Raw genomic sequence first — 288,358 nt, forward strand, 5'->3', positions numbered from 1 at the left:
AATTATTATTTTCTAAAATAAACCATTCTCCTGAGCACAGCACCAGGAAATAATGGTGTCTGTGAGCCTTTGATACTGCAGTGCTGTTGTTGTCAGGTTCAGATGGTGCCATGTCAGCACTTCTTAGGGAAATAAGGCTCTTGAAATCCATCTCTCATTCTGCAGGGCTTTTCCCTAGCAATAGGAGCTTGAAGAGGGAAGGTGACAGAACCGAAGCTGGAAGGGGGAACTTAAGACAGCAACAGGAAGGGAAGATAGGACCCTCTCCAAGCCAAGGAAACAGCCTGCGCAAAGGTGGGAACCGCAAAGAACAACTCTGGGGAATGGAGATAGGAGATGAAATGAATGGAAATAGGAGCCCTCAATGCCCCAATATCAGAGAAGTATTAAGAAAACATTGGAACAGCGGCGCCTGGGTGGCTCAGTCGGTTGAGCGTCTGCCTTTGGCGTGGGTGGTGATCCCAGAGTCCTGGGATGGAGCCCCACATAGGGCTCCTTGCTTGGCGGGAGGCTTGCTTCTCCCTCTCATACTCCCTCTGCTTGTGTTCCCTCTCTCGGTCTGTCTCTCTCTGTCAAATAAATAAATAAAATCTTAAAAAAAAAAAAGAAAAAACATTGGAACATACAAGTGATGGAATATTCTGCAGCATGAAAAATTATCTTTATGAAAAATACATAGCAATGTGGGAAGAAGCTTATATTACAATTTAAAAACAAAACAAAAATTTTAGCCAGTTTTTTCAAAATTTAAATGGATAATGTCTACTGTAGGAAAGTAAATAACACATTTATAAATTTTTCTTTTGTTTTTAAGTTTTAACTTAGGTGCAGTGACATCATATATGAAAGCTCAGCCTGGTTTCCTGTTATCAAAACTTTTATTAAAGAAAAAAAAGAAGGGGCGCCTGGGTGGCTCAGTCATTAAGCGTCTGCCTCCGGCTCAGGTCACGATCCCAGGGTCCTGGGATCGAGCCCCGCGTCTGGCTCCCTGCTCCGCGGGAAGCCTGCTTCTCCCTCTCCCACTCCCCCTGCTTGTGTTCCCTCTCTCGCTGTCTCTCTCTCTCTGTCAAATAAATAAATAAAATCTTTTAAAAAAAACTTTTATATGTTTACTTTTCTACTTATACAAGAGTGAATCAGGGGCATCTGGGTGGCTCAGTAGGTTAAGCATCAAGCCCTTGATTTCAGCTCCAGTCACGATCTCAGGGTAGTGACATCAAGCCCCTCATTGGTCCACGTGCTAAGCGTGGAGCCTGCTTACGATTCTTTCTCTCCCTCTCTCACTGCCGCTCCACCCCCCCCACCCCAACACGCTCTCTCTCTCTTAAAGAAAAAAATAGTGAATCAAAGGGTGGGGGGGATGGGTGAAATAGGTGATGGGGGTTAAGAGCACATTTATCATGATGAGTACTGACTAATGCATACAATTGTTGAATCACTATATTGTACACCTGAAGCTAATGTAACACTGTATGGTAACTATACTGGAATTAACATTAAAAAAAAAAAACTAAAAAAAATGAATCAAGGACAAATTGGCTTTGAGATATAAATTCAAATTTGGCATGACTTCCTCATGATTTAAAAAAAAAAAAAGGCAGGGTGTGGAAAGAGATTAGCAGGGGTCAGATTGTTATGGTCTCTAAATTCCAGGCTGGGGTGTTAGGATTTGAGCATGTTGTAAGTGGGAAGCCACTTACAGGTTCATGAGCAAAGGGTTATTTTAGGAAACTTGATTTGGCAGGAGAAATAGGAAGGACGTGAGGGATAAGTCTGGGGACCCAGAGGCCCAGACGTCTCCCTTCTAAGTCCCTGTCCCTTAACCTTCCGGGGTTAGATCCCCAAACCCTCCCTCCCGCCCATCCTGACTCTGCCACCACCACCGCCATTAGAATATAGTGATTATCTCAGCATTACAAATCTTTAAGTAGTTTTTCAGTCCAATGGAAAAAATACTAACTTGGCTTTCTTCCTAAGTCACCTAAAACAGGGATTAGCTAACTTTTTCTGGAAACACCCAGAGAGTCAATATTTTAGGCTTTGCAGGCCATATGATCTCTGCCAGAACTATGCAACTATGCCACTGTAGAGAAACAGCCATAGACAACACATACAGGATTGGACATGTGTTCCCATAAAACTTTATTTACAAAAATAGGTTGGGGGCTGGATCTGACAGGCCATAGTTTATCAACCCTTGATCTAAAAGCACATCATGTTATTTTTCTTTTTTTTTTTTTAAAGATTTTATTTATTTATTTGAGAGAGAGAGAATGAGAGAGAGCATGAAAGGGAAGAGGGTCAGAGGGAGAAGCAGACTCCCTGCTGAGCAGGGAGCCCGATGTGGGACTCGATCCCGGGACTCCAGGATCATGACCTGAGCCGAAGGCAGTCGCTTAACCAACTGAGCCACCCAGGCGCCCTCGTGTTATTTTTCTTAGAAAATAATTCCATGCTTATTCAGTGCCTCTAAAGCCTCCCTGACCGCCCCCCCCCCCCGACACTTGCCATACACAGATAGCCCTGTCCCTGTCTCCAGTTATGAGAGCACAGCCCCTCCGAGCCTCTCTCTTTCTGTTTCCTCACAGGCAAAATGGAGAAAGTAGGTGCAACCTTATAGGATTTTTGTGAAGATTCAATGCTTTCAAGCATCCAGTCTAATGACTGGCAGGCAACAGGCATTCAATAAATAGTTATGAACCCACACTGGCTCTATAAATAGTTTGAGTGAGGAGAATTCCACTGTGGATCCAGCCTTCGGGCCAGTAGCGGTGCTGGAGGGAGAAGCAGCAGATCACACAAACATACAGGAGGCTAGATAAGAAGGCAACACTAACTTTGAAGACACTGCAGCAAGACGGATTTGTATCAAATACTTCCGATGAATCATTTATTAGGCGGCCCCACTGTGCCAAATCCAGTTGGCTGTTGGTGGTTCGGCAGCATGGTCACACGCTTCCATCAAAGTAATAAGATCCTGCTCTTCATCCACAGACTCTCAACAGCTGGTGAGTGGGAGATCCTCGCTCGTGTAAACAGCCTCTTCTGAGCTCATTCTTCCGGGCTCATGGGACCAGTCACCTTCGCTTCAGCTGAAAAATAAACACATCAAGAAAATGAATGCTTCTCTCCTAGGGGAACACGACACAATGAGAACCAATCAATAACAAGAAATAGCATGGGGTCATCTTTAGAGAAGTCACAGTGAAATGTAAGAAGGCCAAGTACACACACACACACACATATCAACAAATTAGAAAAGAGCCTGAGTTCAAATATTGATCTTATGCCCTTATCAGCTGTATATTTGGGGTCAAGTTATTTAACATCCATGTCTACATTTCCACCTGCATGAAATGAAGGTAGTCATGGTATGTTCCTTTACAGTTGTTGTGAGGATTAAGTGCATTAATATAGAGTGCTTAGAACAGTGCCTGAATAATCATAAATGTCCGGTGAGTGTTTGCCAATATTGGTACCAGCATTATTCTTTGAAAAAGATGTTTCAGAATAGCTGAACAATGCAGTCAAACAAACACATAATGAATCCAATTCAAAAGGAATCTGAAAAATCTGAGTCTGTGATACTCTCAAAGACCCAAACCTGAAATTCAAATGAGACTTTAGATTTCTCTCTCCTGTGACTCAGCGATAGGACAGGTCAAACCAGGATAATGGGTGTTCCCATCGTTTGGTTCAATTCAAGAAACGGTGACTGAGTAAAGTGTACCAATGTTGACAGCTATATGCTGTGGTTTTTATAAAAGGATATCCTTATTCTTAGGAAATACACAATGAAATCGTTAGGACTAAAGGGCCATGATGTATGCAAATTATTCTCCAACATTCATATATATACGTACATCCAATTTATATATATATATATATATAGAGAGAGAGAGAGAGAGAGAGAGAGAGAAATGTTTAACAATAGGTCTAACAAGAGTCTACAGTGTTCTGTGTACCATTCTTATCCCTGCAGCTTTTCTATAAGTTTGAAATATTTTCCACATAAAAAGTTTTTTAAAAGCCATTAGGATAGGTTAAAAATAGAAAAGAAGAATTGACTCCAGCTCCACTATCAAACAAGCACAGAGCGGCTGCAAGGACAAGCAGAGGTGACAAGATGCAGTCCTGACAAGATGCCAAGAGAGCTTGGACTTGAACAGGGGACATACAGTGGTTCTAGGATTCAAATGTGCAGTGGAGTCAGGCTAAGATCGCCCTGCTACACGTCTCCCTGGCCGACCCTGCTTGTCCCCAGGCGCCTAAAACAGGTTGTATGTGGCACTAAGAATAATGTTGCTTGAACCTTTGCCCTGCGTTTCATTTTAGGGTTTTAGTCTTGAGACCTTTTTTTCACATGCCAATTATTGCCTGTTTGCTGATCCCCTGCCGCAGATTTCTCCCCATCTTCAATCCATTTTGCAAACTGCTGATAGAATAAATCCCTAAGTCATTGTTCTCACTGCATCACTTCCTCACTCAAGAAATGACAATGATTTCCTATGTTCCAGAACACATTTTCTAAACATTGCCATCTCGTCAGTTCCGTGTTCTATGATTTTATATACTTTGATTTGTAGTTTCAACTTTCAAGATTTTTTTTCCTGCCGCTGAAACTAACAGAAGCTATGATTAGACTGACATCCGAGAGTGGTGGATGTTTAGTTACCGTCACGTGGCCTGAACACTAGGCTCAGGCCAAAGTTGTAATTTGTCTGAAATTGAGATAAAAGTTTTTCCTCCTATTTTTTAAATTTAGATACACTTTTTAATTTTAGAATAGTTTTAGATTTATAGAAAATTTGTAAAAATAATACAGAGTTCCCATATACCCACACCCTGTTTCCCTATTGTTTCCATCTTATATCACTATGTACATTTGTTAAAACTAATGAACCCACATTGGTATATAGTAATTAATTAAACTTTATACTTTATTCAGATTTCATTAATTTTCTTTAACGTCCTTTTCCATCCCAGGGATACCATCCAAGAAACTACGTTACAGTTAGCTTTCCTCCTATTTTAAAATTGTAAAATATTGTTTAAGAAGCCAAATATAAATAATGTGTGTAGTCTGACTGAATAAGATTTTACACGACACTTTGATGCAATCATTATCTTTCCTACTGCCCTTGAACACGAAAAAACTCACAGCATCTAACTCATCCTGAGGCATGATTATAACATTCAAGACTCCCTGAATTTTCCCTTTATGTCAGATCCCTTGGGAGCCCAGATTTCATGTCCAAGACTAGATCTAATTCACTGATCCAAGAAAGTTTTGTTTCCTATACAGTATACAGCAGTTCTCGACACAGGACCTCACACAGAGATTTCCTGAAGTCTCGTGTTTAGTACAAACACATGATGCTAAAGTAAGCTCTCACTACCACCTGTAGAAAGTAGCTCAGTAACATCACCTCCGGTATTATCCCCTCACCAGCCATGAATATTAGAGTGTCCTTTATGGAAAACTATGGTATCAGCTGCCTTTAAGCTGCCAGTGACATTTCTTTGGTTCAATTTTAGGGAGCCTATTCACCTTGCTCATAGAGCTCATTAGCTCATAGAGCTAATTAATAGGCAAAGTTTAATTGCTCTTTCTAGCCTCCAATTTAACATTGGATCTGCATTCCTTTCGATACCCTCATTTTTCCCTGCATAGCTAGAGTAAAAAGAAAGCGTTCATGATAACATCTCACCAAATGGCCATATTTTTCCCATCAGGAGTGGGTAATTTCCCATTCTCTCTCAAGGAACAGAAACAATATCCCTTGGTAGAATAATTTTTTAGATGGCACATGAACTTAAATACAGTATCATTTAGTATCCTACTAGCAAATAGTACCCTATCAGCAAAAGTCTAATAAAGATTTCAGATAATAAACATATTTGACAACAACTCTTTCCAAATGAAATGCTTGGCATAGAATTTTAAACAACCAACATAGGATTTTTACTTACCAGTTCTATTTTTTTTAGATTTTTGATGTTTCCTTTGTCCGTTTAAAAACCCAGTATAAAATTAAAGTGAATTTTTACAAAAAGAAAAATTTATTCATAATTTCACCATTGTAGCATACCTATTTCAGGTTTATGACTTCCCTTTTGTCTTTGACCAAGCCTGTGTTCTTTTTGCCTCACATTATACTATAAACAGTTCCTATGTCTCTGGTAGTCACGTATATTTTTAAGGGTCACATAATATTTCACTAAGTAGGTGTATAATTATTATTTAAACATTTCCCTAATGTGCTTTAAAAGGACAAAGACTTTTGTCTGTTTTCATCACTGTATTCTGAGCATTTAAAACAGTACTAGCAAGGAGCACCTGGGTGGCTCAGTTGGTTAAGCATCTGCCTTTGGCTCCAGTCATGATCCCAGGGTCCTGGGATTGAGTCCTGCATCAGAGTCTCTGCTCAGCAGGGAGTCTGCTTCTCCCTCTCCCATTGCCCCTCCCCCCTGCTTGTGCGCATGCTCCCTCTCTCTCTCTCTCTCTCTCTCTCTCTCAAATAATAAAAGCCAAACAGTGCTGGCAAAAAGTAGACACTAGGTACATATTTGTTGAATAAAAAGTGAATTTAAATGGTTTCAAATTTTACCCTCATGTATTATTTTTTTAACATCCTGCTTTCTTCTGACTTAATTTTTTCTTATTCTACCTCCTTGAAATAAAAACAGTTGATCATGATTATTATTTTTTTTATGTAGAAAACATTTAGAATGATCAATTACCTTTGATTATGATCTGGTATAATTGGTATTATCCCATGTAAATTCCTTATATATCTGAAATGCCTTTATTCTACCCTCACATTTATTTCATAGTTTGGATAGGTGGAGAATCTACAATGGAAACCATTTTCCTTCAGAATTTTGAAGGTGTCCTTTGATTTTTTTTGTAGTTACCAGGGGCTATGTTGAGAAAGCCATTGTCATTCTGATTCTTGATCCTTTTTCTCGGCATAACATTCCTCCCCCCTTGCTCTCCTTCCCTCCCTCCCTCCCAGCGGCCCCTCCCCTGCAACCTCTCTGGAGTGCCTATAATTTGGATGTTGAATCCCCTGGAATAAATCTCTAATTTTATTTTTTCCACCTTGTTTTTACCCGACTTTCTGAGAGATTTCCTCAAATTCATCTTCTAACTCTTCTACTGAGTTTTACATTTTTTGTTCTATTGGTAATTTCCAAGAGTTTTGTTTTTCTCTGAGTCTTCCTCTTTTAAATAACAAGCTATTTTCACTATAAAGCCTTTTCTATTATCTACCTGAATTTAGTACTTTTTAAAAAAGGATCTATTTATTTATTTGAGAGAGAAGAGAGAGAGAGTGGTGGGAGGAGCAGAGAGAGAGGGAGAGGGAGAGAGAGAGAATCCTCAAGCAGATTCCCTGAGCAGGGAGCCTGAAACGGAGCTCATTCCCAGGACCCTGAGATCATGACCTGAGCTGAAATCAAGAATTGGCTGCTTAACCGACTGAGCCACCCCGGCACCCCTGAACTTAGTACTTTTTAAAATGTTTTCTTCTACCTTCTGTTTCCTCCAAGTCATTTTGTTGTTGTTTTCTCTTTGTTTTGATCTCTCTCTTGTCATAGAGACTTGCCTAGAGGGTCTGGGAATTCTTATTTAAGAATGGGACCTGAGGGGCACCTGGGTGGCTCAGCAGGTTAAACAGCTGCCTTCGGCTCAGGTTATGATCTCAGGGTCCTGAGGTCCCGCCGCATTGGGCTCCCTCCTCAGTGAGAAGTCTGCTTCTCCCTCTTCCTCTGCCCCTCCCCCTGCTTGTGCTCTCTCGCTCGCACTCTCTCTCTCTCTCAATAAAATTAAAAAAAAAAAAGAATGGGGTATGAAAAACTAGTTGGAAGTTTTTTATTTGTGGGTAGATTTTATCATTGAAGTGCTTCACTAAGGGTGATCTGGCTTTGCCTTTTAGTTGGAGAACTCCTTATTAGTTTCTTTACGTATTTTCCCTTGATCTAGTTGGATTCCCCAGAGAATAATTTTCCGATTTCCTACTTAGTGGGCAAAGGCCCAGTTGCTAGAATTCCAGGAGCTATAAGGGGCAAGAAGGCCTCAGGTCCTCTCTTCCAGTATGCAGACTTCCAATTAATCCCCCTGATTTAAGTGTGGTAGCTCTGCTTCTGATGTCCCCTTAAATTCTATTTTAGCCTCTTCGGAGAAAACCCCTTTAGCTGTCTGCTGGGGATAAGTAGGGGCAGTTATCTGACTTCACAGACTAGAGGATGGTGTCTGGAAAAATTTATTTTTTAATATACATTTAAAAATTTTAATTACAACTTAAATACAATAAAGTACACAAATTTTAAGTATACATGGCTAATGCTTTTTTGCATGTGTATGCATTCATGTAGCATCCAGATTGACATATAGAATATTTCCAGCACCTGGGAAGTCTCCTTCATGCCCCATCTCAGTCAAAACACTCCACAAAGTAACCATTATTCTGTTCTCTTTTACCATAGATGACTTTTACCTGTTCTTAAACTTGAGTTAAATGAAATCACACTGTATGTACTCTTTTGTGTCTAGCTTTTTGCTCAATATTGTATCTGTATGATTTACTCATGTTGTTTCAAGTTAGTTGTAGCTCATTCTTTATCACTTCTGTGTAGTATGCTATTCTTTAAATATACGACAATTTATTAATCCATTTGACTATTGTGGACATGAATTATTTCCAGTTTTTACTATTTTTTATTTTTACTCTTATTACATTTTATTTTTTTTGAAGATTTTATTTATTTTTATTTATTTGACAGAGAGAGAGAGAGCACAAGCAGGGGGAGTGGGAGAGGGAGAAGCAGGCTTCCTGCTGAGCAGGGAGCCCGATGTGGGGCTTGATCCCAGGACCCTGGGACCATGACCTGAGCCAAAGGCAGACACTTAACTGACTGAGCCAGCCAGGTGCCCGTTTACTATTTTTTTAAAATTGAAGTATATTTGACATAGACATAGAGTTTTTTCCAGTTTTTGGCTCTTATAAATAACCCATCCATGAAGATTATTAAAGATATCTTTTGGCGCACATATGCATACACTTCCACTGGGCACATACACAGGAGTGAACTTGCTGGATCTTAGGACATATATTTATTTTTAGCTTTAATAATATCATAAGTTTCCAATGTGCTTGCACCGATTTATTTTCCCATGAGCAATGAATGGAGTTCCCTAGCCAACACCTTAAATTTTAGCCATTTCAGTGGGTGGGTAGTAGTATCACATTGTGATTTTAATTTGCCTGTCCTGGATAACTGAAGATGGTAAGCATCATTTTATATGCTCACTGAGCATTTGACTGTCCTCTTTTGGGAAGTGCCTGTTCAAGTCTTTTAACCATTTGGCTTGTCTTTTTCTTATTCATTTACAGAAGTTCTTTATAAATTTTGGATAGGGACCCTTTATCAAATGTGTAATGAAAAATGTCATTTTTCCAATCTGTGGCTTGTCTTTTCTCTCTTTTAATGGTGTCTTTTGATGAAAAGAAGGTCTTAGTTTTTCATTATGGCAAATGTAAGCCTCAATTTTAAGCAACTTAAAACGGAAAAATTTCGTTTAAAAATCAGGGCTGTCTTGGGGTACCTGGGTGGCTCAGTTGTTAAGCAGCTGCCTTCAGCTCAGGTCATGATCCCAGGGTCCTGGGATCGAGTCCTGCATTGGGCTCCCTGCTCAGCGGGAAGCCTGCTTCTCCCTCTCCCACTCCCCCTGCTGGTGTTCCCTCTCTCGCTGTGTCTCTCTCTACCAAATAAATAAATAAATAAAATCTTTCAAAAAATCAGGGCTGTCTTTCTGGGTTTCCTCTAATGCACTATAATAAAACTTGTGCTGAGCAGAAAACCATCTTTGTTCCAAAGTTCGGGGTTATGGTTCTTGTTTCAGCGGTCATCGTAATAGAACATTAGCAGACACAAACTCTATACCATGCGACTCTATGATCTCTGGGATCCACCTTTGGTTGTTCTGGAAGACCACACTGCAACAAAGCGTTGGTCCCTAAAGAGAGAAGGACAAGACTTCCAGGCCCAGAGAATCATTGTCTCTGCCCCCCCTTCCTTATATCTTGTTTATTAATAACATGGTACCCTTTTGGGTGTTTTCTTCAATCCTGCAGGTGCCTCCCCTCAACTACCTCCAACAAAGTGAAGTAGAAGAACAGGCATTCTTGTTATACACAAATGATAAGGTTTTATTGCTTCTAACAAGGAGTGGTCTGAACAGATAGTTGGCCTACAAGGTAATTATTGACGAAGAAAAGGCCTATAAAGCAACTATTCAAAAACTAGAGCCACCATTTAACTGTTTTTAGCCTATGAAAAAATGAGAGTAGAGTCAACTTACTGTTTTTGGTAACCTTGGAAAATGTTGGAAGTATGCCAGAAATAGAAGTCCTCAATCAAGACTGGTTTATTGTGCATAGCAGAGACTAGGAATTCAATAAGTATTTATCAGATGAATTTGAGGGTGCTGGGATAGACATGTGGAGTTATACCTGCTTAAAATTTACTAGGCTTCAAATTCTTTTAGCTGTATGATATGGACTGGAATTTGGGTCTTATTTGTCCATTTGTCTCTAGGAGGCTCTTGGAACTGGTCAGAGTTATACTCTCTTTTCAGGTGCAATTCTGAATGGGAATAATAATTATTTTTAAAATAATGTTTTCCAAATTAATTTATCAATCTAGTAGTCTTCTAAATAAAATTGCAGAGACCTTTTTGACAGTAAAAACTTACTAAATGATTTTATATATCAAAGGATAATAAATGCTATACAGAAAAATAAAGGATATTAAGCAGACAGGGAATGTAATGTGGTGGTGGGGTTACTATTTTCTATAAGTAGTTCAAGGAAGGCCTTATTGATAAGGTAGCATTTATACTGAGACCTGAGACAAATGAGGGCATGAGACATGTGGAAGCAAGTACAAAGGTCCTGAGGTATACCTGGTTATATGAAGAACAGCAGGTGAAGGAGGAGGTCTCCTGCGGGAACAGAGTGATTGAAGGGAGAATGGTAGGAAATGATGTGACAGCAGCAGTAGGTGGGTGAGTGGGTGGAGGGTGAATCATGTAGGGACTCTGAAACTTAATCAATTTATTCTGAGTGAGAAGGCAAGCCTTTGGAGAGTTTTGAGCGGAGGACTGAGGAGATCTGACTTCCATTTTAAAAGGATCACTCTGACTCTTGTGTTGAGAATAAAATGCAGGGGGACAAGGCTGGAAGCAGGAAGAAGAGTTAGGAACCTGTTGCCATTTTCCAGGTGAGAAATAAAGGGTAGCAGCAATGGAGGAGGCAAGAATGATTGTATTATGGCTCTCTAAGGAAAAGAGAGTTGACAGGATTTGCTAATGGGCTGGGTGTAGGGCGTGAGAGAAAAAGCATGGTCAAGGACGATTCACAGCTTTTGTTCCCAGCAAATGCAAGGGCGGAGTGTCTATTTACTGAGGAGAGTTCGGTTTGGGGATGTTAAATTTGACAGGCTTATTAGAAATCCAAGTGGAGATGGCAGGTAGGCAGCTGGAAAGGCTTAAAAATGAATCTGCGTTTCATCTGGAAGAATAATGGGCAAGAGTTGCTAGAAAATAAAGTCTCAAAATAAAGATTAAGGTGGGAATTGGCTTCGCAGATACAAAAGTGCAACCTAAAACTACAATAAACAAAAGACACAAGAAACCAGAGCAATCGATGAAACAAGAAATATGCCTTGAAACAGTTCCTACAAGGCTTCTCTACATTTACAGATTTAAGCATTGATAAGTTTTTACTGTTGGCGGTGAGTTCTAAATCTTGGTGATGATTAATCTCTAACTTTGTTCAGGTATGAGGTTCTTCCAATGGAAACTTCTTTATTGTTCTTCCCTCAATATACATAATTATTGTCAAAAAATTAAAGTAATACAGAAAGCTGAACCCTCAAATCCCTCCAGGTTTTGAGATAATCCCTTTTTGGTTTTGTTTTTTTATCCTTCAGGTCTTCCTTCTAAGGCATAACATGAATTGTGTGCCCTGTGGATGTGGAAGTGTGTCACTTAGCTGTGAGTGAGCCTATATAATATCCACTGTGAAGATGTGAATGCAGCTTTGTTTTATTTTTATTTTTTTTAAAGATTTTATTTATTTATTTGAGAGAGACTGAGAGATAGAGAGCACGAGAGGGAAGAGGGTCAGAGGGAGAAGCAGACTCCCCGCTGAGCAGGGAGCCCGATGTGGGACTCGATACCGGGACTCCAGGATCATGACCTGAGCCGAAGGCAGTCGCTTAACCAACTGAGCCACCCAGGCGCCCAGCTTTGTTTTATTTTTTTAACTAAATTCCCAGTAACTCATTACAGGTTAAAACAAACACAGCTTTGTTTTATTTTTCAGATTCCCAGTAACTCATTAAAGCTTTCTACACCATTCAAGAACATTGAGATTTATTAAAATATGGAATAACTTTACCAATATCACAGTCACAATCACGGTAGCTAATATGTACCCTATAGAATGTTTCCCAGGTGACACACTTCATGCTAGATGCTCTGTATGCGCCATATAATAGAGTCTTGTCTACAATCCCTCTTTTAGAGATGGGGAAATTTAGGATTTGATGAGCTAAGTAACTTCCCCCAAATCAAAAAGATAGCAGAGCCAGAATCTGAACCCAGGTGTGGCTGATCACAAAGCCCAAACTCTTGGCTACTACTATACTTCTTGGAAATATTAAGGGGTCTACTGCATATGATAAAACATCTTTACAAACCAGTGGGGGAGGGGATGAATTATTCAATACATGATTTGGTGGAAATTTGTTAAATATTCAATATGGGCCTCATTTTATATTATACAACATATTATATAATAAAAGTATTCCCAGCTATTAATAAATATGAAAAATGATAGATAAAATCATTAAAAACAGAACATAAATCATACCTTAATTTTAAAAAGAAAAAATATGGAAAAAATAGAAGACTAGATAAGTATTTTATTAATTTAGGAGAATAAGGAAAAACTTGAACAGAAAATTGCAAAAATAACACAAAATAAAAATTTAAACTGTTTATAGATAAAATATCACTAACAAAATTAAAAGACAAATTATAAATGAAAAATATTTGCAATGAATATATGACTGAAAAAGTGCTAATATCCCTAATATATAAAAATCTTTTATCCAACAGTAAGGAAAGCAGTGATATCTCAATAGCAAAATTGGCAAAGGATATGAGCAGAGAATTGACAGAAGAGGAAATATAAGGGGCTGATAAATAAATGCAAAATATTTAATTCACTAATAAGGAAATGCAAGTAAAAACAAGAGACTGTCATTCATCTTCTTGCTTTAGGGTTGTCAGAAGCGAATGAGAATGGTGTCATGATTATCTGCCAGGTGTGGGGGAAAATGGGGGACATTCCTAGACCTTAGTAAATATTTACTTTAGTAAATTGGTACAATCTTTCTTGAGAGCAATTTGGCAATATGTATCAACATTCATAAAGAAGTACCTTTACCTTTTGATCTAGTGATACCATGACCAGAAGTCTATCTTAAGGAACCAGTCAGCATTATGACAAATACATCTCTACAATCAAAAGACTATACATAATCTAAAAGTTTAATGATAAAACATTAATACAAGGAAATATAAATCCACTATTATAAATCATGTTTCTGAAGAATAAAGATCTGAAATATGTTTGTGTATATATACATACCTACATATAATGTTAAATGGCAAGGACAGGGTATGAAAATTTCTATGTGTATATGTTTTATTATCAAGTCTGTGGAAATGAGATATATATGTGGATAAATGTAGATATATAAATATATAGCAGGAAATAAACAAAAATCATAAAAGTAGTTCATTCCGGTTAGGGGATACAGCATAGTTTTTCTCTCTTTTCTGGAAATATTTGCTACGTATATTAAAAGGAAAATGTGTTACTTTGATCATCAGGTTAAACCTTTAACTCAACAAGAGTCTTTTAGAAGTTCATTTCTTTTTACCTCATAAGTCATTCAAGTTCCAGGAATGTATCCTTAACAATGGACAAAGATAAAGACAAAGATTTCTATACAAAGGTGATCGTTTTAACATTATTAATAACTCTCTAATTTTGAGAGGGAACTGCTAAATTCAATTATAGGAGAAAGACTGAAGAAAATATAGTACATAAAATGAAAGAAGATTATAAATCTACTAGTCCTATTTGCAAGGAATTTTTAATAACACACAATAAAATTCTCATATTTTATGTTAAGGGAAAACAGAGGATAGAAATTATTTAATATGTATCTAATTTACTGTGACCTTTTATTTTTAATATGACCTGAATTAGATAGATATTAGATAGATAACACACATACACACTCTCTCTCTCTCATTTATTTATGTATAGTCATTTATTCACTTATTTCTTATTTTTCATTTTATCCATTTAACCATTTCTTTACAGAGACTGGGCTTGAATCCAGGCTCTGGTAAAAAATAACTGTGGACTCTGGGCAAATTACCAATTTTCCCTTAGCCTCTGTTTTTTCATCTGTAAAATGAAGACCATCCACTGTGCAAGAGTAAATGAGGTAATGCGTAGAAGGACCCAGAACAATGACTTACTCATAAAATGTTTTCAGGAAATATCAGTTGATAGTATTTAATTGTTATTTTTAAAAATGAAAAAGACTTAGGAAGCAAAGAAGTAGTGAGGAACCAAAAATGTGTGGGCAGAGAGACCTTCACATCCTCCCAGTCAGGGAATTATTTACCTTATAATTTAAAAATAAAACCCACAAAATATATTACATTTTCAGGACTTTAAAGGAATGTAAATGCCAATGTAAATCAAAGATCAAATAAGAAATAACGTTAGGAAAGACGCAATGCCCTGAGTAACCCCAGCAAGTTCTCTGATGCGGCTTAATAACTATGATAGTGCCACCTTGTGGAATTAGTGATGCATTTCACATCCCCGGGAATTTGAGATTTTACTTTGGTCATTTATACAGAAAGCCTAAATTCTACAAATATTCTTACCAAAACATTAACATGCAACAAGAGGAGATCAGACATAAATTGTTCAAACATGTAGAAATGTAGAAAGTAATATTACAGGGAGTTTGGTGAACAAAAGAAATCACCAAATTCTATCACTGCAAAGCAGTAACATCATTTTAAGATTATTTTTAACATTTCACCCCACTTTTTAAATTTCTTTTTTTCAGTTTGTTTTTTTTTAAGATTTTATTTTATTTATTTGACAGAGACAGAGAGCACAAGCAAGGGGAGCGGCAGAGGGAGAGGGAGAAGCAGGCTCCCCGCTGAACAGGGAGCCTGACACTGGGCTCACTCCCAGGAGCCCGGGACCACGACCTGAGTCGAAGGCAGACCCTCAACCTACTGAGCCACTCAGGCGCCCCAGCCCACTTTTTAAATTTCTAAGTTAATATCATATCATTAGCATTTTCCATGCTGTGGCATCTTTCACAATGATTTTTTAATGGTGACCTAGCATTTTATTGAATTGATATTCCATACCCAGGCTCAACGTTCCCATAATGCTGGGCATCTAATCTACTTCCAAGTCAAATGTTAATTTACTGTGATAGTTTCTGTACAGGTGGATATTAATGTCTTTATTTAGTTATAAAAACTAAGATATACTCTCATGATGAAGATAATACACAGTCAGCATTTAAAAGATGAGCAAAAATAAACTACACTTATAATTTTGCAACCCAGAAAACCACTGTAGCACCCCTGCAGATTTTTTTAGCACACACAAATGTATGTGTAGTATATATTCATGTTTTTTAAAACAAAAATGGGATTATATTACTATACAGTCTGCTTCTTTTCTTTTCTTTTTTTTTTTAAGGTTTTATTTATTTATTTGACAGAGAGAGAGAAAGCACAAGCAGGGGGAGCGGGAGAGGGAGAAGCAGGCTCCCCGTGCAGCAGGGAGCCCGATGCGGGACTTGATCCCAGGACCGTGGGATCATGACCTGAGTCGAAGGCAGATGCTTAATTATCTGAGCCACCCAGGAGCCCAGTCTGCTTTTTTTCATTTGAATTTACATCCCGTGCAACTTTCTATGCCAGGAAACATTATTTTTATGACAAAATGGTACTCCACTTACAGTTTAATTAATTGCATACATGTACTATATAGTACAAAATTCTGGTATGTATATTATTGAACGTGATGATTGCAGTTTGATGGAGGTCAGAGGCATTAAACAAACAGCAGAAATAACTGCAGGGGGCTGAATTGTGGTAAAACACCAGGAAGGAAAAAAAGAGGATTCTAAGAAAAGATAGTGGAGGTACACAGAGGGTGGAAGAAGGTCTGTCTGAGGGAGTAAGGGAGTAAGGAGGGAGTCAGTCCGGACCTGAAGGAGGGGGATGGCATGTGAAAGATGAGTAAGTATATTCCAGGCCGAGGGGGGGGCAGCATAGTTGAAGGCCCTGAGGTGGAAAAACTCTCAGCAAGCACTGGGAAGAGAAAGACGGTGGATGTGGCTGGCGCTTTTTGAGGCTGAGACAGAAGAAGCTGGAGGACCTCGATGCCACGTCAGGGAGCATGTACTGTATTTTCACCCTGTGGCAGGTACACGATCTGATTCACATGTGAGAGAGCTCGCTCTTCCTATTCTGTGTAAAATGGATCGGGGGACCAGAGTGTAAGACGAGAAACTAGTTAGGGGAGTACAGCAACAATCCAAACAAGAGGTGATGGGGCCTAGAGTAGTCTAGAGGTAGTAACAGGTGGATATGAGATATAATGGCGTTGTGGGGCGGCGGCAGTAAACTCTGCATCCAGGATGGCTGCTAGCATTTATGGGGTCGGAGGCAAGAGGACAATTGGAAGACCCTGTTCCCATTCTTTTCCCATCCCTGGCTCCAGGCCACACTGTAAGGGGCTTCTGATGCTCCCCTGTGGACTCCTGAGCCCACTAGTCCAAGCTCCGTCCACACCACCCGCCACAGCCAGGATCCACCCTTATGAGGAGGTACCTGGAGAAGAAACCTATTCAGGCCTTGTTGGAGGAGGGAGTACTAGGGACCTGGGTTTCTTCAGTGTGGTCTCAGGAGAAGGAAGCAGGCTTTGGGGGACCATGTCCCCTCAGCTCTGTGGACTTTTTGCCCTGTGAAGAGGTCCAGAGGGAGGAGCGCAAGGGTGAGGACCTGATACTCAGTGCTACTTGAGGCAGAACTGATTGCATCTAGTCCAAATTAACTTGGAAAAATCTCATAAATCATCCATAAAGCATATACGGTACGTTTTGTGCGTATGACCCTCTATCGTTGTTTTCTAATTTTTCCTCGTCCATGTTTCTCTGTGTCTCTCAGTTAACTTCATCCTACATGATGTTGATGGAGTCATCAGCACCTACTTACTCCAATGTATTTCCTTTGTATCATGACAAGTAAACCCTTGAAAGCATTCATAACTGTTTCATACACTGGCTTTTAGGCTTGACGACATCTATTGCCTGCTTAAGTTAATACGTCTGTATTAACTGATGCTAATACATCTGCATTAATCTGTATAGGACTTGGAGTAACAACTGGAATAGAGGGAGGGAAATTTAGGAATGACGCTAGAGTTCCAGCCTGAGCAACTGATTTAACAGTGCTTTTTACTGAGATGGGAAAGACCAGGGGAAGAACAGGTATAGATATCTTGTAAATTCATTGATCTGGTTCCCTCTTGTTGGACATTTAGGTTGCTTGCAATATTTTATCATTAGGAACAGTACTCTGATTTGTAGTGACATCTTTTTGCATATCTTTAATTTCTAAATACAGAATTACTTGATGAAGGGATGTGCACATTCTTTCGATTTTTAATGCACATTGCCAAATAACTTTAAAAATTTTTTAAATTTTGTTTATTTTTGAGAGAGAGAGAATGACAGAGAGAGAGAGAGAGAGAGAGAATGAGAGGGGGGAGGGTCAGAGGGAGAAGCAGACTCCCCGCCGAGCAGGGAGCCCGATGCGGGACTCGATCCAGGGACTCGATCCAGGGACTCCAGGATCATGACCTGAGCCGAAGGCAGTCGCTTAACCAACTGAGCCAGCCAGGCGCCCCCGGCCAAATAACTTTTAAAAAGAGCTGTTTCCTACACGGTTAACGTTAGGGCAGATTTTGAACCCTGAAGTTCTGAGTCCCCCTCCCTCTGTCCTTCTCTCCCTCCCACTTTTCCTTTGTCCATTCAATAAATAAACTTTTGTTGAGTACCTACTATGACTCACACAGGGCCTGAGATAAATCTAGCTTTGTTCCTTGTCGGGGGCTGGGAGAAGGAAAAGCTATGGAAGACTCTAGAGTTTTGAATTGGGTGACTTGGATAGCCTGCCCCACACGTCTTCTTTAGCTCTGGAGAGCAATCTGAATAAGTTAAAATTCCTTCTTCATTTGGATTGGGGATGGCACTCTAAGAATTTTGGGAAAAAATGTTTAACTTCATGCAGACCCCAAATAGGACACCGAGAACAGGCTTTGCCCCAAGGAACTATAATTTGGAGGGTATTATTTTACAGTAAGCTTTTAAAATACGATGCAAATTTTACTCTTAGCCAGTGGCCACATCATCTCACCAGGACTTGTGGGCAGCATTGCCCTAGCCAGGGGCCTGTCTCATGGCATCTGATAGAGAAGGATGCAACAGGAGACCTCAGGTCAGGGCATGAGGCCCCTTTGTGCACACTAGGGCCAGCCCAAACTCTTGATTTGAAGTACATTTCCTACTACGTGGCTTGAGCACCTAAGTTGCTAGATTTGACTGTGAGCTTGAGTTAAAAGAGGTGCTGGTGGACGTCCTTATGGTTGTCACTCAGGAGAGTCCAACCCAACAACACCATCTTGTCTCCTCTCAGCGGACACCTAGTAGAAGATTTCAGCATGCACAACACTATATTTACTTCTAGTTATTGGAAGACTTGGGCCCTGTATATACAAGGCTGGGAAATAATAAGAACATACTCAGGTGCCAGAGGAATTACAAGGAGATGCCTGGAGTATTATGAACCTAAAGCAAGAGTGGATTATGAGTGTTGTAGCTCTCTTCTCTGAACAGGAGCCGTTGTGTTCTCACCTTTAAAATGGGAACTGGGGTCACTTGGCTGGCTCAGTCTGTAGAGCATGCGACTCTTGATCTTAAGGTTGTGTGTTCAAGCCCCACACTGGGTGTAGAGATTACTTAAAAAATGAAACCTTTAAAAATAAATAAATAAATAAATAAAATGGGAACAATTCAATGTCTCATGATTCCTATACGAATTTAAAGAGATAACCCACATAAAGCCCACAGTACAGTAGCTTTCACTTAGGACGTGTTCAGTAAATGGTGGCTGTTCCTGGAACAATGTACATCATACTAGCACATCTGATTCATAAACTATTAATGCATCTAATTTATCAGCACATCTATCTGAAAACCAGAGGAAGCATTCCCAGGTATGATTTTTTAAAAACTCAACATCTGCCTTCTTAAAATATATGATGTGGTTACACCTCTGGAACCCTAGAGATTTGTTAGTTCATTCCACATCTGTAAAATGCTTTTTATATACCAAAATTATGCTATCTGTCTGCATCTTTGAGGGGGCCTTTGCAATTCTTTGCTTGGTGGGGTATCAAAGCAACCCAAAAGAAGATCTATCTAGACTGTGCTATTTAAATAAATATCATATTGACTGTAATCATCTCAACTTTGCAGACTTCTTTACTTTGGAAGAAAAGAAAGAGACGTATACAACAGGGATGTGTGATTCCTAGTGAAAGGAAGGAGTCTCTGTAACTCCACTCTTACTCTCCATGCACACATTGCTGTCTCCAGGACAATCTCATGATAACATTACTTTTCCATTCCCAATAGGAGGCCAACCCTTCGTAAATAATAGAAGTTACAGATAACCATGACTTTTATTTAACGAAGTCCTATGACTTCCTCCTTCTTCCTTGGAAGCTAACAAGAAGTTAAACAGGACATTTGGTGTCTCCCCTCTCTTCCTGACACAATGCTGGGATTTAGATTGGGGATGGCACTCTAAGAATTTTGGGAAAAAATGTTTAACTTCATGCAGACCACAAATAGGACACCGAGAACAGGCTTTGCCCCAAGGAACTATAATTCAGAGGGTATTATTTTACAATGAGCTTTTAAAATATGATGCAAATTTTATTTTGAGGGTCTCTTAGCCACTAAGAGGCAGCAGCAGGATGGTTCCCATCCAGACCAGGGGATCCCGTATTGGATGGGCTCTGGGGACTGTGGCATTTGTCCTGAATAACAGCAGACAAAAGAGACCTCTGAGCAAACAGGTCTCAAACAGCACGGGCACCAGCTGTTTGAAAAGACAGAGCAGAGTGTAATATGGAAGGTGCAAAGCACCAGATTCTGCTCTCCAATGGTCAGAGCAGGCGGCGTGGAAACAGGCTGCCTTCTACGAGGACTCCTAACCGGGTTAGAAGGTAGGGATTACTAAATTAATTTTTATTAATAATTAGCAGTTGGGTGTACCTGTAAGCTAGGAGTTCCAGAGCAAACAAGATGCTTCCTGGAGTAAAGTGTGTTCAAATCTTTTAAATCCCGGCTTGGGACATAAGAGTCTGTTCAAAGGCTCTTTCTCCTGACTCGTGTATTTCCTGAAAGATACTCCCTTTGTAAAACTACGGTGAAGGTACAGTCTCCTTTCCAACTCTTTGAGCTTATTAGACACGAAAATAAAAGTTGCCTTGAACATACTTTAAAATCCTGCAAGGACAAATAACGCAGAGTAAGGTTTGAGTATCATTGTTATCTCCCCGTGTCCTCACCAGCTTTGGCTGCAGCCGTCCTCCGGCAGGTGTTTATATGGTTTACATCAGTGCTGGCGGGGAGTACCGACGCTGTGCAAACCAGCACACTTCCCACCACATGCCCGCATGCCAGCATTAGGGTTCTTCAGCTGCAAAGTCTTTTTTCTTTGTGGCTTTTCAATCTTTTGTCACTTGGCCCTTTTTTGATTGTCATGCCCCCTGCCAAGTTTGTTGAGACACAATTTGCCAATAGCTCTGCATTTCCAGGATATTAAGAGTAGATGAGTACAACAGAACAGAATATATACAATCTGGGGGAACTGTCCCACCTCCCCCCAAAATGTTATCCCTTCAAGTCAAAGATTAACTTTGGACCAAATCTTTGAGAGTAATGTCCTTTAGGTTGTTGACTTGGCTAGTAAGCAAGAACGCTCAGTGTGTTAGGTAATACCTGTTAATAAGAAAATCACCCTTGGGCATGAGTGGCTAAAAGACCCTCTCCTGATTTGGGGTTGGTCCAGTCAGGCACAAGCTGCTTATCTGTGCAGATGGGGCAGCCCCACCCATGGGTCAAGAGAGCCTGGCTTTGGGGATCACAAAGGAGTTATGGACCACGTCCAGCGGTGAGCAAATATTGACAGAACTGGATTCCTCTCGAAACAGCTGGTTAATGACCGTCGAGCTCAAACTCTTTACAGAGAGATTGGGACAGAAAATCTGTAAGCTAAGAAAAGGTCTCTTATTTAATTAACCTGTTTCAGAGGTAAGCCCCATAGAACAGCACAGAACAGCATGAACTAATAGCCACTTACCACTGTTGCAGTCTGAATGCTGTGTGCTTCCTGGTCTTTTGATGATTCACTGGTATCAGGGGAAGGAAAGAAAAAAGGGAAAGGAGCTAACATTTATTAAGGACCTGCTGTGTGTTGGGCACTGGTCTCAGTCATTTCATACATATTTTTCTCACTCAATCCTCAAGGAAAGGTATTATTAGCTCCTTTGCCCAGTAAAAAAAAAAAAAAAAAGAGGAAAAGTTAAGTGACTTGCCAACATAATGGCAGGGAGGAGGCAAGATTCAAATTCAAGTCCATCAGTTTCCAAATCCATGGTTTTTCTGCTGGGCCAGGCCAAATGTGTAAGGATATGCATGGTGTGGCTGAAGATGGAGCAGAAGGGAGGAGGGAGAAACAAATTCTGTTTGTCTCTTTTCATGAGGAAAAGTGTCGATTCTGTAGCATGAACACAAGCTGAGCACCTTACACTGTTGTGAAAAGCAACATGGAAATATATCCATTATCACTTATTATTTTGTTAAAGATTTCATTTATTCATTTGAGAAAGAGAAAGAGAGAGGGAGGCGGAGAGAGAGCACAAGCAGGGGGAACAGCAGAAAGAGAGGGAGCAGCAGGCTCCCCACCAAGCAGGGGCCCTGACGTGGGGCTGGATCCCAGGACCCTGGGATCATGACCTGGGCCGAAGGCAGACACTTAACCAAGTGAGCCACCCAGGTGCCCGATCACTTATTATTTTTAAAAGATGAAAAATTATGCACAAAATAATGAATGAGTTTATTTCCTGCCTCTGGCTCTGAATATGAACTAGTGCTAGCTTTTGGTCCTGGGAAGGATACCTGTGAGATTTTCCTGGATTTTGTGCGATAGGCAAAGCTTCATGGAGAGTCCTGTAAGGGCAGGAAGAGAAGGCAGTGCGGAAGTTCTGAAATAAAAGGCACAGATGGGGCACCTGGATGGCTCTCAGTCAGTTAAGCATCCGACTTTCGGTTTCGGCTCAGATCATGATCTCAGGGTCAGGATCTCAGGGTCATGAGATGGAGCCCCACTTCCAGCTCCATGCCTAGCATGGAGTCTGCTTGAGAGTCTTTCCTCTTCCTCTTCCTCTGCCCCTCTCCCTGCTTGTGTTCTCTCTCTCTCTAAAATAAATAAATAAATAAATAAATAAATAAATAAATAAATAAATAAAATCTTTTTTTTTTTTTTAAAGGCGCAGAAATCCACTGCTGCCACATACCTGCATTAAAAGAATCCCCTGTTAAAACACACAGGTCAAATCTAATTACCAGAATACTAAGAAACTTTCCAAAGGGACTGGGACTTTTTGTGTTGAATCTGCACAAAATTCTCAACTACTACCTATAGTCTTAATCAGGAATTTGGACTCAGATTTGACCACTGTTAGTTACAAAGGAAGTCCTGTACTTACTGCATTGATATTCCAATGGAATAAATAATACGATAAAAAGCAAATCTTAGATTTAAGCTTTTCAGTGGTCACTCACACCTACAAGATGAAATCGAACCTTCTTAGCAGGTGGATGAGGCCTGGCCTACCTCCTCGGCCCCATCACCCATCCCTTGCAGCCTCACACTTCACAAGAACAAATTCTTTGGAGGTTATCTCTCTCCCAGTGCAGACACCCCAAATACCATTTCACACCTCTATGTTTTAGCACATGCCTGTCTCTATTCTGGGAACTTCTGCCCTGGGAATGTCTATGTAAGATTTGGAAGAATGAATTTTCCCCAGGCTTCATCTTATTCCTGGATTCCATCTCTATCCCCTCGCCGTTTCCACACATCACATACGCCTCCACGGCCCTGACCGCACCCACCCCCTCTCCATCCCTGAAGTGTGAGCTCCCTGAGAGGAGGACTGGCATAGAGTAGGTGCTGAATAAGGAAAGGAATCAATTGCTCTAAGATATCTTGAAACATGTTTACTATATCTTGCCTGGAGTCTTCAATGAGAGATAAAAGTTGGCTTCTTGTTATTTCCTCAAACAACCACAAAGAATAAGTTCCCTAGTTGAAATTTCAGTAAATCCTTTCAGAGGACATCCAGAAGTTGTCAGTGTTTCATATGAACATGACATAAGAATATTTGTTCTAAGAAACATGGAAGACAATTGAAGGACAATATTCTTCAAGAATCCATTGATTCTACCCAAGGCTAGTAAAAAGAGGAGAGAAATGTGAAAGCAGGTGTCCCCCCACCCCGATGCCTGGGGCTTGGGTATATTATTCATTGCTGTTAGAATTCAAACACTAAAATGTAGCACCCACAGTATTGTGGGCCCCTTAAGAGAAAACACCTGTGTAGTTGGGGGGTGGGGTGGGGTGGTTGAATGCTTGCTAATTGTTACTGTTAACCAGCAGGTGGCGCCAGAGACAAGCACATCTGCTACGACCGCCTTCTCGAGGATGACCACCTCAAATCCTGCTCCAGCTGGAATTCCTGCGGCTGTCTAAGGTCCCATCCCTCTGTGGAAGCTTCAACTGGTACAGCCAATATACACGCCCGTGGTTCTAAAGTTCATTGCCCAGGAGAGTCACTTGGAGGGCAGGGATTGTTAAAACGCAGATACCTGAGCCCCAGCTGCAGAGATCTCATTCAGTAGGTATGGAGTAGGGCCTGAATAAAAAATTTCCATTTTAAGCACCACCTTCTTATCCTCCCTCAACCCTCCATGGTGAGGCGCTTTGAGAAACACTGATTTGCACCCGCATACACTGTACAATATCATCTCATAGCCCTGACTCAGAGATAGTCAGGCAGGAAAGGGACTCATTGGTTCATTCATTCACCAAACATGTACTGAGCCCTTACAGCTTGCCAGTCACCCCTGGGTGCCTTCACAAAATCAGGCAGCACATCCTCAGGCTTGAGATCACCACTGAGCGATCTGACATAGCATCCAGTGAAGACTGAAATTATCCTTTCTTATATTTACCCCATCAAAGAACCTGGCTTCCCTCATGAGAGGAAAAAAAGTCCTCCTTTCCCATAAAGAACAGAGTCCTCCTTTCCCATGTTTACAGAAATTCTGCCAATAAACGGATTCCTAATGGTTACTTTATAGGACATATAGTTGAAAAGGAATCTTGTTACCAAGATTCATTCTTTAAAACACAGACAATAATAAATCCATTATTTTTTTTTCCTTTTTCAAAGATTTTATTTATTTATTCATGAGAGACAGAGAGAGAGAGAAGCAGAAGCAGAGGGAGAAGCAGGTTCCCCGCCAAGCAGGGAGCCCGATGCGGGACTCGATCCCAGGACCCTGGGATCATGACCTGAGCCGAAGGCAGATGCTTAACCGACTGAGCCACCCAGGCGTCCCTAAATCCATTATTTTAAAACAAAGACAAAAATAATGAAAATCAAAATGCTGCTGAGTACAGGTCCTACTGTCATGTTAACTTTGCAAATCCAAGATAAATAAAAACCCTAGTAGTAAAAGAGTGGGATAAATTATATTACTACAAAGAAAACATAAACTAAAATTCCATTAGAAACTTAAAATTGGCATGACATAGTTATCCACGGGAGGATTCAGGGAGAGTGCTTTCTTAGAAACAATGGAATATGTGCATTCCAGTGCAGTCTATGGCTGAAACACACCATCTGTTCAGTGACCAACACTTAAAATGCCCTGAGCCCACCTATTTTTTTTTTTAACTACCTTTCTGACTTTTGAAAAGTTTTTGTTCTAGAATGGACTTGAAAGTTCACTGAATCCAACTTTTCACTCCACATTCAATACTGCTTTACAACATTGCAGCGGCCAAAGTGCTTCTCAGCCTCTGATGCATTCCTCCAAGGTCAAGAGGATCACTTCCTTCCCCAGAGCTCAGCCCATCTTGGGAATGTACCAGTTTTTAGGAACCTCCTCCTCACATCCTGACTGACAGGCAGGAAAAGCCAGTGTCTCCACAAGAAAGCCTTCCCTGACCCCCAAAGTTAGCATGGTGACTGGGGTAGGACTGCATCCTCAGCTGCATGGGCAAGAAACCTGTTACGGTGGCCTCAACAAGGAAGCTGTTCATCTTTCTTATACAACAGGAAGCCCAGCAGACAGCAAGCCCAAATGAAGGATGTAAGGATGTCCTGCAGGAGCTAGGCTCCTTCAATCTTTCTACTCTGCCATCTCTCACCTGTGGTTCTTGCTCCTGCTTGAAGATGACTGCTGCTTCTCCCGGCATTGCATCTGCATTCCAGACAGGCAGAGGGAAGGGCAAGCCAGGAGGATGGGGGGCACCTATATCAAGAAGGCAACACTTTCTTGGAATTCCCCCTTATATTTCATCTTGTGTCTCGTTGGCATGAACGATGTCACATGACCACCTCAAACTTCAGTATGAGAAGGTGGGTATTTTAGTTGGGCACTTTGTTGACCAGAACATCTGGGTTAAACTCATGAGGAAGAAGGGCAGAACAGATATTGGGTAGGACAATCAGCAGTCACTGCCAGAGCCAGATAGTAATAGGTGATTAACATGTTAATTGGCTGATAAAATCTGTCTTTCTAACCATTTGAACCCTTCAGAGGCTTAGAACAAGATTACAGAAACTCTTCTTTCCCTGTAACATCCCTTCAGATAATTGAATACCATGATCATTTCTTTTCACTTCCCCTAACCGAAGATGTCTCTTTTCCAAGTAGATTCTTTTCCAGGCTTGTCTTTGAAAACACTCCCATTTGTTTATATTCCAGGTGCGGATTGACCTATAAAAACTAATGCAGAGTCATCTCCTTCTTCCTGCTGTACACCGTGCTATTAACAGAGCCCCAAATCCCTTGAACTGAAACATCCTACTGTCAATTTATATAGAGCATGCCTTGAACTCTGACACTTGTGGGGAAGAGGTGGAGCAATGGGGACACACACCACTGAATACATACTCTCTGAAAGGCACTCTGCCATCTCCTTTATAAGACATTCCATTCAGAAGACCCCAAGGTCACATCAACCTCATTCGGGCCATTGCAAGGCTGGTTTTATGGACCCAAGGAAGCACTTTACATAATCATTGCTAAACTCCATGCTGCCAGATTTAGTCCATTGCTCCTGAGCTCTGGTTGTTACCCAATGAACTACACAGCTAGCATTTTTCGCTCTAAGTCTCCTTAAAATATGATTTATCTTTAGTATTAGTAAGGATTGTGTTCAGCTGTAATGGACAAAAGAAAAAAAAAAAGAAAAAAACCCAACCAAATAACAGTAACTGACATAGAACAGGTTTATTCAAGAAGTGTGGAGGTTGGGGGTACCTGGGCAGCTCTGTCTGTTAAGAGTCTGACTTGATTTTGGCTCAGGTCAGGATCTCAAGGTCATGAGATCAAGCCCCATGTCGGGCACCACGCTGGTCGAGGAGTCTGCTTAAGATTCTCTTTCTTTCCCTGTGCCCCTCCACAACCCTCCCCACCGTCCCCCACGACTCACTTTCTGTCTCTTCTCTCTCTCTCTCTCTCTCTCTCTCACACACACACACACACACACACACACACACACACAAAGTCTGGAGGTTGTCAGCCCAGGGCTGATATGGTGTGCCAAAGTATCAGGGATGTAGGCACCTTCTACCTTGTAACTCTATTATGAAGTTCTGCCAGTTTCAAGGCCATTGCATTGCCCAGGATGGCTGCTGGACTTCTAGCCATCTCATCTGAATTCCAGCCAGCAGGGAAGAAGAAATCAAGTAAGAGGAAATGGCCCTTCCTTTTAGACATTTCCTGGTAATTACATTTCATTTCCACTTACATCCCACTGGCCAGAACTGAGTCACATAGTCATAACTTAACTGTAAGGGTAGCTGGGAAATGTCGTCTTTGTTCAGAATGGCTGTATGGTCCATCTAAAAATCAGGTAAATGTCCCCATTAAAGACTGAAAGGATATGGGGAGACAACTTGTAGTCTTGGCCACTCCTTTCCTCCCTCCCTTCTCCTGCCTGCCCGCCTGCCCTCCCTCCCTCCTGCTCTCCCTCCCTCTCTCCCTTCCTTTTTTTTTTTTAAGTAAGCTCCATGCGCAACATGGGGCTTGAACTCACAAACCCAAGATCAAGGGTCCCATGCTCTATCAACTGAGCCAGCCAGGTGCCCCTCTTTCCATTTCTTCATCCACATCAGTGGGAAAAATATTAAACTGTCCAAGACTAAGGCAAAAGACCAACAACAAGAGTTAGTATTTACTGAACATTCACTATGTACCAGGAACTGCTCTATGCATTTTACATATAATAATGTAGTTAATAATCATAAAAACTCTCTTACATTGGACACTATTACTCTACTACATAGGTAGAAAAACAGAGGCCTCGAGAGGCTGAAGCCCAAGATCATCTAGCTCCTAAGAGATACAGGTGTACTTGAATTGGAGCTCATGCTCCTAATTCATCACTGTAATGCATTGCCTTAGGGCAATGTGTGAGAAATATAAACTTCTGTTTTATTTCAACAACTGTTATTTTGGGGTTTTTTGTTACTCACATCTGGCGTCTGCCTCCTCTCTCGGAGCCCTGTTTTGGGTTGAAATTAATTAGCAAGCCTTAGGTTTGGTCCTCCAATTAATGACTATTCCACCCATATTTCTTCTCAGGTCTGCTCAGCTTCTAAGAGCCTTGTCCTTTGTAATTTAGATAAGCAGGAAGCGCTCCCAGAACCAGGCTGATGCTGAAGAGAAATGGGAGCTAGGACCTAAACGCAGGGATCAGCTGTGGCAGTCTAGCAAGCACATGACGGCAGTATGGAGCGCTTTAATGCAGCAAACAAACATCAAGGACTTTGGAGTAAGAAAGACCTCAGGTTGAATCCTGGATCTGCCATTTGCCACCCGAAAAACTCCTTAACCTCTTTGTCTCTCAGTTTCCTCAGGTAAGACCCATTTTGCACATTTGTTGTGAGGAGTCAAACGCATATACCGTGCACAAGCACACACCTCCAAACCATATAGCACAGAATCGGGCACCCGGCAGGCACCCCTTGCTTGATGACTTTGATGAAGACCAGTGAAACTCCAATGCACTGTTGGAGCTCCAGGCATCCTTGAAGGAGAAAGAAATGTGAAAGATTAAAGGTTGAAAAGACAGTGAGGAAAATAGATTGTGTTATACTTTAAATATATATATACATCTTTTTTTGACTTCTGGGAATTTATCCAGAGGAACAAATACAACTGGAGAAAAAACATAGATGCTCGATTTTCAGAACCATCTCAGAACAGCTAAAGCCGAAAAGCCACTATATGCCCACACTGGAGAAGGAATAACTTAAATGTACAGGGCACAGCTGCTCAGTGGAACTCTGGGTAGCCGTTTGAAAGGAGAGGGGTTCAGCCCTTGTAGCAGCATGACAACGTATTTAGGATCAGGATTTAATATAAGTGAAAAAAGGAAGACACAGTGATATGACATATGGTTGCAACTTTGTATATATAACTGTAACTATATATAACTATAACTATATACATATATATGCACATGTTCATTCCTATGTAGAACTAGAACTAATGTGTACAAAATAAAAATAGAACTGGCACAAGGTGGAATATTTTCAGTATTTTCGTATTGCCTTTTCAACAAAAAAAAGCATTGTAAAATGCCACTAGGTAGAAAGTCGATATTCTGTATTTTCAATAAAAGCTACCACAATGAGTACTTCTAGTGCCCAGATCTTGGTTTCTAAATACCAATTTCCATTAAAAGGAACCAAGATTCCTTTAAGACATTAGTGATTACACAGCTGAGACAGGGCAAGCCCAAGATGGGCCTGGACTATCTGGGTTGTGTCAGTAAACAGGGAAGTACTCAAAGGCTCATAGAGACAGGTCAAAAGGATACAGAAGCCAGTGTGGATGTGTTCTTATTGGGCAAATGTGAGACATTTGGGGCATAAAGATAATGATGATAGAAAAAAAAATTCATACTTTGATATTTATCCAATGAATAAATAAGTGGGAGAGAAGATAAAGTTCTTCCTTATAGAACACCAACTAATAAATGTAGAAGGAATTGATGATATTAGAAAATCACCATTAGGCAAAAACCACAGTAGTAGTTGTTTCAGAGAAGAATCATGAATAGATGTGAAAGCCAGTGGGTGAAAGGTTGATGAGAAACAGGATCTTTACATAGCCTCAAAATATCTCCCCACAAGATACTTATCAATTACAAAGCGAGAAATAGCAAATTTATAGTGGAGAGACCAGGAAGATCCACCTCAACCAAATGATGGAAGCTAACATCACCAATAATGGATAAACAGATGTTATGTGCCTCCTGTGATGAGGCACTAAGAAGAACACAACATGAATTCTGTGGTATCTCTGCCAATACTGTATAACTTAATTTAATCATGAGGAAACTTAGGGGCGCCTGGGTGGCTCATTCGTTAAGCAGCTGCCTTCAGCTCAGGTCATGATCCCAGGGTCCTGGGATCGAGCCCCGCATCGGGCTCCCTGCTTGGTGGGAAGCCTGCTTCTCCCTCTCCCACTCCCCCTACTTGTGTTCTTTCTCTCGCTGTCAAATTAAAAAAAAAAAAATCATGAGGAAACTTAAACCCAAATTGAAGGACATTCTACAAAATAAATGACCTGACTCTTAAAAAATGTCAAGGTCATAAATGACACAGACTGAGGAATTGTTCTAAATTAAAGGACATTAAAGACACAAGGAACTAAATGTAATGTGTGATCCTAGATTGGATTCTTGACCAGAATTTTTTTCCATGAAGGACATTAGTAGGACAACTGTAAAAATTTAAAGTCTATAGAATACACACACACACACACACACACACACACACACACACACACACACAGAATCAGAAACAGAGAGACAGACAAATATAGAGCAACAGAGAGAGCAAGAAGGACAGAAAATAATAAAGCAAATGTGATAAAATGCTAACATTTTGGGAATCTGAGTGTGAGGTATATAAGAATTCTTTGTACCATTCTTCCAACTTTTCTGTAAGTTCTAAAATTTCAAAATAAAGTTAAATGAATAATATCTACCAGTGTCACTAGTTTTTTTCTTAATTGTGTTAAAATACACATGACATAAAAATGTTACATTTTAATAATTTTAAAGGGCACAATTCAATGGCATATGTACATTCAGAAAGTTGTGCAATCATCACCACTATATAATCCAGAATGTTTTCATTATCCCAAAAGGAAACCTCATACCCACTAAGAAGTAACCTCTTCCCCCCACCCCCCTTCCCCTAGCCCCTGAAAACCACTGTATCTGTTTCCTGTCTCCATGGATTTGCCTATCCTGGATATTTTTATATACGGGTATTCATACAATATATGGCCTTTTGTGTTTAGCATAATGTTTTCAAGATTCATCCATATTGTAGCATGTATCAGTACCTAACTCCTTTTTATGACTGGATAATGTTCCATTGTATGGGCATACCACATTTTGTTTCTCCATTCATCAGTCGATGAATATTAGATTGTTTCCACCTTTTGGTTATTGTGAATGCTGCTGTGATGAACATTTGTGTACAAATTATTGTTCCAATGTTTGTTTTTCATTATTTTGGTTATATATCTAGGAGAGGAATTCCTGGGTCATATGGTAATTCTATGCTTGAGCACATACTGACAAACTGCCAAATTATTTTCTATAGGGTCTGCATCATCTTGCATTCCCATCAGTAACATATGAGGGTTCCAATTTCTGCACATTCTCATCCATGTTTGCTATTGGCTGTCTGGTTATAATCATCCTGGTGGATATGAAGTCATACCTCATTGTGGTTTTGATTTGCATTTCTCTAATAATACTTAATAACACTGAGCATCTTTTCATGTGTTTTTTGGCCATTTAAAAAATATATTCTTGGGGGGGGCACCTGGGTGGCTCAGTTGGTTAAGCAACTGCCTTCGGCTCAGGTCATGGGATTGAGCCCCCCATCGGGCTCCTTGCTCAGTGGGGAGCCTGCTTCTCCCTCTCCCACTGCCTGCTGCTCTCCCTGCTTAAATTCTCTCTCTGTGTCAAATAAATAAAAATAAAATCTTAAAAAAGAAAAAGAAAAATTTTAAAAATATATTCTTTAGAGAAATGTCTATTCAAGTGCATTGCTCATTTTTAAATTGGGTTGTCTTTTTGTTGTTGACTATTAAGAGTTCTTTAAATATTCTGGATACTAGACCCTTATCAGGTATATGATTTGCAAGTATTTCCTCCAATTATGTAGGTGCCTTTGCATACTTTTAAAAATAGTATCCCTTGAAGCCAAAAGTTTTTAATTTTGATGAAGCCCAATTTACCTATTTTTCTTCTGTTGCTTGGTTTTGGTGTCATATCCAAGAAAACATCGCCAGATCCAAGGTCATGAAGATTTACCCCTATGTTCTCTTATAAGGGACTTACAGTTTTAGCTCTTATATTGAGTTTGATTCATTTTGAGTTAAATTTTTGCATATGATGTGAGGTAAAGGTCCAATTTCTTTTTCTTTCACTCTTTTTTTTTTTTGCATGTAGATACCAAGTTATGCAAACATCATTTATTGAAAAGGATAAGGAAATGATAAATTTCCTCACTGAATAGTCTTGGCAATTTTGCTGAAAAACAGTTGACAATAGACACATGCTTTTATTTTTATACTGTTAATCCTGTTCCATTGATTTCCATTATCTATCCATGTGTCAGTACCATGTTGTTTTGATTACCATAACTTTGTAATAAGTTTTGGAATCAGGAAGTGGTAGTTCTCCAACTTTATTCTTTTTCAAGATTGTTTTGGCAAAATGGAGTTCCTTGCAAAACTCCCTATGAATTTTTGAATCACCATTTCTGCAAAAAAAAGGGGGGGGGCATTGGGATTTCGATAAGGAATGCATTGAATCTCTCAACCAGTTTGGGTAGTATTATATGCTAACAATATTAACTCTTCCAGGGGTGCCTAACTGGCTCAGTCAGTAGAGCATGTGACTCCTGATCTTAGAGTTGTGAGTTCAAGCACCACGTTCGGCATGGAGTCTACTTAAAAAAATAAATAAATAACTCTTCCAACCCATGAACATAGATGTCTTCCCATTTACTTACGTCTTCTTTTCATTGCTTTCAATGGTATTTTGTAGTTTTTAATGTAAACATCTTGCACCGCCTTAATTAAATTTATTTCTCAGGATTTTATTCTTTTTGATGCTACTGTAAATGGGATTGTTTTCTTCATTTCCTTTTTAGATTAGAAATAAAACTGATTTTTATGTGTTAGATAGGAATAAAACTTTAGATAGAAATAAAACTAATTTTTATGTGTTGATCTTATGTCCCACAATGCTTAATTTGTTTAAATCTAATTGTGTGTGTGTGAATTCATTATGATTTTCTATACATAAGATTGTGTCATCTGGGAAGAGAGATAATTTTACTTCTTTCTTTCTAATTTGGGTGCCTTTTTCCTTTTTTTTTTTTTATTTTACTGAATTGCCCTGGCTGGAATGTTCAGTATAATGTTGAATAGAAATGGCAAGAATAGGGGCACCTGGGTGGTTCAGTCGTTAAGCGTCTGCCTTCGGCTCCGGTCATGATCCCAGGGTCCTGGGATCGAGCCCCACGTTGGGCTCCCTGCTCAGCGGGAAGCCTGCTTCTCCCTCTCCCACTCCCCTGCTTGTGCTCTCTCTCTTGCTGTCTCTATATGTCTAATAATAATATCTTAAAAAAAAAAAAAGGAAAGAAATGGCAAGAATAGGCATGCTTGTCTTGTCCCTGATCTTAGGGAGAAAACCTGAGTCTTTCACCCCTGAGTATGATATTAGCTGTGTGGTTTTCTTTTCCCTTTTTTTTTTTTTTTTTAAGAATTTATTTATTTATTTGACAGAGAAAGAGTGAGAGCAGGAACACAAGCAGGGGGAGTGGGAGAGGGAGACGCAGGCTTCCCGTAGAGCAGGGAGCCTGATGCGGGGCTCGATCCCAGGACCCTGGGATCATGACCTGAGCTGAAGGCAGTCGCTTAACGACTGAGCCACCCAGGCACCCCAGCTGTGTGGTTTTCATAAACACTCTGTATCAGGTTGGGTAAGTTCCCCCCGGCTACCACAGTGATTTTTCCCCCTAAAATGCTCAAATCATCAAGCACTCTCTTGCTTAAAATCCTTCAGTGAGTCCCCACTTTCTTCAGCATAAAATCAGGTCCTTGAGCATGGCACACAAGACCCTCAAGATCTGATTTCTGTTGAGTTCTCCAATTTCATGTCCCCACACCCATTCTCTGGGACAGATTCACAGACATGTCATTTCTTTATATATACTGTTCCTTCTGCTTGGAGCAGAAACACTACCTCCCTTTTGCAAAAGTTTTCTTCCCTTACCACATCCCATCTCCCTACCCTTCCCACCTTCAAGTAGTCTCCATGCTGCTCCTGAGTGAATTCCATTAGAGTGTCTGGCACACTATATTACAATCATCTGTTCACCCCTTTGCCTTCCTAAACACTGTGAGACTTCGGAAGGCAAAGACTGGCTCTCTCATTTCTGTATCCTTAGCTAATATAGGACTTGGTAACATGTCTTTGGAATAAACGAAGACTCCTTTATGTTTTATTAATACTTAAGAATGTGTCTCTTAAGTCCTAATAGAGGAAGATCTGGGTAAGGATAAAGTCACACATTTAGTTAAAGACTCAGGAAGTTACATGTTGGGACTTTATCAGCTCAGCACCTCCAAACCCCAATTTGACAGTCATATGCAGATTAATTTTGCTTTCACAGTCACTTGAATAATGCATACACTTACTTCTATCAAAGAATAATATTCTATAAATCTTGGTGCTTTCCTTTTGTTTCAGGTTGCCAGGAAGCTCAAAATATTAATGCCTTATGCTGTGACAATTAGTCCTAGAATCTAGCATATTTGTTTCTTCTTGCTTATCCTTTGCTCTTCTATTTTTTTTTTTTTTTAGAGTTTATTTATTTATAATCTCTATACCCAACACAGGGCTCGAACTCATGACCCTGAGATAAAGCATTGCATGCTCCACCAATTGAGCCATCTAGACACTCTTGCTTTTCTATTTTTAATAATCTTATTGTATATATGCCTTTTTGGAAAAAAAGTAGAGCATGAATATATAAACATACAAATACACCAAATATATTGCATTATTTCTTGTTAGTGTAGAAGCGCACAGGTGATTAAATTAACAATTAGTAGAACAGAGTTACAGGCATTGAGACAGAGTTTGCCCGCAGTTACCTAAACTGCACAGCCATTTTTAGGTTGGGATCTCTTAATTGAAACCAGAAGTTGGGTGGATTTCATCTATCAGGGAGTGAAAAAATAAATATTTTGTTGGCACAGAGAAGAATTTTCAGACCCTTAAACTCTTCTCCAACTGACTCCTTCTTATCATTACAGAAATTTTACATCAGATAGCATTAAGAAGAAAAGGTAAATATTTCTGATATTCAGTGAAGTAGAGAAGCAGAGCCTGGATGAACTTGACCATCCGGAGCAAGCCCCTATCTTTAAATGCAGAGGTGACATGCACCACTCTGAGTGTAGAGCTCCACAATTTCTTTTTCTTTCTCCCCAGATCTAGTTGGTCACCAGGGCTGTTAGATTTCCCCCTGGAATATTCCTCTTCCCTTTCCTCCTCACTCCCAGGTCTCCCTCTTCTTGTCCCAGGCTCCTGACAGCTTGTGGTTCAGGTCTAAATGCACAGGCAAGACTCCTGTGTCCTCTCCAGGGTCACAGTCACCTCTTGCTGCATATCCACATGTTCTTGGCTTAGGACATGCTCAACAACTGGTGTTCTTTCATGTTGCTGTATGATCACTGCTATTCCTCTGAGTAGAATCTTCTCCCCTCCCACCATTTCCCCTATCATCATCTGGCTAATTCCTGCTCATCCTTCAAGTCTCAGCTCAAGGTATCTTCTCCTAATGACCCCAATAACTCCCTATGTGCTCCCAAAACACCCTGTTCTCATCCTAACCTTCACTGCTATCTCCCTCATTAGGCTGTGAGCTCCTTAAGCTCAGGGAGTGAGTATTTACCACTGGGTTCCAACATTATAAATCTGGCTGACCAGAGGAGGTCTCAGGAAATGCTTGTTGAATTAAAGTGAACACACCTAGCACACTGCTGTAGACATGCTTATTAGTAAATGCATCTGAAATGAGCCTCACTCGTTACATTTTCCACAAAATGTGAGACATGGATCTCACCAACTCCCAGCAGTCTGTTTTTTTTTTTTTTAAACCTAATCCTTCTAAATTTATTAAGTCCCTCCCATTCCTTCCCCTGATCTTTCCCACGTGTAATTAAAAAAATATCCTTAATCCATTTGGATTTGACTTAGATTTGTTTTCAAACTGAAAGCCAATTGTCCTAAACACCGTTTATTAAATGAACTTTTTTTTTTTAAAGATTTTATTTATTCATTTGAGACACAGAGATACAGAGAGAGAAAGCATGAGCAGGGAGAGAGGCAGAGGGAGAAGCAGGCTTCTTGCTGAGCCAGGAGCCCGATGTGGGGCTCGATCCCAGGACCCTGGGATCATGACCTGAGCCGAAGGCAGATGCTTAACCATCTGAGCCACCCAGGTGCCCATGAACTCTTTCTTTCCTTATTCATTTGAGGTATATTCTTAGTTTTTATGAAATTCTTATAAAAATATAATTTGTTTTGGGAACTATCTCTTCTACTCCATTAAATCTATTACCGTATGGGTTTAGTTACTATCATTTTATTATACTTACCTAGCTATTTGCTTTTTAATGTGACTATGTTTTTTTTATATTAAGAAATTATAGAGGAAAATTTTAAACATACAGATAAGCAAAGAAAAAATTAAATTACCCACAATCCCACAGAGATAACCATAATTATCATTTGGGTGTAAAAAGGGTGGCTTTCTTAGCTGACTTCCACTTCACCACCTTGCCAGATTAACTGACATTCTGCATTCCCCTGTAGAAGGCACTGATTGATGTTATAGCAAGCTGAATGTTCCCTGAGGCACGTGTACTCTGTTCACAGCATCAGTGGACTATGCTTAGCAAGAGTCAGGTGTGTTTATTCCAACATGTTATGCCAGGTCCAGTGTTTATTCTAATGTTATGATTATTAATATTATACATATTGATAAAAACAGTGAGTATGAAGAGAGTAATTGCAAAGAAAACTAAGTTGAATGCTTTGGAAGGACTATAAAGATACTAAAAATATTACTCTCAAATTATGTGTATGTGAGAATTTTAAACAATGGAAAGAAATTATAAAAATCTGGGAGTCCATACACAGCTGGCTTCATAAACACATCTAAACTCCTGATCCACTTCTAAAAACCATATTTCATTTATCACATTTTTAGGTCGTTACACTATTGGTGTGGTTAATGCAAAAAAGACAACAGAAAACTTCAGAGGAGTCAGTCATAAAAAAGAACTATACCTATGTCAAAGATTAGCCAATGAGTATTTAAATTTTTTTCATTAATAATGATTCTCTTCATTCACCAAATTTTTCAATTAACTGATTAACTACCAGTGCTTACAAAATTGCATCTACTGTACCTTCAGTCATTTAAAAATGTATAAAAAATTGATTTACATAAATGATATCAGGCTGTCAACACTGCTTTATCCTTTTTTCATTGACTATAGACATTATGCCAAGTCATTAAATATTACTCATTTTTAATACCTGACCAGTCCCTCCTATTAAAGTTCTAGTCAGCGCTTCCTTTTATTAGACATGTAAAACTATGTACCTTCTTGATTTCCTCTTTGCAGGACTGACAGAAAACTAGCAGTTCAGTCTTATGCTCATCCTTGGGTTTCTTATACAGCTAATCTTCTTTTCTCAATTTTCATTTGCCTTTTATTTTTAATTTTAATTTTGTTGTTAAGTTGTTTTATTTTGTAAGCTGTGAGAATCCCTCCTGGCAGATGGACAGCAGATCAAACACAAATGCCTAGCATCCTGTCTCCAAGTGTAAAGTTATATGATGAATATAAATACCAAAAGCGTTTTTGTTTTGCCTTAAAGGCAATTCTTTACTGTTGCCTCTCTAGACTGAAATACTTGGCCAGGGGGCTTATAACTATCTAGAAAGCTTTAAGACTTCTATTGAAATTGCTGATGAGTCCATGAAATGGTCTAATAGCTTAGCTTTGCATTTTCTGAAAACCCAAATTTAGTTGAGGTGCATCTTCTAAAGTTATTTTTCTCGGGATTTGAACAGTAAATGCGTAATATCAAATTAAAGGCACAAGGCTCTTCTTGCTTTCACTGCTACTTGCCACAGCTAAAAAAATAATGTGAAGAGGCATTGATTAGTTTCACAGCACTTGATCAGAGATCTAAGGCCAAAGATTCTCGTACGACACTGGTTTCTTTCTGAATCTTTCAACGCCTGTGAAAGCTCGTGCTTTAAGCTATATAGCTATTTGAAGCTCAGATTTCAATCCTAACTTACATATTAACCTAGAGTGCACAAATAGTATTCTTCCTGAAAGAAATCATTATTTTCTAAAATTGGAAATCGAATATAGAGTATACTTTCCACAGCCAAACAGAGAAAAAGAATTCTGGATACCTTTTAGGAGATGTGAGGCTTTTCACAGGCTCTTTAATCACTAGGTGGGCTATGGCACAAGAAATTGTGTAAATTTGCATCAGAACCACCGAAAAAAAGAATTAACAGTCTAGACTTATTAATATTCTTCAGTATGTCAAGTACCTCCAGTATTTGAGGATGCCTCACAAATGTTCTATAACAACTTTTGGCAAGATGGTATAGATAAACATCTGGGGCTACGATCTGGGCATTATTCATTTACTAAGGAAAAGCTGTCTGTACAGCAGCCTCTCGAAGTCCAAAATTATGAAACAAATTAGGAGAGGTTTATTGATATTACAAAAGGTCTTCCACTTATGAACATCCCCTTCCTTATTCCTTAGTATCATTTAAAATACAATTAGTTTTAAACAAGCTTGATTTTTCCAAGCTTTAATGGGGCATAGCCACTGCACAAATGAGGGCATACCACAGTTTCACAAACTCAGTAACTTAGCACAGATCTAGGCTTCAAGTTACTGGGGCACGGTACCAGGCAAAAGTGTTTCCCATTGTAAACCTTATCCAACAGGCTTTTTTCTACTCTACCTAATGACTTAATTCAGTTGCAACCTTAGTATTCACAGGGCAACTCAGACTCAAGCCTGGTCGGGCAGTGGATGAACTTTGTACTTCTTTAGTCTATAGCCCTTTTATATTTTATACTTCAAGGACCCTAGGATATGCTAGGAGGGGCTAGAAAGGAAGAGCTGGGCAATTTTAGGGCACCCTTGCAGCATAATGACCTAATCTGAAGGCAAGATGTTGCCCAGGATCACTTTCTATTGAAGAGTAGAATATGCTGCCCCAAAATATGACCTGTAGGATTTCAAAACATTCCACCTGCAAAATTCCATTTTGGTATATCGATCATTTTGAACTGTAGGTACTTGAAAAATAGCAAATGCAGGGAGAGGATTTCTCTGAACTCTCCATCTGCCTGAAGACAGATCCTCCAAAAGAAACTCAATTGTCATCAACTCTCTTCTTGGGAGGTTCATCAACCAGGGAGAACTGATTTATCACAGGAGCCAAGAAGTCAACACCACACCCAGGAAAATTCTCTCACAAACTATCTTACCTCTCCTTTATTCTTCTCAAGGCCCACTCATCTTTCTTAAAAATCATCTCCTCTCCCCTAACAGACCTACCTCATGCCCCCCTCCCCCTTCCCTCGTAAGATGGTATTTAAGCTTGAATTCTAACCCACCTTGGTGGGTTACTCAATTTTCCTTGGGTCTTTCCCATGTATACATGAGGTATACATGTTAATAAATTTTTTGCGTGTTTTTCTCTCATTAATCTGTCTTCTGTTATGGGGGGGCGGTCTCAACTAAGAACTCAGAAGGGTAGGAGGAAAATTATTTTCCTCCCTTTTCCTCCCTTACACTACTATTAATCACCACCCTGGGCATGGGGAAGTGTTCCAACACAGTAGACAATGATGTTCTTTCCTATAAAATTTTATTTATTACATAAAAAATTCTATACATTTGTTAGACTAAAATACAGTTTTCATTATAATTCTGGCAACTGAGTCAGTACACAGAGAAAACTTAGCATTGGATCAGCACTTTTTTTCTAGTTCATATTTCTGCACAAGAAAAACATTTCAAAGCTCCATTTCATATAGGCTCATTGTACTCTGAAGCCAGATGGAATTCCATCCAATTCAGAGCTCTTAGAAGTTAATTTCCCAGCAAGATTTGATAATTCCAGAAAGTTAATTGCTTAATATACATATTTTTAAAGTCCTCTGAGAGCATAATGCTCTGTCTGTAAAGTCTGCACTGTGTCAATAATGACAGTCACAAAGAGTAGGGCTACAACCGTGTCTGTGGGGCATGTTCAAGCACCTACATGTTTGTTTCCCCACCTGAATACAGTGTAGTGACGCTGGGATAAGGAAAAGCTCACAATAATGCTAAGGTAAAGGATCCCAAACTACAGAATTCATGGAAGGCTGAACTGTGATCCTAACAGTTCATAATGGACAGACAGGACATGATACAAAAATTCATTTTGACACTATGAAATAGAATGCAAATGGCGAAAGAAAATGACAAAGACAAAAAAGGCATCAGGTTGAGAAATATGTGGCACCACAACATATTTCTCATGCTGGATCACACAGCAGTGAGCAATCGAGACACACTGATGCGTGTTTTCTATTCATATCACCCCATACACTGGGCTGGGCCTGACACTGGATATAAGGCTCAGAGCCTGAGAGATTAATAGCAGGTCCCTATTGCACTGACTCATCTTAAAGCTCGGCTGCCTATTCTAGGAGCTCTATTCTAAACTCCCGAAGTTCAGTGGGCTGTGCTAGCAAGTACTTAAAGTTGGACCTTTGGTCTTCAGAAGATATGCTTTTGTCTTTGGTTGTTTCCCCAGAGCTCCTGTCATTTTGTTAGGTGCCCTCCATACTTTTCTCCCTACTTTTTTGTTTGTGGGTTGTAATGTTTTTCCTCCTATAATCAAATCAGCTAACAACCCACTGAACTTACCTCATTGGGTACAAGACCTGTTTGAAGTGCATTCAGTGGTCAAGAATATTCTGAGACAGTGCCATTGAAACTTCTTTTCATTATGGAGCTCCCAGTGCACTTTTATAGGAAGGAAGAAGTCAGGAAACCTCAGCAACACAACATAATCTTGTTGCACTAAGGCAACATAGAAGAAAGGTAACTTTCCCCATGCTAAGTCTCCGAAAATCAAAACTAGCACAAAAACAAGAAGAGCCAAAAAGAATTTCTGATCACAGACTACTGGAAGCCAGAGGATGGGGAAGATTTACTTAAAGAGTCTCTGTCTCACATCATCAGCCCCCAACGCTGTTGTATTATTGTCTCATTCCTGTGAGGTATCTAACACAATTTATGAATCCTGGCCTGATGATCAACATGGTAAATAGAGAGAGTGCTCACATTTTCTAGTGGCAAGTAGAATGGTCCGTGGGATGCTGGCTGGAGCTTCCTCTCAGGTCCGTGCCCATTTATTCAAGTCTTCTTTTCAGTCCTTACTTTTACTCACACAGAATGATTTAACACAAATTCCTGAAAAAAATAACTAACTCAAACTACATTCCAATCGGACAGGATGGGTGGATCAGATTCAGATGTGAAGATCAGAACATTCTAAGTTATACACGTCTACAACAAAAGGAATATCAAATGCAGATACTTACACTGGACTTAGGCCCTTTTTCACCCGTTATGGGAATTTCCACCCACGGTCTCTCCATTTGCTACTGTGGAAGGTTCATTAAAGCTCTTCTGGAGGTGTGGGGTGGGGGAGGGAGGTGACTTTCCTCCTTTCTTCTCCAGCCAGTTATGAGATTCCCACTGCTTTCTTCAGCTTGAAAATGTAGGCAACGGTTTGATGTCTGACTACAAATCATGACTCACTGGAATCAAAACTTAAAAGACCTTTAAACTCCTTTAAGGATTTCTGCCTGCTCTTTTAAGGGCCCTGTGGGCCCTCCATGTAGATGCGGCACCCTTACCTAATAGTAAGGTTGAGATGTGAAAAAATCCACATGCTTCCCTAAGAAGCCGGGGTGGATGTGGGGGAGAGGAGACACAGTCTTATGGGCAGAGTGGCCAAAGGCTGCTGTAGTGGGGGACTAGAAAACACTCAAAACAAAAAAAACACCTCCCTGATTAAAGTAGGGAGAAAGATAACTTTTGAATTCCCTTCCTCCCACCCCCAACATCTGCCCCTCCAATGTTCCACTAAAATGTCAACTGTGAACTATACTGAGTTTGCTAATTTCTCATCATCTTCAACTGTTCTTGGTCATGATGACATATATTTTTAGACAGTGATCTACTGATAACATTTATCTTATCTGAGCAACAATAAAAAAGAATCAAGTGTTTTGGTAGATGGATAATTGTAATAACTCCTTCCTTATTCACTTCTTAGATTTTCTTGTCCGCTGCAAATAATTTGGTAGCTTGCAAAAATCTCTCCCCCACAGACACCATCACACCTCCAAGGAATGAAATCTTAAATGTCTTGAAGATTTGGTGTTGACCATTTTCTTACTCCTTCATATTAGGGTGGTTTCTATTTCCAAAGCTAGTACTAAATGAAAGTCTTCAGGTTATACAAATAATTCCAAGTTAGAAGTTGGTTAAGTACCATAGTAGAAGTATTTTTAGTGGAGGCCTAATCACTACTTTATTTCAAAACATGTTATCAAACCAACTTTAGAGAAGACTTTGATTTGTGTGCATTGGACCCTAAGAGGATGGTGGGGTGGAGGTTGCCCCTGAAATTCTATTACCATTTTAAATGTTCATAAATGTGCTATGTGCATATAGGAGAAAGAGTCCATTGCTTTCATAAGCTTCTCAAAGGGGCCCATAGTCCTCTCAAAAGATTAAGAACCTGCTTATGAATATCAAATATTAAATTCAGGTCTTAGCAAATAAAAGTGAAAAATTTCTGAAACATTTGGGAATTACAATGTTTTCATATTCAGCTAGATCTTTCTTGACTAGACTTTGAGTAACCTAAAAGCTTTATTATTCTGAATGCCCTGGCCTGGAGTATTTATTCCTCAGGAACTCATTTTAGTTATAAAACTGAGTATCAAAATGGAATAAAATTGCCTAATATTTTGGTTCCTAGTAATTTCATATCTTTTCCACAAATTTACTAATGAATTCCTTTAGAAAATATCAAACTTAAATCCTGTCCATGTAATTTACAAAAGTGGTCTTGTTCATGCAATACTGAAACTGAAACATTTGTCTTTTTTTTACGCATATAAAAATCATGAAGATGGGAAGGAAGAAAAGGTACTATAATTTTTCTATAGAAAGGTCTTCCACAGGAATTCTCAAATTTAGAAACTTTGCATTGAAGTTTTCTATAAGAAAGATATTTTAAAAGATTTGAATCTTGGATTAAAATTTTCCTCTTAAAATGTGGAGAATAAGAATTTGGCTCACATTTATGAAATCTGAATGGGGAAAATGTGCTATTTTAAATTGACAAGTGTATACAACATACTTAGTTTTTTGTTTTGTTTTTGAAGTTTGTTACAAGCTTTAGATTTTTCTCTTGGCACATTCAAGGGTCCTGCTTTCAAAATTTAGGCTATGTGCCACTAATCAAAGATGAGCTAATTCCAAAAGCAGTCACTGTATCTGAACAGTGCCTACTTTTCAAAAGGGCTAATATGCATCCTTAGTACACAAAGATACATAAATATGCATTTAAAGCAAAAGGCAGTCTACACTGTGAATTTCTAATACGCAAATCTCTGCTTTATGTGTATTTACTTATGAACCTACAATTTTCCAATATATAATCACAGACCACGTCTTAACAACTCTAGGCAAGCCCTTATAGTGCACTCCTATCTGTCAGATGGAATATACGAAAAGAATAAAGAAATTAACTGTGGCAGGTGAAAGCCTCCAGACTCTCAGGATTTTTTTTTTTTTTAAGTAGCAATAAAAAAAGCAGTAGAGAACTTACTGAAAGGTGAAAGCTTAAAGACTTTTCTGAAGGTAACTTCTCACAGGCTATGTTAAGGCTACTGGAAACTCCAGAAATTCAAATGAGGTTACTGACCAAAGATAAAATAAAATGCTTAGGTCACCATAACTGGCAGCTCTGGTTTTGGAAATGACCCCATAGTCCTATTTTGCAGGTGGGGTGGGTTGGGGTGGGAATCTCCTAAAATGGCCTTTATTAGCTAGTACCGTGCATGGTGGAAATGGCTGAAGCTTTGGGGGCACTGATACGGCCTGATATTTGGTGCCCGCAGTTTTGGTGGGAGAAGCATCACTCTGGTATAAAGAAGCAGCTTAGGACCAGGATAAAGGAAGGGGTCATCTCTTCACTACCCCCTACTGGGATGAAATCCTGAAACTGCCCTGGAAAGACAAGGGCCCTTGGCAGATACCAAGGTCAATGGTATTGGAAATCAGCAGCTTAATGTTCTTTGCTGAAAAAAGAAAATACAAGAGTAAGGAAACATCTCTACAAAGAAAAAAACTTATCTCCAGCATAATTTTGAAAGAGACTCAGTGAGAGCCTCCTCTCCAACCATTATGGACAAAGTTTGGGGACCAAAACACAGTTAAGCTACTTAAATTGCAGTAACATAGGACTTAATCATGCTATAGGATAGGATAAAAGCTCTAATCCTAAACATTAAGCATTGCATTAAATGGTTTAAAGGAACAACCTGCTTTGAGCTCTGCTCATCCATTTAAGGATTATATAATCTCAATGCCCTAGCTAAATTCCTAATGTTTACCTAACGTACTGGTTAGGCCTCCCATAGAAGATAGGTCTCTTGGATTTATACTGAAATATAACCTTTTTCCTTCCATTTTATATTACAGCATCACTGACTCTTGAGGCAGGAGCCTGCAAAGTCTAATCATGTGCCAGAGCCTTTTGTTGATGGCAGAACCCACAGTGATACTCTGGTCACCACGATCACCATTTACACTAGTGGACTGTAACTGTACTCTGGAGATGTCAGTACTGAACACGATTTTTAAGATCCACCACAGAAAAAGACACAAACCACAACACAGAGTCAATGGCTTATAAAATTATTCAGGTCACCACATATCACGGATAATTTTTGTTCTTCACCTATTCTTCTCACTTGGGCAGAAGATGGGAGGCAGTGAGCAAATAGCAATAAGGCAGCCCAGAGCTAGCTGAAGAATGACTCACAATGAATGAAAGAGGCAGCAGGAATATCCAAACATAACCTCAAAACATTGAAATATTGCTAAAAAGCCTGTGTGAGGCTTTATAAAATGTATCAAGGAATGAAGTTCATATGAGAGTGATATTCTATATGTTAAATATCTCTCTGTGTGTGCCTCTGTAACATATATATGCAGAGATGCATATATCTACTTACATGGCACACACATTTACTTAGGGAAAACAGCCTGGCAATTAATTTGGAACTCAAATGACATGGTTACACATAGATCATAATTTCTAAACACAAAGTTAGTAGAACAAAATTTATTTGTAAAACAGGACCTGTTATATAAAATGGCACACAATCAAGTTATACAAAAATACAAAATTTCTTTCTGATTACAGTTCTAGTTGCAAATGATAATTAGAAAGCATTCCTGGTGGCTTCCAAATAGCTGAGATTGCGAGCAAATGGAACAGGGGAACAGCAAGAGTCCGTGATGCTGGGATGTCCAAGTGAGTAGAACCTAATTTCCAAATTCAAGACTTCCATCAGGTCACTTTGGAGGGACATCTCCTAAAATAGCTAGCTCCTACAATAGAATGTCTTCTGTTCTGATACTCATCTTCCAGACTTTTTCCAATCTTAAATTTAGTTCCCAATGTTTCTTAATGTCCAAAATCTGTGTGGCTATGAAACAGAAGGTACTCTGAATTTTCTTACATGATTTGCTCTCTCATCTATTTGGATAATTGTTAGTTACATCATTATATTTATTCCATTTCAAATGATACAAAAAGAGTACAATGAAACTGTCTGGCAATGTTAGATGTTAACTTCTGGAGAATTATTGTTTCAAAATAGCTATTCTCACAATGTTGGTTTCCCAGTTCTCGCCAAGATATGAGCTCTTAACTGTGTATGTGTGTGTGTTGTTGTTTTTTTTTTTTAATTCCAGACTCTTATTGCAAATATTCTGAAAAATCAGAAATATTACATGAGCTTTGAAAAGAAACCAAGGCATTTAGCAAATTTTAGCCTAGCTAGAGTAAAGAACACGGATACTAAAAAAAAGAAAAGAAGAAAAAATACAATTTACTTTTGCAGCAATTTAAAGGTCTAACCCTTTGAAAGCAAGCACATGAGCAAACCGCTGCTTAGTAAGCCCTAGTGACATTAATTGTATGCATTTCCATAATACCGGTCTAATTCACTGTCTAATTCTGGTAAGAGGCAATGCTTTCTTTCAAAAGATTCTTCTTCCACGGAATGATAAAATGCTGAGGCTTTTTTTTTTTTGTACAGAGCCTGTATTTAGTGCAATAAGTTTAAAAAATTTGCTCTGAAATATTTACTTTACATTAACAAAAATAGCTTTTTTTAAAAAAATTGTAACAAAAAGGAGTTATCGCATAAACAGATCATGAATTATTCTTAGCAAATTACACTTTTTTTTTTCTTAAAGCATTCACCATTACAATAAGCAGAACAATGGAATATTAGCCATTCATATCTGGTAAGCTTCAGGAATAAAAAAGAAAAACAACGAGAAACAAAAAAACCCCAAACCCATTCCCAAACAAAAAGAATATTCAACACTTGAGGATCAAAACATAACCAATTCTTCAGTTAAACATTGTAGAATTCTGGATACTTAATGAATTGCCAAGGAGAGGAGCACCTGCCAGTATGTTTTCAGATTTTACAGCAAGCATTTGAATAAAATGGCCACTTAGCCTGAAGCCACTTTAGTTCCTTAGAAGCAGAAGCCCAAGCACTGGAATTTGCATGTTTCTCTCTCCCCTTCTTTTTTTATTCCTCCCAGCATTACTTAATCTGCAAATCAATACACGGAAACTAAAGGCTAAAGTTGCTGGGTGCCCCAGCTTCCCTTGAAATCAGGCACACCAATGTGTGGAGGATGCTACTAAAGTAAAAAATGAAAGAAAGACAAACTATAAGAACAAAGTTTGCATAAGAAAGATTATCTACCCTTTTCTTTTTAACCTACTCTCTTATAGAAGCTTAGGGTAAACTACAAATACCTGAGGAGTTGGTTACTTTTTAATGTTGGCTGACAAATGCATGAGCTATTATGAAAATTCCCATACTGAGTCCACTAGTATGTTTCTAAAAGTAAAATGACATGGCTTCTTTGATTGGGGAAAAATGACTGGAGTATCTCCTTATTTATCTGAAAGCATATGCCTAGTCTCATCCGGCTAGGACTTATGCATCAGTAAAATAAGACCTTGATTTTTATGCACACATCAGGGAAATCACCCCTGAATAAACTTTAGACAGAGAATTCGGTACAATCATTTTACCTAATTTAAATAACTAAAGTTAAAATCTCCTCTAAGTTATTAAAAATGTTAATCAGATATGAATCTTAACATTTCCATTAAGACAATTACAATTGAAAACATTAAATGACGGCAATTGCCTTGTAAAAGCCACCCGTATGAAAGGAGTACATGTTTGACAAAAATAAGCATAAAAAAGGTATTAAATCCCTGTTCCTTTTCTCTGATTTTGGCTGATTATGTGTGTGTGTGTATATACATATACATATATATACACACATACATATACATATATACACACACCCACACACACAAATACATAGTTATGTGTATATATTGTTTTGGAATGTCAATGGGTTCCATAACGGTCGGCTAGGTTCAAGCAGAACTTGCTCCCGAAGCCTAGAAAACAAAGTCATACAGAGTACAATCTTAGACAATTACCATTAAAAGGAGATCATGAATGATGTTACAAACACATAGATGGTCACAAGCGGCAACAAAGCAAAATGGACTGAGAGCCCTTCTCCCCGAACCTATATTCCAGGGGCTGCAATTCCTATGAATGTTGAAAGTCACACTTCCTTCTGGGTCATCTTTGAGATATGCATTGAATACGTCTCTGGCCTATGTTGCTACAGTGTCCAGGTTTTTTCTCCCTTTCCTCTACAAATTCTTTCCTGTACGCAGAAGGCCGGAAAGTCTCTTTCTTAAACTTCTACATCACATTTGATCAATTTTTCTAAAATCATTTTCAAAGATGTACAGGATGACCTCACAAACCTTCAAAGTTTCCTTAACTAGTGAGGTTCTCTCAAAAAAAAGAAAAAGAAAAAAGAAAAAAAAGGAAATAGTCCAAGAGGAAAACTGGAAGTCCTTATATTTAGTTCAATGATCCCCTGTCAAAAGGGAAATCTAAAACATCATTTTTTCCTGAACATTATTCTATAGGCTAAAAGTAAACCCTAAATTAAAATATCCCATTAAGAAAGAAGATAGATCAGTGAACTTAAAAAGCAGGTTGTATAGATATGACAAAATAGGTATGATGCTTTTACAGAACTTTCATCTATGGGAATAACCTGTGAATTAAAACAAGGAAATACAAATAAGCAATCCTAATATCTACCAATCCCTAAACTTTAGTGAGGAATTTCTCAGATAATTATTTAGGGACACATCCAAGATGGTGGTCAACTCTTACCATGCTAATGCAAAAGAGGGATAAGAATTGGAGGTATTGATTATGCTTAAAATATTTAACTACCCTGTGAACAACATCTCAACTTCTCTCCTGGGAACTTTTTAAAACATATAAAACATTCTCAGGGATCAAATGCTATAATGTCCAAAGCACCAGCTTTGGAAGAACAATGCATATTTAAGATATATTTTGGGACAGAGTGGAGAGTTTTGTCATTAATCTGCAAGCAATGAGCTGATGAACAACATAAAATAAAAGCAAAAAGTGAAGGAAGATTTTAAAGCAGTGTTTGAGTTAAGGGACATTAATTTAAAACTGAAAGCAATATTAGGGGAAAAAAAAACCTTTCTAAATTCTTGGCTTCTGGTAGAATGCCATATAACTTGGGCAATTCTCCTAGTATTATTACCTATGAAATGGGGTTTTGGTAAGGGAAGACATACTTGCATTCTGGTCTACCACAATTTGTCTTCACTAAAGGATAATGCAGAAATACATGCCAATTCATAGTTCAAACTAAGCTAGTCTAGACCTCCACATATTTCTCCCTTTTGAAAAATGATTATTACTGACAAATGATTTAATAGAAGTATCAACCACTAGAAGACAGAAAGTGGTGGGGGGAAGATAGTTTACATTTTAAGATTTTATATTTGGGCGCCTGGGTGGCTCAGTTGGTTAAGTGGCTGCCTTCGGCTTGGGTTATGATCCTGGAGTCCCGGGATCGAGTCCCACATCAGGCTCCCTGCTCGGCGGGGAGTCTGCTTCTCCCTCTGACCCTCTTCCCTTTCGTGCTCTCTATCTCTCATTCTCTCTCTCTCAAATAAATAAATAAATAAAATCTTTAAAAAAAAAGAAAAGATTTTATATTTTACCTTTTTAAGTTATAGGCTGGGAACCTTATTTACTGAACAAGTAAGATAAGCCAAGAGTGACAAGAAGAAAGCCTTCCTCATTTACCCATGCCACCAGAAGGTTGGCGAGAATCTTTACTGTTGTTCCTGTCAGCCAGTGTCAAGTAAGGGGGACACAGAAAGAAAGGGTAGGGAAGGCAAGTAACCAGACCGGGGGCATTGCTGATGGGGCCGCTTGCCCACTCAATGAAGTTCTGGCTGATGAATGCTTAAAACTAAGAGTGCTACATAATTTACTTACGATTAGAGTGATCTGTACCTTGGGAACTAAACATTGAAGGTTTGACTTTATAATCATCAGTGCTATTAAAAGCAACACCAAAATAGGGCCTGGAAGGGGTTATGGAGGAAAGAGTTTATATCTAAACATTCTGTTGAGGCTTTAAATTAGATTGAATATGCAATTATCTTGCATATACATATGGCCTCCCTTCCCCCTACCTTAAACAAACCCATTCCTTTACTCCTATATACTTAAATGGGCTTGTTTTATATTATGTATTTCTCAAGATGGAAACCTATGAAATCAACAACTTTATTAAACTAGAAAGAAGAAAGAAGAGTCTTCATCTCACACTTTTGGACATTATGTGCAATTAGAAGGCATGTTATTTAAAATGAACTGTTTAAGAAGGTAAGCAATTATATAATATTTTGAAGTCACATGCTCTTTAAGAATAACACATTTGTAAAATAGGCAGTAATTACACAAACATATGTGAGAGACATCTGTCATTATGCAGAGGTGAGAATATCTGTGGGAAAAGCAACTCAGGATTCTCTTACACTGACTAAGTCTCTTCTTGTCAAATGAAAGTAGAGTACTTATAATACATATGTATCACTAAGCAGAGATAATTTATCCTTCTCACAATTAAGCTGAGGCTAGACAAGACCAGGTTGTCTTAATGAGTGGGAATGTGAGTGTTGATGGAAATAACCTTGTTTTCTACTGAAAAATAGCTTAAGAAACAAAGAAAGTACAATCCAGGCAACAGAAGAAAAAGCGAAGGATAAAAGACAGCAACATAAACAAACCAATATTAAAAAAGTGGGGGATATGAATTTTAGCAAGTTGAAAGGAATTATTATCACCTTCCAAAAATGACAAAAATGAAACTGTCAGTTTAAGTGTACAACCAAATGTTCAGTCTGATGAAAACCAAACACTGACAGTTAAAAAGAAAAACAACAACAAAAAAACAAAAAACACCCCCCACCCCAGAAATAGCAATTTTACTTTAGGGACAAAAATAGCCCCTTCCCCACCATGAGCACTGAAAAAGACACTGTTCCTTTCAGCTTACTTTTACAGAAGGTGGTCTCAGTTGTGACAAGAATTCTGCCATCCAAGTGATGGGTAAACATACAAACAGAAAGAGCAGTACATCCTGCGTGATACAGATAATAACAGCTTCTCCCGAAGAAGTGCAGTCAGTGAAGACAGAGAGAGAAAGGAAGTGAAAATGAAACTCTTGGAGGCCGGCCACCTCCTCAGGTCCACCTACCATCGGTTTTAGCTCTCTGGCATCAGCAACGCCTCCCTTACCAGCTTCTTTCATTGCTTTTCTACTGTTTTCCACAAACTCCTGCAAAATATGGACCAAATGGCATAAATTCTTAGGTCCTTTCAGATTGTGGTTGGTAGATGAATCCTAAGGAGCACTGACATATTTGGATTCAATGTTAGTAAAGGGATGGCCTAAAAACATGGCAATAAATAATATTTAGTATCCTACCCAAGAGCTGCTAATAAGTTTGTGTGGGTAGGCTGCAATTTGTCAAGATGAAATCTTTTTTCCATCCATTCATTGGGACCATTGCACTTAGGTTCAAAGAGAGAATGTTACTTCTATTTGGAAGAGAAAATACCTAACTTTTTTTTTTTGAAGAGGACTATTTTCCCATAGATTATTGCTTTATTTGTTGTTTTACTTTTTGCGTATCAAGGTTAAACGGAACAATGAGAGCATTTCACTCCAGAAGCCCTCTCTTTAAAATAACCCTAGAAGGTAAAAGAAAGTATCGATACCACTAAGGCCAGAATACTGTTTTTACCAAACCATAAATAAGCTACTTTAAAAAAAAAGTCTATCTGGCTTTCAAATTACTCCATAAAGCAGGAAGACAGGAAGTAACAACCAGAATCTATGGTCAAAAGTAGTCAAAATGGGATTATGCCCTGGCGGAAACATTTCTATCTTGTCAAAGTTTATGGAGCACTTCTCCATTAAATATCCTCATTATTCTTACAGGAAAAAACTAAAGAAGAAAAAGTGTATTTCTTTTACTCAGCTTTTGATCAGGGGTTTAAAAAACAAAAACAAATACTTCTTCCTTTTTTTTTTTTTAAGATTTTATCTACACCCAACGTGGGGCTCAAACATACAACCCTGAGATCAAGAGTCAAACGCTCTCCTGACTGAGCCAGCCAGGCATCCCCAAATTCTTCTCAATGCCTTAATCAGAAGGGAGATGGAATGCTCACAAGTCAAATTCCATCATGAAAACAGCCAGTTAGAATTATAATTTAGACATTACAAAAATGTCCAAAATTTAGCTGATGGTGTTCTCAGTGAAAGAGATAATCAGTACCAAATACGCCAGTTAAATCATTTGGAATTTTTGTGATTGGAAAAAAAAATCTATTTTATTTATTGACACATTTATTTTAGATTTAACTAGATAAAACATGTTCCTGGAAGAAGACTTGTTATTTCAATGTCTAATGTTTAGTCTTCAATGTTACCCACTCTTCAAATAGGAATATTTCACAGCTTAATAGCAAAGTGCTATTATTAAGAAGTATGCTTAATTTGGTAGAATTTGACATTGATAACAGTATTTGAACCATTTAAATAGGATTTCTAAATTTGTAAAAAATTTCTATAGAGATTCTAATATAGGAAAACTGCAGAGGCTACCTAACTATAAAGAATCTGAATGTAATACCTGTGTAAAGGTTCGGATCTTGACTAATGGAAAACAATACAATCATGGGTCTGTTAATCTGTATTCATTACGAAACACCTTCAATTTGGCCTGGCATACTTAGGATAATGAGTTTTAATGGGGCTGACAGCAGTAATATTTGGAAAGGTGATAGATGGAGAAATACAGGCAGGTACCACAACCTGGGACGTCTTTGAACTCCACTTTAGGAAAGGGCACTTAGAACATCGGTGGTCCAGTGTTCCAATTCAAGGGCTAAAATTCAGGTTTAAGAAGTCAATTCTAATCAGTCTAACCGCAGAGAGGGAGCCAGGAGTCTAAAATAATGTGAACTCAGGGCTATCAATGGGTATTGCTCCAGCTAGGTGTATTTAAATGGTCCCATCCATGCCCAAGGACCTCCTTCCCTGATTTTCCTAAGACTAAGCTCATTCATGAGCACCACAGGTCTAATTGTGAATTACTCAGTTGCATATAATAGGAATGAAATATAGAGAATGTTTGGCAAAATATTTTGACTAGTATTTTTACCCCTAAAGCAGTCGAGGGCATTTGAAGTACTTACCATCAGCACTTTATCCATATAGAATTCTCTGCCAGGACTCCCATCATTGTATTTTGTATCAATGGCAAAACACAAGAATAATACATCCACTACCATTTCGTAAATGGACAGGAAGCAATGAGCGACTAGGAAAGCAAAGAGGCAGACGATGATCAGAGGCAGCACCCAGACTGTGTAATCTTGCTGGTAGTTGAGCAGCATAATCCCAGCCAAGCCTGTGCTGCAGACTATCAGCACCTGAAGCAGAGAGAACAAAGAGCACATTTAATAGCCTACGAAAGAAAACCATTGTTTCTTCATCATGTATAGATTTCAAGTTCCCTTCAATATTTATAAGTGATGGTTGCATACATTCATTCCACCTCAAGTTAGGAAGTATCATTCACACAGACCCATAGACACATATACATCTGTATATGTGCACATATACGTGCATGTCACATAAATAAAACATCATCCTTTAAACACTTCTGGTTTACATGAAAAAATAGTCATGTTTTCCAAATGTTATGCTTGTTCCTTAAAACTTCCCATATGTAGCACCTGTAGCAATTTTTAAAATAAGTGTATGCATATTTTAGAAAATGGCCCTATTAGCACTCAGAAGAAAATTATTGACATTCCAGGGTATTGCTATGTACTTCTTTCTAAGCACTTTCACATATATGAAATAGTATTATACATATGAATCATTAAAAGCTATTCATTAATATTTATAGTATCATTATAAATGTTATAAATACTTAGCCACATAATTTCATCTTATGGGGGGCTTAAAATTTGACCGACTCCTACAACTGGAGCCTCCTATTGTTTTCTGGTATAAATAATGCTGCAACAAACATAAGAGTTTTTTCTTTGTTTCGTATTTTATTTCACATAGAATACATGGCAAATTTAATATGATTTGCCACAAAATTTAGATGTGGATTACCTGTGAGGAAAGAGGTTGCCACAAAGATCCATCATAGAAGAATACAAGAAATAGCCAATTTGCTTACTGTCAAAACCACATACTCTGATCCTTCCCAGGCAGCACTTTACATTTCTTGTGGTTCTTTTACTACATTTTAGTTCAGCTTTTCAGTCCCTTTGAATGGTTTATGGCAAACATCATCATTCTCATTTTATAGATTGGGAAACATGCTCAGAGACACTCGGCAACCTGCCCAAGGTCACAGAGCAGAAAAGCAGATACCACCCAAATCAAGGTCTTACGATGCCAACTCGAGCACTCTTTGCAAGTAAAAACTCAGCAAATACTTGGATATGGATATAAAGCAGCAATAGGTTATACTGAATCCTAAACACAGTCTTGCTCAGCCCCTTACTTGGCCTACCATCCAGCATTAAATAACAAAGGGAAAGAAAGAGTCTCTAGAACCACAGCAGGCTTTCCTTGCCGAGTGCTGAGAATGGGCAGACTAAGAATTCTCTTGCCTTGGGGTGCCTGGGTGGCTCAGTTAAGTGTCTGCCTTCGGCTCAGGTCATGATCCCAGGGTCCTGGGATCGAGCCCCACATCGAGCCCCACATCGAGCCCCACATCGGGCTCCCTGCTCCGCGGGAAGCCTGCTTCTCCCTCTCCCACTCCCCCTGCTTGTGTTCCCTCTCTCGCTGTGTCTCTCTCTGTCAAATAAATAAATAAAATCTTTAAAAAAAAAAAAATCTTAAAAAAAAAAAGAATTCTCTTGCCTTTTCCCTACTATTTATCCACACCAAAGCATCTCTCCTTCACCATTATTTTAACCAACAGCTACAATGCATTAGACAAATATTGGTTAGGCTATAAACTGACCCTTCTCGGATGATTTTAGGGAGCAAGTCAGGGTCTGCCCAAAATTTGGAAGACCCTCCACCATTTTTTGTGGAAAACACTCAGGAATCCTCTCTTACAGTTACTTACTTTCTGGGGTGACTTCTACAGATCGCTAATTATATCCATTTTCGTTCACTCTTTTTGGTTTTTAGAATGAAACCACTGTTTTTGAAAACTCTTCTTCAAACTTTTGATATCCGCCCTACAGAAGGACTGAGGTTCTTTATGCTCTCATTATACCACTTAAAGTTAAGCCACATTTGAAATGTTAAATAAAGTCAATTATAGGGAGAAGGTGTAGCTCAGACAAACCAATGTTGAGGTAAAAGCTGTTGAGGTGGAAGGCTGGATATTGTCACATTAGAAACAACTTCAAGAGTTAATGATATTTAGCCAAAAAGGGCAAACAAATGTAATAATTACCCCCAAATATAGTGAAAGGGTGTCATGCATTTATTCAAGCAGAGGATACATTAATGGCTCTCAAACTATGGCGGGCTGGTTATCACTTGGGGAGTTCATGAATAACAGATTCCTGGGCCCTACCCCAAGTCCAGTTGGTTCAATCTAAGATGAAACCCAGCGATATTCATTTAAAAAGTACCTCAGGTCATTCTGATAAAGTCTGCAGCCTGTAAGAAGTACGGGTCTATATCAGTGGTTTCCATAGCGGGGTACACATACCCAAGAAGTATTTAAGGGGATCACCTGGAACCTCAAACTGTATCTCACATTTGTTGAAATTTTCTTTTATACTATGCTTTATAATACATATTAAAAGCTATACATATATTAATAAATGTAAATATATTAGGAAGTGTGATCAAAATTTTTTTCTAATAAAACATGATTTAAAAAGCTTAGGCTCTCCTATTCTACAGGATAAATTATTGGTGATACAATACTAGAGATTCATACATAGGGCAGGATGTGAGCAGCAGGAAGGAAAGAGTGCTAGTTTTGGAATCAGAAAGATGTAGATTTGAATCACAGAGTTAATACTTCCTGGTTTTGTGACTCCAAGCAAGTTCAAATTTAACCTTTCTGCGTCTGTTTTTCTGCCTTTAAAAGAGACATAAATCGTACATACATCCCATGATTGTTAAAATAAGCATTCTGAAAGCATGTAACACAGTGCCTGGCAATCTTTGTTTCTTCCTTTCATTTCCACCATAAATCTTGCATTTATGATGCCCTTTCCATGTGGAACTCAAGTTTTGAAAGATTTTATTTACCAGTAAAATAGCACCTATTTACATAATAATTCATATTCTCATTTCTTATTAATCAATGCCAAATAAACTGCCTATAATTAATATTAGAAGTATTATCAAATAGAGATGAAATAATTTCACACAGAAGTGGACAACTTGAGATTTTGTGGGGTTTTTTGTAGTTTTATTGGGCAAATATGCATTATCTACTAGCCTTGAAAATGTTTAAATAGCTTGTAAATCTCTATTCTTACCTGTGAGGACCCTATAGGCCAGTGATCACAGGTCACAAGCCACTAAATTAGAGGAGCTAAGATTCCTCCCAAATCTAATTACCATTCCATGAAACCACTTAGGTTCCACAGAAATGGAATCCACGCCATTGTCTTTTGTTTTCTTTTAAATTCAGAGTTTTTTAAAATTAAATATTAAATTTTGAGACAATTTTGAATTCACATATAGTTGTAAGAAATAACACAGAATGATTCCGTGTACCTGTTACCCAGTTCCCTTCAATGGTAACATCTTGTATATAGTGTAATACCACAAACACAGTATTGACATTGACATAGTCAAGATACAGAACACTTCCATCATCACAAGGATCCTTCACTTTAACCTTTTATAACTACCTCTACTCTTCCCCCCAACCCCATCTCTAGCTGGGTGACCACAAATCTGCTCCCAATTTCCATAATGTTGTCATTTCAAGAATGTTATATAATCAGTTGAAGCCCCACGTTGGGTGTAGAGCTTACTTAATTTTAAAAAAAGGTATATAAGAATGTTATATAAATGGAAACATACAGTATTTACTTTTCTGGGATTGGTGTTTTCCACTAAGCAAAATTACCTCATGATTAATCCAAGTTGTATATTATCAATAGTCTGTTCCTGACACTTTTATTTTTAAAAACGATTTTATTTATTTGAGAGGGAGTGAGAGACAGAGAGAGAGAGACAGAGCGTGCATTAGCAGGGGGAGGGTGAGAGGGAGAGAGGGGACAAGCAGACTCCCTGATGAGCAGGGAGCCTAATTCGGGGGATCCCAAGACTCTGGGATCATGACCTGAGCTGAACAGCAGACACTTGACCAACTGAGGCACCCAGGGGCTCCTTATCTTTTATAATGCTTATTCTGATCGACCCACTTGAACTATCAGATCAGAAACGATTTCTGTATACTAGCAACCACTTTTAATTATAATGAAAGAAACGCTTTCAAAAGATTTACTATATTCGGTGATCAGAACTACATTTTTAAAAAAGAAAACTAAAGAATGTTTATCTCAGTATGTTGGAAACCCAGAAGACTATTCCCCTCTCATTTTTGAGGGGGGGGTGTGTCTGGATTAAGAAACATCTTTCATGGTTTTAAAAGTAATTTTTTTACAGTGTTATAAATTTTATATTATTCAAACTTAAATGTTTCTGGAAAACAATTTGGTAATGCACATGAAGAAACCTATTACATACTCTGAGTCATTAATTCTACTTCTAGGATTCTGGAATCAGGAAATAAGGACTGACACAGGCAAAGATTTGTATACAAAAGTTTTGCTGTATCATAGTTTATATTAGTAAAATGAGAATAGTTTATTTTTATTTATTTATTTATTTTTTTAAAGATTTTATTTATTTATTTGAGAGAGAGAGCACATGAGAGGTGGGAGGGTCAGAGGGAGAAGCAGACTCCCTGCAGAGCAGGGAGCCCGATGTGGGACTCGATCCCGGGACTCCAGGATCATGACCTGAGCTGAAGGCAGTTGCTTAACCAACTGAGCCACCCAGGCGCCCTAAATGAGAATAGTTAAACTGTAAAAAAAAATCGGAGGTTTGGTTAAATAAATGATACATTTCTATAACCATGTTTAAAATATTTTTAATAAAATACGAAATGATCATAACATAATATAAAGTGAAAAGAGGGATATAAAACTGACTTTTCTACTAGATTTTAAATTTTGTTTGACTAGTATATAACCAGTACCCAGAAAAGTCGCTAGCACATTACTAGTGGGTACTCGATATTTGTGGAATGAAAAAAAGGTTATGATAAAACTAAAGAAAAACTTTTGCCAGGTCACTAGGCTGCTGAAAAACTCAGTCCATTTTAAAACAGGTCATTTTATCATCCTTATATTTCTCCATTATAAAAAATGCATATTTAATATAGAGAAATTTATCTCATTATGGTAGAGCAGGGGGAGGGGTTTGGAATCACTCATATTGTCTTTCTTTTTTTTATGATATTTTTTTATTACCATATAATGTATTATTTGTTTCAGTGGTACAGGTCTGTGATTCATCAGTCTTACACAATTCACAGTGCTCACCAAAGCACATACCCTCCCCAGTGTCCATCACCCAGCCACCCCATCCCTCCCCACCCCCCTCCACTCCAGCAACCATCAGTTTGTTTCCTGAGATTAAGAGTCTCTTATGCTTTGTTTCCCTCTCTGGTTTCGTCTTGTTTCATTTTTCTCTCCCTTCCCCTATGATCCTCTGTCTTGTTTCTCAAATTCCTCATTATTGGTGAGATCATATGATACTTGTCTTTCTCTGATTGAATTATTTCGCTTAGCATAATACCCTCTAATTCCATCCACGTTGTTGCAAATGGCAAGACTTCATTTTTTTGATGGCTGCATAATATTCCAGTGTGTGTGTGTGTGTGTGTGTGTGCGCGCGCGCGTGTGTATGTGCGTGTATATATATATACACACACATACACACACACACCATCTCTTCTTTATCTATTCATCTGTTGATGGACATTAGGCTTTTCCCATAGTTTGGCTATTGTGGACATTGATGTTATAAACATTCAGGTGCACGTGCCCCTTCAGATTACTACATTTGTATCTTTAGGGTAAACACCCAGTAGTAAAATTGATGGGTCGTAGGGTAGCTCTATTTTCAACTTTTTGAGGAACCTCCATACTGTTTCCCTGAGTGGCTGCACCAGTTTGCATTCCCACCAACAGGGTAGGAGGGTTCCCCTTTTTCCGCATCCCCGCCAACATCTGTCATTTCCTGACTTGTTAATTTTAGCCATTCTGACTGGTGTGAGGTGGTATCTCATGGAGGTTTTGATTTGGATTTCCCTGATGCCGAGTGATGCTGAGCACTTTTTCATGTGTCTGTTGGCCATTTGGATGTCTTCTTTAGAAAAATGTCTGTTCATGTCTTTTGCCCATTTCTTGATTGGATTATTTGTTCTTTGGGTGTTGAGTTTGATAAATTCTTTATAGATTTTGGATACTAGCCCTTTATCTGATATGTCATTTGCAAATATCTTCTCCCATTCTGTCGGTGGTCTTTTGGTTTTGTTGACTGTTTCCTTTGTATGCAAAAGCTTTTTATCTTGAGGAAGTCCCAATAGTTCACTTTTGCCCTTGCTTCCCTTGCCTTTGGCGATGTTTCTAGGAAGAAGTTGCTGCGAGGTCTAAGAGGTTGCTGCCCGTGTTTTCCTCAAGGATTTTGATGGATTCTTGTCTCACATTTAGGTCCTTCATCCATTTTGAGTCTATTTTTGTGTGTGGTGTAAGGAAATGGTCCAGTTTCATTCTTCTGCACGTGTCCAATTTTCCCAACACCATTTGTTGAAGAGACTGTCTTTTTTCCATTGGACATTCTTTCCTGCTTTGTTGAAGATTAGCTGACCATAGAGTTGAGGGTCCATTTCTGGGCTCTCTGTTCTGTTCCACTGATCTATATGTCTGTTTTTGTGCCAGTACCATACTGTCTTGATGATGACAGCTTTGTAATAGAGCTGGAAGTCTGGAATCGTGATGCCACCAGCTTTGCTTTTCTTTTTCAACATTCCTCTGGCTATTTGGGGTCTTTTCTGGTTCCATACAAATTTTAGGATTATTTGTTCCATTTCTTTGAAAAAAGTAGATGGTATTTTGATAGGGATTGCATTAAATGTGTAGATTGCTCTAGGTAATATTGACATTTTCACAATATTTGTTCTTCCAATCCATGAGCATGGAACGTTTTTCATTTCTTTGTGTCTTCCTCAATTTCTTTCATGAGTATTCTATAGTTTTCTGAGTACAGATTCTTTGCCTCTTTGGTTAGATTTATTCCGAGGTATCTTATGGTTTGGGTGCAATTGTAAATGGGATCGACTCCTTAATTTCTCTTTCTTCTGTCTTGTTGTTGGTGTATAGGAATGCCACTGATTTCTGTGCATTGATTTTATGTCCTGCCACTTTACTGAATTACTGTATGAGTTCTAGCAGTTTTGGGGTGGTCTTTTGGGTCTTCCACATAAAGTATCATATCATCTGCAAAGAGTGAGAGTTTGACTTCTTCTTTGCTGATTTGGATGCCTTTGATTTCTTTTTGTTGTCTGACTGCTGCGGCTAGGACTTCTAGTACTATGTTGAATATCAGTGGTGATAGTGGACATCCCTGCCATGTTCCTGATCTTAGGGGAAAAGCTCTCAGTTTTTCCCCACTGAGAATGATATTTGCTGTGGGTTTTTCATAGATGGCTTTTATGATATTGAGGTATGTACCCTCTATCCCTACACTCCGAAGACTTTTAATCAAGAAAGGATGCTGTACTTTGTCAAATCTTTTTCTGCATCTATTGAGAGGATCATATGGTTCTTGTTCTTTCTTTTATTAATGTATTGTATCACATTGATTGATTTGCAGATGTTGAACCAAACTTGCGGCCCAGGAATAAATCCCACTTGGTCGTGGAGAATAATACTTTTAATGTACTGTTGGATCCTATTGGCTAGTATTTTGGTGAGAATTTTTGCATCCATATTCATCAGGGATATTGGTCTGTAGTTCTCTTTTTTGATGGGGTCTTTGTCTGGTTTTGGGATCAAGGGAATGCTGGCCTCATAAAACGAGTTTGGAAGGTTTCCTTCCATTTCTATTTTTTGGAACAGTTTCAGAAGAACAGGTATTATTTCTTCTTTAAATGTTTGGTAGAATTCCCCTGGGAAGCCATCTGGCCCTGGGCTCTTGTTTGTTGGGAGACTTTTGATGACTGCTTCAAATTCCTTACTGGTTATGGGTCTGTTCAGGTTTTCTATTTCTTCCTGGTTCAGTTTTGGTAGTTTATACGTCTCTAGGAATGCATCCATTTCTTCCAGACTGTCTAATTGGCTGCCATATAGTCGCTCATAATATGTTCTTGTAATTGTATTTCTTTGGTGTTGGTTGTGATCTCTCCTCTTTCATTCATGATTTTATTTATTTGGGTCCTTTCTCTATTCTTTTTGGTATGTCTGGCCAGGGGTTTATTAATTTTATTAATTCTTTAAAGAACCAGCTCCTACTTTCGTTGATCTGTTCTACTGTTCTTTTGGTTTCTAGTTCATTGATTTCTGCTCTGATCTTTATGATTTCTCTTCTCGTGCTTTATTTGCTGTTCTTTCTCCAGCTCCTTTAGGTGTAGGGTTAGGTTGTGTATTTGAGATCTTTCTTGTTTCTTGAGAAAGGCTTGTATTGCTATATACTTTCCTCTTAGGACCACCTTTGCTGCATCCCAAAGATTTTGAACAGTTGTGTTTTCATTTTCATTTGTTTCCATGAATTTTTTTAATTCTTCTCTAATTTCCTGGTTGACCCATTCATTTTTTAGTAGGATGCTCTTTAGCCTCCATGTATTTGAGTTCTTTCTGACTCTCCTCTTGTGATTGAGTTCTAGTTTCAAAGCATTATGGTCTGAAAATATGCAGGGAAGGATCCTAATCTTTTGGTACCGGTTGAGACCTGATTTGTGACCCAGGATGTGATCTATTCTGGAGAATGTTCCATGGGCACTAGAGAAGAATGTGTATTCTGTTGCTTTAGGATGGAATGTTCTGAATATATCTGTGAAGTCCATCTGGTCCAGTGTGTCATTTAAAGTCTTAATTTCCTTGTTGATCTTTTGCTTAGATGATCTGTCCATTTCAGTGAGGGGGGAGTTAAAGCCCCCCACTATTATTGTGTTGTTGTTGATGTGTTTCTTTGCTTTTGTTATTAATTGGCTTATATAATTGGCTGCTCCCATGTTAGGGGCATAGATATTTACAATTGTTAGATCTTCTTGTTGGATAGACCCTTTAAGTATGACGTAGTGTCCTTCCTCATCTCTTATTATAGTCTTTGGTTTAACATCTAATTTGTCTGATATAAGGAATGCCACCCCAGTTTTCTTTTGATGTCCATTATTATGGTAAATGGTTTTCCACCCCCTCACTTTCAATCTGGAGGTGTCTTTGGGTCTATAATGAGTCTCTTGCAGACAGCATATCAATGGGTCTTGTTTTTTTATCCAATCTGATAGCCTGTGTCTTTTGATTGGGGCATTTAGCCCATTTACATTCAGGGTAACTACTGAAAGATATGAATTTAGTGCCACTGTATTGCCTACAAGGTGACTGTTACTGTATATTGTCTCTGTTCCTTTCTGGTTTATGTTACTTTAGATTCTTTCTTTGCTTAAAGGACCCCTTTCTTGTAGGGTTCATATGGTGTTGGCAAATTCTATTAGTTTTTGTTTGTCCTGGAAGCTTTTTATCTCTTCTTCTATTGTCAGTGACAGTCTAGCTGGATATAGTATTCTTGGCTGCTTATTTTTCTTGTTTAGTGCTCTGAATATATCATGCCAGTCCTTTCTGGCCTGCCAGGTCTCTGTGGATAGGTTTGCTGCCAATCTAATGCTTCTACCATTGTAGGTTACAGATCTCTTGTCTCGAGCTGCTTTCAGGATTTTCTCTTTGTCTCTGAGACTTGTGAGTTTTACTATTAGATGTCAGGGTGTTGACCTATTTTTATTGATTTTGAAGGGGGTTCTCTGTGCCTCCTGGACTTGATGACTGTTTCCTTCCCCAAATTCAGGAAGTTCTCTGCTATAATTTGCTCCAATATACCTTCTGCCCCTCTCTCTCTTTCTTCTTCTTCTGGGAATCCCAATTATTCTAATGTTGTTTCGCTTTATGGTATTACTTATCACTCCAATTCTCTCGTGATCCAGTAGTTGTTTATCTCTTTTTCTCAGCTTCTTTACTTTCCATCATTTGGTCTTCTATATCACTAATTCTCTCTTCTGCCTCATTATCCTAGCAGTTAAAGCCTCCGTTTTTGATTCCACCTCATTAATAGCCTTTTTGATTTCGACTTGGTTAGATTTTAGTTCTTTTATTTCTCCAGAAAGCGATTCTCTAGTATCTTCTATGCTTTTTTTCAAGCCCAGCTAGTATCTTTATAATAGTCATTCTGAACTCTATTTCTGACATATTACTAATGTCTGTATTAATTAGGTCCCTGGCAGTCAGTACTGCCTCTTGTTCTTTTTTTTTGAGGTGAGTTTTTCCATCTTGTCATTTTGTCCAGAGGAGAATAGATGAATGAGAGAACAAAATGCTAAAAGGGTAACAACGACCCCAGAAAAATATACACTAAACAAATCAGAAGAGACCCGAAACCAGGGGGAAAAGAAAGAAAGAAAAAAAAAAAAAGAATATGATCAGGCTGGTGAATAGAACAGAGCCACACACTAGATTTTGGGTATATTTTGGTCTGTTAGAAGAAATTGCATCCCAAAATCTTAAAGAAAGAAAAACTTGTATATATATATATATATACACACACACACACACACACACACACACACATATATATATATACATACACACAAAAAATAAGGTTAAATACAATGAATAGAACATGACTGTAAAAATGAAAATTAAAAAAGACTTTAAAAAAGGAATTGATAAAATAGGATGTTGGTTGAAAAAGGAAAGAAGAAAAATTCAACTAAAAAAATAGAAAAAGAAAAAATAAAGAAAAATTTAAAAATTAACTTTGAAAGACTAAAGAATCATGGGGAAAAAGCCATGAATTCTATGTGCTGTTATTCCCCTAGTGCTGGAGTTTTGCCCTTCTCATTGATCGGTAAACTTGGTCTTGGCTGGCTGTTCTTGGTGATCTTCTGGGGAAGGGGCCCATTGCAGTGATTCTCAAATGTCTTTGCCTGAGGCGGAATTACAACACCCTTGTCAGGGGCTGTGCTAGGTAATCTGTTCAGGTTTGCTCTCAGTAGCTTTTGTTCCCTGAAAGCTTTACGTACAGCTTTGGAGGATGAGAGTGAAAATGGCGGCTTCCCAATCTCTGGTCCCGGAGGAGCCAACAGCTGGGGCCCCCCTTCAAAGTGAGCCCCCAGAGAAAGGCAGTCAATCACTCCTGTCTCTCCAGTCTCCAGCCTCACTCTGTGCTCACCCGGCCTGAGACCAAGCGTTTCTATCTCTGGCACCCGACCCCGTTTGGAGTCTCCAAACCCAGCAGAGTCCTGCGGTGTGCTCTTGTGCCGCTCCTCCCGGGGGAGGAAGGGGAGTCTCCCCGGATCTGCCGCTTGTTGGGTCCCTGCTGGAAGAGAAGTGGTCCGAGTGTGCCACGGATCACGGTTTATGGCCACCCCGAGCTGAGATCCCACTCCTTGGCTCCGTCTCTGCAACCGGCTTCCCCGCTCCGATACTCGGGAGCTCTGCCGCACTCAGGTACCTCCAGTCTTTCTGTGACCCCAAGGGTCCTGAGACTACAGTGTCCCAGTGAGGGTTCCACCCCCTGCTTAGCCACTGGAGCGACGTCCCTCAGCGGAGCCGACTTCTAAAAGTTCCAAGGCTCCACGGCTCTATCCCTTGCCGGTAGCTGGCTGACAGAGGCTCCCTTCCCACTCTCTCTTCCCAAATATCACCTTGGATTCACTTCTCCGCACGTCCTACCTTCTAGAAAGTGGTCGCTTTTCTGTTCAGAGAGTTGCTGCTATTGTTTTCTTCGATCTCCTGTTGAGTTTGTAAGTGTTCTGAATGGTTTGGTAACTATCTAGCTGAATTCCTGGGACCAGACAAAATTTAGGTCTCCTACTCCTCCGCCATCTTGCTTCTCCCTCTCACTCATATTTTCAATATCCAAAGATAATCACTAACATTTTGAGAGAGTAATTCTTTCTCATGTACATTCTTAAACAGTACTTAACAGTTATAGTCAAGTAGTTTTACTCAGCCTTTTCACTTGTCATATGTACTTATATTATAAACTTTTAATGAAAAACATGGTGTAACAGATGAGTAACAGTCTGCTGACTATTATTTCTAACCATTTCTCTATTGGTAAGCAGTAGATTGTTTGCAATTGATAACTATTAGAAATAATGCTGTATTTTTCTGTATTTAGAATTATTTCTAGCAGTGGTTTACCATCAAGAGAATTACTGAATCAAAAGACTTAAAAAAAAAAAAGTCCAAGGGCAAACTTAATGTCAGTACATAGTGACTGAAAACTGAGAAGTCAGACAGACCTAAGTTTGAACTCCAGCTCTGTCACATTCTAGTTCTTTAAACTTTGGCTTCCTCTGCTATAAAATGAAGATAATAGTAGTGGCTCACCCTACAGGAGAGGATGAATAACACTTCACATAAAGTACATTCCTCAGTACCTCGTACTGAGCAAGTGTCTCCATCAGAGTTTACTAAAATCACCATCATGATCAAATGCTGCCCCTGAGTATAATTTTCAGTTATTCCTCTATATGGTTTCTCTTCTATTTTAACTGCTCTGTGTGCATATGTTCACATTTTAAGCTGCCTCATATCCTTCTTAGCAGTAGGGATAAATTATAAATATGTAACACATAAAATAGACAAAAAAATCTGAAGCCTTCCTAAATTAGTCATATAGCATATAAATAATAGCAATAGTTAATAAGAGTGTCAAACACTATACTCAGTCCTTAACATGGACTGACTCATTCAATCCTTAGTATAAAACATTTCCTCTTGTAAAAACATGACAAGAACAAATCCAATAGTGTAAGTTTAATCACAGATTTTCAAAACAACTGCACAGTTTTATAATTCTTTTTAGATGACAGCTGCCTGAGAACTTGACACCATGCCATGGTATCTTGGCCTCTCTACACCAAGTATTTTTTCCTTTTCAAAAACATTTTCAAAACACAGTGGCTGGAATAACCTAAGTGTTTAGTAGTAAGAGAATGTCTATGAATAGCATTTGATAAAATACTACCCATCATGATTATGAATAATTATGAAGATTATCAAAGCAATAGGAGAACTGGATACGATATAATATAAATGCAAAGGGTAGAACAAACTGGTAAGTATGCTATGATTGTTGGACTACAGATATATAAGCCTATAAAAAAGCTTATATATAAAAAGGAAATATATAAAAATGATATTATTAGGTTATATATAAAAAGGAAATATATAAAAATGATATTATTAGGTTATGGTGGTGTTAGTTCAATTTTTCAAATTTTCTGAGTATTTTATGGTTGGAGCTACAGATACAAAAAATCCAATGATAATGTTATTTATTATTCTGCAGATTTTAGTAATACAGAAAAATTACCTCTTTTCAGACACTTTAAGGACACATAAGTCTCATTCCCACACAGCTCTGTTTTAAAAGCATTTATATACAGTAACAGTGACAGCCAACATTCATCAAGAACTTACAAAGTGTCAAGCACTGTCTTAGGTACACTACATGTATTAACCCATCTAATCCTCACAACCCTAGGGGTTTGGCTCTATTGTTATCCCACTTCCACATATGAACAAACGGAGGCACAGAATGCTTATGTACCCTGCCTCAGGTCACACAGCTAGTAAGTAACAGAGCCAGGATTTAAATCCAGGTAGTCAGGGTCCAGATACAGCACCCCTAACCACTAAGCAGACTATTCCTGAATTCTTTACAGATCAAAATATGTAAGGAGAAACATGGACAGATTACTTAACTGCTGCATCTCAGTTCCCCATCTGTAAAATGAGGATAATAATAGAACTTCCTTTACAAAGTTGTTGCTAGGATTAAATGAGCACTATACAGGTAAAGTACTTAGAACAACGCCTGACACATACTAAGGGCTTTGTAAGTGCTTCTTTTATATTCCATATATTACTTTTAGTTTTTTGGTGGGCTAGATATTTTTCAAATGAAAAAGCAAATATAGGGCGCCTGGGTGGCTCAGTTGGTTAAGCGACTGCCTTCGGCTCAGGTCACGATCCTGGAGTCCCGGGATCGAGACCCACATTGGGCTCCCCACTCAGTGGGGAGTCTGCTTCTCCCTCTGACCCTCTTCCCTCTCGTGCTATCTCTCATTCTCTCTCTAATAAATAAATAAAATCTTAAAAAAAAGCAAATATATATATGCAAAAATTCACTGTATGTCTGAGATAACATATCTGGTCTTACCTTGCCTAGGAATAACATGAAATCCCCCACTGTGTTGATGGCAGCCACCCGTAAAGCGTTCTCCACAAGAATGACAAAGGCGTCCTTTGCAGAGGTGCAAAAGTTGGTGCTGTTGATAGCCGTGGCTGTGTATGCATTCTGGACAAAAGCAAAAAACAGTACTTTCTTCAATAAATGTAATTTTACTTTGTTAAGATATAAACCAAATAAAGCACAGCTTGTGAAAACAGTTCACAGTTAAACCCATGGCTCTGGTGAGGTACATGTTAAGATTAAGAACAAGGAAATACTAGACATTAAAAAGAAAGAAAAAAAAACCCTGATATGGTAAAAAGAGCTTTTCGGTCGGCTTATTTAAGTCCTTTTAAAACACTGATATTTATTAACACACACATAAACCTTTCCAACATCCATTAACTTCTTCCCCATCTCAGTAACTCAAACATAATTTAACCTTTCCTAGATGTCTCAGGTTCATCACTATGAATATCAGGGATGCATTATTACCATATCAGTGATGCTTTAAAAGCTACACAAATAGGTAAAAGGCATAAGGATGCTGTGCTGTTTATCTGGAAGACCTCCTCTTTGGTCCTTTCCTCCATGCTATCACTTCTTAAAGTCCCTGTCTGTTGCCCAACATACCCCTCCCTCCTGGGAGCAGGACCCCAAGTCCCCTTTGAGAAAACAGTCCTTCCCCATTCTCTTAGAGTCTGAGTGGGGGACACTACCTCTAGCCCTGGGGCGTGGGCCTTGGTTGATATAAGCCAATCAGCACGTTCTACCCACCTCCACAACAACGGGTTCAGGGACTGGTACATAAACTAATAGAGCTAATGAAAGCAAAAGTTAAGGGAACCCTCGGGCTTCTGGAGTTCTCCTTCTCCCATAGGAGCTCCTGACAAAGCAGCTCTCTCATCTTCCTGAATAGTGAGGTGTGAGGGTATGAACTGTCAGGGCTGTTTGGCCAACATAATGGGAAGAGCCTGAAGCTGCTGGAGGTCACAATGTGAAAAGGAGGGCAAGGCTACCATCATGGAAGTAAGAGCAGAGAGAAACCAGCGACTTGTACTTGGTGACAATGTTTGCATGATTAGGAACTAGCCACATTTCTGGACTTTACAGCCACAGAAGCTAATAAATTGCTAAGAATCACTCCTTTCCCTCACCCTTCCTTGCTCTCTCTTTTTTAGGCGAGATGGAGCTGGCTTTCTGTCCCTTGTAGTACTGAGTCCCAGCTGACACACTTTTATTCAATTATACCTGCTTCTGCTGCTCCGTGTCCTCTCTGACCCTCTGTCACAGACTCTGATTTTTTTCTCCTTTGCACACTGCATTCTAGAATAGGACTGACATTTTCTGGGAAACGTGAATACATGACAGAACATCAAATACTTCTGAGTCTTCGGAAGGGAAAGTATGTAGGCTTTGTGACTAAAACTTACAATCCTGAGGAATTTTTGGTTTAGTGTGGACTTAAAATGTTGGTGAGTCCAGAATGTTAGAGTTGTTGGAAAACCGCCGCACATGAAGGGCTTATTTTACATTGTGTTATCTGTGAAGTTTTGTTTACTTTTTTTTAAAGATTTTATTTATTTATTAGAGAGAGAGAGAGTGTGTGTGTGTGTGGGAGCAAGGGGAGGGACACAGGGAGAGGGAGAGAGAATCTCAAGTAGACTCTGTGCTAAGCGTGGAGCCTGATGCAGGGCTTGATCTCATAACCCTGAGATCATGACCTGAGCCAAAGCCAAGAATGAGATGCTCAACCTACTGAGACACCTAGAAGCCCCTGTAAAGTCTTCTTTTTAAATTGAAGTATAGTTGACAATGTTACATTAGTTTCAGCTATACAGTATAGTGACTCCACAACTCTGTAAGTTATGCTCTGCTCACAAGTGTGGCTACCATCTGCCACCACACAGTGACTGTTTTCCTTATTCTGTACCTTTCATCCCCACGACTTATTCATTCTGTAACCGGAAGCCTGTATCGCCCACTCCTGTTTGTTTGTTTGTTTAAAGATTTTATTTATTTGACAGAGAGAAAGACAGCCAGAGAGGGAACACAAGCAGGGGGAGTGGGAGAGGGAGAAGCAGGCTTCCCGCGGAGCAGGAAGCCCAACATGGGGCTCAATCCCAGGACCCTGGGATCATGACCTGAGCCGACAGACGCTTAACACAGAGCCCACCCAAGTGCCCCGCCCACTCCCGTTTAAACACTGAGCTTGGGAGATACAGTTTTTAATTTATGAATGTTCCTATTGTATGCTTGTTAGTCAATAGAAACCTGGTATGAAGATGAAGTTTGAGTCACCAAAAGTTTAATTTGCCATTATACAATTAAATTTATTGATTAAAAATACAGTATGGGGCACCTGGGTGGCTCAGTTGGTTAAGTGTCTACCTTTGGCTCAGGTCATGATCCCGGGGTCCTGGGATCGAGTCCCGCACAGGGCTCCTTGCTCAGCAGGGAGCCCGCTTCTCCCTCTCCCTCTGCCTGCCACTCCCCCTGCTCTCTCTCCCTGTCAAATAAATAAATAAAATCTTACAAAAAAAACTACAGTGTATTTTAGGGCCAAGGAAAGAAGACTATACTGAGTGGGACACTACGTTTCAGGAAGGGAGCAGTGGGGTACGATGATGCTCTTTGAGAAAGACAATATCATTTTACTATATATAATTCCATCAAACATATTGGGTAATTTATCAAACGTCATGTTTGCAGTTCTTTTTATCTCAAAAGCTAACATACAGAGTCTTTTAAAGAAATGATACTATTAAATTGTTCTGGTATCATTCATTTGCTGCTTGCTCTCATATAGTGTCATCAGCCAATGCTTCTTATCAGTTCAAAGATAGCAGGCACTGAAGAGTTAACTACCTAATTGGCAGTGGTCTACATTTCTTCATCCATAAAGCTTCCTTCGAAACATTCTGCCACATGCCTCAATGACATCAAAATAAACTATACTTTTGATCTTATGTAATAATAGTAACTCTGCTGAAAAATGGTGGAGAAGAACTTCCTAGTCCTGATCTATTCCCAAAGAATGAAGACTGACCAGTTCCCTCCATACTCACAAAAAACAAAAACAAAAAACCCCCCAAAACCCACTTAATAATTTATTCTAAAGCAGAGGATGTCAAACTACCACCTGTGGGCCAAATCTGGCCTGCTCCTCCTACTTCTATAAATAAAGTTTTATTGGAACACAGCAATGTTCATTTGCTTACATGGCATTTATAGCTGTTTTCATGCTACAATGGCAGAACTAAGCAATTGTGACAGAGTCTATATGGCCACAAAGCCAAAAATATTTACTATCTGTTCCTTTACAGAAAAACTTTGCTGACCCCTGTTCTAGAGTATTGCCCAGGAACAATATCAACCTTGTCAGCCCATCTTCTTATCCCTTTTGAAATACAAATCACATTTCCTCATTTCCAATCTTCTAGTACCTTTCTCTACAACTTCCAAGTCTTTCAGCATCTTTCACTATAATTCTTCAGTTCAACGACTGACAGATGTCTGTAGTGATTTGAAACAGAACATTCTATAAGGAAAATACCTTAACTTCCCTTATTCTAAGACATGATCAAGAGACTAATGAACCAGTTACTTTATAACAAGTTTTCAGGGGAAAATACCCTGCCATATTAACTATATATTGATTATGAGATGCTTCCTGAAGTTAACAACAACAACAAAAAGTATTATAATGTCTAGAATCAAAGATATTGGATAACCCATTTAAATCAAGTAGGTACTGTCTTAAATTTTACCTCCTCAGTGAGGACTCACTCTTAACTATGCTATTCTACCCTTCCCAGTGTGAAAAGGACCTTCTTTGAAAGAGACAGAAGCAAGAGAGGATCCCCATACCTCCAATCTCTCTCCTCTATCATCAGACCAGCTGACTCAGAGAGGCCTAACATCTCCAAACTAAACCATAAAAGCTTTTCTGTTTTTCAATAATTTCGGAAATTATTATTCCTCCTCTCCTGCTTCTTTCTTCTTTCCCCACGCTGCTCCACCCATCCCATCTACATTTAGAGTAGAAGCCTATTTATTTGTGGACATGGAAGGAGGCAGCAATAATTTCTTTTCTCCATTCCTAAGTTCCAGGGTTGGATATGCTCATAGAAATTTAGCTTTCTTGGCAATATTCCTACAGATCTGTGCAACTCCTTTGTATTCAGCCTAACCGAAAAAAGTTAAGTGGATATTTCGTAAGCTCTTTATCCCACTCCCAAGGCAGAAAGATGAGCTGCATGTGACACACAGAGGTCAAAATGACCTCTTCAGGAGGAAAACTGTACTACAGATCACAGCAGGCTAGTGAAAATTTCCTTCCACTTCTATACCTCCTTGTCTGCAAGGATTCACACTAAGATTCTCAAGAAATTCTGAGTTCTTTGTGGCTTTCCCTATTACTGTTCTCTGAACTTTCTGCTCTACTACTTGGCTGAGATTTTTCCAGCCCACCTCCCTTCTCAGACAGCCTTCTTGATCTTGAGCTAAACCGCCCGCAGAGAGGCATCAATGATTAACATTTAGCAAGTGCCCAACAATTGCTCAGGCAGGATGGAGGCTTAAGGCTATATAACTCCCAGAAGCAAGATAAAAGGTGATCACCCTCCAGGAAGCATTTTAAAAGGATGACTGTTAGGCCCAAGTGGTCCCTGGTAACATTGGTGTCTGACAGGATGAGGTGAGAAAGTCCTGGTCACATGGAAGAAAATGTTAGGGTAGAAGGTTCCCATGTAGATAACCCAGGCCTGCTTGGGTCCCAGAATACAGCGTTTACATTTCCACACTTTCTTCACTTACAGACCTAAAAATTCTCTTTAAAATCTTTATATAATAACTCAGTAGGGGAGAGTTAGACAACAATGGTAGGGAAAGGGAACAGATATGTGCAACTCTATGTGTGGATCATTATAAATTAAATAAGGGAAAAAGTAATTAAAATTACCCCTTTCTTATTTTGAGTGAGGAATGGAGGGGGCAAAAAGTCCCACCTACACCATCTGTTTCATTCAGTTTGGTTCTAAATTCTTAAGACTTTTTTTTAATAAGATTTTATTTATTTATTTGACAGAGAGAGAGACAGAGAGAGAGGGAACACAAGCAGGGGGAGTGGGAGCGGGAGTAGCAGGCTTCCCGCCAAGCAGGGAGCCTGATGTAGGGCTCGATCCCAGGACCCTAGGATCATGACCTGAGCTGAAGGCAGACACTTAATGACTGAGCCACCCAGGCGCCCCTAAATTCTTAGACTTTTTAAGAGATATAAGAATTAAAAATATGTTGCAAATCTTAAATTGTCTTTAAAACCATCACTTGTTTTAGTTCATAGCATGAAACACGAAAGTTTGAGATGTTTGCATACTCTCTATAATAATCTATAGTCTTCTTTATGTCGCATAAAATGGGTATATACTTATATGGGAAACAGGGTGATATCGTGGCAAGAACTACACAAACTTAGATTTGGAAACTTCCTCCATCTCTAGGTCATACGGTCTGCCACAAGATGCTAGTCTCAACTTCCTCTACAGAGGAAATGAGCCTTCCTTATAGAGTTGTAGAGAGAAAGTGATAATATAGATTAAGTGCTTAGTATATTATCAGGTAGTAGGTGCTCAAAAAATATTCCTTGCAATTCCCACTCATACTATGTTAAGAAGAGCTTTATAATCTTAAAAGTTTGGCAGCCAGAAAGCAGATCCCCTCCAGTATTAAAAGCACTACCTCCAAATGGTGTCGAAGTAAACCAAGGCCTGAGTAATGCCCACAAGAAACAGATTCTAGTTCTAACAGTCTCTCCACCTAAAGTGAATTCTGTTAGATGAGATATACAATCACCTTCCCAACACATTAAGATAAGCACTTGCAGAAACAAAAAGCAGTTCACAGTTCACTCTGTTTATGTGCAAAACTCTAGCAGCTATGCTATAAATAATTAATGACTTATTTTGAAAACCCAAAGGTCGTTTTTGAAGCCAGCCGTATTTTCCATGCAGTTTGGCACTGGACCATGGATTGAGCTTATGGAAATTCATACTGTGCTGCCAAAGGACTCTGGTCTCCTCTACCTCTGTATCAACACTCCTCTGCTATTATCCTCTGAATTCTCCGAGCACTGGCAACTGGGGGCCCATGGTCAACGACGTTGTGTGGCCCAAATACCTTGTTTGCTCTGGCTCACTCAGTTATTTTTTTATTAGTTGTCAACATTTTAATAGCAGGAGATAAAATGCAAACATCCAGAATTCTGGCTTCACTTGAGAAACTGGAAGAATTAGAAAGTGTCAATAAATTCTCACATAGCAAGAGTATACCAGAGCTAAGAAGTGATTGCCCTCTTTGGATGGAATATGAACTTCCCAGCTTACCAGTCTCTACCACTCTCTACCTCCTTGGACCCTGTCTGATGCATTCATTTCCATGAGTAACATAATACACCTCAACTGGCCCAGCAGGGGTCTGCGTCGTCCAGCCCTACTCAAGGCTTTTGACTTCAAAGTTGCAAACTCATCTCAGGAGTGACAGCAAAAGAAAGGACAGGAGGAAAACAATGCAACGGGCATTAACTAATTATTAACCATTTCCAAAGAGTAGACAAAACAGATTTCTGAATGGGAGACTCTACATGTAAAGTGTGAGCCACAGTGCCTGGCACATATGGTAAGTGCTCAATAAATATTAGCCGGCATTATAATTAGTATTATTTCACTGTACTCTATTGAACACTCCAAAGATAATTTCAGAATGTAAACAGGTGATTAGACAAGAAATTTTTGAAAAATAAGAATGAGGGGCACCTGGGTGGCTCAGTCGTGTGTTAAGTGTCTGCCTTCAGCTCAGGTCATGATCCTCGAGTCCCGGGATCGAGCCTGGCACTGGGCTCCCTGCTCAGTGGGGAGTCGGCTTCTCCCTCTGTTCCTTCCCCGGCTCGTTCTCTCTCTCTCAAATAAGTAAATAAAACATTTTTTAAAAATGTAAAAGAAACTGTGAACAGTACTACAGAGTAAGAGTTGTCATTACAGAGGACTTGCTGTGTCCAGGCACATGCTGGGAGTACTAAAGATACCATCCCTCTGCATCCTCATGGTTATGGGCACTGTAGATACTATTATTATCCCCATTTTACAGATGATGTGTACAGACTGATAAGACAGTCTATAAGGAACGTCTGATAAGACATTACTGCACTCAAGTAAAATATTAGAAACTTTTTCTCAAGGCTAATAGTAAGTATTTCAATGAAGGTAACTTATGTTAGCATGGTGAGATCATGGGTGATGTTTTGTTTTGTCTTGGTTTTCCAAACTCTTCAGTATTTTACATTCTATTTACTTTTAAAGAAAATAGATACATCTTTAGAACTACCTCTTGTTTTATCTTTGCCAGACTCTCTTATCTTAGAGTAAAACACTGGGAGTTCTTTATAAAACAATAAAATGAGGGGAGCGGGGAAGAGCAATAACACTTAACGAGGTGAGGACCAAGAGCCAGGCACTGTAAGCGCTGATTTACCTGCATTAGATTGCATCCTTACCTAAAGCCTAATGAGGACAGGAATATTTTTCTCCACTCCTTCCTTCCTAAAGAAGGAAACTGAGACTCTGAGGTTTCACTGAGCTGGCCAAAGAGTTAAACTGTTGGGATTGAAACACACCTTCAATATCTGGGCTCTCTCCACCATCTATACCCCCAATTATCCACTGTGCCTTCTCCTACAAGGCTATCAAAGTATGGACTCAATCCAATGTGTATGGGGAAAAAGGAACTTCATTTTCAGAAAGCGGTGATAAACACCAGAGACAAAAGGAAAGGTGTGAGCAAACTGCTCTGGCTTGATCTCTAGCAGAGCACTAACCTCGTAACTGCCAAACGTATGTGACGGTGCTGAGAAGAATGCCCCTTCAAACACCAGCAGATTGCTCTTGGGCCTTACTCCTTTTTTTCAAATTTTAGAAAAGTCTCTAGAGCTCATCTATTCAGTACTGCCATGATTCCTACTATCTCATATACTTTAAACGGATGGGTGCCCACCCGGCTCTGAAACATTTCACAGGAACAAGGTTAAAAAAATTCCACTGGCAACTGATACTTAGGCTTAACCTCTATGCCAGGAGGTGTTCTAATGTCTTCAATAAGATCTCACTTCAAATGAAATTCCTGCGCAAACAGGAGACGTGAAGCAGCCTGGGAATCAGTCCCCAGAGTGCAGCATTTCCTATTCCCAAACAGAACCAAGTGTACTACTAGTTCGGAATCATTCTCCCTAAACCTTCACTCATTTATTTATTACTATGTAAATGCTTCCCTTGAATCTTCAATGAAGATCCAAACTGCACAAAACTTGTATAAGAAAGACCAACTTGAAGTGTGGATACACATCTCAGGACTCTTTGTACGAAATTGCTGATTAATGTTTAGCTTGGGATGAGCTGAGAACTTTGGGGTTTTCCACCTGGTTACTGAGCATCTTAACATCATGTGATTTGTTCTCTTCCTTCAGTATAACCACACATCTCCTTTTTGAGACTCTTTCTTCTGGTTTTATATCACCCTATTAGTCTTTTAAAATCCAAATATTCACTGATCAATAATTCATTCGGAAAACATTTATTTTTTTTAAAGACTTTATTTATTTATTTGAGAGAGAGCATGAGCAGGGAAAGGGGCAGAGGGAGAGGGAGAAGCAGACTCCCCACTGAGCAGGGAACCCAATGCGGAACTCGATCCCAGGACCCTGGGATCATGACCTGAGCCGAAGGCAGACACTTAACTGACTGAGCCACCCAGGCACCCCTCATTCAGAAAACACTTAAAGACCACTTATTCTATACCAAGCACTGTGATAGTCTCTGGAGAGAAGAAACTAAGATCCCTGTCTTTGAGGAGCTAATGGTCTAAAGGTGGCGATAAAGATAGAAACAGATGGTTTCCGTTTAATGTTCTTAGTGTTTTCACAGAGGTATGAACCTGTGCTGTGAAAGGTCAGTGGATGGACTGGGGTACTGAGAGAAGACGTCTTTGAGGTGATGCTCAGACAGAATCATTAAGGATCAGTAGGAGTTACTCAAGTGTTGGAAGGATGTCATTCCAGGCATATTTGGTTAACTGCGAGAGCAAAAGGTTCCTGTGGGAAGGTGGTAGAAACTGAGACTGGAAAGATGGGTTTAGCATCTCTCTCTGCAGATGAGCTATTTAGTGATGGGTACAAAACGTATCCATCAACTTTTTGATAAGGCTCATTCTGAATTTTAAAGAATGTAATTTTTCAGATTGCTATGGCTGATACTAATTATTTTTAATAATGACCTTCCAAACACTTTCCATCCATATGGTATTACAATCTATAAGAATTTACTTTGCTAATGAAATGTCATGCCTGCTTTTTCATATTAACCACAGAACTCTAATAAAGCAAACTCCAGGCATGCTCACTACCACAGCCACAGGACTACCACCCTCAGACTATCCTTGAGTGAATGGAAAATGCACTGCAACTCTTGAATCACTTAAGACATAAATGGTGAGAGTCTATTTTTATCTTTGGTCTATTAGAAGAGGGCATTGGCAGATGACAATTGATTTTCAAGGAATGGAGAGAAGTGGTTAAAAAAAAAAAAAATTTAAGAAAGATGGGAAGAGTGCTTCCAGGCAAGTCCTGTGTACCCAGACACAGCAAGACAGAGGACCAAACTGCTCCCTAAAAAAAGTTATCCTGTAATACCAGTTCTGCCATTTGACCTGAGAAATGATAGCATTTCCTCTGATAATATTTCCCGGGCTAGTATCATGTCTTCAAGCAGCTGGATCCCCTCCCCCGCCCCCCTCCCAAAAAAAACCAGGATAAAGAGCACACTAGTCTTGAACAATAGTAGAACTGCAGGAAAAAATGAATTTAAGTGTCACGGTGACTTTTCACTAAACTAAAGGTTTCAAACAACATTCAGTCATTCATTCATTCCTTTAAAAAAAAGTAGGCTCCACGCCCAACGTGGGGCTTGAACTCACAACCCCAAGATTAAGAGTCGTATGCTCTATGGAATGAGCCAGGCAGGTGCCCCTCAAACAACATTTAGAAGAAAAATTAAAGAAATATGACTACAGTAGACAGGTTCTTAGGGAAAAATCAAAGATGAAAGGATGTTAATTAAGGGATAAGACATACATGTCTTTCCAGAAAGATGAACCCTAATGATATTTTATCCTTACATTACAATTAATTAATAACGAGCCTCGGTAAGAATACATGTCACTTTTAAAAATAAGAATATGATAGGGGCACCTGGGTGGCTTAATTGGTTAAGTGTCTGCCTTCAGCTCAGATCATGACCTCAGTGTCCTGGGACTGAGCCCTGCATCGGGGAGGCTGCTTCACCCTCTCTTTCTGCCCCTCCCCCTGCTTAGGCACGGGTGCTCTCTCTCTCAAATAAATAAATAAAATCTTTAAAAAATATATGATCGAAATAGACATACCTGAACAAGCCACAATGTACAACAACAAGTTAATTATTTTATCTTGGAAGAAGAAACGATGAACCTGTCTTTGAAAGTGAATCAAAAACTAATAATGTAATGTATGGTGATTAACATAACAATAAAAAAATTAAAAAAAAAAAAGAAAGTGAATGTTAGATTGATTTTTTAAATATTTTACCTGATTTAAATAATTTAGGCACTTTTCAAGACACCAAAGGCAACAAATGCAAGATTTCAGCACACATCGAGCACAAGCATTTTCCTGGAAAGGACAAAAATTTGAAATAATTAAAAACCAAAGAATCAAACCATCATACAGAATATTCCAAATGTTAGAAAAATAAAAGTTAAAAAAAATCACAACCTATGTTTCAAGGCCTCCACACCCACCAGCCTCTTTTCCCTCAAAATGTAATAGCTAAATTATTTTTAATCAATTTAATTCAACAGATATTTAGTACCTGTTGCATATAAGATAGAGTAAGATACCTAAGACCGGAAAGGGACTTATACTACTGTAGAAGAAAAAAAAGCAAAACATAAAAAAAGGTTAGAATCAGAATATGCAAAAGATCCTAGTGCTATGAGAGTGGAAAACAGAGATGACATCATCAAGGAGGAGGAGGAAATCAGGGGAGGTTTCTGGGAAGAGGTGGCATGTGAGCCAACCTGTGTTGAAATGCATGTTATCTTCACAGTCAGGGACAGGGAGGAGGCTCCAAGGAGGAAGGTATGAGTCAACATAGAGTAAGAGAAGCACAGGATACTTTGGGAAACCAGTGATATGATGGATTTTGCCAGAGCATATAGAGAGCAAGAGTGGGGGACAAGGGAGAGGGCTAGATTCTGCCTTGCAGGGATTTTGAAGAAAACATTCACAGCTATGGACTTAACGTCATTGGGAGCTTTACCACATGCAGAGCTGAGGTCTGGGGTGTGACCACAGAAAGCCCAGAAAAGTATTTTCTCCTTACCTTTCCTTTGAGCTGACTGTGCATGTACATAAGGATCATTCGTGGAATTTTGACTAACGTGATAATGAAAGATCCTTTTGCCACCGTACCCAGGTGATAACGAATAAGGCGGTTCACTGATGCCAAAATAGGTGTAAACGGCAAATTCCTTTTATCCCTATTTTAGAAGTAACCAAAAAGACAATTAAAACAAAGGCTAAGTATAGGAATGGTTTAAGCCCAATGCAGTGAAAAAATTAGTTTGTCTAAAAAAAATTCTAGCTTTGTGACAAAATGGCAAAGTAATATACAACTAATACAAATGCTACTGATGTACCAAACAAAATTAATGTTTCATTTCTCTATGGTGGTTTCATGGGGTTCTTAGGCGCTAAGACTTTAAGTAAAATGAAACTGTGCTTTGAAAGCTTTTACTAGTAAATACTTACGGAGATAAAAGTACAATCAAAAAATGGAACTGAAAAAGATGTTCAGGGGTGCCTGGGTGGCAGTCAGTTAGGCATCCAGCTCTTGGTTTTGGCTCAGGTCGTGATCTCAAGGTCGTGGGATCAAGCCCCATGTTGGTTCCGTGCTCAGCGTGGAGTCTGCTTAAAAGACTCTCTGTCCCTCTCCCTCTGCCCCTTCCCACCCGCTCTCTCTCTCTTTCTCTCAAATAAATAGATAAATCTTTAAAAAAAAAAATGTTCAATCTAGACCTGGTACCTCTGTATTAGAAAATTGTAAGGCCTACAGCTTGTATTTAGCTCTGAAGTTAGGAAAGGGAGTTACAATACTTGTTCTGATCCAAACAAAATAAGAAGGCATGTTGTCCTTTGATGGACCTTTATTTTTTAATTTTTTTAAAGATTATTTATTTTAGAGAGAGAGCATAAAAAGGAGAGAGTCTCTCAGATCATGACCTGAGCCAAAACCAAGAGTCAGAGGTTTAACCGACTGCGCCACCCAGGCGCCCCAGTGGACCTTTATATGAGGCAAGAATACAAAAAAACACTACAAGATTTATTCTTCTGCTAAATATAATTGAAATTATATCATGACCTGCTGTTCTGATTAATTTCTTGAGAAACTTACAGAAAAGTATAAAGTTTAAAATAACAACCTCCCATGTTCCTACTGCCCAGAATGATGAGCTATAACATTTTGTCATATTCACTTCCAATTATTTTTTAAAGACATGAAACCCTTACCAGCCTCACTTCCATCTCCTTCAGACACAATCACTTAGATGATCTTAAGTTTTCTTGGCTAGTATAAACTCTCACCTAGTAAAATAGTACGTTACCACAGCTCCCGCCACAGTCATCTGCTGACACGCTAGGATGAATTCACTGATCCAAATCAGGCCCACCACATGGTACCACCACATGTACTGCAGAGGCCCAGAAACTCTAAACTCCACAAAGCCTTGGTCATTCTGAACAGCACTGCCTAGGAAAAGATCAAGGAAGGAAAAGAGAAGCACATAAAGTGCAAACTAAGAAATAGGGCTATTCAATGTAAGGGATTAATCTAATTTCCAACAACAGGCCTCCCCTACCCCCAAAACACCAACTTTACAATCGCGGCACTATTTAATTAGGAGACAAAAATAATTATCACTTGAAAAGTTGTGAAGCCAGACACTGTATAATTAAGCATTCTGTTTTCCCCAAAGGCATCATATAGCTTTTAAAAGGTGTTCTATTTGAATATAGTTCCTACCACATTGGTTAATTTAGGCATGAATTTTCAAACACTTCCATTTTTTTTTCAGAGCTATTTTATGACTCATCCAATAATTACAGATCTAAATCATTAGCAAAGGATGGAAATTAATATTATATTCAATTGGTGAACGTGTGCTGAATGGCCAGAGAGGTTACATATAAGCCTACGATCCTTATGCCATTCCTCACCATTAATTCCATTTAGGGGTCACTTTTGATATGAAGTGTGGCTGCAAGCAAGTCTGAGAGTCTAACGACAAACGGTATCATCATGAGGAACTCTATTTAGGTTCAAATCTTTTCCAAACAAGAAAATCCCAAGGAAGCAAGCTGATCTTTGGCTGTAACTGGGGCTTAAGGCAACCTCACAGCCACACTGCATTCATCTGTTCATCTGAGAATGAATCCAAATGTCTGAATCAGTCCTGGAGTTTACTTCAGAGCCATGACCTGGTTTAGAACCACTCTGCTAGGATGATCTAAAAACCACGCATAGGGAATGGGTTGGGGAAGAGCCATAACCACCGCTAGTTCTGACGGCGATCAGACCTCAGTCATAAATGTCTAAGAATTATATCTGAAGTTTTAAAATAATTTAATATGAATCAGATCATCACTAAGAGAAAGAAGCAGCATGTCTCCTTACCAGTGGTGCCAAGAAAAAGAAGTGTCATGATCCAGTATGCCCAAAATAAGACAAGAGCAAAGAAAGTCCAAAAGGGTTGGAAGACTAGCAGCGGCAAGTGAATGAATACCTTGCCAGCCACGTGAAACAGGGCAATGGTGAGAGCAACACGCTTGCGCATCACCAACATTATCAGGAACAAGATAACCTGTGTGCAGAGAATGCAGAGAAAGGCTCCGGTTACTGTCTTGAGCAGTGAAAACAGAAACCGAACAATGGTGGACATTTTTAACATAACCCTTCCTTCCAAATGAGGGAAGGATTAGTCTCTGAATCCCCAAAATACTTTATCGGTCTTGAGGCACTTAGCATTCTCAGTTGTATACTGAAAATGTCCTTAAAGCTAAACATAAAGGATTTCTCAGTTTATTAATAAATCCTAGAATTCTCCTACCTTTCCCTTTCTACTCATTATGAATCAAAATGTGTTGTCAGTCAGCATGAGGCTCTGAATTTATTTGGATGGATACACACCTGTTACTCTGAAAACAGGGGGAGAAGACCATGTGCCATGACTATGAAAGCAGAGGGGGTATTCGTACCTCACCTCCTTTATAGGACCAAGAGCCCCTAAACAGCAGGGTCGATGTCAGATTCCCTGCCCTGCACACCCTCACTGGGCCCTGGGTGAAGTCAGGTGAACTATACTTAAAAAAAAAAAAAAAAAAAAGAATTGTACTTAAAAGATGATTAATTATAACAAACAAATACTTTTTGGCACCAGTGTCTTTTTGGTGGCTTTATTTTTTAATTTCTAAAGCTCAATTAAAAGCTTGGGATTGGTCCAAGAAATGGTCTGAGATTTTTTTCCTTTTTTCAGAGAGAAGGAGATGAACCAAAGGTATGAGTACAGATTATTTAACCACATGTTCATGAGTAATTTACTGTATGGTGACTAGGCAGCAAAGCTCACCTCCAACTTGGAATAATGTTGTTGAAGTTTAAAAAGCAATAACGGGAAAATAATTAGTGAACAAGTAAATGAAATGATATGAAGTAGTATATTTCTTAACACACTTTAGTAAAGAAAACTATTTTTAAAAAGGAATTATATTATGACAGTAAGATAATATGTTCTTACAAATGATAATGTAAATATTCTAGGTGAAACTCCTCTCTCAACAAGCAGGCAGCGCAGAATAAAAGGTTACATCAAGTAACACTCAATCAATTAGGGAAGCCTTCTGAAGACTTCTCAGTGTTCCACACCAGGTCAGAGATTTTATCTAATGGAGATCAGGGTTAGGCATGCAATAGCTAGAGGTGAGTTTCTGCTCCATTAATGATCCCTGTAAATAAAAATGTAAACCTGAAAGATCCACCCAAGCCCATACTCACTGTGAAAACTGTGGCTGAAATGGCATAGATGAGGAGCGCCTGAAGATTGTCTTCAGCTATCTGAAGCTGCTCAGGAGTCACGGTTTCTTTGGGAAACTTTCTCTGCTTTGCATATAGCCACCACAGTACCCCTGTGCCACCTGGGTTCGAAAAACAATTGTTTTGGAAATGCATAACATAAATCTTCGCTTTCCTGGATCCTTCCTACATATCACCGTGGGACTGACACAGCAACAATCCATTTGGCTGTGAGGTGCGTGGCTTTAACTTTGTGCACTAAAAGGGGAGCTCTAATTATTCCATTATCATCGTTCCCACTAGGTGCTTAGATATCTTTCAGTGTATCAAATAAATGTCCTTCAACCGTATTTATTATTGACACTGAAGCTCAGAGAGAGCCAGCAAAGACAGGTACCCCTGAGAGGAACTGATCATAAAGAGAGTCAGCACCTGTTGAGACCTGAGGAGCTTGTACGAAGCAAGTAAGGGTCAGAGAAATAAGCAATGAAGCTGAGGACTGAGGAAGGCAAAGATCGTCTCTGTTGTGCTATCCTAGGAACCCCAGTGCCTTGTGTGGAAATAGTCATGCAGTTGATACAGTATTTGTACAATGAGCAAATGAAGATGAAAGAAGTAACTCCCACCAAAAGCAGGAACACAGATAGGAGCTCTTTGATAGCTTGCTAGCGGTGTGTGCTAGGGATGGGCGTTTTTCTCCCTACCACTGGTTCAGAGATCCCAAGAGCTGAACTGAAGACGGGGGCAAACTTGCCTCCCCATGAGAGAGCTGCTTCATTCTGAGTGCCCAGAGCATCGACTGTTCTAGGTGCTGGGGACAGAGCTGTGAACAAAACTAAGTCCCCACCCTCATCCCACATGGAGCTTATATGGTAATAAGGAAACAAAACAAATAAGGAAATAAGTAAAAATATAGTACATGACGTCTAAGAAAAAAAGTCACCTTTTAATAGAGATAGAAAGCGCTGGTGTTGGGAAAGCACTGTGATAAGATGGGTAAGCAAGGTCTCAGTGGTGAGATGATATCTGAGCAAAAGAATCAAAGACAGACCGAAAACAATCTATAAAACTATCTAAGGAAAGGGTGTGCAGGCAAGGGGTAATAGCAAATTCTAAGATGCTGAGATGGGAACATGCCTGGCAGGAGAAAAAGGAGGCCACCATGGCTAAGCAAAAAGCAAGGGGCAGAGGGGCTCCAGGGACAAGATCCTACTGGAAGGCCTTACAGGCTATGGGAAGGAAATGGAAGATTCAGAGTAAAGATGCATATGTAGAGGCAGACAAGATAAATTCCTGGGAGAGGAGAAACTGGGCTGAGAAGTATGCAAATCAACCTGATCTCCACCTGCACTCAAGTAAACAGTGAATAGTATCAAAGGGAAATGTCAACCCTACCTGGTGGCAAACAGCGAGCATGAATTTTTTTCTATTGCAGATGAGTAAACAAACTTAAAACAACCCGAGTCTATGAAAAACATTCAAAAAAAGGAAATACTTGTATCTCAAAATATTTTTATTTTTATTTGTTTTCACAGATTTTATTTATTTATGTGACAGAGAGAGAGAGAGCACAAGTAGGGGGAGTGGGAGTGGGAGAGGGAGAAGCAGACTCCCCACGGAGCAGGGAGCCCGATGAGGGACTCCATCCCAGGACCCTGGGATCATGACCTGAGCTGAAGGCAGATGCTTAACTGACTGAGCCACCCAGGCACCTCTTCCATTTTGAAATCTTAAAGAAAACTGTCATAGCCTCAAAGAATGGAATAAAACACGTTCTCTACAAATAGGAATAAGAAGTTATGAGAAAAGGGTGCCTGGCTGGCTCAGTTGGTGGAGCATGTAACTCTCAATCTTGGGGTTGTGAGCTGGAGCCCCACATTGGGTGTAGAGATTACTTAAAATTTTTAAAAATCTTTAAAAAAGTTATGAGAGAAAGATAAACAGAAATGAGAAAGACAGAATAAAAACAGAAAAGAAAACAGAACGAGATAATAATGAAGACATCAAGGAGGACACTGTTCACAACAGCCACAGAAGATATCACTTATTACACAGGTAAATTTGTGTGAGGAAGTGTGCAATAGAGGCGACCAAATTGAATCACCCCAATGCCGTTAACTAGGTATTAAAAGTCCACTTTATAAATGACAGAATTGAAATTCAGGAAAGTTAAGTAACATGCCAAATGTCACACACCTAGTAAGTGGCAGAGCTGGAATTCAAATCTACTTTTATTATAAAAATGATCCCTCTGCTATAAGCTGAATGTTTGTGTCCCCCTAAAACTCATACACTGAAATCCTAATCCTTAATGAGATGGTTATTTGGAAGTAGGTCTTTAGAAGATGGTGAAGTCATGAGAGTGGAGCCCTCATGAAGGGGGTTAGTGCCCTTATAAAACCACTCTCAGAGAGCTCCTCCCCACTTGCACCATGGGAGAAAATAGCAAGATGATGGCTGGATACAGGGAGCCAGCCCTCACCAGATACCAAAGCACCTTGGCTTTGGCCTTCCGAGCCTCTAGAACTGTGAGAAGTAAATGTTTCTTGTTGATAAGGCATCCAGTCGATGGTAGTTTGTCACAGCAGCCCAAAGTGATTAAACACAGAAACTAGATACAATGGTCACCCGTTGAACTGAAAAGAAAGATGGCTGGATGGAGGAAGGACTGGAATAACAAAATGAGGTAGTCAAGTACAGAAGTGACAGTGAGGAAAGCTCAATCAGTGATCTGGAAGGTGCATTTGAAGAGCTCTTCCTGAGTGCAGAGAAAATGACAAAGGAGTCAAATGATAATTTAGAAGATGATATCAGAAGAATGAACAATGATGCTAAGAGGAAAACCACTGGAACAGAAACAGTAATCAAATACAGAAATAAGACAACTTTTCAAAGATGGAAAAGACACACCCTCCCAAATAGGCAAACTTAGTTAAGATTCAGAATCAGACAGAAATTTTAAGTTATAAGATTAAGTTAAAAATTAGATACACATCTAGGTAAGTGAAATAGGTGATGGGCAAAGGCACAAAATTAGACTGGACTCCAAAAAGTGAAGTACGGACCCAGGGAACATACTGCCCCTCGAGAATTTTAGATGCCACAGATTTAATATTCACATGTAAGGCAAAGATAATCTTAGATAATCAAGGGTTGAGAAAATATACAACCCACAAGTACTCACGAATAGGTTACATGAATTCAAATTCTCATCAAAACAAAGATGAACTGGGGCACCGGCACCCAATGTTTATAGCAGCAATGTCCACAATAGCCAAACTTATGGAAAGAGCCCAGATGTCCATTGACTGATGAATGGATAAAGAAGATGTGGTATAGATATACAATGGAATATTACTCAGCCATCAAAAAGAATGGAATCTTGCCATTTGCGATGATATGGATGGAAATAGAGGGTATTATGCTAAGTGAAATAAGTCAGTCAGAGAAAGACAAATGCCATATGATTTCACTCATATGTGGAATTTAAGAAACAAAACAGATGAACATACGGAAGGGAAGGAAAAATAAAGTAAGATGAAAATAGGAAGGCAAACCATAAGAGATGCCGAACTCAAGGAAACAAACTGAGGGTTGCTGGAGGGAGGTGGGTGGGGGGAAGGTGTAACTGGGTGATGGGCATTAAGGAGGGCACTTGATGGAATGAGCCCTGGGTGTTATATGCAACCTATGAGTCACTAAATTCTACCCCTGAAACTAATAATACAGTGTATGTTAACTAAATTGAATTTAAATAAAGAATTAAAAACAAAGATGAAACAAAATTAAGAACTCAAGAATTAAGCTTTATGAAAATAAGACCAGTAGTTCTCACTAAAACTAGGACAGAAGAATGTAAATAAATTTATAAATGTAATTATGAAACATTTCAAGACAAAGCAAAAATTCTTTTAAAAAGATACAGTATATCAAATAATATTTTATTTTATTTTTTAAAGATTTTATTTATTTGACAGAGAGAGACACAGTGAGAGAGGGAACACAAGCAGGGGGAGTGGGAGAGGGAGAAGCAGGCTTCCCGCTGAGCAGGGGCCCGACATGGGGCTCGATCCCAGGACCCTGGGATCACGACCTGAGCCGAAGGCTCAGGCTTAACGACTGAGCCACCCAGGCGCCCCTATCAAATAATATTTTAATTTTAATAACCTGAATGCAGGCCTTTAAAAAGTTTAGTATGAAAGGAAAGGGACCCTTCTTCTGCCAGGAAGGGAACATGGAAAAGTATTAAGTGAAAAATGAAAGAACAAGAAGCAGAACAGGGCCTCAGTTGCTTTCTTTTTCTCATGGGCTCTTCCCCCCAAAACTGGTACTGACAGAAAAATGTTAGCCCCCTTTTAAAAATGTCTCCACCTGCTTTTATTCCGAATGCCAATGACTTCACCATTTTATTTCATTTAGTGATCTCATAGTGAATTAACAGCAGTGTAATCCACTTACCAGTCCTTTTATGGTATATAAATGAATTCACAAGCCTTACAAAAGGAAAATTATTTAAAATAACCAAAGTACGGTGTCTGGGTGGCTCAGTGGGTTGAACATTCAACTCTTGGTTTCAGCTTAGGTCATGATCTCCAAGTCCTGGGATCAAGCCCCCTGCCAGGCTCTGCGCTCAGTGCAGAGTTGCTTGTCCCTCTCCTTCCCACTCTGCTCCTTCCCTTGGTCCTGTGCAGGTGCGAGCACCCGTTCTCTCTCTCTCAGATAAATAAATAAAATCTTTAAAATAATCAAAGTAGTTCTCAATTGAGGGACTGTTAAAAGCAAACTTAACTCTCAATTCTAATTACTAAAAAACAAAGGAATAAGCAGCTTACCGAGTGAACCCAGTATGACCAGAATTGTTAAGATCCACACAAGTACTCTTGAAATATACCTGATTATCACCATCAGAATCATGGATAGAACTGCAGGGAAGATAGAGAACACGTAGAATATTATTTTACAACACTGGAAAATATAAAGAGAAATTCTTGCAATTGTTTTCTCCTAGGGATATAATTGGTTGCTATTGACACGTTCAAGACCCCAATTTAGGTAAGAAAGGTTAACTGGCTACTTTTGCGCTTTGACTTTGGTACTTGCGCCACTGGAAACTAAAGGCACCTAACCGTGGGTTTATAAATGACAGAAAAGAACACATGCAAATGCAACATGGTGACTCAAAAACAGCATACAACTGTTGTGGATTCACCACGGGAAGACATCAGAACTCACATGCAAACATACATGCCAACACACAGAGTGTAGAGAGTGATGTGTCATGTTGGTGATTGGAAAAATTACCACACACAGACAGAGATCAGCTAAAGTAGGTGCTACACTTCCTGGAATAATCCTTGCATTTCAGGACCAACTTCTCTGATAGATGGTCCACAAGCTAGGCAGTATTTTATCTTTTTCTGATAGTTTCTCCTCTAAAACTCCAAGAAATGCTCTGACCCTACGGAATAACATCCTGAAGCCTGCTGAGGCCCAAATTCCTCTAACCTTTTTTCTTGACTGGGGTCAAGATGATTGAGATTGATTGAGACTCTTCAAAAAATAGCAAAGCTTAGTTTGAGTTATTTAGCCAATGCCTCTACCCAACCCAAGCTAAATTCCAACATTCTAAAATCTTGAGTGAAAAAAATCTTAAAAAGGAAACTGGGAAGATTTGACCTTTGCATGGGGAAATTCATTTCTGAAATCATAATTTGTTCATCTTTAATTACCTAAAGGCCCATGGTACAAACAAATGAACAAAGATCTTAAGCCTCAAGAGAACCATTCTAATAAAAACTGGAATTCCAATGGTTTAACATTATTATCACCATTGTTAAGGTTTGGTTTTTCTTTTCTTGGTTAAAGTATTCAACTATTTCAGAAACCAAATAACTTTTTTATAAAGCCAGACTAATAGTCACATTTTGGGGGGCCATTTGCAAAGCCAAATAAATGGTTGGGATCTGTGACTAGGTAACATTCTTAAGGTACTCACTTTTGCAATAAATGTACAGGAACCAAAAACAGATGGGAGCGTTTCAAATATCACAGAAATAGCTTTGCATATGGACAGCATTATTTCAATTGAGTCAAGTACTACCTAAGCAAAAAGAAAATACTCTCTAATGACAAGACGGAAATACAGCTAGTCTTCTCAATGACTATAATTGTTGCTAACAGGCATAAATACTCATTTTACTTATATAATGAAAGAGGTGCTTGGTTCCTACCACAGTTTATTCCTCCCGACTAGAAAGATCTACAGATTGTGACATGGCTACATATAGTTCTAGGATAATATAGGGAGTTTACATCTTGAAAACCACATTTATTTGATTATATTATCTATTCACAAGAAAACTCGATGGCTAACAAGTGGAGATTTCCTAACTTTTCCCGCAATACCACGGTATTATGAACTGTAGCAATGAAAAAAAAACGTATTTCAAAAGTAATTTATCATAAAGCTATGCCCTTTGATGGAAATAGAGAAGAGACCATGTGGCCTCTTTTTATAAGCCTCTGGAATCATAACTAAAAACAAAGGGGTGTTGATTTACTAAAAGAAGCCTCCTGCTGTCATATTAAAGGTTATCATAGACAGTAACCAGTTTGGGAAAACACCCGCTTTCTCCAATGAGAGAAAAAGAAAGTTTCAGATATATAAATATATATATATATATATATATATATATATATGTATTTAAATATGTATATATTTATAACTCTATATAATCTGAAACAATTATCTTGGCTATGGGAAGTTAAACATTTTACAGGTATCCCGATTGTATTCATATTTTGGTTAAAAGACAGAACAGTCTTCTACTGCGGTACTATGCAATAGCTAATAATGAGAAAAACAATTACCTAGTGATAACAAGCAAAGTCCCAATATAATTTCTTTGCTGGTCATTACTCCACTAATCAGCCTGTGTAAGACACTATTGTCACTGACAAAGGTGATCAGGGCCTCTGCAAACTTGGCATAGCAGGAAATGTTCACGGGAGCACAGCGATGGAAGAATGGAATAGGTGCACTGGTGATACAAGAAAAAAAAATCAGAAAAAAAATTACTCCTACTCAATATAAATGCCACATCAAACACACGAATGAAAGGTGATTATGACTGCAATACACTCCACCCTCCACACATCATATGGGGGCTAAGAGGTGTGAGCTTAATGCCGTGAAGATGACTGTCATGGGCAGGGAGGCGAATCTTACCACAGGCCTTAGGAGAGAGAGGGTGGAGTGCATATTCCAAAGGAAGACATTACCCTCCCCTTCTGAAAAGAAACACACACACATATACACGCACATACACACGTACAGAACTACCAAAAGCAAAAGCAAACACTTAAACTCCGCCGCCTGTACATCCATCAGTCAATGGGCAGATGACAGAACTTACAAACATATACTTTGTTGAACTGAAAATGAATTTTTGCCAGAAGCTATTTAAAAAGAGAAAACACATGCTTTTGCTTGAAATGTGCCACCGTGAATAAAATGTTGCCTCTATCAGAACAGCATACATAAACCTTGCATTAAGAAAAGGTGTTTGGGGCACAAGCTTATTAACTCTCCTATCAATTGATCATGCCAAGACATCAACATACAGTATAATATGCGGCTGTTTAAAACAATAACCATGGATACTAATGTATGGAAACACTTAGGAGGTAATAGTGCAAGGGGAAAGAAACAAAAATTTGCATCTAATGTGATGGTTGCCATCATAAACATGAGAACAGAAAAAAATAGAAGTAAATGAAAAATCTCTGATTTGTCAGGGTCATGAGATTCTGCACTGTTTTCTTTTTATATGTCATTATGATTATAAGATTGTGTCCAAAAAATGAGGTCATCAGTTATATCAGGTTTATACTAACCACAGCTCTTCTTGTGAAGGAACACAGCTATGTGTGAACAGAGACATAGCTCTGGTTTGTTATTAACATACTCTATTTTAGCCTCTGAGAATATGGTATACATCTGATCAATGAGAGATTCTAAAAAAGCTCTATGAACATGCCCTCAGTTGTGATTTGTATGGATTCTAAGAGAGTCTGTATGTCTGTCCATACACAGATACACACATCTATGTGCATTAAGTTAAAGGCTGCCATCGCTAACATAAATCTCGTATTTTTAGAATTATTTGTAGAACCATCAGTCATAGCTCTAACGTAACACTATTGATGGCAATAAGGTAAGTGTGCGCTCATTCTTGGTTGGCACTGTATTTGGGTCAAATTCATGGATAAGAATATATGACTAAATACCAACTTCCAAGGTTTCTGACCTCAGGAAAGCAGTTTGTATGACCTGAAGCAAAACACTATCTTTGTTTCATTCCTCGAAAAAACAACAAAAATATTTGTTTTCAAATAAAAATATAAATGTACCATGTATTGATTTTCCTTAAATGCTGGTAAATGAGCACCAATGGGAGTAAGAATAGGCAACATCTTCCATGCTGTTAACTTCATGGAACAATAAAATAATAATAATAAAGATCTAGTCTTACCTTAGTTATGCTTCAGTAAAATGTATTCCAAAATAATGACGTGACACTATGACATGAATGTTCACTTAAAAAAGAAGTATCTCTTGTGACTTGTGGGTGTATTTGTGTGAACCTCCAAAATGGCACTGGTGAAAGTTAATGCCCAGGATTTGATATTTTGTCAGAAACTGCAGAAAGTCAGAGCATTCTGAGCAATGCTTAAATTAAAGGGATGCAAGTCATTGTTTTTGACCAAAGTTGTTTCACTAGTGATATAAAAAGCTATTAAATTATAGAATACTTTTCAGTGAAATGGATTTAGTCAGAAATATTACAGGAAAGAATCAAAAGAATTAACCATAAGTTCATAGTCAACGGTGGCTAATTTGGGACAGAAACCTCTGCTGTGACCTACAACTGTTTTTCTTCCTGATGCGATCTAACTAGGTAATGTCCCTGGCCAGGTTAATGTTCCTGACTAAGGTAACTAAAGCCTGTATCTGTATCTTCATCTGCTTTACTTATTACCCTATCATTTCTGGTGCAGCCTCTGTTTAGCTCACCTGCCTCCAACCTTGAACATAAAATATATCTACCTTAAGGATACGGATGCCATTTTCTCGCTTTCAACATCCACCAATTTTCCTGGCCCTGCTCTGTTTCCTTTTTCCTGTCATATAACCATAAGTGAACCTTATCCTCTGTCCAGTGGGAGCTCCAACTCTACCTCCCATATCCTAGCAGGATGCTGCTATAGTTTTAGACTTGAAGAGAAGTACGCATCATTTCCAAAAGAGAGTAGGGCCTGTTGTAACAGAAAACAAAACTGGACAAGTTCAAAAGCCCTGGGTGATCCTCCTAACATTACACAGTTGCATGTGTCTCCATCTGTTAGCTCAAACAGTAGGAGTAATAATGATAATAATAAATAGTAATAGAGCCCAGCCAAAAGTCAGTGATTCTAAATTAATAGGAGCAGCATGTCCAGCAGCATTCATGTTTTTCTGCTTTTCAGACTTATAATGAGGATAAATGGCTGAAAGGGAAGGATTATATTCTTAAAATTCGAACATTTCATTTCTATTTAAGAGTTAATGCTGAGTAATATCTGCTCTCTTACCCTTTCAAGTCAATTTTATACTATACCTAAACACTTGGCTAATTGGAAAGAGTACTTTCACAAGTCTCCTTCAAAGAACTGAAGCAAAGTAACAACGGTTCCTTACCTTAAAATTTAATCTATGTCAGTTAAAAAAAAAAAAACCTGACAGCTCTAAATTTGAAGGTATAAAATTAGCACAGACTGATTACATTGTTTAGCTGCTGGTCAAAATGGTGAAAATCTGCTCTTAGTGGTAAGGAATATCAGAAATAGAAGGAAAATAAAAGACAGTATTTGGACACAGTAGTAAAAACCAAAGTTAAAGAGTTCGTTTTAAAGTAAAAAGTACTACACTCCCTTGTCATTATTTTCCTCTACTGTTCCCTGAACAAAAACAACTTAACCAGCCATGAGTTTTTAATACTCAAATGACTTTCTTATTAAAAAATCTAAGTAATCATGGGATTGAAATGGTTTGTTTTATATTTTACCACTGAAGTCCTATGTGATATATAATGAATTTGAGTTAGCTGATTTCATATATCTCTCAGAAAAGAATACTTCTGAGAACCTTGTATGTGAGATCTTTTCTACTTTAGTGTCTAACCTAAGTGACACACTCTGTGCTTTTTAATCAAGAGGACAAGCATAAAGAATTCTATTCATAGCAACTTTTTCTACCTTTTGAAACCCACAGAATATCGAATCTTTAAGAAGTCAATGTAGTCCCATTAGCAACTGATGCTGTTTCACATTATTGAAACATTAGTCAACAAGAACAAAATGAATTTATAATGAGTCTTAAAGATTTTTAAAAATTAGCCACTCAGAGGGAAATTGTATCTTACCATGGCAAACATTCTGTCCATTTGCCTTAAGTCCAGACTATCACAGTTAATGAGCTCCCCTCCCTCAAAGTCTGATGACAAACAATGCCTACTATCTCTTATTCATATGCCTTCATAAAAGAAGACAGGAGTTTGCATCTCACACAATTATCTTAAAACTTCAGGTTATAGGTAAGCTTACACATGATTTCTAATGAAAAGTTTTATTTAAGAAAGAATAATAATAAAGGATTTTAGCAATATCTCTATAGCACAGAAAATGCAGGAAATAAATCAAGAATCTAATGGCAATACTCTGTGGTTTCTCATACATTTCATTTTATTTATTTTCTCTCCTTTCCTTCCTGTACTCTTTTTTTTTCTTCCTGTACTTTTTTTTAATTTTTAATTTTTAATTCTTAATTTTTTTTTTTTTTAAGTAGGCTCCATGCCCAGTGTGGGGCTTGAACTCATGACCCTGAGATTAAGAGTCACATGCTCTTTACCAACTGAACCAGTCGGGTGCTCCCACCTTTTTTTTTTTTAAACTAACTGTGGTATAGGACTTTGTCTTGGGGAAGATGGCAGAGTAGGAGGACCCTAAACTCACCTCATCCCATGGATATAACGAGATAGCTTTCATATCAGTATAAAACTGTGGTATAGATATTATAAGATCTTAAATTAAAATTCTGATTCCCAACAATTAATTGTATGACTTTGCACAACTCATTTAACTTCTCTTATCTTCTATGTCCTCATCTATAAATTAGGAACTATATCCTTATAGGCTTTTGTGAAGATTAAATAAGAATACACATGAGAAGCTTAATACGGTGGCTGGAACACAATAGATGATTTGTAAATGTTAATTTACACTGAACCCATTTTAAAAATATGGATAGATAACACTTTTTTCTTGGCTATTAGTTTCTCATTTACATATCATGCTATTAATTCCCCAATACCTAATATCCTTTCTGGCATCCAGAAATATCATAATAAACGTTTGGTGAATTAACTGAATTTATGTAATCTGTTTCTACTACTGCAGTTTTCTTTAGCTATACCTAAACCTTTAAGCATTTTAGGTATAAGGGCTAGTCTCCCTATGGCTACCACCTTCAGCATGTCAACAATAGTTACAAATTTGTATAAAACATGGCCCTTTCTAGGCATTTGCTTTTAAAATTCAAAAGCTCTTAGAAATAGTAAGCATTTGGCAATTACGTAGTGTTTTACTGCAAATTAGTTTATAATTGCTTTTCTCCAAGGAATAGGCATCGCTTTTCAATGGCAGAAGGTGCCCAGGTACCCAGGAAAGTTAAGGGTGATATGGGAGGCTCTAGAGGTTGAAAGAAATACTACTCCCTAAGCCAGATGCCAAGCATAATAATGGATGCTTAAAACATATGCCCTTATTTAATTCTTACAACAATTCCATGACAAAGGTATTAATATTGCCATTTTACATGTGAGGACACTTGGTTCACAGAGAGGGGAAGAGACTTGCTCAAGCTGACAAAGAGAAGGTGGTGACACAGAATTCACCCACAGACCTATCTGGACTCAAAGTACAGCAGCTCTTTTGAAAAGTCCCACTAGGGTGCTCCCAGGAGGAAAGTCAAAGAGATGTGAATGATGCTAAGGGCCATTTGCCTGCATCATAGCTTTCCCTAGTGCCCATCTTTTGGTGTATACAAAAAAATCACCAAAACCAGTCCGTATTTTTTTTTTTTTTTAAGGACAGAGTTTCTTAAGGACAGAGACTAGATCTTACTCATCTTTGAAAATGTTGTATCTAATACGAGGTGCAGAATGTGGTTATTGCCCCCAAGTTTTTTATTAAACAAATTGTTTTCTGATCTTTGCACTTTGCTTGCCAAAGGCTAAATGATGCTATTTACCAGGTCCTGATTTGATTTCCTTCTATCAACTGTTACTTCTTTTTTTTTTACTTTCCAACAGGCTGAGTTCAGATAAAAGTGATAAGATACTTAGACTGTGAGGTACTAAACTAAGTAAAACCTGAGGATCTTTTCTTTAAGAATTTTTTTTTTAAGAGTTCATTTATTTATTTGACAGAGTGAGAGATAGCAAGAGCAGGAACACAAGCAGGGGGAGTGGGAGAGGGAGAAGCAGGCTTCCCACGGAGCAGGGAGCCCGATGTGGGGCTTGATCCCAGGACCCTGGGATCACGACCTGAGCTGAAGGCAGATGCTTAACGACTGAGCCACCCAGGCGCCCCCAACCTGAGCATCTTTAAATAAAGTATAAACATAGTACACAGTCAGTTTTCAGATGGTTTAGGGTCATCATGGCATCTTAGATAACTGAGACATTAGTGCATGACCTTGTTAGAAGCCAAGTCTGTCCATGTCTAAAACTCAAGCCCCTAATACTATGTTTCATCTTCTAGTGAATGCTCCTCAGGGCACTGTATGTGAGATGTGTGAGCTCTGTACGGCCAAGAACGGAACACCTGAGACAGATAACCAGGAACAGGCAGCCCTCAACGTGGTGGGGTCAGAGGTCAGAGGTGAAGGAGGATTTACCCGACCCCTGCCCCACCCATATAACACAGGTACAGAGCAACCTCATCCTCACATCAGGGCTCTCTGGTTATCTTTCTGTAATATATTTATGCCTTAAAATATGACTGTATACTCACAGTATGCATTTAAAACAGGAGATAAGAGGACAGAGCCTTTCTTGTCTTTACACTGATAAATTTTCTCCAACAACTCTATGCAAAGGACCTCCTTTTCTTTACTGTTACAGCCTCCCTAATATTCTCAACGGTCACAAATGGGGTCTCTCTACCTATCGGTCTAAGCCCCTAATTTAAAGGTCCTACTTCCTATCTTTTAAAACAGTCTCTTTATTTTCATTTCCGTAGGCTTTACATTTTCATTTCAATAGCAACTTAACAAGACTAAAAGAGCTGGACATCAATTAAACTGAGAGATCCTTTATCTACTTTTCAACAGAAAATTTCAAATTTCATTCAAGTTAATAAAGCACGAGTCACACCCATAAGCAAGCCAAAGGAAAGCACACATAAGATCAGTCTCAAAATTTTAATCAGTAGCTTGCTACAATACACCAAGATATAATAAAAGTGGCTTCAATTCACTATTCCTGGCGAAGTTGACTCATGTCATACCTGGCTGATGCACACTTAAGATTCTCAAGATCAGACATGCTCCAAATCCTATGCACCTAATTCTGAGGATATATTCTACAATGCTTGCAAATTTATTTCCTCGTTAAAAAACCTATTTATAATTTTAAAGTTGGCTTTACTTGTAACTACTGTGAGATCCTTCCAAACAAAGAATATGTCCTGTCTCTTCTTTGTATCCATTAGATGCAGTAGGTACTGAAATAATCAATGTTTGTTGAATAAGACCTTGGATAAGATATGACAAACAGTGTATTATTATAGAGAATGTACCTAAAATATATAGCCTGAAATAAGGTGTGGAGAATAATCACTGGCATATTTTTTAAGTTTACAAAGTAAATTAAAAATAATCCCAGTAAGTATTACTAGGGTCAACTTCAAAGAATCTTTGAAGATTGTGAGACTTGGCTTCTAATTTTGCTGTAGATTTTGCAATGATTAAGCAGTTATATATACTTAAAAATTATGGCATTAAAAAAAAAGTAAGCCCCCAAAAGAAATTTAAAATCTGAGAATGAAAAAAGTTGTTTGCCTCTGTGTATGGGTGTGTATGGGTGTGTGTGTGTGTGTGTGTGTGTGTGTGTGTGTGTGTTTTAAGATATGAAATACATGTTGTCATTTCTAATACTACTTTTTAAATTTTGTTATAAAAGTATTGGTCCTGAGCAACAGGTATCATCAAGTGACTCTTTCCCCAGGATAATATATACAGTTTAAAATCTACCTACAAAAACAAAAGTCACAAGTTAACAAAATACAATAAAATTTACCTCGCTGGAACTGGTAGTTTGGGGCACAGAACAGAAGCTTTTGAAGACGTAGTATATTCAGAAGGCTTTAGGTTGTAGCTACATAGTGCTGAGCCTGTTGAAAGAAAAGGTGTATGTTAGCTAGCAGAACAGAGCCTCAATAAATCTCTCATTGATTCACTGTATTTATTTTATATGTTAATATTAATCCAACATATATAACTTTCAAACACTATAAAATTAATAAGAATCTGATCAGTCCTCAATCATTTAAAACTGATTCCTCTCAGGTAATTTATATACAAATTTTAATTAATAACATTAAGGGTAATAACAAAAAGTACTAGAAGTAACTTTACCGAGTGTCTGCCATATATCAGGCCCTATGTATTTTATTTTTTTTAATTTTTTAATTTTTTATTGTTATGTTAATCACCATACATTACATCATTAGTTTTTGATGTGTATTTTTTTTTTTAAAGAATCAACTTCTCAGGGGCACCTGGGGTGGCTCAGTCGTTGGGCGTCTGCCTTTGGCTTAGGTCATGATCCCAGCATCCTGGGATCGAGCCCCGCATCGGGCTCCCTGCTCCGTGGGAAGCCTGCTTCTCCCTCTCCCATTCCCCCTGCTTGTGTTCCCTCTCTTGCTGTGTCTCTCTCTGTCAAATAAATAAAGTCTTTAAAAAAAAAAAAAAAAAAAAGAGAGTCAACTTTTCATTGTAACTGACCAAACCGTGCCCAGGAATGTCTCCAAAAAATAGAACAATAGAAACATGACAAAATTCTCCTACTGAAGAAGCCACGCATGTTGGCCAGTCCAGGGCTTCTGAGGGTTAGGCCAAGAGCAGCCCAGTCCCAAGGCTGGTTCTATTCCCCCACGCAAGTTTCTCACCCCAGCGGGAGGGCTGGGGATAGACAAAGGGCCTGCCCCTCCTCCCATCATGCTGGGAACTCTTGGAAGGTCACTCCTCTCACACCATACATATATTAATTATGTATTTACTATAACTATTAACCAAGTGTTATTAAGCCTACTTTACAGAGGACGAAATGGAGGCTAAGAGATACGGTACATAACTTGCTCAAGATGACACAGTTACTCTGCAGCAGAGCTGAGACTGAACGCCTAGATCTCCCTGACTACAAACCCACCCTCAACTACACAGCCTGTCCCTCTTTCCTACGCTTCCCATTACTAAATATTGTAAGTGACTGCATATAGCATATATGCTTTCAGACAATACATTACTTTTTCCTTATTTAAAAGGCAAGAAATATTAATTGCAAATAAACTGAACAAAGTGATAAAAGGATTCTCAGTTTTCAGATAGTTTAAAACAGCTCAAATCCCATCATAGATTGGTTATGCAAACAGCCACATATTTCTCAGTTTCTGTGGCTAATATGTATCTTAATGATATATAAAATTCAGATGGATGCAGTCCACCAAATCCTTGATAAGTCTTATTTTATTGACTTGCTAATTTTATAACATAGCAACTAGAATATTGTCAGGTTCGTCATACAATAGGTATCATTAACTGAGAAGACCTAGGCTCTACTTACAATTTTGCTGAGGACCTACTGCACTTTATCATGTAACCTGTTTATATTTTATTAATTACAGTCCCTACTAGATTACTAATTTGGTCAAATACTTTATTATTAAATGGAAATAGAATAGCTTTGTGTTTATATTATAGTAACAATGGACTTTCATACCATATGACCACAGAAAAAGTTTAAAATAAAATGTGAAGTGAAAACGGCAGGTTTTAACATTGAACTAATTATAGAAATGTCACATGAGGATGTGTGAAAGAACTTCAAGGGAATACAGAAAAAAGATTTGCTAGGACAACAACCTTGAGAATGGTTTTATTTCATTTACATCTTGTCCTATCAGCCAAAAGAATTTTTAAAAAGCCACAAACCTGCATTTAATTCAGTAATGCTGCCCCCAAATCAGCAACCAACTTGCTAGGTATTTAAATATATGGGCTGTAAATATTATACTTACAAAATACATGTAGCATCTATTTTATATAAAGATAATTCAAGTAATTTGACAATGTAAAGTACTTTTTAAAAAGGATTTATTTACTTATCTGAGAGAGACAGAGACAGAGACAGAGTGCGCAAGGGGAGGGGCAGAGGGAGAGGGAGAAGCCAACTCTCCACTGAGCAGGGAGCCCAATTTAGGGCACGATCCCAGGACCTTGAGATCAAGACCTGAGCCAAAATCAAGAGTTGGATGCTTAACCGACTGAGCTACCCAGGCACCCCCTGACGAGGTAAGATATTTTAAAAGAGATACTTGAAAGTTACATGGCACTGTTCAAGTTTCTTCCACTTCTTAAGATAGATTCAGTAGGAAACTAAGTTTCTGAAATTGTTTTCGAACATTCTTTTCCATGTTAATGACTTATTTTTTTAAGTTAAGCATGAGTATTAAATATCTACCTCTTCTAAAATTACTCTTTCGTCTTTGAAGATAATGCCACTAGATTCTATTTACAGCGGTTTTCAGAGAAAACATGACAGCAGTGGCAAGCAAACATTTTAGATTAATCCTGAAATATCTGGGAGTCTTACTATAGAATTGCTCATGAAAACACAGCAACCGTGCCAATAACTGCAGAGCACCCAACGTGATCATCAACTTCCTGATCTGAACTGTCAACTTCTTTCTTTCAGAGTGCAAGATGGAATCAATTTGCACAATATGAAAAGGGCCTAACTAAAGCACTGTGTCAGTGCAAGCATACTGCTCCATCTGAATTCAGCGAACATAATCTCCACCCTCACCCTTTCTTCATTTAAAAAAGGAGGTCAGCAGGTGCAACAGAGTTCAATTTTATAAATACTTTCCCAGGATAATGCTCAATGAAAGGATAATAGCCTTATCTCTGATGGTATTCTGGGACACAGGCCAGTACTAAATAGATCCTGTACTAAATAGATTAAAGGAAAAAGATCTTTACAATGTGTTAGTAGTGACAATCAGAAGAAATTTCTATTGCTTCCTACTCAAAGGGCTGATGGACAGAGAAGCCTCAATGCAGAACATTAAAACAACCCAGTAATGGCAAACATTTTACAATTGTTTCTCTTTTCACGTTTATTAGCTAATGCATTTTCAGTGAACACTTTTAAGGTGTTATCCATCTTCTTTTTTCTTTTTTTTTAAGTGAGTGTATAAACAATACTTAGCGCAAGAGGTTTGGTCATAAAGAGTAAGACAAAGTTTTTCTTCTAATGCAAAAGGCAGAGAAAACCATACTTGAGTAATGAAGTCTAAAACCAAAAACAAAAGCTTATCTAAACCACACCAGAGGCAATCCATGCAACTCAGCCAATGGTATTCAAAATGAGTGATCTTAGGAAGCCAACTTTGGTATATAAACATTTATCTTGGTAAACAGTTGCTACAGTCCCCAGAATGTTTAACTACCATAATTTTTCAAATGCCTTATAATATTCAATTATTTATTCTTTAGCTCAATATCACTTATAAGAACTCCCCTAAGAGGTATGTTTCCATCACCATGCTCCAAACATTACAGAGGAAAAAAGTAATACTTCCAAGGCCTTTCTAAGCAATCACTGACAAATTTAGAAATAAAATTCTTTACTCCTAGGCCACAATGCTTCTTCTGTGCCATTCCTAATCATTATAATCAGACAAATATTCAATAAGCTTCTGGGCAAAAAACATACATCCCACAGATATCTCAAAAACATGTTTGAAGAAAAAGATGTTTCTATCACCGACTCTCCAAATCTGCTCTGCCTCCCATTTATCTCCTATCCTTGTTAATGGCTCCACCATCCACAAAATCCCCAAGATGAAATGGGAAGTCATCCTGTATCTTCTTCTTTATCCATCATCTTTGGATACCATTCAAGACATTCAAGTTATCAAGTCTGACCATCAGACCCTTCTATGTTATCTCAGAGCTTCAAGATCTCTTATTGCTTCAAACTACTCTCCCAAAGGGTCTCTTTTCTATATGCTGCACACAACCTTGAGAATGGTCTTTGTAAAATGGTCCTTACTTGTAATACCCTCCTGCCCTCAGGATCATTTCCAAAGTCCTTGGCTTCAAAGCTCTCATAAGGCAGGTCTCTACCTAAAACTCCAGCCTTATCTGAACATAATAAACCACTTACAATTTTGCTGTTTACAAGCTACCAAGGCTTTTTCACACACTGTTGCCTCTGCTTGGACTGTCCATTCCTAACGACCATCTGAGTAAATGTTCAAGTTTGAGCAGAATTTCTACAAACTACTCAAGCCTCACCTCCTTCATTAAGCTTTCTCTGATGCACCCAAAGCTATTTACTGCTTTGTCTATTATAAAACTTAGCATATCATTTTGTAATTTTTTTTAGCTTACATATCATCTCTGTTTTTAGAAAGTGAGCTCTTTGAGAACTGGGACCTTATGCCTTCAAAATACATGGGACCCCTCTCTCCTGGCACATAGATACTACTCAAAAGTCATCTGTTGAATACAACAGACATCCTGACTGGAAAAAAAATAAAATAACCTATTTTGAATCTCTTACTTTGGTGTTACATGTTATACATAATGTTTATATGCTTTTCACCACTCACTACAAACTGTACTATGTAAAATTGGATTTCTCGACCTTGGTATTATGACATTTTGAGCTGGGCAATTCTTGGTTGTAAGGAGCTGTCCTGTGCATTGCAGGATGTTTAGCAGTATCCTTGGTTTCCAGCCACTAGATTCCAGTACCCTCCCCCTGACCCTTCACCCAGTTTTGACAACCAAAAATGTTTCCTATCACAATGATATTTGTAGGATACACTAAATTAACAGAAAAGATTCCTTAAAAAACATAATTTAGAAAATTGTAGTTAATAAAAAAGAAAATCTCCCAATGCAGAACAGTGTTCATTACAAAAAAACAAATTATACTGCTGTGTGAGGTCCAATGAATTTAACCCCTTTCTCTCCAATTAGGAAAGCACATATATTCATATGCTGGAAGAATACAATTCCCAATTTCAATTTCCAGGAACCAACAAAAAGTATGGACATATTTGTAGTTCCCAAGAAGCACCCATTAACTAGCTGGTGGTATGACATTATCTGTCAACCACTGTCAGCACATACGACGCACATAATAAATATTTGCAGAGTGAATTGATTTTGGACATCTATGTGCAACACTTCTAGGTATTGTGGAGGACAATGAAAAGTTTGTCTTCTATCATGCAAGCTCCCTAAAGGGAATTGTACCTTTTCTTTGTTTCTCTGGCATGTATTTCTTGGGTGCTAATTAATTGTCGAATGAAGGAATTATTTAAAATTGCATTATCAAATGTAAGGATTTTGTTCCCCCTTCACAACCAAGTTCCCTTGCTGGTTTCTGACTTGGAGGCACTTAAAGCAGTTACTAGGGTTGATCATTTCATTCATTTGTAAATGATATCAAGTCCAATCTTTTGATTCACTGTGCCAAAAAGAATCCATACTAACTGTGTGGTTTAAGTTATATTGTTACTGACTGGTAAGAAAGAGGGTAATACTGGTCATCTGTTGATACTAACTTGAAACGTAACACCTAATGATAATCAAAGGCTTATTTCTATTCATAAATTTTATCTGATATATCACATCATCTTTCGAGGTTTTCAAAGACAGAACAATGATCACCGAGAAAGCACCCAGCTCCATGGCCCTACTCAAAGTATGAACATGGTCTACATGGTAGTTCATAAAGCTCTTACTTTTCACAAAATACAGCGCACTGAAGAAGCACTCCCAAGTGGGAGTGATTTCTTCCATGCTATAAATGGGACACAAACAAGAAAAATAAGATTTCTGCCATTTTACTTTTGTGTTAGAGAAAACAAATTAGATATTATAAAAATTTGATAAGAGTAATGCAAAAGATAATAAGGTATTCCATGTAAAATATTAGCAATGACTGAGAATATGCAGTGAGCCCCCAACTTTCAGGTCATTCTTATTTCTAAACTGCTGTTTAGAATTTAGATTTGCAAGTGGAAAGAATAAAATGACATGAAAAGCATCTGGCACTGTGCATGGCACAAAGTAGGTACCAATAAATGGTATGGTGAAACAAGGCAGGGCTCAAGTCTGATTTATCTATTCAGTAGACTCAGGTGCCCATGCTGACCAATGGGGAGAGTACAGTAAGATGAAGGATGAACTATGGGCCAAACTTGGATCGGGGAGAGAGCAAGGGAAGGGACCGTCCCAGCGGGCATTACGACCTGATGTGGCCAGGCTGGGTTGAGATGAAAATCTCATATAAAGCTGAAGTTAAGTTCCAAGGTAGGGACGTTCTCTTCCCCTGTACAATGGATACGTTATTTGAGTTTTCAAGAATAATGATAATAAAGTAAGAAGGAAACCTGTTTATCAGAAACTGGAGGTAAGTAAAATTAGAGTAAGATGGAATTCGTGCTCTGCTGAAAATAACTCAGGGGAGGGCTCCCAGTCGATGATTTCAGTTTTCTCTGTAGGGCATAAGGTGAGGAAAGAGGAAAAACAAGAGGGCTTAGGAAAAAAAAAAGGTCATGAATAATCACGTGGATAGGATGGAGAGATAAATGAATGACTAAAATGAATTACTGAGAGACGAGAAAGATGGCGACCAAAGGTTCACATCAATTCTGGTTAGAATGAAGCTAAACATTTTACCAGCTGGTGGCAACTGACACAGATTCAGAATTGAGCAAAGGATAAAGTGTGCTGAGAGAATGAGAAATTACTAAGTGCTGAGAGAGATGAAGAGGAAAGTCCAGGGGCACCTGGGTGGCTCAGGTGGTCCTGGGATGGAGCCCCGCCTGGGAAATCCCTGCTCAGCGGGGAGTCTGCTTCTCCCTCTGCCTCTGCCACACCCATGCTCTCTCTCTCTCTCAAATAAATAAATAAAATAATTGAAAAAAGAGAGAGAGAGAAAGAGAAGTCCAATCCATTGTTCTTTCAAAACACATGAATAGCTACTATGTGGGGTCCTGTACTAGGGCTTGGATATTCAGAATTGAAGAGCATGATGCCACCCCACAGGAAATTCAAGCACTACTCAGGAAAATGATAAACAACGAACCAAAAAAGTTGGGTACTGAGTCCTTACGGTACTTAGCAATTTTAATTTTTAAAGGGCAATTTTTAGTTTATTCTCTAGCATATTTATATTTGTATCATATAAAAATGACGAACCATAATAATAATAAAGTGTATGCTTGGTCCGCCTCCCACCCAACTCATGTACCAGAACTTAGACTTTTACATTTGTCTAAATTCTTCTGCTTGCCTTTTAAAGCTCTTTAAAATATGGCAGCATCTCTTCCTAACCATCTCAGGTCCAGCTGTTAACTTCTAAATTTTCTATTCTAGTCAGACACATTGGACAGAGGTGTTCTACAAACTTCAGTGTCCAAGAAAACACTCCTCTTTCTTCTCTAAAAGAAAGAGTTGAGGAAATATTTTTTGCTTAATAAATGCATTTCTTACAAACGTTATTATAGGCACCTAAAAGCTTTCCCTTATAAAGATTTTAAATAATTTGTGAAGGTAATAAAAGTTCACACAAGTGGATAGTTGTAAGTGCTAAAAAGCCCTTTCAGATGTTGTCATGGAAACTTAAAACTCTTTGAAAACGATTTATATTACCTTTTTACTCTGGTAAGTAAAATGTTATTTTACCTTATATTTTTTTTAAAAGATTTTATTTATTTATTTGATAGAGAAAGTGAGAAAGCACAAGCAGGGGGAGAAGCAGAGAGAGAAAAGCTGACTCCTCGCTGAACAGGGAGCCCGACGTGGGGCTCGATCCCAGGACCCTGGGATCATGACCTGAGCCGAAAGCAGATGCTTAACTGACTAAGCCACCTAGGCATATTTTCATACTGCAAAACTGAGATTCTATAGCTGGTAGAAACCATCGCCCTATCTTTCTATTACTGGCCTATTTCACCTAGGATAACGACTTCAAGTTTCATCTATGTTGTAGCGTATGACACGATTTCCTTGTTTTTCAAGGCTAATATTCCATTGTGGGTATATACCATGTTTTCTTTATCCATTCATCCATCATTGGACATTTAGGTTGCTCTCATCTCTCAGCTATTATAAATAATGCTACAATGAACATGAGTTTGCAAATATCTCTCTGAAATCCTGTAATCAATTCTTTTGGATATATACTTAAAAGTGGAATTGTCGGAGACGCCTGGGTGGCTCAGTTGTTAAGCGTCTGCTTTTGGCCCCGGTTATGATCCCAGGGTCCCGGGATCGAGCCCCGCATCGGGCTCCCTGCTCTGCAGGAAGCCTGCTTCTCCCTCTCCCATTCCCTCTGCTTATGTTCCCTGTCTCACTGTCTCTCTTTCAAATAAATAAATAAAATCTTAAAAAAAAAAAAGTGGGATTGTTGGCTCATATGGTAATCTACCTTCTATAAGACTTTCTAAAAGAGTTTTAAGGTTCACAACAAAATAGAGAGGAAGCTACAAAGGTTTCCCACATACTTCCTGCCCCCACACATGCATAGCCTCCTCCATTAAAACCTCCCCATCAGAGTGGTACATTTGATACCACTGATGAGCCTACATTAACACATCATAATCACCCAAAGTCCCTAGTCTTATGGGCATGGACAAATGTATAATGACAAGAATCAATCATCATAGTATCATACAAAGTATTTTCATTGCCCTAAAAATCCTCTGTGGTAATTCTAGTTTTGATTTTTCAAGGAAACCCCAATCTCTTTTCCACAGCGGACATACAATTCTATATTCCTGCTAACGATGCCCAAAGATTCCCATTTATCCATAACTTCACCAACATTTGTTATTTTCTGTTTTGTGATGTTTGGATTTTCCTCTGTAGAAGTTGTCCTAATGGGTATAAGGTGGTATCTCACTGTGGTTTATATTTGCATTTCCCGTATGATTAGTAGATTGAGCATCTTTTCATGTCATTATTGGCCCATCATGTATCTTCTTTGAAGAAATGTCTATTCAAGTCCTTTAGCCATTTTTAATTGGGTTGCTGTTGTTTTTTTTCCTTCAGTTGTAGGAATTCTTTATATATTCTGGGTATTAACCCTTTATCGGATACATGATTTTCAAATCTTTTTTCTCCTATTCTATGGGTTACCTTTTCACTCTGCTGACTGTGTCCTTGGATGCACATTAGTTTTAAATTTTGATGTAGTCCAATTTATCTATTCTTTTTCTTTTGTTGACTGTGCTTTTGGTTCATATCCAAGAAATTATTGCCAATATTAGTGTCATGAAGTTTTCCCCTATGTTTTCTTCTAAGAGGTTTATAGTTTGCTCTTACATTCCAACTCGGTCATGGATTTTGAACAACTCTCTCTTAGAGGTTTGGAAATTTCCCACTTAAACTTAAAATCATCTGCTCCTTCCAAATCATTATGCACCTCAAATGATGGAAAGACAAAAGAGGAAGAAAGAATGCAAAAAAACAGACAAAGAATTCTCTCAGTGACAAGAACAATGTTGGAATTAAATTTTACCAGGTCCAGTATTAAGGCACTAATCCAAAGAACAATATAGATTTTTTTTTTTTGAGAAAGTCAGAATTTTCAACTTAGGGTTGCGATTAAAATAAAGGTATTTAGGTCCCTCCACCAAAGGCTCCCTTCTCTATTATAATTTCATAGTTTTTCTATTGCTTTTTAAAATATTTATCCTATCCTCCACTGCTGTGCTTCTTGATGCTGCCATTATTAATACTTTTTTTTATGCTTAACACGTTGACTTATTTTGCAAACAGCTGCCTCAAAAGCCTAAGAGTGCCTGTGTAGTTAGGCACCAATTTAAGAAGTCTATTTTCTGGAATAATATTTATTCGTTAATATTCTTGAACACCTGTTTTGTGTAAGACACTATGAAAAAAACAAAGCTGCAAAACTCACCAGAAAGGTCTTATAAACTGGCCTTAATAGGCCATACTCAGTATAATAATCACTTAGAAGGATAATGGCCTGGAAATAAACATACCAGCAGGGCAGCATGGGGCATTTCTCCCCAGCAGATCATCACAGCAGGCAATACAGCCGACAAGGAACTAACTCTCCTCTGGCCCTCCAGATGACATGTCAGGTTCAAGGGACCAAGACTCACACCCAGTGGGTTCAAGAAAACATGTTAGAAGATATTTTGACACTAGATCCTAGCTTTGAATGCCAAAGTAAGACATACAGTGTTTTATTTTTTATTTATTTTATTTTATTTTTTACCCCTGATGACTTCTGAGTAAGGGATTAATATGATTGAAGCTCTAGCAATATTAATACAGCAGCAGTATGTAAGGGCTAGAAGTAGAGAGAGACTGCAGGCAGGAAGACTATTACATTCCATTGGGGGAATAATAACATTAATAGTAGTAATGTAACAGCAGTAACCAATACTTTTATATTTTTAGCAATTTACTCTTTGCCAGACTCTCTTCTAAGCATTTTTCATGTATGAGGTCCTTGTAACAACCTATGAAATAGTTTTCGTACAAATATTATCCCCTTTATAAATGGGGAAGCTGAGGCATCTAGCGATCAAGTAACTTGCCCAGGGTCTCATGGCTAACAAGTGGTAGGACCAACATTTGAACCAAGATAATCTGGTTCCAGAGCCTATACTCTTAAGGACTCAACACTACCACCTCCCAATGTGTATGCTCACCCTGTCTAAGATTTTAGAAAAACCCATAAGGGATAATTCATTTCTCCCTAAGAAACCTGATAATGACAGGGCCAACAGTTCTAGTATTAGACTCACCAAATCAATACAGGTAAGGATATCATGTGGGAATAAAAAATGAGCTCTTGAAGGGTAGCTGGTACCTCTTTATTCAGTGCCCACAAAGTACCAAGGATTCATGCATCATCTCATTTAATCCTCACAACCACCTATGAAGGAGGCATTATTTTTAATTCACTTTTTTTTTCAGATGAGGAAATCTAGTTCAGAAAGGCTACACCTTCTGTCCCTCATTACAGAGCCAGCTAGTGGGGTGGCAGCAGATTTAGAATCCAGGGTCACATTAATCTCATGCTCTTCCCACCATCTCACGCGGAGGGCATGAAGTGAGAGGACAGGGAGAGGGATACGGCCAGTCTTGAAGGATGCGGTCCTTCTGCCCTCAAAAGGCCAGCAACCACTCGGGAAGAGTCTGGAGTCATGTGGAGGTGTGCGTGCAGCTATGTTCCCAAGCTGTTTCTTTACCCAGCTAGAAGTCATCCTGGGTGGATGCATGAGTCAGTCATTGTTCCAAGGAACCGGAACTAGCCTGTAAATCCAGGCAGGGCTAAGGCAGCCCTGGGGACTCCAACACACAAAATACAAACATGAAACCTCATGGAAGTTCAAAAACACAGGCTAGCAGTTTGTGGCCCTCCACGAAGAGAGGTTAAAAATAAAATTCTCTGAAGAGAGCTGAGGATAGCACCTGGAAATGAGAAACCCAAGGGAATGGAGTCAGAGGTCAGGAAATTGATTGTTTGTTTTCTCAGCTAATTCCCGTATGTTTAACCTCAGAGTTTCTCAAAACTTTACCCTTAGAAAAATTCTTATGAGACAGTATTAAATTTAAAAAAGCTAAACAAACCAACACAATTGAAAGATGGTAGAATTTTGGTTTTTACTTCATGTTCCTTTTCCTGAATTTTTCAAATTTCTACTATAAGAACATATATTACATTGTTATCCAGGGATAAAAATAAAATACGCTAATTGAGATACTTTTAATCAATACTTAGGAAGAGAAAAAGAAAAAAACCAATTTCACAAAGAGTAGTCTAGTAATTCCCAAATGCACAAAGAGGCTACATCAAAATCACCTGAGACATTTGTAAAAAAAAAAAAAAAATTTCTTGAACCCAAAGACCTACTCAGTCAGAATTTCCCTGGGTAGAACCTAGGCATCTGGAGTTTTAACAAGCTCCCCAGGTGACTATCATCCTTTCCACCAAGGAAGTCCAAAAGCACTTTCAATTCTCTTTCTCTTTTTAAGGTTCTTTGATGATTTCTTTAACACTAGTTATATTGGAAAGCAAACACACAATATTTAACAGTGAGAGTGAGTGACCGGGGTGAGGACTCGGATGGCCTCGTGTCTCACCATTCATCTCTGCAAACTTCTGAACCTCACTTAGGGTTTTCAGTTCTTGTCTTGGACATGCTGTTACACACAGTGCTATGGACTTGATCTTCCGGTTTATCAAGTCCAGATTGCATGGATCCAAAAAGAACACATACCTAAAGCATGGAGAAAAATATCGAGATGTTATTTCACAAGAACACATTCTGGTTCACGGCCTAATTTGACTAAAGCCTAAAAGCAAAGAACATCTATTCTATTCTATACTCCTTCACAGATTTTATCAAAGATGAACAGATGTTTCACAAATCTAATCACAGATTTTCTTTTTAATTAATTGCTTGTAAATGTACCATGAACAGTGGTGACTAGAGGAACTATAGGACTCACATTTGTCATGATGTATTTTTCCAATATTTAAATTTTTGTAATGTATACTTTATAATTAGAAATTACTTTAGTTTTTTTTAAATAATTATTTTATTTTTTGCCAAACTTGTGCCCTAAAAATTACTAGACTATCCCAAGAGTGTTATATAACATGAATTGTAGTTTATACATAAACTTTAGTAATAAAAATATAATTATATACAAAATATAAAATTATAAAAAAAATATATAAACTTTTGCTAATGAATATATATTTATAAAAATGAATTGTAAAATTGTATAAAATTGAACATATAAAGTTGAATGGAGACTAAGGGAAATACACCAACATTTTAACTACAGTCATCTCTGGATATCAGAATAAAGTGATTTTAATCTCTTTCTTTCACTTTTCAGAATTCTCATTTTCTAGAAATGTAAATAACTTTTGAATTGAGATAACTACAGTAAATATTGTTTATTAAAAGGTCCATTACATATCAACAAAGTAACGCCCAAATCTTAAATTATCCCCTTTGTATCCTAGATACATTCATATTTTAGAAAAGGAAAGATCAATCAGATTACACTGAAACAAACTTTTTTTTTTAATGTTAAAAAGGAGGGTGGCTCAGTAGGTTAAGCATCTCCCTTCAGCTCAGGTCATGATCCCAGGGTCCTGGGATCGAGCTCCACATCATCTGGCTCCCTGCTCAGCAGAGAGCCTGCTTCTCACTCTCCCTCTGCCCCTTCCCCCTTGCTCGTGCTCTCTGTCTCTCTCTGACTCTCTCACATAAATAAATAAAATCTTAAAAAAAAAAAAAGAAGAAAAGAAAAAAGATCAAGTCAATGCATATGCTGGGATGGACAATATAAAAGGATACTGGAAAAAAAATTCAATAGAAAAAACAAAGTATGAATATCAAGGGGAGGGGGACCTGAGAGGCCTTTGCAGGTGGAGTAATATTGCACACTGCAGAGGAGCTGGGGACCAGGAACTCAGCACGGAGGTCAGGGATGAGCTACCAACCACCAAACTAAAAAAAAAAAAAAAAATATTTTATAACTGTGTTAGTGACTCCAATACCATTCATGTTCTGCATAGATAAAAGGAAGAAAAGATGCCAAGCAGAAAGGTGTTATTTGGAAGTGGAATTCAGACGGCTCCTGTGCCTGATGGCCGGGAACAAGAACCTGGAGAAAACTCTCCAACCACCTTTGTGTAGAAACAAGTGCCCCCTTGCTGACGCTCCCTCTATCTGTCCTTGTATGGGAGTGAGCATGCCCTGCCTGGGGCTCTGTGCAAGGACTGGCACAAAGCCAGCCCCAGGGCAGGGCACACCCAGGGCCTTGAGGAAAGTGTCATAAAAACTTGGAATCATTTACCACCACTAACCATGGATACTGTTAACACTACCCATAAAAATAATGGTAGCCAACATTTATTGAGTACCTACTACGTACCAGATGCTGCATTAATAAACCTTTTACACATATCAACTCACTTATCACACAATCCTCACAACAATCCTGTTGTCTGTTTTTGTGGGGGTGAGCAGTGGGGGGCAGTGGAGCTGGGGCGGGGAGAGGAATTAAGTGCACAGTTCTAAGTGATGAGCAATGCCTGGAGAAATACGTGGAGAAATCACAGGACAATAGAAAAATGGGCTCCGGGAAAAGGAGAAAGCCAGAGGCTTCTGGGGCCTTGGATGAGTGACACTGCCTTTCACAGCCTGCTGAGAACAGATACCTTGTCTGATTGTCCTGCAGGATTCTGCCCCCTCCAAGGCCAAAAATGTCCTCACTATATTTCCAGCTTCTTCTGCATCTTAAAGCACACTCTTGATTTATCCTAGTGACTGGGCAGCAGCCTTGTACCAAGCCTGGGTCAGACCCATCTTGAGCCTGCTTTCTTGGTCTCTTTCTTAGTAGTTTTCTGACCTTGGGGAATATATTTATCCTTCTGAGCCTCAGTTTCCTTATCTATAAAACTGCACATTCGTGACTTTATTTGATCCTCACAACAACTTTATGAGCTAGAGGCCATTACCATTCCACAGAGGACAAAATTGAGGCCCCCAGGAACTAACTACGTGGCCCAAGAGAGCTAGTAGACGCCAGAGCATGAATTCAAACCTAGTCCTTCTGATTCAGAGTTTCACCCTCTGTCCAACCTGCTCTAGTCCCAAAATGTTTCCTACAAGATAATAAATCATTGTAACTGTTCTATATTAACTCTGAATATTGTTTCTACCATCCTCAAGTTCGTTCAATCCATGGCAACATGTTTGTAAGTAATTAAATTTTAACTAAATGGCATTTAACTGAATATTTACAGAGTAGGAAAAGTGCATGTGTCAAACAGACAAATTTATGATTCATTAAAACTGCACTTTCTTGCCTTTTGATTTAAAAATGCCTCTAGCCAGGTAAATAAATCCTTACATTAGTTTCAGTTTTCACTTCAAACAAAATGAACTGTATTTGCCAATTTCATTTTTTTGGAATGAAACAAATACCCAACTCTGAAATAAGCATGACACTGGCAGGCCAGGTTATTTTAACTAACAAATCTATGGATAAGTGGTTTTTTTTTTTTTTTTTTTTTTTAACCGAGAAGGCGAAAGATACCAGGTAGGAGGCTCTAAAACATTTTAAAAAGTTTTCTCAAAAACAGCCTACCTTGACTCTGCCACTGGGTAAATGGTTGGGAAGGGGTTGGGGCACATGGATTTGTGATTACACACCCTGGCTCCCATGCTCCATCCTTTTAAGGTGGAGAACCACTGTCACAGATAAGCAATAAACTGGGGTGAAAAGCAAATTTTCATCGCTATCCTCAATGAGTCTTCTACTAGACCTTCTAACAACTTAAAAACAGCTTTAAGTTTCACATCCTGTAGAGGAGCAGGAAGGAATAAAATACCAAAAGTGGGAATGAAAGTAGGGAGAAACACAAAAAGAGAAAAACACTTTCACACCCTGAACAGCCCAGACACCTGTGGGCATTGGCATATCCGACAGGCATGCGGCATCATCACATGGTATCAAGAACACATTTGCAAAGAGGACTGCAAAATGACCTAAGTGAGCTTTGAACTCTGAAGTTAGAGGAATGGCGAAACATGCTAAAGACTGAACTGTAAAGCGAACACCAAGAGGAGAGCAGGTAAGGCGTATAAGTATATATTATAGCCGAGATGGTTCCTGGGAACTACTGAAGGTGAGAAACAGATAAATTCATTTTCAATCGAAATTCTTGAAATACAGCTTATCCTCAAAAAGACAGGACAGGAGAGAGATCTAAAGATAATGTCTATCTACACAGTAAACTCATGGGGACGGATGCACCAAAGTTGACGACGAGGCAGTAAGGCATGAAAGTTCGGGAAAGAGGTGACTTTTGAAGCTGAGCTCAGGGCAGGGCAGTGAACACGGAGTGAGCCGATGCAGAGAAGGATGCCAGAGATGGTGCACACTGGTTTAAACTTCTATTTTGCTTTCATTTTCTTCAAGGAAGATAGGGTAAGGTAGAGAATATAAGATTTACCGAGAATTTACTTTGGGCCCCCAAGCATCTTCAGCACTGTCCTCACACATCCTAATTCAACAAGAGGGAACTGAGATTTACAAGTTGGGCAAGCAACCAAAGACCACACTGCCTTGAACCCTGGGGGAACTGACTCCCAAGAGCTGCTCTTCCCGCCACTAGCCCTCCAATTTAAAATGGAAAGTGAGAATAAAGGTAATGGCAAGTGAGTTACAGACCAGTCACACAGTGCCATCCTTTACGTGGTATGCTACGTTCCCATGTGTAGATAAGATTTACATAGGATGATATGATAAGAATTATCATAGGATGGGGGCGCCTGGGTGGCTCAGTTGGTTAAGCATCTGCCTTCAGCTCAGGTCATGATCTCAGAGTTCTGGGATTGAGCCCCATATCGGGCTCTCTGCTCAGTGGAGAGTCTACTTCTCCCTCTTCCCTCTGCCGCTCCCCCCGCTTGTTCTTTCTCTCTCTCTCAAATAAAGAAATAAAATATTAAAAAAAAAAAAGAATTACATAGGATGATACAGAAACACTTCATTCACTCAACAAAAACTACGAAATGTTTATTATGTATCTACTCATGGGCTAGGCCTGGGGATACAAAATTCATTAAAGAAAAAAAAAACAGTTCTTAAATGCAAATAACTTACAGCCTAGAGAGGAAGAAACAAAAATACAGTCATTTCCACATCATGTGATACGTGGCAAGGTTGAGAGGGCAGAGGAAACAGTTTGGAATTCTGCACAGAGCATAAGGGGTTAGAGGAAGCATGCTACTGGGCAAGAGGCAGTTATCTAAGCCCCGTTTTGAAAATGAGTAGGAATTTTCCAGACAGATGGGGAAGGGAGCGTTCCGGGCAGAGGAAACTGCATGTATAAAAGGATAGAAGCATGAAAGAGCATATTTAAGGAACTGCAAATAATTTGGTAAGGTGGACTACGGGATGGGACATCAAAGGGCTTATGCCCAAGGAGAAACAGGGGACGGAAGAAGTAGCCATCCCTCGAATCTGAAGGCCCTGAGAGCTCCCCCGCATCAGGGCATGTGATTTCAATAGTCTCGGCACACGGATACCCTGGCATAACCAGCCCCCCAGGCGGGAGGCCGGAGAGGGGAAGGCTGGGGCGGCGGGGGCACCCGCGGTGCTGCTCCAGAGCCGAGCCTCGGCCATTAAACTGCCTCCGGCTGCCATGGCAACTCTGCGGCAAGGCTTTTTGGAGCAAAAAGTGGCAAAACAGATACTAGTCTGCTGGCCACCTCCTGCCAAATTTGGCTTCTCTCCTCTCTAATCAGGACGGAAGCACTGCAGCACTATAGCTGGAAAGCTGGCTGGAAAATCCCTCCATCCGTCGCCTTCTGCGTTAGTGAGTCCTGACACGTGTTTTTCCCCAGAGGAGAATAAAAATGGAGTCCGATCATTTTTCCAATTATTACCTCATATCAATTTACAATTTATAGCCCCTCTCCACAGAGCATGCTGCCATTAGTGAATCACACCAAAAGGAAAAACACAACAGCCTCGCAAAGGCTTCTCCTATTGCTAAATATAGACTTCAGAGAGCCCTGGATCTCTGCTCCACCCGCAGTGGAACGGGGCCAGAGGAGGCCTCTTACTTCCTGTGTGGGGTGCCAGCAAGGCCAGTCCAGTCATCCCACTGGGATGGGACCCAACTGCACCATGAAGGGCTGTGCCACACAGGACAGAGCTATGGAGCCTGCACACCAAAGTCCACAAAAAACCCAAACGAACCCAACACACACTAACCCAAAAACTGACGCGACACACAATTAACTAAAACCCCACTGGCCCTCCACTTTCTGGAACAAAGCCAGGGGGAGAGGGCAAAACATGTTGAAAGCAGTGATTTATCTTCAAAACTGTCACTCTAGATAGCGGCTGAGATTACAGTACAATGTTCACCGTGCCCCCAAGTCCGCAAGAACACTAAGGAACAGAAAAAAGGGTGGAGGTGAACTGTGGGCAACCTGACCCATGAGGCCGATGACAGCAACGCCCCACTTTCCCACTGCCTCCCACCCCAGTCTCAATGAGGAAGAGGCAAAAATGTCCCCAGGGGTAGCACTTGATAAAGAAATGCCTCACTATGCACCTTACCAGCCTGACGGCCTTCTATGCGAGCATGTTTGTAGCCCTTAATTCACAGGTAACTGTTAAGAAGGGAAAATGTCATAGTCATTTCTGGTAAGTTCACAGTACTGAGAACTGAAAACAGCTTTCAACGGTGGAGGAAGCCCAGGGATCAGATGAAGACAGGGACACTCGGAGATGTTTACCGCTCCAACCTCACCTCCCACAACTCTCCTTTCTGTTCCTCATGCTCAGCTAACTTGCACCTAGAGGCCTTAGCACTTCTATCTGCCTGGAGTGTTCTTCCTCCAGACAGCAGCACAGCTACCGGACGCCCCGTCACTTGCTTCAAGTCTTCACTCAAAAGTTACCTTCTCAATGATGGTGGGGCCGCCGCCTATCTGAAATGCTGTCTCTCCACTCCGATGGGCGTCATCCATCTTTCCTGCTTTCTCTTTAGCACTCATACTCACTAATACACTGTACATTTATTTTACTTATTTATCGGTTTATTATCTATCTCCACCCATAGAGTATCAGTTCCCCAAAGGCAGAAATATTTGCTGTCTTCTTCATCACTATATCCCCAGTGCCTAAAACAGTGCCTGGAATAAAGAAGGAGTTCCTAACTTATTTGTTGAGTTTACACATGGATGGTAACTGTGTAAGATTTTGCCAAGTGGAGCAGAGGATAGAGGGAAGGTAAGGAAGAAGATATTTTAGGTAGAAGGAAACAGTCTCATTCATTCAATAGAAACTTATCAAACACCTCCGCCAGGTGCAGGGCTAAATATGCAGTCACGATGCCATGATAAGCAAGACCAACACAAACAAGTGTCTCCCTTCCCATGATAAGTGACACCAACACAAAAAGTGTCTCCCTTCCCCTCTGATACTCCAGAGAGAGTAGGGAGGTAATCACAAAAGCATATAAATGCTACTGTAGAGAAAAGATAAGAGAATGCCTCCAAAGGTCCCCGTGAATGGACAGGTGTCCAGAAGAAGGGAAATCTAAAGCCAGGACCTAAAGAATGAGTAAGAGTTTGCAAGGTGTGGAGGAAAGGAGGCAGAAACAGGGAAAGAGAAACACATGAAAAGACATAAAGGTGAGACACAGCATGGTGTAACACAGAAAACGAAAAACGTCAGGGTTGTTGAAATGGACTGTGATAAAGAACCAGATGGCCAGACAGGCAAGCTGGAGCTGGATCACAAAAGCCTCATAGGTGGTATCAAAGAGGTCAGAAACTTTGGAGTTCATCCTAAAGATACTGGAGAGCCATTGAGGGTTCACCAGCTGTAATGTGGGGAATGAATTAAAGGCGAGCAAGAGAGAAAGTAAGGAGACTGAATCTCTACCTAGAGGATGACTTCGACTAGGGTGGGGAAGGGAACAAAAATGAGATTTCAGAAACATTGAGACACAATTAAGAAAACCTGATGACTGATTATATGTGGAGGGAAGGAAGAAATTAAGCATGATAGTTATTTACAGAAAAAACTAAGAAAGGAAGAAATTAAGAATGATCTGGTTTAGGCTAGGGTAGCCAGGGCGTTCTGGTTTGGACTCCTGTTCAATAAGACACGCATCTCAAGAGGAGCAGTAGAGTTTGGAGGGATAAGATCATGTTCCAACTGTAGATAGTGTGAGTCTGGAGTGTCTCTGGAGTGTCCAAGTGGACCTGGACAGTTGGCTGGAATGTTCTGGCAGAGAAATCTGGACAAGAGATAGAGACTGTGGAATTACCAGCATATAAATGATAACCTCACCCCCAGGAGTATATGAGATCACCAAAGAGAGTGTGCAGAGTTCAGATTCTAATCCTTGGTGAAATCTGTGACCCTCTTGAAATAGTAAGCAAAATTTGGTACACAAATTCACATGCAGTTTTCTGAAGAGAGATTTCTTACTTATAGTTTTGATCAGATTGTCAAAGCCCCCCAAAGAGATTAAAAGTCAAGTAAGATGAGCAAAGAACCAAAACAAAGGCATGGAACTGAAAAGGCATGGGGAGAAAACGATTCTACTATTTAGCTAAGTGTCTGTCTTCTCCTTATGCATATACTATAAAGGGAGAAATAATGGCCAGAATGGTAACCAAGAGCTCGGCAGCAAACTGTGTTCCTCATACTAAACTGAGACAAAAAAGCAAATTAAAACACCTTTTTAAAAAAGATATTATTTTTAAGTAATCTCTACACCCAACATGGGGCCTGAACTCACAAACCCGAGATCAAGAGTCACCCGCTCCACCGACTGAGCCAGCCGGGTGTCCCTAAAATACCTTTTAAAAATAATTCACAAGAGCTTTAAGAAAGAAAAGTTCTCTATTTACTCTAGTCAAGTGGAATAACACCCCTAGCCCCAAGTTCACCACTAATACTACAGTCACAGGAAGCATTCTCAAAATCAACTTATTCCAGCACTCAGGCTGAGAAATAGTATGTACTAAGAGTCAATGACCAGAGATTTTTCTTTTTAGTTTAATAGCTTTATTGAGATGTAACTTACATGCCATAAAATTTCCTGTAAACTGTACAGTTCAAAGTTTTGTACAATTCAGTTCAATTGAATATTTTTAAGTATATTTCACAGAGTTGTTTATCCATCACCACAATCTAATTTTAGAATATTTCATTACCCCCAAAAATAAATCTCATACCATTAACAGTCATTCCCCATTCCCCCACTTTCTAACCCCTAGCCTCAGGCAACCATGAATATGTCATTCCTCTTTATGGCTGAATAATACTATGTTGTATGGCTAAAACACATTTTGTTTATCCATTCATCAGTTGGTGCACACTTATGTTGTTTTCCCTTTACGGCTATTAGGAATAATGCTGCTATGAACATTTGTATACAAGCCTTCGTATGGATGTATGTTTTTATGGATATATGGTTTTATTTCTCTTGGGTAGATAACAAGGAATGGAATTGCTGGGTCAAATGGTAACTCTGTATTTAATATTTTGAGGACCTGCCAGACTTTTCCATAGCAGGTGCTCCATTTACTGTTCAGACCAGCAATGTATGAGAGATCCAATTCTTCCACATCCTTGCCAACACTTGCAACCACGTCTTTTTTTACCATACCCATTCTAGTGGATGTGAAGTAGTAACTCATTGTGGTTTTGATTTGCATTTCCTTGATGACTAATGATGTTGAACATCTTTTCATGGGTTTTCTGGCCATTCACCCCTCTTTTTTTGAGAAATGTCCATTCAGATCCTCTGCCCTTCACAGACTTTTTCTTAGTCTTTTGAGAAGGACACAGTAAGAGGCAGGCACTAGATATTATCACAAGAGTATGAAAAAATTGTAAGAGAAAATAAGGATGAAAGTAAAGAAAGAAAAGCAGTTAGGAGAAAGTACAGGAGTCAAAGAACTAAAGGTCAAAGAATGGCTCCAGGAGGCAAAGAAAAACACACAAGCTGGAAAGAGAGAAGGCTGTGGTCAGAGTGGGGAGTTCCTGAATTAGTTTCAATTGATTTTATAGGTGGAGCAATAAAGGGTGATGACCAAAAACCAAGCTGTGACTATGGAAGAGTGAATCCTGAAAGTCCCCACTGAGAGGAAAATTCAGGGTTCCCAGGGCTAGAGTGAGAATCAATGAAACAGAATACGTGAAAGTGCTTTGTGAACCCCACAAATATAAACTTGGCTAAATGAGCTGTTTTCCCCATCTGGGTTAAAAAGGGAAGAAGCTTTGATAAGTAACTTTGAAACTTGTTTTGGAAAATAATAATAATGACAATGACTATAATAAATACAGTTAACATCTATGGTTCCAGGCAATGTGCTAAGGAGCATACATCATTTATCATATTTGTTCCTCCAAAATCCCCTAGGAAGTAGGTACTATTATCCTCATTTTACAAATGAAGATCTTTAGGTCACACATATTAATGTTATTTTCTCCAGTGTAAATCATCCTTGGTGAAAATGTAAACCATCACTGGTTATCTGTCTACTGAATCTACCCTTATGGATATATCCCCAATTACATGAAAAATCTTACCATCATAGAAAAACTATAAATACTATTCTCAAGGTACTGCTTTTATCTTTGCATCAGAGAATCAAATTTTTTGACAAACATGCCCACTACTTACTCCTTTAATGCTTTAATAACATATGATTTCCTCTCCATAACAAAAGTATAATATTTGTTTTAAAATATTTAACTCATGTGCGCTGGGGTGGGTGGCTCAGTCGGTTAAGCATCTGCCTTCGGCTCAAGTCATGATCCCAGGGTCCTTGGATCGAGTCCCACATCTAGCTCCCTGCTCAGCTCGGAGTCTGCTTCACCCTCTGCCCCTCCCCTCCCCCTGCGCTCTCTCTCTTTCTTGCAAAAATAAATATAATCTTTAAAAAAATAAATAAAATAAAATATTTAACTCATCTAAAATTTATTTTGCATGGTGTGAGATTAAAATCGCTCTAGGGGTAGTTTCCTTCATATCATCATTCAACAATGTCTTTTGTTAAATACCGATTGCTATTAGTTTTTATTTTACTTGATTTCTCATATGCTACTATCAGTTTATTTCTGATATTTCTATTTTGTTTCCATTACTGTTATAAACCTGCATTCAGGTAGTCTCGTTAATATACTTGGGAGCAGTGTTGGTTTTAAATGGCAAAATTCCTTTTTGTTTCACTTTAAGCTATACAATCACTAATTGGACAATGAGTAATCTCTCCCCCCCCACCTGTTTTGTTTGGACAATACACTGATTGCTCATATTTAAGAATCAGAAGATCAATAGATGCTATGGTCAGAATGTGTGCCCCCAAACTTCGTATGTTCAATCCTAACTTCCAAAGGTGGTTGTATTAGGAGCCTTTGAGAGGTGATTAGGTCATGAGGATGGAGCCCTCATGAGTGGGCTAGTGCCCTTATAAACGAGGTTCCAAAGAGATCCCTATCCCGTCCTACCATGTGAGGACACAGGGAGAAAGTGTTAGCACTGAACCAGAAAGAGGGCCCTCATGACAATGTGATCATCTTGGTCTTGACCGTAGATTTCTAGTCTCCAAAACTAAGAGAATTAAATTTCTGTTGTTTATAACCTCTCAGTCTGTGATATTTTGTTATAACAGCCTGAACTGACGCAGGCGATAGGTCACAGGTGTTCCCCTACTCTCCTTCCATCAGTAGATTTCTGGCTTCTTTTGAAAAAGGAGCACCACTAGGCCATCCACCCACATGCCAAAAATCAGCTAGGACCAAGTAGAAATTTTCCTTTTATTGGGCACACACATACCAAGTTCAAAGTGTCCAACGTTCCCTATTATCTTATTCCCAGTCCACTTAAGTGATGTACAGTGTCTGCCTCGAGGCCTTTAAATATGCAAACTCTGGTTTGCAAAACCCACAAGTTTCCCTTTCTACCTTCAAAGCCATAAAGTCCACAGTTAATTTGGTGCTCAACTTCAGTAACTACCTAGATTTCTGGTCTAATCTCTTCTCTACTTCCATTGTATGGCTCTCTGCTCTTTTATCCCCATTTAACTGACTTACAATATATGCTCCTAATTCTAATCCTCTCAAATTATCTTAAGAACAAGAAAATTTTTTTAAATGTTCTCCCCTGAAGTTCTTTCCTGCTCCTTTATTCTGTGATTTTTACTATCAATCAAGTCCAATTCACCATCCTATCAGGATCTTAACTGGTATTAAATCTATAAATTAACTTTGTTAGAATTGTCATCTTTATTATATTAAGACTACTCAGCCAGGAGTAGATTCTATTCTCTTATTATTTGTTTCCTTTTCACTCTATTTGAGTACTATAATTCTCTGTATTTGGCCCTATATCTTGTTAGATTCTGTTTTCTCATAAAACAAGTATTATGTTTTTCATTATATTTTTGTCTAGTGATAAAATAAATGACTGAACTGAGTAGGTGTATGTTTTATAACACATGATTTATGCATCTCATTTCAAGATATGTTTTTGTTGAATCTCCTACACATTCAGGTTACAGTCCCTTGTCGTTGGCGGACAGTATTTTTATCTCTACTGACCAACACGCATTTCATTTATCTCTTTTATAAAATTTGTTGCAACTAGTTATTTAAAACAGTGTTATAAGAGAGGTGATATCCTTACTTTAATTTTTTTCCGTAATACTGGTATCTGCTACTACCAGAAACTCCATCAGCTTCCTTTCATGCCCTCAGATTTAAAAGTCTACTTTTTTACAAAGGTGCCAAGGTTATTCAACAGGGAAAGCAGTCTTTTCAATAAATGAAGCTGAAATAACTGGATTTTTGTATGGAGGAAAAAGAAGACAAACCTTGACCTCTTTACACCGTATGCAAACATTAAATCAAAATGGATCATAGGCATAAACATAAGAGCTAAATACAATACTTCTAGAGGAAAATGAAAGAGGACATCAACTACCTCCATTTTGACCTCAGTCTGTACTTTCTAACCTATTAAATTCTTCTTTCTAGCTTATCTCTTAACTCAGGCAAAAGACCCTGCAGGCAAAGCATCCCCTGAAGGGAACCAAAACCACCCCCTCAAGCAATAAGGACTGCCCTGAGCCAGCAAGACCCCCGGGGACTGACCCCTAGACAATGATGACCTGACCTTTACTGCCCACCTGCATGTACCCACCCACCTTTGTCCCATATTCTCCTTATATAAACCTGGAAGTATTTTCAGCACTTTGAAGACAGTCTTTGAGACATTAGTCCGCTGCCTTCCCTGTGTTGGCTTCATGGAAATAAATTCCTTTCTTGTTTCCCCACCATGTGTCTCTCTGCCTTTGGATTTTGTCAGGGGCAAGGGGCCAAACCTGGTCTGTTTGGGACCCCCAGAGCCAGGTGCTCTTGCACTCCTGTGCCCTGGCTACAAAAACATAGAAACAAATCTATACGACTTCGGTTACATCAATGATTTCTCAGATAGAATACAAAAGACATGAGCCATTAAAAAGAAACACGTGTGTGTGTGTGTGTGTGTGTGTGTGTGTGTGTGTTTTAAACGTATCTAATGGATAAGTTAGACTTCACTGAAATTAAAAACTTGTCTATCAAAAGATACCATTAGGAAAACAAAAAGGCAAACCACAAATTAGAGAAATATTTGCAAAACATATACCTGACAAAGGTCTTATAAACAGAATATATAAAGAACTCTTAAAACTTTTTAAAACAAACCAAATTCTCAAAAAATGTGCAAAAGATTTGAACAAATATTTTACAAAAGAAGACATATGGATGGTCAACCAATACTTTAAAAAAGATGCTCACCATCACTAGTCACTAAAACATGCGAATTAAAATCAGAAGGAAATACCATCACATGCACATGTGACCGGCCGAACCTGGTCTGCTTGGAACCCCCAGAACCAAGTAAGTGTTCTTGCATCCCTATGCGCCAGCTACGGTGGGAATGCAAAATGGTGTAACCCCTTCGGAAAACAGTTCTGCAATTTCTTGTAAAGTTAAACTTAAACTCACCATATGACTCAGCAATTCCAAACCTAGGTATTTACCCAAGAGTAATGAAATACATATCCATACAGCATCACATGCATAGATTTCCAAAGCAATGTTATTCACAATAGAACAAAATTATTTTAAATAAGTAAATAACCCAAATATCCAAAAACTAGTGAACAGACAAGCAAAATGTAGTATATCCACACAATGGAATACTACTTAGTAATTAAAAAGGAACACACTATTGCTTAACAGCATGGATGAATCTCAATAACATTACTATGCTATGTTAAACATGCCAGACACAAAATACAATATACCGTATGATTTCATGCAGATGAAACTCTAGAAAAGGCAAAACTATACTGTCAGAAAGCACATCAATGGTTGCTTGGGAACAAGGATGGGAGAACTGGCTGCAAAGGGGTATGAGGTAATTTTCAGGGGGCAACAGAAGTGTGGATTGTGATAGAGGGTGTATGACTATATATAGTTACCAGTTACAGTAAACTATTATATGTAAATTGTACCTTAATAAAACTATAAAAATATTTCAAATTTCATCTTGAAAAATGTACTTTACAAAATCCAACTTAAAGAGTCCCTAATTAAGTCCCACACACTTAAAATGTGTAGTAAAGAATTTAACCTACTCAGAAAGAGGTTTCGACTTTGCCTTGGGCAAAGGAGTGTCTTTATTTGCCAGGGGCCTTGGGTCATAGCAGACAGTCCAACAACAATGTGATTTAGGATGTGGGCAGGCCACATTAGATAGAATTTAGGGCAGGGGTTAACCACTCTTTTTTTTTTTTTAAGATTTTATTTTTAAGTAATCTCTACACCCAACATGGAGCTCGAATTTACAACCCCGAGATCAAGAGTTGCATACTCCACTGACTGAGCCACCCAGGTGCCCAAGGGGTTGACCACGCTTAGAAAGACCAGTAATGTCATATAGACTAGGAGTTTGGAGTCATATGTGTTTGCTTGACAAGAGGGGCTAGAGACTGAATCAGCCTCATGCACAATGAATCATGCCTGCATAATGAAGCACCAATAAAAATTCTGAATACTGAGACTTGAGTGAGCTTATCAGTTGGCAATGTGCCATGTGTATTGTTACATATCAGTGCCAGGTAAGTAAATGCCCTGATTCCACAGGGAGAAAACAATGAACCTTCTGCCCTGTGTACTTCTTTCATTGGCTGATTTTAATCTGTCGTTCTTCCCTGTGAGTATAATGGATTTCAGGGAGTTCTATGAGGCTTCCTAAGAATGGTCTTGTGGGCCCCTCAACTTGCAACTGGTGTCAGAAGTAAGGGTGGTCATGTATGGACTGTGGACCCTCCAGCTTCTCCGTTGCCCTCATGTCCAGATAAATAAATAGACGGCAAACTAATGACTTTAAAATTCATAGGTGAAGTGGTTAATACTTACCTAAAGTATATTACAAAGGTCTTATCTATGAGCTTACATACAATGACAAGAGCTTTTTAGAATCTTTACAGTTGCCTGGTTAACCTGGAACCAACCCAAGCAGTGAAAGTCTGAATTGAGCATATATCATCAGCTGTTTAACGTAGCTAGGGCAGGATACACAGCGAGGCAGGTAACCAAGAGAAAAACCAATCACCCCATACTTGCCTCATTGCATGCATGTGATCTCGAATTCTAAGTGGCTTTTTACTTCCCTTTTTAGAATCTGCAAAACATTTCAACTTTCAACTCCTGCATTTTCTAAGGTATGTAATTGAATCTCTTTTTTCAAGTTGCTAGTATTATTAATAGCAAGTACTATCCTAGAAGTAGAATTACACTAGTAATACAGATGTTACCTTTGTAAAAAGCTTTAAAATCCAGGCTAAAGAGTAGTGTGGTCACAAAATATGGCAAAAAAAATTTTCCAAAGATGCCTCCATAAATTTGCCTTCAGGAAATTTACCTATCATTTTTATAACTTCTAACATTTTCCATGAGAGAAAAATAAACTTTAGGAAAAACTGCATAAATAACACAATAAGTTTCCATTTAGAACTGTTACTGTTTTCAAATGCTTATCAGCTTTTGACAAAATGAGTCCACAAATGCAAGTTTACGTGTAGTATCTACCTAGGCTGCTCTTCTTTGCGTTGAGCCGAACTAGGAGAGGTGGTATTAATGTTAGAATCAGAGACTATTTGACAGGAGGCAACGAGGACAGTGCTTTCCCTCAAAGCAAAGCCAAACTCGTCAAAGGCTTAAAGTATCTCCATTTGTTCAAACTTATCTCTAACTGTAGGAATAAGCAGGTGATCCATTGGGCTGCTCTGAAGAATACCCTGAACATTCTGTAAAACGCAAGCATTAGCACAGTGGATAAAATGCACTGCCTCTCCTCTCCTAAGCCTCTGTAACTCCACAAGATAGAGTTAGGAGCTCGTCACTGTGGGTGCCAGTTTTCAGCCAGCTTTGGAATGTCCTACAGAATGCCAACCTGTAGACTCAGCCCACAATGTTCTTCAGCCAACGAGAACCAAGCTTGGCATTCTAACTGAAATTCCATCCTCAGGAGAGATGGGCTCTTGAGTTGCCATGTGGCCCAAGAACCCACATGACCATCCATTCACCACCAGTTTCCAACCCCCCCATCACTATTCTGTGTGCCTTCCTTCCAGAAACCTACTTTATTTGATTTTCCCCTTGCTGTAATGCAAGTCCTGCTCTGAACCTCCAACCTAAGGCTTTAAAACCCTACTTAAAATGACTCTGTCCCTGAACCCCCAGTCATTGGCTAACTGGCGGTTCCAAATGGACAATCTAGAACCAAGATGCTACCCTGAAGAAGGGGAGGTCAGAGACTGAAGCATGAGAAGGATCTGGCCCACCGTTGCTAATGGAAATGGACCATGAGCCAAGAATATAGGCTATAAGATATACAGGCTGCCTCTAGAAGCTGAGAAGGACCCCTCGTTGACAACGAGCAAGGAAATGGGACCTCAGTCTGACAACCACATGGAACCAAATTCTGGCAACAGCATGAATGAGCTTGGAGGAAGATTCATCCCCCAGAGCCTCCAGTGAGGAACACAGCCCTGCTGACACTTTGATTTCAGCCTTGTGAAACCTGGAACAGGCAATCAGCTGAGTCTTGCCATGCAGACTTCTGACTTACAGAGAACTTTGTTGTTTCAAGCCACTCAGTTTGTGGCAATCTGTTACAGCTGCAGTAGCAACTAACATAGTGGTGGTTCCAGGGCCACCATCAAATTGCCTTATTTTTCTGTTCCCACCAGCCTGTTATTAGGAACCTAGGAAACTGGAGTCACCACCTGTCCCACATTGCCCTGTCATGGTTATCTGTGTATTCTGTCTTCCTCGCTAAAATGCAAGCTCTTCAGGATCAGGGATTGTGAATGCCTTTTTTTTTTTTTTCCAATTTTTTTCATTAAGCAAATAATATATATCGAAGAAAACTTAGAAGAAAAAGTATAAAATTAAAACCATCCACAATATAACAGTTAACCACATGTTAACATTTTCATGTCATTCTGTACCCTTCTATGTACATGTATGTTTTTATACATATAAATAAAAATCATATTACATATGCTGTTCTGTAACTTATTTTTCCCTTAATAACTTTATGTGGCTATTCAGTGTCAATGGACATGATTTCACACCATAACTTTTTCACTCCATAGTACCTCAGTCTGGGCCGGATCCTCCTATTACAACCCATCTCATGCCGTTATGCCTCTCCCTTCGTAACACTTTTGACAACTAGAGTAATACTGTGATTGTATGATGATTTTATTAAGTTCTGTTTTCTCCACTAGATTATAATTTCCATGAGGTAAAAGAGTGTGCCTCTTTTGCTCTAGACTATAAGATCTAACCCAAAGATGACAAGAAATATAATGCATGAATAAATGAATTTACCAAACCTCTTTTTTCAGCCATTTAGGTTGTTTCCTGTTTTATTATTCCTAATGGAGATTTCTAGCACACAAATTTTAATAAATGTTTGCTGAGGACTAAACAAAATAATTAACAGAATTTTCAGAAATGGCAAAGGATAGTCATTCAGTAAACAGTAATTTAAGTCATCAGGAAAAAGAGAAAGAAGTCCTACTTGCATAAACATGAAGAACCAACTATACTTGGCTGATAAAAGGACCAAGTAGTTTAGCAAATTTTATCTGTATTAGAAATTCCTAGTTCCTTTTCTTTTCCAAACAGGGACAGTTATGCACAGTCAACAAGACTTGACAACTTCTTTAAAGGTCTTCCAAAAAAGGCATGTTTTACATATTAACTAATTAAAGAAAAATGTTCTTCCTAAAATAGATGGGTATTCAGCATGGTGTAGGCCCAGGAACCTTGGCAATCTTTTTAGGAGTAGTTTAGGGCGCCTGGGTGACTCAGTTAGTTAAGCGACTGCCTTCGGCTCAGGTCATGATCCTGGAGTCCTGGGATCAAGTCCCACATCGGGCTCCCAGCTCAGCAGGGAGCCTGCTTCTTCCTCTGACCCTCTCCCCTCTCATGCTGTTTCTCTCTCTCTCTCTAATAAATAAATAAAACCTTTTTTTAAAAAATCTTTTTAGGAGTAAAGAGTAAACACAGTCTCCAAATTGGTACCGTATCAGTGCCAACTCCCAAATAAGCCTTTATAAGAGTTAATAAGCTAATTAGCCCTCATGGGGTAGGCTGAACCAGACACTAAACCTATAGAGACCTGAGCTTTAGGGAAGGTGATCGGTGGCCACTAAAGTCCTATTCTGTATCTATGCAGAGATCATAAAAATAGTTTCTTTAAAATAAAGCTTACTGTCTATTAAATAATCAACTAACCATAAAAAGTAACATTATCAGTTTAAGCTACATGTTTTTCAACAAGTATTTAAAACACAAATGGTAAAAATGCCCAAATGTGAAATAAAAACAACACATTTCATCATTAAAATGCGTGTTCTTGGGGCACCTGGGTGGCTCAGTCAGTTAAGTGTCTGCCTTCAGCTCAGGTCATGATCCCAAGGTCCTGGGATCGAGCCCCACATCCAGCCCCCTGCTCAGTGGGGAGCCTGCTTCTCCCTCTCCCTCTGCCTGCCACTCTGCCTACTTGTGCTCTCTCTCTCTATCCAATAAATAAATAAAATCTTAAAAAAAAAAAAAGCATGTTCTTTATCCGACAGAGAGAAAAACAGACAAGACTGCCATCAGATTATTTGAAGCCTTCATGGATCATACAGGTTTCAAAGTTTCTTTAGTTTTAACTTTATTAATTTATATAACCTGCCCTTCCTTCTCTGCATATTCTACCAAAAGTTTTTCATTTTTAAACGTTCAGAGGGAGAGGCCCCAAAAGTGAAAAGGGTGGGCAACTGGAATCATTGTGTAGCTTACCAGGGATGGGGCAGTATATAATGCAAAGAGCACTAGACTGAGCGTTCAAGGGTGGGTGCTACTCCTGATACTGTTTCATCAAGCCACTGGTTTCCTAGACCCCAGGCTCTACACCTGCAAAATGAAGGGGCTCAGTGATCTCCAGAGTCCTTCTACCATGAACATTCTACGTTGTGCATTTCTGGGGAATGAGATAGTTAAAAAAAAAGAAGTTAAACTCACACTAGATACCCTGCCACAGGTTACAAAGGTAATTGAAACAGGTCTCAAATAAAATGCGCCCTACAGATTTTACTTACAAATATATGTCATCAACCTCCTCAGACCGCTACTTCCTGTACATCCTGTTAATACTGATTATCTGAAATCTGAGAGGCATTTTATGGTCAAAGAGCCTTTATCAATGATTGGGGCTTTAAATGGCGTACTTAGAGGAAAGATAAAAAGATAAAGAATAAAGTTAGATTTGTGCAAAAAAATGTATCTTTGGAAGCTCTATGAAAAAAATCGATACTGATAAGTGAGACCTATTTCACTTATCTGAGAAAATTTTAAGAGTCAACAAAGAAAGGGTCGCTAAGCTCTGTGTTAGGACTGTTTGCAGAATGGAGAAAAAATTTCTAATAATGATATAATACCTATAAAAAAGATTAACAGCAGTTCTCTACATACCCTCACCTGGCTTTACAATAACCTATGCATACTAAGAGTCACTGTCACCTCGCCATAGCCTCTCCCATGCCAGGCACCCAGGACAAGGTAACATCCATGGTGGAAACACAATACCTCCCTTCTCCTCCAATTGTCTCCCCAGAGGCCAAGAGAGCTAGATGTTTTGCCCCAGTATAGTCCCCATATCCACGAATGCAGGTATCTTAGAACTAGAAGCAGCCCTGTTCTATCCAAATTGATATGGAGGAGAGGACGCTTCCCCTTTGGGAAGAATTTCTATAATAATAATAATTCTCTAAAAATTGACACATAAACTGTAAAGCTAGCTTTATGGTTTTGAAAATGGTAGGCAATGTAGAATGTGGAAGAATGGTAGGTTTTGAAAATGGTAGGCAATGTAGAATTTTGGAATTGTCGATCAGAGTTCAAACATACTATTACTACCCTGCTCCCCATAACCCCCCCCAAAAAAAGACTGTAAGCTTTACCCTTGTTCTCTAGCATCTCTGCTACATAATAATAGCTCAACTACAAAACAACTCATTTTCTTCTCTGAGCCTCAGTTGGCACCCACCAGCATTTGATGGGGTGCTTTACGGAGGTTTACAAACAAGGCTTACCGATATTTGACGGGATGCTTTAAGGTGGTTACACACTAGATAATCTTAAAGATCCCTTTCACCTCTGACAGTCTATGATTCTAAGATAAATGAGCTTTCTGAGTTAACCCAGCCTCAGAACCCTATTTATAGCACTGTTTCTATGCAGAAGATTTGTACACATCTCAAACAACTAACTTAAAAATGAGCTTTGGGAACATAATCCATCTGAAGTTGGGGCCTTCCTATATCTCATAAAATATTATCTACCATTTTCCTTTACATCCTTATTACTGCAGTAAATATATTATCAGGTCAAAAATATTACTTGGAGAAAAAGAACACATTACAATTAGAGTGATAAGGCGACAGGGGCACCTGGGTGGCTAAGTCAGTTAAGCAGCTGACTCTTGATTTTGGCTCAGGTCATGATCTCAGGGTCCTGAATTGAGCCCCTCTTCAGGCTCCATGCTGGGCATGGAGTCTGCTTAAGATTCTTCTCATTCTCTCCCTTTGCCCCTTCCCTTCTCTCTCTGCTAAATAAAGAAACCTTAAAAAAAAATGATAAGGCAATAAAATATTGCCTTTTCTTTACCACTAATAGAAGGATAATAGAATTCTACAGTCATCTTGGCATCTTAAACTTTTTTTTTTAAAGATTTTATTTATTTGAGAGAGAGAGAGAGAATGCACAAGCGGGGGGAGGGGCAGAAGGAGAAGCAGGCTCCCTGCTGAGCAGGGAGCCCAATGCGGGGCTCAATTCCAGGACTTGATCCCAGGACTCTGGGATCATGACCTGAGCTGAAGGCAGATGCTTAACTGACTGAGCCACCCAGGTGTCCCTGAAAATTTCTGATAAGAACAGGTCAAAGGCATTCCCCCTTCCCATTCCTCTTCTAGGTTTCTTCCTTCCTCTATTACTGCAATTCAATCAGCCCCATGAAGTAACTCCCGGGTATTCAAATCTGGGAGCTATACAAAACACAGCACTCCAGGCAGACAGAGTTGGACAGGGTGGCAGAAGACTTTAAGATGCCCCAATTATTCCCACCTCTTGGAATTCACACTTTGGTGTAATTCAATCCCCTTGACTTTGGGTGGGACTTGTGACTTGCTTCTAACAAGTAGAATATGGTAAAGGTGACAAGACATCACTTCTATAATTTTATACATGAAATTTAACTTCCATGTTGCTAGCAGACTCTACTGATGCTTTCCCTTGCTGGCTTTGAAGTAAGCCACCATATGCAGTGGCCCACATAGCATGCACTGAGGGTGGCCCCAGGCTTACACCCATAAAGAGCCAAGGCTCTTGAAAGACGGAGTGCTGCCAACTCTGTGAGCTTGGAAGGGGAACTCCCCAGCAGAGCCCTAATCCTGACCAACACCTTGATCGCAGTCCTGCAAGCGCTCTGAAGCAGGAGACCCAGCTAAGCCATACCCGTATTCCTGACCCACAGAAACTGTGAGATAGTAAATGTGTCCTCTTTTAAGCCACTAAGTTTATAGTAACATTGTTACCTAGCAAATGGTAATTATGACAGGCAGAAGAAACACACAACATAATTGGAGAAGAACTCCAAGGCAACCGAAAAACAAATTTGAGCTAGGAAAGTAATAAAAGATCACTATGGGATAAAGTCTGTTTTGAAATATTTCGTGAAGAGGTTAGGAGACCCACCTTAATTAAGTCTTTCAAGAATTCAGATTGGCAGAGAGGGCGAGGGGACAGTGCACAGGCAAAATGATTGTCTTGAACAATACTACTATACTGACAAACAGTGAGAAAGGACGGAATAGGCACAATGGGTCTAGATCATGGGAAGCCTAAAATGGCAGGTGTTGAGTGGGCTCACCTTTGATACTGTAGGCATTAACACTAAAGGAAAGGCTCTTGAGCAGGGAAATGACCATAAAAAGTGTTTGAAAGAACTTAATCCTATCATAGTATAAAGGATGGAGAAGATTAGAGATTAGAAGACCAAGAATAGATAGGCTAGCACAACAGTTGTGCTGAGGTCAACAAACATGTGAAGGAAAGATGCTCATGCTCACGAATAACCAAAGACGTGCAAATTAAAACTGTAAGAGACCATTTTTTGGCTAACTAAATGAGTAAAAAATAAAAACTAGTAATACTAGCAATCTCAGACATTGGTGGGAGTGTAAATGAAACAGACTTTATGGAAAGCCATATTCATCAGCAATTTTTATTAATAATCTTAAAATATAGGGCGCCTGGGTGATTCAGATGGTTAAGCGTCTGCCTTCGGCTCAGGTCATGATCCCAGGGTCCTGGGATCGAGTCCCGCATTGGGCTCCCTGCTGCTTGGGAGCCTGCTTCTCCCTCTGCTTCTCTCTCTCCACCCCCCCCGCCTCTCATGAACAAATAAATAAAATATTTTAAAAAATTAATCTTAAAATATATATTAGTAATCTCTTTTTTTTTTTAAGATTTTATTTGACAGAGAGAGACAGTGAGAGAGGGAACACAAGCAGGGGGAGTGGGAGAGGGAGAAGCAGGCGCCCCGCGGAGCAGGGAGCCCGATGCAGGGCTCGATCCCAGGACCCTGGGATCATGGCCTGAGCCGAAGGCAGACGCTTAACGACTGAGCCACCCAGGCGCCCCTGTATTAGTAATCTTAATCTTATCCTCAAACTTGGTAATTCACTTCCTAGAAAATATTTTAAGAAAATAATTTTTTTACCCATTCAACAAACATTTGAGTGTCTACTACATTCCAAGTACTGAGGATACAGTACTGAAAAGAAACCTCACCTCTGCTCTCACAGAACTTAGAAGACACATTTAACAAATAATCACAAAATAAATAATTACACATATGATAGGAAACCATGAGAATATTTTTATTTACTTTCATTTATTTATTTTTTAATAAACTCAACACCCAACGTGGGGCTCGAACTCACAACCCCAAGATCAAGAGTCACATGCTTTACTAACTGAGCCACCCAGGCACCCCATGAGGAAGTATTTTTAAATACCTGACTTAAACTGTGAGATCAGAAAAGATCTTTCTGGGAAATAACACTTATAGTGAGGGCTGAGGGATGAGTAGAATTTAGCCACGTGAAGAACGGGAGAAATGTTTCTTTCTGACAGAGAAAACAATACTCATGAAAGCAAGAAAGAGTTAGTTGTATTCAAGATTTTAGAGGATTCATTTATTAACTTATTCAACAAATATGTACGGAGGTAGGTCCTAGTTAAGTATCAGGTACTAGGGACTGAGGATAAGAAATGGGAGAAAGTAGTGATCAAGGTCAAGTTGAAGTAGCAACAGACAAAACAGATAAAAAAAATTCTATAGCTATGGTAGGGCCTAGTATTCATAATGAAGACAAAGAGGTATCAGGAAATGAATGAAAAAGGAGGGAACGAATGCATTTGTCAGGAAAAAGAAAAAGATGGAGTGAAGGTAACAAACACGAGGACGCTATGCCTTCTTTCAAATCCAAACAGTATAGACTTACCTGAGAAAGTATGTTCAAAAATGTATTATTCATTAAAAATATATATATTCCATTTATAGATAGAAATACTTAGATGGGTCAGCACTGAAATGTTTACATGCAAAGAAGAAGAAGTAGAGATCCAAAATAAATAAACAGGGGCCCCTGGGTTGTACAGTCAGTTGAGTGTCTGGATTTTGGCTCAGGTCATGATCTCAGGGTTGTGAGATCGAGCCCCAGGTCAGGTTCCATGCTGGGCGTGGAGTCTGCTTAAGATTCTCTCTTACCGGGGTGCCTGGGTGGCTCAGTTGGTTAAGCGACTGCCTTCGGCTCAGGTCATGATCTCAGGGTCCTGGGATCGAACCCCGCATCGGGCTCCCTGCTCAGCAGGAAGCCTGCTTCTCCCTCTCCCACTCCCCCTGCTTGTGTTCCCTCTCTCACTGTCTCTCTCTCTCTGTCAAATAAATAAAATCTTAAAAAAAAAAAAAAAGATTCTCTCTTACCCTCTCCCTCTCAATAAAAAAACAAACAAATGGGGCGCCTGAGTGGCTCAGATGGTTGAGCATCTGCCTTCGGCTCTGGTCATGATCCCGGGGTCCTGGGATCGAGTCCCGCACTGGGCTCCCTGATCAGTGGGAAGCCTGCTTCTCCCTCTGCCTCTCTCTCTCTCTCTCTTTCTGTCTCTTATGAATAAATAAATAAAATCTTTAGTAAAAAAACAAACAAACGAACAAATAAACAAACATGCATACTTAAGGTATAGCTACACTTGGGAAACTATTTCCTCTAGAGCAATCCATGAATGGCTCCCAACTATGCTAAGCACTCAGGGAAAAGTAACCACTTTTTTTTGGAATAAGAAGCAGGCTCTCTTTGCAAGAGGCCAATATATATAAATATATATATAGCATATAGAACATATAGTATATAGAAAATAGAAGGATTTGAAATTAAGAAATGACCAAATGAACCTCCATAAGGTTAAGCGTAAAGAGTGACATCAACACAAACCTTATGGTGACAATATGCTTGGAACCATCAGCAAATTTATAAAGGGAGCCATAAACATGAGTATGACCTCATGTGAACAACAGACCTCTGGGAAGAGAGCACTTTTCCTCCTATCTCATCAATTACCTAAATGGTAATATTTTATGTTTGGTACATGTCACCAGCATTAAAGAGTCAAAACATATTTAACAGCATAGACAGTACTACAATAACAAAAGATGTGGAATTCTATACTATTTTTGCAACTTCTAGGAGTCTAAAATTATTTCTAAAGAAAAAGTTTAAATATATATCTATATAGATAAGCTGTCTTGTTATCAGAAATAACACAAGGCCTAAAAGTTGTGTTAATTCTATAAAGCAATCAAAAAAGGGATAAATGAAAATCCTCCAAATTACTTTCTATGAGTCCAATTTTCACTTCTGTCAAGGGATACAGGTGCTTATCAAGAGAAGAGCGCATGGTCTGTGTTTGATATTCCAATGACCAACCAGACTTTTGAGAAAATCACTTCAATCTCTCTAAACCTCTGCCACACCTACCCCACAGCATGGTTATCATATGCTTGCCAACTATGATATGCTACACAAATATTCACTATTATTATTTGAAATTTTATGTATTTGAAATGCATCATTCCTTCATTCAATGGGGGATTATCTCTGAGATATGACTGACTATTTGGATTTCTTCAAGTTTGTGAAATTATCAAATTAATCTTATACTTTCCAGAAAGGGCCCTGATTTAACAAACAAATTTAACTAATAATAAATATAGCTACTATGCAGCACCTGGGTGACTCAGTCATTGAGTGTCTGCCTTCGGCTCAGGTCATGATCCCGGGGTCCTGGGATCGAGCCCCGTGTCAGGCTCCCTGCTTGGCGGGGAGCCTGCTTCTCCCTCTCCCACTCCCCCTGCTTGTGCTCCCTCTCTCTCTCTCTCTGTGTCTCTCTCTGTCAAATAAATAAATAAAATCTTAAAAAAATAAAATAAAATAAATACAGCTACTATATCCTGAAAAATGCTTCTTAAGACAACTATAGCCTAAAAATAGCTTTCACTGCTTAGACTTTTCCTATAAAGTTCATTAACTGAATTGGGTAACCCATTACTTTAAAATTAGTTTGGTTAATTCTGAAGACCTGTTTTTATTTATTAAGCTTGTCTAATCAAGTATGATGGGGCATTAATATACAGTGTGGACAAATACACTGACATCATACCTAAGATATGTTTGATGACATTTTCCTCACAGACATTAAAAATGAAATAATAGCTCTTATTTAAAAAAAAGGCAATTAAGTCAGGAATTTCATAAAGTGCAAAAGATGAAGCTTGAGAACTCAAAACGAATTTTAAAGTCTGACGAAGAAAACATTATCTTTTATAAAACAGGAAGGAGCGCCTGGGTGGCTCAGTCGGTTAAGCGTCTGCCGTCAGCTCAGGTAATGATCCCAGGGTCCTGGGAACAAGCCCCGTATTGGGCTCCCAGCTCGGCAGGAAGCCTGCTTCTCCCTCTCCCACTCCCCCTGCTTATGTTCCCTCTCTCACTGTCTCTCTCTCTCTCTCTCTCTGTGTCAAACAAATAAATAAAAAAATCTTAAAAAAAAAAAAAAAACTGGAAATTGATGTGTACCGTACTTATAAATGATGCATCACAAAATGTTTCATTATACCTTTAATGTTTCAAAATCCATTATCATCCCTGTCTCCCATTAAGTACAATCTTAGGAAGAAAAAATAATTACATTATTTCCAGAATTAAACTTCGTGTACAACCTAAAGGCTAATGGGAAAAAAGAGTATAGGAATAACGCTCTCAAATCAAGCCTTTACTCATTAAAACCTCAAGATGGTGCATTTTAACTTGGCAGCTAATTTTATTTCCTGGAAAACGTATTTAGAGCAAAAACATTTAGAGCAAAAACAGGAATAATTCTAGTGGGCAGTTAAAAAAAAAAAACCACCAACAGAAGTCATACAAAAATAATATCTTACTGAATATTATTTTTATAATAGTAAGAAAAGCAGGATTTTCTACCCCCCTTCAAAGTTTCCATAGCGTTCATTCAGCCAACAGTCTACTCACTTCCGATGGGTGTGGTCCATGCCACTGTTTGGTATTGCTTCCAACTTTGCATTTTTCTGCCCACAGATATTTCCATAGCTGTCGTATCCTGACACTAGTCTCGCTGCTGCACCTGTTGCTACTGAAAAGCCACAAATAAATCCCTAGAAAAAAAAAACAGAAAAAACATACAAATAAACCAGTTCAATAGCAACAGTCACTACTTGATACGATAATGAGCTTCTTTTGTCCGTTGAAGGGAACAAAGAGCTATCTTTCCTTATTGCAAACACTATTCTACTGTTTTCCTGGGATTTCACAGAAGCATCACAGAGAAGTCCACAGGGAAACACTATTTACTACTATAAACAAAACAAATCTCAAGCTTTTACATCATAAGATCGTCTATGCATTTTATAATAATAATAGCAGCTTCTCTGTATTGACCATCTGCGCTGTGCCGGGCTCCTACCAGGTGCTTACCAGACATTATCGATAATCCTCAGGATGGGGAAACTGAGACCCCGAGGGGTTCAATAAGTTGCCCAACGCCCTAGAAGCTAGTAAAGATCAGAGCATAAAATCAAACGCAGCTTGTTTCATTCTTTACTTTTATTTGGTTGTAAAGGAATTCTGTTAAATGGACAACAGCAACAGATGAAAGAAAAAAATTCAAAGAAGAATAGGTGTGTGGGTTTTGAATTATTATCACTTCGATGCACCCAACACTTCTGTATCCTTCCTGCAATAAAGCTGCATACAAGCCGAAGAATTACGCCATAAAACACCACCATGCTTTTGATACTGCAGACTCAAGGAGAGTGAGGCCCTGGGTCTGTGTGCCACAAAGGTCACTTCATTTCATGGGAATAGGCTTCATCACAGTGCCAAAGGCAAATAAATGGTAGATGCTTGGGGACTGCTTCGCGCCTCCTGAGTCAAGTACGCACTGACCAAGGCAAAGCAGTAACAACCTATACTCACTGCAGGCTAGTAGGCATAAGAATAGAATTAAGGTCAATCACTACTGATAAACTGAACTGGGCGGGAAGACTGGGGTTAGAAAACTTTGCAACATGGTCATTAAAAGGGTGAGTTTTTATTATCCTTATTGAAGTGGCCAATGAAGGCAGAGATTATCACTGTTTAATGTATCCTAGCCAAGTCTCATGAGTAGGACGTACATAAGCAACTCAGCTAGATCTCAGGCCCACAGTGCTCAGTACTTACTGCAGTTCCTCAGGAGAGTATTTCCCTCTTAAACATACTTTCCTAAAAAAGCAAACAAACTCTTTTTTCTAAATAACCCCTCTAGTTTTATCTTGCAGGTAAGGAAAGTGAGGTGGGGGAAGACGGAAGTAGAGAGTGTGGCTCTAGGTAGTAGAAACTGCTTGAAACTACAGTTTATAAGCAAGTCCACTCCAGAGTGGACACTATCTCTGATCTGCTACTCTCGTGCCTTCTGATCCTTGCCAGGTTACTTTAACTCTCTGTGCCTCAATTTACTCACCTGTAAAATGGACATAGTGAGTGCGTAGTTCATAAGACTGCTGTATGGATTAAATGAAATAATCCAGTAAAGTGGGAAGAATCCTACTCAGCACATAGTGTAAGAGCTCAATAAATATTAGCTACTATTGTTGTTAGAAATGAGAACATGTAAAGGAAAAGACCATAGGTTTGGGGGTCAGATAAAGTCAATGGAATACTGATGACTCTATTTTCTACTTGTGCAACACTGGACAAACCTGCTTAATGCTCTGTGCTTCAGTTTTCCTGTGTATAAATTGAGGCTAAAACCACTTACCACAAAGGCTACTGTGAGAATTACGTGAAATAATGCATGTAAGTGTCTGTTTCCATAAAAACGTTAGTACCCTTCTGCCTCAAAGCAACAGCTAACTGCTTGCACTAGGATTAGGCAGAGGCTGGTCCGGACTCACCCATTCACCCTTGCCTTCTGCCCCCTCCCTCTCTCCTGACTCCTCCATGGAAAATGCAAGACAGTGTAACACTGTCATACACACGTGCAAACCAGTACGCCATTTTAAACATATCGCTGAACCTCAAATTAGGAAATCCTACAATGAACAAAAACTGGAAGTGGAGGTAAACGTTAGGAGGTTTAATGGCTAACCTTTCCAATACAGTTCTTTAACAAGAAGAATCAGAGAATAACAGAAAGGGAACCCAGAGAGATCTGGATTTAAACCCTCACTCTACCACTTACTACCTATGTGACTTTGATCCAATTACCGACTTAAGAGTGTTTCTTCCTCATCCCTCACAATTTCACAGCCTAATGACGAGGACTAAATGAAATAATGCCCCTCTAACCCCTAGCTGGTCTGGTACATGGCTGGTGATAAGAAACAGGAGCTGTTGGTGGGAAATTTGAAGGATAAAGCCAGCCTCAAGAAGTTGACACCAGTAACTGGGGACTAACCAAAAACTCCTTCAGTTCTCTCCTGTAGAACAAAAATTTCTAGGGGGAAAATGAGCAATATTGTCAGTAATTGTGTCACTACATAGAAACATTCAGACCACAATTACAATCTTCTTTCACTACTAGTCTAAAATAGCAAAGCCTTTGCATAATTAAAAGGTTATGTTCTTCTTTCACTTTTTATAGAAATGTTCTTCTTATGTTTGATAAGTACTTTGTGTTACAGATTCCTTTAAATGGCTTCTGATTTCCCTTTCTATTTTTAACAGTACTGTTGGACATGTTCGTTTGGTTTTTTTTTTTTTTTTAATCATAAGCACCTCACATCCCTCTGGGATGTAGACAGAGGATAAATTATAAACATTACATATATGTGGTAAAATGGGACACTGACATATTTTCACACAGACCATTTAAACTTCTTAGTAGCTTCCAAAGGCATTAGAGAAGAGAGGGTGAGAAGCTGCAGGGGAGAAAGGAAGGAGAATAAGTAAGCTAATAAGATAGGAAGAAACCATGACTGCTATCCCAGGGACTTCCCATATGGTACAAGTACTGACAATGGGGAACTAGGCCAAATATAATTAAAAATACAATTGCCTTTAAAACACACACACACACACACATTCTGAAATCCAAATGCGGGAAGCAATATAGTTTCAGATGAGAAAAAAATGTAGTACATGAAATTAAAATAGGATGCAAGAAACTTTACAGAATGCACTCAATAATTTAATGGCTCTAAGCGGGGAGAGGAAGACGCATTCAAGAGAAGGAAATCATATTAATGAGGCAAATGATAAGGGGGATGAGGAAAGCTTTTATATGCCTATAGTAGAGAGCAATCACTGCAGAGAAAGTAAGCCTGTTACTAAGGAAGAGAACCACTGCTAAAATCTTAAAAGGACTGAGTTACTGAAGTCCTTGCAGAACTGCTCTTTTGAGACGGGAGGAGCAGACAAATCTAATCACAAAGAGGAGGTGACTCAAATCAGACCAAGGCATACACTGGCGGATCCCAAGCTGGATCTGGCAAACTAGGAAGTATCCATTGCCTAAGTGGGAAAAAGGCAATTTGCTAATTAACAAACTGTGCTTACTCGTTCAACGCAAGAAGGAGGATTTGCTTAGTTTCATTCACTATTAGTCAAAGGAAGGGACATATTTTATTTCACAAGCATGTTTGAATTTCAAACCTGGAGACTTAACATGCAGCTGAGCAAGGCAGAAGGCCTTAGTTTTGGCTTTGGGGGTGGAAAAAAAACAGTCAACAAAAACGTGTGTGGCAGGTGGGGCTAAAATATGAATATGGCAAAATGTTTCAAAATAGAAAGATGGGCAAAAAAAAAAAAAAAAAGACTTACACTTAGAGCTCTCTCCCAGGGATTAAAAAAAATATGCCCAGACTCTTTTTTCCTCAAATACTACTTCCTCTAGCTCTATACCTAATCCTATACCTCTATCCCTAAACTCAACCAAAGCTTGCATTCAATCTCGTAATAACTAATTTGTCAAACCTTGAAGTAACATTTGGCTTCTGTTTCTCCTCTTCTTAGAACCCTGAGACATGAAAGGCTATTAGGACCCAGCAGACAGGATAAGAATGTCTGATGCAGAGCTAATATTTATACAAACAAACAAAAAATTTAAAAATTTTCCCCAATCTGCCAGATTTCTTTAAAGTTTAATAGGATGTATTACTCTAAGAAAGAAGAAAGAAGCAATAAGCAAAAATGACTGGAAGTCTCGAAGATGCCTCTCAATAAGCATTTACGGAGCATCATCAAACCCAAGATGTCATGCAGGGTATGAAAGGGTTATAAGACATAAAGTTTACCCTGAAAGAACTGAAATGTTCTCAAAAGATTAGAAAATAATGAGGTGTGAGAAAGCAAGATCAGAGAGGCTCAGTTGCATGAGCAGCTTGAACAATGCAAAGAAGAAATAAAACACACGGACAAGGAATGCTAGGAACTGAACCCGGCTCTGCCGCAAATACTCCTTATGATCGTGGGGAAGTCACTTTAAATTCTGAGCCTCAGTTTCCTTACCTGTCACAAGGCTTGAACTAGATTAATCTCTAAAGCCCTTTCCTCTTCCCAAATTTTATGATCCTAAGGGAAAGTAGACAGAGAGTAAAATGTTTCAGACTATACTTGCAGGAAGAAGGATAAACCCATTTAGTCCAGCACAGTGACCAAGAATACAAAAACAAGAGTGGATTAAAAGTAAATTAATTCAAACTATTTAAAAATAGTTAAAATGGCAAATTTTATGTTATATATATTTTACCATAATTTTTTTTTAAAAAGGAAAAAAACAAAGGATTTAACAGAAAGTAGGTAGGTATTTGGATCAGGTAACCTCAGGGTAATTTTTGGCGTGCTCTTCTTCCTATTCTAGGATCCTGCCAGAGCTCAGACCATCACACAGAGGGGACTAAATACTGCAGTGAGTCTTTGAGTCTTTCACTTTGTGCTGCATGCTCAAGAACAGTTAATGAGGTAGAAACACTATGCTCTGGGAACTATACTAAGGCTATAAAATAAAAAAGGTCCTTGAAGCAGTCTGAAGGGACAACGTATTCAGTGTCGTCTCCTACTCCCGGCTCTAGTCCAGATCATTCTCCAAAACTCCCAACTCTGCATTTCCCACTGCTATCTTTACCCACACCCTACTTCTCCCAAACTCATCTTCTCATTCCACATTTCCTCAAGCCACTTCCCTTTCCTGCATCTACCCTGTCTGCCTTTGTATATCATTCCTTACCAGGCCGCACATGTAAGGTACAGAGTGAGCGGACTCCTCAGTCTCCCCGCTCCACACTTCTGGCCATCATTCTCGCTTCCTAACTGCACCGGAGGAAGCAAGGATGCTAACCTGTTTGCTCAGAATCTGAACTACTGATGAGACCACATTTTCCTGGCAGGTGAGGTTACTGTGTCCATGTTCTAAACAACAACTTTCCTATTGTTCCCAATTCCAGGCAACAAAGGAGGGACTACCTCTTGAGGACTTGCCTTCTAGACCTCTTCTCTTCCCGGCCCAATCCTGCCACTGTGTAACCTAGACAAGTTATTGAACATAGCCCTGTGCCTCTGTATTCTTATCTGTAAAATGAGAATGATGTTGACAGTAACATCAACTTCATTGTATAGCTGTGAAATTTAAACGTTTCCGTGTCACATGCAGGACAGTCTCGAGTCCAGAGTAAGCAGCGCTCAGTATCAGGGGTACGTTGTAGGGCGTCACCACTGTCCATGGTGAGCACTCCTATTAGGGCCAAGCAGTCACCTCTTTCCTGCCTTTCTGTGGTAAGCTGATCTGGGCAGAGAGGGTCCAGATGGATCTCTTCTCTCTTCTCACTCATACCTCTCTTTCCCCGAGACAGAATGAAGTCACACTGCCCAACATGGGAAGGACGTTCAGGCCACATGGCCTAAGCTTCATTCTCTAAGTCGTTTTTACCAAGGAGCTCTTTACTGGATATAATCAGGTGACTGTCTGGCTAATATAGTGCTTTGTTGATCCATCTCATTCTTGTTCCTTCATGTATACAGAAATTGTGGTTTAGAACCTACAAGCTGCAGTCAGAGTTGACCTGAAAAACCCTACCCTGAACCCTTCATACAAGAACCTCTTAGTTAGGGCGCCTGGGTGGCTCAGTCGTTAAGCGTCTGCCTTCGGCTCAGGTCGTGATCCCAGGGTCCTGGGACCGAGTCCCACATTGGGCTCCCTGCTCCGCGGGAAGCCTGCTTCTCCCTCTCCCACTCCCCCTGCTTGTGTTCCTGCTCTCGCTGTGTCTCTCTGTCAAAAAAAAAAAAAAAAAAAGTACCTCTTAGTTATCCTTACTCTGCCTCGCTGTTGTCCTCAACGTTGATGATACTCCCTCCTCTCCTTTATCACTACCTTACTTCAGGTTTTCCACAGGTTACTGGACTATTCAGTCAGCCTCCATAGAGGTCCCTCTTCATAAGGTTTTATAAGCCATCTGTAACACTGGCTACCAGGGCCATCTTTCTAATAAGCCTGGTCACATCATTTCTTGCTCACAATCCTTCAGTGGTTGGGGCACCTGGGCGGCTCAGTCGGTTAAGCGTCCGACTCTTGATTTCCTCTCAGGTCATGATCTCAGGGTTGTGAGATTAAGCTCCATGTTAGGCTCCTTGCTGGGTGTGGAGCCTGCTTAAGATTCTCTTTCCCTCCCCCCCTTTGCCCCTCCCCCATTCTTCCTCTTCTAGAAAGAAAGAGAAAGAAAGAAAGAAAGAAAAAAAGAAAAAAGAATAGAAAACTCTTCAGTGGTTTATTGGCACCTAAAACAGTAGTCTCAACCCTGACTGAACATTGGAAACAGAGATTAAGTCAGAATCAGAGGAGGAACTCGGGAAAGAGTATTTTTAAATCCCAGCTGATTCTGATATGTAATCAACTAGTCCAGTAGAACAACTTGACTGCTACTTTAATGGAAAACAGAAATTTAGAAGTACAATGCTACATGCAATTTTTTTTAGAACAGTAAATGTATGTCCAATAATTTCAGAATATTGATAAAAGTTCAAATGTGGAAGATGACAGCTCTCAAGAAGGCTGTCAGCAATTTGCTTTGAAAAATACCCTAAGTTCTAGACAAGGCAAGCATGGAAAAACCTGGAACGTAAGGGAGGAAACAGAAGTACAAATATTTATGAAGAGGTGAACATGAGTAAATAAAAAGATATAATGCTAGAGATGAATGAAATAAGACAAGATCTTACAATTTTTATTTCAAAGCATAGATATCAAGGAATGAGCAAAGAACTGCAAGTAAGGACAGTGAATAAAGATTTAGCTTGACTATTTGGCCATGAGATGACAGAAAGAAGCAGACACCTGGCCACTAGGTTAAAAGAGTATTCCAGTTCCTATTCTACCTTTGCCACATATTACCAGTATTCTATTCTTAGACAAGCTAATATTTACCCTTGTTACACTTTGTTTGTAAGCTGGGGAGAAAACCTATTTCATAAGGTAACTGGGAGAATTTAATGAGATGAATACAAACAAAAGCATCAAGCATAGGATAATGCTCAACAAACGTGAGATGAATGTTTCTCTGAAACATACCTCAGAATGAAATCCTAAAGAAAAAAACTTTTAAAAACCATACAAAACAAATACACAGAAGACAAAAAACTTTGCTCTACTGCTGTGTCCGTATGGTAGGCAACAGAACTTGGAAATTCCTCCAGTTTCCACATGGCAAAATGTGAGGTCAACTCAACTCCACAAGGGTAATCCATTTAAAAAAAAAATTCTAAAACAAATACCACTATGCCTATATTTAAAAGTACACACAGTGGGTCTTAATTGCCATGGCACTGAAATCAACATTATATTAATTACCATTGCATTAAAATGTGTCAGTAAACAAATAGCTCCTTATTCTAAGTTACTCCTAAATCAGCCTATCAACATTAATGACTGCACTTTCCTGAGCTATTTTATCACAGAAAATCAAAAGCACCTGGAATGGCAGGTACATGTTTTTATAAACATAATTTTGAAAGGTCAGCTGCCGTCTGTCTCCAGGATAATTCAGGGAGTAGGGAGAGGTTGTGCTAATTCTGTTAGCAAAAAAATCTTTCCCACACTTGGCACACATACCACATTTCAGAAGCTACTCCATTAAACTAAGTAGACTCTTCAACAACATCTTCAAAGTCCTAAGTGAGGAAATGGGTATTCTGATGTTTTCTAAATATCTTAGGTTTCATGAAACTGAGCTGTCCTTATCTTTAAAATGAATACTCCTCATTTTATTTGATTTATGATATCTCTTTAAAGTCGGCTGCTTTCTTTTCCTTTCTTCAGGTACATAACCGGTAGGGACCATGACAAACTGCAATTATGCCTATTCGTCAGGATTAGGGTGGTTCTGTGGTTTGCAAATGGCATTTGAGAGGTGTGCAGTTGCAGAGGACATAGAGTAAGATTAGCCTTAAAGAAGCCCTACAAGAGGTATGGGGCTTAAAAACACTCATACATTTGTGAAAAAAGGCTGCTAGAGGTAGTGTATTTGTGTTTTGGTTGTGAAGACTAAGAAAGAGAGCATAATACCCATCTGCACAGTCCCCTTGAGGAAGCGGAAAGGAGCGGGCAGAAGAGAGTACCAGCCTGGAAATGAGGAGAGCAGGTCTGTGACCAGCTCTCCCATGAACTAACAGTGTGGCCTTGGCATGGTCATTTCCATCTCTGGGTTGGATGCTTTTCATATGTAGAATGAGGGGGATGAACCAGGGGAGGATTTCCAAGCCCATTCTGACTCTGGCTCTCAACATCACCGAGCTTTAAAAGCACTGTTGTCATCCTTTCCCCCACCCCTCAGCCCAGCACACCAGCAGTGGCTCTAAAGTTCCTGAAGCCTGCGCCAGAAATCCTGCAGGACAGGGTGGGGACGCAGTTTGAAAAAGCAACCCCCCCACCCCTACCGACACTGCACCAGGGGCTCTGCTCCTTCATCCTCTACACCCAGTGGAAAATCACCAAGTCCCTGATCTCCGATGGAAAGATGCCACTCTTTAGAGCAGACATGCCACTCTTTAGAGCAGACACAGTGTCGTTGGGGGTGGGGGTGGGGTGGGGTGGGGAGAGGCTAGTATAGGCAGAAGGAGGGAGCAACCAGCCTCCCCTGGAGGAAGAACTAAAAGATGTCAGATTTGGAAACACTGTAGACATCCTCTAGCACAAACTCTAATTGTATATAAAGGAACACCAAATCCCCCCGGAGAACACTGGTGCAAAAATAACCATCAGGTTTGTGGGACTGGGTTGGATACATGCTCAGGACTTGGGTCAGTGCTCCGCTCAACACTCCATCAATATCACAATTCAAAGACATTCATGTCGAATGGTCTGGCTTTCTTAAATGATCTAGGACAAGAGACAGAGTTCCAATGCTCTTAATTTTATCTCATGTATCAAGGGGTACCAAATACCAATGAAGTGCACGGTACAAAAATAACCAGCTTTGATGGTCTCCTAGGACCTCCAGTTAGAAGCACTTCAGGAGGGGTTAAATATAAATAAATAACAAGCTCCCTCTTTAAACCAATTCCGCATCATTCCCCTGGATCATGAGTTCGCCGGGGTCTGATGCTCTGTGAGAGGATCCTTACCATCCCAATGCAGAAGAGGATAAAAAGCAGCAACCATGGCACATCTGTACAGCTACGGTCCTCCAGCGGCTTCCATTCCCGTTTAGAGCTCTAATGGAAAAGACAAAGTAACAGAGTGGCGAGTGTTAAACTTAGTTAAAATCAGGAAGGCACAAACATATCACTTACTCCTAGATTCCTTCTTGCTGGACATGTTTCTTACTGAAACTTTTAAGACAAAACTCGAATATGTGCCACCTTTCTGGGATGTCTTCCCTAACTCCCACCGTTCTCCCTGTCCCATGCAGAGTACTGACTGCAATGCTTTTTTTTTTTTTTTTTTGGTACCTCTATTACGGTATTTAGCATGCTGAATTGGAACGTGTTGAGCTGTGTCACCAGAAGAGCATGAGCTTCACAAGGGAAGAGACCTCTTCTCATTTCCCGGCATCTACCATGACACAGGAGGATTCGAGGTATGTACTCAGTGTGAGCTTTTTAAAATTAATAAACAGGGGTGCCTGGGTGGCTCAGTAGATTAAGTGCCTGACTCTTGTTACATCAGCTCAGGTTTTAATCTCAGGTTTGTGAATTCAAGCCCCACGTTGGGCTCCATATTGGGTGGAGAGCCTGCTTAAAATAAATAAATAAAATAAAAAAAGAACAAATTCTTCCAACTTCGATCTTAGTGGTAGCTTTCTCTTTGTGTGTCCAGATGCTAGACTAACAAATTTAGAATGTGCTTTACATGTGTTCTCTTCTAGGAAGAAAGCCCATTAAAATGAACTCCTATTCGGGGGTAGTTTCTTTTATATCTAATAAGATTCAGGAAGGAAAAACTGAATTAAAACATTTTTACAGACTAATCTGGGTAACTCCTAAACTATCATCCATGGATCTTTACTCTGTTTCTGGAAAGTTTAAAGAGTTTCTAGATCAAACAGAGATTCCCTAACTAAAGAACTAGAAGCATTCTAAAAGTGAATTTGCAAAGTATTGACTGGAATCATGATTGTATTTTTCTTTCTTATAGCAAACAGTCTTTGGTTTTTGAATCATCTTACAAATTCCTTTTAAACAGAATGTAACTAAAATAACACTCCTAAGCTTTCTAATGAACAAAAATTCCAGAGCATCACAGCCTCCACTGAAAACGATAAACCGAGAAGGGAGAGAGATGGTAGTCTCGGGAAACCTATGGGAAAAGTTCCTGTAAGAAGATGGGTGTGCAGGTGCCTGGGTGGCTCAGTCGTTAAGCCTCTGCCTTTGGCTCAGGTCATGATCCCAGTGTCCTGGGATCGAGCCCCGCATCTGGTTCCCTGCTCAGCAGGAAGCCTGCTTCTCCCTCTCCCTCTGCCCCTGTTTGTGTTCCCTCTCTCACTGTATTTCTCTCTCTGTCAAATTAATAAATAAAATCTTTAAAAAAAAGAAGAAGAAGAAGGGTGTGGCCTCCAATGGCTTCCATGACAAGATCAGGAAGCCATCTGGGAAGGCTTATCTGCAGGAAAGCGCACACAAGCAGAAGGCAGGTGGAGATAACACAGAGCCCTCCAATACTAGATATACTAATACTAAATACTAAATACTAGTATTTAGAGTGCAAGAGTGAGGAGCTGGTTCTCAGGTTTGCTTATTAGCTTTACTTCCCTTAAAAAAAAAAAAGTTTTAGCTATGTACTCTTTGATAACCTGATGAAAAGTAAACATCGTCTTGGGAGTTATGCATCTATTTGCATAATTCTCATAAAACCTTAGGGAATTCAGACCCCAGGTTAGGAAAGTCAACTTTAAAATACCTGCCTATCAACGTTGAGGGCAGAGAGTCTGAGCTACAACCCTTCTTTCCTGATCCCTCACATGCTAACCAGACAAATGCTTTTTCCTTGTTTAGTGCCTTACACTGTTGAATTGTTCAACAAAAAAACCCGCCACCCTTGAAAGCTTGCTCCCAGACACCCACACAAGAAAACAAAAGAGCAGTAGTGAGTCATGGGGAAAAACCTTACCCCAAGACTCTAACTAGCATTAAAAAACCAAGAGTGAGTAGGCAGTTTGTTCCAGAGGAATGTAACACTTTGGAAAATGGATAAAGGGCTCTGTTCTCTCCCTGGTTCTGTCATTAGCTAGCTACACGACTTTAGATAAATTGCTTCCTCTCTCTGGGTGGCAGGAAGGAGTTAGATTGGATCTCTTAGGTTCCTTCCAACTCTAAAAATCTGTGATCAGGAAGACAGTTTTGTGAAAATTTTTATTATGACCAAAAAAAAGAAAGCGCTACAAAAATAATTTAACATTATTCCTTGTATTATTCAAGTAAGAATGCCTGTATTGTGGTCTGTGTTTTGGAAGATAGTTGCTCACAGTATGAATAAAGAATGTTTCTTTGTATTAAGTAATTTCAATCTTGAGTAATACCCATTACAGTAAAATTACTTACAAACACAGAATTTGGACACCTCTTTGAAATTCATTATATTTACTCTAAGGTAATTTCCAGAGCAACAGCTACTTTAAAATACTATATTTGTTTATTTTAAACTGTCGGGGGGGGGGGATAAATAAACTGATTGAGTTTATTTATCCACAACTATTGTCTTAGTAGTTTTACCTTAGACCAACAGTCTGCTTTTAATGCTTAAATTCTCACCAAAACATAAAGAAAGTGGGATTTCATTCTTGACCAGAAACACAAAGATTCAACATCTCAACAATTCAATTCAACTTACTGTGGGCCACTTCTAACCAAATATATAAAAAACCTTTCACTGGGGATGAGAAGTGGAAAAAGGATAGGGGTTACATATAAAAAAAATAGTGATAGGGCGCCTGGGTGGCTCAGTCATTAAGCATCTGCCTTCCGCTCAGGTCATGATCCCAGGGTCCTGGGATCGAGCCCCACATCGACCTCCCTGCTTGGCGGGAGGCCTGCTTCTCCCTCTCCCACTCTCCTTGCCTGTGTTCCTGCTCTCACTATATCTGTCAAATAAATAAAACCTTAAAAAAAAAAAGAATATTAAACTTGCCTTTCCCACTCTCTTTACTAAAATTTGACTTAACAGTGGCATATTTTCATTTTAGCTCCTATTCTTAATGCTATCAGTCATTGATCACTGTTAAGTAGGCGCTATACCCAAAGCTTTACATACTTGATGTCTTCTTTACATACATTATGTCTTCAAAACAGCTAATGTAGGTATCCTTATTTCACAGATAAAAAACAACAACAACAAAACCCCTCAAGCACAACAGTTAAATAATGAGCCCAAGATTTTACAGCTGTGCAACGAGAATTTGAATCCAGGTCTGTGACTACAAAGCCAAATCCAATGAGAATATCATTCATTTGTACCAGTCAGTAAGGAGCAAAAAACTCCATTAGTTTTTCCTCACAATACAAAATTTGGGAGCCAATCCAATTATTTAAAATCCTATATGCACAGAGAAAGAGAGTGAGATGTTTTATGAGCCATGACATTTCTCAAGCCAGTCAAGAAACCCAACAGTTGAAAAATTTTAATGTTTCTTTAACAGATTTAACCAAGTGGCAACTGGATTTAATGCTGTCTGTTTCTTCCAATTAAAATCCACACAGACCCGGCAAAAGTAAAATGTTTTACAAAAGCACTTGTTAAATGTGATTTTTATCCCTTTCTCAAATTCTACAGATTAATACCAGCTGCCAGTAAATGTTAGCTCCCTTCCCCTTCACAGAATCTTTCAATTTAGGAATTAAATAGGGTCAAAGTTATCATACCATGCAACCCTTAGTGACAGTGATTGAGACCGAGGGAAGGGAGAGGTACAGATGAGCCCAATGGATCACATTTGATCCTCAAAACAATTCTGAGTCATTATTATATATTCCTGATTTTTCTATTTTGTAAAAGAGAAAACCAAGGTTCAGAGAAAATAAGTGAAAAATCTATTTCTGAAACCTGAGACCTCAAACTCAAGCAGAGAGATGGACACTGTAAGAGTTAAGGCAATGCTAAAAATAAAAAACATGGTAACAAGATGAAGAACGCCTTTGTCAGCCTCATCAATAGACTAAACACAGCTGAGGAAAGAATCAATAAACTCAAGGATAGAATCAATAAACTCAAGGATAGGTCAATAGAAATTACCAACAGTGAAACACAAGGAAAAAAAAGAGTTAAAAAAAATAAAAAACCCACAACCAAGCATCCAAGAACTATAGGGCAATATCAAATGGTCTAACATACGTGTAATTGGAATCCCAGAAGAAGACTGAATGAGACAGAGAAAATGTTAGAAGAAATAATGACTGAGAATTTTCCAAAAATTGTAACAAAATTAGCACAGCTATATTTACTAAATTTATAACAAAAGAAATCAAAGCACAGATCCAAGAAGCTCAGAGAATCCAAGCAGGATAAAACCAACACACATAAGCGTGTGTGCATACACACAATACACACCTTACACATATTATATTCAAACTGTTGGAAACCAAAAATACAGAGATCTTGATGGCAGTGGAGGGGGACGGGGCACAAAGATTAAATAACCTTCTTGTCAGAAACCACGCAAAGCAAAAAACCAATGCAATGACATCTTTAAATTACTGAAAAAAAGTTTTTAAAACAACCAATACACTAGGGGTGCCTGGGTGGCTCAGTCGGTTAAGCTTCTGCCTTCAGCTCAGGTCATGATCTCCGAGTCCTGGAATCGAGCCCCATGTCAGGCTCCCTGCTCAATGGGGAGTCTGCTTCTCCTTCTTCCTCTGCCCCTCCCCCAGCCCACTGATTCTCTAATAAATCTCTTTAAAAAAAAAAGCCAAAACAACCAACACTATTAACCCAGAATTCTATACCCCCCAAAAAAATGTTTCTCAGAAATACATTTCCAAACAAAATCTAAGAATTTATTAGCAAACCTCAACTATAAAAAAGTCTTAAAAAATTCTTCAGACTTAAAGAATAAAATACCAAATTTCAATGTACTCAGAGAAACAAAGATTTCCAAAAATGGATAAAATTAAAGTTTGAAACTTCCATAATAAAGTTTTATTATTTATTTATTTATTTATCTTAGAGAGAGAGAGAGAGCATGTAAGCGAGGGGAGGTGCAGAGAGAGAGGGAGACAAGCAGACTCCCTGCTGAGCAGGGAGCCAAAGCAGGGCTCAATCCCAGGACCCTCAGATCATGACCTGCGCCAAAACCAAGAGTCAACTACTCAACCAACTGAGCCGCAAGCACCCTAAAGTTTTTTTTTTATTTAAAAGATAAGGGTGTGAATATATGTGTACAATGACATTCACATTATATAGTCTTTTTACTTATACAAGGTTAATAATCTAGAAGGCAAAATTATCATTTATAATACTAGTACTAGACCATAAAAAACAATTCTAAGTCAGACCACAACCGACCTCTATCTCATGTTTCTTTTTTTAAAGATTTATTTATTTATTTTAGGGAGAGAGAGAGAGCTCGTGCACATGAGTGGAAGAATCTCAAATAGACTGCGCTGAGCATGGAGCCGGACGCAGGGCTTGATCTTGCAACCCTGAAATCACGACCTGAGCTGGAATCAACAGTCTGATGATTAACCAACTGAGCCACCCGGACTCCCCTGACCTCTATCTCATGTTTATATTTTCTTACATTCATATCCTTAAAGTTAGGGAAGAAAAATGTTTAATATCTTCACATTCCTTCCTACATTTTGCACATCATAGATGAAAAGAAAGAAAGGGAGGGAAGGAAGGAGGAAGAAAAGCTTCCATCGTATCTCTTACAGAAGTCTTAGCACAGGCAACTATGTCCTAGACTCCACATTCACTATGAGCCCTAATACCTAAAGCCAAGGCCTTCTGGTAAATTTGATATGCTGTAGTAGGGATGTGTATTTTTTTTTTAAAGATTTTATTTATTTATTTGACAGAGACAGAGATAGCGAGAGCAGGAACACGAGCAGGAGTGGGAGAGGGAGAAGCAGGCTTTCCACCAAGGAGGGAGCCCGATGTGGGACTCAATCCCAGGACCCTGGAATCATGACCTGAGCCGAAGGCAGACGCTTAACGACTGAGCCACCCAGGCGCCCGGGATGTGTATTTTTTAGGAACTAAACCCTGTAACAAGTTATGACCTAAATTTCCATGTTATTTCTAATGAAAATATGGTTGTTGAGTAAATGTATTACAGCTAACAGTAACACACAAAGGTTTGGACAAATGATATGTTATAAGCAGTTAGGTCAAATCAGGTATCACTGGAGGGCATCAGCAGTAAAAAGGGCAGGCAGGGTGGGCCAAGGGTAGGAAAAGGTCTGGCAGATGTAAATCTAGTTCACCGAAGTAGGCCAAGCAGGAAGGATCGGAAAGAAATGAAAAGATCGGAGAGGCAATACCAACAATCCAGAATTGAGACAAGCGGGTCTCAAACACAGAGTCAAGGAGGACCCAAAATCCAGGAAGTCACAAGACACCCAGGTGATATCTAACAGCAACGACTGAATGCTTCCAGCCCTCTTTTCATACTCTATGCTTACTCTCTGTATGACTTTCTCTTAATTAAAAGTATGAAGCTTCCCAAAAGATTCTTACACTAATCTAGTACCAGTATTACCTAATGCTATGAATCTTTCCTTAACACGCCAGACCTTGTAGACATGGTTTGAAAATAATGAAAAATGTGCTACAGAAAAGAGCACAATTACACTAAGAAGTTACTCGATTTTCAGACAATACTCTTAAGGGATTCTGTTGATTCTTCAGATCAATACTGAGTGCCACACAATGTACCTAAGATTCAAAGCCAAGTAAGATAGCCCCTGCCCTTGGGGCACCTGGGTGGCTCAGTCATTTAAGCAGCTGCCTTCAGCTCAGGTCATGATCCCAGGGTCCTGGGATCAAGCCCCACATGGGGCTCCCTGCTCCTCTCCCGCTCCCCCTGCTTGTGTTCCCTCTCTCGCTGAGTCTCTGTCAAATAAACAAACAAAATATTAAAAAAAAAAAAAAGAAAAAAGATAGCCCCTGCTCTCACTGAACTCCAGTTTAATAAGAGAAAGACAAATTAGCTACTATGGTATCGTCGAGTGAGGCCAAAATAGAGACATCTAAAAAGTAATGCAGGGCTCAGTTGGTTAAGCAACTGCCTTCGGCTCAGGTCATGATCCTGAAGTCCTGGGATCGAGTCTCGCATCCGGCTCCCTGCTCGGCGAGGAGCCTGCTTCTCCCTCTAACCCTCCCCCCTCTCATGTACTCTCTCTCTCTCTCTCTCTCATTCTCGCTCTCTCAAATAAATAAATAAATCTTTAAGAAAAAAAAAGTAATGCAGGGATAGAGATGCGGAACTATTGAGTAAACATTTGTGAGATCTGTTGAAATTACCTCACAAATTCTGAAGCAAACACTGAAAAATGATCCTTTGGTGTCTAAAATAGAATGTGTTTTGTGCCCAAAACATACTGAAAATTCTCACTTGCTATGATGGGGAAATACTGACTGCCAAATAAGAATTATTCCACTCAGAAATGTTTAGTCGTCAACAAACAGAACATTAAGTTGGTTTAAAAATACAAAAATCAGCCATTTCTTTACTTTGTATCAAGATTTCTTTATACTAAAGATTCTAGGGTTGCTCCAGTGAGGAAGGGGCCTTTCAGTCTTTTCAGGCTGAAAAGTGGTTTTCCTTCCTTTTCTGGCACAATTAGTGTATTTACTAAGCTGCTCAAATATTTTCATGTTGATGTCACTGGTGAGCCTCCTAAGTACTATCTGGTCACATACATCTAGAACTGCTTCAGCTGGGAATTTCTGCTGCACTCACTGACCACAAGCTCCCTTGTCATTTCCCGAGTAAGCCAGAGAGGACTGTATTCTCCTACATTCAGAGCAGAACGAAGTGTCAACCTAGAAGGCTGGTGTTCACCCTGCAAAAGAAAGGGCAAGCCAGCATCAACTCCAACACCGGGAGGGCCAGGAGTTCACAACTACAGTTGCCCAATATTTCTGTGTTTTGATCAGTCGGGAGGTAGAGCACAAGCATTTATCATTAATAATTAGGTATGGAAGCTCAGAAACTTAAGCAGAATCAAGATTATCCTTAAGAGGTCATCGACACATGCCTACACTCCCACAGGACTGCAATGAGAGTTAAACTGGTAGGTCAGGAATTACAGTAACCTGAAGCCTCCACCTCATGAGAAGCATATGGACACGATGTGTGGGCCTAGATCTCTGCGGCTCGGGTCCATCCTTTCCATCCATGCTGCCTTTCCCAGATTCCAGTGAAAAGCTAACGGTGCATGTGAAGGCCAAAGCAAGCTGAGATGTGGCCTCTCGTGCAGGACAGATTCCCAGAATGCCTCCTTGGGGTGTGTTTGCTAATTTGATGAATAATTAAATCCCCCCCTCCCCAATGTTATTTTTTTTTTGCCTTTTTTTTTTTTTTTTTTGAACATCATGGTCTCTCTACTGCCTGGATAAACAGACCACCTCCAAAATTGGCTCCATAGTTCCAATGGCTCTGCTACAGTTTTCATTGTCTTGGATGCTCCTTGGCACATCCAGAAAACCTCTAAGGTAGTCACTGAATGCATCTCCAAGGTGATTGCTACTAGGTACCTGTGTGATTTAAGTTACCCATGTGGCAAACATTGGGCTATCTGTGAGGACTTTATTTTGTTCGTGCCAGTCTGTTTTACACAAAAATCTCCAGTATTAAAGACAAATAGTCATACATTCCAAATCTTCAAAGCTCCCTCCAAGGACATACTGCTTCATTAAATTCCCCAATATGCTTTTATTTGTGCAGAGTAGTAACAAAAGAATAAAAGAGCTGATGTGTATCATTTTTGCCACAGTTTTCAATAGAGTGAGCAGACCTGATGAAGTTGGGCAGCAATAAAACATGGAGGCTTTCAGCCTTCTGTTCATAGCACCTGCAAATAAAATCCTGTAATAGGATTTTGAAAGACATTGCCTGCCCTTTGGGAAAGCTCTCTCAAGGATTTGGAGTGCATAACTACTTACAGTTACCATAAGTAATCCGTTTCATTTGCTAAGCCTGGTGATGGCAATTTATATTTGAAAGGTAAAAATAAAAGCATGATTTTAACAGGCAGTTAAAGGTAATAAGATACATTGAGTGGAAAGATACAGGCATCTGTGTCCAACTGCTTTTCTTAGTTCATGAACTTTATGCTAAATCACAAACATTCATCCCTTGAAGAAAAAAGGGGGAAATGGCAACTAGAGCCGCTTTGTAAGTTATTTAGTTACACAGCAATAGAAAGATCATGGGGAGATATCTCCCTTTTGTCTTCACCCTTCCTCCAGCTGCCCTAAAAATAAATAAATAACTGTGGTCCTGCTACAAAGATGTTCTTCCATCAGACTCCTCAGTGGCTGTCTTTCTTGCACATGAGCACATGATAATTAGTGAGCAGAGGCCAAGGTCATCCTTCTCTGCAACGTAGCTAATAGCATCTTTTACCTCCATCATCAATGAAACACAATCAAAATTATCCAAGCCTTGTCTGCCATCCTCAAACAGTACTTCTAACTGGTCTTTCTTCTGAATCAGTGGTGAGCAATGTTTTTAACTTGAAATTACTACCTTTTTTTTTTAATTTTACCATTTTTATGGCCTTCATTTTCCCCCCATTACATCCTACAAGTGTCAGAATTTCTTTGGTACTTGATGATACCAAGGACACGAAAAAGACCAAAGCTCTACTTTGCACCACCTCCCTGTGACAAGACAGCCAGTTTCCAGACTGCTAATGGATTTACTGAAATTCCCTGCTATACTAGAAACATGTATTAAAGCAAGAGTTCATAGGTACTCAGTATAGGATTCTAACTCACATCTGGCTTCCTTTCCATGACACAGTAAGAACTGACCCATGAAGGGGGGGAAATCGGAGGGGGAGATGAACCATGAGAGATGATGGACTCTGAAAAACAAACTGAGGGTTCTAGAGGGGAGGGGGTGGGGGGATGGGTTAGCCTGGTGATGGGTATTAAAGAGGGCACACTCTGCATGGAGCACTGGGTGTTTTACACAAACAATGAATCATGGAACACTACATCAAAAACTAATGATGTAATGTATGGTGATTAACATAACAATAAAAAATTAAAAAAAAAAAAAAGAAGTAACCCATGAAGTCCATACTGACTAAGGAGAAGGAATATGAAGATTACACTGACTGTAACACAGCTAATGGGTGGGTGGAATTGAGTAAATTTATGTTTTAAATCAGAATTAGAGAGGTGCCTGGGTGGGTCAGTCAGCTGAGCATCTGTCTTCGGCTCAGGTCATGATCGCAGGGTCCTGGGATTAAGCCCCAAGTCGGGCTCCCTGATCAGCGGGGACTCTGCTTCTCCCTCTCCCTCTGCTCCTCCCTGCAGTTCGTGCTCTCTCTCCCTCTCCCACTCTCTCAAATCATAAAAAAAAAAATCTTTAAAAAAAATGTGCATAGAATTTTCCTGTAAGGGACCGAACACATAATGACCATTCTTCCCACCTTACTGCCTACTTAGGGACAAGGACTTGTTGGTTTTATTCACTGCTATATCCTCAGTAGATGAAGAGTGTCTGGCAAACAGCAGGCTCTCTAAATTTCTTTAATGAATGAATGAACAAGGCTAGGTCCCTTACCACTGGAGTGACATCATGTTAGAGCAAACATCCTTATTGTCTCTCCTGCATGAGATCATGTCCCTAAAAAGCATTCTACTGCATCATAGGCTGGCTCCTTTTCCCAGAGATATTATATAGTATGAGATTCCCCAAAGATGTTTATTAATAAGTCTACAAGAAAAATAAATTACAAATTTAAATAAGTTTCAGAAATATTAACAAAATCTATTCTTCCAAGTAGGATTTGTCTGAGACCTTACTGCGAGACACTCAAAAACTTATGTGGTCATGGGAGACATGAGTACAGACAGTGCCAACATCTCTAACAATACGTTTCTGGAAACCAGAGCATATGGGCTCATGCTCCCACTGAAAAACACTTTCAGAAGTGAAGGCGGGTAGCGCTAGTTAAGACTATGCTGAAACTGAAAGCAATTTAAACTGGTTAGATACTTTTGGAAAGTAATTTGACAATACATTTCAAAAACCCAAGGAAATAATCTAAAACATTAAAATAGCTGCACATAAGATGTCCAGTACAGTGCTATTATGAGAAAAGAATTAGAAATTTAACTATCAGAAAATAGTTAAATAGAATGGAATACTAAGCAATTATAAAAATACTTATGAAGAGTTTTCATTGTAACATATAAAAATGATAACGATAAAAAGTTGTATTTAAAAACATGGTATGAAATTATATCTGTGCCCTGGCTCTACAACTTGTAGGACAGTACATGAAAATGTACAAGCGTTGGAAGGAGATAATGCAATTTTTAAATAGTTTGACTTACGATGTGTTTTCCTCGTTTTGATTTCTATTAATGCTATTTAATTATGGAAGAAATAACAAAAAAGTAACACTGGCTCCCATTTCTCCAGATTACTCTTTTTCTGCTTTCTCAGTATAATATCAGCTATAAACAGACGAAGTATCAAAACTGCCAGAAAACATTCATGTCATTCTATCTGACACTAGTGATAGGAGATAGAACACTTTAAATGTCAGTGGAAAGCTATATGCTGAGAATCCACTAGGTAGGGGCAAGGTTGCTCCTGAAGAAAGCAGAAGTGGCAACATCAGACGGATACTAAATACACTAGCAAATATTAGAGAGGAAACACAGTACAAAGCAACACAAACCTGGATTCGAATCCTAGGTCTTCTTCTAAATAGAAATATGACCAGATGATCTGATTTCCCCAATTGTAAGGTAGAGGGGACTATCCCCACACCATGTGCTGTGGTTTTCAGGACTAAATGATTTTAAGTAAAGCTCCGAGCTAGGACCAGGCCCTAAACCATTGTTAATGCCCTTTCACAACTGGCAAAGGGGAAAATCTTCCCTATGACACATCTTAAAAATTGAATTCTCACCAATACTCATTTCAAGCATGTAAAAATTCCTCCCATGTTGCAGACATTCTAAAATGCGTACCTGAAAAAATGAAAAATTAGTTGTAAAGGAAATACAATCAGGAGAAATTAAATTAACTGCACAGTTGTAGAGATAATCGTGGTAAATATAAGAAACAAATTAATAGTAACCTTCAAATGGCAATGGCAAAAAAGAGCAACTGAAATGCCTTTGTAGGTCTTAAGTTTTTTAAGAAATATGAAGAAGGGGCACCTGGGTGGCTCAGTTGGTTAAGCGACTGCCTTCGGCTTAGGTCATGATCCTGGAGTCCTGGGATCGAGCCCCACATCAGGCTCCCTGCTCAGCAGGGAGTCTACTTCTCCCTCTGACCCTCTTCCCTCCCGTGCTTTCTATCTCTCATTCTCTCTTTCTCAAATAAATAAATAAAATCTTAAAAAAAAAAAAAAGAAATATGAAGAAAACTTCAATTCCAAAACCCAGTCAACCTAACTATACAAATATCCGCTCAGTGCGGAGTCTGCTTGTCCCTCTCCCTCCTGGCCTGTGGGGGTGCTCTCTCAATCGATCAATCAATCAACCACTAACTAACTAATAAATAAATAAATAAATAAAATCTTAAGGAAAAAAGATTACCAAAGTAATGTTTTATTATCAAGTGCTTTAGTGACTGTGTGACACTACATGCAGACTAGAGCTTATATCATCAAGCATATTCCATGTGTCAGACACTACAGATATTAACCTATTTGATTTTCACAACATGCCCATGAGGTTGGTACTATTATCATTCCCATTTTACTGACGAGAAAACTGAGGCAAAGAGGGGGTAAGTAACTTGCCCAGTAAATACTAAAACAGCAGAGATGTGAAGCAGGTAGTTGAGCTCAATGGCTTAGGACTGCACTGCTCTTCCATGTTGACTGTGGTTAACATCCTGTGTGGATACCGTGGACTGATGATGTATGTGGAAGAGAACAGGGTAAACAGAACAATGAGAAGCATAAGAATTACAGCAAAATTACTGTAGTATATTCTGTGGCTTATTTTATCTAAATTGATTTTTTTGCATGGTTAACATTTTTCTTACAGGAAAATTACAGGCCATAACGAAGAATAACATGTTATTAACATATTTTGTACTTTGAGTTCAAAGATAATTTCCAAATGTCCAAATATTGCTGTTGATATTTGAAGTAAACACCTGCAGGGATGTCTAACAGGTAGAAACAACTGTTGTTTCCTCTTAGCCTTCTGTAACTTCCATCATATTTTGTATGTAACAGTTTGGATTTCAAAAAGAAAAATCATACTAAAGTACTACTTTGCTAGTAAGAAATCACATACAGGGGCACCTGGCTGGCTCAGTCAGTATGCGACTCCTAGATCTCAAGGCCATGAGTTCAAGCTCCCACATTGGGTGTAGAGCTTACTTTAAAAAAAAAAAAAAAAGAAATCACATACAAATGCCCATCAACTGATGAATGGATAAATGCAATGTGGTATATCCATAGCATTGAATATAAATTTTAGAATAAAAAGGAGTAGGGATACATATTACAACATGGATGATCTCTGAAAACATTAAAGTGAAAAAAGCCTGACACAAAAGGCCACATGTTATATAATTCCATTTATATAAAACATCCAGAATAGGTAAATCAATAGAGACAGAAAGTAGTAGAGCTTGCCTAGTATTGGATGAGAGTTGAGGGGAAATGGGAAATGACTGCTCATGGGTATGGGGTTTCTTTGGGGGATGATAAAAATGTTCTACAATTGATTGTAGTGATGGTTACACAACTCTGAATATACTAAAAACTACTGAACAGTAAATTTTAGATGGGTGAACTGTATGGTATAAGAATGAAATCTCGGGGCACCTGGGTGACTCAGTCGGTTAAGTGTCTGACTCTTGATTTCGGCTCATGTCATAACCTCAGGGTTGTGAGATCAAACCCCCCTGTTGGGCATGGAGGCTGCTTAAGATTCTTCCTCTCTCTCTCTATCCCTCCCCCTCTAAAAAATTAAATCTCAATAAAGTTGTTATATGTATAAATCACAGAAAACACTTAAAAGGGAGCCATATTGGCCACTTCACATGGAATTCTACTGATTTCACGACAGACTTCATACAAACACTTCTAATACAGCTACATTAGATGTACAATGAGATAAAAGCAGAACAGTTTTAATTAAGGTAAAGAGTTGGGTCATAATGAAATTTGATGAAAGGAAGCATTTTTGTGAGAAATCAGAAATTACAAGAATTACTAGACAGAATGCTGATTTTCATTGAATAGTTCAATCCTTCTGTGGGCAACACAAGAGGAAAAGAGAAATAAGGCTGTACCAAACTGAAATAAAAGATAAAACAGATCAAAGTAGAAATAGAAAAGTCATCTTAAAGAGACCAAAGGGCACACATGCCGAGGCAAAACTAGACTGTGGTATAAACACACCTAGAGAAAGAATGTACTTGTCAGAGAAAAGGGCCAGAAAGGGCAGGTACATGAACAGCTCCTATTTACTTAGCACCTAGTAGGTGGCAAGATCTGTACTTGACCAGTTACACTGAAAAATAACAGTCTGAGAGATAAACGTTGACATCGCCCTTCTAAACTGTCTTGAGGAAGAAGTTCCAGGGCAGCAGGCTCTGGATTGATGAAGAAACAATTCAGGCTACTGACATGCGGCTGCACTGAGTCATCCAGGCTGCTCTGTTCATCTGATTGCATGTCTTTAGGCAAACTTCTTCTTCTTTTTTTAAAATATTTTATTTATTTATTTGACAGAGAGAGACACAGCGAGAGAGGGAACACAAGCAGGGGGAGTGGGAATTGGAGAAGGAGGCTTCCCACAGAGCAGAGAGCCTGATGTGGGGCTTGATCTCAGGACCCAGGATCATGACCCAAACTGAAGGCAGATGCCTAATGATTGAGCCACCCAGGTGCCCCTTTAGGCAACCTTCTGACTGTCCTCTAGCTTTTTCCCATAAGTGAACAAGTGAGGTACATAACCGAACTAGACAGCTATACAAAAATAAAGTAAGAGTAACAGAGGCTCCTGTGTGTGCAAAGAGTCTGGATGAATACATCTAGACTAAGTTGCCAACAACCGTTATTTCACCAGGTAGGATCAGAAGGACTTTCAACTTATACATTTCCAAATTTGGATTGGACCATTTTTTTTTTTAAAGTACTACTTTCTATTAAGAGTAAATAGGGAGACACCCGGGTGGCTCAGTCAGTTAAGCGGCTGCCTTCTGCTCGGGTCATGATGCCAGGGTCCTGGGATTGAGTCCTGCATGGGGCTCCCTGCTCAGCGGGAAGCCTGCTTCTCCCTCTGCCTGCCACTCCCTCTGCTTGTGCTCTCTCTGTCTCTCTCTGACAAATAAATACAATTAAAAAATTTTAAAAAAAAGAGTAAATAGGATAATTTTAAAATAACGATTCAGCTTTACCTTAATTCTAGCTAAGGAGACTAAAATTTTCTGGTCTATATGTAAGTTTCATAAATTAGCCTGAGTTGACATGTGTCTTTCGACTTAGATTTACGTGATTCTACTATTAATGGAAGGATGCATTCTATATGTACTAGCAAAATTAACTTTCTGAGCTTCCAAAGCTGTAGGGCTTGGTGAATTCTAAACATCAATACCTTGCAGCCATCAGCTGGGCTTCCTTGGTGAAACCTGAACCACATCAAGTATTCTGCATTCAAATTCTATAAGCAGAAAATATTAAAGAGGGACACCTGGGTGGCTCAGTTGGTTGAGCCCAGGGTCCTGGGATCAAGTCCCCCATCAGGCTCCTTGCTCAGTGGGAGTCTGTTTCTTGTTCTGCCCGCCGCTTTCCCTGCTTGTACGCTCTCTGTCAAATAAATAAAATCTTAAAAAAAAAAAATTAAAGAGGGGTACCTGGGTGGCTGAGGTGGTTAAGCGACTGCCTTCAGCTCAGGTCATGATCCTGGAGTCCCAGGATCGAGTCCTGCATCGGGCTCCCTGCTCAGCAGGGAGTCTGCTTCTCCCTCTGACCCTCCCCCCTCTCATGCTCTATCTCATTCTCTCTCTCAAATAAATAAATAAAATCTTTAAAAAAAATTAAAGAGCTATAACTTAGAACCCTTCTAGAGAACTCTCCCAGCATTTCAGCATAATTTACAAACAGGCAACTGTTGTTGGACCTACAGAGTGGCCTTGTTAGCTGGCAGGCGTGGGAAACAAAGAGGTTGGTTCTATACCACCACCAACTTTGAACACCCTCTCTCTGCCTACAAATAGATAAGAACTATGGAGGAAGCTCTAGGAACATGAGAGTCCTGGGTTTAGCCTGGGCCTAGAATCTGAGTCCTAAATCCAACCACACTCCTACCCCATGCCCAGAGTTTAAAGTTAGAGGTCAGAGCACCCAGCAGTAAGGGCCACAGAATGCTATCAATGTTTCAGCATCAGATAACCAACTGGCCTTCAGCCATCCCTAAGTATGCCCAGTTGGTTATCTCCAAGGGAATGCTGGGCCTGAGAACGCTACATTGCCACAAACCCTCAAATCCCACTCCTTGATAAATCCAACTACTAAAAATCTAGACATAGGGGCGCCTGGGTGGCTCAGTTGTTAAGCATCTGCCTTCGGCTCGGGTCATGATCCTGGGGTCCTGGGATTGAGCCCCATATAGGGCTCCCTGCTCCGCGGGAAGCCTGCTTCTCCCTCTCCTGCTCCCCCTGCTTGTGTTCCCTCTCTCGCTGTGTCTCTGTCAAATAATAAATAAAATCTTAAAAAAAAAAATCTAGACATCAATTATGTAAGTCTGAAATGGAAAAGAATAATACGGGGGATTCAAGCATCAAATTGACAGATTAGAAAACCATTACAGTCCTTTGCAACCCTGAGATACAGTGTTCTATCATCAGGGAAGGTTTTCAGGAAAATATGTGGGCACATCAGGAGCTAAATTAATGAAAACCAGCTAAAGATCTGAAGTGATTAAAGAAACTCATGGAAAAGGCTAGGAACACCCAAATAAGTGAGAAGGAACACTGAATCATCAAATTAATAGCCCTGTAAATGACAGATACTAAACTTGCTCTTAAAAAAAATTAACCAAGAAAAATGAATGTTAATGGACCAAACTTGAATATATAAATACTCTAAAAACATGAACATCTATAAACTTCCATGCCCAATGAGTTATTAAAATATCCCACTATGGATCATCTGGGTAGCTCAGTCAGTTGAGGGTCCAGCTCTTGATCTCAGCTCAGGTCTTGAACTCAGGGTCGTGAGTTCAAGTCCCCCCCACCCACCCACCCAACTCTGGGTGAAGAGCCCACTTAAAAAAAAAAATTCCACTCATAAGAAACAGTGTTTGTCCATCTCCAAAGATAAGTTCTAAACTCTGGCTGACCTCATTTGTACCTTGACTGGTCTATATCCAAATTTGGCAACCCATCTTTCCAACCAACTAGTTCTCTGTGTGTCTATTTAAGTTACTTTTCTCATGTCATAAGATTAATTTTCATTAACCCCTTTAAAGTATTTTTTTCCCTCTCTTTCCACACCCCTATCCCACTCCATACCAACTGGTTCTTGACTGCATAAAGTATGTAATGATTCTCAATCACAGGCTTCAAGCAACTATACAACTTCTAACCATATTGCTCCCATATTCAGGAAGTCTCCACTTCCCTGAAATCCAACTAAATCCTACTTCCAATCTATTAGAACTCCAGATATGATCATCCAGATATCATCTATGATGATAAATGTGAGGCTGGGCTACCAAATAACAAGCTAGCAATCCACTGTAGAAAAGAAAGTACAAGCCCCTGATGGAATCCCAATATCCAACAAACGTGAGACAGGACCCCAAGTCTCCATACCTTGAAGCCTCCCTTCCTGACAATACCATGATTCCCTGATCACAATGAGACATGTCTTTGGCCTCCTGGTCTACCATAAAAAAAAGCATATGGCTCACTTCATCACTGTCTAAACACAAGCCTTCATGCTCTCATACATCATCATTTCCGTCATGACTGGTCTTTCTGGTGACCACACTTTCGAAAATTACTATAGACAGTAACTGAACAATATTAAAAGGAGAATAAAAAAAACAGAGATAAGAATATACATATGCAGGGGCGCCTGGGTGGCTCAGTTGGTTAAGCGACTGCCTTCGGCTCAGGTCATGATCCTGGAGTCCCGGAATCGAGTCCCGCATCGGGCTCCCTGCTCGGCGGGGAGTCTGCTTCTCCCTCTGACCCTCTTCCCTCTCATGCTCTCTGTCTCTCATTCTCTCTCTCAAATAAATAAATAAAATCTTTAAAAAAAAAAAAGAATATACATATGCAGAGACAGAAGATAGTAAAACACATGTACCACTACCAAGAGAACCATGGGCTTCAGAAGAAGAAACCAAGGGAGAAACAACCTCTGCTCTGGTCTGTTCTTCTAACTGTTCTTTTTCTGCTAAGCATTTGCCTAGCAACCCCTTGCCCCTTTAGTCTTCAACCAACGTATGATTTTGTTTCCAAAGAGGCTGCTCCCAGGATGGGCGCTAGCCACCCCACAGGCCTCTTTCCACCGTAGACACCCTGTGCAGGTCCAGTTCAGGGTATTCTCCATGATACAACAGAGTAGATTTTTATTCTGTTATCTTTATCTGATGCTTCCTGGGGAAGGTGGTTTCCAGCAGGAATGTGCTCTGACCTGGGATGATCTCTAGGTGGTTTCTCAGCATGCTCTGCCATTTCTGAGCAAGTGGTGTACTGCAGCTAGCTTGCACCAGGCTCATGAGAGCCAATGATGCACATCCCTTCCCTAGTCCCGCTCACTGACTTCATGTTGGTAGCCTGAAATCAGTATGGTGAGAGAATTTATACCAAGGAAATCTGCCATTGTGACATATCTGGGCATTTTTCCCCCTCCCTCACAGAGCTGGTGATTATACATTTACCAATACACCACTACTTGTGCCTCAGTTTGTCATCCATCATGTGAGTTTTTCTTTTATACAGAAATAAATTTTTTATCTAGGCAAATCAATTTGACTTTGGACCTTTTCTCACTGCTTTTAAGCTCTTCAACTATTTGATACCTTTTTTTCCTTCTATTTGTTTATGGTCCCATGGAATTTATTTTGATGTGCAATACGTGTTATCCAAAATTTTTTACCTAAATATAATATCTAAACAATTGTCTGATTCAAAATGGCTCCTTTAATAAATAATCAATTCTTATTTATATTATGGTCTTACATTCTCTTCCATTGACCTATTTTACTCTTGTGTCAACAGAAAACAAGAACAACTAACATGTTTTGGGTACTTCCCATGTACCAGCAATTTGCTCAGCTCTTTATTTACATTATCTCATTCGATCTCACGCTTTACAGGTGAGAAAACTCGGGAGTAGAGGGATTAAGTAACTGGGTCATGATCACCTGCCTAGAATCCAAGTACTCTACCTCCAACACCTGACATTATGACTACTATGCTAAACTGCAACACATAATTGACTGCTCTATGTTAAGTTTTATTATATTAGTCTCTCCTTTGTTTATTACTTAGAATCATTTTCTCAAGTCCCTCTAGAAATGTACATAATTTTTACTCAGATCATGTTTGTCCCTCCAGTTTATTCAAGTTTTACTTTAAAAATCTCAAGTTTTATAGTATTCTTGATTTCAATTCCACTTATTTCTTATTAGGGTTATTTCTAGGATTTTTTTATTTGTTGTTACTATACTGAAGGGATGTTCTTCCCATTGTGTATTTCTAACTGGTTATTGTCAACACTTGGGAAAGCTATTGATTTTTTATACTTACGATATACATACCCCTTATTAATACTTTTAGTTGATTTTCTTGGTTTTTGTATTTTATCTCTTTTCAAATAATTATACTTATTTTTGCTTTATGGTTTACTGCACCCGTCAGAACTTCTAGAATACTGTTCGTAGCAATAGAAGTCTTGCTAATGTGTTCCTGAAGTAAGCAGAAAATCCTCTAGTGTGTCATTGTCAAGAATGATATTGGCTGTTGGTTGGTTCGAAACAGTGGGTCTTGTTGAAGATGTAGTTTTCACTTCCTGTTTTTTAAAGGAATAGATGCTGAACTTTTTCAAATGTTTTTTGAGCATACTATTGAAATAACATTAGGGTTTTTCTTACTGAAAACCCTATTTTATTTTTTAAAGCACATTTGAAAGATTTATTTACTGATTTTAGAGAGAGCATGGGAGCAGGGGGAGGGGCAGAGGGAGAGAGGAAGAGAGAGAATCTCAGCAGACTCCCCACTGAGCATGGAGCCATATGTGGAAATCGATCTTAGGACCCTAAGATCATGACCTGACCCAAAATTAAGAGTTGGACGCTTAACTCACTGAGCCACCCAGGCACCCCCTGCATACCTATTTTAAACAGAAAAATTCTAGACTATCCAGTAAGGAGGTAGATCTAAGTTTGGTCCTGGATTGTATGTCAGCTCTCAGGAGTCAGGAGTCCCCCCAGGTCAGGTACAATCTGTTCTGCCACAATGTGTTTCTTTAACACACATTATCTCACACACGACTGGTAACAGATGAATGATATCTGCATAATGAAGTCACATTGGCTCCCATGTACTTTTCCCCAGCATGTTAATGTTTCCGAGGAATCAGACACAAGTTTTCTCATGATTATTAAAGAGAAAGCCTCAGCAAGAAGACCTTAAAAGGGGGAAAAAAGCTGAAAAATCTACAGAAGTGACTTACTTTTAAGGGGTGGCTGATTCATTGGCTTCAAATACGACATTTTCCATCTTCTTTTTTTTTTTTTAAGATTTTATTTATTTGTCAGAGAGAGAGCACAAGCAGGGGGAGCAGGAGGCTAAGCGAGAAGCAGGCTGAGCAGGGAGCCCGATGCGGGACTTGATCCCAGATCATGACCTGAGCGAAAGGCAGACGCTTAACCAACTGAGCCACCCAGGAGTCCCTACACTTTCCATCTTCTGAACTATCTGGGGCAAAACTGTAAATGCAGATGAGGAAGCTGCAAAGACATTCCTCCCTCCTCCCTGTTACAACCATGGATTAATGAAGGCTATATGACCTGGATCAGATTTTTAGTTTTGATGGAAAGGTCTCTATTAGAAGCAAAAACCCTCTAAGACCTACTTCTCTAAAGAAGAAAGCCTGAGCACTGGAGTGTAAGGCTACAAAGAATTTTCTCACTGCTATACTGGATGCAACACCAGTAAACTGCGCTAATTTCTTCTTAATACTTCTAGTAGGACTACTACTTCTGTTTACAGAGTTCCTTAGTTTTAAGTGTTCTTTCCCAACTCCATTTCTCCAATCAGCTTTGTTGGTTTGAGTGCTTGATTTTGCACAACACGAGGTTGTTTAACTTTTAAATTGTTGAGGTCTTAGTTTTGTGCTGTTTTTGTTTGCTTGTCTTTTCCAGGTTCACCTATGTGGTGTGGCTGCTGAAACATCTGTATTCCAGACCCATCGGGTCTACTGCAACCTGCTTAGCACACCGATGCCCACTTGAGATGTGAGGTTCTTTTTTAACCCAGTCAGCTAACAGACACGAAGTACTTGCCATCAAGGAATTTAAGATGCTTGATTTAAATATTGAAAAGTTAAAATTATTTGTCATAGATGGAGTACCTGCAGCAAAGAGAGAGGGCATATGCAAATTTCCAAAGTACATTCAAGCAAGGGCGGTGGCCACACCAGGCCTCATCGTCTCATTCACAATGCACACAGACCCCACCAAAAGTCCTGATCTTCTCCCACACAACCTGCTCCACCAACCGCCTTCCCCATCCGTGCAAACAGTAACTCCACCTTCTCAGGTGTTCAGACTAAAAACCTGATGGCCTCTTTCTCCACACCACATATCCCACTCATTAAGAAATGCTGATGTCTCTTATCTTCCAAACATGTCCAGAATCTGACCATTTCTACCACCTGGTTCAAGCCACTATTATCTCGTACCTGAATTACAGAAACAGCCTTCTATCCGCTTCATCCTTGTCCCCTCAACACCAGAGTCAATAAAATGAAACCCTTTTCATCGGAAATCCAGATCAAAACCCCACAATGGGGTGCCTGGGTGGCTCAGTCGGTTGAGCGACTGCCTTCGGCTCAGGTCATGATCCTGGAGTCCCGGGATCGAATCCCGCATCGGGCTCCCTGCTCAGCAGGGAGTCTGCTTCTCCCTCTGACCCTCTTCCCTCTCATGCTTTCTATCTCTCATTCTCTCTCAAATAAATAAATAAAATCTTTAAAAAAAAAAAACCCACAATGTTTTCCAACCTCACTCAAAGGCCAACTGACAGGATGGCTGACCACACGTGAGGTGCTCTGGTGCCACTCACCTATGAGCTGTTCCCTCCCCTCCCCACACCTGCAACCGTGATGGCCTCGCTGTCCCTCTCGTCGCTTGGGCTTGCGTCCAACTCCTGACGTTTGCACTTACTGTTTCCTCTGCCTAGAGCAGTCCTTCCCTGGGTACTCAAGCTGGCTTGCCCCCTCACTTCCCTTAGGTTTTTGCTCAAATGTCATCATCTTAGTGAGGCTTCTCCTGACCACCATTCTGTATATTGTGCGTGTGCACACACATACACATATACACACACACACACACACACACACACACACACTCTCCCTATGCCCCCTCCCTTATATTCTCCATAGCAGCATGTATCTCCATCTGCTAAACTGTATATTTTACTTATTTGGTGCACCTTCCCTGTCCACTAGAAAAGAAGTCTGGTGCTGTCCTGCCTCCCCCATACCTACAAGAGTCGCTGGCACACAGAATGTACTGAACTCAATTACTACTTACTGAATGAATGAATCAGGTTCACTGCATGAAGTGATGAAGGAAGTGACAGCTTGTAACTCCAGGTTATGGCCTTCACCATCACAAATGCAAGGAATATTTGGAAGAAGGTGAAGCAGTGCACAGAAGTTTCCTTTACTTTAATGCAGGCATATGGCTAGGCTGTGAAAACTTATTTAAGAGATTTACTGAGCTGCTTCCTCAGATCAAGGACACTTGAAATTAAAGGGCTTTGAGTGGCTCGACTTGTCAGACCCCCTGGCGACTCATAAGATTGTTCTTCCATGATGTGACAAGACAATTGAACACACCAAAACGGAAACCGCAGGGGGAAAAAAAAAACCCAGAGCACTACTGATATGACCAACAAAATACAAGTGTTCTGCGTCAAACCAGACATGTGAATCAAGCCCATGGAAACTGCATTCATTTTCCACAGCTGATGAACCCCCACACTCAGTGGAATCACTGAATTTAAAAATTAGAGAATCATCAATTAATCTCAAAAGAATATCTGTGGTTACCTCTAAAGTGCATCCTTCAGGGACAGGCCTGAATTATCAAGCATTTGTCCCAGTGGCATGGCTGACATTTTCATGAACAAAATGCAAGAGCTGAAGGCGAAATTTAACCAACAGTCAATATTTAGGACAGTCTGAAGATGAATCTACAAGCTTAAAGTTATCCTAAAACTTCTGACATGTGCTCAATTCTGGAATGTGTTTACCATCCCTGATGCTGTAAAAACATACTCTTTTTCATGAAAGGGCTGGAATTAACACTGGAGCTTTACATCTGTGATGTAACCCTAGAGTCAGGACAAACTGAAATATGCCTGACTATATACCCGATAGCTGTAGAGTATGGTTGTTTCTTAAATGCCACTTTCTTATCAATACATCAAGAATGCTACTTGACTAGTTCCAGGCCTGTAACCTATAACTTCGCAGTTTAGGGATCAACAAGTTTATTAAATTATTTTTCAAAATGATTTCAAATTAATTCTGAAATCTTAATTTCATTAATCTGTTTTATATCATTATCAAGAATTTTTTAAAAAAGGAATTTCGGAGTGCCTGGGTGGCTCAGTTAAGAGTCCAACACTTGGTTTTGGCTCAGGTCATGATCTCAAGAGTCCTGGGATTGAGCCCTGTGTCGGGACCCCCCACTCAGTGAGGAGCCGGCTTCCCCTCTCTCTCCCTCTGCCCCTCTCCCTGTTCGTGCTGTCTCTCTAGAATAAATAAATAGGGGCACCTGGATGGCTCAGTTAAGCGTCTGCCTTGGGCTCAGGTCATGATCCCAGAGTCCTGGGACTGAGCCCCCCTCCCAGGCTCCCCGCTCAGCGGGAGTCTGCATCTCCCTCTCTCTCTGCCCCTACCCCTGCTCCTTTTCCCTCTCTCTCTCTCTCTCTCTCTCTCGCTCGCTCTCTTAAATAAATAAATAATTTTAAAATTTTTAATTAAAATAAATAACCTCTTTAAAAAATTAAATAAATCTTAAGAAAACAAGAATTTAAACCTCATATGGGCCCACACATAGGGTGGATTTCAAATTATACACAGGTTTTCCCTGCTATCCAAAAGTTCAATTTACCAAAGAATTACATTAGCTCTTATTTTCCTCAAATGGAAGAAATCCGAAGAGGATTTTCGTCTTTATGAAATGGTAATTGTTTGTTCAGCATCTCAAGCTTACAAAAGGTTTCATGGGAATCCTCTACTTTTGGATAACAGAGAAGCCACAATTCATTACTTCAAAAGCGTAGGTGCTTACTTTTCAATAAGGACAAGGTAATGAAATATAAGGAACGCCTGAGAAACTGTCACAGACTGGAGGAGTTAAGAAGACATAACGGCTAAATGCAGTGAGGGATCCTAGATTGGATCCCGGGATAGAAAAAAAAAAACAACAGTGGAAAAACCCAAATAAAGGCTGTAGTTTAATTAACAGTATTGTACCAACATTAATTTCTTAGTTTTGATAAATGTATCAATTTTATGTAAGATGCTAACATAGAGGAAGCTGGATGGAGGGAACACAGGAACATTCTGTATTCTTTGCAACTCTTCTGTAAATCTAAAATTATTTCCAAATAAAAATTTAAGGGGCACCTGGGTGGCTCAGTCAGATAAGCACCTGGCTCTTGATTTCGCCTCAGGTCATGATCTCAGGGTCCTGGAATCAAGCCCTGCGGTGAGCTCTACACTGACTATGGAGCCTGCTTGAGTTTCTGTCTCCCTCTGCCCCTCCCTCTGCTCAAACACTCTCTCTCAAAAAAAAAAAAAAAAAATCTTCCAGACCTATTACAACAAAATACAAATACCCCAAAACAAATGAAGGGAAACCACCTCAGATAATAACAGCAATCACATTTACATGGATATGAAGTGATGTGAAGATTAGAATAAACCAATATTTCAACCAAAATTGGGTATAAAGGCCATTGTAAATTTGGAAGGGATGGGCGCTTGGGTGTCTCAGTTGGTTAAGAATCCAGCTCTTGATTTCAGCTCAGGTCATGATCTCAGGATCATGGGATCAAGCCCCACGTCAGGCTCTGCACTCAGTGGGGAGTCTGCTTGAGATTCTCTCTCTCTCTCTCTCCCTCCCTCTGCCCCTCCCTACCCATAATCTCTCTCTCTCTCTCTAATAAATAAATTTAAAAAATAAATAAATAAGTAAAAGCACAGTGGTTGTTTCTATGTGCTGGAATTATAAATTATTATTTTACCCTAAACTTTTCCCTACAATGAGCACATAAAGATTTTATAATCTGAACAATAAGAATTCATACATTTCGGGGGCGCCTGGGTGGCTCAGTCATTAAGCGTCTGCCTTCGGCTCAGGTCATGATCCCGGGGTCCTGGGATCAAACCCCACATCGGGTTCCCTGCTCAGCGGGGAGCCTGCTTCTCCTTCTCCTCCCAGCTTGTGCTCTCTGTCACTATCTCTGTCTCTGTCTCTCTCTCTCTCAAATAAATAAATGAAATCTTAAAAAGAGTACATACATTTTGGTGTTAGTGCATATAATTTTGAGGTTGAAATAACAGGAGATTATTCCTGTTCCTGCAAGGTCTCACATTCTTGTTCCCCCTTACTCCCCCTTGCCCTCAACTGGCACTGGTTTGGATTTTGATCAGTTCTTCCCTTGTCTGCTGCATCATCAGCCAGTCTTCCCATACCCCTCCAATCATCTTCAGTCTAGTTTTCCCATTCTTATGTTATTTTCCTAAAATTCAGGTTACAAGATATCACTTCTGTCAAAACAAAACAAACAAAAAACAAAACTCTAATGGCTCTATTGTCTAAGGAAGAGGCAATAATATTCTAAGGATGAAATGACTCACTGGAACCATAATTTCCAATTTACCTTTCAAGGCTTAGCCCACTGAGTCCCAAAGAGACTAAACCCTTCCACAAACTTAATAGTCACCTTCAAGTTTCTTCTAAGGGTTTTCATTACCAAAACTACTTTAGCTAACATTTACTGAGTGCTTATTATGCACGAGGCACAATGCTAAGAGATTCACATGTTATTTTTTCCTAGAGTCTTCTCATTAACCCCTAGGGAAAAGTGGTACTAAAGGAAGAAAAGTCAGAGCTACTGGCTAATTTTCCCAAGTTTACCTGGCTAGTGAGTGATGGTGTAAGAAATTGAACCCCAATCTCCAAGTTCCAAAGTCCAAACTCAACACAATCTTCTTTCAAACTTCTATCCTTCCATCAGCCCCAGAATTCTAGTTTCTGATACCATCCCTAATTCCTCCAGCTGGAAATGATAATCTCTTCCATGGACCTACAAGACTATTTAATTTCCTTTTGTAGATCTATTCCATCCTTCCTTGTATGTAGGTAACAATACATATGCCTCTGTTACCCAATTAGATTCAAGCGCTTTGAAGATGGGAACAGCAAAATGACTATCCTTCACAACCTGGACCCCCGATAATACCATGGGGTAGTAGTACTCAGTGTCTACCAAAGAAGAAAATCATGTTCAAAGAAACTTAGACTTCTACTTAATTCCTTCAGTTATACACACATACATGTTTGAATCTGAGGTACAAAGAGTTTTTCACACAGTACAAAGAACACTGGTTTTGAAGCTTGGCAAACTGTTTACAAACCCTGGCTCGACCACAAAGAAGCTACTATCTGACCTTGAGACAACTCATTTAACCAATGTGCCCTTAATTTCTCATCTATAACATTGTGAGACTAATGATAATACGTATAAAATACATAGCACTACATGTAGCCAAGTAAACTGATAGCAACCTATCAAAGTAAGTCGATAAATAGTTAGGTGTTACTGTTATTTGATTCTGCAATATGTTAATTAAATTCTGGGCATGAGAACTTGCTCAGGGCCTCATTTCTATGCTTTTAAAAAGTCAGTATTTCTGTAGGTAGATGACATGGAACACTTAGATAGCAATACTCAGGCTACTGAGATGATTATATGTTAAGTATTCAGAGATGAGACTGATCAGTATAGACTAAAGAGAAAGACTTCTGTAAAGGAAGGAATATGAGCTGGCTCATCGGGACAGAATTGGATAGAAGGGAGAAAAACTCCGAACAGGGAGAACATCATAAGTAAAAGCAGTGTGGCAGGAGTAAGATGCTTATTTGAAAAGGCCAATATGCCTCAAGTACCATCTTGCTCAGTGGACAAAGACCATATGAATAAACTGAGGGCAGAGTCCAGAGGGAATTTTGAATCGAATGCTGGTGTAAAAGATACACAGCTCAACAGGATAAACGTGGGAAAAGGAGAAGCTTCATATTGCTCATAGGAAAACATCCAATAAAATGAGAATTAGGGATTTATCTAACGAATGCATGAAGAGTTTGTTATAATGAGCATAAAGAAAACCTGATATATTGTTTTTATTAGCCTTGTTCACTATCGTTATCTCTAACCTCAAAGTCCGTGTTCCTTCCCTACCCTATCTTTCAGCACTGTGAAACATATCTGAATGCATAGAGAAATAATAACTTAGAAAACTACCATATTCATTCACATGTGGCTGTGGGTGTGGATAAAACACAGAAGGGTTGAGGGTTCCTTACAACTAAAAAACGCTATCAGATTCTAAAGACCCTCAGAGCCAGGAAAAGTAGTTTATTATTAATATTACTAAGAACAAAAAAAATTAGGCACATTCTGTTGAGGGAAAAACAAAAACCATAATTTTAGAGTAATGGCAAATTAGTTAATGAACTATGATATTGTAGGTACAATGGTTTGAATTATTACTGCTCTGGGACTGCAGGTTAAGAATCAGACAATAAACACAGAACATAATACTTTTTTGCAATGGACTCACATCTTCAAGACTCCCATTGCTTGAATGAAATTTACTCAGTTGAAATTTTACACACATCATCCACCATGAAATGATATAAGAGCCTAGCATCCTGAGTTTACATACGGATTTTTCAAATCAATGGGTACCTGTTCAATCAGAACCAAAAAAAAATTTTTTTTTCAGAAAAACCTAGTTGACAAGTATTAATAAAAGCAAAATGTAGTCGGGCGCCTGGGTGGCTCAGTTGTTAAGCGTCTGCCTTCAGCTCAGGTCATGATCCCAGGGTCCTGGGATCGAGCCCCACATCGGGCTCCCTGCTCCGCGGGGAAGCCTGCTTCTCCCTCTCCCACTCCCCCTGCTTGTGTTCCTGCTCTCGCTGTGTCTCTCTCTGTCAAATAAATAAATAAATAAATAAATAAAAATCTTTAAAAAAAAAAAAAAAGCAAAATGTAGTCCACTCACCTCCATAGTCCATATTGACTATGCTGACAATAAGGAATAAAACCTCCACCTCTAATTCATCAACATTTTATGTCTTAGAAATAAACTTTGGTTGACTCTTACTCTAATCAAAGTTATCAGTATCAGTTCCAGTTTACACCAAATGAAGAAAGCCCTTTTGAGAATTATAATGTCACTAGTGAAAATACAGGAAAATTACAAAATTAAACATGCTGAATGGAATTATTTTAATATGTAATGTGGTATATAAAATATTTTTCTTTTTTTAACGATTTTATTTACGTATGTATGTGTGTGTATGTACTAGAGAGAGAGAGCACGCGTGCATGCAAGCACATGAGCAGCGGGAGAAGCAGGAGAGGAAAAGAGCGTGGAGCCCCATGCGGGTCTTGATTTCACAACTCTGAGATCATGACCTGAGCCAAAATCCAAAGTCGGATGCTTAACCAACTGCACCACCCAGGTGCCCCTTTTCTTTCTCTTACCCATTTTCATGCACAGGTCACAAGAAAGGCCAGAGGCTCTGAATTTGCCTATGACCCTCTGCAGATGGGGAAGGCTCACTTTCAGCATGTGGACCAGCCACTGCTACAGAAACTGCATTTTTTTTTCAATTGGCCACTAGGCCACTCATCAACCTTAAGTGGGATTTGGGACACCTAAAACACAGAGGAGAAAAAATAACCTAAGACTTGCGTTCTAATTCTAGGCCATTCGTTTGCTAAATAATCTTAGACCTCTGACCTCTATCAACTGGTTTTCTCATCTATAAACAGGACCATTATACCTAACACAGGATAATTCATAGTGGCTCCAGATTTTCTTCTCAGAGGGAAACAGAAGTAATCCCCTGATTGGAAAGGGGTACGTGAAGATGTCCCTGTACAGCACTGCACTGGAGATTATGAAAATATTAACTGTCCTATCAAGAAGGGGGACTTGGGGCGCCTAGGTGGCTCAGTCGGTTAAGCGTCTGCCTCCTGCTCAGGTCATGATCCCAGGGTCCTGGGATTGAGCCCCGCATCAGGCTCCCTGCTGAGCAGAGAGTCTGCTTCTCCCTCTCCCTCTGCCCCCTCCACTGTTCATTCTCCCTCTCTCAAATAGAAAAAGTCTGGCCTTCTAGATCTTGGGGAGATTAAATCTTATCAGAATTCAATTCAACTCAACATTGAACACCTATTATGTGCAAGCTACTAGGTAGGGTGCTGTTGAAGACAGGAAAAAAAAAATTAAGAAATCCTCACCTTCAACTAATATATAAAAAGAAGAAAATAATTCCCACACTAAGAATATAAAAATATTATGAGAGAGAGTACAGAATCTCCATAATCCTGAACCTTCCATTTAAGGTCACAATCCACCTTTCAGCCAGACCCCATACTACTGATAAACACATAGTCCAGTCATCCCAGACCACTTCTGCCAAACACACTGTGCATTATGCCCTTCTGTGCTTCTGCTTGTGCCATTCCTACAGGCCGGAGTTCCTTTACCTATGTCCCACTGAAGCTATTACTCATCCTCAAGACCAAATTCCATCCCTTTTGCTTCACAAAGCCCTTCCCATGACCAGTTAGAAGTAGGGTGGTGATTAAAAAAAAAAAAAAGATACCATTGAACAGGAACGTAGAGGAAGGGAGGAATGAAAAATCTGTACCAGAGAAGCTATGAGATAAATATAAGACAAAGGATTTGCAGAATCTTCTAGAAAACCAGCATCCCATGCTACACAGAAAATTAACAAGTCTAACAAGTTTCAACAGGAAGAATCCAAGAGGTAAGAGAAAGCTTGTCAAGATTACAGGATACTGGGGCAACCTGGCTGGCTCGGTCAGTAGAGCATATGACTCTTGATCCCAGGGTCATGAGTTTGAGACCCACACTAGGCAGAGAGTTTACTTAAAAAAAAAAAAAAAAATGCATGATACAAAAAGCCTACCAGCAGAAATCTGAGAAATGTTTTTAGGAAATATGAAACCCAAGGAGTTAGAGCCACAGTTGGTCTTTTTATCTATTATTCCAACAGGACTAGGAAGCACGTGGAAAATTAACTAGTTACACAAATGGCATCAAAGAACAGAATTTAGTATTTTACAGTTTAAGACACAACTCTACCAGCAGGAACCTTATTAAGTCTGGAAGAATGACTTTGCTCACAGACTGGCCTATCTCATCAAAAGGGCCTTGAACTAATCAGAGAGAGGTAGAAGGCATGATGTAAACTGATACTATAATGCCTCATTCATCCAACACTGACTGACCACCTCCGAATTGCCACAGCCTGGTGCCACACTGAGGGATACAGCGTTCAACCAACCAGACAAATCCCAGTGCTTGCAGAGCTTATGGAGGGAGAAAGCCAGTAAATAATATGTAAATAATTTCAGGTGATGATTAGCTTAAAGAAACATACAATCAAGTAAGAAATAGCCCATGACAGGGTTGGGGTAGAAGGGTCATCTCAGAACCGAGGGGGAGCAAGGCTGACAAATCTGAGGGTACCGTCTGGATGAGAGAAGAAAAGCAAGGCTCTGACACGGAAGGATCTCAGCATGTCTGAAAACAGTGAATCCGGCCAGAACATAATGAACGGAAACCCGTAGGAGGGGAGCTGAAGAGGTAGGCAGAGCCAGATCGAGGCAGAAAGGAAGTCTAGATACACACTTCAGTGTGATGGAAGGTACTGCAGGGTTCTAGGCACAGGGCAGATGGGATCTGAGTTTGCTTTTCAATCACGCAGACTGCTGTGTGGAGAAAGGAGTGCAGGTCCCTCAGCACAAGACAATGTAGGCTCAGACTAGGGTGGTGGCAGCGAAGTTAGCACATGCCAGACAAGATACATAAAGAAAGACTAGAGGCAGTCTAAGGAGAGAATGTGGCGGGGGTAAGGAAGTATCCCAAATATGACCTCCAATGTCAAGATAACACGTGCACAGGATGGGCCGTGCACAAACTTCACCGTTGGCACTTCAATGCTTTCTTCCCCACCAGGTAGTGAGCTCCATGAGAGAAGGGGCTGTCTTTTTCTTTACTATAGACCCAAAAGCCAGCATAATGCTTGCAACACCAACAGGTACTCTGAAAAAAGACTTTTTTTTTTTTTGACAAATCTTGACACTATTTTTTTTTTAAAGATTTTATTTATTTATTCATGAGAGACAGAGGGGGAGAGGGAGAGAGAGAAGCAGAGGGAGAAGCAGGCTCCCAAGGAGCAGGGAGCCCGATGCGGGACTCGATCCCAGAGTCCTGGGATCATGACCTGAGCCGAAGGCAGATGCTTAACCATCTGAGCCACGCAGGCGCCCCCCTTTTTTTTTTTTTAAGATTTTATTTATTTATTTGAGAGAATGAGAGATAGAGAGCACGAGAGGGAAGAGAGTTAGAGGGAGAAGCAGACTCCCTGCTGAGCAGGGAGCCCGATGTGGGACTCGATCCCGGGACTCCAGGATCATGACCTGAGCCGAAGGCAGTCGCTTAACCGACTGAGCCACCCAGGCGCCCCAGATCTTGACACTTTAAACACAAGTGAGAAAGTATATCCTTAGAAGTATCAGCAAAATTTAGTAGGGTGAGACTCAACATGGAGCTGGAAACACTGAAGCCCAACAGGTGAATAGGTGAGGAAGTCCAGAAAGAACCCTAAGCTGTTTCAAACACACTCACTCAAACATTTACGGAGTGTCTTCTATATCAGACCAATGCAGTATGCCTTGAACACAGGGAGATAACACACTGCCTTATCTCCCAGGAGAGAGTTCACACCCTGGTCATCCAGACAAGTACATGCCCTCCACAATGGCAGAGAACCAGGGGGAAACATGTTAGCATCCCCACTTTTAGAAAGGAGAATAAAGTGAATGTCACAAACTTTGTGATTGAACATAACTTCAACTCAGTAAAATTCTAGCGCAGATTAACAAAAGAGGGTTTGGGGGCTCTCAAGAAGAGGTATATAGTAAGAGCCAGCACATATACCTGAACAAGCCATTCCTGGTTAATGTCATGTCCTTGTTTGACATTAGGAGAACAGAGATTGGGAAACATATGATACAGCTGAATTTTACTAAAATGTGTTGATCTTATCTATCTCTGAAGATAAGAGATGGACTCAAATAAGTGTCAAATATATTTGGAACTGCTCAAATGGTTGTGTGTGTGTGTGTTTTAAGTAGGCTCCATGCCCATCATGGAGCCCAACATGGGGCTTGAACTCACGACCCTGAGGTCAAGACCTGAGCTGAGATCAAAAGTTGGACACTTAATTCACTGAGCCACCCAGGCACCCCAGAACTGCTCAAATGGTCTTGGGAAAAGAGCTGACCAACTAAAGAGAGGTGTTGAAAAGAAATGAAAAATATTTTTAATAATAATTAAACAATAAATAATATCAAGGCTAAAAGAGAATGACACAAGTGTTTTCCAAAGGAAAGAGGCCAGTGAACCCCACAATTAACAAGCCCTTTCTCAAATGAATATGAAGACATAATTGGTTTGCTGACCCAATCATCAGGAATAAAAACTTAATAAAATAAAAATAATAAAAAATAAAAAGAAAGGAATAACAAATATACTGGATAATAAAGTCAGAATTCCAAAAGTTCAAGAAAGTCTACAAAACTGGGCAAAAACCAATAGCTTTAAATTTCCTAGGGAAATTCAAGTTTTGTCCTCATGTTTTAAAAATCCAACATTATAGAAACATCAGGACAGGAAAAAAAGATGTCTTAGGGCTTTTGGTAGACTGCAAGCTAACATAAGTGAAGGTATTGGAAAAGCTCATTCCACCTTGGGCAACATGAAGAATCCAGAAGGAATGACTTAGTCTAGTTTAGTGAGCTCCTTTCTGTGCACCACACTTTAATGAAACTGTTAAACCAGAACTCATAAAGATGAAAGAGACTTAAATAGTACTGCCAGTAAATGCTGACTTACTGAATACATGCATTTAACTCTGCTCCCTTCCAAAATGCCATTAAAATGACAGTAAAGGGATTTAAAATATTTGGAGCTTGGAAGTGAGTAGGAGAGAGATAACTGACCTAGAAGACTCCAAAAAGCTATTCTGAGTCAATAGTGGAAAAGCCAGGAAGCATACTGACTTATGGCACAAAAAAATCCCCCAAACCTCAGGAATTAGTGGTATAAGATATCTCTGGAACTGGAGGTGACAGTGGGCTTAAATGGGAGAATTTAGTGCAAGAAGGCTCAAAAGCAGTTACACCCTTTGTGCAACTGAGCAACTAACTGCCCCTTGTCTGCCCAGAAGGGTTGTTGCCAGGGGTACCCCATGGGAAACAAAAAAATTTAAGTGGAAGTTTACGTATTAAATATTGAGACCAACTCCCACCCAACTTTCTTTCCCCCTGTGTCCCAGAACTCTGGCAAACAGGCTAGTAATGCCCTCCATGAGAGAGGAGCAAACTTCTTTGGAAAAATCTGACCAGTCCAAAAGATACTGACACTGGGCACTTCCCAAGGAAAAAGGCCAGCCAGACCACCTTCCAGTGAAGCCCAGTCAACCATTCCCAAATGAATAGAATATTTTCAAACAACATTTTAGAGCCTGGTACTTAAATAATGAGCAGATAGCTAAGATTACTAGGCATTTAAGGAAAGTTTTAACACGAATGCAGAGACAAACAGAACAAAGTTGGAAGAAACAGATGATGTAGATAGAGAACTGAATTTAAAACAAATGTGCACACATATGCCCAGAGAGATAAGAATAGAAGATGCAAAAATGAAAAAGAATGTTGAAGAGAACAAAATAAAATACCCTAGGAAATTGAGAACTCACAGCAGAAATAAAAATGCAATAGAAATACCGAAAGAGAAATTGAGGAAATCTACCAGAATGTGGAGAAAACAGGAGTTCAGAAATGAAAGAAGAAAATTAAGGAACAGGGGAAACAGATGGGAAAAAAATCAAAGAAAATTCAGGAAAATTTTTCCCAACTGCAAAACACAAATTCCCAGATTGAAAGACTCCACAGCGGTCATAATGAAAACAGATCCTCAAAAGACATATCACTGAAAAATGTCAGAACACGGGTTACAAGGAAGATCCTCAAAGATTCCAGAAAGGATAAAACAAGTTGAATACCAAAAAATCAAGAATCAGAATGGCAACAGAGTCAACAGCCATCCTAGAAACAAAGACAACAAAAGAACAACACATTTTAAATGCTAAGGGATGGTAATTTCCAATTCAGAATTTTACATCCAGTGAAATCTAAAATAGGTAAGAGGTAAGAATAAAAGCATGCAAGGTATCAAAAAAAAAAAAAAAAAATTACCTCAAGTATCCTTTCTCAGTAAACTACCAAAGCAGGTATTTTACCAAATCAAGGGAATAAACCAAGACAGAAAAGACCAGAACAGTTAACAATGATGTAAGAAACTAAAGGCTTAAATACACGGAGAACTACACCACCATCACAGATAGGAAAACTCAGTATTTGCCAATTCTTTTTTAACTGATCTACAGTTTTAACGCAAACCAAATCAAAACCCCAGCAGGAATTTTTTTGGTAGGTATTGACAAGCTAATTCTAAAATGTATAAGGAAAGACAAAAGAACCGTAACAGCCAAAATAGTTCTTTAAAAAGAAGGAAAAGGTTAAAGGAATCACACTACTTGATTTCAATATACAGCACAAAGCTAGCATAAAACAGATGAATGAAACAGAATAGAAAGTTTGGAAATGGACCCACACGTATATGGTTGGTATCTAATCGCTTCTCGGCCTTTTGGCTAAGATCAAGTGAAAAAGGTACAAATGCAATTCAGTGGGAAAATGTATAGCATTTTCAACAAATTGTACTGGAATAATTAGACACCCATATGCAAAAATGCAAACAAACAAAAAACCCAACTTATACCTCAAACCCTCTATAAACTCAACTCAAAATGGATCACAGACCTTAATGTAAGATGTAAAAATAGAAAATTGTAGGGCAGTGTGTAGATCTAGTTGCTTCGCTGGGGAAGTGATCCAAGGGTCTACCTACTCCTAACACACACTGTCAACCAATTCTGTTGTTTTCAGCCTCTTTTCTCACCCATGCCCTCAGGGATCCCTGGGCCTTAGATTCTAGGTGATCAGGATCTACATTTATGCCACCCCAAGGAGTTTGGAGAAGGAGCAGAAATAAGTGCATATTGAATCCACCATGTTGATCAGATTCACTGGTCTCATTTCAAGCAGAAAGATGTTCTGAACTCTTCCCAGATCTTGCAGTTTAAAGGCAAAAAAAAAGTTTTCTTCCTCCAATTCTAGTTCACCTTCTTCCCTCCTTTCCTTCATTTTCCTTACACAGAAAGGTATTTTATTTCATAAAATAAAGCCACATAGACATTTTAAAAATATTAAGTAAATTTTTAAAAAGTCCATGGGATCCAGATAAAGATCAAGATCCCTGGTATGATGTGAAGGGAAATCTCAAATCAAGAGCTTTACAGTAGGCCTGAAAACCGGCCAGCCTGGACTGGAGCTATGGAAGAGATCGAGTCGGGAAATTGAAATTGAAATGAGTATCTAAGGTATCTGAGCTGACTCAAAGAAATTCACACAACTAGGCAAGAATTTAGAGGTAAATTATTCATTAAGTGCATAGAAAACTAGGTAAACAGCAAAACAAGACAATTATCTCCAAGAGCAACAAAAGATTATGTAAGATTGAGGAAATATTACATGACTCAGCTGTGAAGAACACTTACATAGTCATAATGTAAAGACTGAACACTGATCCAAACAAAATTATGATATGTCTACAGCAGGAGGATAACAGGGTGTGCCCATGGGATGGGGCAAAGAATGGTGTTGCAAGAGAGCTCAATCTTCATCGTCCATAACAGGAGGCCAAAATTAATGCCAGAAACTGAAGAACCAGGAGGCAGCAATACACGCATGTTAGAGATACAGAGGCAAAAGCAAAAGATTTAGTTCAAAGATTTGAAAGTGATGGCCTCAGGGCAACAGAAATGGGAGAGACTTAAAAAAAAAATCCTGCTAGAAATGTTTGACTCTCTAAAAATATATGCATGTATAGCTTTGATAGGAATAAAAAAATAAATTTTAAAAGTCAAAGCATAGGAGGGGAAAAAAGGGGGAGCCCAGAATAGTACAGGATCTGGAATCATGACATGTAGAAATGGTTGTATAAATTAAGGGTTTTTAAGTTTAAAATACACACAAACTTGGCACACATTAAAGGCTGATTTCTATCTTCAGTTCAGTTATTCTACCCGGCTAAAGGGTGCAGAATCAGAACCAATAGTAAAGTTACATGGACACAAGAGCTCAGCTGTGCAAAAATGAAGACATTTCTACTAACTGCCTGAAAGCAGAATTAACTATCTCAGGAAGCAGTGAGCTCTCTGCTGATGGAGGTATTTAAGCAGAGCCTAAACAAAGTCCACTTAGTGGATATGATACCTTGGTGGGTTGGGCTACAGACCTCAAGACCCTGCCAGTTGTGGGATTCTGTAAAAGGATTTCATGTAATAATCTCCTTTGAATTAGTACTATTGTAAAGAAGGGCTAGGAATTCTGGTAGGTGAATAAGCTTAGGCACTTAGGGCATGTGTGTCTCTTCCTTCTATACCACCTTCTCCTTTTAGCTTTTGACTTTTCATTTCAAAAGTTTTTTTTTTTTTTTGGGTGCCTGGGTGGCTCAGTTGGTTAAGCGACTGCCTTCGGCTCAGGTCATGATCCTGGAGTCCCGGGATCGAGTCCCACATCGGGCTCCCTGCTCAGCAGGGAGTCTGCTTCTCCCTCTGACCCTCTTCCCTCTCGTGCTATCTCTCAGTCTCTCTCAAATAAATAAATAAAATCTTTAAAAAAAAAAAAGTTTTTTTTTAAGATTTATTTGTGAAAGCGTGCGCGCATGCGCGCGCAAAAGAGAGAGAGAGAGAGAGAGAGAGAGAGAGAGAGAGAGAGAGAGAGAGAGAGAGGAGAGAAAGTACGAGTAGGGGAGGGGCGGGTGGAGAAGCAGGCTTCCTGCTGAGCAGGGAGCCCACCTCAGGGCTAAATCCCAGGACCTCAGGACCGCGACCAGAGCTGAAGGTAGCCACTCTGAGCCACCCAGGCCCCCCCATTTCGAAAGTCTTAAATATATTTACATTTGGTTATGAATCACATAAAATATTTTTGGAAGCAGATGAAGTGTAAATACTTAGAGAGTAGAAGAGAAAAATGCCCATCTGAGTGGGAGAAAGCTGGACGAGAATCAAGAAGCTGGTCTTATGTAGTGATAAGAGACAACTGAAGAAGCCACTCTGGGCCCTGTGGTTCAGTGGCTGTGGGACATTAAACAGGTCACAGTACCCAGGTAGGTATGAGACTCTGGGACCACACCTCTGGTATGAGACAAGAGTACCTGGGCTTCCTGGCAGGGTGAAAGGACAGAGATCTGGGATTTAGTCAACAGATGTGGATGAGCAGCAAAAAAGAAGCCACCAGAGATTAGTGAACAACAGAATACCTTTGATTTGTTCTACTTTTAATAAAGTTACTAAAACCTTGCAATATCAAAGAACAAAAACCACACCTTAGCTTAAATGTTAGTCATTTCAATGCAGGAATAAAAATATTAAACATATGGGGCACCTGGGTGGAAGAGCATGTGACTCTTGATCTCAGGGTCGTGAGTTTGAGCCCCACATTGGGGACAGAGATTACTTAAATAAAAACTTTAAAAAATATATTAAACATATTATAGGTACCATCTTTTCTATGGGACTACCTCGAGAGTCCATGTGACCAGTCTATAGGCTTCAGGGAAGCTTTATTTTCTAGTAAAGGACACTATTTTTCCCTTCACTTTGTGCAATAAAATACTATCACACCTACAGACACAATAAATTTACCCCAAAGTTTACTGAACTCCACCCTTACCAGTTAAGAACTGACACAGATCATACTACAAAAGTAATGTCCATTTCTAGCTCTTATTTGTATTTTTTTTTAAGATTTATTTTATTTATTTGAGAGAGCGAGCAAGCAGGGGGAAGGGCAGAGGGAAGGGCAGAGGGGAAGGGAGAGAGAATTCTCAAGCAGACTCCTGCTGAGCTAGGAGCCTGACGCAGGGCTCGATTCCAGGACCCCGAGATCATGACTTGAGATGAAATCAGGAGTCAGCTGCTCAACCAACTGCTAGCTCTTATTTTTAAAAATTAGTTAGAATCTACCAAGAAATTGTCAGCACTTTACACACTGTAAACGAGAGTAACTTGTGGCTAGCTAAGAAATAGAGGTGCAGGTGCACTCCAGCACTGTGGGAGCCCCTACCCTCCTCTGTAGGCTGTATACTTACAGAGGGAAAGTCTCTTTCTTGGTTAAAGCCAGTCCTTAGCAGCCTGACCAGCACACTTGCCAGTAAACATTGAACTGAACCAAAGCATGTGACCTGCCTGGAATGTTCTCTTTATTTTACCAACATTCTTGATGCTTTTCCTTTTTTCTTTTCAGTGCCTTCCTACTGGCCTCAGAGCTTCTCACTCCTGCACCACGGTCACGGGCAAGGGTGGTCATCTTTGCTGTGCTTTTTGTCCTTCCAGTCACACTTTGAACAAAATACACAGGATCTATAGCTCTACCCACTCTGCTACCAGACAGGCATTGTGAAGATGGGCCAGAAGAGCTTCCTTCATGTATTCTGCAATGGGAGCCAATTTAAAAAAAAAAAAAAAAAAAAAAAAGGAGGGGACCAGGGAGGCAAAGGCAGAAGGGAAGAGAAGCCTTCATTCTCATAAATCTATCAACCAGTGCTGATTACATAGCATACTTAGGCATGGACCAGCCCAGAGGTCTCTACTTTATGATGTGCCCTTTTTTTCCCCCCTGACCGACTAGTATTAGTGTCTTCACTAAAAGTTCATTATAATGAAGGGACACATGCTAACAAGGTCAGGTTCATGATCACTAGAATTAACAAACATTTCAAATAATGGCCTTATATAATTTTCAGGTTCATTCCCATTTCCTTCCACCACAGGTTATATTTGTTTTAATAGTAACTTTGACAAGTATCTTTAGCATTCTAAACTGTTAGTCCCTGAATACCCCATCCCGCCATCACATTTATTCAGTAAGCATCTACTGCGGATCTATTATCTGCTTAGCCCCTATAACTACATCTCCATTCTCAATTCTTTCTCCAATAAAAGACAACATTGGATCACTAGGTCTACCTCTGGATGGCCCTTTGGAGTGGTAGGCAGCAGGCCCAGAGGAAAGAAAACCCCCAAACCCAAGTGGCTGGTTCCTTCTCTTGCAGTTGGCCCAGTTGGCCGCACAGCAGTCTAGCCAGATTCCCAAATTACAAACTGGTAGGGTCCTTCTGTAAACTATTAACTCTTCCCTAACTTCTTGGGAGATCTCAAACCACAAATCTGAGAAACCATTCACATGAAGGCTTTTAGATTATAGTATACTCAAGAAGTGACTTGAAATTTATTTACATTGTTTTGCTAATATTTTAAACAACATGAAGCTTGTGACGTGTTCGAACTCTGTTTCAGATCTGCTGAGAGCTTTCTACCTAAGGGTCATCTGATCCAAGAACATTCTTGTTACTACCACACTCTCCTTTGTTGTCACTTAAGGGAATTGAGAAGGAATACTTCAAGAACCATTTCTCAAAGTGTGTTCTGCACAACAGTTCCTCAAGATGTAATGAAAAGGGCCACCTGCCTGATTAAATGGATAGAGCTTGCAACTTTTGATCTCAGGGTTGTTGAGTTCGAGCTCCGTTGGAGGTAGTTTACTTAAAAATAAGTAAAATATATTTAAAAATAGATGTAATGAGAAAGTTTAAGGACAAATAAATTCAAAAGGTCAGTTATGCAAAGTTAAATTGGTTTCCTGGGGTTGGGGAAGGGGAGTGTGGGCCAATAAACCTTTAATAGGCTGATATGCACTGTGACTCAAACAAAAGAGGTAAGGGAGATGTTGGGGACATGGTATGGAATGAGCAAGAATTTCCCAAACTTTTATGACCTGAGAGCCCTTTTCTTGGAAGACCACCTAGTAGCCCTGGTGTTTGGGGAGCACAGCCTTTGGAGAAACTCTTAAGGCATTCTTAAATAAGTAACATTTGTATCCTTACTGTGGAACAGCACCCATGGATCACAGAGCCTGGTAAGTAGCAGGTCAGAAGAAAGTGTTCCTCCTGCCCAGGAGGCTCCCTGCTCTGTTTGCTTGTTACTACAAGAGAAACGTGCCTTTCTACTTGCTCTTGGCAAGTTTCTAGATTAAACTGTATTATCACTACCTATTTAAAAAGAGAATTGCATTCAATTTTAAAATGAAGTATTAAAGTATTATTTCTAAACTTTCATAACTGAAATCTACTTCAACCACCACGTCTATTCCAAAATGTTTTTCTTGACGTAGAAGGACGGTTAGTTTCAGAATGTATTTAATATGCTAGACCTAAAACTTGAGATCTTTAGAATTGTCTTCCAACACTTGACGTTTTTGGACTTGTCATGAAAATACAAAATCACATGCAAAACAGATTAAAAAAAACTTCAGAGCCTAGCAAGGAATAAAATTCCCTTAAATATGCTGAGTTTTAAGCACAATTTAGTTTAAAAAAAAATCCAGCTTTTGCCCTGGTGGTGAAAATTTCTGCTTTTGTAATTTGATCCTAATGTGCATGCTAATCATTTGTGCTACAAAGTCAACTTCACTGTGGCTGTTTTCTTCACCCTTTCCTTTCTTACTGCTCTCCAGAGCCTTGTTCATACTCACTATTAAATACCACCAGAGTCAATTACACTAACCCTTTTAGAGGCCACAGATCTCCAAAGACTGACTAAATAAATATATATTCCTCACTTAAAATGATATTCTCAAGAATCTGAGTTACGGGGGAAAGGATACAATTATAGTCACATTTGGTAAACTTACTGCCATGATAGACTTATTCAGACTCAAGGTTTTAGAACAATCTGTACAAGGGCCCAGGAGGGAATGCAGAGCAGTCAAGGGTCCCTAGAGTCCAAGGTTTATAACCACCACTTACGCAGACCACACTCTGCTCCAAACTGTCATCTAGTTTGGGGTGCATTGATTTAAAACCAACACCCTTGGGGCACCTGGGTGGCTCTGTTGGTTAAGCATCAGACTCTTGATTTTGACTCAGGTCATGATCTGAGGGTTGTGAGACCAAGCCAGCCTTGGGCTCCATGCTCAGCAGGGAGTCTGCTGGAGATCCTCTCCCTCTCCTTCTGCCCATCCCCCCCACCCCGCTCAATCTCTCTCTAAAATAAATAAATGTTAAACTGATAAGAACAGATACTACACTTGATCTTAGCCAAATACATAAATGTTAAAAAATAAATAAAACCAACACCCTCGCCTACACACACACACACACACACACACACACACTTTAAAGTGAGAGCAAGCAGTATACACAATCTCTGAATTTAAGTGACGGGTAAGTGGTGTCTGAGGTATGTTTAATATACTATCCAAATGTAGTAGTCCTCAGTACAACAGAGAGAGAGGAATGTAGTGCAGTAGGAAATGTACGTGCTTTGAACTACTCCAGGCTGTACACTACTTGGGGGAACCTGGGCAAACTGCCTAAGCTTTCTCAGCCTCAGCTTCCTAATCTGTAAAATGGGGCTAACAGTGGCACCCCTCCCAGAGTTGTAAGAAAAAAATGAAATTTATTATAGGAGAGCACACAGGGAACGAGCACAGAGAAACCCCCAGTTCATAACCAGTCATCACTCATTCCCTAGTTGTCTGCTCTCGTATTTCATGCCCTTTCCTTCCCCTGAGAGATCACCCAACCTGAAAGCATCTCCTCTACGCACATGACTTAAAGCATTATCTGAAATCCAGTTCTAGGTCTTCTATTGCCTATGGGAAACTGCTAGCTACATGGAGGTATCAGTAGCGCCTCAAAACTCAGTGCACACAAAATTAAAGCCATCTTCCCTTCCCCACATGCTAGTCCCCCATCTCCCCTCGCAATGCCTATCACAATACCCTTCCTCTATTGTATGGCATTCTAAACTGGCTTCATCCCACTCCTTCGTCCCACAGACCCAGATAAATCAGGAAAGTCTGTCCTATTTCAATTCCATAATATCTCTTCTCTGTTTCCCATTTGGGAAACACTGTTTGGTCCAAGATAGTGAACAGCATCCTGGGTGGCATCTGTTTCCCTTTCTCCCACTTCGAGCACAGCAAGACTGTCATATTCATCTTCCTTAAATCACTCTGAAAATCCCTCCATGACTGCCTATTTCCTTCCCTTCAAATGTTAATGCCTTCCCTACACAGAACATCTCTTCTCTCTACTCTGGCCAGGTCTCCTTTGCAGTGAGTTGAAGGTTTCCTTGCCTCTGTTCAAGCTGTTCCTTTCATTGGAGTGCCCCTTCTGTTTTCCACTGAAATCTTGTCCTTCCTCCCACTCAAAGCCCCATCCTTTAGGGCCAGATGAACAGTCATTTTCAGGTAGCCCCCTCACCAACTAGTCCATCCTTTCTTGGTTTCCCCATTCCCTGAACTCCTAAGCACCCAGTTTAGCCTCTCATTACTGCTGCTTATTTCACCCTGAGCACTCATCTTCTGGACACAATTTAAAATTTTTAGAAGTCAGGGTCCCTTTTCCAAAACCCAAACAGGATTTTTTCCAGGGCAGCATTAATGGATACAAAGACATCTGACAGATTTAGTTTCCATTAATATGATAATGCTGGAGATATTTTCATGGGTTGTGCAATTTGCTGTAAGCCTATACAAGACAGGTTTTATTACTGTTCCCATTTTACATCTGGGGAAAGTGAGGCACCAAATGTTAAAGAATTTGGTCCAAATAACCCAGCTGGTGACAGAACAGAACTGAAATTCAAACCCATGCAGTCCGGCTATGCAGCCCATATCTCACCAGTGTAAGACGGTGTTCAATTCTATGGATTCTAGTGGCCCTTTGGGGTAACAGTAGGGAAAGGATTTCTTACAAGGAAGGTAGAAGGCCACTTATGCATTAAGGGAGGATCATTAAGCTGGGGATGGGAAATGAGACACATATAGACTTTTTTTTAGTATAAAAAAATTTTACACCAAAAATATTATATTTAAAATTAAACTCTTTTGCTATTATAAATAACACCAAATGGAAAGATTCTTGCATATAGCATTTACCGTACTTTTGGAGTACTAAATAAGGGATGTCTACTGCTTTTTATGGCTTTTGATATATGTCATCAATGTCCCAAGAGAGTCATTCCAATTTATTCAGCAAATCAATAAAGTACACTTGAGTCAAAACCACATGATTAATTAATATTCTGTTAACTTTTACCAAAGTTGCAGGTGTAAAAGAGTCTCTGTGCTTTCAGTTAATTTGATTATCATTAAGATTGAACACATTTACATATTAGTTTACTATTTCCTCTTCTGTAAATTGGCTATTTGTTGCAGAGATGCATTTTTTATGAGGGCTCTTTATATCGTAGATATCCTAAATAATGATGTGAATCTTCAGGTTTATTATTCTTTACACAAGAAAGAAAGAAAAAGAGAGAAAGAAAGAAGAAATTAAATGGAAGGGAAAGAAAAAAGGCACTCTCTTTTTTTCCTTCTCTATCCTAGTACATTCCACTCAGTATTATGGCTCCTTAAGTGCATCAGGGAGGGGTCGAAAGGAAGGAAAAAGAAAATGTTAGGGAAAAGAGAATAAACGAGTACCAAATAGAGATAAACACATACAGAAGAGGTAGACGAGAGCCAGCCAAATTGAGAGCCAGAGGGAAGAGGTTATCCAAACCCCCAAGATTCTCTTGAGGATCACTGACTGTGAGAATATTAATTAGCTACTTAACCATTATTCCAACTTTAAATGGTCTTCTTTATCCTGAAGCTATTCTGGACTCAGAACGGGAAAGATGCAGTGGGGTGGGTAAAAGAAACAGGGGCTTCAGCAGTGGCTAGAGCAATATTCCTGGGAGAACAGAAAGATAATTGTGTGACTTCCAGCTATGAGCTGTGAAGTCTTATAATGGAGCTAGAAGCAAAATGTTAGGAAACACTGCAGAGGTGTGACTTTACAGGCAGAAGAAAATGGCAAAACTATGTAACAGGTACTACTGGCTGACGACCCTGTCACCATCCCCACCCTCTGCACTGCTGCCGGAATTCTAGTGTTGCTCTACCCTCCACTTGACTCCAGGAAATCCTGGTTAGCCTAAGCCAACCAATGACAGGGTACTTGGTCTCCCCCCTGCTGGAAATTGTTTAGGGATGAGTATGCAACCCTCCTTAACTCCTACTAAAGGGAAAACATTGGAGGTTGTCAGCTCAGCAAAAGAAAGTAGGAAGAGCACATGCATCTTGGGATCATGAGGGCAGAGAAGTGAGGAGAAACGATCTTCCTTAAAATAAAAATTTTTTAAAGCAAAAAGAGAAGTCAGGTCCTCACTGACATCATCAAGCCACTAAACTAACCAACCTAGAAGCCACATTACTTTGCAATTTATGTGAGATTAATTTTTTAATATTTTAGCTATTTAGATTTAAGGTTTATTTTTTTTTTTAAGATTTTATTTATTCATTGGACAGATAAGAGACATAGCGAGAGAGGGAAATCAAGCAGGGGGAGTGTGAGAGAGAGAAGCAGGCTTCCCGCTGAGCAGGGAGCCTGATGTGGGGCTCCATCCCAGGGCCCCAGGACCATAACCCGAGCCGAAGGCAGATGCCCAACGACCGAGCCACCCAAGCGCCCCTTAAGGTTTCTTTATTTCTTACAGTGGAATTATCCTAAGTGATTCATAATGAAAAATCTTACAAGATCATCATCATCACAATGCTACAAAAAAAAGCTTTTATACTTTAACTGCTACTTGAACATCCTGAAGTAACCACCTATTTCCAATTTTTCTTTTTGCTGTTTTCTTTATTTTTCGTTATATAAAAGTATCCAGAAATCAAACACTTCTGTTTAACAATTTTCAGTATATCTAATAACCTTAAAAATTAGACTAAAAATAGCTTTTAAGAGTTTCCTTTCTAAATAAATGTCCAAATACTTGGTTGTGAGATGTTGTAGAGAACAGCTAAAAAGAGTAATATTATTTTCACACAAAAAATAATTTCCAGTGATTCATCAACCAAAAGTTTTTTAAGTAAATCCTATTATACAACTGATATGAAATCAAAGAAGAGTCTACTGAGGCACCTGGGTGGCGCAGTCTGTTAAGTGTCGGATTCTTGGTTTTGGCTCAGGTCATGTTCTCAGGGTCCTGGAATGGAGCCCCATGTTGGGCTCCCTGCTCAATCAGGAACTCTGCTTGTCCCTTTTCCTCTGCCCCTCCGCGCCCCCTGTTCATGTGCACACTCGCTCTCTGTCAAATAAATAAATAAAAGAGACAGCGAGGGAGGGAACACAAGCAGAAGGAGTGGGAGAGGGAGAAGCAGGCTTCCCGCAGAGCAGGGAGCCCCATGCGGGGCTCAATCCCAGGACCCTGGAATCATGACCTGAGCCAAAGGCAGACACCTAATGACTGAGCCACCCAGGCATCCCCCAAAAAAATCTTTAAAAAAAAAAAAACAACTCTCCCTCTCCTCTGCCGCTCCCCCCCCCAAAATATATAAATCTTTTTGTTTTAAAGGAATATATCACAGGAAAAAATAAACTAAGGACCCCCCCACTACCACTGAGTATATTAAAACCTACTGAAAAGGGGTGCCTGGGTGGCTTAGTTGGTTAAGTGTCTGCCTTCGGCTCAGGTCATGATCCGAGGTCCTGGGATCGAGCTCTGCATTGGGTTCCCTGCTCAGCCATCTCCCTCTGCTGCTCCCCGGGCTCGTGCGAACAAGCGTGCACTCTCTCTCTCTCTCAAATAAATAAATAAAATCTTAGGAAAAAAAATACTGAAAAATGCAAATCTCTTTCAAAAATCACCTTTTAAAAAGAGTACCAAGTTTGACACAATGCATAAATTCAAAATTGGACCATCATGCTGTGCTATTTTCCAAATAAATGTGAAAACAAAAAGTACTAAAAGGGAAGAAATATTACTGTGCCAGAAACTTTAACCATTTCCAGAGTGAATTCCCACAGTAGAAATAACAATGCCTCTTTAATGACTGAAGTTTTCACCAGTTCAAACACTTTTTCTTTATAACACCTTACATAAAGTCCCATCCATTTGTGCCTGCTATAAAAACGTCAGCACTGTAAATCCAACTGGCCCATTACTGGAGTGGACCAGTCTTTTCCCATCCACCTTGGCCCGGGAACTTACACCTCTGTAAGTCCCCTTGCTTCACATATGACATGTATACCTGCAACATACAAGCTGCTTAAGAATGCTGTTGAGGATGCTATAGAGAATCTTCTTTCAAAGTCTTTATCCCTTTAAAAAATTGCTGTATTGAATTTTAAATCACCAGAATTGCTAAGGTAACAGTTCATCCACATCCGTTCATGGAAGGAAAGAGGACATTTGTTAATTTATGCAAATATTTCCTGAGCACCTATCATGTACCGGCAATCAACTTAGCACAGAGAATAACAGCAATGAACAAAACAGACATGGTCCCACTCTTTGTCAGCTCAGTCTAGACCAGGGGTCAGCAAACATTTTCTTTAAAGGCCACAGAGTAAATATTTACCCTTGTAGAGTCTGTCATAACTACTCAACCTTGCCATTGTAGCATGAATCAAGTAGCCACGGACAATATGTAAACAAATGAGTGGGATCGTGTCCCAATAAAACTATGTGGACAATGAAACTCAAATTTTATACAATTGTATGAAATAAATGTATCATGCAATAATCTGTTGATTTTTTTCCATTAAAAAAATGCGCACGCACACACACACACACAATTTTAGCATTCTTAGCTTGCAAGCCATATAGAAACAGGTAGCCGGCCAGATCTGGCCCATGGACTATAGTTTTGCCAACTCCCAGTCTAGACAATGTCAACTGTATAATTATTTGTTTTTTGCTTTAAGCACTCAAAGATAAAATTCTTTTTTTTTTAAGATTTTATTTATTTATTTGACAGAGAGAGCGAGAGAGGAAATACAAGCAGTGGGAGTGGGAGAGGGAGAAGCAGGCTTCCCGCTGAGCAGGGAGCCCGATGCAGGGCTCGATCCCAGGACCTGGAATCATGACCTGAGCCGAAGGCAGATGCTTAACGACTGAGCCACCCAGGTGCCCCTCAAAGGTAAAATTCTTAAAGCTATGAGAATTTATTGAGGAGACGTGGCCTGGCTTGAAGGATCGGGGAGGCTTTTCCAAAGAAGTGACTTTAAGGCTAAAACTTAAGGGATGAGTAGTAGCCAACCAACGGCCAGGGAGAAAACAGTCTTCCAGATAAGTGAATAGCAAGTGGAAAAAGTCCTAAAAGGAGAAGGAATACAATCCACTGAGGAATCTGTGAGGTTGGAGCACAAAGAGCAAGCACGAGAGGACAATGACACCAGAGAGACAGAGACCACCCCACAAAGAGTCTTGTTGGCTAAAGTCAGAGATTCTGGTCTTTGTCTTAAAAGCAGTCGAAAACCATTAAAGGGTTTCAAGCAGGAGAGGGACACAATCAGCTTTGGATTTTTTAAAGATCACTGAGACTGCAGTATGGAAAGAAAAATTTGAAGGGAGCATGAATAATACAGGGAGATCCCTAAGCAAGGTTCTGGCCAGAGATGATGGAGGCTTAGACTGGAGTGTGGGCAGTAGAATTTAGAAGGTAAAAGAAGCAAGATGTGGTGATGAGATATGGAGGAATGAAAGGTAGGCCCCTGCATGCCTCAGTTTCCAGTTTCCACAGCAGGATATTGGTATCCTTCAGTGAACCAGAGATTCTGAAAAGATGAGTGTGTGTACAAATTTTGAGTTCAGTTTTTGACATGCTGAGTTTGAGTTGCCTATGAGATATCCTCGTGGAAGTGCTAAGTAATCAGTTGGATATTAGGATCAGAAGCCGGGACAGAGTTTCTTTCAATTCAGTAATTCAGTTTGGGAATTGTCAGCATACAGATTGTAATTGAAACCATAAGAGGAGATGAAGTTACCTAAAGAAAGGCTATGTTCTCAGTGGTTTTTAACCTTGACGGCAGAGGAGAATCACCAAGGGAACTTTGAAAGATTTTGATGCCCAGGCAGTGACCTTGAACCAATGAAATCAGTCTCTGGGAGTAGGACCCAAGCATCAGTGTTCTTTAAAGTTATCTAAGTATTTCTAATGTACAGCCCAGATTGCAAAGGTAAGGGGACTTAAAACATTAAGAATTAACTGGAGTGCGGAAAGATCAAGAGATTAAGAGAGTAGGTTTCTAGTCCCAGCTACCTCCTAACAGATTTCTCCGACCTCAGACTACTTCATAGCTTCTCAATTCTAGTTTAGCTTAACAGAAAGGTGAGATAGTAGGACTGGCTTATCTCTAATATCCCCTAGAGTCCCAAAAATCTGAGCCGAAGTTACAACATGGAAATATTTCTTCTTCTCGGGGGGGCAGGGGGGAAGGGAAGGGAGGTTGTGGAGGGTTATGGAGAAACACAGCTACTAACCAATTACCAGAGCATAACAGAGAATGCCTTTTTATAAAGAATTATCCTCCCAAGCCAGTAACATTTCTAAATGATAGGATGAACACACCAAATAGTATTTGATAGCATTTGTGAAGCCTGGGAACATTCTAGCTAGACTAGTTTTGCTATATTATACTATGTTGTTCCACAGCTAGGACCTGCATGAAGTTCAAAATGGTGCCATGAATTTAAATTGGAAATTCCTTAATCCAAAATTTTATTGAGTGGACTTTTTCTAAAGATAGAGTGAGCTGCAATTTAAGATTTGGGAAACATGCATGTGAACACAGAAACACAGGACTGCGCTCCAGAAGACCAGGATTAAAGTTTGGATCTGTCCACTTGGTAGCTGACTTTAGCCAACTTTCCTAACCTCCAGCTCCCAATTTCTTCAGCTGTACAATGAAAGTAGAGTCAACTTCAGAGTTACTGTAGAAATTACAACACGAAAATCACTGTGGAAAATAGCTATACAAAAAGCATTACCATTTTTACATTATTTTCCAATTTTAACAGTAACTTTGATTTACATATTTTGAGGATCTTCTATACTAACAGCACAGTATTCAGAAGAAGAAAAATAAACTGTCTTCATGCCATGACTTTTTTATCCCAGAAAGTCTACTTTGCTGGACATAGTTTAATGGAACAACTTAGTTTCTGTTGGGAAAACCCACTACACTCTTCAAATGCCATTTTTATCATCTGACTTCAAATTCCACAAAGCAGATGGAGACTACAGTATTATTAAAATCTGTTAAGGAAAAGTTAACATACTCAAGAAGTTAACCAGTATTACTGAACCACTTGACTGTTTTTTATTACTCCCTAGACAAGACAGAAGAGCTACAAAAAGACAGTTAAATTTATAGCTCTCAATTTGAGGACCATGGGACAAGACAGTAGACAAGTACAACTTCTCCTAAAGTCAGACAGACGAGGGCTGGTTTGTTCAACCAGAAAGACTGTCCTCCATCCTTCTCACAATTTCTAAGGTTAGAACCGAAGGACACAGAACTTCAGAGCACTTGCAGAATCTCCTGGCCTCCAAAGCACTGCTGTGAGAAATAATGATCTAGCCATTAACAACAAAGACTTATGGCAATTTGCTAAGTAATCTTTGGAAAGCCTGCTTCATTCAAACTGGTTTGTCAATGGGAAAGAACATTTCATAAATCTGAAGATTTACACATGAACTTTGAAGTTTAACATTACAAGAATAGAAATTATGTCAGGTTTAACAGAATAAATGAATTATGGAGAGTTGGGAATAAATTTTAAGAGTCTTAGGGAAGATTAGTGCTGTAAAAAGAAACTCAAGACTATCTCACTTTTACGTTCCCTTCAAAGAGATTTTTAGGCAAAGGCTATCATGTGTTGGCCTGTTTTGAGCAGTTACTAATATTAGCAAATAACTTGTAGTGGTCACTAATAAACATCATAATTAAGAGTTCTATAAAAGCCCTGACTCCATAGACATTCTTAAGACTCTTAGATGTACATAACTGATACAGCACAAATCATTTTGCCAATAATTTGCTCCTTCGGCAATGAAATACAAGTTAGTATAGAAGGTGACACTTCCCTTTGATCTAAATCCTAAAACAGGATAATTATTTTGATGGCAAATTATGATATCCAGACACTGCCAAGAAAATGCAAATAATATCAGGACAGACTACAAGAGATGAAACAGTTGGGAAGACCATAAACTCTTTTATGAGAGTCTACAACATAGCAAGAGACTAGGAGGAAAAATAAATTACATTTCAAAAGTGAATCCCTACCACAAAAAGTAAATGCACTATATTTACATTGATAAAACCTGCCAGAGCTTTAAAATTGCTGACGATACCACTGAGAAAAGCTAAGCTGAACTGCAGAGTACCCCGAAGCACGTTGTTTTGATGTGCTATGCAGGTTATCATTAGAGTTTGCAGACAAGCTTTTTAAAGATGCTACAGCCACTGCTCCAACTAAAATACAGGCATTGAGCAGAACACCAGGAGAAAAGGAAAATCCTGCTCAATTCTGCAAACTGATGGTACCGTTGACAAAACAGGAAGGAATGTGGGAAAGGCAGGTCAATTTTAACTTAAACAGTTCAAATTTGAGCTTCAAAGAGGATGGCTTGGTGGAATTAGTCAACCAGCCCATGAAGTGAAACAGCACGGGGCTCAGGGCTGGACTCATATTCAATGTTACTTGCCAGCCAGATAGTCAAATGTGTGTGTATACATTCTGTTTATTGAGTACTGCTAAGCAACTATTCTGTACAAGGTATAGTGAGGCACTGCAATGGATACAAAGATGGGGAAAACAAAAGCAGCTCCTATCCTCAAGAAGCTTACAGTCCAGTACAAGGGATGAAAAGAAACACATTCTACCTGAAAATACAACTGAGGCATCTAAGAGAGGTTCAAAGCGACTGTGAAGTTGCATCCCTATTTTGTTTCAACACAACATATATAGATACGATATTATTCTAAAACTGGGGACACTCCTGAAAAGAGCATTGGTAACATTTCACAAATGAAGAATGATGCCAAAATCGCAAATTAAAAAAAAAAAAAAAAATGACCAGCTCTTTGGCACAAAACCTCTTCCTCGATGCTCCACTGAACACTACAAGTCCCTAAAGCTGAACTTACAGGCATGTGACAGCTGCTGATTGGTTATAGGAATCTACAGAAGAAAAAAAAAATGCACCCCTCAGGGTGCATGACATGCATCTTGTCTGTAGAACATGGCATGAAGGAAACAGTGACTTCAAGAGGAGGAAAAAGCGAAGAAAATGTATGTGACAGCATGCTGAAAAGTAAGATGTGGAGCTAGTCACATGCAAGACCTGTGATTAAAGCAGAGTTTTGGTCCAGCATCCATCCCTCCCAATTTTAACTGTTCCCACACTGAATAAGCCATCCACAAACTATCAATAATGTCCTGTTTTAAAGGCATTTCACCACCAAAAGGGGATGTAAAGTCACCCAGTTCTTAAAAGAAACGCAGTATGAAAACACCTTTTTGGTGAAAATAATATCTAAGTAAATGTGAGATGAACAGCACTCAACTAGATTCCCCCTCCCCCAAAACTCCCTAACCAGTTGAAAGGTATTGTGTAATCCCACACCTTTAACTGTTAATATGAAAACCCTGGTCTTTCCACCTCTCCTCCATAACACCACCTATAGTTTTCTTGCCTATTCCAACTGAATAGGAAGGTTTAACTAACTAAACCAATTAGCCTGACTGATCCTAGTAGGGGAAACAACAACAACAAAAAACCAGTAAGCAAACACCCTTTAAAAAAAGAACTGGACAAATAGGTTGGATACTTCATAAAACATAAATGTCCTCCATTCATCTGCAATTCTAGTCATTTTCGAACAGATCTCAGATTTTCAGAGTAAGTATGCAGGTTATTTAAAACTGAGTTATATATAGTCATTTAGCAGCCGCAAAACACTTCTGGCATTATCGCAGATGCTCGATCTCTGGAGGAAATTTTTTTTTTTTCAAACTAGCATTTTTCTTCACCAAGAACCAACCAGCCTTTATTTCTAAAAACAAGAGCCCTTGTCTTCCCCCCAAAACAAACAAATCAAAGACCACAGTTAAATTCTACGCTAATGAAACTGTGAGATTACATCCCCGGCGTTGTCAGAGCCTATTTTTCATACAGCAACACGTTTGATGCAGTATTCCTGATTGCTTTTTATCGTATTTGTAAATACACTCACTAATCCACTAAATTAGGTAATTTACAAACAGGTCCTCTCAGTTATTAGTGGCCAGCAGTCAAGTTCTATTACATTTGATCCTTATACAGTTGTCTAAACATTTCCATCCAGGTTAAGGGCTCGGATCGGCAAGGGAGGGGGAGGTTAGCGAAATTTGGATGGGGGCAGGGAAGAAGCTGGGAGAAATCTCTGCATCTCAGCCCTCAGCGGCAACATTCAGCCAGTGCCCACAGAAAAACTAAATTCGGCTCCCCTTCCTCCTGTTACACTGGCAACAAAGAGGGAGTTTCCGTAACGCTCCCGTCACCCACCAGGTGCCCAATCTCCTTCCCAGCCTAGTGTCAGCGCTCCCGCAGGGGCCTCGGTGCGCGAAGAGGCCGCGGTGCCCAGGGTCAGGGCACAAAGGGGGGATGGGGTGCAAGGCGAGCGGGTGGGATCTGGGAAGTGGGCCGTGTAAGGGCTCCGGAACCCGCTTAAACACTTGAACCTGGTGTCGGGGGCGGCGGGCAATAGAAAGGGACAGAATATCTAATGGAGCAGAAACTGGAATAACGTGGAAAAGGGGTGAAGAGCCCACGCTGAGGGTACTCCGCCTGGGAGCACAGAAAACAGCCGGTGGATGAGGGAAGGGGAGACTCCAAGGAGATGGGAAGAGAGGCGCAAGGCCCAGAAGACGAGGGAACAGGGTGCCACCTGGGGCAGAGCAGAGAGGAGGCGCCTGTGTTGCTTCTACCTGCAGGCGGGCGGGACGGGCCGCTCAGGTGTGACTGGGAAGAGGCCAAGTCGGAAAGGGGACAGCGAGAGCCGGGGGCGTACTGGGGGGCCACGCAGAGGGGGCTGCGAGTTGGCAGCCGCGGAGCCAGCGCGGGGGCACCTGCGGGACAGGCTCCAGGGATAAGCGGGGGTGGGGGTCTCCGGAGCGCACGGTGGGCTGAAGGGAGGATCTCGGGCAGCGCGAGGCAGCGGGCGCCAGCGGCGCGGCACTGGGGAAGCATCCGGGCGGGCGGCCGGGAGGCGGGAGCCCCTCACCTGCGCGGCGGAGGAGGCGGAGCTGCAGCAGCCCATGGCGGGGCCGGAGGAGCCCGGAGGCGGCGCCCGGCGCGCAGCTACGCCCCGGAGCCCCTCGGCATGCGAGCCGGCGGGCGCCCGGGGAGGGCGCGGCCTGGCCCCGCACGGCTCGGCGGCGGCGGCTCGGGTGGCGGCGGGTACTCAGGAGGCGGCGCGGCTCGGGGCGGGCGCCGGCCACATACCCCGGCGGCGGCGGCGGCAGCGGCTGCGCGGCTCCTGCTCGGCTCCTGCTGCTGCAGCTGCTCCCCAGCGGAAAGGGGCGGGCGGCGGCGGCGGCGGCGGCGGCGGCACCTCCCCCTGTCCCCCGCCTCCCGCCTCCCGCTCCCAGTCCCTCTCCCGCTCCCTCTCCCGGGCCGCCGCCTCCTCAGCGCCGCGCGCGTCTCCCATCAGACTCCCCGCCCCCAGTGCAGCGCCGCGCCGACAGCCGGGCGGCGGCGGCCAAAACGAGGCCGGGCCCTTCGGCGCGCGTCGGAGCCTGCGCAGTGCCGAGCCTATTTAGCTGTGGCACCGAGGCAGCGCCTCGGAGCAAGAGGTCGCACGGGGTTGAGGCTCCCAGGGGCTGAGCGGGCTCGCAGCCAAAATGTGGCCGGATTGCTTCCGGACCCGAGAGGCACTGGCGAGGTATGCGGAGTTGCTCGCTTTCCCCACTGGACGTGCAACCCGAAGACCCTAAGGGCATCTTCCTGCTTCTACGGTTGCTTTTTATCCAGAGCAAAGTGTACACAATAAACCTTCCCTGGTGAAGGAGTGGGTGATAGAAAGCGGGGAGAGACAAGCATCTGTTGCTACTGGCCCCATTTTGCTGATGAAACTGAGCCTTTGAAGGAGACAGCCTAATAAAATGCACCCAAGGTCGAATTTTTTTATAAAGAGCCGTATATAGGGAAAAGGTAACAAGTTCGCCAGGTCTCTCATTACAGAGCCATGTTGGATCTGAACTAAACTTTCTTATACAGGATTGTCCACAAAAAACAATAAGCGAGTATTAAGTCATTCATATTAAAAATATTTAGTGAGGACATACTAAGTTCCAGTAATTTATGGGCACTGGGAATAAAGAGGTGAACAACAGCAACAAAAAAATAGCTTCTGTTCTCTTACAAGTCCCTGTTGCTACATTAATACACTGTGTGGTAGCAACAAGTTAGAATAGGCGTGGTCAGGACCTTCAGGAAATTTACAACCGGGGAGTCCTTGGGAAATAGTGTCCGATGAGAACAAGTTAAAGGATCACAGAAATAAGGGTTCCTGGCTGGCTCTGTCGGTAGAGCATGCAAGTCTTCATCTTGTCTTCAGTTCAAGCCCCATGTTTGGTGTAGCGTTTACTTTAAAAAGGAGGGGTGAAAAGAAGCAAGTGAAAATGTGGCAGGAATAAAACTTAAAAGATCAGGGCTAATGTTAAGAGAACCAGGTATCAGACACTATTATAAGTCTTTTACATGTTTCATTTCATACTGTCAAAGAATGTCTCAAAAACAGAATCAGAAAAGAAAAAAACAAAGTTTATTTGCAAAGTTGCAAAGGAGTGAGATTCTGGAAGGCCTGACTAAATGAGAGACAGCAAATTTTAGAGATTACTCCAAGTCTAAGGGAAAAAAACAGCACAGAACTAAGTTGACCTTATGTGCATTGAAAGCAAAGGAAAGTCAAAATAGAAACCTGGAGACAGCTAAAGAAAAGGCCAGAGAAGAATTCCTGGTTGGTGTATTCCAATACCATTTCCTAGGTCTGTGACAGGGGATGAATCAATCACCTTTCTAAACCTCTTTCTGGTCTTCTGTGAAATGTTAATAATAGGATGACCCCGAAGCGTTTTCATCAAGATTAGATAAGAAAGCAGCTAGTAGGTAGAGCTTGTACTCTACGAGTACTCCCTGAGATAATCAATACTTCCTCTGCATTCTACCTATGTTCTCTTTCAGTTTGATCGGAGGGTGTACCATACCACTGGGCTAGTAAATCCTCGGTGTGTTACCAGTAACCATCAGGCCACTATATAGAAGTGAAAAAAATAAAACTTTAATGGCCCTAGTCCCAATTCTGATTATAAACTTCACAATTAGATTGTAAACTCCCTGAGAACAAGGGAAAGGATTTTCTCCTTTGTATTTCCCTCAGCTCTCTCAAATGTTTGTTGAATTATTCAATGCAGCCAGGAATAAAAAAACCTTCCCTTGAGATTTTCCCTCAAAGCCTCAAAGTACATCTTGTTTTTAACTGAGGGAGGAGGCTGAAAGTAAAATTACAGTCTTAAACAAGAAGCCATCTGTCTTCCTTCTTTATAATCAAGGAGAGGGGAGTTGTTTCTCTTAGCAGAGTCAATATGGGAGCATTTCTCTCAGATTATAAAAATCTTTTTGGCTAGTGTAGTTATTCCATGTAGTAGCTAGTGCTTATTTTGTAATTAGAGCTGCAAAAGCAGATAAATACATAACAGACTGTGGCAGTCCTTCAGAAAAAAAAATGTATTTCACTTTCTTGAAGGTCTCTTTCGTAGATAGGGATGATGGGTGAATATAACTGAAAGGGAGTACGTTCCATTGTGCTTGACTGATAGGAACTTTTCCCTTTAAGGGTTAATGGAACTAGGAGTTCTAAGGTTCTGCAAGGTGCTTTGTAAATATACTAATTATGTATGTGTGCACCATATATGCATATGAATGTGATGTTTTAAAATTACACCTCGTCATTAGCATAAGAGAAACTAGCGGCTCCTGAATTGATATTCTGTACCTTCTAAGAAAGAGTCTCTTTCCCATCCCCCTCATACCCAAAGAAGCCTCAAAAAGGAGTGATTTAGAGGGGGACAAACTGCTGTTCCTTTTCACTCTTTCTCTTAAACAAGCACCTTCAGCCTTCAATGAAATTAAGTTACAGAAAATTCAGAAATCACGATTGGGATTTTTTTTTTCTAGCCAGTGATCAAGGTACTGATCTCACCACCATGAGGTGTCTTCAAGGCAAGCCCCTGGGAAGGACTTAGTTTGTTTTTCTTTTGAGAAAAAGAGCGTTGTTGTTTTTTTTTCAACTTATGTAAGAACAGCATCTGCACTAACCAGGATAAAATTATAAGGTCTATCAATCTTGGTGCTGCAGGGTAAAAGCAGATCACCAGCTGAGCCAGCCAGAAATGCTTCCCAGAGGTCTAGTATTGCATAATTGGCCATGTGAATTCCAGTTTCAGATGGAGGACTTGGTGCTGGTCACTCACGGTAGGAAAACACTGAACTAACGGTCTTTCCTATGATTTTATTTTTTTTAAAGATTTTATTTATTTATTCATGAGAGACAGAGAGAGAGAGAGGCAGAGGGAGAAGCAGGCTCCCAAGGAGCAGGGAACCTGATGTGGGACTCGATCCCAGGACCCTGGGATCATGACCTGAGCCGAAGGCAGACGCTTAACCATCTGAGCCACCCAGGCGCCCTTCCTATGATTTTAATAAGGCCTGACTCATTGTTCACATGACTGCATGTTTGGGGGTAACAAATATAAGTGCATCTATGTATGCATATGCTTGTAACTACTCAGAATCATTCTCTAATTTTTTTAATGGCATTTGGTGCTTTTGGCTGTGTTATTTACATTTTAGCACATACTGTGTTCACAGCCGCATCCCACAAGAGCACAGTTGATTCAGCAGAGCCCTAGCCTTCCAGATCTGCCTCATGACCTCCTCCTGGAAGCATTGGCATATCACCCCTGGGAAATGCTCCAGAAGAAAAACTAATTGTAACCAAGGGCTGTAACTGTTCATTCATTACCAGAAAGGCAAGAGCAAGTCTCTATTTGAGAAGATGGAAATGTATCTCAGCCTCCCAGTTATAAGCTTTGAAGTTAGAAGCCTGAAAAGAACTTCTCTGAACCCAGGCGTGTGACAGAAAAAGACAACATTGTTCCCAGCAAGACTCTGAGAATTATAAATCCTTAGTTCTGCAACTTTGATTCTGCCCATACTTGTAAGTTGATGTCTCTCCAATGTTAATAACTCTGTCTTTTATTTATGGTTTCATTTGGATTTTCACTGCAATATCAGACAATTTATAAGTTCTCTAAAAATGCTTGCTGTGAACTTGCGTGGGGGGGGTAGCATCTCCCCTATTACTTTTCTGATGACATTTTAGAAATCTGTAGTTATTCGTTTATTCAATAATTTTTAAATTGAGTCCTTCTTATGAGCTAAGCATGTTTGATTAAATATCACTATGCAAACATCAGTCCTTGGAGATTTCAGCTGTTTCCATCATACAACTACTGTTGGTTTTTATTTTGAGGTGATGGGGTAAGGAAGGAGGGGAAGAAAGACAGGATTATGAGTATTCATGTGAGAAGGAAAAGAGGCAACTTGTAAAGTAGGGAAATCCATTTGTTTAACAATACAGTTCTTGAGCCATTATAATGAGCCAAATACCTAGCTAGATGCCAGGGATTCAAAGATAAATGAGGTACATTTCTTGCCCTTAAGTCGTTTACATTTTAGTGAGGTGGGAAGACATTTAAACCAAGAATTAGAGTATAGATTAAATGTAATGAGAGGAATGAGTCCACATGCTATATAAGCTCAAAGGAGGTCCACAGAGATTGATTTATTTTGTTCGTAAAAAATGCTGCATTACATTTTTTCCCGTTAACAACTCTTATTCTTATCCCCACTAGACAAGTTCCCACTGTGTACCAAAAGCCTAGAAAAGAGCTTGGTATCCAGGAATATGTCGCAAATATTTTTTCAATGAATAACTGCATTTTGTCAATGAGTTCCCAGAAATTTACATTTGCAAATGCCTGGAATGTCTCAAAGGAAGTGTTATCTGAAATATTGTATGATTTTTTTTTTAATGTTTGGCTTTTTTTTCTGTAAAACATCTGGAATAAAATATATTTATTTATATAGTATTGAAAGTATGGGAGGTTTTTCTTTGAAAGACAGTGTAGCCTAACACCTTGGCAAAAGAAAGGATTAACTACATTAATCTTTTTAAACTCCTAGATGCAAAAGTTACCATAAATAAATACAACTGTCAGATAAATAATCCTTGTAAAGTGATATATAAAAGGTTCACTGCTACAGCATGAATGTTTATGTCCCCGAAATTCATATGTTGAAATCCTGATCCCCAAAGATGGTAGTTTTAGAAAGTGGGCCTTTGGGAGGTACGTGGGTCGTGAGGATGGAGCCCTCATGAATGGCATTAGTGACTTATAAGAAAGGTTCCAGAGAAATCCCCAGCCCCCTCCACCATGTGAGGATATAGAATGAGGCTGGCAGTGTGTAACCAGAAGAGGGCCTTCCCCAGAACTCCATCATGTGAGCACCCTGATCTGGGACTTGCAACTTCTAGAACTGTGAGGAATTAATCTCTGTTGTTTATAAGACACCCAGTCTGTGGCATTTTGTTATAGCAGCCTGAATAGACTAAGATATTTACTATTGATAATAGTTGAAAGGCTCCTATTAAACAAAACAAAACCCTAAGAGCACCCAAAAGGGAAACAAGCAAAGGACATAGCAGACAAAACCCATAGTGAAAGAAATACAAGGACTCATAAAATGTGAAATGCTGCTCAACTTCACTAATAATAAAACTGTAAGTTAAAAAATTAGGAGCTATCATTCTTCACGTAACAAATTGGCAAAGATTTAAAAGCTTGATAATATTCAGTGTCAGAGAAAGTCACAGTGCTCTCATATACTATTTATGGGGATATAGTTACCTCTTTCTGGGGAGGAATTTAAGAATTTATACCAAAATTTAAAAGATGCATTTCTTTTAGCTCAGCCTTTTCTTATCCAGGAACATGTCCAGCAGCAATACAGTCTTTTTTACAATAAAGAAAAATTGGGCAAGACCTAAATTTCTATAAGTAGAATATTAAGTAATTGGTTAAATAATAAGAAGTATTTTACAGCTATTAAAAAGTATGAGGTAGATCAGTATTTACTGACATGGGAAGACTATTATAATACATCATCGACTAAAAAGGGTTTACAACACAGTATTATGATAGAATCTTGTTTATGGGGGCACCTGGGTGGCTCAGATGGTTAAGCATCTGCCTTCAGCTCAGGTCATGATCCCAGGGTCCTGGGATCGAGCCCCATGTCGGGCTTCTTGGTCAGTGGGGAGTCTGCTTCTCCCTTTCCCTCCGCCTCTCCCCCTGCCTGTGCACTCAATCTCCCTCTCTCAAATGAATAAATAAAATCTTAAAAAAAATCTGGTTTATGCAAATACTGTGTGTGTGTGTATTTGTAGAAAAGGCTGTGGGAAGTATATACCACTCTGTTAGAGCAGTTACCTTTGGAGAGGAGGTGGGTAAGTTGGGATGAGGTAGATAGAGCAAGACAGAAGGGAGACACTTCCTGAGTTATGGACTTCTGCATTGCTTGTGGTTTTGACAAACCAGGTACTGTTTTTAAAACTATGTTAAAATGTTTTTATAAAATTACTGTGGGGGGAAGCGGTCCTCCCAGATGACCTTTCAATCATGGAGAAATTATGCAAAGTGTCCAGAGTACAGAGAAAGAACAGATCACTATTAAAAGCCATGATTAAGAGAGGCTTCTTGAAGCAAGTGGCATTCAGCTGATCCTTGAACAACAGGTAGATTTTCAATAAGTGAAGATGGGAAAGAAAGAGATTTTTCAGGCATAAAATAACTTCAGCAAAGGTGCAAGCTTAGAAATGAATAAGATCTGTTGGATGTTCCAGTTATGTATTGTCATATCACAAACCAGACTTAAAACAACAATTATTTATTACCATCTCTCACTGTTCTGGGGACTTCTCACTTGGGGGCTCGCATGTGGTTGCAATCTCGCAGTGGAGGGGCCACAAGTCATCTCAAAGTTTCTTCATTCGCCTGCCTGGTGGTTGATGCTGGCTGTTGGCTGTGAGCCAGAATACTTACATGGAGCCTCGCTGTGTGACCTGGGCTTCCTCACAGCATGGTCGCTAGGTTCCAAGAGTGAGCATCCCAAGAAGACCAGGCTGACACTGCATTACATTGTTACCTTTTATAACCTAGCCTCAGAAAGCACATAGCATGATTTTTGCTATAGTCACAGGCCCATTCAGACTCAAGGGAAGGGACGATGAATGCCACCAACACCTAACCCCAACAAGAATTATCAATGTCACATTGTAAGAAGAGCTTGTGGGAGATCTTGCTAGGAGCTCTCCAGTTTGCCACAGCTCCTAACACTCTCTGAAGTCTCTTCTTACAGGAGACAGCTTCTCCTATCTACACTACCCCCGGCTCCACAGCCCTTGGAGTTTGCACCTCTCATAGATAAGAGGATCAGAGGATTTGTAGCAAAAAGGTAATAGAGCTTTTTCTTTAAAAAGACCACTGTGATGATATCTTACAGGGTGGTCTAGAAGGAGAGATTAAATAATAAAAACAGTAGGTGCTAAAACTGTTGCCCACAGTCATCAACTTCCCTGCTCAATTCAGCAAAATGATGCCTAAGTATGATTGATGGGAGTCCTCCATATTCTTACCAAAGCATTCAGTCTTCAGGATGCTCTCTATGGGCCTCGATTCTTGTAGAACCAGATGCTCCTATGCCTGGCAGGAAATTACTAGGCCATGGGAAGTAATTGAACTTTTTGAGAATACCAAGGTACCACTTCAGGGCTACTAAGTGATATTTCTCCAACTGAGCAAAGGACATAGACTGCCTGGGAAACAAGCCATCTCTTGACCGCCCAACTCCCTCTCTTCCCAAGCGTTCCAATGGCTGGCCTCCTAGTGTTGTGCCACGGAACAAAATGAAGGAAAAGGGGCGGGCAGAGACTGCGAGATCTGGCTGGACTGACAATTTGAAGCTTAGCTACCATCATTCCCAGTCTTGTTAAGAGATTTGTGTTAGGCAATGAAAGCTGTAGCATAGTCTGGTTTTTACAGTCTTTTTCCCCCAACTATTATTATTTTATTGGACAAACTATCAAAATCCACCTGTTCTTGTTCTCAGAGCTCCTTTCTTTCTTCCTCATTGGCACTAGACAGAGTCATTTTCCTTAATACTATGTAATTTAGAAGAGACTGTGTCAATTGCATAAAATATTTCTAATCTCCATAATTAAGATGCTGCTGGTCTGACAGCTTTGCTCTCTTACTCCCCCTCAGCTAGTTGCAGGGATATGGAAAGACATTTACAATGAGTACTAAAGCAAAAATGACATGCTGTTCCCCTCATCACCAGCTTCCCTAGACTCCTTCCTAGAGAGCTTCATTTATGGCTTCTTCAAAAGTAGGAAAGAGAGACCATGCCAAGTTTCTTCAGACCATTTTCTCTCCATTTCCAGAACACATTATGCCCTGTCCTCAGTTTGGATTTAGAGAAAATCCAGTTTGCCCCTTCTTATGACCTGTCCTTGAGGTCAGCTCCTAGCACGGCGTTTGACATGGAAACATGGGTCAAACAACTGAATGATGGAATTCTGAGGTCAAAGAGAAACTTAGAGGAGTAGCAGAGCATTGCAGTTGGTGGCAAGGAATCTTTGAAGATCATATAGTCTATTTCCTTTACTTTTGGAAAAAACAGAGAGACAATGATTCACCCAGATGGCCATGCACTCAACTCTTTGCTCCTGCCTCTTCCGAGTTTGACAATTGCCTTCAGGTATGGCCTATAAAAAGTCTCATTTCAGCCTCACAATCATTCAATTAAGTAAAAATTATTATGACTATTTTAGAGATTAGGAAAATGAGATGTAAAAACAATGGTCTAGATAGACTGGATTATGTTGCTTCAACAAATTTACCCTCAAATCAAAGTGGTTTGGCAGAACAAAGTTTTCATTTTCCCTCACAGTATTTATGACAGAGCATGTGGCCCAGCTGGGAGAGGATGGTAGTATCTGCTCCATGGAGTTATTCATGTGCCCAGGTTTCTGGAGGCGTGAACGTATTTTAGCTGCACCCTGTAAAATTTTAGGTCTTTAACCTCTCAGAGAAAGGAAATAATGGGGCGCCTGGGTGGCTCAGTCGGTTAAGTGGCTGACTCTTGATTTCGGTTCAGGTCATGATCTCAGGGTCTTGGGATCCAGCCCACATTGGGCTCCAAGCTCAGCCAGGAGTCTGCTTGTCTCCATCTCCCTCTTCCCCTCCCCCGCTCATGCAAGCATGTGCAAGCATGTGCGCTCTCCCTTTCTCTCTCTCTCAAATAAATAAATAAATCTTTCTAAAAAAAGAAAGAAGGAATTAGATGATTATCCATGGGCTTTTTACTGATGCAGCCCAGAAATGACACCCATTCTTTTGGCTGTATTTCATTAGCTAGTACTGGTCACATGTCCTCACAGAACAGTAAGGGGAGGAGATGTAGGAGAAATGGAATCTTTGGTAAACATTGCTCACTCAGTGTCCTGAGTGAGGTAATAATTTGTCCACCATCCCACAGCTATTAAGTGGTAGGATCGGCATCTAGAGCCAAGCTGTCTGACTCCACAGCCCATGTTCTTAACCACTGCATTTTCTTTAGGGATAGAAGTGGCTGGGGTATAGGATGCAGCTATAACGTAGTAGACAGATCTCTGAACTCGAGACAGGTGCGTTTGTATACCCATTTTGCCACTTACAAGTTTTGAGGCCTTGGCAAGGCCCTTAGCCTCTCTGTTGACAGCAGTTTTCCCATCTATAATTAGGGATCAATAAAACTTTTTCATTAGGTCACTGTGAAGAGGAAAGTATGAGAACCTCCACGCCATGCAACATTTCCTCAACAAATGTTTAAATCTGAATCCTTATCATTTCTTTTTCCTGCCTCTCTTTCTGTCACACAAATGCTTTCCTATGATGTAAGTCCTTCCACAGTAACACCTTTTACTGAAAGTTCTGGTTGAAATTCTGCCAGAGGAGAGACATCAGTAACCTGATCCCAGCACTTTGAGTATTGAAGTTCTGATTCTCCACCAGTCCTTATTCTTTTCTTTTTTTAAGATTTTATTTATTTATTTGAGACAGAGAGAATGAGAGAGAGAGAGAGAGAGAGAGAGAGCACATGAGAGGGGGGAGGGTCAGAGGGAGAAGCAGACTCCCTGCCGAGCAGGGATCCCAGTGTGGGACTCGATCCAGGGACTCCAGGATCATGACCTGAGCCGAAGGCAGTTGCCTAACCAACTGAGCCACCCAGGCGCCCCTGCACCAGTCCTTTTTCTGACATCAGCAATTTTCTTCATATATCGCCAAGCACAACTCATTCATGACTTCAGGTACAAGGAAAGGATAATGTCGCAGTGGAATTAAAAGTTGTGGCTTGAGAACAGTTTTGCATTTGAAAACACTGGAAATGTTGGAGGCTCTTTAGGAAGTAAATGTCAAGGCACATTAATATAGAGTGAGCAAAAATGCCTTCCAGTTTCTCAACCTATTGAGAAAGCCTATTTGGTTCATCACTGCAGCCTCTTCTAAACCCTGAAAATAGGTCCTCCATATTATTTTAATGTTATTTAGAAAAACAAACATCTATTAAAGCAACCAGGTAATAGGGGAAAAAATGCCTTATTTAGAAGCTTAATGGTGCTTTTACTCCTGGGGAAAGAGTAAATTATTTCCTCTGGGAAGGTGCATAAACTCTTTCAGGCCCCTGGGTAATTGTTTAGGAGAATATTGGTAGAGATAATTTACAGTCTTAGGAGCCAAGGTTCAAGGCAAAAGTAATGAACTTCCTCAAAGCAAGGCTTCTTTTTTCAAGAGAAGCCTGAAGCACAACAACTTCTATTCCTTTCTTTGACTTTCTTGTTAGCAACTCAAACATCCTGACACACTGGTTGCAATCTTGGGCTCTGGAGTCAGACAAATGTGGGTTTCATAACCGGCTCTGCAAATTACTAACTGTGGGACCTTGTCCTAGTCTGACACTGCATTGTGATTATTAAATGGGGGAGAGCACTTGGCAAGTTTACAAGGGTGTACTTGGGATATTTGATGCCTGGAACAAATCGTTTTTAATGCAGTCCTCCGGATGAAAACAGTATTAGCAGTAATAATCATTTTCTTAATTTATTTTTTTGTTTCAAAACAATTAAGAAAATAAATTTCAATCTTTAAGAACTAAAAGGTATATTTTGTGTGAACTAAAATGTACACTTACTCACCAAGGTATTGTACCTTGCAGTTCACGGTTTTACTGTTTTAAGTTTTAAAGTACCACTAAAAACCCAAATTGTGACATAGAATGATTGAATTAAATTAATCTAGTTTGCTTTTTACCTTTCGAATGACTGTGCTATTATTGTTTATTTATATTTGCTGCTTAAATGTAGGACTATGTCCTACCACAGGGACTGGAAACACAAACAATGCCCTAAATGAACTTGAACAATCCCTAACCATTATGAACTTACTCTTGAAGCAAACCCATGAAGCTCTGTCCTCATGTGTCAGGGTTGACTGTGTAAGTAGGATTTCTCTGGATTAACTTCCATCTTGGAATACAGTGTTTATTAAGAGACAAGTAATATACATTTGCTAATATGAGGTATATATATATACCTCATATTAGCAAATGTTTATATATATATAAATATTCTATATACATATTATATAATAAACATCTATAAATTTATATATATATATATACCTAATATAAACATAACATATCCTTAAAATTCAGCAGTGTAGCAGGTAGGCCAACCAAAGATGTTTTAGGGAAGAGCATTTTATCATTGACATTGTTCAAAGTTTCAGGCACAAGATGATAATAAAAAGCAGGCAGACAAGGCTTGCTTGTTTTTCAAAATTCTCTATAGACCAATGTACCTTATATTGTTGCTAACCTCTCCCACTGCCCTGCCCTTGGCATACTACGTAAAGCTCCTGGCTATAGTACGCACTCAACAAGCTGTCAGCTATTAATATTTTTCTACAAAAACAAAGAGATTCCTGGGGGCTTTTGTGTTGCAGAGATGGGGGGGCAAGGAAATAAGACTTAATACCTCAATAAAGAAGTAGCATTATCTTTTTTTTAAAGATATTTTATTTTATTTTATATTTTATTTTTTTTAAGATTTTATTTATTTATTTGAGAGAGAGAATGAGATAGAGAGAGAGAGCATGAGAGGGGGGAGGGTCCGAGGGAGAAGCAGACTCCCCGCCGAGCAGGGAGCCTGATGCGGGACTCGATCCAGGGACTCCAGGATCATGACCTGAGCCGAAGGCAGTCGCTTAACCAACTGAGCCACCCAGGCGCCCAGTAGCGTTATCTTTTAATGAGAGTAATGTTTTTCTGTAATAATAGCAATAGATGCTTTAGAAAAATTTTTTTATTGGGGTAAAGTACACATAACTTTGCCACTTTAATCACTTTATTATTTTAAGTAATCTCTACCCCCCAGCATGGGGTTCGAACTCACGACCCTGAGATCAAGAGTTGTACACTCCTCCAACTGAGCCAGCCAGGTTCACCTACGAGTCCAATCTCTTAATAACTCCGCTATTGTATATCTTTATAACCTCAGGGAATATATTCAAAGAATATAAACAGAATCGTTTTCAAAGGTTCATGAATGAGGGTACTTATCACAGTGATAGTTGTAAAAACATATATTTATGTACGTGGAAGAAAGCTGAGAAGAAAACAATAACACGTTACCAACGGTTAACTCTTGGTTACTGAATTATTGATGATTTTTATTTTATTGTATATATTTTTCAATATTTTCTAAAATTTCTAAAGAATGTGAGATTTTTCAAATGTGAAATCTTCTAAGAATTTGGAAAAATGTATTTTCAAAAATATTGGTAAATTTTTGGTGAATCTTCAACTCCTCAATCTTTCATACAGCGTTTGATTAAAATGTTGTGCACAGCTCACACTTCTCAACAATGTGTGGATTAGGCTGAAATTCGGTGTCACTTTATTGTTCTTCTCATGTCTTCTTACCCCCTCAGCCGTTAGTGGCTTTTATTCCACCAGTTCTTTGATTGTTGTTAACCTTCCCGGGGAGAAGATACTCATTTACTTCTTTGATTGCCTTTTTTTATAAGGACATCCAATTCCTTTTGTTAGGAGATTATGGGCAGAAATATTTACACAGCCCAGATTTCTCCGGTCAGATGGAACATTTTTCCCCGTCTTGTAAAAAGTTCCTTGTACCTAGCTCAGTCCAGAAATGTTGGGCAAAGTTAGCTGTTTTCATCACCGGCATAAGATTTGTAAATGTCTAGGTAATGGTATGTTAGTTGCATCTGTTCACTTGGGACTCACTTTTCTCACCTATAAAATGAAGACACAAACTCATGGAGCTCTAAAGCCCCTGCCTAGTCCCAGTCTTTAGGTAAAAACAGACCAGTAAAGGAATGGGTGTTAATTCTTCTGGACTCAACACTGCAGGACAATGTCGATATATTAACTCTCTGAATGGTGCCTGAGCAAGGGGTTTCTAGTATAGAGATGTACTATACTAGATTAATGTAGTGCGGGGCAGTGCAATCAGGTGGAGGCTGGCCTTGCGGGCAGTGAAAGAATTCACCCAAGACAGACCAGAGGAGATAGAAGTTTACTGAATACACTGCAAGGGAGCTGTGGGCAAGGACAGCCATGGAGAGACTGTCTGTGACAGGCGGTGGTGAGGGGCCGCAGTTATAAGGTGTGAGAGAATATTGGGGACATACGGAATTTTCCCTTTTTTGGTAATCTTAGGAACTGTGCCTGGTTGTAACTGGTCAGTTAGGGCCTATGGTTATTTCAAGGTGGGTCGCTTAATGAGCCTGTATGCCTTGCGTGTTTGTACTCCGCTCAGTGGTCACTGTGGGCTCTTTTGCCTTGCTTGACATGTAGTCTTGAGGAAAGATGCTGAATTTAGAATGAAATGACCCCAAAAGGAGGCTTGACTGTCTTTTTATTGGCTACATGGCTGTAAGCAAGTTGGGTAAGCCAGTTTTCAGATTTTCTCTTTGTCTTGCTACTCTGTGGTTTCTGTACAAAGTGTCCAGCTGTGGATTTCTTTTTGTTTATCCTGCTTGGGAATGGTTGGAATTTTTTATCTGTGTGGATGCTGTCTCTTACTGGTTTTAGACAATTCTCAGCCACTCAATATTTAAATACTGCCTGTAGGGGCAAAATGATATGAACGCTGGGAATTGTTTTAAAATAGATCAACAAAGAAAGGCATAAGGAAAAAGAAAGAAAATGAACAAATGTGGCCAGATCTTTTTATTTTATTTTTTTTCTTTTTTTTTAAATTTTTTATTGTTATGTTAATCACCATATATTACATCATTAGTTTTTGGTGCAGTGTTCCATGATTCATTGTTTGTTCATAACACCCAGTGCTCCATGCAGAACGTGCCCTCCTTAATACCCATCACCAGGCTAACCCATCCCCCCACCCCCCTCCCCTCCAGAACCCTCAGTTTGTTTTTCAGAGTCCATCATCTCTCATGGTTCGTCTCCCCCTCTGACATACTCCCCTTTTCCTCCTCTCCTGTTATCTTCTTCTTTTTCTTTTTTCTTAAAATATGTTGCGTTATTTGTTTCAGAAGTACAGATCTGTGATTCAACAGTCTTGCACAATTCACAGCGCTCACCGTAGCACATACCCTCCCCAATGTCTATCACCCAGCCACCCCATCCCTCCCACCCCCAACCACTCCAGTAACACTCAGTTTCTTTCCTGAGATTAAGAATTCCTCATATCAGTGAGGTCATGTGATACATGTCTTTCTCTGATTGACTTATTTCACTCAGCATAACACCCTCCAGTTCCATCCACGTCGTTGCAAATGGCAAGATCTCATTCCTTTTGATGGCTGCATAATATTCCATTGTGTATATATACCACCAAATGTGGCCAGATCTTAATAACTGTGGAATCCTGGGGCGCCTGTGTGGCTCAGTTGGTTAAGCTACTGCCTTCAGCTCAGGTCATGATCCCAGGGTCCTGGGATTGAGTCCTGAGTTGGGCTCCCTGCTCGGGGGGAAGCCTGCTTCTCCCTCTCCCACTCCCCCTGCTTGTGTTCCTGCTCTTGCTGTCTCTCTCTCTTTGCCAAGTAAATAAATAAAATCTTAAAAAAAAAAATTTGTGGAATCTGGATGATGGGTATATCGGGTTTGTAGTATTATTTCTCTAGTTTTTTCTTTCATGTATGCTTAATTTTATAATAAAAAGACAAAGCAATAGAAGAGGGATAACAAATATTCTGTCTCCTTCTCCATCTGGAACTTCAATGGCATTTATACCAGACCTTCTCATTCTATCCTCTATGTCTTTTAATGTTCGTATTTTCCATGTTTTTATTTGTCATGTGACATTCTGGGTAATTTCTTCTGACCTATTTTTAGTTCGTTTATTCTCTATTTAATTATATTTAATCAGTTACCAGGTGCTTAATTTTGGTTATCGTAATTTTTATAGACATCCCTTTTCTTTTTTTTTTAAGATTTTATTTATTTATTTGACAGAAGGAGACACAGCGAGAGAGGGAACACAAGCAGGGGGAGTGGGAGAGGGACAGGCTTCCCGCGGAGCAGGGAGCCCGATGCAGGACTTGATCCCAGGACCCTGGGATCATGACCTGAGCCAAAGGCAGACGCTTAACGACTGAGCCACCCAGGTGCCCCTATAGGCATCCCTTTTCAAATATGTTAGACTACTTTTTATACTTTCCTGTTCCTTATCCTTTTTTTCCAATCAGAAGTGGGCCTTCCCCAGAACTTTTTAAAAATACCCTTCCCCAGCTATTCAAGCAACAACAACTAACAAAAACAACATAGTAGGCATAATTGTTTTATACCCTGGGTCTCATAATTCTGACATCAGAAATCTGTGAAAATCTAATTATGTTGTGTATGTGTCCTACTGTTTTTAAAGGATCTTACTTATGGTGCCTTGCCTGTGTGCTTGATTATTTTTAACTGTGTGCTGCTCATATATTTGAAAAATTATGTGTGATCCTTTGTGGTCTAGGATGAAGGTGCTTTCCTCTAGAGAGAATATACATTTGATTCTGCCATGTGCTCAATGGCATTGCCAATTCAGGACTATTTTAAAATAAATTCGGAAGTTGCAATTTTGGGGGACCAACCAAATTCAATGATGTGAAGGTAGACTGCAAATTTGAGTGTAACTTGCTACAACTTTTCAGTCTTTCCCTCCCCAACCTGGGGCTCAGCAACAAGGCCATTTTATTGTAGTCCCTGAAGTGGGGAAACGTGCAATCCTTTGGTGCCCCATCTTCTTTGGGATGAAGGGATCTCCCCTTAGAGAACTAATCTTGGGCAGAACCTGGGCTTTGATTTCCCTCCTCCTTGCCTTGGGAGACCACCAACACTTTGGGGGAAAAAGCAGCTTTATTGTTTTCTCTTGCCTTCCTAGAAGAAGATGAGTAGCAAACTCCTCTGAGGTCCAATTTCTTCATATGTAAGATGGGGCTAATATTGCTTCACTGACAGAGTTACAGCTGTCAAGATTTACAAAATGTCCTTTGTAAATTGTAAATCACATTATAAACTTACTCTGGAACCCTGGGCCCTTAACATTTGGGGAACCTCTCCAAGTTCTGTGCATCACTTTGTGAATATGTGCATTTTGCTTTGTATGTGTCAGAGGGTGCCCATATATGTCATAAGATTTTCAAAGGCTCAATTGACTTCCAAAATATATTTTAAAAGCAACTGAAAATAGAAATTATTATTAGAAATCAAACAAATACAGGAAGAGGGCAGTAGATTTGGCTAGTGTTTATTCATTTAGATGTTGCTGAATTTTAAGAATCTCTGCCAATGACCAAAATAATGTGTTTTTTTTTTTTGCTCAGTAAAACCGTATTTTCCCTGTTTTCATCTAAACTCCCTTCCACATGTGTGAAGTTCAATGGCAAGAGGCAGAAAACATACCAAAATAAATCCATTGGTCCTAGTTCAAGTTTAGCATCTGGTAGGAAAAGCATTTTGTTCCTTTCATAATTTATTCCTTGCAGATTTCCATTCTTAGATACATAGACTCTTAGAATGTTAGGGCTGGCTGGATCCGTACAGATCAGATCACTTGCCTCTTTACATTTAAGGACACTGAAGAAAGGACAAAGATAAATTTATTAGGATTGTAAATGCAGCCAATATTCCCAAAGCTTTCTGCTAATTAAAATGTTTCTTTCCTCTAAAATAAGTAGTCAACAGAATCTGAGATTTTCCCTGTTTTCCTTGATAGCATTGCCAGCCTTATCCTTGAAGGCCCTGATCAAATGCCCTCTCTTTGGTGAAGTTTTCCTGCTGCAGATGAAATGACCCACTGCATTTATCTCTTAACTGATGTATCTGCTTACATTCTGAACTCCCTTTGATCCATTCTCCACCTAACAGGCAGAAGGATCTTTTGGTCATGCTTAAAACCCCTTTTAGAACCCTCAGGAGCTCCACTCCTGGAATGGTGATGTGAGGAGCTCTATGGACCCACTCCTCAGAGAAATAACCATGACTTGTGAGATATATATATATATATATATATATATATATATATATCTCAACCATTGAAATCTCTCGAAGTTGTCCTAAGGGTATATAGCAAATGAGGAAAACTTTATTAAAGAAAATCTGGGGGTGCCTGGGTGGCTCAGTAGTTAAGTGTCTGCCTTCAGCTCAGGTCATGATCTCAGGGTCCTGGGATCAAGTCCTGCATCGGGCTCCCTGCTCAGTGGGAAGCCTGCTTCTCCCTCTCCCACTCCCCCTGCTTGTGTTCCCTCTCTTGCTGTGTCTCTCTCTGTCAAATAAATAAATAAAATCTTGAAAAAAAAAAAAAGAAAGAAAATCTGTTAGAGGGACACCTGGGTAGCTCAGTTGGTTAAGTGTCTGCCTTGATCCCATCATGATCCCATGATCCCATCATGACCTGAGCCAAAAGCAGACGCTTAACCGACTGAGCCATCCAGGCGTCCCAATAAATAAAATCTTTTTTTTTCCCCAATAAATAAAATCTTAAAAAGAAAGAAAAAAGAAGGAAAGAAGAAAGAAAACCTATTAGATCTTGAGAAGAACAGCAAGAGTCAGCAACACAACCCTCTCTCTCCCCCTTCCCGTGTTGGCTTTATGACAGAAGCTCCAATCTGGGAAGGGATCACCAAGAAAATGGAATTCCATTTCCTCTCAGCTCCCAGTCAAGGGAAATGGAGGGGCAGGCCCCCTGCACTTCTCATCCCTCAGTTCAGGTGAGTGTGGCACAGGGGTCAGGGGTTCCCTACCTCCACCGAGGTCTCACCTAGAGGTGGAGGCGTCATCCACAGCATGGCAGGCCAAGAACACTGGGGACCTGGTAACCCTTGCTCTAGCTTGCAGGGTAGAGGTTTCATAGAGATTTTATTTTATTTTTTTTCTATTTTTATTATTTTTTTTTAAAGGAAGAAATCTTTTTTTTTTTTTAGATTTTATTTATTTATTTGACAGAGAAAGAGACAGTGAGAGCAGGCGCACAAGCAGGGGGAGTGGGAGAGGGAGAAGCAGACTCCCCGCTGAGTGGGGAGCCCGATGTGGGGCTCGATCCCAGGACCCTGGGACCCTGACCTGAGCCGAAGGCAGACGCTTACTATCTGAGCCACCCAGGCGCCCCTATTTTTATTATTTTTTTTTAAGATTTTATTTTAAAGTAATTTTGTCACCCACTGTGGGGCTTGAACTCACAACCCCAGCCAGGATCAAGAGTTGTATGCTCCATCAACTGAGCCAGCCAGGCACCCACCCCTTCACAGGGATTTTAAACAACCAGTTGGATTCAGAGAACTTGAGACTGCAGATAATGCAAAACCAACCTGGGGAAAGTGTGATTACTTCAGCAGAACCAGCCTTCCTTTACTTCTAGACCTGAGGCTCCAGAGGAGCAAATGATCACCACTTGCCTCTGTCAGCCTCCCAGCTCCAGCTCTGCCTTGCCTCAAGCCTATCAAAGGCCTGGAATGTTCTTCCACAAGCTCTTCCAGCTGTCCAGCTGTTGAATTGCTGCTCATTCTGCAAGACCCTTCTTTCTCTGGACCCCATCCTGCAGGAGGGGTGTGCCCAGGCTCCTGAGGATTCTTCTGTAATAAGCTGGTCCCAAAGAGAAAACAATTTCTAAGAGTTAATGAAAAGCTCCTTTTGTACCTCCTACTTTAATTTGATGCTCTCAACCTGAATCCCAGAGGAGGTATGTGTGCTGAATTCTGAGGGTGAGGGAGTGTGTTTTACTTTTAGTTCTCAAAGGTCAGGCGGCAAGTCTTAGTCATGCTGATGGGATCTAACTTTCCTTGGAATCAGTTTTCCAACTCAAGGGACTTTTAGAAATCTTCCAAATGAGGCCATTGTCTCCAAATCACAGTGATAATTACTTGCAAAGTCAGAACCTCAACTTAGGTCTTCTGATTTGAAACCTAGTGCTTTTTTGTTTTTTTTAAAAACCCACAACACTGTTATATAGTATCTGGCTTTCTTGAAGTCTCTTTCAGCACCAACTACCATTCCTGGCACACAGTAGAGTCATAATTACTATTGAATGAACGAAGAAATAGCTACTTTACTGCATGATTCGTCCTTTTCCCCTGGAAGTAGAGTAAAGAAAGAAAACTGCCAGAATATGTTTTGGGTTTCCAAGCAGTATTACCAGCATGAATGAATGACCTTTGGGATCTCTGCCAGTCAAGTCATTCAATCAAGTGCAAGTTGAATCTCTGAAGAACTACTGTTCATTCTTAGCACAATCCCTGACGGATGTAAAATCCCAGAACACAGTCAGTAGGAAATACTAACTCTGATCTGTTGTATAAGTAATATCACTTATGAAGGTGGAAGGCCAGATACATTTCCAAGATAAGATAACTGTTCATGGCTACCACACCATCTGGTTAGAAATAGAAGGCTGCCAGGTACAATTAAGGTGTGTTTGTTGGAATTAATTGAACTTAATGGAATTGACTTCATTGTTGCTATGATTACTCAAGGGGTTAGAGCTTTAGTCTTTCAAAGTCCTGGAAGCAGGACTGTAGAGGACCTCTGTTGTTTCCTGCTGCAGTGCATCAATTCACCCTCCTTCTAGAAGTACTCTGCTTTACCTCTGGGAGATTCCCCCTCCTCCATTCTCAGCTCCTATGGCTTGGCAAGGCTGAGCCAACTTCACATTCCAGAGGGGACCACAGACTTCAGGCTTGGCTAGTTAGTTGTGTCAGAGCAAACGAACCATAAGGAAGGTTTTTTTTGGTGTTTTTGTTGTTGTTGTTGTTTTCAAAGATTTTATTTATTTATTTGACAGAGAGAGACACAGCGAGAGAGGGAACACAAGCAGGAGGAGTGGGAGAGGGAGAAGCAGGCTTCCCGCAGAGCAGGGAGCCTGATGCGGGGCTCAGTCCCAGGACCCTGGGATCATGACCTGAGCCGAAGGCAGACACTTAACGACTGAGCCACCCAGGCGCCCCAGGAAGGGTTTTTATAAGACATATGCAACAGAGACTTTTGCTCTTTACCCTGAAGGAAGATTTGAGAGTTCATAGGGACTTGGCCTGCTGCCGCCATATTGTTCCCACACAGAGCCCAAAGCTGAAATCAGCATAATAGAAAGTAAAATCAAAAGACTGGAGAGGAACTAAATCCATATGACTTACATTGAAGCCTGAATCCTCTTGTCTGAAGCCAGCACTAAATCTAAGGGTTAAGATATGAACCCATGGTATCCTTTTTCACTTAAAGCAGGTTTAGGTTAGGTTCTTCCACTACCTGTAGTCAGGAGGGTCCTAATTCGTGTAAGAGTATTTCCCATCTTGCTTCTCCTTCAGTGTTCTCTCCTGAACAGCCTTGTATAGTCTAGACCATAGACACCCAGGCAGTAGGAAGACAAGCTGGTTCACTATGATCGTTGATTTCTCTCCAAACTCCACCCTACCATCAGAATGATACCTTTAAAACATAACTTGAGCTAAGAAACAAGTGTTTTATTTAAGATCATATAGCTAGAGGTGGTAGGCCAAATTCATGGCCTGAGATTTTGGATTTGAATACTTTGCTGTCCATTTACCACACTTTTGATCATATTTGGAGCCATTGTTGACCCCTTTTACTGGTTGTAGTCACGTACTTTGAGCTGCACTTTACAAAGATGGTAGCTGCTAGCCTTATGTAGCTACTTACATTTAAATTAATTGACATTAAATAAAATTTAAAATCAGTTCTTCAGTCCTTCTAGTCCTGTTCCAAGCACACACTAGCCACCCATGAGTAGTGACTGCCATATTGGACAGCTCAGATACAGAATATTTCCATCGTCACAGAAAGTTCTAATGGACAACACTGCTCTAGAGATAGATTTCCTTCTTTATCCAAAGTAACAAGGCTCAGAAATCCCAGTAGAATCTTCCCTTTCTTCAAATGGCAAACAAGGCCAATAGACACATGATGAACTATGAGCTATTCAGTCATCTATTCCATATTTTCTAAATGCTTACATGGGATTGATAGGTCCTAGCTACTCATCTCTGGGATGAGTAAATCTGAAACATGCTATTTGGTAAGGGATGATTAATCTGTTGTTATATCAAGCATGCTGAAATTATTATATAAATAAATGTAAATTAAAAGATGCATCTCTCTACCCCACTCTGGTCTAGTGTGTGAATATATACTTCTCAGGATTTTGAAGAACATGATGTTTCATTCTCGGGTTGGTGACTCATTAAGAATACATTTCTCAATGACATTTCCACAGATCATCATTCTCCAAGCAGGAACTCTCTTCCTAGGTTTGGGCCCATTTCCCTTTCAGATTAAAACCCTGTGGGAAAAAGATCTAATCATTTCAGTTCAAACAGGAAGTAAAAGCTCTCCAGTTGAAAATTTGTACCAGATATTTAAGTTGGAAAATGATAACTAGGGTATAAAATAAACCTTCTTTATTAGACAGAATATACAAATGAAAGATTATATTGTCACCTAGATACTACAAGTGAGTTATTTTCCCGGGGGGGCGGGGAAGAGCTAGCTTTGCTTTGTTGTATGTCAAATGAAAAAAAAATGACAAATAGATAACACAGGACCCAGGGTGACAATTTCTTTTTGGTCTGACATGAATAGTTTGTATTTGCAAACATTCCCCATTCACTTGTGTGAAATAATTAGAAAAAAAAGCACACAATTTTCACCAAATTGGAGAAGGGGGGGGTCAGTTTTCAGCCCAAGTGCTCCCTTGTTGGGTGAGTAATTTGGTATCAGAAGGTAGTCATGGCGACCATAAAAGTTACTCATGTGACTAACGATGTAACTAATGATGCCCACAATTACTTAATTGCAAGCATGCTTAACTGCTTTTGCCATTTTTGGAGAGTGCTTATGGCTAATTGTGGCTGCAAGTGGGTAACTACAGGTGCAATCAGATGTGTTCCTAATTTTTACATTTGTGCTGACAGCAGGAGAATAAATCGCCCCCTCTAAAGAGGGGAGTTATAAAAAGAGGGCTGAAATTAGTTCTTTCAAGTCCAGGGAGGATGGAACAGCCTCCAACATGAAAACAAACACAAGTCATTTAATGTTTAAGCAGAGGAAAGTTCGGGATCATCAGCTGACCTTCAGCTAGATTCCATCTGTGCATCTTCTCTTTTCCCTGAGGTTCTCCAACTTGGGTTCCTGCTACTGTCTCTACCAAAAGGGGCCCCTTAGGACCTTACATGGACCTCCTGTCCTATCATGGAATAGATACGATTCTTTAATTTAGATGAAAAATAGTAGTAGATACTATTTTTTTTTTACATTGTCTGCATGGTCATTTGCAAATACTTTTATTTAAAAAGATTTTATTTATTTATTTGACAGAGGGAGACACAGCAAGAGAGGGAACACAAGCAGGGGGAGCAGGAGAGGGAGAAGCAATCTTTCTGCTGAGCAGGAAGCCCAATGGGGGGCTCAATCCCAGGACCCTGGGACCATGACCTGAGCCGAAGGCAGATGCTTAACGACTGAGCCACCCAGGTGCCCCTACAAATACTTTTTACACATGGTGTAATATATATGGGTACAAATGAACTCAAATATATTCCCTGGGACAGGTGGTTAGCTTTTGAAATTCTCTCATCAGGAATGAACACCCCAAAGATGGCTACATAACAAATATCTTCAAATATCTTCATTAAATATCTTCATCAAAATTTCACTTGAAGGTTTTTAATTTGTATAAGGAATGTTAGAAATATTTTTGAATAGGTAAAATGAACGACAGTCCAAGGCATATGGTTGGTTAGAAAGATAGAATCCCTATTGCTTTTACATGGATGAGTATATGACTCCAGCAAGCTCACTGGTCAGACATTTTTGTACAGTGATCGTTGTGTTCCCTTGGTCCTATACATTTCTCCTTCACAAAGTCTGTGGCTTGACCCTACAAAAGGCTAGCTGGTCCTGTCATCATCTTGTATCTACCACAGAACTGATCATGCTTACAATATTTGTGGTGCCTAAGACAGAGACTGGATCCCAAAAGCCTCAAGAACCAGCAGTAGGACAGTTCTTATACCTGCTGGCTAGTAAAAATTTGTAGCTTTGGCAGAATTTGGTCTTAAGACCTCACTTGGTGTGGAGGTTGTAGGGTAGAGGATGTATGCCACCACCCATCTGTAAGCACCAGAGGCTTCTGATATTTATCCAAGGAGCCTGGCAGTTGCTGAATGGCCAAATTATCTTGGGTCGGTTCAGAAGACCTAAATTCTCTTCAAATATCTCCCACAGGCTTGTATTTTCAAAATAAATGAAATGAAAAACAAAGATACATGTAGTTATATATAATGGAATAAAAAGCAAGAATATAAAAAATATGTAGTTACAGAAAGCACCAAATGCAGAGAAATGGACACATTTTCTAGGTATAAAAAACCACCTTCTACCAAGGGAAGAAATGTAAATGACTCCTTTCACACACATCTTGCCTGGCCTCTGGCCCTCCTGGGCCCTCCTAAGCCCTGCTGTTTTCCAAATTTTGTGTGTCATCTTTTGCCTGTCTCATAAGAGATGCTGGTTAATCACTCAAACTGCTCTGTATTCCACAGACAGTATCAAATATCCATTATGTGTGCCAGCCACTGTTCTGGGCTCCGTGGTAACTTGGTGGGATGAATTAGACAGGCTTCTCACCCAAGGGAGGCTCTGCTGTAAGTAAGCCCTCTTCTCTATTAATCATCAACTCTTCTGGTTCGGGGCCTGAGGTACAAACTTCATCCAAATGGCAGAACTGTGAGGCCTGGCAAGTAATGAGGTGGAGAAAATGTTGGTCACCAGAGCTCCCTTAGGGAGAGCTTTCTATTTGATTAGAAGAAATACTTTGAAATGACATTTGGGGTGGAAGGTGAAGTCCCAAGGGCCTTCTCCATCAAGAAAAAAATGTCAGTTCAACGGCTTTGCATGAGGAAGGAGGGGAATTATATTGCTCCTAAGAAGGGTGGAGAAGGGGGAGGGCAGGGAGGTGGGCATAAGAGCGTGCAACCCCACTGCAACAGCAGAGGGTTTTCGCACAAATCTTTGTTAAAATATACTAAGTGAATGAAATGTTTAGCGCGCGTGATTATCTTGTGGAGATTGGTGAGGAGGTTGACTATGGTATCTGGACTGAAGCTGAACAGAACCCCAGGGGTTTTCAGTTTTTGTAAGCCCACGCCATGCTGTGTGTGTGTGTGTGTGTGTGTGTGTGTGTGTGTGTGTGTGTGTGTGTGCGCACGCGCGTGCGCGCGCGCGCACTTTAGCTTAAGCCAGTATGGTTCTCTCTCTCTCTCTCTCTCTCTCTCACACACAGTCCTCTGTCCTGCCCCTGCCCGTGGTGATAGAGAAGGCGCACTGACAGAGATAAGTAAAGAATAGGATTTTTCTGTCACACTGTTACATGACGGGCTGAGGGTGCCAGCAGGCTTGGAGAAATGGGCATGGTGCCCAGGGCTTGGGCAGCCACAAGTCAGAGATGATTAGACAATGGAAATCAACAGCTTTTAAAGGCTAGAGGACAAAGCCACAGGGATTGTTCAAGGTCCAGCAAACAATCACCACAAAGGGGTCTGCAGTGCTGCTGGCTTTAAGTGAGGCTGGGGATCAAATGGTCCCGCATTCCCTCCACATGGTGATGTGTCAGGCCCAGAGCTGGGGATTCCACTGGGGTTGAGACTCTGTGCCTGTCTCTCTAGATGAGAGACCTTTAGGATCCAAGAACGACACATGGCTTTAGGAAGCTCGGAAGAGCCTGGCAGGTGAGGGAAGACTTCCATAAAGAGGTAGTCCTTGCTGTCAGCTTTGGAGGATGAAGAGGAGGAGTTAGCAGATGTTTGAGGAAAGGCCTTTGAGGCAGAGAGGTTAGCCTGTGCAAATGGGCCAAGGCATGAGAGGCAGGAGAACTGAGGTAGAAGCTGAGGTTTTCAGAGATCACATGGCTTTGCCTGGAAAAGAGAGAGGCCGGGATCAGATTCTTCCCTCATGGCCCTTAAAAAGAATCCACCCTGGGGACACCTTGCTCTCAGACTTCCTGGGCTTCCAGCACGCTGAGAAAGTGACTTTGGGCTGTTTAAGTTACCCGGTCTGTGATACTTTGCAGCCCAGGTCAACTAATGTAGCAGCTTTGAGTTCCAGCTCCGCTCCATCTCAGCTGCGCAACCTCCGGGGATTATGTAACCCAAGGCTCAATTTCCTTATCTGTAAAACAAGGATAGGAATCAAAGCTAAGTTGTGAAGTTGTGACAAGTGATACATATGAAGTGTTTAGCTTAGTGCCTCACTGTCATCATTATTATTTTTATTATATTATTTCTTGGTAGTATTTTTAGCTTCATGATGTAGTTACAGTATCATGAAACTGTATTACATGGCTCCAAGTTACTTTGAGAATTCAAACACAGTAAAAATGCAGCCACACCTGCAAGAGTAACTCCTGGCACTCTTACATGTCTGGGGTAGAAAGCTCGTTTTAATGAAAAACTCCAGGCCGGTCCCCTGGGAGTGGAGTGAAGGCGATGAGGCAGGGGGCTAGATCCCTAAGATCAAGCGTCAATCTGAGTGGGGCACCTGGGCGACTCAGTTGATTTGAGTGGTTGAGTGTCAGCCTTCCTCTCTGGTCAGGATTCCAGGGTCCTGGTATCAAGCCTGGCAATCTGGCTCCATGCAAAGTGAGGAGTCTGCTTCTCTCTCTCCCTCTTCCTTCCCACCCAGTCTGTGATACTTTGCTACTGGGGGAAACTCATGTAGCAGGGGAAACTAATGTAGCAGGTGCTCACCTTCCAGCATGGCGCGCTCTCTCTCAAATGAATAAATTAAAGAGTCAATCTGAGAAATTGCATTCTGTTCCCTGCACTCTGGACCTCACCCCCAACCTTGTTAGAGCTGGGAAACCAAAGCTTCCTTACAAGCAGAAGAGGACCTCAGCTCCAAAATGCACCTCCTGCTAAAACAGACTTTACATGCCTCCTGGTCACCAGCTGAAGGTGGCCCATTTCCCTCCTGGGTTTTGTTGTTGTTTCATTTTTATGTTTACCTTTTTATTGTGGAGAATCTCACACACACCCAAAAGTAGACAAAGTAGCTTAAGAGCCCCAGGTGTCCATCATCAACCCATAACCAAGCCTGCATGTCCACTCCCACCCCCATGTTCTTTCTAAAGAATATTCTAGACATTCTATAATTTCACCATTAGCATTTAATTATGTATCTTTAAAAGATACGAATTCTATTTGAAAATAATACTATTACCACTGACCCAAGTAATTAAAAATATAATATTATTCACAACATCATACTATTTGGTCAGTATTCACATTTCCTTTTTCATAAACTCATAATTTTTAGTAGTTTGTTTGAATAAAGATTAAAATTGTCCTTATTATTTGAGTAAGATCCACACATTGCAATTAATTAATATATCTTTTAATCTATAGGTTTCTCTTTATTTGTTGAAACCTGGTGATTCGCTCTCTAGAATTTCCCAGATTTTGCATTCATTCCTGCAGTGGCATTTAACATGTTACTCTGTCCTCTACATTTCTTGTACATTGGTAGTTAAAACTAGAGTCTTGCTCAAACTCAGGTTCAATTTTTTAGCCAGACTACTTCATAAGTGGTGTCGTGTTCTTCCATCAGGAGGCATATAATGTCTGATTATGTCTCTCCTGCTTATTTTTCCTTCCTTCTTGACTTCTCATCTTTCTGATGAGAAAGCTGGAGAGCTGGAGATTGGGAGTCTGGGGGAGGGACTGCCAGGCTTTTTGGCCCCGTCCTGGGGTATTGCCCTGCCGTATCCCCTTGCTTCCTGTCTCTGCTGCCAACATGGCTTTCCATCCCTGTGGGGACCTCGTGATGCTGCTAAAGCTTTTCTCAGGACTGGGTGGGGAATAGACATGCTGACAAAACTTTGGAGGATAACATTTAGTTGCTTTTGCTCTTCCACTCTAGGGAGTGAGTGCCAAGTTTGAGCCCTGCCCAACTTGCTAACGATCCAGACGGCAAACAGCTGTCAGGCAGAGGAGGGGCTGCTAGACAGGAAGTGGCTGAAGGGGCTTCCTTCCTGACCCATGCAGAATAGGAATGTAATTTCCAAATACAACTTAAATTCAAGTTCAAATGTAATGCTTGAAGTCTGAAGTCCAGCCATAGTTGAGCCCCATAAGAATGTTCCAGATCTCCTAGAACTTGGTCAACCAGAGACTGCCGTATATAAAAGATTTGCTCAACCGTTTCTTGCCCACACTAATACGGAAACCTTGCCCAAGATCCAGGCTATTTTGTTGATTGGAAGTCTAGAAAAAAGGAAAAAATATATTATCAGGCATCACTGCCAGATGCTACAAAATAGCCTTTTGTTAAATTTGGCAACATTTACAGAATAACTGTTTTATATGACCTCAATTTTGTCATCAACTAATTTTACCTTGTTGAACCCTAAGGGTAGCGGATTCTGTTGATGTCCCAACCCATATCCCTCTGGTTCACCTCTGACTTCACATGCAGATGGAGTGGAATGGTTCTTGGACGCACTGGCAGGTTCCTACCTCACATGCCCATGATTTCCTGCTTCTCCTCCTGCGGGTTTTCTCCTATTCCACTGGAAATTACTAGACTGCTCAGGGCATTGTGGAGGTGCTGGTTATTTAAGGCTCTCAGGGGCAACCCTCAACCACTGAGAGAAAAGAGTCAATGGATAAATAGCTCAACTTCCCTAACTCGAGGCAGGAGGATCCTGAGATGTGTTCTACATGGTTCTTCAGAGGGTCCCCTTCAGAAGACTGATCTGTAGTGGGCTTTCGTAGTCACAGATGCACCTTTTATTTTTTTTTAATTTTTTATTGTTATGTTAATCACCATATATTACATCATTAGTTTTTGGTGACAGATGCACCTTTTATTGACTTATTTTCCTTTCCAATCTTATTTTCTTCACTGTCTCACTTGAACTTCCTGGGGTTACCTCCCAAATAAGCCACCTATACCCAATTCCTTGCATCGGGGCCGCTTTTGGGGAACAGAAACTAAGATAGGCAATAACTTTGTAAGTTACCTCAAAACCTTTCAGAACAAATGAATATCAATAATTAAATAAAATATGGAGTATCACATGCTGAGTACATTTACATGTTCCATGATCTCTAATCCTATGAGTGAGCTATTGATAACCCCATTTTTCAGATGAAACAGTGAGAATAGAAGACATTAAAATAATTGTCCAAGATATATAACTAGTAAGAACTGAGATGCAAGTTCATAACTGTCCTCAACATTATCTTGCCTCTTGTTCTCCATTTTGTTTCAGGTGATAGATTTTTCTCTAACAGCGAGTGGATTTCTGTCTTTTTTTTCTTTTTTGAATATGTTCTGTTTGCTTATCTATATTTTGAATGGGAGAATTTCCTGCCAGTTGAACTTCAAGTTGTAAGTAAAAAGGCCCATCTTGATGTGGTCTCCTAGCAACAATTTATGAAACACTTTAAAGCAATTATTCTTCTCAAGCACGTTTCCAAATGTTGAAGCATGTTCATTCACTTCGGTCATTAAAATCCCCAAGAACATTCATTGTGTAGCACACAGTTCTGGTAATTATAAGCTTGTCAACAGGTTGCTTAGTGAGCTGAGAGCAAGGACAAGACCACATTCCCCCCAGGAGCTGAGCACTTTGTTTTCAGCCTAGCAAGCAGGGCAGATCTACTCTTCTCCAAAGAAGTCTTAATTGACTTGTGGGTGGGGGTAGAAGAAAGAATATTTAAACCCAAAATAGCCATCTGTAAAATATCAAGCCCATGGCAACACACAGGTCTAGGGAGGATTTGAATACCTAAGGCCCAAGTCCGCTATGTGGGCAGTTTACTGCTCCTCCTCTGGAGCCTCCTTTTGTTCAGCCTAGATCTGAACATTCAAAGTCAGGCATAAGACCCATCACATCCTCTGGTTTCTTAAAAATGCAGTTTGCCTGGGCGCCTGGGTGGCTCAGTCGGTTAAGCGACTGCCTTCGGCTCAGGTCATGATCATGGAGTCCCGGGATCAAGTCCCGCATCGGGCTCCCTGCTCAGCGGGGAGTCTGCTCCCTCTGACCCTCTCCCCCTCTCATGCTCTCTCTCTATCTCATTCTCTTTCTCAAATAAATAAATAAAATCTTTAAAAAAAAATGCAGTTTGCCCTAAATTAGCTGCTGGCCCTTCAGTCTTTGTTCTTCTGGTTGTTGTTGTTGATGATGATGTTGTTTTAAAAGATTTTATTTATTTATTTGAGAGAGAAAGAGAGGATGGGGGGGAGGGATAAAGGGAGAGGGAGATGAAGACTCCCAAAGAGCGCAGAGCCCATTGCAGGGCTTGAGCCCAGGACCCTGAGATCATGACCTCAGCCAAAGTCGGATGCTTAACTGACTGAGCCACCCAGGTGCCCCTATTTTTTTTTAATTAAAAAGAATTTTTTTAGGGGCACCTGGGTGGCTCAGTTGGTTCGGCTCAGGTCATGATTCTAGAGTCTCTGGGTCGAGTCCCACATCAGGCTCCCCGCTCAGTGGGGAGTCTTCCTCTCCCTCCTACCCTTCTCCCTCTAGTGCTCTCTCTCTCTCATTCTCTCTCAAATAAATAAAGAAAATCTTTAAAAAAAAAAAGAGTTGGGGGCGCCTGGGTGGCTCAGTTGTTGAGCGTCTGCCTTTGGCTCAGGTCGTGATCCCGGGGTCCTGGGATCGAGTCCCACATCGGGCTCCCTCCTCAGCGGGGGACCTGCTTCTGCCTCTCCCACTCCCGCTGCTTGTGTTCCTGCTCTCGCTGTCTCTGCCTCTGTCAAATAAATAAATAAAACCTTAAAAAAAATAAAATAAAAGAGTTGGGTGGATTTAAAAAAAATTGTTTCCTTAAGATTTTATTTCTAAGTAATCTCTACACCCATTGTGGGGCTTGAACTCACAACCCCAAGATCAAGAGTTTCATGCTTCACTGACTGAGCAACCAGGTGCCCCATTCTTCTGTTTTTTTTTTTTTCTAAGAATTCTCTTTTATTTTTATCTTTTAAAAAATGTTCTAGGGCGCCTGGGTGGCTCAGATGGTTAAGTGTCTACCTTCAGCTCAGGTCATGATCCCAGAGTCCTGGGATCGAGTCCCACATGGGGCTCCCTGCTCCTTGGAGCCTGCTTCTCCCTCTGCCTCTCTCTCTCTTTCTCTGTGTGTGTCTCTCATGAATAAATAAATAAAATCTTGAAAAAAAAATAAAAAATAAAAAATGTTCTAGTATAGTAAGTATGGAAGGGGATCTGGATCATTGGCGATCACGCTGCAGGTTTAGTAAATTGGAAAGCCAATTTGGTAAGTTAGAGAGTATCGTCTGGACTGTACTTATGTAGGCATCAAGCCTGACTTCAGCTCTACTGGTAAAGAAGTCACAACCACAGTGGTGCCTTTGAACAGAAGTTAGGTAACTCTAGGAAGTTTTAGACCTAAGAGGGGAAGATTGAATTTCTTCCTAATCTGGATAATAGTTTTTTTTAGAAAACTTTTTTGGATAGCTTTTAGATTTACAGAAGAGTTCTTATATACCGTTTATCCAGCTTCACTTAATGCCAATATCTTATGTAACTATGGTACACTTACCAAATTAGGAATCTGTTTTATTTTGGATGTCCTTGTGGAGGGAGGTTTTATGAATTCCAGGCTGGTGAAGATGGATGCATGCACAAACACACACACGTGTATGCACATATCATGCATACAGACACATACACATACGACAGAGATATACACACAATATAATACAGATATATTAGACACACGTGCACACATGACACACATACCAACACACAATATACATATAGACACACAAAGCATACATACAAGAGAGACATACAGACACACACAAGCATACATGCAGACACATACACATATCATACATACAGACACACACACGTACTGTCGCTTAGAATTAGGGGCTCATCCTCCACATATGGAGGATGTTTCCTTTCTCTTCTTTTTTTTAAACGATTTTATTTTTAAGTAATCTCTATACCTAAGGTGGGGCTCCAACTGACAACCCCAAGGTCAAGAGTTGCATGCTCTACGGACTGAGCCAGCCAGGTGCCTCACGGAGAATATTTCTTGATGAAACTCAAGCTAGTTGATGGAGGCAGAAATGTGCTGAGAAACAAAAGAACACTAGTGATGAAAGAGTCAGGGCAGGGGCGCCTGGCTGGCTCAGTCAAAAGAGCATGCAACTCTTGATCTCAGGGTTGTAAGTTCGAGCCCCACACTGGGTGTAGAGATTACTAAAAAAAATAACTAAATAAAACCTAAGGGGAAAAAGAGGGCAAATGAACAAGATTGACTCTCTCTATGTGGAAATTGTTATTTGCAGAGATGGGGCTGTGATCTATCACAGCAATGGTCTAGGTTGCAAAGTCTGGCCCAGCCATCAGGTTGAAGTAGGCTCATTCAGATAAGCTTCTGATGTATACTGTTCAATCCCCGTCCCCACGCAGGGCTGGATCCTGAGGTGAGGGTGGGAGAGGTTGGGGTGGGAGCAAGAATGAGTAACATCTTCTCCCCAAAACTTTCAGGCAAGGCTCTGGATGGGGACTAACAGAACCGTGGGAGAAGGTACAGGCTGGAATCCGTCCCAACCCAGCTGTAAGAGAAGTGAGCATCATTCACTGAGATGTAGAGACAGCTGGGCCTTCGAGACCAAGGGAAGTAGGAAAAGCAAGGAAGAATGGAACAGAAGTGGAGAATGGTGTTTTGGACAATCCCAGGGACAGTGGTCTACTTCTTTGTCTGAGTTTGTATGGATTTGTGTTGATGGGTGCGTCACTTAAAGGAATTAGAGCTATATGGATTAAAAGGCTTTAAGAGTTAGGTTAGCGAGTATATTAATTACCTATTGCTGTGTAGCAAATCACCCCCAAAACTTAGTGGAGGAAACAACAGTAAGGATTCTTTGTTATACCTCATTGTATCTGTGGGTCGGGAATTTGGGAGTGCCTTAGCTGAGTTGTTCAGGCTCAGGGTCACTCAGGAAATTACAGCCGAGATGTTGGCCTGAAATGCAGTCATGTGAAGCCTTGATTAGGACTGGACAATTTGCTTCTCTGGTGCCTTATACATGTTAATGGTAAGTTGATGCTGGCTATTGGTAGAAGGCTTCAGTTCATTACCACATGGGTCTCCCTGTAGGCTTCCGAGTATACTCATGGCATGGGGACTGGCTTCCCCCTGAGTGAGCAATCCAAGACAGCATGGTGGAAATCTCACTGTCTCTTATGGCCTGACCTTGGAAGCTCCACTGCCATGTCTGCAGTATCCTACTGACCTACTTAGGTCAGTCCTATTCAGTGTCAGAGAAGACTATCCAAATATCAGGATGCCATCTTCGGAGCTGACTACTGAGTGATTTTTCACCTTTATAATGGTTTCATTCAGATTTTAAAAAGCATGTTTTGCTTATACTTTGAAACTGATGAAGAATAATTGGAAGGCAGGCAGGCAGGGATAAGAGGAAACCACCCTTAAAAGGATTTTACACCCTATTAAATAAATAATGGTGTCTATATGATGGACCACCCTAAAAGGAAACCACCCTTAAATGGATTTTACACTGCCCTGGGAGGTGACCTCCACCCTTTCCCATATGACAAAAACCTGATTGGATGGCAGGCACAGGGAAGGTTAATCAGATTAAAACAGTCCTCCAACAAGCCCGTAAAAACTCTTAGACTTAAAACTCCAGTGGCAACCCCTTCGGGTCCCCTCCCTCTCAGGAGTTTTGTACTATCGCTTTGCTATCGCTCAATAAACCTTGCTTTGCTGCCCACCACTCTGTCTGGTCTACCCCTTCATTCTTTGAAGTGGCATGACCAAGAACCGCGGGCACCGACGGAGAGAAAAATCCTGCAACAAAACCGAGTTGGTGGAATTGGTGAAAGCCTAAGTTAGGTGTCCCCTCATACAACAAAATTTGCATGGAGCCCTGTAGGAAATGTGAGAATGATGGAGAGAGTGGTAAGGTGAGATCAGAGCAGGGTGTGTGCTGGGGGTAGGGGTACATGGAAGGGTACAGTCAAGTATGCCTTGCTGGCTACTTGTAAGGACTTGGGTATTTTATCCCTTCCATAATATCAGGAGATTTGCAGGAAATATATGCCTGGATGCTGTCATCTTCCTCCTTTCTCTCTCACCTGTAGAGTCCAAATGGCATACAGGATTTTGGGAAGTTGTGAGAAAAGGAGGCCAGGAAGTATGAGACAGAAGTTGGGGACCTGATAGAGTTTAATAATAGAAGTCATTGGGCGCCTGTGTGGCTCAGTTGGTTAAGCGACTGCCTTCAGCTCAGGTCATGATCCTGGAGTCCCAGGATCGAGTCCCACATCGGGCTCCCTGCTCAGCAGGGAGTCTGTTTCTCCCTCTGATCCTCTTCCCTCTCGTGCTCTCTGTCTCTTATTCTCTCTCTCAAATAAATAAATAAATAAAATCTTTAAAAAAAAATAGAAGTCATTATTGTGAGGAATCACCGTGTGTGTGTGTGTGTGTGTGTGTGTGTGTGTGTGTGTATGAGAGACAGAGAGAGAGACAGAGATAAAGGGATCCAAAGTTTAGTAATATGGATTGGTAGTAGCTGCAACAATATTCTTTTCCTTTAAAAAGTTATTTTAACAAATTCTTACTGAAGCTTTTTTCCTGATTATCCAAGTAATACATGTTCATTGTAGAAAGATCAGGAAGATAGACATCAGTGTAAAAAGATAAGGTAATAATCATCCACAATGCCATCACTCACAGAAGCAACACTCAGGGGCACCTGGGTGGCTCAGTCAGTTAAGCATCTGCCTTTGGCTTGGGTCATAATCTCAGGGTCCTGGGACCAATCCCCGTGGCAGGCTCCCTGCTCAGTGGGAAGTCTGTTTCTCCCTCTTCCTCTCCCTCTGCTCCTTCCCCTGCTCGTGATTTCTCTCTTTTTCTCAGATAGATAAATAAAATCTTAAAAAAAAAAAAGAAACAACACTTAATGTTTTGACATTTTCTTGGTTCTTGCTTTTGTATATTTTATTCCTGAACCTGAGATCATATTCTTTCTGTAATTTTGTATTCAGCTTTCACAAATATTTAACTAGGTCATTTAAAAACTTTAAATAAGTATTATTTTTAAAGATGGATATATAGGGGCACCTGGCTGACTCAGTTGGTAGAGCATGTGATTCTTTTTTTTTTTTTTAAGGATTCTATTTATTCATTTGAGACACAGAGATAAAGAGAGAGAGAAGAGAAAGCATGAGCAGGGAGAGAGGCAGAGGGAGAGGGAGAAGCAGGCTCCTTGCTGAGCAGGGAGCCCGACGTGGGGCTTGATCCCAGGACCCTGGGATCATGACCTGAGCCGAAGGCAGATGCTGAACCATCTGAGCCATCCAGGCGCCCGAGCATGTGATTCTTGATCTTGAGATTATGAGTTTGAGTCCCATGTTAGGTATAGAGATTACTTAAAAATAAAATCTTAAAAAATATATTAAAAAATAAAGTGGATATATATATTTCTTCTTTTGATATACATGCTTTTTAAAAAATTAAGTACTCTAGAATTATATTGAGAAACCAAAAGTCCTCCCAAATATCACTTCCTAAACTACTGTTAATGGGTATAGTTTATATTTCCTAGATACTTTTTTTAAAACATTATTTATTTATTTATTTATTTATTTGAGAGAGAGAGGCAGACAGAGACAGCGAGCAAGGAGGAGAGGAAGAAGCAGGCTCTCAGCTAAGCAGGGAGCCCAATGCGGGACTCAATCCCAGGACCCTGGGATCATGACCGGAGCTGAAGGCAGACGCTTCATTTATGTATTGGCTATGGCTGCTTTCACACTACAACAAGAATTGAGTGGTTTCAACAGAGACTGTGTGACATGCAAAGCCTAAGATACCACTCTATGGTCTTTTATGAAAAACTTTGCGGAGCCCTAGTCAAAAAGTATCCATGCAGGGCTCTTGGGTGGCTCAGTTGGTTAAGCTACTGCCTTCGGCTCAGGTCATGATCCTGGAGTCCCAGGATCGAGTCCCACATCGGGCTCCCTGCTCAGCAGGGAGTCTGCTTCTCCCTCTGACCCTCCCCCCTCTTTAAAAATAAATAAATAAAATAAAATAAAAGTATCCATGCATATGAAAAATGACTACATGAGAATATGGAAAAATAAAGTTGATTTATTGTGGTGGGCATATTGTAATTTTTAATTCGCATTTTTAAAAATTACATTGTTACAATGTGGTTTGTTCATTTAATAAATATTTTTAAGAAAAAACAATTGAATAAGAAATTACTATTTTTTCAATGCTTCAAATTGTGAGGGGAAAAGCAAATACAAATAGATATTATATAGTTATTAAAGCCTGACATGGAAATTCTAATTTTCATGCACCAAAGAAAATAATCAGAAATACAAGAGGGAAATAACCAAGGTAATTCTCACAGGATTGCTCATAATAACAAAATAGTGTAATAACATGTTAACTATTAAATAAATAATGGTGTCTATATGATGGAATGTTACACAGTCATTAAAAATAATACTTTTTAAAAAATTTATTACTTTTGTAATCAGAAAAAATTCTGTTTTTTAAAGGATGAGGAAACAATGGAAATAGAAAATGTTCATGATAGTGATATTTAAGTAAAATAAATCACAGAACACTTCAAAATATCTATTTTAAGCATTCTTTTTTTATTTTATCTTTTTATTTTATCTTTTTTCTATTTATTTTTAAAAGATTTTATTTATTTATTTGAGAGAGTGAGAATGAGAGAGAGAGAGAGAGCGCATGAGAGGGGGGATGGTCAGAGGGAGAAGCAGACTCCCTGCTGAGCAGGGACCCCCCCCCCCCGGGACCCACCCCCCACCCCCCCGATGCGGGACTCATCCAGGGACTCCAGGATCATGACCTGAGCCGAAGGCAGTAGCTTAACCAACTGAGCCACCCAAGAGCCCTGCATGGATACTTTTAGACTAGGGCTCTGCAAAGTTTTTCATAAAAGACCATAGAGTGGTATCTTAGGCTTTGCATGTCACACAGTCTCTGTTGAAACCACTCACCTCTTGTAGTGTGAAAGCAGCCATAGCCAATACATAAATGAATGAGCATGGTTATGCTCCAATAAAACTTTATTTACAAAAGTCGGTGTCCAGCCTGTGTTTGCTAAACCCTATTTTAGACAGTCATTCTTATAATTCAGACGAAACTATTAGCCTTGCCATTCCTGAACCAAACTTCCAACTTCCTGAAGCTGTTTTAAATTTTTAATTATTTAATTTTCACTTGTTTTCCCCAGATCTTTCCTAACCATGCTACAATTATGGAGCTGAAGTCCCCAGATTGATGTGTTTTATAGTAAGGCAATATATTCAATGCACTTACTGATTATAAAAAATACAGGATGTTGTTTTATAATGGACTTTAAGGATGACTCTTAAAAGAAAAATAGTCATCTGCAACTTCACACCATAGCAAAAGAGTTATGATCTTTTTCTGCTTTGGTCTATGAGCATATTTCTGATGATTATATTAATGGAAAAGATATAGCAAGAGTAATTTTGGAAAAATATCACCTCTTGTTCCACTAACCAAACAGATACAGTTTTAGTTCTTGTCCACCAGCAAATATATTTTTAAATGGCTGTAGTTATGTACATTTATCCTTTTATTTTATTTTATTTTAAAGATTTTATTTATTTATTTGACAGAGAGACACAGCGAGAGATGGAACACAAGCAGGGGGAGTGGGAGAGGGAGAAGCAAGCTCCTCGCCAATCAGGGAGTCCAATGCGGGGCTCGATCCCAGGACCCTGGGATCATGATCTGAGCCAAAGGCAGATGCTTAACGACTGAGCCACCCAGGCTCCCTTAGTTATGTGATAATGACATTGTGGTTATGCAGGGAAACAGTCTTATTCTTAGGAGATAAGATCTATCCTTTTAAAATGTTTTTCATTTCTAATGAACATGTATTTGAAGCTATGTAAGTTTGTCCATATTTTTAATCTTCTAAAGGAATTTCAAAATGCATTTACCCTTTTCAGTATAGTCCCCTCTTCATCATTCTGAGGCAGCTTAAGTCAGTCATTTTTCTACTTGTATATGGTCACTTTATACTATGAAGAATTCTATTTTTTTCATTATTTTTTTATTATGAAGAATCTTTTTTTTTTAAGATTTTATTTGTTTATTTGACAGAGAGAGACACAGCGAGAGAGGGAACACAAGCAGGGGGCGTGGGAGAGGGAGAAGCAGGCTTCCCGTGGAGCAGGGAGCCCGATGTGGGGCTTGATCCCAGGACCCTGGGATCATGACCTGAGCCGAAGGCTGACGCTTAACGACTGAGCCACCCAGGCGCCCTACTATGAAGAATCTTAAATGCACAGGAATGTTGAAAGAATAGTATACTGAACACCTACATACTCACCACCTAGATTCAGCAATTTATATTTTATACACACACACACACACATAATTTTTTTCTCAATCATTTGAAACTGAAGGGCAGACATCATAATACTTCATTCCTAAGTACTTCAGTAGTTATCTCCTAAGAATAAGACTGTTTCCCTGCATAACCACAATGTCATTATCACATTTAAGACAACGAATAATGATCTCTTCTATCATCTAATATCTAGTCCATATTCAAATTTCCTCAATTGTTCCCAAAATATTAAATCCAGTAGTTCTCTTTGGAACCAAGATCCAATTAAGGTTTGTATCTTGCATTTAATTTGTCTTTTCAATCTCTTTTATGTATGTATGTATGTATGTATTTATTTATTTAAGATTTTATTTATTTATTTTTCAGAGAGAGAGAGAGAATTAGCAGGGGGAGAGGCAGGCAGAGGGAGAGGGAGAAACAGGCTCCCTGCTGAGCAAGGAGCCCAATGTGGGACTTGATCCCAGGATCCTGGGATCAGGACCTGAGCTGAAGGAAGATGCCTAACCGACTGAGCCACCCAGGCATCCCTGAATCTCTTTTAAACTAGAAGAGCATCTTGACATTTTTAAACCATGACATTGACAGTGTTTGGAATGATTGTCTTTATTCTACAGTCTGGGTTTGTCTGATTGTTTCCTCATGGTGTCATATAGATTGTTTATCCCCTGGACTTCCCCTACACTGTGCCCTGAGTCTAAAAGTGAGGTAGATTCAGGTTAAACCTAAAATGGGGGAAATATTTCACCATTCACTCCTACCAACTTTGATCCATTAGACATTCTTTTATATTTAAAAATATGTTCCATGTGGCATGGTAAACAAGATCTGCTTTGTAATCAGAAAGGTTTTACAGTAGGAGACCTTGGGAAAATGACTGAACTTGTTTGAGCCTTAGTCTCCCCATATGTGAAAAGGGAAATGGTAGATATTCAGTAAATGTTTGCTTTCTTCCCCTAGTCTGTCAGTTCTTCGGGATCTCGCAAAGTACCACCAGGATAGATATCTCAAGCGCACCTGAAGAGCTCACATTTCCTAAGTAAGACAACAGCAGCAAGACGGCCATCATTTCTGTGGAGACAGTATCATCATAATGCACTATTAACTACTGTGATCTTCCATCATTTCCTTCCTGGAGAGTTACGACTGTGGCATTGAGGATTTAAGACCTACAGCCTGAACACTACTTACTACAAATCTCTCACAAAGCTGCTGCAATAAATCTTGTAGAGGAAAGTCATTGCATAAAAAAATCCCCAACTCCAGGGAGCGGGCCATTTATTTTCCTAGGAAAGAACGACTGTGATGAGAGAAACTCCATGCTCCTTTAACTCCATGGAACAGAACCCAACAAAGCATTCATCATATTAAGTTGAGTGATGGGCCCAGTGAGAAAAGCTGGGGAAGGAGGTTGGTAGGGGAAGTGCCCCCACACAACGCCTGCTCAGGGATTCCTCCCCCCCACCACGCCCCCCGCCACCTGGGGGTCAGCTCTGCATAGAACCAGCACAACTGAAGATATAGTTCCTGAAGTCCAACTGCCTTTACCGATACGAAGCCAGCAGTCTAAACTTGGGCCCAATCTACTCCACAGATTTATTTAGTCTGTGTAGTGTTTAAAAGTGTTTTTTATTTGGAACCCAGCATTTAAAATTTGAAAATGTCACAGAGAAAGATAAAATCCAGATTTCTGGCACCTCTAAACAAATTGGAATATCCAGCCACAGTGGATGAGGGCCCTGCATTCCTGCCCCCTTGTAGGCAGAGTGAGTAGGCACCTGTTTGCCAAGCCGCTTCCCCTTCTACCTTATCTGCTTTGCAAGCGATGGAGTTTGCACTCCCCATACTAATCTGTTGCCCTGGGGTCCATTCTCTCACCTTCTACTCCCACCACTGTCCTTGTATCAAAGTGTAGCCCTTAAATAAAAAATACATGGGGCGCCTGGGTGGCTCAGTTGGTTGGGTGTCTGCCTTCGGCTCGGGTCCTAATCCCAGCATCCTGGGATCGAGCCCTGCAGGGGCCTCCTTCTTCAGCCAGGACCCTGCTTCTCCCTCTCCCTGTGCCCCTCCACCCCACTCATGCTCTCTCTCATTCTCTCGCTCTCTCTTTCTCAAATAAATAAATAAAATCTTAAAGAAAAAAGAAAATACAGTGAATTGATCCTTCTTCAATCATGATCTCGTCCACAATCCGGAGATATTTCTAACATGGCAGGGAGACAGCCTAGAGTAAAGCAGAGAACATAGGCTTTGCTGACAGGTAGACTTCAGCTCAGATGTCATCTCTCCCTTACCCTGGGATGTTATCCAACTCACTAAGTTCCTCTTGAAACTGCTCAAGTTTGCTCATAGCAAAACACCTATACTAGGGTCTCCCACTTTGGGAGACACCTCGGATGTGTCATCTTCTCCCATATTCTGTGACCTCATGCTCTCTTGGTTCAGTCCTTTCCATGGCTTCTTTGCTTCATATTTTCTGTCTTCTTTGAAAGCACCCCTTCCTGCAATATTCCATAGATGTCAGTGTTCCTCAGGGTTCTGTCTTTGACATGGATCCCCGCTACTCCCACTCCTTACCCTTTTCTCAATCTAATGGTGGTACAGACACACAAATTGATAAGCAGATTACAGCACAATATGATTTTGTTTGCCTTTTTTTTTTTAAATTCAGTCTCCATAGAGACTGTCAAAAATTGTCAATGCCCACTGTATTTCGAGTCGTCATGGTGGGGTATTGGGAAAAGTTTTCATTTAGCAATAATTGCACCTTGGATAAACCTCATTGGCTACAATACTGCCACTGCACAAAGCTTGTTTTACTTTTTTCCTTCTTTAAAGTTTTATTTACTTAAGTAACCTCTACACCTCAGGTGAGGCTCGAACTCACGACCGCAGGATCAAGAGTCACACGGTTTTCCGGCTGAGCCAGCCAGGTGCCCCATTTTGCTTTTTTTTTTTTTTTTCCATTTATCATTACATAAACTTTTCCTCTTTGCTGAGGCATATTCTTCAAAGGGAACATTTAATGGCTGCACAATATTCCATTGTGTGAATAGATGATAATTCACTTAATTATTCCTCTAACATTGGATAGTTAGGTCGTTTTAATTTTGAAAGGTGAGAAAGCCAAGATGTGTTCTTATATGTGACATCTTGCTTTGGGATTATTTCTCAGTCTTATGTTTTTTTTTTTCCACTACCTCCCTTTTGGCCTTTTGTTCTTCTCTCCTCTTTCTCCTCATCAGGGCCATCATGTTTCCAGAAGTTTAAAGTGTTGCGTGCCTGGGTGGCTCAGTTGGTTAAGCGACTGCCTTCGGCTCAGGTCATGATCCTGGAGTCCTGGGATCGAGTCCTGCATCAGACTCCCTGCTCAGTGGGGACCCTGCTTTTCCCTCTGACCCTCTCGTGCACTCTCTCTTACTCTCTCTCTCTCTCTCTCAAATAAATAAATAAAATCTTAAAAAAACACACACACACACACACAGAAGTTTAAAGTGTTTTCTTTGGTGTCCACCTGAAGGGGAAAGCGTGATGTCAGTAAAGAAAATAGCCCTATCTGTTGACAATGTACTTGGCAGAAAAAGCCTATGTAAGCCCAATGTCCATTTGGAACTGAAGAGCAACTGCTTATGCGTAGCTTTTCTCAAGGTGGGTTTTAAAAAGATGAATGTCTAGGAGATTTACAAGTATGTGACATCCATATGGGGCAATGTCTGTGCAAGTGGGGAGTTTTCTTTGCTCATCTGGCAAGTCCTGGCACAGAGTTAGAGAAAACAGCATCTAGAGTAAGGAAGGAAGAAGTCCCCATCCAGCTGAGAGAAAATGTTAATTTGGAAGTAAAGGAGGAAGTGTTGGATCAGTTAATGAATTTTAAGTGCCCACTCCATGCCAGGTGTATTGAGCAGACTGTGCCATTTGTCCAGGACGGCCTGGCTGCTGAATGGAAATGCACTGATAAAAGTGAGAAATACAAAGTCACGTTTGATAGGGAAGTAGAATGTAGCCTCCACCATAGGAAAGGCTGCCAAAAAGGAAGCAGTGGGTAACTGGTTTTTTGTGACAATTGGGCTGTTGGTAATTCAGTTGACTAGCTGGATGGTTCTCCTGAGACTCTACCTCTCCTGATGGAGCAATGTCTCACCCAGGGTCACTAGGGTAAATTAATGAAGACAAACAACAATCTTACACGAAGCGTTTTTGGAGACTTTATTGTCCATTGCCAAGCCAGGTGGCAGCACAGAAGTAGGCAATGAAATGTTTCAAGGTCAACTCAAAGTAATAAGCCTTTTAATCACAAAGTTTTCATGGGTTAATTCCTTTCTCCTCATTGTAATATCTTCTTCACTCTCCACCAAATTTAGCATCCCCTTCCTGTTGTAGATTAACAACTGTATCCTGTAAGTGGGACTATTACCAAAAGAGGCAGAAAGAGGAGCATTTGCTATTTTTCTTTGAGAAGCCCATTTACAGGCTCTTTCTCTTATGATTGCATCTCAAGAAGTCAGTAGAGAGATCTGGCTTCTCCTGACATCTTGGAACCAATGATACTACTTAAATGCATATGATTCTTTACCACATTTGAACAGCAGAACTCCATAAATTTTACCAAGTAAGAGAGAAGTAAAGCTTCCTAACTGGTTAACAAAATGGGCTGCAAAAATATGTCTCCAGCTAAGAAAGAGCACAGACCTGCCTTCAGCTGCTTCTATTCTTTAAAATTAAAAATGCAGCATGTTAGGGATGCCTGGGTGGCCCTGGGTAGTTGTGTCTGACTGTTGGTTTTGGCTCAGGTCATGATCTCAGGGTCATGAAATAGAGCAGGGAGCCTGCTTAAGATTCTCTTTCTCCCTCTTGCTCTGCCCCCCCCAGCGCCCCCCATAAATCAATTAATCAATCAATCAATCAATCAGTAAAATGCAGCATGTCAGGGAAAGTACAAGGAAGGCAGAGTTTCTTGTCTGTCTTGGAGGTTGGGACAGTACAACTAAGCTCATTTTTGCTTGGGTGTCCACCTTTTAAGCCTGAGGAAAATCTGTGGGTCTGTTACAAAGGCAATAGACAGTGGAGGGAGGATTAAGCCTATTTTTGCATTTAGAAGTCTTATTTTTGCATTTAGAAGTCCTATTTTTGCATTTTGAAAGGTCCATTTTTTTTTCCAGGAGAGCTTGGAAAAGAGAATAAAGAACAGCTTTTTTCAAGGGGTCTAGACCAGAGAAGAAAAGTTCTAGAGTCAGGAGGGTTTTGTTTTGTTTTAAGACTTGGAAAGATTTCAGTGTGCTGATGAATTGAACACAGTCCCAACTATCCCATCACAGAGAATGAAACTCTGATCTGAAGTCAGATTTTAGGAACACCCAGGGAAGTTTGTCAACCTAGCAAAATCCCCATTCAGTTGCTCCCTTGAGCTCTTCAAAAGCACTCTGCATCGTATCCTTTTCTTTTCCTTGTCTGACGTGGCTGTAGCATGATAGAGCTCACTAGCCAATGTTTATGGTTCCCCTGTTATATGCCTGGTTTCCCGGATCACTCCCTCCAGCCAGCCATACCCACTGTTGCCTCCTCTCTCTGACCGTGAAAGCAATCCACTGCTGACCTACGGAGCCGTGGGCTCACGAATGCGTGCTGTTTTAAGCTGCTGAGTTTGTGGTTCTTTCTTCCACTGCAACAGAAAATGAATACACCTACCTTCCTCTTTTATTCCCCAGGAAAACCCTAACAGAAGACCCATTGCTCAGCCATACCCGCTTGGAATAAAGGGCATCTCTAGAACTGAGCCGCCACACTGCCCTCTGGTGTAGAGCTCCAAGAAAACAGGCGTGTGTAAGCACAACTCCCTTTCTGCGAAAGAATCCGGTTGTCTCAATCCCGATGAATGAAACTGGAACTATGGATGCCAACCTACCACAGGAGTATCTCCTCTTCAGAGTAAAGCAGAGCCGACCGAACAGTTCTGCCACCTCCAAACTTCCCTAAAAGGTGCAGTGAGAAAACTACTGCACACAGTAACACAGCATGAACAATAATAGGGTAAGAAAAAAAGACAGCTTTTCAGACTGTCATCTTCCCCTGCCTAGTCCGTGGTCCAGAGAGTTATGCCAGGGGGCATCCCAGCTCTGCCCAGCAGCCTGCTCGCTGGGATTCCAGGCCCCACGGGTGCTGTTGGACTCCACCATCCAAACAGAAGCCCCTGGGGGAAAGAAGCATGGCTGTCTCCTTAGCTAATCACCTGCCAAATCAGCTCAGGCTCATTCTAAGTTAAGACCGTCCTCATTCCCTTCCATACCCACTCTGGCTTTGCTCTTCTCTGTAAGCCCAGCGAACTCAACCTCATTTTGCACACCAGTCTTCCCTCTTGGTAGACCAAGAACCTCAGAGACTGGGAGGGCACTATTTTGGGAACTGCTGAGCATTTAGTCAGCTTTGCAATGGGGGGGGGGGGGGGCTGTACCTGACACTGCTAGAATGTTTCAAGAAGGTGCAAAAGACCTAGTTTCCAGGCCAATTAGAGTGCATTTCCTCCCCAGGTTCACTCAAGTGCATTTTGATAGTCCCTAAGCCAAGGTGGAGGGAACCAGGTGCTTTTGCACTTTACCTTCATAACAATCTTGTGAGGTGGATAACAGTATCATCATTTTATGGATGACACTTAGAAAGGTTAAATGACTTAGCCAAGGTCACAGTCAATAAGCTGTGGAATTGGGATTCAATTTAATCTTTTTTAAAAGTCTGTAGTGGTATTATGATTTATTTTTAAATAAACTTTTTATTTCAGAACAGTTTTAGATTTACGGAAACATTATGAAGATAATACAGAGTTCCCATATACCCCACAGCCAGTTTCCCTTATTATTAATATCATCTATTAGTATGGTACGTTTGTCACAATTAATAAACCAACAGTGATACATTATTGTTAACTGAAATCCATGCTTTGTTCAGATTTCCTCATTTTTTCCCCGCATTCTAGGATCCCATCCAGGACACCACATTACATTCAGTAGTTAGGTCTCCCTAAATTCCTCTTGGCTGGGGCAGTTTCTCAGACTCTTCTTATTTTTGATGATCTTTAAAATTTTGAGGAGTACAGGTCAGGCATTTTACAGAATGTCCCTCCGTTAGGAATTGTTTGATGTTTTCTCAAGTTTAGACAGGGGTTATGTGTTTTTGGAAGACCATAGGAATTCAGTGGCATTTTCATTACATTGTATCAAGGGGGAATATTATCACTGTTGATATTCACCCAGATCACCTGGCTGAGTTAGTGTTTGCCACATTTCTTCATTGTAAAGTTACCCTTTCTTCCTTCTTTTCATAGGGTACTCTTTGGAAGAAAGTCATGTGCAGTCCACTTGTTTGGAGGAGGGGAGATCTGCTCCTCCTCCTTGACGGTAGAGTATTTACATAAATTATTTGGGATTCTTCTGCACAGGAGGTTTGTCACTTTTCGTTCATTTACTCAGTCATGTATTTGTATCAGAATGAACTCATGGGTATTTATTTATATCTCGGTTTATTATCCAATACTACTTTATTAACTGAATTTTCATCACCTGTTTTTTACAATACATTGCTTGTGGTCTTTTTTTTTTTTTTTTAAAGATTTTTATTTATTTATTTGAGAGAGAGAGAATGAGAGAGAGCACGAGAGGAAAGAGGGTCAGAGGGAGCAGCAGACTCCCTGCCGAGCAGGGAGCCCGATGTGGGACTCGATCCCGGGACTCCAGGATCATGACCTGAGCTGAAGGCAGTCGCTTAACCAACTGAGCCACCCAGGCGCCCCTGCTTTTGGTCTTGATTCGATACCATGGAGGTGATATTTGGCCAGGACCTAAGGTCCCATACCCTGGAATCCTTTCCTACCTGGTTCCTCCCTTTGAGGCTACCACGGGACATAAATGCCAGAAGACAAGGCCAGGCAGAGAATTCTCATTATCCTGGATTGCTCTCTGGCCTCTGTCAAAGTATAAATTTCAAAAGTCGAAAACATAACTCTCTCAAAAATATAGAATAAACACATGCCAAAAATTTTATTTAACTCATTAATTAATGAGGGAACCAATAAGATGAGAAACAGGATACTTGTGGGCAATTTTAAAAAACTTCAAAATAAGGTCACTGTGAGATACAAAACTGATTTACTGCCCTACAGGGCAATAAAACTACAACCTTTGGGGTTATCTTATCTACTAGTCGGAAATCATTTGCATCTCTATTAGTCACACATCTACAACTTAACATGCAATGTCACTGAATCCCAGCCTCAATTAATACTAAATAGCAAAGTCATAGAATGGTACCTTCTCATGAGAAATTACATAATTTTTTTTAAGATTTTATTTATTTATTTGAGAAAAAGAGCAAGCAAGAGAGAACATAAGTGGGAGGAGGGAGAAACAGACTCCTCTGCTGAGCAAGGAGTCTGATGTGGGGCTTGATCCCAGGACCCTGGGATCATGACCTGAGCTGAAGGCAGGAGCTTAACCAACCCAGACACCCAGGCGCCCTGAGAAATTACATAATTCTTGAATGGGCCTGTTAAACTTCGGTTGGGCATGATATTGAAAGGACAGGTTGTGCTCTCTTGAACTTACCATGTTTTGGATAATTTTTCTTAACTTTAGCCCAATGTCATTTCCTGTGGAATTGTGAGAAAGGATTTTGCCAGCCTACGTAAGCCTAGTGGCTTCCGCATAGGCTTCACTTGAGTTCTACTCCAGGAAACAGAAGGTCCTTTCTAGGGGGAATGTAGCCCCAGGCCTCTTGGGAGACTGAAGATTGTAAAGAGGCTTAGCACTTGAGTTAACTTCCCACTCACACCAAAGCCCCACTTCCTGGCACTGTAGTCCAAGAAATATAAAGCCTGATCAATGACTATGGAAGGGATTCAGAACAAGTTTCCTCAAAATGTGCCACTTTGGCATATGGATTATGTTGAGCTGAAGGCAATCAAGACTGGCAGATTCAAGGAAAACTTGAACCTCTCCCTGAAGTGCCTCAAATAATCCAGATAGAGGGGCTGGTCCAGGAAGTGAACTATTATAAGAGACAACTACAGAGGAATATGGACTAGGTGTGGTTAACTGTTGGATGGGGGGTGGAGGGTGCGGGGAGCTCTGCAGGGCCTAGAGGTTAAATTCCTCTCTGTGTCCCATTGTCTCTGCAGGGCAAGGCAAATATTTGTTTACCAAACATTTGCTCTTCCCATCTTCTGGTGAGTTGTCCCCCTCCCCTTTGAAGTCCTAGAGATTTCCTTTAGCTCAGAAAGGCATATAAACCTCGATGGCCTGACTGCCTGTGGGTGTCATATTCTTAAAGGCCCCATTTGTATGTATGCGTTTCCCCTGTTAATATGTCCTGTGTTAACTTGATTATTAGACCAGCCAAAGAACCGAGAAAGGTAGAGGCAAAATTTTTCCTCCCAAGAAAGTCAACACCCTTTTCTTTGATTGTGGGGGCATTATGAGGCTTGATAGAGTGGCCAGAACCTTGATTTCTTTCTAAGAAGTGAAATACTCTACATGGCTTCCAAATTTTAACATTACATAATAGTACAAATTTTTATTTAATGTCCTTTAACTGAGTGGTGAGGTGGGACTATATATTTGTATAGCTTTGCATTCTTCACAGCATCTGGCATTAGATCTGGCATATTGCAGGCACTTTGTAAATGGCAGCTACATGACTAAGGGGGTATTATGACTTGGGGGTTTTGGTGAAAAAGTGATTATTCAGGAGAAAGTGTTTTGAGAAGCTTACACCAATGACTTGCTATTTGGGAGGCCATGCTGTGAGGGGATGTCTTGAGGACACAGTATTCCGGAAGAAGCTTCCAAAAGCACAAGAAAGACTTTTATTTTTCATAATGTGACCCAGATGATAATACCAAATGATAATAATTATGATGATACGATTTTTCTTTAAAGAGCCCAGGCCTGTCAACATCTGGCTTTAGATTATAAATTGGCTCATTATCAGGAAAAAATATTTATTGAAACCTAGCAATGATCAATGACTCAACATAAGCCTGTTGTAAAAATCGGGCAGTTATTTGTACCTATGGTATTTGATGCATAGCTTCACAATAGGGATAATTTTGTTCCAAGATGAGCACCAGGGACAGGAAACAGGACCTTAGGGTCCTGGTCTGATCATCTGGAATATAGGGCTAATTGGGATGCCTCCTTTGGAGATTTGCTTCATTTTAAGATTTGGTTGAGAGCTCAGAAAGCTTTGAATCAAAGACTCCTCAGCACTGTGCTTAGCCTTCTTATTTAACTGAAAACCTCAAAGCGTTTAGGCCATTTTACTTGTTTTTCAAGCCTCTCTGTTTTTCTGTGACATTAAGGCTTTCCTAGGAATTTGCCTAGATTCAGCTCACTGTCCCTTTACTTCCATCTTCAAAAACATCTTAAATATTATTTAGCGTGGAATATACTGAAAGATTTAGATATCTCCATGGTCACAAATGAGAAAAGAGAATGCACCAGAAGATCAGCTGGAGCAGCGCTTGCTACAACAAGCAGCCTGGTGGAAAGAACACAGGTTTTAGTGCCAGATGGCTCTAAAGTGGAATCAGGAACTTCAAACATAGTAGACGTGTGATCTTAGACATCTTTTAGTATTACTGGGTTTCTGTTTCCTCATCAAGAAGAATGGGAATGCTACCTGCTTTGTAGTATGGCTTTAAGAATTAGAAATTATATTTGTATAATTGTTGGAGCATAGCAGATACTTAGTAAATGATAACAATTATTATCATCCCTCCTCAAACACCAGCAAGTAAGAAGCCTGGTGGGGAGATGTGGAGGTTTGGAAATTCTTTCCATTAGGGTGTCCTGAACTGGGAACATGGATAGTAGAGATCTCTGATGATAAACATGATGGGAACATCAGTAGGCAGCTTTGAACTCTTCAGTTCCCTTGAACTTAACCAGCATCGACCATATAATAAATATGCCTAGCATGCTCAAAGCTGAAAAGAAAGCAGGCAATGGAATGAGAGAGAACCAGATAGATGGGACTGAAATAAATAGCATTCATTACCTTCAGCTAGGTGACAGATTATCCCAGCTCATAAGCCAGGAATTGAAGTTCAAAGAAGTAATTATAGAGTAGTGGTTAGGAGCTCAGACTCTGGAGCAAGACTGCCAGACACATTCTAAATGTGCTTCAGTTTCCTGACCCGAAAAGTGGGAAATAGTCAGCATAGGCTAGGTTATGCTGCAGTAACAAAGGACTCCCCCAAATCTCAATGGTAGACAACAACAAATGTTTCCTTCTTATACCCACTATATGGCCTTCATGAGTTGACTAATTCTCTGTTCCATGCCATCTTTATCTTCAGACCCAGGCTGACGGAGATGCTGCTGGGCATTGCCGCTGGGCGCTGCCGGTCATCATGACACAGTGAAAAGAACCCTGGCTTTTAAAGTCTCTTTGTAGAACTGACACATGGCACTTGTGCCCTTATTTCATTGGCCAAAGAAAATCATATAGATAGTCACTCCTTAGTCCAACAGGAGTTGGGGGATGCTTGAATCTGCTATGGATAGGAGCACTGCAGGAAGGTAAACTAAAATATTTGGTGAATAGAAATCTAATTTACCACAGATGAAGACAATAATAAAACTTCCTACCCTGTGGGTTGCCCTGACAACTAAATCAGTTAATTTTATACATAAAGCACCTAGAAAAGTGAGTGGCACCCATTAAGCATAATATGTGTTTGTGATTATTATTGCCGAACATCATCCAGTGGGGTAGTGACAGAGCTGAGATAGATCCTGGGTGTTGTAACTGAAAGGAAGAAAAAAATTGCGAGTACTGAGAACCACGGATTCACAACTAAGGACCAAACACATGTAAAAACCAATGTTAAGGCAGGTTTTCTTTTTCTTTTCTTTGTTTTTGTTTTTTGGCTTAAACATCAGAAATTCATTTTCTCACAGTTCTGGAAATTGGAAGCCCAAGATTAAATGGTCAGCAGGGTTGGTTTCTGGTGAGACTTTTCATCCTGACTGCCCTTTCCTCTGTCTGTACATACCTCTGGTGCCTCTTCCGCTTCTTGCGAGGACATAGTCCTATTGGATTAGGCAAGGAGGTTTCTTTCTTTCTTTTTTTTTTTCCTTTTAAGATTTTATTTTTAAGTAATCTCTATGCCCCACATGGGGCTTGAACACTCAACTCTGAGATCAAGGGGTGCATTGAGATCAAGAGTCACATACCCTACTGAGTGAGCCGGCCTGGTGGCCAGTGATCTTTTAAAAAGAGAGAAAGGCGCTGAGGGAGAAGAGACAAAGGGAAAAGTGAAGAAGGAGAAAGAAAGAAGTGAGTGAGAGAAAGAGGGAGAAATGAGGAGGGGAGAGACCCCAACCTACAAAAGCCAAAGGACAGAAAGCTTCAGGGAGACAGGAAGATGCAACAATTCATGAAACGTACCATGCAGTGGTGACTGACTTGGTCAAACCTGTTCTCCTCCCCAGGCTAATGTTATTCTTGTAGGTTTGTTTTACCTTTCACAAAAATGCTGATTTCCTTCAGCAGCTGGGACCCCTTCCATAGTCCTTTAGTTGTTCTCATCAACCTTGAGTCTACAGTTTGTGGGTTAGTCAGAGCACTCACTGAGGAAGGAAATTTCCTCTGGGTTCCAGTCTTAGAATGAGAGCATTCCTGAATCAGGTGCTCAGGGCCGGGCTGAAATCTAGGTGAAAGCTAGGCTTAGCTAGAGGCTGGAACACTCTATTCCCCAGGCTCCCACCCGTGACACAGTGTGAAGTGGCAGAAGGTAGGGCTGTCCATATCTGGGACAGGAGACTGTCTCTGAGTTTGCCAATAATAATAAGAGGTAACCTTCAAATTGTATGAACTATTGCCCAACGCTCTAGGAGGTGCTCACATCTAATAACTCATCACGTGTGGCTGTGTGATTATCACCTCCATTTTACAGGTGGAGAAACTGAGACACAGAGTAAAGTAACTTGCTCTTGCCTAGGCTCACAGTTAAGGTAAACAGCCGAGCTCACTTTGAATCCAGGCAGTTTGCTCCAGAGTCCATGTTCTTTTTTTTTTTTTAAAGATTTTATTTATTTGAGAGATAGAATGAGATAGAGAGAGAGCATGAGAGGGGGGAGGGTCAGAGGGAGAAGCAGACTCCCTGCTGAGCAGGGAGCCCGATGTGGGACTCGATCCTGGGACTCCAGGATTATGACCTGAGTCGAAGGCGGTTGCCTAACCAACTGAGCCACCCAGGCGCCCCAGAGTCCATGTTCTTTTTTTTTTTTTAAAGATTTTATTTATTTGTTTGACAGAGAGAGACACAGCGAGAGAGGGAACACAAGCAGGAGGTGTGGGAGGGGGAGAAGCAGGCTCCTGCAGAGCAGGGAGCCCGATGCGGGGCTCGATCCCAGGACCCTGGGAACATGACCTGAACCGAAGGCAGCCGCTTAACCGACTGAGCCACCCAGGCGCCCCAGAGTCCATGTTCTTGACAACTGTAATCTGACATCTGTTTTTCTAATGCTTGCACTTCTTCGATTTTTTTTTCCTTTTTTTTTTTTGGTGGCCTAATAAAACGTGTGAGCCTTGATTTGAGATTCTGGACATACGAAATTTAGAACTTAGTTTGAGGGGCTCATTTTATTTCCCCTCCCAATAGTACAGATTCTTTGCTTATAAAATAACATGTTTATTGTATTTAGAAAATTGCTGTCAGTTGCCATTAGTACACTGGCTCCATTCTACATGAATTTGTCTCCAGAAATGTTAGCACCACAAACATTAAGAGCTTCCTTAAAGCCTACTAGCAGAGTGTTGGTTGACCTCAGGAAAAGGTGCCCTTTTGGGAGGTGTCTTCCTAGAGCCCTTAGACCCAAAGCATCTTTTTGTGTCCTCCAAGGTGTCAGTCTCCACATTGATCGCCAGCTCTGGGCTCCTACCAGCAACTTGCCTCCCTTGAGTATCATTAGCTGGTGCAGGCTAATTTTCTTGCTGAGTCGGACAATCAGTCTTAATTGCTTGTTTCCACCTCCAGCTGTGTCTCTTCCTTGCAGGAGGAAAAACCTCTCTCTCGGGGCTTGGTGCCTGCCCATGATGCCCTCAGATCAGATGCCCAGGGTGGCAGTGCAGGCCACTTAGAGGATCTCCTACAACTTCTGAGCCCTTGGGTTCCCCGTTGTCCTGGGCTGTACTGGAGGAAGATGAGGGTTTTGCTTAAGTGCTAAGCCTCTCCTGTAGCCTGCCGCCCTACCCTCACTTTATCTTCTTATAGCTGGCCAGTGCCTCGTCCTCTGTGTGCCCCATCTTCCTGCACTGCCACCTGCCCTGGGAGGCTGACCTGTTTGGATCTCATCAGAGGGTTCTGCAGCAGGTGAGAAGCCTGAGCAGGAGACCTGGTTGAGGTCAGGATGTTTATTCCCCTGGCACCCTCCCTGTGGCATCTCCTCAGGTTCTTTCAGATGGAAGGTCAGAGCTCCTCTCAAGGGGACCCTTTCCTCATGACTTTTTCAGAGTTCGGCTAAGCACTCCCTCCATTGACGTTAGGGGGTGTGATAGATTGCATTATTGGCCCCAGTTCCTTGTCCCTCCTGGTATCCATGCTCTTTGCCTGCATGAGACTTTGCAGTTGCTCCCATGAAAGGAGGGGCCTATTGCCCCTTGCCCTTGGGCTTGGCTCTCTGATTTGCTTTGGTTAACAAGTGGAACCAATCGTTGTTGCCATTTCCCAGCCCAGGCTTTCAGAAGCATCATGTGTTTCGGTGTGCCTTTTTTTGTGCCTCTGCCATCTCTGCAAGAAGAGCTTCCCCTGGGCACTGCTGTCTCTTTGGTCTGGGCCCTAGAATGAACTCATGTGGAATGGACCAGATCTTGATCTGCAGAGAGGAGGCAAGCCCAGTGGACACCAGCTTAAAGCAGAGACTCTGCTGAGCCAGCTGACCTGCCTTCCCCCCACACACCCCTGAGAAATACATGCTTCTAGCTGCATTGTGATAAAGGGTGCTCACACCCGCTCTTACTAGCACCAGGGTTACTGCAATATTCTTTGTGCCTCCCCGACACCCTGCTCTTACACTATGAATACTCCCTTTATTAAACCCTTGGGGAACCATCCTAATTTGAGTGTCATCTGTTTCCTGTTGTGACACTGAATGAATGATACAGGCACAGGGCCCAGTTCTTCCCCGTCACCCTCTCACATTGCCAGCATCACTTCTTTGTTTCCCGCTTGCTGCTCAATATTCAACGGCAGCTCTGGTCTTCAAAGCCACTAATGACATTTCATTTTATTCTTTTTAGATATTAATTTGTTTTTAATTTTTCAACATTTTATTTGGAAAAAAATTTCAAACATATACACAAGCAGAGATCTCATGATGAACACCATTGGACCTGTGGCTCAGCTTTGGCAATGATCAACATTTTGCCAATCTTATTTCCTCTCCTGTTTGTTGGTTGGTTTTTTTTTTTTTATTCTAAATCTAATGACTTTTCAATTTTCAGGGGGAATCCAGACATCTCGTCTTAGCTCTAGTCTTCTGTGGTCTCTCCCCAACATTAGCTACTGTTGCTCACCCTTCTTTCTCTGCCCTTGCTGTCTCTGAGTCTCCTTTTCCTCCTGTGACTGCTCTCTGTTTCCTGCTCTCAAATGTCAGTGCTTCTTTTTATCCCCCTTTTTAAAAAAGATCCATTTATTTATTTTTAGGGGGGGAGGGGCAGAGGGAGAGCGAGTCTTAAGCAGACCCTGCACTGAGGGCAGAGCCTGACCCAGGGCTCGAGATCACGACCTGAGCTGAAACCAAGAGTTGGCTGCTTAACCAACTGTGCCACCCGGGTGCCCCCCGAATGTCAGTGTTTCTGAGGGCCTTGTCTTTCACCCATTTTCCCTCCATGTTCCCTACCTGAGATGTCTCATGTACTCTTATGGCTTAATCTGGGAGCCTCTTCCATCCCTGGGCTATACTTTCTGTCTGCCCATGAAGCACCTTCACTAGGGGTCTGTATGGACTTCACACCAAACACGTCCAGCCGAAACGAAACTCAGTGACTTCTCCTTGAACCTTCTCCTTCTTCACCTCTTTTTCCGGGTTTCCTTTCTCAGTTCAGGAGTTCCCTAGTGCCTAGGCACATGGCTAGGTATCTTCTACGTTCTCTGACCCAGATCTGACTATTCTACTTCTGAATGGTCTTTCCTGTTCTTCTCTTGTTTCCTTCTCCACATCCTTGGTTCAGGCCCTCATCATGTCTCACCTGGGATGCTGTAGTGTTGCCTCTGACTAGTCTCTCAGTGTCATTCCTCTCCTCAGCGCTAACATCATTTCCCTAAATCATACACCTAATCAAGCTAACCTGAGTCCAACTTATGAATCTTCTATGGTTCCATTCTAAATGTATCCTGAGCATTTTGGTGTGATAGTGAAGGTTCTTTACCACCTTGCCTTCTAATCTCATCTCCTATGCCCTGTCCTCTGAATATATGGCCCTGCTTATTGCCCCTATGATACACCACATGATTTCATGTAGTCTTTGCTCATGCTGATCACTGCTTTATTTTTTAAGGTAAAAAAAACGAGGTTCTGGTTCTCAAACACTAGTTTCAAAGTGCCCCTTCCACAGCCCTTTTGAGATTCTTCTTGGCATCTGAATTTGTTGTTCCTGCCAAAGGAAATAGTCAACATGGTATTTAATTTTTGAGCAGTCTCATTAGAGTTTCTCTTTTCAGAAGGGGCCCATTTGCCAAGGCAATGAGTATTATCTCCATATAAATAGTGTCAGTGTAAAGTTTCTGACTCTTCTGTAGGACTTTGAGTGCCCCCAAGGCAGGAACGGTGTGTTACTCATCTTTTTATATGTCCCCATATAGGAAATACTCCGTGTTTGTTTGAATTGCATCTAAATTAGCATTGGGACCAGGAAGAAAGATCTGGAGAGGGCACAAATGTTGTCAGCCAATTGCAGAGAAAGCTGCCAAACATATAATCTATGAGCTGAGAAGCTGGGGTCACCCCATTCCCTGCAGCGAGGGCCTCCAAGCCTGTCAGATGTCAGTTGCATTTGCAAAGCTAGGAGTTCAGGTGGAAGGTTGGATTTTTCTTCATTAAACTTGTCATTCCCCAAGGTGGGGCTCTGACAGGAACCCAGTGAGATGTCAAGCTGAGACAGCTGTTGCCAAACCTGGTGGAGGCATTTCAGACAGCCGGGGACACAGCTGTTGCCTCAAACTTCATGTGCAACATCCTTCTCTTCTTTAAGGAGGTCAAAATGCTTAACAATAAATAGCAAGAGTGAGGCAGTCATGGTATGATGATAGAGAGAGATCACGTGGATTTGAGTCTCAACTCTGGTTCTCACTAGATGTGTGGCTTTGAGCAAGTCATGTATCCCCTCTGAGCCTCATTTTCCTCATTCATAATACTGGCTGCTGTGAAGACTGAATAAGGTAATGCATATGGAAATGTTTCATAAACCGTAGATCACTATTTAAATATTAGGTAAAATTATAATATATTAAAATTGTGTTTAGTCTTCATAACACACACATATTAAGTATAGAATGGTCAAGTTGATACATATTTGCTCACTCTCTCTTATATGTCTGGCTCTCTGCTCTGAACTGTGATGGATGTAGAGGTTTATATAAGTCAGTTTCCTGACTTTAAGAAATTTACAGTCTAGTTGGGAGATGAGACCAATTATTCCCTACTCCCCATGTTTCTACAGAGAAGAAGAAATTTCTACTCCACAACCAAGGTAGAACATTTCCATTTCTTTTCTCCTTCTTCTTAAGAGAGGAGGGGTAATTTATATGATTGATTAGTGAGTTGGGCAAAGGGACTGAGCATGGTGTCTCAGCACGTTTTTTCTTTTCTCTTCCTGAATTAGTAGGTCACTGGGAAAGCATGCCTTTTCTATTCATTGTCATGAAGTAAGACTTGGATGGCACAGCTGTGGTTGTCCAGCTCATTCTGTGACTGGGTGAGTTAAGGTTAAGGTTAAGTTCTGGGGAGAGTATTAGGAGGTGCATTGTATCTTGGCATTTAACACTGGCTCCTGTCCTTGATCCCATCCTAAGGTATTATTCCTTCCTTAAAACCTTCAACATCTAAATCTCCTCCCATTTGGGGGAAGCACCTGCCACTTACCTACAGGGCTTGAACATAACTCAAGGATCAAACTATCTCTCCAATTTTAGATTATTTAAATTAGACTAGTGCCTTAGGAATTCTGCAAATCTCTCCGGGTAGGCTTGCCCCTCCAGAACAGTTCAGAATGCACTCCACATCTGATTCACTGTATGTGTCCCATCAATGTAAGTTGTTAATGTGCTTCTTTATCTTTGTCCTTGAGCTCTGGTAGGCATGGTTTCCTTTTTGTTTGTTTATCCTACTTGGAGTTTGTTGAGATTCTTGGATCTGTGACTTAATGTTCTTCACCAAATTTGGGAAATTTTTAGCCATTTTCTGATTTTTTTGTGCCTGGTATCAGTCAAGGTTCCACCAGAGAAACTGACTAGTAGGGTCTATAGTAGGATATGTGTCCAGGAGGATATATATGTGTATATGTGTGTAAAAGGATTTATTGCAAGGAATTGGCTCACATGATTGTGAGGACTGGCTCAGCCAATCTGAAATCTGCAAGATAGGCTGCCAGGAAAGGCAGGCTGGAAAGTCTGGGAGAGAAACTGATGTAGTCCATAGACAGAATGTCCTTTTCCTTGGAGAAATCTCAGCTCTGTTCTTTAGAAACATTTTTTCTTTTAATCTTTAATTTTTTTTTTTAAAGTAATCTCTACACCCAACGTGGGGCTTCAACTCACGACCTCGAGATCAAGGGTCGCATGCTTTACTGACTGAACCAGCCAGGCACCCCTCAGCTCTGCTCTTAAGGCCTTTCAACAGACTGGATAAAACTCATCCAGATTATGCAGGATAATCTCCTTTATATAAAGTCAACTGATTATATATATTAATCACATCTAAAAAATATCTTTGCAGCAACACTAGATTAGTGTGTGGTTGAATAATGGTACAATTTTTAATAGTATAATATTTATATTAATACTACCCTTATTTAAATCTTTAAAAATCATTATACATATAAAATCCCACATGCAAATGCATGTGTCATTCAGAGAGTGGCAATGAAATGAATACTCACGTACTCACTATCCAGTTAAAGAAATAGAATACTAGTCATTTGAAGACCTGTGAGCCTTTTTGCAGTTGTGTCCCCCTCCCTGCTCTATGTAAAGTTTAAAATATGAAAAACAATACTATATATTGTTATGCATACAGTAATAAACACCAACATACAGTGGTTACCTGTGGGAAGGAAAAAAAATGGGATGGGATAGGCGCGCACAGGGTTTCAATTATATTTGGGAGGTTTTATTTTTTATTTTTATTTATTTTTATTTTTTTAATTATGTTATGTTAGTCACCATACATTACATCATTAGTTTTTGATATAGTGTTCCATGATTCATTGTTTGTGTATAACATCCAGTGCTCCAAGCAGAACGTGCCCTCTTTAATACCCATCACCAGGCTAACCCATCCCCCACCCCCTCCCCTCTAGAACCCTCAGTTTGTTTTTCAGAGTCCATCGTCTCTCATGGTTTGTCTCCCCCTCCGATTTCCCCCCTTCATTTTTCCCTTCCTGCTAGCTTCTTCTTCTTCTTTTTTTAACATATAATGTATTTTTTGTTTCAGAGGTACAGGTCCACGATTCAACAGTCTTACACAATTCACAGCACTCACCATAGCACATACCCTCCCCAATATCTGTCACCCAGCCACCCCATCCCTCCCACCTCCCACCACTCCAGTAACCCTCAGTTTGTTTCCTGAGATTAAGAATTCCTCCTATCAGTGAGGTCCTATGATACATGTCTTTCTCTGATTGACTTATTTCACTCAGCATAACACCCTCCAGTTCCATCCATGTCGTTGCAAATGGCAAGATCTCATTCCTTTGGATGGCTGAATAATATTCCATTGTGTATATATACCACAACTTCTTTATCCATTCATCTGTCGATGGACATCTTGGCTCTTTCCATAGTTTGGCTATTGTGGACATTGCTGCTATAAACATTGGGGTGCACATACCCCTTCGGATCCCTACATTTGTATCTTTGGGGTAAATACCCAGTAGTGCAATTGCTGGGTCATAGGGTAGCTCTATTTTCAACTTTCTGAGGAACCTCCATACTGTTTTCCAGAGTGGCTGCACCAGCTTGCATTTCCAAGGTTTTATTTATTTATTTATTTATTTATTTATTTATTTATTTATTTTTAAAGATTTTTATTTATTTATTGAGAGAGAGAATGGTAGAGAGAGAGCATGAGAGGGAAGAAGGTCAGAGGGAGAAGCAGACTCGCTGCTGAGCAGGGAGCCCGACATGGGACTCGATCCTGGGACTCCAGGATCATAACCTGAGCCGAAGGCAGTCGCTTAACCAACTGAGCCACCCAGGCACCCCCAAGGTTTTATTTTTTTAAATGAGGTCAGACAAACGGGCCACACGTTAAGATCTGATTAGGTGTTTGCTATATTATTCTCAAAGAACACGAAGGCAAAACAGCACAATGGGTTCAGTGCACAGGTGCTGGGGCCAAATTGGGTTAGATTAGATTTTGGCTGCCCAAATTACTTCGCCTCTCTGCAACTCAGTTTTTCTCATCTATAAAATGGAGATCACAATAGTACTTTATAGTATTGCTGCGAGGATTGCATTAATTAGTTTATGGAAAGCACTGGAGCACTGTTTGATATACAACAACCCCTCCCCCCCATTATAGGGTCACAGTAGTACGTTTGAAACTCATGAGGCACATGTGTTTCATTATTCAGAATTTTTGGTTGTTTGTTATGCAACATCACTGGTGGGATCTGGGGCAACACCCTCTAATCAAACACATTATTTCTACAATGACAATTAGGAATATTCACTAAGTAAGATAAATAAAGGCTAAAAAGCTTTATGTCATTTCAGGTCAAGTTTTACCACCAAATGAGTTTGCTACAAACTTTCCAAAACCTCTCCATTTTCAGAATGGTTTTGGAATCTGGAAATGTGTATAAAGGATTGTGGACCTGTACCATAATGCATCCACATTATGAGTATTAGCTTGTCTTTTAAAAAAAATGGGGCTGATCTATACATTATTAAGTGATGATACCATATGTGTTGTAGCATTTGGCCAAACGATACATATTATGATTCCTGTTACATTTATAAAAAAGGAGACTTCTGCATTTTCATACATATATATGATAAGTGCATTGAAAGAGAATGAAAGGATACCTGCCTAACTGGGGAGAGTGGTCACCTCTGGAGATGGGAGTGGGGGAGGCCAAAGAGGGGGCTTTTTCTGTTTTCTGTATACACTTTCGAATTTTTAGTCTTTGTGAAGGGGTATTCACCTATATTTGGGTAATAAAAATGGAAAAACTGGTTGGGAAAATAAATTGAGGCAGTATTGTGGAGACCTGAGAAGTTTGTGTTTAAATCAGTAAGTGCAAGGAGGTATGGACATTTTTTTTTAAAGCTTACTTATTTCTTTTCAGTAATTTCTACACCCAATGTGGGGCTCAAACTCATGAACCCGAGATCAAGAACCCTATGCTCCTCTGACTGAGCCAGCCAGGTGTCCCCATTCATGAGCAGAGTAGTAAGGCTCAGAAGAGAAATAAGTTGGAACTATAAGGTTTGGGTTTAAGTATAATACATTCCAGGATTAATCTGAGAAAATCTTCCTTTGAGTTCCAGCCTCAGGATCAGAAGAGTAACACTTTGAATTCCTGTCCCCTGTGTTTGTAGTTCATGAAGAACCCAAGAGATGACCTGTGGTTAACAACAGAAATGAACCTAAAGGGCTTCTTAGCCCCCACCAGAGACCATAATGTTCTGTGTCACAGAAGGCAGGGGAAGAGAGAATTTCATTAAGGAACTGACCAACAGGGTTAAGTGGTGCTTTTGTTTTTGCCTCTACCCAATTTATTCTCCAAACAACAGCCAGAGCAATCTTTTAAAGGCACAAACCTGATTGTGTTGCAACTTCAGTGGTTTCCCTAGCATCTTTCTTTTTTTTCTCTTTTTTTATTTTAAAGATTTTATTTTTTTATTTTAAAGATTTTATTTATTTATTTGGCAGAGAGAGACACAGTGAGAGAGGGAATACAAGCAGTGGGAGTGGGAGAGGGAGAAGCAGGCCCCCCACGGAGCAGGGAGCCCGATGCGGGGCTCGATCCCAGGACCTGGAATCACGACCCGAGCCGAAGGCAGACGCTCAACGACTGAGCCACCCAGGCACCCCCCAGCATCTTTCTAAGTAGAGCTGGTGAGGAAGAGCCCTAAGTTTCTTTCTGGTTGTAAGCCTAGAGCTCCCTGGAGTTGTATTTCTCTTTCCTCCCCCTGCTTTGAGAAGCCAGCTTGAGAAAGAGATGCTGACAAAGCAGAGAGCAGCAGAGATGAAAAACAGAGAGAGAGAGAGAGAGAGAGGACTAACAGTATTTAATTCTCTAAATTTGGTCTCACTTTGAGGCCCAGTATGCCATAGTTCTTTTTAAATTTGGTCACAACGTTTTTTTTTTTTTTCCAAAGATTTTATTTATTTATTTGAGAGAGAGAGAATGAGAGATAGAGAGCACGAGAGGGAAGAGGGTCAGAGGGAGAAGCAGACTCCCTGCTGAGCAGGGAGCCCGATATGGGACCCGATCCCAGGACTCCAGGATCATGACCTGAGCCGAAGGCAGTCGCTTAACCAACTGAGCCACCCAGGTGCCCCTGGTCACAATGTTTTTGCCTGTGCTAGTCTGAGTTAGATTTCTGTCTCTTGGAGCCCAAAGAACCAATCCTGAGTTATATACTCCTCTTCAATGGTGCATTCCCTAGAACATTTAACGGGAGCTCAAATTATATCTGTGTTAGCAGCACATTTGAATGGTTCTGGTGAGGTTTTTGAGGATTTATGGGATCTGAAGTCTCTAGTTTCGCCTTATATAAACAAAGAATGCTGTATAGCTAAAGGGTGAAGTAGTGGGAGGTGACTCAAGGAGTCATTCCATTTATATCTTGAGACACATCTGGTCATTGTGGTAGTTGTTAAGGTTTCTTAACATTATTCCAGTTCCCCTTTCAGTCACTTCAGTGAATTGACTGTAGCCATGTGATGTGTTTTTTAAAGGTTTTATTTTTGATTAATCTCTACACCCGACGTGGGGCTTAAACTCACATCTCTGAGATCCAGAGTCACACGCACTACTGACTGAGCCAGCCAGGCATCCGTCTGTGTGATTTGTTTTGATGAGTGGAATGCAAGTGGAAGTGACATGTGCCACTTCTGGACAGAATCTTCAAGTGGTTGTGTGTGATTTGCATGTTCTCCTACTCTGGAGATGTTCATGGAAGCTCGCGTTGAGATCATCTGAGTGATTCTGATGGGCTGAGACACCCTGCCAGGCCACTTTGATCTTGTGGATGAGAAATAAATGTTTGTTGAGTCACTGAAATTTTGGGGTTGCTTGTTACCACCATAAAACCTGTCTGTCCTGATTGATACAACCATTAAAAAAATTGAGTATTATAAATTTTTGAAAACTTTGAATTCGTACTTGAGAACCTATAATCAACATAATTATGGAGACAGTGGAACTAAAGATTTCAATGGATGTTTAGGAGAATCATTTCCTCCAACTACCTACCTACCTCATATTTTGCAGATCTTATGTTACTTTCTTGGTAGGGCTTACTAATTACTCCTCTCAAATTCACCTTAAAGTCCTAGATAAAGATTTTATTTTGCTGTATTTTTTCAAAGTCTGCTATTGTTGGTGACCTCTAACCTTTATCAAACATTTTTCATTATTAACTTCTCAAATACAACTCAATTTGGGTACACCCAAAACAGAAGCCACTTGATTTTTATAAAGGGACTCTCTTAGCCCTCAAGATTACTTTTCTTATTTATGGTGCTTTGCTGTATTTTCCTTCAGTTTTTGTGTCAGCCTCATTCTTAAGGAGCTACTTGTTCAGATTTTTCTTTCTTTTTTTTTTAAAGATTTTATTTTTAAGTAATCTCTATACCCAATGTGGCGCTTGAACTCATAACCCCGAGATCAAGAGTCGTGTGCTCTACTGACTAAGCCAGCCAGGCACCCCATTGTTTGGGTTTCTAAAACAGAATTTTATATGTAGAGCAAATGGGCTTTAGGCATATTTACTGTATTATTTATCGGAAGTAAGCTATACAGTGATTTCCAATGAATTTGGGGTGAGTTATACTCACCCAGCTTAAAGGACAGAGGTTTGCAATCATATCCTAACCTACAGTGCATTTATAGCTCTTATATGTATGTATGTAAAAAAAAAAAATCACTGTATAAGATCACCTTATGATAATTAAAATTTCTATCATTTTTTGCAATTGTACTAATTCAAGTTGGGATTATTCAATTTCCTCAAAGTTGGTATATTAGGTTTTGCTATTCATCTTATTTATTGTTGCTTGTTATAGGAGAGGAAATGTATATTTAAACAATGTCTTGATGCCAAGATGTTGGGAGCACCTAGATCCACCTGAATACTTTCTTGATGCTTGTGAGCAGGTGTTAACAATATGTCAAAAGATGTCAAGATCCCACAAGAAAAAAAGTCAGATGAGATTCTCAGGATATAGTAGCTTCAGCTTGAAAGCAAAGTTCAAATTTGTCGATGGTTCAGTGTGTGTGTGTACGTGTGCCTATGTGTGTGTGTGTGCATGTGCTTGCATGCATCTTAAATTTAGAGATGAGTTACATTATCAGTCACATGATATCAGGGACTATCACAAAGCTGATAAAATTCTGATGATTCTTTGAGCCAAACTGCCTTTAGTTTCTTTAATCATCCAGGGAATCCAGGGAGGTCACAGCTAGGAAGGGGAAAGGAAATCCCAGGAGCGGTAACATTGGTCTTCGTGTAGAATTATCGTGTGCAGAAATCTGGTAAGAATAATAAAATTGTAGCTTTTTTTGACCTTCCATTGGTCTTCCATATCATAAGCTCAATATAGACATTACATTATTGATAATTCTACAAAAAACATATTTAAATACCCCTCAAGAATTCAGGATTGATAGAAATTGACTTCTCTTCTAATGATCTGGAAACTGTAGACAAAAATAGATGCCTGCCCTTCCGGGACAGGAGATAAGTGTCCTCCTGGGTGTTGATGATATGGTTTTAATGTCATGGTCTAAGAGTGGCCTCAGTAATTGGTTCTGAGTAATTAACCATTATCAGTGCTGTTGATGCAAAGGATCCCGAAGCTAATGTCATTATCATTAGCAGATATTTCACAAAATTCAATTGATTTAAATAAATAACAAAAACAACAATCACAATAAAACAACCCAAATCCAAAGAACATGTCCAGCCATTTCGTTTGCTTGGGGCTAATTCATCCTGCCATATCCACTTGGAAGCCATGTGATTTGCTGATATATTATTGAGAGTTTGTCATAACCATTGGGGTGACTATTAACATCTGCTTTGGATATTTTCTAGTTCAAAATAATCTTAACCATGCTTTGTGGAACATAGCTTTGTGTAGAGGAATCCAGGCTGCTTCTTGAAGAAAAAAACATTTTTTTGCCAATATGTTCATCTCTGTGGAGAAGGGGTAACTTTTGATTCAGGTGGAGATCCTGGCTAGTTTCCTCAATTTTTAAAACAGGACATTATTGCCAGTGCAATTATGTTCTCACACAGTGGTATGCTAGAAATGCCTCTCTCTGGCTTAAGAGACTGTGTGTATCTCTTCCTACATCCATGGTCAGTGATGTCAAGTTGGCTAGCATGAAATTGGTCATAGCAGGAGTATTTACCCCAGTGATTCCCAGTGAAGGTCATTTTGCCCCTTAGGGGACATTTGGCAATCTCTAGAGACATATTCTCTTGTCACAACTGGGGGTTTGCTACTGACATCTAGTGGGTAGAAGCCAGGGATGCTGCTCAATATCCTATAATGCAAAGACAGCTTCCCCCAACAAAGAACTATCTAGTCCAAAATGTCAATAGCGGTGAGGCTGAGAAACCCTGATTTATGCCATAGAAATTGGCAAGTATAACAAGTCTATTTTTTTTAAAGATTTTATTTATTTATTTGAGAGAGAGAGAATGAGAGATAGGGAGCACGAGAGGGAAGAGGGTCAGAGGGAGAAGCAGACTCCCTGCTGAGCAGGGAGCCCGATGCGGGACTCGATCCCAGGACTCCAGGATCATAACCTAAGCCGAAGGCAGTCGCTTAACCAACTGAGCCACCCAGGCGCCCAACAAGTCTATTTTTAAAAATTATTTTTATTATTATTTTTAGCCATAGTTTACCAACCACTAACCCCCCAAATGAATTCTTACACCTTCATCATTGTACAATCTCTAATTCCCATTAGAAGCCCATGGGGATAAGTGATGTTCATGGAAATCTGAAGGCTGTCTTGTCCCCTGGGTAATTTATAGAGACCATGGTTGGCTTTTTTTTAAATTTTAATTTTTATTTATTTTTAAAGATTTTATTTGAGAGAGTGAGAGGCAGAGATAGAACACAAACAGAGGAGAGGCAGAAGCAGGCTCCCTGCTGAGCGGGGAGCCTGACTAAAGGCTCGACCCCAGGACTCTGGGATCGTGACCTGAGCCGAAGGCAGATGCTTCACTGACTGAGCCACCCAGGCACCCCTTTTCTTTTCTTTTCTTTTTAAAATAAAGGGCAGATAGTAAATATTTTAGGCTTTGCAGACTATGTGGTCTCTATTAAAACTATTTATGTCTGCCATTATAGTGTGAAAGCATCCACAGACAAAACATAATGAATGAACATGGCTCTGGCCCAATAAAACTTTATTTACAAAGCAGGCCGCACGGTTTGCTGACCCTTGACTTAGTAGCTTAGCCCCATCTCAGAACTGCCTTCACTGAGATTTTCTTTTGATGTCAAACATTCAGCATTTATTAAAGACATAAGACATTACCAAATTACATTTGCTGCAACATTTGGTATCAAAAAAGTCAGTGAGAACATTTTCCACGGGGTCATTATATGCTTCATTCTTAAGGTCCTGCAGTAAAGAATTTCTTAAAATGCTTGGCTTCCCACCAAGGAACTAATTATGCTTACTTTTTTTTCACATTTTACTTTGTATACTAGGAAGCCAAAAGTATATTTGATATTCACCAATAGTATCTCCCAATTTGACTAATAAGAGTCAGCTGTGGGTGTTAAAAAAAAAATCAGCTCCTGAGCGCCACTCCAGATCTCCTGAATCTGTTTTCATGGTGGAGGGTGGGTGGGAGGGCGGCTAGATGGGTGCTTCTCAAACTTTATGTATATATGAGTTACTTGAGAATCTTGTTAAAAGGCAGATTCTAATTCAGTAGGCTGTGATTCTGCATTTCTGAAAAGCTCCCAGGTGATGTTGAGCTTTGGTCTTGGAACCACAATTTGAGTAGCAAAATCCTAGAATATCAATATTTTAGTAAAAAATTCTCCTCAGATTCTTATCACTGCATTGCACTTCAGTTATGTTTTTCCTTGTAACTATTATGTTTACGTTCTGTTTTGTTTTTTTTTTTGGTTTCTGCTTTAATTTATAATTTGAAATTTCATTATGTACTTTTAAGTCTCAAGTCCTTTGGAGGGGGTAAGATGGGCAATAGAAATAAATCTAAGATGAATAACTTTGAATGCACTTTTTTTTTTACAATTGTGAAATATAAGTTTAGTCTGATACTAATTAGTTGTACTTCTCCTAATCCATACATAACAAATAACCAGGTTAATTTTATGTTACTTCTTCAAGACTGGATGCTTTAAAATTTTCAGTTTCAGAGTCATTGAACATATTTACGTCTGCTTTACCGTACGTCCGTTTAAGCTTTAAAAAGTTCCCTCTCCAGCTTTTGCTGATACTCTGGCCAATATAAAAAGTCCTCAAGATGCCGATCACTTACTTAGCTGTATACTCTCTGATCTTGTCCGTGAGGAATTTCTGCACAGGATCAAGTTCCTTACTAAATGCCACTGCCATAACACCAATGGTCTTCCACAAATGGACTGAGAAGGCTGACCCAACAAGTGAGGAAAACCTGAACGGCCTGCCCCGAGCTCAAGGCTGTTCTTTGCTATCTGCACAGAAATTCTATGGTTCAGCGTGCCAGAGCGGCCACAGTCGTACTTCCGGCCTCCTCGTTCGCACCAGGGGAACCTGCCTCGCAATGGATTATGGGGCAGGCTTCAGCTTGGTGGACTGGAAGCGTCTGCGAGGCCGTGATCCTTTGGACCTGAACGCGCTTTTAAAACTCACTCCTTCAGTTTACATTCAGGTATTAATAGGAGTTTTTTGCCCATCATCTTGTGTGCTAAGATTTGTGAGTAAAAGTTATCCCGTTTCATGGGAAGAAGGTTACAGTATTTACTCTGTCTTCTTGCGGTGGACCTTCAGGATTAAAATGCCCAACTTCTGCAGGCCTTTTCAGTCTTGCTGTTGTTTCCCCTTGAAGCCCTTACCAACGGGCAGGAGGTGGCAAAGGAGCCAGTGGACTGTGTTAAGTGGTAGAAGGTGGACCTGCTGGCCCCGCGTGAAGTCTGTCAGCCACAGATTGAACAGCTTCTTCGGCTGTTGACCATATTTGCGGTGTCTCCTAGAGTTGTGAGCAGAAGTGGAGAGAGGACATCATGCACCGAATGCTTATGGGATTAGGCTCGTTCCGGAGTGTTCAGGCCGTGATCTGGTGTCCAGGTGGTGGAGGGCAGCCCTCTCCGCTCTTGGAGCCTGGCTCAGTAAGTATGTTAAATTTCCTTTGTCACTAGGTGGCAGAATATAATTAAGATGTCAGAATTTTCCCCTTAACATTGGAAGGTGTTTCTAGCTCCTTCCTTAATGACCTCTTTCATTACTTTGCAGTATTTGCTAATGCCACTTAGGGCTGAGGCAATGAAATAAAAATTCCTTCTGTAAACACCTCCTATATTATCTAGGATTTTATTTTTTTTCATTTAACTAACTTACCTCTTAGAGTGAAGCATCCTTAACATAAATCACATTCTCTTCCTAAGGGCTACTGTTTGGACAATCCAAGCTTCTTTTACATATTATTTTATTCTCTCTCTCTTTTTAAGTAGGCTCCATGCCTAAGGTGGGGTTAAATAAAACTCCCGACTCTGAGATAAAAAGTCCCATGCTCCACTCACTGAGCCAGCCAGGCACCCTCTTTTAAGTTGTTCTTTTGAAGCAAATCCCAGACATTGTTTCATTTCACTTATCCTATTCCAGTGTGTATTGAATCTGTGCAGTTTTGATGATTAACACAATCAAATAGTGAAATATATTCCTGTGGCTCCTAGTGTAAGGATGTGCACAGTTATTTACAAAAGCCCGGTTTTGCAGGGTCAGGGGTTGGTTGTAGTCTGACTGGAATGGGCCAGTTCCCCTGCTTATGGAATCTGGGATTTATTCTGATGGGGAAAATATATCCCTGACTCAATGTGGATCACCTTTCAGCCTTCAGATGAGTGTATACAAAGAGTTTAAATGAACAGAAAGCAACAGATCAAATGTATGGTCTGCTTATACAATTAGAAAATCTCCTCCAATACCAATCTTTCGCATGCTCTTTGCTCCATTTTCAGTCATTAGATGGGTGGGAAGTCTTCAGCTGAATCTCCTGTGGCCCTCGCTTCTGGGGTCTCAGTCTTGATTCTGGAGTCACAAGACTGAAGTCCCAGTGTTGTGCTGTATTTCATGCCCTTCTAGGGCCAGTCTCAGCGCTTACGTCTTCCTCAGCTGGGGGTTCTCCTTCCTCATTTCTCCCTGATTAGCACTGGCCCACAGTACCCTTTTTACCCCTTTGTGCTACACCTTTTCTGCAAGGGTTGCTATGTTTTCCTCTCTCCTCACTTCCTCTTCAAAATCTTATTGTTGTATGAAGGCCCCAGTTGATTCCCCTTTCCATAGTGCTAATACCACAAATTTGGCTGGTCTGCCCCACTTCTGTTTTTCCACTTCTACTTCCCCATGTACTAGATGTTTGCCACATGCCAGGGACTACACTAAGTGCTGGGGATGTAAGAATGAGAGAATCAGAACCCTGCCTTTGAAGAGCTCACTGCTTGACTGGGGGTGAGGTGAGCAGGAGAGTGGAGCATAAATGAGGGCAGTGCAACATGGTACGTGCCAGAAAAATTGTAGGCACAAGTGATATGAGAATATAGAAGAGGGATGGCCTTACTGTATTTGGCAGGGAGGCCAGAAAAGCTTGTCCAGGGTGAGCATTTTCTTTCTGTTTTTATATTTAATTTAATGTATTCTATTTATTTATTTGTCAGGTTATACATCAATATAGTTCAAATATATATGCATATATTATAAACTTAATTTACATATATATCACCCCTAATCTCCATTACTCTTCTGTCCATCCCCATGCTGTCCAAAGGCAACTACTGTTATTATCATATGTGTCCTTGCAGAAATTCTGTATGCATACATAAGCAAATATAAATAAATTTTTTTCTTTTTTTTTTACCCCAGAGGTAGCATAGTATACTCACTTGTCTCTACTTTGCTTTTTTAACTTAATATCATCATTTAGTGGTTAAAAAATGAACTCTGGAATCAGAATGCTTGCATTCAAACCCCTGTTGTATAATTTACTAGCTGTGTGAACTTGGCAAGTTACTTAACTTCTCATTGCTTTAGTTTCTACACGTGTATCTGAGGTTTTTCAGAATCTTGCAACTTTATCATATACTAAAATTTTTTTAACATTTTTTTAAATTTTGTTATGTTAATCACTATACATTACATCATTAGTTTTTGATGTAGTATTCCATGATTCATTGTTTGCATATAACACCCAGTGCTCCATTCAGTACCTGCCCCCTTTAATACCTATCACCAGGTTAACCCATCCCCCGCCCCCAGAACCCTCAGTTTGTTTCTCAGAGTCCATAGTCTCTCCTGGTTTGTCTCCCCCTCCGATTCCCCCCCTTCATTTTTCCCTTCCTGCTCGCTTTTTTTTTTTAATATTTTATTTATTTATTTGAGAGAGAGAGAGAATGAGAGATAGAAAGCACGAGAGGGAAGAGGGTCAGAGGGAGAAGCAGACTCCCCGCTGAGCAGGAAGCCCAATGCGAGACTCGATCCCGGGACTCCAGGATTATGACCCGAGCTGAAGGCGGTCGCTCAACCAACTGAGCCACCCAGGCGCCCCCTTTTTTTTTTTAAACATATAATGTATTATTTCTTTCAGAGGTACAGGTCTGTGATTCAACAGTCTTTCATAGCACTCACCATAGCACATACCCTCCCCAGTGTCTATCACCCAGCCACCCCATCCCTCCCACCTCCCACCACTCCAGCAACCCTCAGTTTGTTTCCTGAGATTAAGAATTCTTCATATTAGTGAGGTCATATGATGCATGTCTTTCTCTGATTGACTTATTTCGCTCAGCATAATACCCTCCAGTTCCATCCACGTCATTGCAAATGGCAAGATCTCATTCCTTTTGATGGCTGCATAATATTCCATTGTATATATATATACCACTTCTTCTTTATCCATTCATCTGTCGATGGACATCTTGGCTCTGTCCATAGTTTGGCTATTGTGGACATTGTTGCTGTAAACATCGGGGTGCACATACCCCTTCGGCTCCCTACATTTGTATCTTTGGGGTAAATACCCAGTAGTGCAATTGCTGGGTTGTAGGGTAGCTCTATTTTCAACTTTCTGAGGAACCGCCATACTGTTTTCCAGAGTAGCTGCACCAGCTTGCATTCCCACCAGCAGTGTAGGAGGGTTCCCCTTCTCCGCATCCCTGCCAACATCTTTCGTTTCCTGACTTGTTAATTTTAGCCATTCTGACTGGTGTGAGGTGGTATCTCATTGAGGTTTTGATTTGGATTTCCCTTGATGCCAAGCAATGTTGAACACTTTTTCCTGTGTCTGTTGGCCATTTGGATGTCTTCTTTGGAAACATGTCTGTTCATGTCTTCTGCCCATTTCTTGATTGGATCATTTGTTCTTTGGCTGTTGAGTTTAATAAGTTCTTTTTTTTTAAATATACTTTTTTAAAGATTTTATTTATCAGAGTGAGAGACAGAAGCAGGCAGAGGGAGAAGCTTCCTTGCTGAGCAAGGAGCCTGATGTGGGACTCGACCCCAGGACCCTGGGATCCTGACCTGAGCTGAAGGCAGACGCTTAACCGACTGAGCCACCCAGGTGTCCCTTGTTTAATAAGTTCTTTGTAGATTTTGGATACTAGACCTTTATCTGATATGTCATTTGCAAATATCTTCTCCCATTCTGTCGGTTGTCTTTTGGTTTTGTGGACTGTTTCTCTTGCTGTGCAAAAGCTTCTTGTCTTGATGAAGTCCTAATAGTTCATTTTTGCCCTTGCTTCCCTTGCCTTTGGCAATGTTTCTAGGAAGAAGTTGCTGCGGCCGAGGTCGAAGAGGTTGCTGCCTCTGTTCTCCTTTAGGATTTTGATGGACTCCTGTCTCACGTTTAGGTCTTTCAACCATTTGGAGTCTATTTTTGTGTGTGGTGTAAGGAAATGGTCCAGTTTCATTCTTCTGCATGTGGCTGTCCAATTTTCCCAACACCATTTGTTGAAGAGACTGTCTTTTTTCCATTGGACATTCTTTCCTGCTTTGTAGAAGATAAGTTGACCATAGAGTTGAGGGTCCATTTCTGGGCTCTCTATTCTGTTCCACTGATCTATGTGTCTGTGTTTGTGCTAGTACCATACTGTCTTGATGATGACAGCTTTGTAATAGAGCTTAAAGTCCAGAATTGGGATGCCACCAGCTTTGCTTTTCTTTTTCAACATTCCTCTGGCTATTCGGGGTCTTTTCTGGTGCCATACAAATTTTAGGATTATTTGTTCCATTTCTTTGAAAAAAGTGGATGGTATTTTGATAGGGATTGTACTGAATGTGTAGATTGCTCTAGGTAGCATTGACATCTTTGCAATATTTATTCTTCCAATCCATGAGCATGGAACGTTTTTCTATTTCTTTGTGTCTTCTTCAATTTCTTTCCTGAGTATTTTATAGTTTTCTGAGTACAGATTCTTTGCCTCTTTGGTTAGATTTATTCTGAAGTATCTTATGGTTTGGGTGCAATTGTAAATGGGATCGACTCCTTAATTTCTCTTTCTTCTGTTTTGTTGTTGGTGTATAGGAATGTCACTGATTTCTGTGCATTGATTTTTTATCCTGCCACTTTACTGAGTTCCTGTATGAGTTCTAGCAGTTTTGGGGTGGAGTCTTTGGGTTTTCCACATAAAGTATCATATCTGGAAAGAGTGAGAGTTTGACTTCTTTGCCGATTTGGATGCCTTTTGTTTCTTTTTGTTGTCTGATTGCTGTGGCTAGGACTTCTAGTACTATGTTGAATAGCAGTGGTGATAGTGGACATCCCTGCCGTGTTCCTGACCTTAGGGGGAAAGCTCTCAGTTTTTCCCCATTGAGAATGATACTCGCTGTGGGTTTTTCATAAATGACTTTTATGATATTGAGGTATGTACCCTCTATCCCTATACTCTGAAGAATTTTGCTCAAGAAAGGATGCTATACTGGGGAGAGGGGTGGGGGGATGGGTTAGCCTGGTGATGGGTATTAAAGAGGGCACATTCTGCATGGAGAACTGGGTGTTATGCACAAAAAATGAATCATGGAACACTACATCAAAAACTAATGATGTAATGTATGGTGATTAACATAATAAAAAAATAAAGAAAGGATGCTGTACTTTGTCAAATGCTTTTTCTGCATCTATTGAAAGGATCATATGGTTCTTGTTCTTTCTTTTATTAATGTATCGTATTACATTGATGTGCTGATGTTGAACCAACCTTGCAGCCCAGGGATAAATCCCACTTGGTCGTGGTGAATAATCCTTTTAATGTACTGTTGGATCCTATCGGCTAGTATTTTGGTGAGAATTTTTGCATCCATGTTCATCAAGGATATTGGTCTGTAATTCTCCTTTTTGTTGGGGTCTTTGGTTTTGGGATCAAGGTAATGGTGGCCTCATAAAACGAGTTTGGAAGTTTTCCTTCCATTTCTATTTTTTGGAACAGTTTCAGAAGAATAGGTATTAATTCTCCTAAAATGTTTGGTAGAATTCCTCTGGGAAGCCATCTGGCCCTGGGCTTTTGTTTTTTGGGAGATTTTTGATGACTGCCTCAATTTCCTTAGTGGTTATAAGTCTGTTCAGGTTTTCTATTTCTTCCTGGTTCAGTTTTGGTAGTTTATACATCTCTAGGAAAGCATCTGTTTCTTCCAGATTATCTAATTTTTGGCATATAGTTGCTCATAATATTTTCTTATAATTGTTTGTATTTCTTTGGTGTTGGTTGTGATCTCTCCTCTTCATGATTTTATTTATTTGGGTCCTTTCTCTTTTCTTTTTGATAAGTCTGGCCAGGGGTTTATCAATCTTGTTAATTCTTTAAAGAACCAGCTCCTAGTTTCGTTGATCTGTTCTATTGTTCTTTTGGTTTCTAGTTCATTGATTTCTGCTCTGATCTTTATTATTTTTCTTCTCCTACTGGGTTTAGGGTTTATTTGCTGTTCTTTCTCCAGCTCCTTTAGGTGTAGGGTTAGGTTGTATATTTGAGACCTTTTTGTTTCTTGAGAAAGGCTTGTTTTGCTATATACTTTACTCTTAGGACCACCTTTGCTGCATCCCAAAGATTTTGAACAGTTGTGTTTTCATTTTCATTTGTTTCCATGAATTTTTTTAATATTTCTTTAATTTCCTGGTTGACCCATTCATTCTTTAGTAGGATGCTCTTTAGCCTCCATGTATTTGAGTTCTTTCCAACTTTCCTCTTGTGATTGAGCTCTAGTTTCAAAGCATTGTGGTCTGAAAATACGCAGGGAATGATCCCAATCTTTTGGTACTGGTTGAGACCTGATTTGTGATCTAGGATGTGATCTATTCTGGAGAATGTTCCATGGGCACTAGAGAAGAATGTGTATTCTGTTGCTTTGGGATGGAATGTTCTGAATATATCTGTAAAGTCCGTTTGGTCCAGTGTGTCATTTAAAGTCTTTATTTCCTTGTTGATCTTTGGCTTAGATGATCTGTCCATTTCAGTGAGGGGGGTGTTAAAGCCCCCCACTATTATTGTGTTGTTGATGTGTTTCTTTGCTTTTGTTATTAATTGGCTTATATAATTGGCTGCTCCCATGTTAGGGGCATAGATATTTACAATTGTTAGATCTTCTTGTTGGATAGACCCTTTAAGTAGGTTATAGTGTCCTTCCTCATCTCTTATTATAGTCTTTGGTTTAAATTCTAATTTGTCTGATAGAAGGATTGCCACCCCAGCTTTCTTTTGGTGTCCATTAGCATGGTAAATGGTTTTCCAGCCCCTCACTTTCAATCTGGAGGTGTCTTTGGGTCTAAAATGAGTCTCTTGCAGACAGCATATCGATGGGTTTTGTATTTTTATCCATCTGTGTCTTTTGATTGGGGCATTTAGCCCATTTACATTCAGGGTAACTACTGAAAGATATGAATTTAGTGCCATTGTATTGCCTGTAAGGTGACTGTTACTGTATATTGTCTGTGTTCCTTTCTGGTCTATGTTACTTTTAGGCTCTCTCTTTGCTTAGAAGACCCCTTTCAATATTTCTTGTAGGGCTGGTTTCATGTTTGCAAATTCCTTTAGTTTTTGTTTGTCCTGGAAGCTTTTTATCTCTCCTTCTATTGTCAGTGACAGCCTAGCTGGATATAGTATTCTTGGCTGCATATTTTTCTCATTTAGTGCTCTGAATATATCATGCCAGTGCTTTCTGGCCTGCCAGGTCTCTGTGGATAGGTCTGTTGCCAATCTAATGTTTGTACCATTGTAGGTTACAGATCTCTTGTCCCAAGCTGCTTTCAGGATTTTCTCTTTGTCTCTGAGACTCGTAAGTTTTACTATTAGATGTCAGGGTGTTGACCTATTTTTATTGATTTTGAGGGGGGTTCTCTGTGCCTCCTGGATTTTGATGCCTGTTTCCTTCCCCAAATTAGGGAAGTTCTCTGCTGTAATTTGCTCCAATATACCTTCTGCCCCTCTCTTTCTTCTTCTTCTGGGATACCAATTATTCTAATATTGTTTCATCTTATGGTATCACTTATCTCTCGAATTCTGCCCTCGTGTTCCAGGAATTGTTTCTCTCTCTTCTTCTCAGCTTCTTTATTTTCCATTATTTGGTCTTCTATATCACTAATTCTCTCTTCTGCCTCATTTATCCTAGCAGTTAGAGCCTCCGTTTTTGGTTGCACCTCATTAATAGCCTTTTTGATTTCGACTTGGTTAGATTTTAGTTCTTTTATTTCTCCAGAAAGGGTTTCTCTAATATCTTCCATGCTTTTTTCAAGCCCTGCTAGTGTCTCTAAAACTGTCATTCTGAACTCTAGTTCTGACATCTTACTAATGTCCGAATTGATTAGGTCCCTGGCAGTCAGTACTGCCTCTTGTTCTTTTTTTTGAGGTGATTTTTTTTCCGTGTTGTTATTTTGTCCAGAGGAGAGTAGATGAATGAGAGAACGAAATGCTAACAGGGTAACAACAACCCCAGAAAAATACACACTATACAAATCAGAAGAGACCTGAAACCAGGGGAAAAGAAAAGGAAAGAAAGAAAAAAAGAAAAGAAAAAAGATAAAAACAAACAAACAAACAAAAAACAGAATATGATCAAATATCAGGCTGGTGCATAGATCAGTGCCACACACTAGGTTTTGGGCATATTTTGGTCTTTTAGAAGAAAGTGCCTCCCAAAATTTTAAAGAAAGAAAAACATATATGGGGGCGCCTGGGTGGCTCAGTCGTTAAGTGTCTGCCTTCGGCTCAGGTCATGATCCCAGGCTCCTGGGATTGAGCCCCTCATTGGGCTCCCTGCTCGGCGGGAAGCCTACTTCTCCCTCTCCCACTCCCCCTGCTTGCGTTCCCTCTCTCGCTGTGTCTCTCTCTGTCAAATAAAATCTTAAAAAAAAAAATATATGTACAAAAATAAGTGTAAATACGATGAAGGGATGGAATATGACTGTAAAGATGAAAATTATAAAAGATTTTATAAAAGGAATTGATAAGTAGTTGGTTGAAAAAAGAAAGAAGAGGATTTAAAAAAACAAGGGAGAGAATGTGTTCAGGCAGGAGACTAGAACAAAGCCATACACTAGAGATTTAGGGTATATTTTGGCCTGTTAGAAGAAGCTGTATCCCAAAACTTTAAAGAGAGAACAACTTATATATATATATATATTTATATATACACCAAAAATAAGGTTAATTACTATGAAGAGATAGAATATGACTAAAAATGAAAAATAAAAAAGATTTTTTAAAAAAAGGATTGATAAGATGTTGGTTGAAAAAGGGAAAAAGAAAAATTAAAGAAAAAGAAAAGTTAAAAAAAATTAACTGAAAGACTAAAGAATGGTGGGGAAAAAAGCATGAATTCTATGTGCAGTATTCCCCTAGTGCTGGAGTTCAGCCATTCTCATTGATCGGTAAACTTGGTCTTGGCTGGCTGTACTTGCTGATCTTCTGGGGGAGGGGCCCATTGCCGTTGTTCTCAAATGTCTTTGCTGGAGGTGGAATTGCCCCGCTCTTGCCGGGGCGGGCTAAGCAATCTGCTTGGGTTTGCTCTCGGGAGTTTTTGTTTCCTGCAAGCTTTCTGCACAGCCTTGGTGGATGAGAGTGAAAATGGCGGCCTCCCAATCTCTACCCTGGAGGAGCCGAGAGCTCGGGGTCCCACTCCTCAGTGAGCCCCCAGAGAAAAGTAGTCAGTCACTCCTGTCTCCCTGGTCTCTGGCCACACTCCGTGCTCACTGGCCTGTGACCGAGTGTTTCTGTCTCTGGCACACGAGCCCGTTTGGAGTCTCCAAACCCAGCAGATCCCTGCAGTGCAGTCTCGTGCCGCTCCTCCTGGGGGAGGAAGGGGAGTCTCCCCGGATCTGCTGCTTGTTGGGTCCCTGCTTCCAGAAAGTGATTGCTTTTTGGTTCAGAGTGTTGCTGCTATTCTTTTCTTCGATCGCCTGTTGAGTTTGTAGGTGTTCTGAATGGTTTTGTAACTATCTAGCTGAATTCCTGGGACCAGATGAAATTTAGGTCTCCTACTTCTCTGCCATCTTGCTCCTCCCCCTCATATACTAAAATTTTTAATGGACATTCTATTTTGTTCTATTGGTCTGCCTATTCATGTACCAATACCACACTGTTTTAATTTTTGTACTTTTACATTATGCTTACTATTTGGTAGTGCTGGTTACCAGATGGGGACTTGAAGGATGATTGGAATTCCCCAGGAAGAGATGACCACACCAGTGACAACTGATGTTATTAGTACAAACTGTTTTCACCATCACCACCACCATTTTATTGTATGTCTACTATGTGTGAAATGCTTTTAGTCATTCCTTGTTTACTTCTATGTTTTCCCTTTACTTTGAAGATTTGCCTCTTTATTTTAAATATATTACTTCATTGTGGTAACATTTTTTTAAAAAAAGATTTTATGTATTTATTTGAGAGAGAGAGAGAAAGAGCATTCATGAGCGCATGAGCAGGGGGAGAGGGAAAGCCAACTCTCCGCTGAGCAGGGAGCCTGATGTGGGGCTCGATCCCGGGACTCTGCGATCATGATCTGAGCCGAAGGCAGACGCTTAGCAACTAAGCCACCCAGGCGCGCCTGTTGGTAACATTTTAAGCCACTCTAAATCCTTTTGGAAGCAAGGAGAGGCATAAATAGAAAAAGACTAGGAATTGTATTAGGTTACTTTGCATAATAAATCCCTAATTCTTATAAGAACCCTACAAGGTAGATACTATTATCCTCTTTTTAGAATAGAAGACACTGAAGCCTGGAGAAGTCAAGTAATTTTCTTAAGGTTATGTAGCAAATAAGTGTAGATTCAGAATTCAAACCAAAGTCTATTGGTGTTATAGTCTTTGTGGTTCCTGGTGCTTCTTTAAACCATACTGGATGGAGTTCTGTATTAGGGTTCTGATAAGGATATCAGAAAGAGTAGCTGAGAAAGAAACTGAATCCATAATAGGGAAGAATTTTACACATTTTTTCTTACTGGCTGACATACACACAGAGTAACTGTGGACCATGTAAAATCATCACTACCATGTGATTTTGGTGTTAACTCATTAATTCACCAAACATATCCAGAGTCTACCATGTTAGGCACTTTACTAGGTGCTGAGGACACAATGACACATGGGAACTGGTTCCTAGCCCTTAACTCCTCCTGTGGGAGTTAACTAGCAGGTCTTTCTGGTCTCAGCCCTTTTCATCTGTTGCACCCTGAGGAATATCTAGTTCATTTCTTCATCTGTTGCTAGTTTATGCCCAACTTTTTGTTTGAAAGCTGATAATTCAGATATGATTAACTAATAGCAGCTTCTTGGACTGTTGTTTTAAAGATTATGAAGCTATTATCTGGAATCTTTGGCAAGGAGTGCAGTGACTTAGTTATGCTTGCCATGGGGGCAGGAGGGAGAAATGAAGGCAAACAAGCCATGTACTTGTCATACCTGAATTAGTTGTCCAGAATGATCAGTTTCTTTCTGCAGTTGTTATAAATGACACCAATTGTATTTTATTGCTCGAATTCACCATTTCTTAAATTGCTATATAAGTTATTCTCCTCTTGGGAAGTCCTGGAGAAAGAAAGCCATTTAACTTGTTGAGACAGTTTCTCAAGCATATTTTTTGTACAGGGAATCTGTCCCTTCATTTCTAATTGCACGATCCATATCAATGCTGGATGTATCACTTTGTCCCAGTTCTGAAAATATGTCCACCATCACTGCCAGTGGATGACTTTGATTTCCTAGTATTGTTGTAGTGACTTTGGTTAGGAAGAAAAACTCCCGGGCTGAATGCTACTCTGCTGTATGGAAGCCCTTTGTTCAATAATTTCTATCTGTCTTGCCACCTAAAATTCCTCTTGGGGCCACAGCTGGAGTTAAAAATGGTTACAGGTTGCCTGTCTGGAGTTTTACTATTTAACTTTTTCAAGAACACACACAAATGAGTTCTTGCATCACTGGGATGTGTTAGAACATCATTCTTTTCATTCTGTTTGTTTGTTGAAAGCCATGCTCATTAATGAAAACCTTCCTCTAAGAAATTAATCCTCAAATGGCTGTAGCCTCATGGGAAATGCATTTCTACTGCCGAGCAGGTTTCTCTCTGTCCATTTGTGGTTATCTCTCTGGCCACAGAGGGTAGGGAGGGGGTGGCACTTGTGCTATAGCATGGGGTAGTCATGGAAAGAATATTGCATTTGGAGTCACTAACTCTGGGGGCAAGTCCTGGTACCATTGCTTTGTTACTCTGTAAACTTGAGCCAATCAAACACTGAACATCAGTTGACTCAACTCTAAAATGATGATATAATAATAATTCTGATCTCCCTAATTTCAGGAGTTGTTGAGAGGACTAAATGGGATGATACATGGAAAACATCGATGTAAAAGTAAGTATTCATTATTAGATGTCTGGGTTTGCATTTTTTTCCCTGCTGGTTTTCCCATTGCTCTTGTCTTCACCAGATGTGAAATACAGTCTTTCCTGTAGCTTTTCCTGACATTTTTATGAAAAGCTATAGGCCCAATACCTTATACTAAGACCAGCTTGGTTTTGGTGATAGACTTCCTCTTGCTTTTTCTTTCACCACTGCTCTTGTTCATCATTGTCTGTAGATTTTAAGCACGATGTACCTTAATCCACAAATTACACCTCCGTGTTAATGTCTTTTAACAAGTCTGTGAGGAGAAAGAAAAAAGAGATGCTGTGTTCTACAAAACTTAAAAAAAATTTAGTTGAGGGGCGCCTGGGTGGCTCAGTCGTTAAGCGTCTGCCTTCGGCTTGGGTCATGATCCCAGTGTCCTGGGATCGAGCCCCACATCGGGCTTCCTGCTCAGTGGGAGACCTGCTTCTCCCTCTCCCACTTCCCCTGCTTGTGTTCCCTCTCTCTGTCATATAAATAAATAAATAAATAAATAAATAAATAAATAAATAAAAAAAATCTTAAACAAAAATTTAGTTGAATAATGCTTCATGTAGCTGAGGCTCTGAGAGAAAGGAGAGTCTAAGAGCAAAACGGTAGTGTTAGAATAGAAGTACCTATTTGACAAAATGCTAAGAGTCTATATTCTGTGCCTTAACTTAGGTGAAGATGTGAGGAGTTATAACATGGGATCCCATTGCATATTGCACAGTTTTGTTTATCTGTTCATCAGTTGATGTACATTTGGGTTGTCCTAATAAACATCTTGTACCCCAGACTCCATCTCAGCATCTACTTCTGGAGAGCCCAACTTGGAGCCTATCCACACTTGGGACCCTAGGACCTCAACTTCTGCACCAATGGGGGTTATCAAGAAATTGTTCCAATAAAGGTGATTCTCCTCAAAGAGAAATTCTAGTACTAGATGCTAAGATAATAAAAAACTTTCCATAGTAAGTACTGTAGGCCAGCCTGTTGTCTACTTGGTCTTAGAGTAGGGAGGAGATTTAGTGTAGTTGAAACCTGGTGAGGGCGCCTGGGTGGCTCAGTCGGTTGCGTGTCTGCCTTTGGCTCAGGTCATGATCCCAGGGTCCTGGGATCGAGTTCCGCATCCACAGGAAGTCTGCTTCTCCCTCCGCCCCTCCTCCCACTCGTTCTCTCAGTCTGTCTCTCTCTTTTTCTCAAATAATAAATAAATAAAATCTTAAAAAAAAAAGAAATCTGGTGAAAAAGAAGATAGAAGGGCCAGGTGAGAGGTGAGGCCAGAAGGACCAGTAGGGGCCACACTGTGAATGACCTTTATGCCATAACAAGATCTTTGGATACTTCCTGTAGCAGTGGAGACTCATGTAAGGTAGGTGAAGTATGATCAGGTGCACCCTCACTTCATACGTGGATTACAAATGGTGGGCAGCTCTTCTATCTTAGAAGACATTGTGAGTTGGCCGGAGTCTGAGTGGGGGAATTTGCTGGAGATGAAGAGATGAACTGTAGATTGAAGAAGGACTCAGAATGAATTTCAGGGGTGCGGAACATGCAAATAGGACTACAGGGAAGGTGGAAAGGAATCATGGAAAGAGAAGCTGTATGGCATATTGGAAAGAATATGGCCCTGGAATCTAAATACATCTGAGTTTTGATTTCTCATTCATCCTGTAGCAGCTCTGTGACTTTAAGCAGATTACCTAACTTTTCATTTTTTTTTTAAGATTTATTTATTTATTTGACAGAGACACAGCAAGAGAGGGAACACAAACAGGGGGAGTGGGAGAGGGAGAAGCAGGCTTTCCGCCGAGCCAGGTGGGGGCTCGATCCCAGGACCCTGGGATCATGACCTGAGCTGAAGGCAGACGCTTAATGACTGAGCCACCCAGGCGCCCCCCCTAACTTTTCATTTTTTAAAAAAGATTTACTTAATGTATTTTGAGAGAGAGAGAGAGTGCGTGAGTGTGCAAGCATGAGCAGGAGGGGAAGAGGGAGAGGGAGAAAGAATCTTAAGCAGACTCTTCACTGAGCGTGGAGCCCGACATGGAGATCGACTCCATGACCCCGAGATCACGACCTGAGCTGAAACCAAGAGTTGGATGCCACCCAGGCACCCCTATTTTTAAAAGGAGGCTAATTATTCTTACCTTTCAGCATTTTGTTGTGAATTTGAAGTGACAGACCCTATATAATGCAACCAGCTCCTCTTAGTTCACTTACCCTGTCCCTATAACTAGGGCAGGCCTGAGAGGCAGGACCCAGGGTGGAGGTCCAGAGTTGGGGCATCAGGTAAGTAAGGGCAGAAGGGAGGGATGGTAAGGGCTGCTGGGGACCAAGGAGCAGGAAGGGGAAAGGAAAGGAGGGCCAGAACCCAGGGAATCACAAGGCTGGTCCCAGGCAGGAGCATATCTGCGTGGATAACATTTCTCTGGAGCCCTGGCCTTTTTGAAGGTTCAGACAGCCTCTCCCTGATCCACCAACTCAAGCCTCTCTGCAGCCTCAAGTGGTGGCTGCTGGGGTCCATTTGGATGGTGGAGCCTGTCGAACCTCACAATTTTAGACCCTTTATAACTAGATGAAGTGAAGTCAAGAGCTGTGTTTGGCAGGTGTACTTGCCTAGTATAGAGAGTTTGTACCAGCTATCTCCTTCCTTTCTTGCTTTCCTTTTATTATTTTAAACTCCCTTTTGCTGATACATATCTTGGTTTTTAAAAAAGTTATATTGCATGTACTAATTTTCAGTTCCAAGGGATGTATGGTTGAGCTCCATGACCTCTGAGGCTCCTTGCCATTCTGTGATGCTGGGACTGGAAGTCACGGGGAGTTCAGCACCTGCTTTCTGAGCCATCTTGGACATTTGCCATCTCAGAGCTTAATCTTATCCATCTTGGAGTCTGCCACTTTTCAGCTGTGTGGAGGTATTGTCAGCCTCCAAAACCACTAAAATAGTACAGAAAACTGCATTTGACCCCCTGGGGACTCACTCATCTTCTGTGTGGAGGTACTGCCAGGCTCCAGAGACATGAAAATGGTACAGAACCTGTTCGTTTGACCTGTTGGGATTGCTCATTGGCATCTCCACATTCAAACGTGCAAAAATAATTGAGATATGTAATAAGGAACCCGAGGCCACACAAAAACCTGAGGTAGTTCCTTTCTTTGATGTTTAACTAGAATTTGTGGGTATTTGATTGTCTTGTGTTCATTTATTTAGTAAACATTTGCTGAGTGCCTCCTAATACTCTGAGATTTATGAAATTGCGTTTTTTTGTGGATGAAAGATGATAAAATGGCAGTGACCTGATGTAACATGCCAGGAGCTGGAGATAGAAAGGGATGAAACACAGCTTCTGGCCTGGAAGGGACCACAGAGTCCAGGGAGGACACAAATAGTTGGAACACAAGTGATACAGCTTCTGTTACACATGTGTACAAAGGGAGGTGTGTGGTACACCCCCAAGAGGGAGGGGCCGAAAGAAAGGCTTCCTAGGAAGCCTCCTGGACTTTCATATGTGGAATAAGAGTTTTGTGGTGAAGTACTCAAAATTGACCAGCCATGCTAGGGACCCATAGTATGGTAGCTTTATACTATGCCAATTTAGCTTCAGGTCTAACTGCTGTAATAAATCCTTTATTCTGTATCACTCATCATGGCTCTGCTTCTCTGTCACCTGATGAATGCACACAGTAAGTCTCAGTTCACCCTCTGTTCATTTGATTTAACACTCCATATTTGAGGGCCATAGTAAGTACCAAAGAATAATAAATTTTCAAATGCTAACATCTATGAAGATATGGCCCCTTGGATTGACTTGGAGACTGGCGGCCACCCCAGCTCCCCACTTAACAAGTCATGTCTCCAACTCCCATATTAGGAAAGAGGCCATTGTTTAATTCAAGGCAGTACCTTGTAGGGAACTCCTGGTAGGATCTGGGTGCTGTTTTAAGAGCTTTGCATGCATTAATTTACTGAATCTTTACAACCTGTGAGGTGGGAACACAGGGTTATCCCTATTGTATGGTTTAGGAAACTGGGGCACAAAGTTCTTAACGAAACCAATACTGTATGTATAGTATGACTTAGAATGCAAGATATTGCTTGAGACTTCTCATTTTTCTTATTTTGCCAACTTCTCATTTCGGAAGAGATCCTTGATATGCATCCCTTTAACTGCTGGCTATCTCCTCTGCCTTCCCCCATCAGAGACTTTGTTTCCTAAGCCAGAGATATAGGGCTCTGACCCTTCAGAGGTCCCTAGAAATAAGAGCTTGAACCTGAGTGCCACCCTGGTGGATGATCTCCCTGGGCCTGCTGCCCCCTTCTCAGCTAGCACTGTGGAAGTCCAGCTGCTGCCAAGCTAGGCCATGGGTAGGGAGGAACTCGGGCCTTCAGAAAATAAGAGTTTAGTAGCTGCCTGAGTTTTGAAAGGAGAGAGAACAAGGAAGATATGGGGCTAAGGGCTTCCACAGTCTCCCCCATTGTTGCCGCAACCTGCCTATGGGTTATTTCCCATCCCTCACACCCAGAAACAACAAGTGGCTCCTCCTGAATAAACACAGCTGAATTCCTACTGAATAAACATGTTGCTGTTTTCTGGGCCTTTGGGCTCTTGCTTTCTGGTGCCCTCTGCCAGCTCATTCCTGCTGACTTCAAGGCCCAGCTAAAAGTTTATCACTCTCTGAGATCTCTTCCTCTAGGACTTCGGGTACACCTCAGTGCACCTCAGTGCACCTCAGACTTCAGGTACATGGAGCCCTTGTGCAAAGTCTCACTTGGAAGCCTTGCTAAATTGCAGATTTTAATTCAGTAGGTGTGAGGTAGGGCCTGAGACTCTGCATTTCTAATAAGCTCCTGGGGGATATGGATGCTGTTCCTCTATATCAACAAGGCTCTAGAGCTCATTTTTCCTTTAGTCCTTTTTGGAAACTTAAGCCTGTAGAAGCTCTTTCAAGGGAAACAAGATGCTTTGTACTAACTTGAGCTCATTTGGCTTTTAGCAATTGGTAAATTCTTTGTGTAGATATGTGTGGGGGCAATGTCCTGGTTTGCCTGGCATGGTGGGTTTTCCTGGGACATAGGGTTTCCAGTGCTGAAACTGAGAAAGTCCTGGACAAACCAGGATGAGTTAGTCTCCCTGCCTCTGGTGGTTATAGCTGGGTGGGGGCTATACCCCTCCTATTTTATAACCTCCACATCAGGTGAGGTCTTAGATAAAGTTTTGCTAAAGCTATGAATGCTCATTAGCCAGCAGGTACAAAAACAGTCCTACAACAGTCCTATAGCCCAAAGAGGACAATAGTCCTTTTTTTTTTTTAAAGAGAGATGGAGGGTTGTGAGGGGGGAGGGGCAGAGGGAGAGGAGAGAGAGAATCTTAAGCAGTCTTCATGCCCAGCTTAGAGCCCGACATGGGGCTGGGTCTCACGACCCTGAGGTCATGACCTGAGCTGAAATCCAGAGTTGGACACTGAACCAACTGAGCCTTGCAGGCGCCTCCCTACAACTGGTTCTTAAGGCTTTGGGGAAGGCCCATTCTCTCCCGTAGGCACTGCAAGTACCACCAGCATGATAGTGGACCGAAGGATATTATAGTGATGGAACCAGCCACCTTTTCAGTTGGTTCAAGGAACAGCCTCTATGGAGAGAGACCAGGACCAGAGGAACACTGGACCTCAGGAACTGCACCAAAAATACTAGACTGCTTGTTGAATTTGTATACTTCGTTAAAGCAGAGCAATGGACTTTGTTCTGCAGCCAGTGAGGTGCCCCAAGGGCTTCAGAGCAGAGGGCCTGTGCTCAGGGGTGTTCGGTTCAGTCAGGGAATCAGCTCTGTGCCTTTCTCAACCTTAGTTAGATTCAGGTTTTGTTGGTCTTTGTGATATTTTGCCTGGAGGATGGGTGGAAGGTCACCTCAAGAACTGACCACCACTTAAATATATTTTTCTCCACATTTCTTGAGCTTCCCCTTGTTTTTTTTCAACACCAGAAAGAAAGAGAAGCACAGAATTGGCTTCTTTGGGCTCTGGGGAGCACACAAAACGAGACCTCTCCCTGCATTCAGAAAAGCCAAATCATGTGGGACGCTGGGGTTGCACTGGAACAGCTGAAGGTTTTTTTTTTTTTTCCTAAGGAGGAAGGAGGATCGCTTTCTAATTGAGCCTCAGTCTCTTAAAAAATATTTTTTAAAACTTCTATTTGTTTTCCTGGAAGAAAAAAAGAAAGAAAGAAAAAAAAAGTGAGATTTTCCTTGCCTCTAGGCCTCTCAGAAGACATGAGCTTGCAGAGTAGGGTTTGGGCTGCTGGGATGAAAGTTTTGTGAACAGATTTTTCAGAGCAAGTGTTAGCATTAGTGAAGCTCTCATCCTCCCCGTGGATTTGTACACCAACCTCTGACACCCATTTAGCAAAACAACTTCACCTTTCACCGACTTTCTTTGTTTTCCAGCTGTTTGGTTCATGCTTTGTGTGCACATGGGAGAAACTCTTGATTATTTTGTTTGCTTGTATCATTTTTCCTTCAACAGAGAGGAAGGATTAAGGTCCTCGGTGAGGCTGTGGAAGTTAGCAGACCAAGAGACCAGGGCAGTGTGAGTGTGTCACTGTTGGAAGGGACTCCAAAGGGCTCTAGAGATTTGTGGCTCAGAGTTGGATGGCAGCCCTTGTTTCACAGAAAGAAACTGAAGACCCTGAGACTTGGAGAGGAGAAATGGCTTGCTTGAGGCTGGCAAATGGATAATGAGATCTGAAAGGTTTTTTTTAATGCTCTCAATTAAAATTCATGGAGTCTCGGTTGAAAGGGACCTCAAGAGTTTTGTGTCAAATTTCAAGCAGACGCTTGATTTCTGGTCTCTGTGTCATCATGAAATGGCTGTATGGTTAGTGCTGGCCTCATCTGGTAATGGGGCGATTGCCACTGTCCCAGAAAGTGGGGCTTTATTTGATGATTCCCTTGGGTGAAGGGTATTTTGACCAGGACTGTGTTTTGAACTCTCTGTTTCTGAATACATTTATTTCAATTAGAATTATACCAATGTTGATGAATTTTCATTGGGAAGGTATTTCCTGGAGCAAACTTTATTTAGCTTTAATCAATTCATTGTAGGACACCTAAGAACCTTTAATTTCCACAAAGGATGAAGCCTCTCCTAAACATAACCCCTTAATTTGGGCAGAATATCTTGTAGCTCTAACTGTTTTGTAGAACAAATTTAGGAAAATGCTAATCTGAGCTATGGAATAAATTCTAAAAATTCTAAAAAGATATGTAAATTTAATTTTTTTTGAATCAAATAAATATTTTAAATGTGGTAGAGGAATTTACCAATCAGAAGCAGTCAATGGAAAAATATATTGCTAAGTGAGAAGAGCCATATTTATATAAGATAAATTAATTTTTTATTAGTATATATATTATAGATCATTTTGGAAATGGATTTTAACAATGCTTATTTTGTGTGTGAAGTTTTGGAAGGCAGCTATGCTCACCACTATACCACCAACGCTGTACTGTGTGTGAAGTTTTGGGAGAACTTTCTTTTGCTTGTCTGTATTTCCTAAATTTCTATATTGAACAGCATTCCAACAGCAAAAACTCTCAAAATAACCAATGATGAATCCTCTAGGAAAATGAAGAATGCTTTGGGTAGAGAGAATAAGCATTATCTCCTCTTTTATCTTTTTTAGACTTAAGAGATTCTCTCATTCTCTGTGAGAAACACATAGCTAAAATATCATTTTCCTCCTTTCTCTGATCAAAATCCTACCATGAAACATGCATGCATATCAAATCTAATCTCTTCTGCCTTATTGTTAAGACCCTGTGGAACTTGACCCCATTTTATCTCTCAGATTTACCTAATACTGGTCCCATTCTGGTGTGATGACACTCACTTTAGTCAAGCCCATTACTTGTCCCCAAGCTTTTTCTGCTCCAGTGTCCTTGTTTATTTTTTTTAGATTGGAATGTCCTTTCTATCTCTCCAAATTCAAGGCCATTTGTTCTATAAGACCCTCAACTGATTTTTCCCTTTTCAGACTTCCTGTGGCAGTTCTAGTCTATACTGTACCATTTAACACTCACTGAGCACAATCTGCCACCTAGGCTCAGCCTTTGATGCTGAATGGCAGAGGCTAACTTAGCTTGCTGGCTGGAGGGTTTGAATGCTTGAAAGGCATGCTAAGTAGCCTGGAATGATGCAGTGAGTTGGAATCCAGAGAAATAGACCAAGAAGACATCAGTTGGAGTGGCTGAGCAAATGAGCAGTTAGAGAGATGCTAGAGCAAACAGGGGGCATGAGGTGTAAATAAGCATAGAGAAGGTGGTGGCCTCTTGTTCCTCTCATGTTGGACTTGGTGTGGTCAGTCTAGGCTGGGGACTGACTGCCACTGCACACTGGTACCCTCTTTAAGAGAGCAAAGCAGGGAGTTCTCTGGAGGCATTCTGGAGAACTCTACTTTTTCCAGGCCTCCACATAGTCATTGCCACCTGAAGTCCAGGTTGATTCAGACACTGTTTGTAACCAATTAGAAGAAACTCGAGCTAGAAGTAGCGTAGGCAGAAACTCAGGGTATCCAATAACCAATCAAATAACCAAGCTGTAGGAAGTATGGCTGCAACTTGACCTCAGGAACTGGGTGCCTAGACTTGGATGCTGCCAAGAATCTTTTTTATCTCCCTAACCTTTTTTTCTCTCCGCATTTGGATCTTCTCTCTTGCAGACAGCACTTTCCACATGGTTGTAAGCATAGCTATAAAAAGCTCCTAAATTTTATATATTTCAACTTCCACTATCAGAGACTGATTCTCTTATTCCAGTTGGGAGAGTCCCAAGGAGGGGCTCTAATTGGCCTGCCTTGGGTCAAGTGCTCACCCCTGACTAATCAGACGTGTGGGGGAGTCAAGGCCACATAGGAAGTTGCCATGTAGATAGGGGTGGGGTGAGTATTTCCCAGGAGGAGGGGCTTCTGGCAAACAATCCCACGGATGTCACACCTACTAGCATGGCAGCTACTGTGTACATGGTAGTGCTCAGTATGGACATGTTGGTCAGTATGCTGGAAATCAGGAAGGAAGAACTATGGTTTAGTGCACCACCCTTCCTTTGTTAGAGCAAAGTCAACAAGTCTTTGAGAGTTGCTCTCTGGGGATTTGATAATTGTTGGAATAGCCTGCAACTCTGTACACTGTCATTTTTTTCTGCTATGTTAACCCCAGGACCTGTGGCTCCATTCAGATACCCAACAACCCTGACATTTTTTTGCCCTGCAGAGAACTCCTAATGGCTTCCATTGTTATCTTGGTCTTGGTGACTGCTGAGTCACTTCATTTCCCAGAGGGAGAATGATGAAGTCACCAATACTGCCAGGTTATCAGCAGCCATAAGCTCTGGATCAAATGTTTCTGGAGAGAAATGTGAGTGAACAAAGGAACCTGACACTTCTTTTTAGAAGAGGGCCATTAGCTCATCCTGGGTAGGTCAGCTGGATGGCAGGAGGGAATAGGAGGAGTATTAGCATAAAATACTTCACTCTAGAAGGTCTCCTCCAGCACTAGGGGCACCAAAAGCAGTAAGTTCCTGGTTTATAAGGCTGGTGGAGAGTCTGCTGTTAGAAAATGAGATGAGGAATAAGTCTGTGAGGTAGGGAAGGAAGGTGGTATGAAGACCCAGACATGCCTAGGTCCCTTTGTTCGATCTCTTCTTGCTCCATTCTGGCTTCTACTGCTTGATCTGGGCTCCCCAGCTGCGTATGCCCCCCACCTCTCATTTCCAGTCACTGCTGGGCTTTTGACCTATGAATTTATTCAGGATTTATGCCTCCACTTCTCTCTTCTGGCACATGGATGTTTGTTGGGCTCTCCTGTGGTCCCTTGACCTGTCTTTTGAGCCCTTTCTTTTTGTGACCTATTCTGGAGGTGGTTCATCCAGGTGGCACTAGGCAGCCCAAGCTCCACATCCCTCCCTGGTGCCTGACTCCAAGCTTACTGGTGCAGCTCCCAAGTTTGCTGGCTGGAGCTTCTTTCTTTGCTGGGCCCCAACAGTGTTATGTAGGACTTAACCAGACTGTATTAGCATTGCCTCTTTGCTTGTGACTCCTTACCATCTAGCCCACGTTGGACTCATCTGTGTATCCCCAGTATCTGGCAGGGAGCCCGGCACAGGATAGGCTGAGCCATGATTATTAAGGGATTGGGGAAATGTTCCCTGTTGCCTTTTCCCTACTCCTTCTTTGGGTTCAGATGCAGCTTATCACCACGCTCTTTCCGGTTTTCCTTTTCTGCCTGCTTTCCTTCCTTCTCCAACCAGTCTGTCTGAGAGAGTGTGTATGTAGTGATCAAGAATGTGGATTCTAGGGCGCCTGGGTGGCTCAGTTGGTTAAGCGACTGCCTTCGGCTCAGGTCATGATCCCGGAGTCCTGGGATCGAGTCCTGCATCGGGCTCCCTGCTCGGCGGGGAGTCTGCTTCTCCCTCTGACCCTCCCCCCCTCTCATGTGCTCTCTCTCTCTCTCTCATTCTCTCTCTCAAATGAATAAATAAAATCTTTAAAAAAAAAAAAGGAATGTGGATTCTAAAATCAACTTATCTGGTTTTAAATCCTGGCTTTTTTATTTCTTAACTTTGCGACTGTTTGCAGGTTACTTCACTTCTTTGTGCTTTAGTTTATCGTCAAATGGGAGTAATAATAGGTACAGCCTCATAGGGCTGTTGGGAGGATTAAATGTATTAATATGAGTAATGTACTTAGAGCAGCAAGCATGTGGTATGCAGTAGGCATTCTAGAAGTGCTGGTTGTTGTTGTTCTCTCTGTCTTCTGTTCACTCCAATGAAGGTCATTTGACTTTGTTCCCTCTTGTGTTCTTGGGCTAACCCTCAACCT

At 40.2% G+C, this 288,358-nt stretch overlaps 2 protein-coding genes and 1 non-coding gene across 6 annotated transcripts; 1 reads left to right on the top strand and 2 right to left on the bottom strand.

The window, feature by feature from the left end:
- Positions 1-2,118: 2,118 nt before the first annotated feature.
- Positions 2,119-199,248, bottom strand: SLC44A1 (solute carrier family 44 member 1). Of its 4 annotated transcripts, none has more exons than XM_027614815.2 (16): positions 199,033-199,244; positions 145,120-145,209; positions 135,541-135,683; positions 108,857-108,993; positions 96,726-96,819; positions 89,197-89,366; positions 87,159-87,248; positions 82,309-82,448; positions 80,932-81,118; positions 79,842-80,007; positions 78,580-78,736; positions 77,784-77,867; positions 67,106-67,243; positions 52,834-53,070; positions 50,825-50,905; positions 2,119-3,092 (listed from the first exon to the last, which is right to left on the bottom strand). In XM_027614815.2, exons 1-16 carry the CDS (start codon positions 199,066-199,068, stop codon positions 3,078-3,080), a joined length of 1,965 nt encoding a protein of 654 aa, XP_027470616.1. In that variant the 5' UTR covers positions 199,069-199,244; the 3' UTR covers positions 2,119-3,077. The 4 variants fall into 4 exon arrangements, with proteins under 4 accessions (XP_027470616.1, XP_027470615.1, XP_027470617.1 ...); XM_027614814.2 differs by lacking the exon at positions 2,119-3,092 and adding an exon at positions 45,201-47,600; XM_027614816.2 differs by lacking the exons at positions 2,119-3,092; positions 135,541-135,683 and adding an exon at positions 45,201-47,600.
- Positions 199,249-239,607: 40,359 nt separating this feature from the next.
- LOC113935218 lies at positions 239,608-239,748 on the bottom strand. The gene has a single exon (XR_003523964.1). It is a non-coding gene; the product is annotated as a U4 spliceosomal RNA (small nuclear RNA).
- A 25,155-nt stretch (positions 239,749-264,903) lies between these two features.
- Positions 264,904-278,390, top strand: LOC113934156. Its single transcript, XM_027614673.1, has 4 exons — positions 264,904-265,290; positions 265,613-265,747; positions 277,416-277,467; positions 278,278-278,390. The coding sequence occupies exons 1-4, from the start codon at positions 264,904-264,906 to the stop codon at positions 278,388-278,390; spliced, it is 687 nt and encodes a 228-aa protein (XP_027470474.1).
- The last annotated feature ends 9,968 nt before the right edge of the window (positions 278,391-288,358 follow it).

This window comes from Zalophus californianus, chromosome 13 (assembly GCF_009762305.2).
Source record: "Zalophus californianus isolate mZalCal1 chromosome 13, mZalCal1.pri.v2, whole genome shotgun sequence".
In the NCBI taxonomy this organism is placed as follows: domain Eukaryota; kingdom Metazoa; phylum Chordata; class Mammalia; order Carnivora; family Otariidae; genus Zalophus; species Zalophus californianus.

Bases quoted from the DNA above. Each gene is read 5' to 3' on its own strand.
- LOC113934156 (XM_027614673.1), top strand. From the start codon at position 264,904: ATGCCGATCACTTACTTAGCTGTATACTCTCTGATCTTGTCCGTGAGG. The intron at 265,748-277,415 runs GTAAGTATGTTA...CCCTAATTTCAG, and splicing joins CGCTCTTGGAGCCTGGCTCA to GAGTTGTTGAGAGGACTAAA. The intron at 277,468-278,277 runs GTAAGTATTCAT...CTTGTACCCCAG, and splicing joins TGGAAAACATCGATGTAAAA to ACTCCATCTCAGCATCTACT.
- SLC44A1 (XM_027614813.2), bottom strand. From the start codon at position 199,068: ATGGGCTGCTGCAGCTCCGCCTCCTCCGCCGCGCAG. The intron at 108,994-135,540 runs GTGAGTAGACTG...TCCATGCTTTAG, and splicing joins ATGGACCACACCCATCGGAA to GTATGTGTTCTTTTTGGATC. The intron at 67,244-77,783 runs GTAAAATATTTA...GCTTTTGTCCAG, and splicing joins GCCTAAATTATTTAAATCAG to AATGCATACACAGCCACGGC.